Source organism: Cervus elaphus, chromosome 2, assembly GCF_910594005.1.
Source record: "Cervus elaphus chromosome 2, mCerEla1.1, whole genome shotgun sequence".
Taxonomy (NCBI): domain Eukaryota; kingdom Metazoa; phylum Chordata; class Mammalia; order Artiodactyla; family Cervidae; genus Cervus; species Cervus elaphus.
Window position 1 is genome coordinate 18,274,369 of NC_057816.1, and position 281,428 is coordinate 18,555,796.

A 281,428-nucleotide genomic window follows, 5' to 3' on the forward strand; every position below is an offset into this window, starting at 1 on the left:
ACATCACTTACTAAGTGGTCCCCAACCTTTTTGGCACCAGAGACTGGTTTTATGGAAGATAATTTTTCCACAGACTGGAGAAGGAGGATGGTTTGGGGGTGATTTAAGTGGGTTACATTTATTATGCACTTTATTTCTATTCATATTGCATCAGCTCCACCTCAGATAACCAGGCATTCGATCCCGGAGGTTGGAGATCCTGACTTAGAGCATTTGCCAAGACCCCCACTGCAAGTTCAGTCACCTGATTTTTGAGCACAACCATCTCCCAAGAACACCGGTTCAGTTCTGACTTCCTAATGTCTAGACGAGAACACTAACTCATTAATATGCTGTGAGCACTCTGTGCTGGGAACTAGAATTCACATGAAGTCAACACACCTCTCCCTACAAGCGGGGAGCCAGAAGGGAGACCAGCTCGTGATGGGAACCTGGCTAGGTGAGCCTGGAATCCAGCAAATGGCATGAATTGTAGATCAACTAGGTGATTATTGGTCTTGGCTATTGAACAAGAAGGCAGGTCATGGTCAATGGACTGGAATGTGGGAGTCTATTGAATGAGCTTGCCCTTCCCTAGAAAGTGCCTGCTTGACAGTCCACCTGGGGATGTTCTTTCATTCACATCCATCGGCTCGCTCTTTGCATGAAGGCCCCACGCGGTGAGGATTTTTCTTGAGGAGTTCAAACTCTCCCTGTACTCCTCCTCTCTCTGCCCACAGCTGCTCAAACCCTCCCCAGACACTCTGGCCCCGTGAGATTGTACTGAGCCAGGGGACCATGTCCCTTGCCAGATGACAGGCTCTGAATGAATGTCCTGAATCTCTCTGATGATGGTCACACCTTCTGTGGGATTGAAGAATCATGTAAGGTGGCTGTTGAGCAGTCACAGAAAAAGACTCTTCTGCCTCCTTTTCTAGTGACCTCAGAAGACACCCACTGGGCACTTGTTCCCAGCAAATTCACCTCCCCTCATCCACAGAGAAACTATCCATCACACGCTCCAGTGTCTTTTTGTAAAAGAAGAAACCAAGCCCCGAAGCTGTTGGAGAGAGAGGTGGGTGGGACCTTTCTCCTCCACTGAGGATTTGCAAGTGAGGACTGGAGGGGACCTGGGGAGGGCATTCATGGCTTCTGGTTAGAGAGCCAGAGAGGAACGGCAAGGTCAGGATGGGGTTGAGGAGGGGAGGCTTGGATAGATAAGGGTGGTGATGAGAATAGACCACATCACCTCTATTCCAGGGCAGCTGCTGTATCGAGGACATGATTCTTAACTGGACACAGAGACACGAGGCCAGGAACATCACTCACCTTCTTCTGTAGCTACTTGCCCTTGTTTAAATGATCACACAAGGCTATGTTCACAAAAGTGCTTTGCAAAGGATCAAATTGAAAAAGGGAGGCTACTGTGATGGTTGTTTTACAAGTAATGTGGAGATGCTTTTAAAGAGCAGAATCCATTGGGATTCTCTCTCTCTTTTTTTTTTTTTCATTTTATTAAGAAAGGACAGAAATGGTATGGACCTAACAGAAGCAGAAGGTATTAAGAAGGGGTGGCAAGAATACACAGAAAAACTATATAAAAAGATCTTCATGACCCAGATAACCATGATGGTATGATCATTCACCTAGAGCCAGACATCCTGGAATGTGAAGTCAAGTGGGCCTTAGGAAGCATCACTATGAACAAAGCTAGTGGAGGGTATGGAATTTCATTTGAGCTATTTCAAATCCTAAAAGATGATGCTGTGAAAGGGCTGCACTCAATATGCCAGCAAATTTGGAAAACTCAGCAGTGGCCACAGGACTGGAAAAGATCAGTTTTCATTCCAATCCCAAAAAAGGCAATGTCAAAGAATGTTCAAACTACTGCACAATTGCACTCATCTCACACACTAGTAAAATTAGTAAAAAAATTTAAAGCTAGTAAAATTCTCCAAGCCAGGCTTCAATAGTATGTAAACCAAGAACTTCCAGATGTTCAGGCTGGTTTTAGAAAAGGCAGAGGAACCAGAGATCAAATTGCCAACATCTGTTGGATCATCGAAAAAGCAAGAGTTCCAGAAACACATCTACTTCTTCTTTATTGACTATGCCGAAGCCTTTGATTGTGTGGATCACAGCACACTGTGAAAAATTCTTCAAGAGATGGGAGTACCAGACCACCTGACCTGCCTCCTGAGAAATCTGTATGCAGATCAAGAAGCAACAGTTAGATCCTGACATGCAACAACAGATTGGTTCCAAATCAGGAAAGGAGTGCATCAAGGCTGTATGTTGTCACCCTGCTTATTTAACATATATGCAGAGTACATCATGAGAAATGCTGGGCTGGATGAAGCACAAGCTGAAATCAAGATTGCCGGGAGAAATATCAATAACCTCAGATATGCAGATGATACCACCCTTATGGCAGAAAGTGAAGAAGAACTAAAGAGCCTCTTGGTGAAAGTGAAAGAGAAGAGTGAAAACGTTGGCTTAAAACTCAACAATCAGAAAACTAAGATCATGGCATCCTGTCCCATCCCTTCATGGCAAATAGATGGGGAAACAATGGAAACAGTGACAGACTTTATTTTTGGGGGCTCCAAAATCCTGCAGATGGTGACTGTAGCCATGAAATTGAAAGACATTTACTCCTTGGAAGAAAAGCTATGACCAACCTAGACTGCATACTGAAAAGCAGAGACATTACTTTGCTGCCAAAGTCCATCTAGTCAAAGCTATGGTTTTCCCAGTAGTCATGTATGGATGTGAGAGTTGGATCATAAAGAAAGCTGAGCACTGAAGAATTGATGCTTTTGAACTGTGGTGTTGGAGAAGACTCTTGAGAGTCCCTTGGACTGCAAGGAGATCCAACCAGTCCAACCTAAAGGAAATCAATCCTCAACCTAAAGGAAATCCTCCTTCATTGGAAGGACTGATGCTGAAGCTGAAATTCCAATACTTTGGTCACCTGATGTGAAGAACTGACTCGTTGGAAAAGACCCTGGTGCTGGGAAAGATTGAAGGTGGGAAGAGAAGGGGACGACAGAGGATGAGATGGTTGGACAGCATCACCGACTCAATGGACATGAGTTTGAGTAAGCTCTGGGAGTTGGTGATGGACAGGGAAGCCTGGAGTGCTGCGGTCCGTGGGGTCACAAAGAGTTGGACACAGCTGAGCGACTGAACTGAACTGAGCTAACCATGCATCAGCGTTCATGGTACACAATTGTTCCCAAGCCTAGATCAGGCCCTATCTGTGCTCTCTGTTCACTGAAGAGTACCCCAGGCACCCAGCATCTCCATTCCCACAGCCCCCGAACCCCCCAACCCCGGACCACCAGGGACAACTGTCTCTATTCACACCTCACAGTGTGGGGAGCACGACATGACCTCTGCTGTTCATTCATTGGTGCAGGACTTAGAACTAAACCAGGATTCTTAGTTTCCGGTTCTATTTGATTTTAGTATTACGCATAATGATGAAATAGTAAGTAGTGTTTATACAGCGCTTAGCAATAACAAGGCACTTCTACTTGTAAGGTGAGTGCAATTTGTCTCTTTTTCAGATGAGGAAGCTGAAACTCCGCAAGGTTATGTAACCACCCCAAGGTGACAGCCAAGCTCAAACCCAGATTTTCTGACTCCAAGTTCAGTGTTTTTCCTACTACCTGAGCTCTCTGAGGCTGCACCCTGAACTTGAGGCTCTTATTCTAAGGCACGTTTCGTCCTCCTGAATACAATCCTCATGACCTGGCACCCAAAGTCGCTGTGGGGCTGAGAGACAGCAGGGACCCAGGCTGGAAGGCCAGTGCCACCTGCTTTTTGGAATCCATATTTTTGAACGCTTCCTTGCCCTGTCTAGTGGTTAGGACTCTGCGCTTTCACTGCCGAGGGCCTGGTTTCAATCCCTGGTGCGTGCGTACTAAGTAGCTCAGTCATGTCTGACTCTTTGCGACCCTCTGGACCCCAGGCTCCTCTGTCCATGGGATTCTCCAGGCAAGAACACTGGAGTGGGTTGCCATTTTCTGTCCCAAGGTCAATCCCTGCTGGGGGAACTAAAATCCCACAGGCCGCGTGGCACAGTCAAAGAAAAGAAAAACAATGTTGGTGAGTGGAATCCAAGTTCTTAATGTGCTGGGAGAGTTTGGGCTTCATGGTTTGTCCTGTAGGCACGACAGGTTCTGACAACTGTCCCAGGGCATGGGTCATGGGTGGATCTTTGAGCAATGAGGTGCAGGGCTGGTCACCCCATGGTAGGAAATGATTGTCACATCTGCCAATGTGGCCATAAAGGCATCAACTTCAAGGTCGCTGGACTGGCCAGGGCACCTGTGCTGCATCAGTGCAGAAGTTGGCAGTTTCCAGAGCCAGGGCTTGTGTGCCTGAGGCAAGAAGCTGACCCTCATAAATGTGAGAGCCTGGGAGAAAGTGCCTGCCAAGTCCTGGCTTGAGGGGCATCTGCTCCCTGGGCAGCCCTCCCCGCCTCCCCAGGCATTCAACAAACACAGGGGTGACTGGCTGGGATCGTGTGAACTCATTTGTCTTGACTTCTGATTTTATGGCCACACGTGTGAGCAACTGAGAATCTGGAACAAAATGTCCAGGACACTGGACTGAAATCCTAGAAAACCTCAGGCTAGTGTTGCTGCCACGTCGAATGAGAGGGTGCAGTGGGCCCTTCCCTCTGGGCTTCCAACAGATCTTGGAAGGACCCCTGGTGTTATGCCCACCCATATGCCCCAACTCACCTTTGCTCCCCAGCCTCCAAACTACTTCTCCTTCAACCACTCCCCACCTTCCAAGACCACCTGGTATAATCCTACCTACCCCCCGCTACCAATAGCATCCTGCTAAGCACTGCCAGCTCTCGGAGGCTCCCCCAACTAAAAGTAAAACTCTTCTTCCATTTATTCATGATGCTTCCCACGCATTTATGCCTTATTGTGCCCGTGATGTCTTTTCCTCTATAAAGCCTTAAACTCTTGAAGGCAGGCACCATGTTTTATTCATGTTGTAACTCCCCAAGTGCCTGGTCCTGTGGCTTCTACAGAAAGGCCCTCAACAAGCCTTTAGTGAATTAAACAATTGTCAAAATTCTCCCTTTCTTCCATCCTATTTTTTTTTTAATGTCCCTTGACCTGGAATTTCTCACAGGGCAGTGGATGTGCTACCCTCTTCAAAGGCAGTCAGTGTTTCAGAGGAAAGCTCTTCATCTCTCGAACACAGGCTTCTCAAAACCTTTCCTTGGGAAGCCCGTGTAATGGTGCTCTTGCCTTTTTATCACCTCAGTGAGATTACCTACTTCTCCTCTAGGGCAGACATGTTCACATTGTACCATCTCTTTCACCAGACACTCGTTCTCTAAAATTAAAATAAAACAACAAACTGAGGCACAAAGATGAAAGAACACCTTCCAGCAGAAGTCCCTCTGTCCTCCCCACTCAGGAGCTGGAGGTCAATCTGAGGGGTGATGTGTTTGCTTGCTGTGGAATGGCCTTTCCTGCGCTTCATGAATCAGAGGACGCCAGCCACATCTGTAGGAGGCAGTGGCCTGGGACACAGGCAATCCCCTCCCCCTTATGTGCAAGGGAGACAGTTTGCAGGTTTATTGTTGCTGTTGTTTAGTCGATCAGTCATGTTTGACTCTTTGAGACCCCACGGACTGTAGCCTGCAGAGCTCCTCTGTCCGTGGGATTCTCCAGGTAAGAATACTGGAGTGGGTTGCCATTTCCTCCTCCAGGGGATCTTCCCAACCCAGGGATCAAACCTGGGTCTCCTACATTGCAGGCAGATTCTTTTACCCACTGAGCCACCTGGGAAGCCCCTCCAAAGACCCACTGTTTATGTTTAAGTTGCTCCCCTTGGAATATTAGTCATGAATGGAATAATATCTTTGAAATGCTCCGAATTTCTTTAAAGAAAAGGAAAAGAAAACCGGTCCATGAGCTCTGGTCCCCCAGCTCAGGTGTGGAGGTTGGGGCTCCAGGCTGTGTTTGAGGAGTTAATTCCTGTGAGCACCAGCAAAGTGGTACCTGGGTAAAGCCAGGGAGAAAGGCCCTCTGCTCACTGTCCCAGGCTACTGGCCCAGGAGGACTGTGTCTGTGACCACGGAGGTGGGAGAAGCAGAAGATGGTGGAGTAGGAGCAGGACTTCCCCGTGAAGGCAGGAGGAGAGACTGAGAAAATGATCCATGTTGGTTCTATGGAAGATGCGATATTCCATCTGATTCACCTTCCCTAGCGCATTATGACCAGGATGCCTGGAACTGGGAGAGGCAGCAGCCCTGCCCTCCTCGTTGCCTAGCAACAGTCTCTTTCTAATTCCCAGCTGGTCCCCAGGGGCTGGTCTGAATGGGGGGCAAGGAGAGAGGGGGAAACGGAGGTAAGATAGCTACCTGTTCTCCATAATAATGAGATGCTCTGGTTCCATCCTGCAAGGGACCTGACTTGCAAATGGATGAGGCACTTAAGGAACCATTTGTTTTCTTCATTTTGAGTTTGTTCTGTGCTGACTGGAGAATGAGCGTTTAGCTTTGCAAGAGGTGTGTGTTTGTGTTTCCAGTTATCTGGAGGCTGATTAGGAGAATGAAAGGCATCTCTGTGACTCATGCTGATCCAGGGATTCAGTGTGGCTCCTTGGCCTCCTGCTCTAAAACTGAAGATGCCCTGGTGCTGAATTGTGGAGGACAGAGGAGTCGGACAGGGCTGAGTGACTGAACAATAGCAATAACTGTCTTGTGAGGTGTTGAGTGGAGACCAGAGGGTGAAGGGTGCCTGTACTGACCTCCCGATACTCCATGAGTGCAGAGTGCAGAGTGACTAGGGGGACCGCTGTCTGATGCTCCGGTGGTGACCAGCAGTGGAGTGAGTGAAGGCCCACAAAGGCCACCAGGGCAGGGGGAACACTGACCCCAGTGTCACACCCACAAGAGTGTATAAGACACGATGTGTGAGCCAGAGTGAGATGAACCTCGAGGGTAGGATGGGAAGAAAGAAAGAAAACAGACCCTGGGGTGTGTTGATTTCAGGAGCATTTACTCAATGCCAAGTGCGTGCCAAGTCCGTCACCTCCATGACCTCACTCTCCGCTGTAGACTCCCAAGAGAGAAGCTAGGGCCTTGTCCCCAGGTGAAAAGTTGGTGCTCTAGGGCTTCCTTCCCAGTCGGTTCTACTGTAAATCTTTGGCTACAGAGTTCTACACTGAACTGGAACTAGGGTGGGAGATGATGGCCAAGGGACAGTCAGATCAGCCTGAGCTGTGACCACAGAGGAGTCACGAAGCAGAAGCTTTGAAGGGCTCCTCCCCAACCCGGCAGCATCTAGCCTTCTGTCTGGGACACTCAGCTGCAGCACACTGGTTCCAGCACAGTTCCACAAACAGACCCCGTGTAATTAGCCCCGGCAGCTCAACACCTCTGCTGTAGCCTGCCCTCTTACCCGCCACGCCTCCTCTTGCTGGATCCGGTTCTAAGGAAGCTGTGTTCTTTGAGAGCCGTTGCATACAGATGAGTTGGCAGCCAGTCTGAGCTGACCCACAGACTCATAAAAAGCAACAGGGCCCGGGCCCCTTCACCCATGCCATCCAAACTCTTGGGACCAAAGGTGCAAGGACTCACTCACATCAGGGACCTGGCTGCTTTCTCGGCGACCAAGGAACTGAGCTTTTGTCTCTGCATTCATGCTGTCAATCCATGAGGTAAGCAGAGAAATGCCATGTTGCCCCTTTGAGAAAAGAAGTTAATTCTGGTGGAAATTTAGTCTTCATTTCCCCATTTCAAATCTAGACAGGACTGTTCTCTGCTCCCAGATTATAAAGGTGTGACTTTAACTCCCTCACTTGATGCTGTGGGTCTTCTGTTTGCAAGTGAATGATGAGCTGTGAGCTTCGTCCTGGCTGCCCTTGGGGGTTCCCAGCCCTGAGTGTCATGCCTGGCTCCACTGACTCCTCCTCGTGGTGGTGTGTCCCTGGCAGCTTTAGCCCCTGCAAGGGCGGACCTCTCTCTGCCTTTGCTGTCATTTTGACAGAGGGTAAGGTGCTAGTCCTGGAGGAGGGCATGGCAACCCACTCCAGTATTCTTGCCTGGAGAATCCCATGGACAGCAGAGCCTGGTAGGTTACAGTCCATAGGGTTGCAAAGAGTCGGACATGACTGAAGTTCCTTAGCATGTATGCACACCAAGGTGCTAGTGAGGTCCACTGTGGAAGAGGCTGAACCTTGTCTGGGTGGAACGTGTTAGTATTAATAAGACACTTGGCTTACCTGCACCCAAATGCCTTTCCTTCATTTGATGAAATGTTGCTTGATTACAAGAAAGTGCCTCCGGGATCCTCCAGGTTTGTTCAGTGTCAGCCAGGATGGGCCCTCTGATGATGCACAATACCTGTTCCCTGTGCTCTGCTTTCTGTGAACCTAAGGATAAATGGAGCTGCAGTCCCCTTCTCCAAACAGCCATGTTGTACTGATGCTGTGCATAGCGGCTCCAAAAAATATTTGTCTTTAGCAATTGGCAAGCTTTAGGAAGAATGTGTTTGCTTTTTACTGTAGTTGGGCACACAGAATGAAGCCAAGCACAGTGACAGGAAGCAGGCTGTTTCTGACAAGGACTTAAGTTAGCCCACTGACTGATGCCCTTCGGTCGTGGGCTTAGCTTGTCTTGCCTTACTCTGCCCTAGTTTTTGAAAATGTATGCTCACTAAGTTAGCTTCAGTTTTTCCAAACATGGTGGTGGGGGAGGGGTGCTTTGTGAAGTCATGAACCATCAGAAAAAAAAAATTTTTTTTTTTGAATATACATAAAGCACAAAGATGCTTCCTGCCCCCTTCCCCGTCCCCCAGTAAGAAGGACCTCAAGTCAGCTCGGGTGTGGGCTGATTCTGCAGATGAGCACAGGGAGCGGATGACTTGTAAACGGTTCTCTGAGCTTTGATGCTGTTGGTGGTGTTTTTTCTGTTTTGTTTTTTTTTTTAAATACATAAGATGCTGTAATTGCCAGGAAATGCTCTGTAGAGCTGAGGCTCAGGATTTCTCATGCATGTCTTTTTTCCTTTTCCCAGCAATTCATTTTTTTCTGTGCCAGGTTATGAATCTACCCTGGACTTTTTCACAGCTCAGTGATTTTCCAAGGAATCAGCTTTGATCACATGCTTTGCCTCTTACTTGTCCCGTGGTTTCCACGGCTTGAATGCTGCTTAATTCTTCCTCTTAGAGTTCTCCCTGGGATTGCTTATAGGGCCTGAGTTTGACCCAAATCCTACTCCCCTTGGTTCTACAATTCAAGATGCTCATCCTATTTTCTTCTCTTCATTATTGCCCTCTTCCTTACTATTAGTCTTAGACATACAGGTATTTTTTTCCTCATTTGCCTTTCAACAAGCTTAGAATGAGCATGACTGTGTTCTGGGAGCTCTGTGAAGTCCTGGGAAATTATTGAATAGCCCTGGTTCTCATGGCAGTTATTGTTTAGGGCGTGTGTACATGGAGATAGACTGTTACACTTGAGCTGGGCAAGTGCCCAATGTAGTCATGATATAATCACTGCCTGTGTGGAAGGGTGGTCCTCAACTCCCTGGGTGGGCAGGACGGGACTGGTGGGGGCAAGAGGACGGGCATTCCTGAAAATGAGGTAGTATTTACAAAAACACAGAGGCATGAGGAAATGTGACATATGCAGGGGATGTGGGGCTAGAGTGTCTGGGGTGGGTGGAAGGGGAGGGAAGAAGAAAGACGAGGCTGCAGGGTGAGCGCCCGTGATGAGGGACCTTGTGTGGGATACCCGGGAGAGTGGCACTGTCTTGAAGGCAGTGGGAAGCCACGTGAGGTCATATTTACAAAGCTGCTTTGTCTGCAAAGTGCCAGGTGGGTTGGGCTGGGATAAGACAATTGCCAGGAAGCCAGTTGGGAAATTACTATAATGCAGAACACTCAAGAATTAGGGCACGCTGGCTGTGAGGATGAAGGATTGCCCTGGATGTGGGAATCTGAGAGTTAGCTGGTCTCATTCTGGAAATTTCCCTGAAGTCCGAAGGATGAGCAAACTGAGTAGAAAAAAGCATTTTCTGTATACTAGGGGGCTGGCCTTTCAGGGACCCCCTCCCCACCTCCACCTCAGAAGTGAAATCCCTGGTCATTTGTTTTCCTCCATCACCAAAATGAGCACCTGCCTGTCTGCCGAGAAAGCAAAGAGAGCCTGTGTCGCCTTCTCCTCGCCCCGAGTGCCCAGCCCTAGGTGGGGCATTGCTCTGGGTCTCTGCTGAGCCCTGCTGTCAACCCTTAGGCGGCAGGGCGGAAAATGTGTCCCTCCTGAGTGTGGAGCAAACAACTGAGACAATAGTAGAAATAATAGCAGAATCACCGAGCATTAGAGGCCTCTGTAAAGGTTCTAGAAAGGTTACTCTATGCATCATTAATTGCTGCAAAGCATTTCCCACTCACACTGAGCAGATGCTGAGATGAGTCTTCCACGTGGGTTCTTCCTACACATGAATGCATGCTAAGTTGCATCAATCATGTCCGCCTCTTTGCGACCCCATGGACTCTAGCCCACCAGGCTCCCCTGTTCAGGGGAGTCTCCAGACAACAATACTGGAGTGGGTTGCCATGCCCTCCTCCAGGGGGTCTTCCCAACCCAGGGATCAAATCTACGTCTCTTATGTCTCTTGCATTGGGAGTCTGGTTTTTTTTTTGTTGTTGTTGTTGTTGTTTTACCACTAGTGCTACCTGGGAAGCCCTATTCCTATGAGTTGGTCTATTTTCAGGCCCATTTTGCTGGGAAGTATGGGCTTCCCTGGTAGCTCAGCTGGTAAAGAATCTGCCTGCAGGCAAATGGATAAGAAACCTACGGTACATATACACAATGGAATATTACTCAGCCATTAGAAAGAATACATTTGAATCAGTTCTAATGAGATGGATAAAACTGGAGCCCATTATACAGAGTGAAGTAAGCCAGAAAGATAAATACCAATACAGTATACTAATGCATATATATGGAATTTAGAAAGATGGTAACAATAACCCTATATGCAAGGCAGAAAAAGAGACACAGATGTATAGAACAGACTTTTGGACTCTACAGGACAAGGCGAGGGTGGGATGATCTGAGAGAACAGCATCAAAACATGTATATTATCAAGTGTGAAACAGATCATCAGTCCAGGTTGGATGCATGAGACAAGTGCTCGGGGCTGGTGCACTGGGATGACCCAGAGGGATGGGATGGGGAGGGAGGCGGGAGCAGAGTTCAGGATGGGGAACACATGTAAACCCATGGCTGATTCATGTCAGTGTATGGCAAAAACCACTACAATGTAAAGTAATTAGCCTCCAACTAATAAAAATAAATGAAAAAAAAAAAAAAAAGAATCTGCCTGCAATGCGGGAGACCTGGGTTCAATCCCTGGGTTGGGAAGATCCCCTGTAGGAGGGCATGGCAACCCTCTCCAGTATTCTTGCCTGGAGAATCCCCATGTGACAGGCGGGCCACAGTCCATGAGGTCTCAAAGAGCTGGACACAACTAAGTGACTAGGCACACAGCACAGCAAAATGATGGAGAGAAAGGGAGGGTGGGTGAAGTCAGAATTCCTGAGTTTCTTTCCAACGGCTGCAGGGAACAGGGTGACGTTGGTAAGATGATTACCCCTTGCTGGGGTCAGTGGAGGCACTGACATCTCAGGCCTGGTCACTCACTCTGGGCCCTCCTGGCCGTGAGGGGAGAGGACAGCATCTGAGTCCATGGGACCCCATCCTATCACAGCATCTGAGATGCTCAGGGCTGGTTCCACAGGCAGTGAGTCCGTCTGACCCCAGGATCCACCCAACGTCCTTCCACTTGACAGGCGGGTGACAGGCCTTGGAATAGTGAGATCTCACAGCTCAAAATACCCGGAGAAAGCAGCCCACTGGAGTTTAAGTGTGGATGCACTTAAGTCAGAGTAGCCACCTTCAGGCGCGCCTAGGACTTCTCTCCCTGGAGATGAAGTAACTCGTGGGGCCCCAACAAGGACTCAAAGTGTTCCAGTTTAGTTTCTGTGAGGCCTGAGAAGAAGACTATGCCAGAATATACTTCATGTTGCAAGTTCAAGCCCAGTTGAGTGAATTTATTGGCATAGAATTTAAAGTTTGCCCAATAGTTAACTGAGGATAGTTCACTATGTTAATCAGTTGTAACAGCTCTATTTGCCATCGCCACTTTCCTCCACATCAGCTCAGCCTTTTCAGAGGTGAAAGTGAGGGTCAGCCTAATAAAGGAGTTAAGGAATAGCTCCAAGGGACCATCCATCTCCCTTCATCTCAAGGCCAATAAGATCATTAAAATTATGTATGTTGAGAAGACAAAGTACCAGGTAGTGATGACTTAGCCTAAAGCCAAAACTAAAGAGAAAGAACCAGGGACTTCCTGGGTGATCCAGTGGTTAAGAGTCCGCCTTCCAGTGCAGGTGACGTGGGTTTGATCCCTGGTTGGGGAACATGCCAAAGGACAACTAAGCCTGCAAGACACAGCAAGAGAGTCAGTACCAGAAAAAAAAAATTAAAAAAAGAGAGAAAAGGATCAGATCTTCCCAGTCTGCTGGGTCTCCTGGATTATGTATGATTCATGAGTAATTCTGGCTCTGCTCCAGACAGCAAAAGTGATTTGGCTTGATCATGTATTAATAGTTCATAATCTTCATGAACAAGCAGGGAGCATGTGTGGAAATTGGGGAAAAAAATTGGAATAAAAGCAAATACCTTCAAAAAAAAGAAAAAAAAAGATGAAGGAAAAATTCATGGGGAGACATGTCAGAGGTAGACCTAGAAAAGTTAACAAGAAACAAAACCCAAGGTCACTGGGCTCAGAGAAGTCTATTCCCTGCTCCATATGGGGGGGTCCTAAGCCATCCTTGCTGGCTTTGTGATGAAGGATGTTCAGAGAATTCTCCCCATCATTGCCCATGCCTTGTCAGAATCTGTAAGCAGACAACGGACCAATTCAAGACCGACGAGCATCTAAAGATGACCCATACCAAGGAATAGTTGCTTCTCAAAAACTCTAGGAGGATTTTGGCTGTTATATAAAACCCAACCCAGTGCCATCTCATTAAAAAAAAAAAAAAAACGCATGGGAACTAATTTTTTTTTTTTTTGGCAGATTTTTATTTTGTAGTGGTGTGTAGTTGATTCACAATATTGTTCATTTTAGGTGCAGCAAAGTGATTTAGCAAGGTGGTTTCATTACACATATACACATATCTATTCTTTTTCTTATTCTTTTCCCATATAGGTTATTACAGAGTATTGAGTAGAGCTCCTTGTGCTATCCAATAGAGTGCTTGTTGATTGTGTTATATACAGTAATGTATATAACTAATTTTAAAGAGTCATTCTAAGGGTTCAAGCACTCCAGCTCACTCATGGTAGGAAAGAAGAAGCTAAGGCCTAAGAGAGTCCCAGACTTTCTAGAACCCACAGGAAAAACAGAAATCTGAATTCACCCTACAGGGCTTTAGACCGATGACTTCCTCCCTCAAGGTGGCCTGTCATTTTTCCCCTAAGTTGGTCCCCCTGTGTGGTCTGCCCTGGTGGCCGTGTGTCTGCCCAGGCTCTAAGCTGTAGTTACCCGGATGCCTAAACATTCACAGAGGTGGGTCACCCTTAGGCTTTAAAGGAACATTCTTTTGGAGTACTCTGAAATACAAACCAGAAATTTCCATATATTCAGAATTTTCCGATGTCCATCTGTGGCCCCTTCCTCTTTTCCAACTGCACAAACATCAATGTTTCTTGGCTCAGGTTTTGGAATTACATCTATGGGGGGGGGGGGGCGGTATATCAATGAGCTACTGTATCCCTAGCGGGCAGATTTAAATATGCAGCACAACACCAGTGAAAGCAACAGGCTACAACGTCTTTGCAGCCGGAACCACCATGGCTCTCTCAGGTGACTACCCTCGGGGGAGACTCATGCTTTGCTGCCCTTGATTAAATTCTTGGGAGCTTTCTGGCTCTGTCCAGATCTGCCATTTGTCCTTGAGGGGCTTGACAGAGCTCGGAAAGTATGAATAACTGTTGCTAGCTTCTCACAGGAAAAGAATTCTGTGCCATGTGGCCTTTTGGAGTCCAAGTCACTGATGAGATGCTGGGAGAGATAAGAGTAATCCCAGTCTTTTGCTGGAAGGCATTCGACCAAGTCAGGGACCAGGGGATTCAGAGGCTGGCTGGGAGGGGTGGGACAGCTGATGAATCATGCATGGAGTGGAGACGGTCAGAGATAAGTCACGGGAGTGGTCGGAGGATTACCTAGGAAGACCTCTGGGGAATTCCACCATGTGAGGGACTTTTACAAAGTGTGAGGACCCTGTCCCTTCCTTGCAGAAATGTCAGGCTCCTGGGAGTTCAGACAGGAAAGAACAAGGGAGGCATAAGTGGGGCACATTTTGTCTGGAGGGGCTGGGCTTTCCCCTCCCACCCAGTCTATTTCCCAGGCTGCCCCAGTGGGGTAGGGGTGAGAGGGTCAAGGAGAGCATCCTCCTGATGCTGCAGGAGGAGAAGGAGGTGATAGAGAATAAGATGGTTGGATGGCATCAGCAACTCAAGGGACCTGAGTCTGAGCAAAGTCCGGGAGATGGTGAAGGACAGGGAAGCCTGGCGTGCTGCAGTCCACAGGATTGCAGAGAGTCAGACACGACTGAGTGATTGACCAACAACAAAAGAGGATACCTCTGAGACATTCTAACTCAGGGTGCTTACCTGCACCATTGTGAGCAACCCTTTGAGACTAGGTTCTCGCTCTCCTTTGTCCTAAACCACTGGGAGTGAGAGCTGTGTGGATGCTCACCACTGTCAAGACAAGGACGAGATAAAGTCTCCTGGGGAAAGGGACTGGCTGGGAAGTAGAGAGAAGAGTGTCCTAGGTTTGGATTTTATTTACCTTTTTATCGCACATGCCTTCCTCTGGCCTCTGAAGCTGTTTGCAGTTTTGGATTTTTACAGGTAAATATGCCTCTTTAAGGAACTTGTGAGTGGGAGTGTGGGGAGGGAAGGGAAAAGGACCCAGGCCAGGCTTGTGCCCAGAGCAGTGTGAGCAGAGAGATTCATCACTCAGGGCATGAAGTGGGCAAATTCCTTCCCAGGAGTTGACTCTAGTGACAGTGAAGGGAAGCTGAGAAACAGGCTGTCATTTGAGAAGGTCTGTGAGAGATGTGGGCTAAAACTGCTTTCTAATGGAGAGGGCTGGTTTTCTCACACCTGCTGAAGGTTAGGTGAGAGTAGATTCAAATCTCAGCCTGAGGATGTGGGTTAGGCATCAGGAAGAAGCTGGGTGTCCAGGTGCTAGGCGGCAGGGATGGGTTTCAGAAGGAAGTGTTCCTTATACAGACAGGAACTCACCCCTGGCTCTCAGGGGAAGGGTTCAGGGGCTGACCCCTCTCCAGGTCCTGGGAGGGAGCAGTCATGAGCCCCGCACTCTTGGTCTCACGTTCTTCCACCAACTAGGTGAGTCCTCCACAATCCCACTCTCTCTGGTATTCTGAAGGGGCAGGTATCTGCTTCTAAGCTTAAGCCTGGACCAGGGAGGGACAGCCACTTCTGACCACCTCCCCTGGCTAAGTTTTTCTTCAGGCAGCCTGGGTCTACCCCATAAATGAGCCACCTCAAAACTTCCTTCCTGTCCTAGAGATCCCAGAGATGCTTTATGCCCTCTCTGGGCCCTCATTGCCTTATTGTTCTTGTTCAGTCGCTCAGTCGTGTCCTACTCTGCGACCCCATACACTGCAGTTAGTTATCTCCTGAAGTTAGTTTCCTCAGACTCATGTCCACTGAGTCAGTGATGTCATCCAGCCATCTCATCCTCTGTCGTCCCCTTCTCCTCCTGCCCTCAATCTTTCCCGGCATCAGGGTCTTTTCCAGTGAGCCTGCTCTTCGCATCAGGTAGCTGTTACTCTTGCTCTGTTCCAAAGGCTCTGGCACGCTTCTCCCCAGGGTGCCAGCCCTGGCGACCCCGCCTCTGCCTGGACCATCGTCCCCCTCCTCAGCTCTCTGGGGATGCTGTTCTGGGAAGCAGGCCTCTGTAATCCCCTTGGCCGCCTGCTTCACTCTGGACAGAGCTTGGGTGGGGGCTGACGGTGCAGTGGGTGCGGTCTTTGCCGGCTTAGCCCTGTGAATGAGGGGACTGCAGGGATGCCAACAGCCAGACCACAGACAGGCTAATTTCCAAGTGTAGACACTGTAAAGGCCATGCATATTTTGCTGGTGACTAGCGACCAGATGCTGAACCATTTCCAGGCCCGGCTGTGATGGGGGATGAAGAGAAGGCAAGACAGCCACAAAAAGATGCTGGTCTTGCCTCTGTGCTGTGGACACTCCCCAGTCCCCCGCCCTGGAGTTCATGAGAGTAACCTTGGGCAGTGGGGCTGCGGCAGGCGAGGTGGAGTGGGTTGGGGTGGGGTGGGGAGGGGCCCAGGCACATCTCCACGGGTTCTGTGTAACACCTGTCCAATGGGCAATACCTTCACTGTTGTTCATATAGAACCTTCTAGAATCCCTGATGTACTACTAGCAAAGAGACTTTCTGAGTTCTTTATGTTGCCTCTGCCTGCAAGTCATATCTATAGTGAAAAATTCTTCTGTTTCTGCATTGAAAAATTCTGCACTATTTTTATTAAAATTTTGTATTGAAATACATAGTTGATTTACAATGTCTTATTAATTTCTACTGTACAGCAAAGTGATACAGTTACACATATATAATAGGTGTGTGTGCTCAGGTACTCAGCTGTGTCTGACTGCTTGGGACCCCATGGACTATATCCCACCAGGCTCCTCTGTCCATGGGATTTCCCAGGCAATATTACTGGAGTGGGTTGCCATTTCCTTCTCCAGGGGATCTTCCTGACAGAGGAGCCTGGCAGGCTACAGTCCATGAGGTCCCAAAGAGTCAGACATGACTTAGCGACTAAACAATAACAACATATATAAGAATATTTAAAAAGAAATATATATATATACATTTCTTTTTAAATATTCTTTTCCATTTGACAAATGGGAAGACTGCAGCTGGGTTTGTGCCCATGCTGGAGCGGAGGTAGGTGAGGTCTCCTAGTTCTGCCCGAAATGCTAAAAGTCTCCGAGCAAAACCCTGGGCTGGAAGCAGCAGGTGAGGTCAGCACCCCCAGCCTAGAGGAGGACCTGCACTCTCTCCTCTTGGCATTGCTACCCCCACCATCTTGGGCTTTCAGTGGCCTTCTACTTATTGCTAACATCAAAGTCACCCCTTGTTGCCGCAGCTTTTTCAGCTCTTATCTCCATCTATAATGACCCTGTTTATTTAGTTCCTTTTTGTTATCTGTCCTGCACTCTCCACCTCCCTGAACACCAATCTTGTTCATGCTCTATCCCCACTCCCAGCCTGGAGCTGGGCATGTGATAGACTCTCTGTAAATATTTATTGACCAAAGGAAAACAAGGAATGAATAAGCCAAGAAAGAGCAAGCGAGGAAGGAGTGAGAGAGAGGGAAACAGAGGGAGGGTCTGTCTCTCCCCAAAGCTCTCCTGCCTCTCCTTCCCGACCTTAGATCAGAATTCACTGTCTTCATGGAACTTCCGGTAGGAAGATCCAGGAAGGCTTGGGTTCCCATCTCAGCTCTGCCACCTGAGCTGTTTAACCTCTCCACACCTCAGTGCCCCCACCCCATAAAATAGGAACCATTACACCTATTTCATGAGGTCACTGTGAAGATCGAATGGACTAGTTTCTGCCAAGCCCCCACCTCAGGCTCTTGCATGTGCAGACATGCAACAAACATGTGTTCTTTTCCCTCTGGGTTGATTTCAACCTTCCCCCCATTCTGTAAAGCAAAGTCAAACCCTTCAGTCTGCCTCCAACCACGTTAGAGAGGAGCTCTGCCTGGCTGGAATGGAGACCTTTTAGGGAATATACCGTCAGCTTTCCGTCTGTGTGACGGAAAGTCACATTGAAAGAGATTAATTTTAATCAGTTTCTTCCAATTATTAAGTCAATGGTGGACACATATCACAGCAGAGAAAGCTACAGTGAGGTGAATGCTTAGTTTCTAGGTCTGTGACCTCTGGTTTCCTCTGTGGCTCATTGTTAAAGAATCCGCCTGCAATGCAGAAGAAGAGTCAGAAGACATGGGTTTGATCCCTGGGTTGGGAGGATCACCTGGAGGAGGGCATGGCAACCCCCTCCAGTATTCTTGCCAGGAGAACCCCATGGACAGACGAACCTGACCATCTACCATCCATGGGGTGGCAAAAAGTCAGATACAATGGAAATGACTGAGCGCCAGCAAGGCTCTGTGAAATTGGGTTGATAACTTGGCTTCTCTGATCTTTTTCTTCTCTACCTGGGGAAAGTTGTAAGAGTGAGGAGAGAGAGAGACAGCAGGCTATTTCTGTAGCCAAATCAAGAGTGGTGGTGGTTTGGACTACAGTGGGATTGGAGAAGAAGGAGCCCAGAGAGCGGAGAGGTTCTGAATGTATTTTGTAGGAAGAGCAGAGAAGACTTGCCGATGGATTGACTGTGGGGATGAGAGACAGAGAAGAATCAAGGTTGAATGAAGTTTTCCTTCATGGTTGTGCCATTGACAGAGCTGAGGAAGGCACAAATTCAACAACATAAATATATAATAAGCTGTAGCTGGTGCTAAGAAAGAAAAGAGGATTCTAGAGACACTCTCTGGGAGTAAATTTCAGCCCAAGTTGCCCGGTGGAGATGCACTCACATGCCCACCTGGGGGTCACAGGACTGACCCCCCGCCAAGTGCTCGGAGGAAGGACATGCCAGGCGTCAGTCACAGCTCTGCACCCCAGCTGCCTCTGCTTCTGGAAGGCTGGTCACGCTAACCTCAGAGGAAATTCAATTGGCCTGGCATAATTAGATCTCCGTGGTCTAATCTAATCTGATCGTTTTATGGGCAATGTTTTTCTTTTTGATCTTCACTCCTTTCCCCCCAGCTTTGTTGTTTTTCCCAAGCAACCAAATAAACAAAGTCTTCTCCCTTTGGGTTTCTTGTGTACAAAAATGCTCCTTACAGACCCCTTAAAGCAACCCAGAGCCCACTGCCTCCTCCTCCCAGAGATTCTGAGGGGAGAGCCTTCTTGAAAAGCCAGAGAGGACAGGGCTAGCAGAGGCAGAAGAACACTTCCCACAGCCGGCATCTCCCCCAGGCGGCACCACACGCCCGCCCCTGCATTTCCTTTGCAGCTCATGGGGACCTTCTGAGTCCGTCCTTGGGTCTGGCAGGAGAGCTGACCGCCTGCTCAAATCCAGACCCGGGAGTTCCAATTATTCCCCAAATGCCAAGTCAACCTCTGGCCGTCTCTTCGAGGAGGCTCCTCATCTCTGCCAGGCACGGAAGGAAGCTGACCTCATTGAGGTTTCCACATGCTGGATCTGCTATGGGGTGTTCTTACCCTGGGTCCCATCTCAGCCTGAGAAATGGGTGTTCTTAACTTCACGTTCACGGAGAACACTCTGGTTCAGAGAAGCAAAGCCATTTATCCTGTTCACAAGTGGAAGGAGTAGGCTTTAAATCAAGTCCACATCACCTTACAGCCTGACCTTCACTACCACAGGGACACCTGTTCATCCCCACCTTTGCTTTGCCAACCCCACCCACTGGCCTTCTGCAATGATGGTCTCAGTCTCAGCACCCAGAGCTTGGGCCCCACGGCCTCACAGACCCACAGCCCCCCAGGTGCCGAGAGCCAGCATTCCAGTCAGTGCTAAGCCCCTGGCCCATCTCTTTGCAATTCCTAGTGGCCGTCTTTCTGTCTGGTCCCGGGGGCAGAGCAGGGGAACCCCAGTGAGGGGGACCAGATGAGAACTAAAATGATGTCGTGAAAACACATCGATGAAAAAGGGTACAGCTATTAGCCATGTGCATGGACAGGAAAGGTGAACCAGAAAGCAGAGGCTTCAGCTCTGCAATTTAGGGCTGGACAGAGCAGCAAGATAGACAGAAAAAAGAAGAAAAGGAAGGAAGAAAGAAACAAACATAGCTCGCAGCAAGCTCTAGGGTCTTTACGGCTCCTAAAGTTTTCTCGGTGATTTTCTGTTCTGTTTTTCTCCAGGTTTAATCGCTTCCCTTGGGAAATTCGCTCTGTAAAAACACAGGCAGTTGGCTCGGACGGGCATCCAGGCATCCGTCAGCAGCAGAGCTGGAATTCAAGTCTGACTCCAGACCTCGTGTTTCAAGCCCAGAGAGTCACGGACACCTGACAGTGCTTTCCAGGTAGACTGGCCCCTTTTTTGGTTAGGAATTAGCATTCATCACAGCACAGGGGTTGTACTTTAGTTTCTTTGCCCTCAAAGCATCCTTTATTTATCATGGTCCAGGCTTGGTCCTGATGGTGCGTCATCAAACAGGTCATTGTGATCTGTAGAGACAGAAATGGCCCGTGTTCTGTCTCTTCCTTGCGAGGCCCCCTGAATTTGGACTCCACGCGGTTCTCCCTACAGCTGTCACCAAGGAAGCAGCCAAGAACCCCCACCTATGCTTCAGGCCCCCTTCCCCACCCTCCTCCATGTGTGTGCAGGGCCAAGGGAAGGAATACTATGGGAATGTGGGGCCAGGAGGGGTTTATATGGTTCCGTGGGATTCTGGCTAATCTGTGAGGTTGCCAAGTCTCCAGAGAGGTCAGTCTAAGTAAGAATTTTACAGCTCAGGTTACTGACTCCAGGAACAGAGCAAGGACCATGGGCCAGGATAAAAATTCCAGAAAACAATGAAGATTAAAAATGTACCGAGAGAAGGGGAGGGCAGGAGGGAATGGAGTTGAGCTCCTGTGAGTGTGAGAGAGAGGGTCAGGGAGTGTGGGCGGGCGTGGCCCGCACGGTGGGCCTTGGTTCAGCCTGACAAGTTCAAGGTTCCGCGCATCCCATCAGATAGAATGAGTCCATGCACCTGCCATGCTTCTGGGACAGCAGACCCAGCTTCCAAGCCAAGTCCTTGGCTGGACTTCCAGCCCTGGGAGCTGTTCAGAAGAGTGGACAGAGCTGACACCGGGCTTCAGACTGAACTGCCAGCTCAGGGTCATGGTGCGGGGAGCCCAGGCGAAGGTGGACGGCCAAGCGGGATCTCACTGTACCTCGGCTGCTCCAATGGTCACCACCGGCCGGGGAGGCAGGGGCCGAGGATTTGTCCCACAGATGCTGGGAGAGGCGTAGTCCCTCCTTTTGCCGCCAGAGCCTGTGTTGAGAGGGAGGATCTGCAGAAGCATCTTTCTGTGCCTCCAGGCTCTTGTGACGGAGGAAATATTTTGGGTGTGGTGCCTCCAGAATCACCATGGCCACTTGCTGTAGGAGGAAGGGGCCAAGTTCAGCTGAGGACCCCATAAGGGCCCAGGGGGTGCTTCTGTCTGGTGCTGGAGGAGGGAGGAATGGGATTAAGAAATGGAGAGATGGGACACGGATGGCAGACAGTTTGCTGAGTCCCCGCCGTGCAAGAGGTCCTTGATGTGGATTTTTCCTGTACAAATTCTATTGAAATAATACAATAGGATATGATAGGATACATTACGATACAATAGAATACAATACAAATGGGTGCGTGCTCAGTGGCTTCAGTTGTGTCTCTTTACAACCCTATGGACTGTAGACCACCAGGCTCCTCTGTCCATGGGATTCTTCAGGCAAGAAAACTGGAGTAGGTAGCCATGCCCTCCTCCAGGAGATCTTACTGACCAAGGGATTGAACCCACGTCTCTTACATCTCCTGCATTGGCAGGCAGGTTCTTTACCACCTTGGAAGCTGAGCAATACAATACAATACAGTATAATTCCCATACCATGCAATCCATCCATCTAAAGCTACAACGGTGGGTTTTTGGTATAGTCACAAAGTTGGGCAACCATCACCACCAACAATATTAGAACCGTTTCATCACCTCAAAAAGGAACAGGGTACCCATTAGCAGTCACTCTACATTTCCCTTCCCCCACCCCTACTGAGAGCTACCAATCTAACTATCTCTGTGTCTAGATTTGTCTATTCTAGACATTTGTACAAAGGGAATAATACTATATCTGACTTCTTTCACTTAGCACAATGCTTTCAAGGTTTTTCCACATTGTAATATGTATCAGTACTTCATTCTCTTTTTATGGTTGAATAATATGTCATTGGGGGCTTCCCTGATGGCTCAGATGGTAAAAATTCTGTCTGTAATGTGGGAGACCTGGGTTTGACCCCTGGGTTGGGAAGATCCCCTGGAGAAGTGAACAGCTACCCATTCCAGTATTCTGGCCAGGAAAATTCAATGGACAGAGGAACCTGGCAGGCTACAGTCCATAGGGTCACAAAGATATGACTGAATGACTTTCACTTTCACTTTTCAATATTTCATTGTATGGACAAACTTCATTTATTTATTCATTCACCAGTAGATGGACATTTGTGTTTAACTTTCTGGCTGAGACGAACAATGCCTTACCAACATTCGCGGAGCGGTTTTTGTGTGGACGTGTGTATTTTCCAGTGAATCCCCTGGGCAACAAATAGGTGTTATAATCACCGATTTATTAGGAAAAGTTGCAGCTCAGAGCAGTTAAGTACCATTTCTGAGATGGAAAAGCTTCTTGTGATTGGATTTGATTATGCTAGAAGGGCAAATAAGAGGAAGTAAGGTGGAATTTCACTTCACCTTTTGCAGGACATTATACACACCACTGAGTAAAAAAACAAGAAAGGACTGAGGGGACATGCGTCAGCAGCGCCGTGTGAGCTCCTGACCCTCTGCGGGGCAGGTCTCAGGTCTGCCTGCCCTAGCCTGGCTCTGAGTCTGGGAGATGCTCTCTTCCGTCTCTCACTCACAGTCTTGTTTCGGTGGCAGACTCTAGTTAAGAGCAGCTCAAGACAGCTGCCAGAGTCGCCCGCCAGTCTGTGAGGAAGCAGGTGGGAGGTCTCTGTAGCCTCATCTCCACTCTGAGAAGGTCTCCTGGGATGGGCCCTGCCAGTGACAAGAAGGGCCCCAAAGAGAGGAATTCAGCAGGGGCCCCGCAAGGGTGGTTCCAGGGCAGAGAGCAGCCGGCTGCTGGCTCTGCTTCCTTCTGCCTCCAGGGCTTTCCCAGAAAGTTCTTGGACGTGGGAGGCTGGCTGGCGTGCAGGCGTGCCGCCCCATTAATGCAACTCTTGTGCTCGGCGGAACCCAAGCCTGTGCTGGTAATCATTGACCCTCCGAGCTCCCCCGGGCGGAGCCACGGTGTCCTATGGTAGAGCCTTGCCCTCCTCAGCACCCTTCTGGGTAGGGCAGTGCTACTGCAGCATGGATGCTGGGGCAGAGAAGCCCAGAATTCAAGGCATCACAGATAATGACGCACTGGATCTTTCATTCAACGTCTGGCTGTAACTTGAGAGAGAAATCAGAGCTAGAGATTGCTTTCTTGAAGGTATTAGTGACTGGATCACTTTCCAAGTTCAAGGGCCATCTGAGCTCTTTCTATCCATCTGTAATAGACATGGGTGGCCCCTTTTTCAGATGAGGAAATTGACACCCTGAGAGGTTGGGTGGTACCCAGTGTTAGGGCCACAGAATGATTGACCAACTCCAGATTCGAACCCCACCTCTTACATCCTGCCCAAATGGCCCCTCCCCAGGGCTGTGACAGGAAACGTAAGCTAGAATATGGGACCGGAAGACATCCAGACGCCCCCTCCAAACTCAGGAACCTGGGGTTCTGCGCCTTCTCTTTGCATGTTTCTTGGTGCAGGGCTGGACCCACAGGAAACCCTTCACCTGTGGCTCCGCTTCATGACTACTAGTCCCCCAGGGCCAAGCTCAAGGCATCAGTTGAATTACTCCACTATTTTATAAGGCTTTGAGGTTTGAATTTCTACATGTTTTCGCAAAAACAAAGTGTACTTTCTTGATGCAGACACTCAGTAAAGCATGTTCAAGACCCTTAGTCCACATAGAATTCATTCCTTTCTGGGCTGGAAAGACTGAAGTGATGTGCTATCAACCCAAACCATAGAGAACTAGAAGGATCAGACTAACAACAGGGTCTCTGAATGCATAATAAATAGAACTCTTGGTAAACATCAAAATTCTTTTATTAAATGCCAGTGTCATTTGAGGTGCTTGAGAGAGGTGACTTAACAATCATTTTCTCACAGATGTGTCCAGTTTTCAGACAAAACAAACTACACACCCCCACAACACACAGACTTGTACAAATCACATAAGTGAGAGGATGATGTTTTCATTTGCAAAAATGATTCTTTTCTATGTAAACTGTTATGTAATATAACATATAGTATATTATATATTAATATATATATATATAGCCCACCAGAGGAGCCTGGTGGGCTACAGTCCATGGGATCGCAGAGTCAGACACAACTGAGCAACTAATACACACACACGTATAATAAAACATATTATAAAAATAAAAATACATATATAGTCACAAACATAATACATAATATTTATAATATATAATATAATATATATAATATATAATATAATAAATAATATATATAATATAATCACACAAATATAATATATAATAATTCAGTAGAGGATTCCTTTAAATGTCTAATAGCCTCTGTAATGGCTTTCATGGGAAAAGAATCTAAAAAAAGCATGGATGTATGTATACTTACAGCTGACTCATTTTGTTGTAACCTGAAACCAGCACAACATTGTAAATCAACTATAGTCCAATAAAAATTTTTTTAAAATTCAAAGAGAAAAACAAACACATGTCTATAGTATCCTAGGGCATATATCGTATGTTACATGACTTACTATATGAAGCAGTTTCTGTTCACATGCTGTCTTTGTTTTTGACCGCTCAAAACATGAGGCGGAGACATGCAGGATCTTACTTCCCTGACCAGGGATTGAATCTGTGCCGCCCCCTGCAGTGGAAGTGCAGAGTCTTAACCACTGGACCACTGGGGAAGTCCCTCACATACTATCTTTTGAGAACACCATCTATTGATATTGGTTTCAGCATAAGATTATATTGGTTTCCCAGGTGGCTCAGTGGTAAAGAATCCACCTGCAATGCGGGAGACTCTGGTTTGTTCCCAGGGTCAGGAAGATCCCCTGAAGAAGGAAATGACAACTCACTCTAGTATTCTTGCCTGGAGAATCCCATGGACAGAGGAGCCTGGTGGGCTACAGACCATAAGGTCGCAAAGAGTTGGACGTGACTGAGCAGGCACACCCTCATAAGATTATATACCTAGACTTGTATAATGATATTTTCATTGTAATGGATTTCTTTTGAATAGTAATTAGAATAAAAGGCCATGAGACTAGAAATGCCTTTGAATCCTTGTGTTAACTTAATGTTCAGCTATAGGTTCACCAAAAACTAGAATCCAACATTTGGGACAGTGACTCTCAGGAGGTGTGGCCCGAGTGCATGATGGAGGTTTGAGAACTGACCTTTTCACCCCTTTTTAGGTGGAGGGTCCCCTGTGGTTCTGGGACAGACTGAAGGGAATTTCACCTGGGATTCTCTAGGGACCCCTCCTCCCTCTAGACAATGACCATGCTTCTTGTGTGTTCAATTCAGTTCAGTCACACAGCCGTATCCGACTCTTTGCGACCCCATGGACTGCAGCACGCCAGGCCTCCCTGTCCATCATGAACTCCTGGAGTTCACCCAAACCCAAGTTCATTGAGTTGGTGATGCCATCCTCCATCTCATCCTCTGTCGTCCCCTTCTCCTCCTGCCCTCAATCTTTCCTGGCATCAGGATCTTTTCAAATGAGTCAGTTCTTCGCATCAGGTGGCCAAAGTATTGGAGTTTCAGCTTCAGCATCAGTCCTTCCAGTGAACACCCAGGACTGATCTCCTCTAGGATGGACTGGTTGGATCTCCTTGTGTTAGTAGGTATCTTCCCTACTGTGCTTTCACCCCCAGTCTGCAACCGGCCAAGGCAACTTGGTGGATTCCAAGCTCAACAACTGTAATCCCAAAGCCAGCGATTCCTGGGTTACTGCAAATTCCAGTCACACACGAAGCTTTAAAATCACCTCCTGCACTTCTTCAGACAGAGGCAAGTGGCTTCACGTCCACACCGGCTTCTTAGTAAACAACCCTGTGGACGATTCAGGCTGCGCTGTGGGCTTCCTGCCCCCAGAGGTCTTGCTTCAGGGCACTGTCTTCACCGTGCTCTAGAGGGCGCTGTTGGCACGGGATGCCGATGGGCGTTCCTCCACCCAGGTCTTAATGGCCATTGCACACTCTGCAGGGGCTGTTCTCAACCCTGGGCTTCCCTTCATTCATGTTGAGCTGTGCCTCCTCACTTCCCCCTCAGCTTATCCTCTTCACTCTGACTCAATCCACGCACACCCAGCAAAGCAATGCCTTCTCTGGGTAAAGTGCAGAACTCCCTGAAGTTGAGAAGATAGATTAAGATAGACTACTTAGAACATCTTTAGCATAAAAGGCAAGAAGACCCAACTCTGTGACTGTGAGTTCCATGAATTCCTCTCATCCTCTGGGGCTCTCTCACTCTGCAGTCAAAACTCCCCACAGCCCCCAAGGGTGTGTGCTTTCCCTTCAAAACTCAGCCAGGCAGAGATGAAGCGAGCCCCTTTAGGTCTTTTTTTGCAGAGTTGAGACATGCTAGCATTTCCAAAACACTTGAAAAAAAATTTTTTGAAGGACAGCAAGAAAACAAAATCAAAATTGCATGTAAAATTGGTGTCAGCTCCCAAAATGCAGGTTTCTAAACTCCACAGCAAAGGCAAGTTCCCACCGAAGATGGGAGAGACACCTGGCTTGGGGTGAGCCTCACAGACTCCCAGGATGGCTGGGAAATGTCACGTCTCCTGATGCTTCCTGCTGGGTCCCCATCCAGGTGCCAGGAAGTGATGCAGGTCTTTGTGGGAAGAGCAGAATAATCTTAGGATGACCAGCAGCCCTTATAAACTAGTTATCAAGATAGAATTCAAAGCCTGAACTTGAACAATTTAATTCCTTTCAATAACATTTTTTTTTTGGCTGAGCCATGAGGCATAGGAGATCTTAGTTCCCTGACCAGAGATTGAACCTGTGCCCCTTGCTGTGGAAGTGCAGAATCTTAACCACTGGCCTGCTAGGGATGTCCCTTAATGACTTTTCATATTGAAATTTGGTCCTTCATTTTCACATCCTGATACAAAAGCATGCACTGTGTACATATGTGAGTGTGACTTCTGGAAGCGGTAGAATGGAATCACTAGTTGTTGTAAAAGTGGCTTTGTCACCTTCTCTTCTTGTGCTCTTCTGCCTTTTGGGGCATCAATGTCTTCCAGCCTAAGATCACCAGGCACACTGCAGTAGTTGAATAGGTCGTCTTGTTGCAGCTAGAGAGAACACGCAGCTTGAGGAATGGTGAGGAGCTCCGCTTGAAAGAGTTTTAGAAAGCACATATATAGAATTTGGGCTTAATCTAGGTGATTTGGGAGAGTAAATGGAGCAACACTCTACTCAAGATTCGATGCTAAGAAGTAGGGGTAATTCCGTGATTATGTTAATAAGCCTCATTATCAAAAAGGAGAGAAAAGTTGATGTAAAGCTAACGCTGTTATTGGCAAAGAAGCAGTGATCACTCGTAGTGCCAGGATGGGGGCAACGTTCTGTCATTTTTGTGGTTTGGACCGTATTCATGTTTCTGTGTGTTCAGACATGATTCTGATGTTGATGTCTTGTGAAGCTGTGTTCAACAGGAGAACACAAGACTTAGCTGTGAGCCCCAGAACAGCCCTCAGCAACAGCAGATCAAGATGTAGTGCCAGGCTGGCTCCCATCTGTCAGGGGCTGCTTTCTCCTCTTTGACTGCGTCTGTAGATTGTCAGTAATATGATCGAATCCTAGTCAATGTCTGTGGTAAGAGAAGCAGAGCATCACCCCCGGTTGCATGCCTCTATTCAACCCTGCCAAGGAAAATTCTCTCCCTCTCCTGTTCCCAAGGCTTCCCAGGTGGCACAGGGGTAAAAAAAAAAAAAAAAAAAAAAAATCAACCTGTCAATGCCGAAGACTAGAGTGTGATCCCTTGTTCAGGAAGATCCCCTGGAGGAGGAAATGGCAACCCACTCCAGTATTCCAGACTGGGAAATCCCATGGACAGAGGAGCCTGGTGGGCTACAGTCCGTGGGGCCACCGAGTGATACAACTTAAACAACTGAACAACAACAATGACAACAATTGTGTTCTCACCTCTTCAAGATAAGTCTTCTGCCCTGATGATGGACAAATTCTTTATACAAGTGTTAGGTTTTCTATAGGTCTTCTGTTCCACAGGGCAGGACAGGTTCTGAAGTCAGGACACTTCACATGTTATCAGAACATTTGTCACCCTCTCTCCCAGGAGCCTTGTCCCCCACCTGGCTGTCATCTCCCCCAACACAGCCCATTTGACTCTACAGAGCGGACCCTAAGTAGCCTGGGTTGGTGACACCTGATTAAGCTGAGCATGTTTAAATTTCTGAACCAGTAATAACGGCTGCTACTATTTATTACATAATTGCTATGTTCTAGGAACTTTACATATGGGATTGCATTTAAAACATACGACAGCCTTTGAGAATATTTTATAGCCATTTCACAGGCAAGGAAGTTGAGACTCAGTTAGCCTAAGTGACTTGCTCAGGTTGTCTGGCCATCAAGTGACAGAACTGGGGTTCAAGTACGTGTTTGCACTTTCCCAAGATGGATTTCCTCCTCTCTTCTGCTGCCTTTGGTTCTTCCCTCTGCCATGAACATCCTGCACCAGGGCTCCTACCTGCTCTTGATCCCCATGCACTGCAGATCTCTGCAGTTATTCAGGGGATGCTGCTGGACCGGTAGGCCCCAGAGATGCCCGCGGAAGGTGGTGGGCCTTAAGAGAGTACCAACACTCCCAGACCCTGTGACTCCCTGGCTTTTGTTCCCAACCTCTCTTCTCTGGAAGGAACCAGGTGCCCCAGAAAGTCTGTGCCACATTCCCACTCTGAACACAGGATGAGATGGTTGGATGGCATCACTACGCAATGGACATGAGTTTGAGCAAACAGACCTGTGGCTTCACAGGGAAAGGGGTGAGTATTCCTCACATGGGAAAGGTGAGTGCAAATCAGGCCTGGAAGAGTCCTGAGGCTCATGACCTTTCACATGCCCATGAAGCCGGAAAAATCGTTTCCAATGGCCTTGGCAAGTTCTTTGTAAGAAGAACTCAGGCTGAGCCCAAGTCAGCAGCCTGCTAGAGCTAAAGATAGCTGAGGTGACTTCTCTGGGAATACTGAACAGAAAGGCAACGATGCCCTCTGTCAACAATAGTTCTAGATGTCAGCATCCTGGGAGGTGGCTAACTGGATGCTCCTTAGGCACTGAAAGTTAGCAAATTTAGCTGGGTGGTCATCCTCCAACAGCTTGAGGCCGTTTTCATAGAAAACAGGAAGTTCTCTGCGGTACCAGTCAGATGCATTTTGTGCTGAAGAGTATAAGCTTGACCTTCAGCCTCTTGTATCTGCTCTCTGGTGTCCTCAACCCCTTCAGGGAAACAAAGATGCTGCCTTGCAATGATTGGATAATGACAAGTTACTCTGTATCCCTGAGCAACTTCACAGTAGGGACTGTTGCCTCTCTTGCTTCCTAGTGTAGCACCTGGCAAGTAGTGAGTTCAATCAGTGGAGAGTTTTCTTGATTACATTTAGAAGGCCCATAATCCCATTCCATGCCCTGCTACCCACAGGTCATCAGGAAATGTTAGTTCATGTGGTTGACCGGCAGGCTGAATCCAGTGAGAATGAAAGTTGCTCGGTCGTGTCCTACTCCTTGCAACCCCATGGACTCTAGCCCACTAGGCTCCTCTGTCCATGGAATTTTCCTGGCAAGAATACTGGAGTGGGTAGCTGTTCCCTTCTTCAGGAGATCTTCCCAACTCAGGAATCGAATCCAGGTCTCCCACATTGCAGGCCAATTCTTTACTGTCTGAGCCATGAGCCACCAGGGAAGCCCGGCTGAATTCAAGCTGTCAATTTTCATGGAAACTTGAATTTTCTTCTCCAGCAACACTGCAAAGCATCTACAGAAAGTCATTGGACTTCTGTTCTCAGGCTCCATAGCTTTTATTTTCTACCTCTAATAGATAATCTTGACTCTCAGGAATGTCCTGAGGGAACTCAGGCTGTGTGTGAGCTGTGAGTGGTTGGACCAAAAGGCTACAGTAGCCGTCTTTTCATCTACAGAGAGTAGCGATAGCCTTTGTAATTCTGAAGAAGAGATAATAGAAGCGATGTCTATTTTGCCATCTTCTCTCGGGTACAGTGGCTGCTGAGCCTGCTGGGGTGAGACAGAAGCAGCATTATATCAACCATGGGGAAACCCCCAGCTCCCAATGGCTCCTCCTTAGGGGGTTGCCTGCAAAAGAACAGTCTGGGTCCTGGCTCTTTAATTGTCATCCGGGAGCCCAGATGGCAGGCATCTCACTTCGAATGCAGAGGGGTTTGGTGACCAGGGGTGTTGTATGAAAATGAAGCTTGCATTTCTGTGGAGAAAAGGAGATGCAGGAGGAAAATGTGTTTATCTTCAAGAATTTGCAGGGTTGTTCCCCGGAAGAGAATGACACTTATTTAGAAATATCATGAGTGGTCCTTGAGGCAGAACTAGATCAGAGTTCTTGGTATCAGTTTCTCCTCTAGGTCTAGACAAGAATATCTCGCAGGGCACACAGGCGCTGAGTGCACTGGCCCTTGCTGTCGGCCAGCCAGGTGTCTCCCCCAGGTCTCTGTCACCTATATACCCAGCAATTCTTTCAGTTCCTCCATGCCACTGCCCTGGTCACAAACACAACTGCAGTTACAGTGCACAGAAATGTCTCTTCCAAGTTATGGTTGGAAGGGGAACCATGTAAGTGATGGCACATTCATCACTTTTGCATGCATTGTCTAATTGACTGAGTACCATTCAACGAATCATAGAGTTCCCACTATGTGTGACTGTGATGCCATCTCCAGGCTTTGGTTCTCCATGGCACTTCTCTGCCCTTAAAATAAGATGCTCCCAGAACATCTGCTACCCTGGTAGGTATCATATACTGTTTTTGATGGTTTATCAGCTCATTTGTATCTCCCACCTCGATTAGAAGCTTCTTCCGGATGACAGGGACTGTAGCTATTTGGTAAAGGATTGTCTGGCACACGTTAGAATCCACACATCCCTGCTGCTTAGTTGTTGTTCAGTTGCTTAGTCGTATCTGACTCTTTGCGACCCCATGGACTGCATTATGCCAGGCTTCCATGGCCTTCACCATCTCCCGGAGTTTGCTCAAACTCATGTCCATTGAGTCGGTGATGCCATCCAACCAACTCATCCTCTGTCACCCCCTTCTCCTCCTGCCTTCAATCTTTCCCAGCATCAGGGTCTTTTCCAATGAGACAGCTCTTCCCATCAGGTGGCCAAAGTATTGGAGCTTCAGTTTCAGTCTCAGTCCTCCTAATTAATATTCAGGGTTGATTCTTTTAGGATTGACTGGTTTGGTCTCCTTGCAGTCCAAAGGACTCTCAAGAGTCTTCTCCAACACCACATTTCAAAAGCATCAGTTCTTCAGCACTCAGCCTTCTTTATAGTCCAACTCACATCTGTACATGACTACTAGAAAAACCATAGCTTTGACTAGAGGGACTTTGGTCAGATAAATGAATTAATGGACACAAAAGTAAGTTTTCTGTTGGTTGAGGTATTTTTGCAGGGCATGGATGCCCATCTAGTAGAGACCTTCAAGCAGAGATGAGCCCCCTGGTGTTATACAAACCACATGACCTTGAAATTGCTCATTTACTGAGCTCACTTCCCCCTTTGACTGTGAGCTCCTTGAGAACAAGAACAGATTTCTATTTGTCTTTGAAATCCTACACAATGAGCATACACTCAATGTTTGGAAAGTTCATACAAAGTCTGTTTTTTAAGAATGTACTGTTGACCAAAAAGAATGCTGGAGCCCTGAAGAAAAAAAAATGGCAATAATAAATCCACTTGCTTTGCCAGGCCATTAAGAAGACCTTGGTAAACACTAGCTAATGGACAGCCCTATGCTTGCTATTAAGATTTACTGATTTATTAGAAAGTAACCTAGAAACTGTGCATGTTACATAATCTGGGGCCAATCTCTAATAACTCAATAGTTATAAAAACACATATTGGTTCTGTCGAGGGTGGGATTAAATGTCATTGTCTAAGCAAAGGAAGATGTGGGCTGTGTATAATGAGTCTACCATGAGAAAGATGGGGTTGGTCAGAGAAAGAATTTATCCTGTATTCTCGCATTCTCTAGGTATAATTCCTCTTACTGTTTGAATACATAAATCAACAGCATTGACTAACTCAGTGCTGCCGGGAGCCAGCACACGAGATCCCACCCATGACAAGGTCATGAGGAGAAGACCTGACAAGCAAGGCAAATCAGGACTTCAGGGATTTTGAAAAGCTGCCCCAGCGCTCACCTTAAAGATGATACCTTGCTATATTAGACTGCTCCCTAATTTCTGTGACACAGGTAGAAGGCCTTCCCTGATCTCTTTCCAAACAAAATCAACTTAGAACTTTAATCAATATGTCCCCCAGACAGTGGTATCCTATAAGATTATCCAGGATGAAAGGAGTGTTTCAATTTAGACCCCTATGCTGGCATTCTAGCCTGCTTGGCAAATGCATACTAATGCACATGACTGCTCACAACAACTTAATCATAAACAGCATAAAGAACCTGATCACACAAAAGGCCCTAATAGGCACAGAACCCTTTGGTGGGTGAGGAAGCCCTATTAGAGAACACAAAAAAATATTATTCTAAAAGTGGTTATTGGGTCAACGCTTTCTTACTGTGTTTTTGCTCTTAATGTGCTAAGGTTGTGCACTGAAAACTATTGTTAGTACAGTTAAATATTTAGAAAACTAAGAGTTTAGCCCTAGTGTGGAAACAATAAGTTAATTGTTAATTTTAACCAGGAATGCTAAACAGGGGCTGCCTCACCGGAGCTGCAGAGTCTTAGTGTGGTAAATCTTTTAGATAAATAACTTCTGCAAAAAGGACTGACCTTTGTGTTAACAGGATTGTATTTCTACTATGCTGCAACCTGCTATACCATGAAACTGCAACTTTTCTGTTTTCTGTTAAGCTCAAGGCAAAATGGAACAATGAAGAACAGATTACAGAAAACAGCTTTGCATTCACCTAGGTCATAAAATGTCATTAGGCCCCAAGGCCAGAAGATAAGTACAAATATCTGCTATGAAAAAAGACTCATAAACAAAGAAGTATGCAGAAAACATCTTGGTTTCATAAAGGGCAAACTGACGTAATGTTAAACTAACTCTGTATGCTTATCTTTCACCTCCTCTTAGAAATGTGCTAACTTAAGATATAAAAGCTACAGTGAAAAATAAAGAAGCACCAGACCCTGCTGCACACCCCAGTCTGGTCTGTCTCTCTTTCTCTCTCTTGCTGAAGCCGTTCATCCTGAGGGTACCCCTGGATCCTGCTGAGGCTGGACCCCAGCACAGTGCATATACAAACCACTTTTAGTAAGTGCCAGATTTTACAAGATCAATCCAACAATAAAGGCTGCTTTTAAATCTCAGTTTCTGGGCGTAGACACGCTCCGGCCATGGTGGTGGTTGCATCCGTGCAGAGCCTGGCTGCCGGGGCTCCTAAAGTACTGCTTCTGTCAGGCCAGCCTGCTGCTGCTGCTGGAGCCCCAGCTGGCCAGGCTCTGCCGGTCATGGTGCCGGGCCAGCAAGGGGCCAGCCCGGAGGGGGCTAGCCGGGGGCCTCCCCAGGCGCGCAAGCGAAAGTGCCTCATACACCTGAGCCCTGAAGAGAAGGCGCTGCGGAGGAAACTGAAAAACAGAGTAGCAGCTCAGACTGCCAGAGACCAAAAGAAAGCTCAAATGAGTGAGCTGGAGCAACAAGTGGTAGATTTGGAAGAAGAGAACCAAAAGCTTTTGTTAGAAAATCAGCTTTTACGAGAGAAAACTCATGGCCTTGTAGTTGAGAATCAGGAGTTAAGACAGCGGTTGGGGATGGATGCCCTAGTGACTGAAGAGGAAGCAGAGACTAAGGGGAATGGAGCGGGGCCAGTGGCCGGGTCTGCTGAGTCCACAGCACTCAGACTACGCACCTCTGCAGCAGGTGCAGGCCCAGTTGTCACCCATCCAGAACATCTCCCCATGGACTCTGATGGTATTGACTCTTCAGACTGAGTCTGATATCCTGTTGGGCGTTCTGTTTGACTTGGGTCCAGTCATGTTCCTCAGATGTCCTTCCCCAGAGTCTGCCAGCCTGGAGCAGCTCTCAGAAGTGGACCCAGAAGGACCCAGTTCCTTACCCGCCTACCCTTCTCCATCCCTGGGGATGTCATCAGCCAAGCTGGAAGCCATTAATGAACTGATTCGTTTTGACCATGTATATACAAAGCCCCTAGTCTTAGAGATGCCCTCTGAGACAGAGAGCCAAGCCAATGTGGTAGTGAAAATTGAGGAAGTACCTTTCAGCCCCTCAGAGAAAGACCACCCTGAAATCACTGTCTCAGTGAAGGAAGGACTTGTAGAAGATGACTTCATTCCAGAGCTGGGTATCTCAGATCTGCTTTCAACCAGCAACTGTCTGAAGCCATCTTCCTGCCTGCTGGATGCTTACAGTGACTGTAGCTATGAGGGTTCCCCTTCTCCCTTGAGTGACATGTCCTCCCTGCTTGAGGGAGGTCCTCCCTCCCTCCCTCTTGGGAGGACCCTTTTGCCAGTGAACTCTTTCCCCAGCTGATTAGTGTCTGAGGCGTGATCCAGTACTGATGCTCTTTTCCTGACTGTGGCACTACCGGGAGGACAGCACAGAGGCCTGTGCTTCATCCAAAAAGCCAAAGTAGAGGGGGTGTGGTCCTAAAGAATTCCTCTAAAGTATTTGTTCAAGCCTCCTAGGTTACCCCAAGTATTGTCTTTTGACCTTTAGTGGTCAAAGGTACGTAGACACATTACTATGATCGAGAATTACAGCTTCTGAGGGTGTACCTTTATCTTAAGGGCGGTGGTTTGCCCTGAAATACTTACACAGGTCATGCGATAAGTGTTACAGACATGGAGTTAAGGAATGGTCCTTTATCAATTTCTCTTTTCCTTTCTCGGCATCCCAGGCTTGCCTCTGATTTTAGGTCCTTTAGTTTGCTTCTGCAAGCAGAACACCTACCTGAGGCGGCGGCTTTTCCCTCATGTACAGTTCAAGTAAAGATCAAGAATCTTTTGTAAAATCACAGAAAACCACTATGTAAATGCTTGATGAAATCTTTCCCTGCTAGTGTAACTTTTGGAAGGTGCTGTCTCCATTTATTTAAAACTACCTGTGCAATTAAAAAGTACAATGCAGTGTCAAAAAAAAAAAAATAAATCTCAGCTTCTTACGTAAGAGTGAACGTTGTGTAGAGAGATTAATGGGGTATCTTGTTGCTTCCTGGTGTGATCTGATCTTTGTCTTACAAACCTGTGCTTATCTTTGTCTATATAATCCACCTGTATGTTTGTGAACACTTGGAAGTCTCAGTATCCCAGTGTGTTTCTGAGATAGGCTGGGAGATTGACAATAACTTGATTGTTTCTGGTGAAAGGTATCAGGCGCAAGCTAGAAGAAAAAGCGAAAGGGCTACAGAGGGTGGCAAAGGAGAAGAGGGAAATGCTGGAACAGAATCCATACCTGCTGCTCAAGGACCTTAGCTGGCAGCTTGTCATGTCTTAGCATGACGGTATTCAAGCCATGTGACGTCTGGAAAAAAAATACATACCCAGCTTAGGGCTTGGCCTGAGAACAACCAATTGCCTTGGTTTAAACCACACAACTCCACTATCAAATTAACGTTTTAAGGCTAAAACAAATTATCATCAGTTCACTGGCCAAAGCATACAATAAATTAAGCTGGGTTTAGAAGAAATCAGCCTGCTTACGGAGACCAGTTCCCAACACTTTTCCTCGCTTTTCTCGGCTGTGGACACTTCGGGACGGAATATGTTTAAGATGGTGTTGGTAAGTGCATGTGGGTTTCCATGTGGGGAAAACTTTTTAAGCTGGTTGCTTTTGGTCTGGCTCTTTGCATGGTCAGGCAGATAATATTTTCTTAGGAGGGCAAGCATGGGAATTCCAGCTTTTCTGAGAGATTAATCAGGGGGGATTCATTCACTCTACAGAAATACTCTCATCAAAATTAAAATGAATTTAGGTAGACCTGGAGGACAAGAATGGTCAGGCAGAAAAACCCAGAGGTTAGTGTGTTAGGAGTTACCACTGGAATTATAATGTGTGACAAAGAGGCTGTGGATTCGACTGATGAATGTTGACTTTAAAAGAAGTTATTGTTTCAGGTGAGATCTACCCTATGAAGAGCTTTTGGAAGCAGTCTGAGCTTCCACAAACCTGGGAAAGGGAGAACATCCCCAGTGGATAGAAGCAAAATTAGATGAGATGTGTGCAGAGAGAGGGAAGGATTGAGGAAGAAAGAGACCATTTCCCTGGCTGAGTTGCTCTTGGGATCGTGCACTTGGGACTCTTTGGGGGCTTGAGGTCAATGAATATTGGGTGGGATGAGAGCAGGGCCCTCAGAGAGAGTGAACTTCTGTCTGCTCTCCTGGTAATATTTTCTTTTATTTCTATGTATTTGTTTTTTTCTCTTTAGCACTTCTACTTGGGGTCCTCTTGTGTTTTCACATGGTTGAAGGCCATGGGCAAGACGCGGTAGAATATCACTTTTGTTTAACTTTTATCACTAAGTTGGTTTCGCTTCCTAGTTTGTATGAATAAACACATTTTTGAAGGGGGATTTTGAAATCTATTTTAGAAACGTATTTGCATTTGATTAAAAATACCACGAAGACACTGCTAACCACAACAGGCACACCTTGGGAGTGGGGTGGGCACACCTAGGGGAGGGGGCCGTCTAGAGTTATGACCCCGGGATTTTGAGCCGTGTTGGCTGTTTGGGGGAAATCCCTTCAGTGATGTGCTGTAAAATGGAAGCTACAATTATGTTTTTGATGAGACCTTTGCCCACATAGTATTTTGAAGCTCTTAATTCATTCACGGAATGATTCCATTGATGCTGATTGAATAAATAGTAAGCCCCCATGGTCTGTGCTAACAGCTAGGATAGAGGAGTGAATAAAACATGCTTCTACCTTATGGAGGATTCATTAAATCACAATGCTCCATCTGTCAGCTTGGGAGCAGGAAAGAAAGTGGGAGACACTGACAGTGACCATCTTAGTATTCCCGTTGGGAATCTTGGCATCCCAGGCTTGCGATCCATGGAGAAAACATCTCAGATCTTATGATAGGACTTGACTAAACAGTGCTGAGGAACTCTGTTTCAAATAGTGTCGAGCACAAAATAAGGAAGTTGATCAAAGCTTGTTTTAAAATGTTCCAGAGAAATCTCACTTTAGAATATAAACAAAGTAATAACTGAGACACAAGTGAAGTAGAGATTTCCCTGACCTGGAAACACAGAAACTCATGTTCTGGTTGTCATCCTGCCACTGGTCAGGTTCCTGAACTTGTTGTTGTTTTTAATTTTGATTGAATTATAGTTGACTTACAATGTTGTGTTCATTTTTGCTAGGGTACCTGACTTTGGATATGTCACTCAAATTTTCTCAATTCCTTCATTAGATAAATGAGAGAATTGAATTGGATTATAATTTCTCTAGCTACAAGGTGATTTAGGTAATATGTTGTGAAACTTTTCCCCATAGTTATTTATTTCTATATATGAACCAAAAATGTAAATAGTGCATTAAGTTTCTGCTGTCACAGATATTTTTGCTTAGCTTAAGTCTAAATTTATTAAAGAAAAAAGGAGAGTCAATTTAAAGAATACTATCAAATAAATCAGAGTACAGGTCATAATTTGTTATCATAAACTTTTTTAAAATTTTATTTTATTGAAGCTGTTAACTCACAATGTTGTGTTAATTTATATTTCACAGAAAAGTAATTCAGCTATACATACATACATATGTATATAGATAGACAGATAGATAGACCCTTTTTTTTTTTCTATGCCATTATGGTTTATCCCAAGGTATTGAAGAGTTCCCTGTGCTATACAGTAGGACCTTGCTGCTTATCCATCCTATATATACTAGCTTGCATCTGCTAACCCCAAAATCCCTCTCCATCTTCTCCCCACCTGACCATCCCCTTGGCAACCACAAGTCTGTTCTCTATGTCTGTGTTATCAGAAACATTTTTAAGGTTGGGCGTGACTAACGTCAGAAAACACGTGGATATATATTCTCTTAGGTTCCTTTGCATGTCTATCTCCCTGTAATTATTTTTCCTCTTTATCTTTAAGCCATTTGGTCTTATAGTAGAGTTTTTACTGGAAATAGCATTGCAGGATCCAGAATGAAGATGTCAGCTTGCCCAAGTGATCAGTCACGCAGATTGTACTGAATGGCCTTTTCATAGACAGCTCTTCATGTGAGTCACTGAGCTCGTTAGTGCAATGCACATAATCTTCTTCTGTTTTGTCTTTCTTTGGTGTGTTTTCAGATCAGTGTGTTGACAGAAAGAATGTTCACGCATCTTCGGAAATGGTTTGTCACTCGCTTTTTTGGGCGTTCTCGGCGGAGAGCGAGGCTGGTCTCCAAAGATGGAAGGTGCAACATTGAATTTGGCAACGTGGAGGCACAGTCGAGGCTGATATTCTTTGTGGACATATGGACGACTGTGCTGGACCTCAAGTGGAGATACAAAATGACCATCTTCATTACAGCCTTCTTGGGCAGCTGGTTCTTCTTTGGCCTCCTGTGGTACGTGGTCGCCTACATCCACAAAGACCTCCCTGAGTTCCATCCCCCTGCCAACCACACCCCTTGTGTGGAACACATTAATGGCTTGACCTCAGCTTTTCTGTTTTCTCTGGAAACGCAAGTGACCATTGGCTATGGATTCAGGTGTGTGACAGAACAGTGTGGTACTGCCATTTTTCTGCTCATCTTCCAGTCTATACTCGGAGTCATCATCAATTCTTTCATGTGTGGTGCTATTTTAGCCAAGATCTCCAGACCCAAAAAACGTGCCAAGACCATTACTTTCAGCAAGAATGCAGTGATCAGCAAGCGGGGTGGGAAGCTCTGTCTCCTGATCCGAGTGGCTAATCTTCGGAAGAGCCTCCTCATTGGCAGTCACATATACGGAAAGCTTCTGAGGACCACCATTACTCCTGAAGGAGAGACCATCATTTTGGACCAGATCAATATCAACTTTGTGGTTGACGCAGGGAATGAAAACTTATTCTTCATCTCCCCACTGACGATTTACCATGTCATTGATCACACCAGCCCCTTCTTCCACATGGCAGCAGAAACCCTTCCCCAGCAGGACTTTGAACTAGTGGTGTTTTTAGATGGGACGGTGGAGTCAACCAGTGCTACCTGCCAAGTCCGGACATCCTACATCCCAGAAGAGGTGCTCTGGGGTTACCGTTTTGCTCCCATAGTGTCCAAGACCAAGGAAGGGAAATACCGAGTGGACTTCCATAACTTTAGCAAGACTGTGGAAGTGGAGACACCTCACTGTGCCATGTGCCTTTATAATGAGAAAGATGCTCGAGCCAAGATGAAAAGAGGCTATGACAACCCCAACTTCGTCTTGTCGGAAGTCAATGAAACAGACGACACCAAAATGTAACACTGAGTTTTCAACACGATTAGAGTGAAATCTTGATGATACCTAGTTGACTAGAAACATTATGAAACAATCAACAATTTGAGGTATGACAGTAGGACAAAAGCCTTTAAAGTCTCCCTGCACAGTGTCCCTGAACCCCAAAACCGTGATCCTACAAGACACACAGCTCTACAAGTTAATTGCATGAGAACATGAGATGGATTTATAGGAAATTGAAATATGGGAGCCAAGTGCTCAGGTGCTCAGTCATGGCCAACTCTTTGTGATCCCATGGACTATGGCCCTCCAGGCTCCTCTGTCCATGGGATTTCCCAAGAAAGAGTACTGGCATGGGCTGCCATTCCCTTTTTCAGGATGGGAGCCATAGGAGCTCACATAAACTCTCCAATAGGATTATTTGAAATCATGCAGTGTTGATTGGCACAGAAAAAATCATTGGAAGCCTCATGGACAGGCCAAATGAGATCTTTTTAAGAGTCTCCCTAAAGCAGTTATGAGCTTTATTGAGAATCAGGGGAAAACTGTATTCTTACTTTGATTCTACTGATAAGAAAGAAATCACTTTTATTTTAACATTGGCTCTTATCAAAGGAAAAGTTGCCTCCTGAGTTGGGGGAGATGAACCAATCAATGAGAGTGAGAAAAGACGGATGCCCAGTGAACATTTGTGAAGCTCTGATCTTCTCCAGCCCTGGTTGTTGGAGCTTTTGTATTTGTCTGGGTCATGCTGCTTTCCCAGAGCAGGGAAGACCCAGTCCATGGACCCCACATCTCCAAGTACCCAGTGAGGAGAGGAGCGTGGGATGTAGCCTGCTCCACGGCATCCCGACATCCTACAGTGAAGCAAGGGTTTTGGCCCATGTACTTTTAGACAGAAGCTAAAGCACCACTCTAGGATCTCAATGAACACTCTCCTGTAAGAAAGGATGCTTGGTTTGAAAATAGGTTTGATATTTCTTCCCATTTGTGTTTGATGGGAGAAGGCACTGGCTTCAAATCTGTTAAAACAGCACTTGCTGATCTTCCAAGAAGGCAATGAGGAGTCTAACAGTGGAAAAGCAGTTTAGAAGGGAAAACACTGCTAACGCTTCCAAGAAAAATACGTCTTATGTTTTTCGCCCGAGGGTTTGTAACTGAAATGCTGTTTCTAAAGGAGAAATATGGAAGGGCGAGGAATGGGATGTGACTCCCCCATAAGAAAAGTGTTAGGTCTTCCTGCCTCTGACAGCCAACACCACATCTTCCTCAAAGAGACCACTGTGATATCTGTATATTATGTGTATGTTAGTCGCTCAGTCTGTGTCCAACACTTTGCGACTCCATGGACTGTAGCCCACCAGGCTCCTCTGTCTGTGGAATTCTCCAGGCAAGAATACTGGAGAATTCCATGGACAGAGGAGTATTTTATTTTGCTCTGAAGGAGAAGATTTAACTGTGAATGTCTTGTTCAGTTCCTTACACACCACGTTATTTTGAATGTATTCTGGAGAGGACGGTACCCAAAACTGCATAGGAATCAAAATGTTTCCAGTGTGTTGATTAACATATTAAATCTCTGAAGTTGTGATGTCCTTTCTCCAAGTGCCAGTCATTGTACCTTAGTGTGAAAGACCAACCAGTGACTGTCTTCTTGGGGAGGGTGGACTATCTCCCGGGAGGCATGAGGGGTGGCCTGTTGTCTTGACTCCAGCGTCCCCAAGAGGACATGACCTCAAGTGCAGATGCGCCCCTTCCCTAATGACCCCTCAAAAATCTCCATGTAAGTCTTGGCACACAGTTGCAGGTACTGATGGCATTGTTTCCCAGGCCTGGGGTGGAGTTTGTACGGATGCACACACAGTCTCTGGTCCTTCTGACGAAGACAAGTGAGGAGTCTGCTGGGTTCAGAGTTGCGCACTTTGTCCACGGCCGTAATGCTGGACCCAACGGGTCCACACGAAAGATCACTCCATTACTGTAAGGGCATTGGCATTGCCATTTGATCTGCTGACAGAGCAAAAGGAAATCAGGTGTAACAAGCTTGAGGAAGCTAGAATGCTCTGGTGACCCATTGCTATGAAGGTTTATGACTCCAGTGTCTCTATAGATTGGAGGGTCTGTTCTGCTCCTTAGCAGATGCTAGGGGATGCTGGCAGTGAATAGGCGATCAATGGGTCATCATAGGCGATCCATTCCTCTTGATTGTTGAAAGAGCAGAACAACCAGAACCTTTGCGAATGACCTTTCTTTCCAGGTTATTCGATGGAAGACTGCCTGCTTCCAAGTACAGCTTCATTAGGATTAAGGCATTCTACCACTTGAAGTCTACTCTTTAATGCAAATTCCCATTGAAACTTTTGTTGTGGTCATTGTTGTTTGGTTACTAAGTTGTGTCCAACTCTTATAACCCCATGGACTGTAGCCCACCAGGCTCCTCTGTCCATGGGATTCTCTAGGCACAAATACTGGAGTGGGAAGCCATTTCCTACTCCAGGAGATCTTCCTGACCTAGGGATTGAACCCACAGCTCCTTCCACATTTCTTGCATTGCAACTGGATTCTTTACTGCTGAGCCACCAATGTAATCACATGGAACCTTTAGCAACTGTTAACATACTTACATCCAGCAAAGCCCAGATGAAATAAGGCCCTGAAGGCAACATGCGATGATCCTAAGAGGTGGCTGGAACCCCAAAGCAGCCTAAGAATCGTGGACATACAGAGAGAGAGAGTTATGACAGGCACAGGAACCCAGTGAGTAAATAAAATGAATGGGAGACAGAATGTTCCAGAGGGCCAACTTGCCCATAGTTTAATGCCAATGTTAAAGGCATTAAACATTTATTCCAAGGTGGTAGCAGAGTTCCCAGCAAGGCCTGAACATACAGGGACTGCTATTGCTACAGGTGTGCTCTGTGATTCTATTGACTAATTTATCCATTTTAAAATGTATGCAACATTTCTTAGTCCTTTCGAGAAAAACTGAACCACCGTATTCAAAGTGTTTTATTCAGGGGGTGGGTGGGTACTGATTCCCCTTGAACGGCCTGCTTAGCTACGCTGCCCTGTGGTTTTGACTTGCAGAGTCTGATCCTGGTTTAAACTTCCAGGTCTTAGGGTGGGTCAAGCTCCAATATGTAGAGTTAAGATGTGGGGGACTGTCTAAAATTTTATTCCTCAAGAGAGAAAAGGTGGAAGGAAAAGTTCCTCTCCAAGTTGCCAAATTTAAAGAGCGAGGTGCTTGGCCTGTCTGTTTCCATGGGCAGCAGAGAACTTCCCTGGTGGATCACGGGGACAGTTGAGGAGGTGTCTTCCTTGGAGATTTTGCATGAAACGAGAGATGGGTCCTCAACAGGGTGACTGTGACTAGCAGGGGGTCGCGTCCCCTGTGCTCAAATGATCAGAATGCAAATAAGGCCCTGGCCCCACCCCCAGGCCGTTGTCCTCCCCATTCCAGGAAGTGCATGTCAATCAAAGCTTGACAGGGGAGATAGAGCTTTTTATTTTGGAAGCCAGAAGTTTGAGAACAATGACTGGAATTTCCTCTTTCTGTCCAGCAAGGGCTGTTTGTCACTGGGGAGATAAAAGTCCAGGGGTAGGGAATAAAGGTTATCGGAATTTGTGCTGCACAGAGCCGTGTGGGGGGCGCCACACGAGGAGGGGTTACGGAGGAAATCTATTTCAATGCCTGTCATTAAGTTTCCATTAAAAGAACATTCAGTTAGGAATTCAAAAATAATTTAATCTCCCCAGCCAGATGCACCCAGCTGGACTCCTTGGATCTGAGCCCTGCAGAGAGGGAGACTTGCAAGGGGGCTGAGGTTGGGGGGGGGGGAGGTGCGAGGCGGGGTGAGGGCGGGTGTGGGTCCTTCCACAACTCCATTTCAAGCAACTTCCACAGCCCTGGGTGTTGTCGAGGCCAGAACATCTTTCAGGCGAGAGGGGAACCCAAATTTTGTCTTGTGCTATAGTAGAAGCTTCGTACAGGGGCTGCTTCCTGAGTTCTTACTACGTCTGGGGTTCCGTTTAAAGCACTTTGTACGCACTATCTGGTCTTCCCTGGTGGCTCAGATGGCAGAGTCTGCCTGCAATGCAGGAACCCCGGGTTCGATCCCTGAGTCAGGAAGATCCCCTGGAGAAGGAAATGGCTACCCACTCCAGTATTCTTGCCTGGGAAATCCCATGGACAGAGGAGCCTGGCAGGCCACAGTCCATGAGGTCACAAAGAGTGAGACATGACTGAGCAGCTAACACTTACATACTTACACACTATCTAACTTAATTTTCCCGATGACCCAGTGAGGTGCTATTATTCCCCCTATTTTCCACAAGAGGCAGCTCAGGTAAGGAACTTGTCCAGAGTCACTAGCTAGTCAATGGCAGAGCTGGGACCCAAACCCATATCTGTCTTGAAAGCCCATGGGTTTAAAATCACTCAAGTCTACATCCTCTAATGTGGGTCACCCACTGGGAGGACTCGCCAGGGCTGCCAGACATCTACCTGGATCCCATGGATAGTCAGCACGTGTTTCTGGTTCTGTCTCATGCTTTGGGAGAAATCCCACATTGTTTGGCACTGGACTGAGGCCCTGGCCAGTGCTTGACAAGCACCTCTAGACTTGCGTGTTCTAGGAATAGTGGTATCTTTTAGGTCTACACATACCCTAAGTATCTGCATTAACTAGATAGATGTTGGTTTATTTCAGTCTCTCAGTAATCTGTCATTTGAGGTAGAAACAGATATTTTCATTTTGATCGATGGGGAGATGGAGCTTTGGATACCCCTGGAGGGCAGTGCTTACATTCCATATTCACCTCTTTGTACCTATAGCACCAACACACTGCCTCATGTAGTCAGTAAGTGGGTTTTGAATCAGTAAATGAATGAATGAATGATTTGTTAAAGACAACATGGGTAACGGTGGCTTTCATCCTACATCTGTCCAAAGAATTTTTGACCAAGCTACATTATTCATTTGCAGAGGGTCCTTGACAAAGGACTTAACTTCATAGACTCTCAGTTTCCTTATTAGTAAAAGCGAGCTCTGAAATAGGGTTAGGCGGAGGATTAGATGAAATAATAGGTGGAAAAATTTCTTTGTAAGAAGTAAATGACTACTGATGTGGCATAGCGGAGTAGGAGCATGGGTTTGAAGCTGGGAGCACTGGTGACCCGGGTAGACCCCTGGCCGCCTGATGCTTCATGGGCAAAGGACGCAGAGAGGTGAGTGGGGCTGTGACAAAGACCAGAGGCCTCCTGGATATGGTATAGGCTATGAGTTGGGGGAATTTAAGCAGAAGCCTAGTGCCCTGAACTTCATTTCAACCCAGCAGATATTTGTTGAGGACCTCTTGTGAGTCAGGCACTGGGGATGCAAGAGTGAGGATGCAAGGATGGTTTCTGTTACTGGGATAAAGAATCCTGAGGGGCTTAAATCAGCCTGGTGACCAGAGCTAAATGGGAGAAGTGCTGAGTGTGGAGAAAGTTAATTTTTTTTGCCTTATGAAACATGCTTATAATAGTTTCCAAAAAATGGTGTTGACATTACTGCTAACAATAAGACTATTGATTATGGAAAGTATAATTATTGGGAATTTAAAAAATTCTTTACAATATATCCTACTGGGGATGTACATTCAGCAAAGTTCTTGTAAATGCACTTGTGGGGGTTCTTTTCTCTGCGTGACCATGCAACAATCTGACACAGAGTTAGGTCCTTTTATTTAAGCTTATTTCTATTTATTATTATTGCTATTTAACATTTTTTGGCTGCATGGTGTGTAGGATCTTAACTCCCCAACCAGGGAAGGAACCTGCCTCCCTTGCATTGGAAGTGCAGAGTCTCACCCACTGGACTTCCAGGGAAGTCCCTGCCTAAGCTTATTTCTGAAGATGAGAGCTTGTGCATTGTTTTCCTCGACGGATTTAACTGATTTTATGGTTTCAAAATCATGGAACAGGATTTAGAACACTCATTTCTATTCCTGTGGCCTCTCCTTTCCCTGCCTTATATGAAGCTAACCATTCTTTTTTTTTTTTTAATTACGCTGCTATTTCTTTTTGAAAAATATAAGCAGTACACATATATCTATACCTGCCCCCATTCTTAAACAAAAAGGTAGCATTCTAAAAACACTGTTTACTTAATAATTCATCCTGCAGATTACTGTGTAAGGGCCATTGCTGATAGATAACACCAGCTCCTGTGGGATCTCCCACCACCCCACCCCTCCACAAGCCTTCACTGCTCTTCCACACTTGCTGGGATCTTGCTCCAGAGGCCCCCTACTCTGCTGTTATGTGCCAGAGAGATTCTGGCTGGGCCTGTTTCGCATTCTTCTTCCATTGCAGAGTGCCTCCAGCTGCCTGGAAATGAGCTGGTCTCTTGGAACCAGGGTTTTCAGTGGAAGCCAACCTGCTTGGATGAGCAGCCCTTTAAGAATCAAAACTCCCACGATCTTTGGTTGGTGAGAAAGTCAGAACTGGTGTCCTCAAGAGAAAGAGCCTTGCTCCCATAGTACCTAGTCTGGGGTCTCTGCTAGGACAAGGGGGGATTGTTTCCAGGGCTTCTGGGTCATCACCTTTTGATGGGGATCCAGGGACCCCGTAGGGGACAGAAGTTGTGGAACCCATCACTGTATGTGAAATTTTGTGCATAGGTACTGAGTTCAATGAGTGAAAGAAATAAGATGCTAAAATGGAAGTAAAAAGAACGTGCCGAGGGAGACAGAGAAAGGGGAAGGCTTCCCAGAGGAGGTGGCAGCTGACCTGAGCCTCCTGGCTGGGTAAGACTTAAAATAGGGAAAGGATGGGACAGAGAGCTGGGCACCGGTGGGCACGTGTCCCAGACTAACAGAGCAAGACGCATGGTTGTCTGGGGCCCTGGGAAGTGATGTATTGTTTCCATGGCCACAGCACAAGCACAGAGGGCGGCATCACTCTATGGTCAGAGCAGGCTCGTTGTGTGACCCAAGTGTGCATCCTGGCTCTTCCAGTCCACCACTGGAGTCCTTGAAGGGCAGTGACCTGATTACATGGGTGTTTTAGGAATCTGTCTCTGGTGTTGATGCACTGGGTAGAGTGGAGAAATCAGAGGCAGAAATTAGCTTCCAGGGGCTGGGAAGGGAAGTGTTAGCATTCTGGTTTTCCAGGAGGGGAAAACCTGCTCAGAGACCACACGCCCAGGTCACCAGCGATGAGGGGGGAAGCAGGGGCGAGGGCCCTGGGCTTCTGCTTTCGAGTCACTTCAGGGCTCCTTCCTGGAGTCACCCATATACCTCATGCCTGGGGGGTCACTGTTCTTGAAGGAAAATTCACCAGGAAGGTGGAAGCCAAGGTCAGGGGACTACTCACCAGGACCAGAGGGAGTGAGTCTGGGGACTGGAGAGGCACATCCTTTAACTGCTTCCTTGGGGACAAGGACGCCACATACATCTACTTGGCACTGAGCAGCCGAGCCTGAGAAGGTGAGCGGCTTGTCCACTTCACAGGGCGATGTGAAAAGTAAGTGGTTCACTGATGAGTGTGTTCTGCACGACGAGCCCAGCTGGTTCTGGTTGCACTCTGAGTGGCAGTGAGGACCGCCATGATCCCAACAGCTCTCTCACTTTCCCACGTTGCTAGTAGTGACCACACCCCACCCGAGCCCGGGGCCATCTCTGAAGGACATGCCCTGCTGATAGCATGGAGGAAAAGACGGAGGTGATGAAGAGCAGAGGTGAAGGCGGGAAGGCCAGTGTGAAGTTCAGAGGCTTGGAAGACAGACATGCTTGATCAAACACAGCTTTCCCCATTGGCCATTGCAGGCAGATTCTGTACCACTGAGCCACCAGGGAAGCCCCAAACTAGTTCTTAACCTTTCTGAACCACTTAAAATTTTTTAAAATTAATTTTCAATGGAGTAGAGTTGATTTACATGAACCAATTTTAAAAAATCTTAAATAACAATAATCCCCCATCTTAGAGGGTCCCTTACTGTAAGGGCAACCATATGAAATAATACACAGTGAAACAGTATGTAAAGTATCCAGCAAAAGGCCTGATACAGGCTCCCAGGAGATGGTATCTTGAGTGATGCTGCAGCTGAGGGGTGATTCTGATGACGAAGGTAAGGTGTGCCTGGCCCTGTGGTTGGTCCCGCACTGAGCCTTGCTCCCACAGCCTGAGCATAACCACTGCCCTTGCTTTCTTGATCTTAACTGGAGACAAAATAGCTCCCCTTCCTCCCATCACTGTTTCTGCTTCTACTGCACACACACTGAATCCCAGAAGCTTAGTGGTGATAAGACCTTATGAAAATCCTGCCCGACCCAGTCACATGTGGAGAGACAGGGTCACAGGAGGAGATGGTGTGTCGTGTCTTGATGGACCTCGGAAAGCGTAGGTTTCTGACTTCACCTGTGTTTCAGACACTCTACCAGGTGGCCAGGGGAGTAGAGACAGGTGTTATTACAGACCTACCTGGAGAGGAAGTTTATAGGGAGGGGGGCATACACAGGTCAGTGGGCCAGTTGTAAGCAAGTACCTTCCAGTTACTGCAGCATGCTTCTGGCCAGCAGGTGGCGCCATCCACTTCCAGATCACAAAAGTGAAAGTGAAGTCGGCCTCCAACAATTAGTGGCTGGAGGGAGGGCTTTGGCCGACCCAGAAAGCTCTTTAATAACCATTTTGTTGTTTAAACATTGAACAGAGAGACATAAAATATCTGGGTCATCTAATCATTATTGGGCTGTTAAAACGACTGTGAAAGCCTTTGAAAAAATAAATGTGATAAAAGTAGAAGTTTATAACTCTAGGGAGGTTATGGTGGCAGAAGAGAAAGTCATCATTTATGAAGAGTCTCCTAGAGTCCAGTTGCTTTTCATTTTCTCTACAATAAAGCTGAAGTAATATTATTATCTCCATCTTAAAGATAAGAAGACTAAGGCTTAAAGAGATCAAGATATTTGCCCAAGGTCCATAGGTGGCTAGTGAGGGCAGAGCTTGGAATACCTACATACATAGTAACACCTTTGTCTATTTACTCATTTAATCCTCTTAGCAACACTAGGAGGTAGGAACAATCCAGCCACGCAAGTACAGGTCAAGTTGTATCAAAATTCATGGCTTTCCTGTCTCCAGGGTCCAATCCTGACCCTTCTGGTTGCTTTCCTATGAATTTGGCAAGTCACACAACTACACAAGGCTGTGGAGATCAATGGGTATCTTCAGTGTTCATTATAAAGCATGATTCTATTTTACGGGATTATTTTTCCTACAGGTATCTAATAGCTCAACTGACATAAAAACGCATACGCAGACATTTGTCACAGAATTATTTGTAGTGATGAAAGACCTCAACGTTCCACAACAGGGAGATGCTGTGTGGACCAGAATAAGGTGAGATGCTAGATGGCTGGAAACAAAACGCACCTGGAGCATCATGCAGCTCAGATTCCAGAGGCAGCAGGCCGGCGCAGATGTCCAAGGAAAGACCAGACACTGCCTGAGGGACAGACAACAAGGTGGCGCCTGTGTGGTAAGGAAGAGTTAGTCAGGTGATGGGGAGTGGATGAGGAAGGATCATGGCGGGGGAGGGGATGCTCCAGGGATGCATCCAGAGTCCCAGATGTGACACCACGCTGGTTACCAATCACATTTAACAAGTGTAACCATTTGACACAATCTCTCAAAAATGTCCCATGAAAGAAGTATTAATCAAAAAGGATAAAATTAAATTTTATAAAAATTGATTCATTAAATTTAAAAAATTAGACTTGAAATACTTTTTAAAAACCTACAGTTTTGTTGCATATATATATATATATATATATATGTATACACACACACACACACACACGGGACTTATATATAAATACATGTTGTATGTTGCATATATATACACTGGAGCTTCCCAAGTGGTGCTAGTAGTAAAGATTCCATCTACCAATGCATGAGACATAAGAATTCAGTCCCTGGGAAGATCCCCTGAAGGAGGTAATGGCTACCCACTCCGGTAGTCTTACCTGGAGAATCCCATGGACAGAGAAGCCTGGCGGGCTACAGTCCCTGGGGTCACAAAGAGACAGACACGACTGGAGTGACTTAGCACCTAGCACATATATACATGTGTACACATACATGAAGGAAGACTCAGAAATAACCTCAGATCCATCACTCATTCATTCATCAAATGTGCTCAGAAGGCCCGAAGTTCTGAGACTTTGAGGGTCGGGGGTGGGGATGGGATGCACAGAGAGGAAGATGGTCAATGTCCTCACCTTTAGGGACCTACTTTCCAATGGAGGTAAGTGGAAAATGAACAGTACATGCATTCCTTCAGGAAGATTATGCATAATGATACAGGTCACAGAGCACATTCAAGAGGGTCAGGATAAAGAATGACTGGATGGGAAGAAGGGGCTTTAACAGAGTGGGGACAAAGGCCTCTCCCAGAAGCCAACACAGAAATGGCCAAAGGGAAGGAACCAGTTATGCAAAGATATGGGAGAAGAATATTCAAGGCCCATGGTCCTCAACCCGGGGCACTTGGCAGCATGTGGAGAGCTTCAAAAAATACTAATGCTTGCCACTCCCAAGCCCCAGATTCTGACTTAATGCCTTAAGGGTACAGCTTGGGCATTAGGATTTTTCACTTTCATGGTGATTTTTCTAAGCTTTCCTAGTTACACTTAATATACAGTGAGGCTGAGGACCACTATCTAGGTGGTAGCAAGTATATCTGACCATCTTTAGATGGTAACCTAATGGTCATTTTTACTGTCATTTTTTAATATTCTGTATTCTACAGATTTTCTATCATAGCTATGCATTTCTTTCATAATAATTAGAAACAAAAGGTAACTCAGACAATAAACAAATGAATATAACAAAAAAGGCAGACTCACAGATATAGAGAAGAAAACAGTGGTTACCAGTGGAGAGAGGGAGGGGGAAGGGCAGGATAGGGGTGGGAGATTGAGACCCACAAGCTATCATGGATAAAATAAGTACAGGGATATATGGTGGAGCACAGGAAATATAGCTAACATTTTATAAACATTCCAGTACTCTTGCCGCCAAAATCCCATGGACACAGGAGCCTGGAGGGCTATAGTCCAGGGTGTCACAGAGTCGGACACTACTGAGCAACTGAACACACACACACACACACACACACACACACACACACACACACACAGATAACATAAGAACTGTGAAGCACTCTATTGTACCCTATTGTACACCTGTAACGTATATAATATTGTACATCAACTATACTTCAGTTAAAAAAGGATAGCTTAGAGGTAGTACATTGCAGTGTCTAGGAATCTAGATGAAGATCTAGGCCTGGACTCAATCTAGAAAATTTGCATTCTAGCTGCTGCTGAATGAATAGATAACAGTACAATCTTGGGCAAATTCTATTACCTCTCTGGGCCTCAGGTTTTGCTCATCTCTGGAATGAACTCGACAATTTCATGATTCTCGGAACTAGAGTTCTGAATGAGGAAGAACTAGCAGACACTTAAACAATTACAATCCTGACTTCATATAAGTGAACGTCTCCAAAAACAGCCAACTCCAAACTTTCAGAGTTTGGGAGAATCTCATCAACTGCTTCTTTTGTTCTTTCATGGAGTTTGCATTTGAACTTCATTTCTGTTTTCTGTTTTTAAAAAAAAATTACTTATTTGGCCACATCAAGTCTCAGCTGCAGCACGCAGGGTCTTTTGGGCGGTGCACAGACTCTTTATTGGATCACGGCTTAGTTGCTCCTTGACATGTGGGGTCTCAACTCCCCGACCAGGGATTGAACCTGTGTCCCCTGCATAGCAAATTGGATTCTTACCACTGGACCACCACTGGACCACTGGGGAAGACCCTCTGCTGTTTTCTTATGTCAGCTCTGAAGGAAGCTCTTCATCCTGACTCTCCAAGCATGATTTCACTCTTCTGCCTACCCCTCACAACACCACCAACAATGCTTCTGAGGCCCTGGTTAGAATCATCCGAGGCCAGCTGGCAAAGTGCCTTCTATTCGGCTCACGCCTTTAGCAAGACTACCCACACTTCTCAGAATCACTGTCTTGCTTCTTTTGCTTTCCCCCCAAAGAACAGGATCCCCAGGAGTTGGGCACTCAGACTTCCCTGGCCACCCCACATTCTTAGGAACTTCATCATCACAAGGTGAAGAGGAAGGAAAGGCAGGAGGCGACACTGTTTGCTTCTTGTTCTGCTTCCTGGTTTCGTTCTGGCTGTGGTCAAAGGCACCAGGGTGTGAGGCTCACCCCAGGGCTATGTGGTCAAGATTTCTGCTGACTAAGGGGACAGCCAGGCTCTGCTGTGGGCAGAGCCCTGAATTCACATTCCTTTCCTGACTCCAGCCCCAAGGGGCCATCACTTTATTGCTGTGGGTCTCAGGGGAGGTCCAAGTGCCAAGAGCCGATGGGGAGCATCTCTTCCTGGCTCTGAGTTCAGAGTTTTCATGCTGGTCACCTGAAATTGGCCACGTAGAAGTCTTTATACTCTGGAGACCAGCAAATGGTATGGATCAGGGCCCCTGCTGTCACCCCGCCTTCCAATGCAGGGATCCCTGGTCGGAAAACTAAGATGCTGTGTGCCGCGGGGCAACTAAGCCTGCAACTAGAGAAGTCCGCACACAGCAGTGAAGACCCGGCACAGTCAAAAAAAGAAAACACAAGTGCAGAATCATTGGACCTCACTGCCCACCTCTGGAATCAGAACTTTCCAAACACCTGTACACTGGAGTCCTGGAATCCACAGGTTACACGTCCTTCAAGGTTATTTTTTAGCTCTAAAACAATCTGCTTCTGGTTGTCCCCTGTTCACAGACTGGAAACTGTGACTGCAAATATCAGACGTTGTCTATGCCATCTTTTTCTTGCAATTCTGGAGACTGCCTTGCCTCAGTGGCTGCGTCGTGGTGAGGTCTCCACCTTGACCAGTAATTCCTGCTCACTGGTCTTAAGTGGGTCTGATCCTGGGATGGGAGGACTTGTAACTAACCTGAGGCTTGGAGGGGGAGCAGGAGAGGTCACCAGGATTTCCTTCGGAAGAGGCTTCCCAAGAAAAAGCTGAAGAAGCAAAAGGCACAGTGAGGCCCCCGGTGTGTCCTCCAGGCCCTGGGAAGGTGGTCCTAGCTCTATAGGGGCTGGTCTGTGGATTGATGCAGATGCCACATTGGCTTCAACGGCAGCTCTTGCTGTGATCTGGGGAGCAGAAGGAATCAAAGACACACAGAGATGCCCTGAAGCAGACACCATTATACTGAAATTCTACCTGAGCACTCATGGTAGCTCAGATGATAAAGAATCTGCCTGCAAAGCAGGAGACCCAGGTTCGATCCCTGGGTCAGGAAGATCCCCTAGTGAAGGAAATGGCAACCCACTCTCTCGGCATTCTTGCTCAGACAATCCCATGGACATGAGAGCCTCGTGGGCTACAGCCCAAGGGGTTGCAAAGAGTTGGACACGACTGAGTGACTAACTTGGCACACTCGAGGGAAGAGACCATGAGCTGAACAGCAGCCCCCAGGAATGTATCCTTCATTGACACAAGGGGCTGCTTGGGTTAGGCGGGGGTCTGTGGCTGAGTACGAGGGTAGCAATGGGTCTGTACCCACCTCCATGGCTGTGGAGTTCTTTCTGGACCCCTTCTGGTCCCGGTCAGGACAGCAACCTGCCCTCCTGTGATCTGACCTTAACCGGAAACCATAGTGCATCTTAATTCTGTGTCCTTAGGTTATCCCCTTGTCTCTCTTTCTCTCCCCCTAGCTGTTCTATCCGCCCTCCAGATTCCTCTGAGTTAGGCCTTTCCTGCTTCCTATGGCCCATACCTTTTCCAGCCTCCAGCCCTCCACCCTTGGCTTTGGACAAAGACTTCGGGAAGGCCAGGGGCACTTTCCCCAAAGCCTCTTCAAGATGCTGGCTATGGCCCCAGGCTCTGGTCTCCCTACACTAAGAAGTGGGACCCTCTCTGCTTGCTTTAACCTTCACCCACCCAACCACTCTTGACCTTGAGAAGCAGGGGAGGTTTGGGATCTGAAGATGTAGTAAAGATTACTCACAGCCAGGAGGAGCACTCCCGGTTGGGGTGGGGGGATGTCAGTGCTGACCCTGGGCAGGAGGCAGGGATCTCCTTTGCCCAGAGAATGGGGAGAGGGGACCCAGTAAAGGTCAGAGGAGGTTTCAGCTTCCTTCAGATCTGTCCCCCAGGTTTCACCTCCAGTCACCATCGCCTTTCCAAGAAAGCCACATTATCACTGCCAGGTCACGCACGTGAGGCGGGACCGGTGAGGGACTCGGAGTCCAGCCCGATTCCAGCGGCCCCACCCGGCAGGGGAGCAGCCTGGCACCCGCGCCCTTGGCCGCGCCTCCCGGAGCGGCTCCAGCTGTCTGTGCGCTGCGCTCCAAGGCAGCGGGGTGGATGGCCAGCATGCAGCCCCGACCGGCAACTTGAAAATACAAATAAAACAGAGGGAAAAGAAATAAATAATAAGGAGCGCGCCAGAAAGCCAAAGAAAATACAGTTCCCAGGCTCGGGCAAGCTTGGGGCCTGCAGCCTGGCCCGGCCTCGAGCCTTTGGCACGGGAACCGGGGCCCTTTGTGCAGCCTTCGGCCACCCCCTGCGCGCCCCTTCCTAATTGCAGAAACACAATCCGGGTTTGCGCGCCCGACGCGCCCGGCGGCCGCGGGGCCGGAGGGGCCGGGAGCGCCCCGCCCGCAACAGGGCCCAGCTTGTTCTTTGTGCGGCAAATATTTATTTTGGTTCGAGTGGACCCCTTTCCACAAGGACCACCTGGTTGTGATCAATAACACCTATTTTCAGATAATCTGCCGCTCTCTAGGCAGAGCCCACGGAACTCACCCAAACAGAGACCTTTTCAAAGGGAATTGTAAATGGGCTGGATTCACAGCGGGCTGGAGCGGGGGCGGCTGGGGGCCCCGGTGAGGGGAGGGGGAGCCCGCGGACCTGGGTGGTCAGGCCAGAGCCGGGGGAGGCTGCCGGGTGGCGGGCTCTTCTCAGGCCTGGCTCTCCACCCTGGGTAGGGGGATGGGGCTGCCCGGGTGTGGGCGGGGACGGCTTCCTGGGACCTTTCTCAAACCAAATTGCAAACTTTTCTTTGGTGGTCAAATGTTACTAGGGAGGTAGGTAAACGTCTAGAAACTCTGAGAGCAACTTCCTCTTCCAACCCCAAAGAGCATCTCACTTGTCAAATTAGGATTCAGGGTTGAGGTGGCTGTGGGACTTCCCACACTTAGGTGTTAAGTGAGCCTTGTCTCTCCAGACAGCCACTCATACAAGGATGCCCAGCACCCAGGCGTTCTCAGTGGTGAAGCAGGGAACAAAACCCAGAGACCCTGCCCTCGTGGAGCTGACATTCCAGCGTGGCAGGCACGTGGGCTCAGTCATTAAGTCGTGCCTGACTTTGCTACCCCATAGCCCAGCCCACCAGGCTCCTCAGTCCATGGGATTTCCCAGAGAAGAAAATTGGAGTGGGTTGCCATTTCCGACCCAGGGATGGAACCTGCATCTCCTGCATTGGCAGGTGGATTATTTACCACTGAGCCACCTGGGAAGCCCTTCCAGCATGGAGAGACAGACAAATCAACAGGTAAAATATTTAGTGATGAACAGGAAGAAGGAAGCTGGTGAATAGGTGTTTTGAACACTATAAAGTGCTCTGTGTGTTCCCCCTAAGGTGGAGAAGGCTCTCCCTGTGGGCTAGCTGGTCCCCACTGCAGGTGTCAGATGAGTTATGCAGATGAGTCCCAAGAAGACTCAGAAGGTGCTGCACACTCCTGATGTCTCAGGTATGGGCCCAGCAGGCCAGAGTCCAAGTCCAGCTGCTAACAAATGAATTTCAGAACCTCTGAATCCTCAAGAGGGAATTGGGCTCAAGCCCGTCTCGTGGAGTATCGTGAGGTGATATGAAAATTGAAATGAAAATCAATACCACAGCTCACTCCGTGTTAGTTCCTCCCAGCCCCAAATGCCATGGTTCAGTTCGGGCCCAGTGGAGGTGCAGTCCTTTTTGTAATTGACAGTATCAGAGCTTCTGGAACAGAATTTAAGATTTGGGGGTACAAATTGGAGATCAAATAAGTCCTGGACACTGGTCCTTGGCATTCCTTCCATAGGAGATGCTATTTGAGGTGGTCCTGCACTCAGGTCGTCATCACTCTGGCATTAGGGATGGCCCAGGCTGGTCAATCCAGTTGCCTGCCATGCCCACTGCCCCACTTGCTTTGGGGAAGTCTGGGCTGCTGAAACAGGTGCCCTTTCCCCTCCCCATTGCCACCCTTGGGCCCTGAGCTGAGGATAGTCACTCCATAGACTTCAAGTGAACCGTGAGGGGTCAGAGTCAGGTGACAGTAATTTGCTTGGTAAGCCTTCTCTCTCAAACATTTTTTTAAAGATGAAATTCTCTCTCTCCTTTTAGAAAAACAGCATTTGTTTATTTTTTAACTTTTGGCCACAGCCTGTGGCATGTGGGAGCTTAGCTCCCTGACCAGGGATCAAACCTTCACTCACTGCATTGGAAGGTGGAGTCTTAACCCCTGGACCACCAGGGAAGTCCTTCTCTTAAACACTTCAACTTGGTTAAATGGAGAGGTTGAGGCCTGTGGTAGTGGGGTGACAGGTGGGAAGATGTGGGAATGGCGTCTTAGTCATGGGAATGTAGGATGCTCTCTCTCACACCTATGGGACCCCAGTGACTTTCTTGTTGGGACTCTAGGAGGATGTCTGTTCACTTTTAGGAGGTTCTCATCACTCCCATCACCGTGGGTGTTCTACAGTCAATTTTGAGTTTTCCAGGAAGCCTGAGTGAGCGCCTACCTCTTGCAATGCACAGAGCTTACCTTCCCTGAAATCTGTCTCAACAACACCCGGATGCTCTTCAGCCCTTTGTGGCCAGGCTGGGGAGAGCCAAGGCAGACCAAGGGTACGATGATTGTAAATGACTGTGTTAAAACTGCAGCAGGTAAAACCATTTCAGGAGTGTTCCTTCTTTGTAAGGGCCTCCGTCAGGGGATCCATGTAAAATCCTGAAAAATCACTTCTTGTATCCTAATGCTTTCTCCATCCTGGGAGATGGCTGCAAAGAGTAGGCAGGACTGACGTACTTCATCTTTGTGCTGGTTGGGTCAGACTGGGGCTGCACTGATGTCGCTGGTTGACATCAAGAATGTGGCCTTCTTGATGTACAGATGGCCAAGAGGCATATGAAAAGATGCTCACCATCACTAATTATTTGTTGTTGTTGTTTAGTTATTAAGTCATGTCTGACTCTTTTGAGACCCCATGGATTGTAACCCACCACGTGCCTTTGTCCTTGGGATTCCCCAGGCAAGAATACTGGAGTGGGTTGCCAGTTCCTTCTCCGGGGGATCTTCCTGACCCAGGGATCAAACCCATGTCTTCTGCATTGGCAGGCGGATTCTTTACCCCTGAGCCACCAGGGAAGCAATACAAATCCAAACTATAATGATGTATCACTTTACACTGGTCAGAATGGCCATCATCAAAAAAATCTACAAACAATAAATGCTGGAGAGGGTGTGGAGAAAAGGGAAACCTCTTAACACTGTTGGTTGGAATGAAAATCGATACAGCCACTGTGGAGAATTGTACGGAGGTTCCTTAAAGAACTAAAAATAGAGCTATCATATGACCCAGCCATCCTACTTCTGAGTATATACCTGAAAACTATAATTTCAAAAGATTAATGCACCCCAGTGTTCACTGAAGCACTATTTACATTAGCCAAGATGCGGAAGTAAACTAAATGTCCATCAACAGAGGAATGGATAAAGAAGATGTAGTATGTATGTACAATGGAATATTACTCAGTCATAAAAGGAAGGAAATTTTGCCATTTGCAGAGACATTGATGGACCTAGAGACTGTCATATGGAAGGAAGGAGTCAGAAAGAGAAAAACAAATATTTATATTAATGCGTATATGTGGAATCTAGAAAAATGGTACAGATGAACCTAGTTGCAAAGCAGAAAGAGAACTAGACGTAGAGAACAAACATATGGACACCAAGGGGGAAAGGGGCTGAATTGGGATGAACTGGGAGATTGGGATTGACATATATACACTACTATGTATAAAATAGACAACTCCTGAGAACCTACTGTATAGCACAGGGAATTCTACTCAATGCTCTGTGGTGACAAAGAGGCGATAAATGGATGTGTATGGCTATTCACTTTGCTGTAGGGCAGAAGCTCACACAACGTTGCAAAGCAACTAAACTCCAATTGAAAGAAAAAAAAAAAAGAATGTGGCCTTCTCCCTCTGATGAAACGTCCTCCCCTATCTCTGAATTTGCTGAGATTAAACTTGGGCTCAGACAAGCCAGTGGGGGTTGATGGCCCAGGAAATATTATGATAAGCAAGGGGTAAGGGACAGGAAGGAGGGGGGTGTGTCGGAATTTGGGATAATTGAATTTGCTGTGCAGCCAGCACAGTTATGACCTGGGTCATCTGCTGCGGCATCGTTGGTTGTAAATCCGCTAAGACCAGGAAATTCCACCATTAGGCCAATCTTTCCATTTTTTCTCAAGAGACCAAGAGGCTTGAAGATTTAACTAGGGATGGTTTTCATGTTCTAAAGATACAGACACTGCGTGAACTAAATGTTTTTACACTAAGATTATTAAACTTATGTCCGGGAAACCAAGTGTTCGTCCCTCTGTCTTTTTGTCACAGTTTCTCCCAAGAAATCCAGCAGACACTCATAATTAAAGGACATCCATCCATCCACCATGATTACCCAAAATGCTGGAGTGGGGAAGGGCTTCCTCTATGGAACTCCTCCGTGTGCCATAGTTTTGACTCCAGGTTTCCTTCCACTGCCTTTTGGACACTTGTTAATGCAAACCTGTGGGGTCATTTGTAATTAACTCACAAACTGAGTAACTGATCTCCTGAAAATGATTATTTCTTGCAAAGCAAGATATAACCTACATGCACATTGAATGCAAATATGGTGTTTATGGCACCTTGAGAGTTTTCTGGAAACTCTGCAAATACTCAGGGTTTCCCTCTTGGACTTAGCCAGAACCCCCAGACGTGATGAGCTTGTATCTTTAGGAATACCATCTCCTGAGTCTGAAGTTAAAAGACAGTTGTTCCTTAGAAGAAAAGCTACAACAAACCTAGACAGTATATTAAAAGCAGAGACATCACTTTGCCAACAAATGTCCATATAGTCAAAGTGATGGTTTTTCCAGTAGTCATATACGGATGTAAGAGCTGGGCCATAAAGAAGGCTGATCACTGAAGAATTGATACTTTCAAGTTGTGGTGCTGGAGAATACTCTCGAGAGTCTGTTGGAAAGTGAACAGATCAAACCAGTCAGTCATAGAGGAAATCAACCCTGAATATTCCCTGGAAGGACTGATGCTGAAGCTGAAGCTCCAATACTTTGGCCACCATTGGGAAGAACTGACACATTGGAAAAGACCTTGATGCTGGGAACGATTGAAGGCAGGAGGAGAAGGGGGCGACAGAGGATGAGATGGTTGGATGGCATCACCGACTCAATGGATATGAGTTTGAACAAACTGTGGGAGACAGTGAAGGACAGGGAAGCCTGGCATGCTGAGTCCATGAGGTCTCAAAGAGTCGGACATGACTTAGTGACTGAACAACAGCAATATATATACACATATGTATGCACATATACATATATATATTGCTTTTCATATTCTTTTCCATTCTGGCTTATCACAGAATATTGAATACTTCCCTGTGCTATATAGTAGGACCTTGTCGTTTATCCATCCTACATATACTAGTTTGCATCTGAGAATCCCAACCTCTCAATCCTTCCCTCTGCCACCTGCCTTCCCCTTGGCAACCACAAATCTGTTCTCTATGTCTGTGGGTCTGTTTCTGTTTCATAGATATGTTCATTTGTGTCCTATTGTAAATTCCACATATAAGTGATATCATATGGTGTTTGTCTTTCTCTTTCTGACTGTATATTCTTGGTTCTGTTTCTCTGGAGAAACCTGACTCACACAGCAAATGTACGTCTACAGAATTCTATGTGCGTAGACATGGTGTTTATGCGTGTATACACACAGGCTTCCAAGTTCTGTCAACTAGAGAGGACCTGGAAGCAAAAACACTGCAGTAGCATTGAGCAGAGTCAGCACCCAGATATTGACTTCTGAATATCATTTTCCACTAAAAAGAGCCAGTGATCCTTGGAGAAGGTACTGACTCCAGAGCTGAAACTGGGAGCCCCAAATATGCAGTTGTTCGAGAAAGATTCAGGAGAACACATCAAGGCACACAGAGGCCAATGTGAATGGCGTCTTACTCAGACGATGTAATCATCAAAATAAATAAGAACTATCATACCCACTGAGTAAAATAGGAAGCCACCAGACTTTAGAGATACCTGAGTGAATACACTGACATCTGATGATGAATGGCATATTTATGTAATTTCAAAGTACCTCCCCACAAGATAGTTAATTACAAAGGGGGAAAGTGTAACTTTAAAATGGAGAAGATTGGCAGACACCATCCCTTAGTCACATCATCGAAATGAGCATCATCAACCCTGGGCTAAGTTTCTGTGAGGTCAGAGACGCCTAGGCTACATCTAATTATGAAGAAACATCCGACAGCCCCAGATTGAGGACCATTCTGCAAAACAGCTGGCCTGTAATAGTCAAAGTTGTCAGAGTCCTGGAAGTTAAGGAAAGTTGGGAGTATCCCAGGCTAGAGGTATGTGATAACTAAATACAATATGTGATTTTTAAATTTTTTTAAAAATTTGTTATTGGAGTGTTTTGTTAGTTTTTGCTGTACAACAGCATGAATCAGCCATATGTATACATACATCCCCTCCCTCCCACTTCCCCATCCCACCCCTCTAGGTCATCACAGAACACCCACCTGAGCTCCCTGCGCTTTATAGCAGCTTCCCACTAGCTCCCCGTGTTACACATGGTGGCGTGCATATGTCAATGCTGCTCTCCCAGTGCAGTGTTTAATTCTGAATGAGATCCTATTGCAAAGGACTAGACACTGTCAGATGGTTCCCTGGAAATGTTCTTTGTGCTGTCTAAGCCTATTTGTAAGTTAGTGACTGCTACAAACTTTTACTCTTTTATGGTTAAAAAAGATATGCTTGTAACTGGTGAAAAAATAGAGAGAAGTGTGATTTACCCCTCTGTCGTAGGATGACAGAGGAGAGACCAGAGTTTTGAGTGACACAGGGGGACTGCTCATCAACCAAGACAGTATCTGGCATTTCTGCAGTTCTTTTCAACATAGAGAGTGTTACTCATACTTAACTCCGGTGATAACCTTGTGTGGTTGTGGCTATAATCATTGTACAGATGGAAGTCAGGCTCAAAGACAAGAGTTATAATTAGTGTGGTGGAAATGCTGGGTATACGTCCAAGTTCCCCTGACTCCATCCCTGTTTTTTACCTATTCACTCAGCATAGAGGTAATGACTAATTGCCGTGCGGTCAGGAAGGAGGCAAACAAAACAGCCTCTTCTCTCCAGAAGCTGAGAGGCTCTTTGGATCTGCAAAAAAATCTGGATCCAAACTTACTAGGAATGAAATCCCAGCTTCCAGCCTCTGTTTCTTAGCTGATTTGAAAACCCAACCCAGCATTTCTGACAAAGTGCATTTTTAACATTCCTTCACAGCAGTTGCAGTTTATTTGCAGCATCTTGCCGCTCGGAAGCCTGGTGGGCTGACTGTAGGTGTACACAGAACCAGTGAAAGGGTGAAGCCCTAGTGGGACGCAATGAGGACTGGGGATGGAGAAAACCCAGTTTACTCCCACTTTTCACTCATTTGGAAAATGCCTTTCTGACTGTAAAACAAAATCCGTACTGCATAGAACTCCCTCCTAAACAGAGTGCTTACTGATTTCCAAGGACTGAATAAAAGTTCTTGGAAAAACTTAACAAATACTAACAGATAACAGTGTATATATATCTGTATACATAAACAGTTTTATGTATGTGTGTATATACATGTGTGTATGTATATAATATATATTACATGTATACAGTAAGTCCCCTAGATTCGAAGCTTCAACTTGTGAACTTTCAAAGATATGAAGGTTCATTTTCATGTCCAGTCACATAAGGTGATTCACATGCCCGCATCCTCTATAGTGTACTTCACTGTTCAGTACTGGATGGAGTACGGTAGTACAGAATCTTTATTTCAAGTCCAGGATGTCCAGAAGCAAATGGAAACACAGTGGTGTATAGCTGATTGTGTTAGGTATCTAGGCTAACTCTCTTGCACTTATGAAAAAAATTGGACTTAATGCGCTCTCAGCATGGAACTCATTTGGATGTCAGGTACTTATAAGATAATATTTAATAAAAAATATAATATATATATGATTATGGGCTTCTCAGGTGGCACTGGTGGTAAAGAACTGCCTGCCAGAGGAAGAGATATAAGGGACATAGGTTTGATCCCTGGGTCAGGACAATCCCTTGGAGGAGGGCATGGCAACCCACTCCAGTATTCTTGCCTGGAGAACCCCATGGACAAAGGAGCCTGGACAAAGTCTACAGTCCATGGGGTCGCAAAGAATTGGACACACCTGAGCGACTGAGCATGTATATATATATAATATATATATATATATATACACACACTTTTTGTACAGTATTTTGTAAAGGGTTTTCCATGTGTATCATCTAACACCTCACAGGAATTCTGGGCGGAGGTATTACTCAGCTCCCTGATTCGTAGGTGGGGATAAGTTGCCTGGTAGGTAGAAGGGCCAAGATTTGAAGCCAGAGCCTCTGGAGTTACATCCCTGCTCACTTATCTGCCTAAATCGCCTCTCTCCTCCCACTAAGAAAACATACAAGGTAACAGTTAAAATCCAGAGTGCTAGTTGAGCAATGATAGGTGAGTGGTCTCTCTGGAAACTTTTTCAGCTTCCCCCTAGAGCTTGTAAGCAAAGTGTAAATTGACTATGTGCTTAGGAATTTACCAGCTCAGACAGACTGAAACAATTAGACAGGAGGCCAAGTAAGAGTGAGAGAGGGAGGCAGACCCCAGGCATGTGAGCTGAGCCGACATTCCTTTTAAAAGCTTCCCTTGGCCCCTTTCTCGATTGGCTGAAACCCTAGAGGGTTGACTGGCTAAACCACTTCCTCTCAGAAGTGTCTGTCCTCCCCAAGGGAGCTTGGGATGTGTAGTCTTGAAATCAGCTGAACTTTCAGAATACTTCAGCCGGACTCCCTGGTTGAAGAGGTGCAGACTGGATTTCAATAGCTTTTCTGTATGATGAAGTGACCAGTGTGCTTTTTGCAAAAACACAGAGTTCTTCCAGGCTAAGACTTGAAGCCTCTGTTTATGGATCAGAACCCCACCCCCTGTCCCCCAGTTTCAGTTCTTTATTATCTCCCCTCTCCTTCCAAAGAGACTAAGCGCCACTGAGAGCCTCATCAGCGCTGCTGCTGGAGGTAGATCCCCTATCAGACGTGGAGCAGTTCTCAGCAGCAGAGGAGCCCTGCCCAAGGGCTGCTCCCCAAAGCGGTACCTTTTGAGTAGTTTCTAAGGTGACCTGTTTACATGGTGGCTGTTAATAATAGATTTTAGAGGAAGTAAGAGAACGAAACCAAGCCCACAGACCACTTACAGAAAGCACTGCTTATTGTTTTGTTTTGTTTTCTAATTTCCTCCCTCCCTGTTGCCTTGGCCTGGCAGCTCCTTGGCTTAGGGCAGTCAGATGTTTTTGTTTTTTTTTTTCCCGCCCTGGCATTCTGGAACCTCATGCTCATTTGGTCTAAGCTAGTAACAATCCATGTGAAGGTCCACACTTGATGCAATACTCACAGACTAAATAAACACTGTACACACCGATGGCTCAGGAGCATGTAGATTTCGTTGGTTTAATAAAATAGCAATCAACTTAGGCATCATTACATTTCTAGTGGTCACTGACCATTAAGAATGTTGCAAAACAACAAATATTGAAAATATGAGTTCCCTTGTATGGGAATCAACAATATTTTTTGACACCCCCCACCCCCCCCCTCACCCCCTGTCCTCCTCACACACAGAATGACTTCTTATTCGAAAGGGCTGTTGAGCAGTGTCTCAAACTATGGGGAAGACGGTTTCCATTGGAACTTCCCACAGGCTTGCCATGCTCCTCTCTGCTTGGCCTGTGTTTTTGCCTCCTTTTAATTGCTTTCTTTTCTTTTTTCTGCTTTCCAATGTTGTGTTCGTTTCTGCTGTACAATGAAGAAAGTCAGCTATGTGTATGCATATATCCCCTCCTTCTTGAGCCTCACTATCCCTCCCACCTCGTTGGGTCACCACAGAGCACGGAGCTGAGTTCTCTGTGATGGGCAGCAGCTTCCCACTAGCCATCTGTTTTACAGATGGTAGTGTGTATGTGTCGAGGTTACTCTCCCAATTCACCCTCCCCAACACTGCCATGTCCCCACATGCCTTCTCTAAGTCTGCCTCTATCCCTGTCCTGGAAATGGGTTCATCTGTACCACCTTTCTAGATTCCACATATCTGCATTGATAGACTCAAAGCACTTCATGACATCTGTACAGAACGGTTGAGAAGGGAAAAGTTGGATTAGTAGCCAAGATGGTGAAGTTCCTGTTTGTCCTCCGTGTCGAATCAGCCAGCTCCCTTGCAGTAAGTTAGTAAATCACAAATCTGAGCATTGCAGGGAATAAGTGCCAGCCCTCACTGCATACAAATGCTTCTAAGGAGGAAACGGTGTCCTGGTCCTGTTATAAGTGGACCAGGTTTCTAAATGTAGAATAAATGTTTGGGAAACAAATTCTAGGGGCGATATTAGATCAAATTCTAAGACGTTGTAAAGGCGATAGACCTTAGCCAGTGCTTCAATAGCCAGAGCATATTAAGAAAACCTCTTGAAAGGATGACCTCCAATGCCTCACCATCCCATCTTTCTCACAGAAGTCAGAAGTGTGTGCCTTGGTTTTCCCTAATGACTACTTAGCAGATTTCAGAATTGGTGAGAAAACTGCTTGCCTGAGATAAGAGATTTGCAAGAAAATCCAGCTGGACTATTCTGAAACATCCCTGGCCTATATCATTTCTCTTTCTATGCTTAGGTCGCTTATATAAAATTTTTATTTTCTGCTTTCTTAGAAGTCCACTAGGAAACCCCTATAGAAGTATACATACAAACTTATTCCTCTAAAGACTAACATCCTTGTTGAGTGTTGAGAGTGAGAGAAGTGCAATACAATGAGAAGAGGAAGAAACAATTAGAATTCCATCTTCAATTTATTTTTCCATCACTCTTAAAAATTTTCTATTTTGTGTTTGCTTTATAAGCTAAATAATAACATAAGTTTTATATATGCTTTATAAATTAGTGTGCACATAATGAGAATGGTAACTCAGCTGGTAAAGAATCCACCTGTAATGCAGGAAGCCCCGGTTCAATGCCTGGGTCAGGACAATCCCTCTGGAGAAGGGATAGGCTACCCACCCCAGTATTCTTGGGCTTTCTTTGTGGCTCAGCTGGTAAAGAATCTGCCTGCAATGCTGGAGACCTGGGTTTGAACCCTGGGTTGGGAAGATCCCCTGGAGAAGGGAATGGCTGCCCATTCCAGTATTCTGGCCTGGAGAATTCCATGGACTGCATAGTTGATGGGGCTGCAAAGAGTCGGACACGACTGATTGACTTTTACTTTATACATGCTTTATAAGTTAACGTGCATATAATGAGGATATTTACTTATATTTTTTAATGGTAGGGTGCACATTAAAATATTTAGACACATCGCTTCTTGGCCTTTTGGCTAAGATCAAGTATCAAAAATTTAGACACTAAAATTTGAAACGTGTCTCCTTTCGTTTTGTTGTTGGAGTTGCTCAGTTGTGTCCGACTCTGTGACCCCATGGACTGCAGCACGCTAGGCTTCCCTGTCCTCCTCTATCTTATGAAGTTTGCTCAAATTCATGTCCACTGAGTCGATGATGCCATCCCACCATCTCATCCTGTCACCCCCTTCTCTTCCTGCCCTCAACCTTCCCTTTTGTTTAAGTAGGTAAGTTGTCTAGAAGGTACTCAATGTCACCCTAGGAAGTCTACTGGGTGACCAAGGCTCTGAGTCTAATTTTTTCTCACAACATCAAGGACTTTCCAGGGCTCATTCATTTTCATTGTGAAATAGAGGAAATGAAAATGAGCCAACTCACAGTGAAACGATTTGAGGCGAATTTCTTCCCTGGGAAGAAAAAAGATCTTAAAAATCTGCATGAGCCATAAACTCCTGGCACAGGACCAGAGGAAGCTGGACCACCTTATTCTCTGCTGGAGGATTGACTGGGGGAACGGCCACTTGTGTTGGAGATGCTCAGAGGAGGCAAGAGTGAAGTCCAAGGTATGAGGTCTACCCTGGATGGATCTGCTTGCTTTGTTCTGGTTCCTGGATACATATCCATGGCCTTGGCTGTCCTCCTTTAAAACCCTTTTAGGCTGGAGGAAGATTTAAATAATATTTTAAAAAATCTCTGCAAACATCATCAACAATGTAAAGGTTAATTTTAAGTATCAGTTTGACTGTGGCCAAGATTAAACAGTATTTCCGGTATGTAAGTGTGGGTGTTTCTGAATGAGATTAGCACTGAATGTGTGGATTCATTGAAGAGGACTCCTCTCCCCGGTGCAGGCCAGAGGGCCCCCTCTAATCACGGAGGGTCTGAATACAGCAAAAAGCAGAGGAAGGAGGAATCACCCTCTGGGCTCCCTCCCTGTCTCCCCAAGCAGGACTTTTCTCCTGCCCTTGAACTGAGATCTACACCATCAGCCGGTTTCCCTGATTCCCTTGAATTACACACTACTGGGTTCCCTTGAGGGCTTCCCAGGTAGTGTAGTGTGTAAAGAACCCACTCCAGTATTCTTGCCTGGAGAATCCTTTGATGAGAGGAGCCTGGTGGGCTAGAGTCAGAGATGACTGAAGCAACTGAGCACGCTATGCATGGCTTCCCTAGGTGACCGACTTCAGACTGGGGGAATTCTTCAGCCCTCACAATTGCATGAATTAAGTCCTCGTAATAAAGTTCCATATATATATCCGCATTGGTTCTGTTTCTCTGGAGAGAGCTAATACAAACACTAAAACCCACATAATTCTATACCTTCTGCTGTATGTACACGTGAAAAAGTTTTCATGGTGCCAGAAGAGGTCAATAGGAAACTTTCCCTGGGAAAACCCTTGGACCTGGGGTGGGGGACAGGGGACAGAAGGTTGGTTGTAAATAAGAAAACGTTCTCCTCAGTTCTGAGAGACGGCACAATTTATTTAGTCAAATTATTTTACAACATAGTCTTCACGGAGAGCTGTCAACTTAACACTTAATATAGTTTAAAAAAGTCAATGATTACCTGCAAAATTATATATATTTTAATATCTAAAAAATATATTGTATATATAAGGCAGAAAATCCCTCGTATCCACAAGGGAAAGTTTGGTTTCTGTTTTCCAAGTTGTGATGATTGTAGTTCAGTTATTTACAAACATCTCCAAAGCAGTTAACGGTTTAAAGGGGTTGCCTTGACTCGCTTCTGCTCACTTGTTAAATAATTACAGTGATTCTCTTTCGGGTAAGTCAGTGACTTCAAAGTCCTGTTCTCTTTTCTGCAACACGTCACATTATGCTTTTTTTTTTCAAAACCAGCTATAAAAACGTACAAGCAGCCCAAATGTACAGATTGACAAAAAGATGTACAAATTACATTTAAAAAAAATAACGACTGATCTGATAGGAACACTGTATCTGTGACCGAGGTCAACTCGTTTCTTTACTCTTTTTCACTTTTTAATTATTTACTTTTAATACTGTGAGATATAGGAAAATAACTCTGCATAATTTATACAGTAAGTTGCTTTGTGGTTGGTGGACCCTGGACTGATCGTCTGACAAGCGCACAGCACTTGCGAATCTGTTTGTGTTTAAAAATCCCTAGGACTTTTCAAAGTACTGGGACCCACTGTCATTTTTTTTTTCAGTTATTTAATTCTCTGACTTTTCAGGAAAGTCTGTATTTGCATTAACATCTCTTAGTTCATATCTTGACTACTTCTAGACAGAATGGTCAGCCTAGCGCATATTTACTGCCCACTGAGAGGGATTCTGCAATGCCCGTGGCTTCTTAAATACATACTTGTTTCTTTCTGTTAAATTCCAGTTGGGTGAAAACTTCACTGGCCTTACAACCAATGTTCCAGTTGCCCTCCACTGAGTTAGGTCTTCCTAAGATAAGATGATAAGCTTCCTGCCTCTAGTTCACTAAATCTCAAACCAGAGCATAACTGGTTAAGTCCATGATTCTTTATCCTACTGAACCCTTCAAGGTTCAAGATGAGACCCGTGTGTCGGTAAGAAACTGCTTTTGGTCCTAAAAATATGAATCTATATACAGTTTCTTTCCCAGAACCATGACACAACCATTCCAGTAATCTAAATATTCAACTCATAAGTTGACAGGAGATTGGGACTCCAAACTGGCATACTGGCCCATGGAATTATCCATCTCTTTGTTCAAGGTAGAGAAAAGCAGGAGTTAAACCAATGTTAAAAAAAAAAAAAAAGAAGAGGAAGAGTTGTTTTTAAAGAACAGGCACAAAAGTTCTATTCAACAAGAAAGAGCATCCAGTTTTGTTTTCTCTCCAAAGCCACGTAAGTCCAATGGGAGGTGTAAGGGAGGGGGCTTCAGCGAGAAGGCCACCGATGAGGAAGCATCTAGTAGTAGCTGCCTAAGTGTGAGGGCACGTGGGTGTTGGGGTGGCGGGGGACGTTGGGGTTGGGGTAGATGCCCCCCGTGGGGGAGGTCCAGTATTGTGACGCCGCTCCGAAGAAGCTGGAGGACGTGACCGGCATGGAGGACGGGTGGGGAGGGACGAAGTTCACCTTCTGTTGGTGGGTGTGGTAGGAAGGCACGTAGGAGATGTCGGAAGGGTACTTGTACATGGACGACTCAGTGGGATGCGGCTGCAGAGCCTGAGCGATGCCGTGGAAGTCAAATTTGTAGGCATACCTCTTGCCGTGCACTTTGGTCATAATGTTTTTATCGTAGTAGTATCGGAGGGCCCGGCTCAGCTTGTCGTAATTCATGTTGGGTTTGCTCTTGCGCTCCCCCCAGCGCCGGGCCACCTCATCGGGGTCCGTCATTTTGAACTCCCCGTTGGTCCCCTCCCAGGTGATGCAGCTGGCATTGGCGCTGTCCGAGAGCAACTCCAGGAGGAACTGCCACAGCTGGATCTGCCCGCTTCCTGCAGGAGAGAGAAAACAGAAGCTCCGCCTGAGAAATCAGAACCCGATCCCTAAGTGCAAGGGTCCAACTCACCCCGGACAGGAACCCCAGGATCTCCTTCTACAGTCAGAGTCCACTTCTCACCGAGACTGGCATAATCAGCAAGGTTAGCTCTTTAGATAAGCTGCCCCCAGCCTGGTGAAATTCACCCGGAGCCAGCTGTGTGGCTTGGGGCAAGGCATGCCCCATCCCTTTGGGGGAAGATGCTTGCCTCTCTTCTTCTGTAAAGGCCTGGATCACCGTCTACTCCTTATTCAGTGCTGGCCTCCCTCAGAGTCCCAGGGGAACGTGTGACAGCACTTTAGGCTAAAGCAACCTGAACTGCTCCTTAGCCTTTGTGCTTGGCTCTCGGCTCTACTCCACAGAGTAGAACATGGACAGAGAGGAAAAAAAAGAGGAGAGAGAGCTGGTGGCTTTCTCACCCTCTGAGCAGAAACGGCCTGGAGACAGGAGCAGTGGGACTTCCCTGGTGGGACAGTGCTGGCCTCGCAATTCCAAAGGGCCTATTAACTCACACAGGAGGTGCTCTTGGTTCAGAACTCACTTGAGAGTTACCTGAATCACAAACACTTAAAATACATACACTGTTGAGTTTATTTTATCTGCGACCTCTTTTATGAAGCCAGGTAATGCTGCAATACTACCTAAAGTGAAGACTGAGGCAGCTTTAGAATATGTATTCACCGAGAGTTGGCTAGAACTTGTTTCTTGCCCTTCCACACCCACCCCCATCTTTCCCTGCTGAAACTTATCTCAACCTCAGTGCACGTATATGGGGCTAAAATGTTTGTGGTCCAGAGGCATCTTCAGCTTATGGATATCATCACCACCTACTGACAAGTCCTGTTCTCTCCTTGTGCACTAGAGAAACAGGGGTCAAACAGTTCAAGGAAAGGCATACATGCCCCTCCCCAGTCAGGTGTCTGAACTGAGGACCCCTAAGTGATCTCATAAAGCTATAGAACATTCTGGAACACAACCTCTCAGGCCAAAGTAAACTCACCAGGATTGGCTAGGCGACTGCTGGTTGGGCCCAGGATCTGATATGGATCTAAGGAGACAAGAAAGGAAATTTGCTTCACTGTTATGAAAAATATAAAAACAACAGCATTAACAATAAGAATACCCCTAAGGGTTTCTACTTTTATTTCGATATCATAGGAAACCCTGATTTCAGAAAACTGCACTGCTTTTATTTGCAGACCTCAAAGATCATGATCAGAGTTATGGTCTATATCCCTGTTATTACAGAAACAACTCGAAATAGTGATAGTATCATTTTTTCATATTTAGTGTCTGAAATTTATAGATAATGCTGCCATTACCTACAAGAGAATAATAAAAAAAAAAAAAACATTTGGAAAGGAGCTAGCTGATATCCAATCACATGAATAAGGTGAAGTATGGCTTATTAAAGGAGCTTAAGGTCTGACGTGTCTTTGTAAAGGTCTTACAACAGTCTTTGTAAACATTTATTTATTTATTTACTCCTGACCATGCCATGCAGGTTGTGGGATCTTAGTTCCCTGATGAGGGACTGAAGCCACACCCCTGCAGTGGAAGTGCTGAGTCTTAACCACTGGACCACCAGGGACTGCCTTTGTTCTGTTCAGTCACTCAGTCGTGTCTGACTCTGTGATTGCATAGACTGTAGCCCGCCAGGCTATTCTGTCCATGGGATTCTCCAGGCAAGAAAGCTGGAGTGGGTTGATATTTCCTTCTCCAGGGGATCTTCCTGACCCAGGGATCAAATCCATGTCTCCTGTGTCTCCAGGATTGGCAGGAGGACTCTTTATCACTGAACCACCTGGGAATCCCTGACTGGTCTTTAATAGCTCTAACTATTAGAAACAACTTAACATGTCTTTCTTTTTCTGATGCAGCATAAAAGACACATGCCTGGAAATCAAGTAGCCTGGGTTCTAGCCCAACTAAGCTATCAGCTAAAAAACTCAGTGGACAGTCTCTAGGTATTGCTTTTCTCCTTTGCAAAATGATAGGTGTGGCTCTTGGATTCTCCAGTTCCCTCCCAGTACAGCCTTCTATGATCTTAAGCTTGGAAATGTTGACACCAACCAACCAGAAGTTGCATTTTAGCCAAAAAATGATTATATATTTATATATATATATATGCATTTGAATTTCTTTTTTAAGATAACATCTCTTTATTTTATTTATTTATTTTGGCCTCACCATGTGGCATGTGTGATCTCAGTTCCCTGACCAGGAGTCAAACCCCTGCCCCCTGCAGTGGAAGCGTGGAGTCTTAACTACTGGATAGCCAGGACAGTCCTTAAAATGATTATTATTAAATCTCAGTTTACATAAACCTTATGTGATAGTTTAGCCATAAAAGAAACCTTTGCAATACTGACATAGTGAGGACTGTCATCTTCTTTTCAGCTGAGATCATGGTAGAGAGCTGGATCACAGCTTGGCGATGATGTCATACGTTTGATACAATTTTACAACTATAACTCAGTCTACCCCTTTTTATCCTCATGGTGTGACAGTTAAGATATTTTGGGGAAGGTAATTTGGCCACCTGATGTGAAGAGCTGACTCACTGGAAGAGACCTTGATGCTGGGAAAGACTGAGGGCAGGAGGAGAAGGGGGCGACAGAGGATGAGATGATTAGATACCATCACCAACTCAATGGACATGAGTTTGAACAAACTCCCAGAGACAGTGAAGGACAGGGAAGCCTGGCGAGCTGCAGTCCATGGGGTCGCAAAAGTCAGACATGACTGAGCGACTGAACGGCAACGTCTAATTTTGTTGTTGTTGGGGATTCTTTAAATCCTCCATGTCAGATCCTCTCTTTCTGACTTGTGTTTCACGGTCAGCAAGTTCTCAGCCTTCCTGAGGAAATGCAGGTCAACTTTCTACTGCTTATCTTCAGCGGAGATGGAAAACCAAGTCTGTTCACCCAAAGCAACAGCGTGTTCAGAGCTTACTCTAAGCTGTGTCCCATGGAGAGACTGAGCTGGGCTTGGGAGGGCACGCATGGCTGTCTTCAGGTTCATGAAGAACCTTCACAGAGAACAAGAGGAAGACCTTTAAACAGGGCAAACTGGGAAGCTTGAACGTAAGATACAGCACTGGGGGGGACTTTGGCTCAAATGGTGCAACTGAGCCTAGTCAGGTATTGAGCTCCCATAGCTCTAAGTATTCAAGTGGAGATGATGCAATCGCAAGACTGAGATGTTACAGGAAGATGTTGTAGACCTAGATGTCTCTAGGTTCCCTTGCCATACGAAGAGTCTCCAATTCCATGGTTTTCAAAGTTGCTCTGCCTTAATTGTCAAGGAGATTCATTACAGGGATGGAAGAAGGTGAAGCAACTTGGGATTCTGGGATGATAGCTCTCGTATTCCCCGAATCCAGCCGTGTGGCTTCTGGCAAATCACGTCACCTCTTTAGACCTCGGTTTCTTTATTTTACAACATGAAGCATGTTAATCTTGAGGTTCCTTTCACCTCTGATATGTCATGAGTCTCTCCATGTTCCAGGGCAAGGTACGCCATGCACAGATCTAGTACAGTGTCAAATAAAGGAGTCTATGAAGAAAAACAGTGATGACAAACACAAGATATTGTCTAAATCCTCCTCTGCTGACCACGTGGCACCAACGGCCATACAGGAAACAAAAGAGGGTTTGAATATCATGGACAGGTACCTGGTTGGGGCCGCTGTTCAGTATTCTTACTCATTGTTTGTGCTCCAGCAAGAGGGGGACCTGCGGCAAGGAAGAGAAATATGGTAAGTGGAGCCATTCTCCATGAAGGGGAGGGAACGTCTCGTCAAGCACATCCCCACCAAGGAGGACAAATGTGCTTTCTCATTCATTCACTCACTCAGTCATTCTGCTCATTTACTCATTTTATGTTATAAATATTTATCTAGAATCTATGTACTGGCACTGTTCTCGATGCTAGAGACCCAGCACTGAGCAAGGGGTTCCTGCCAGAGCTTATGTTTTAATGGGGGAGACAATGATAAACAGCAATAAATACGTAGAAGGAGCATGTCTGATGGTCTTGAGGCTGTGGATTTCATTTTTAAATAGAAAACCGAGAAAGGTCTTTAACGAGAAGGTGGCATTTGAGCGCCAGTCTCCTGCTCCTGTGTTTCCGTGTCTTGTGAGCTCCCCTCTTTGTGGCATCTCTTAGTACACCCTTGCTGCTCCTGCCATCATGTCACATCTCCATGTTAGAGCTGTGTTGCTTTTGGTACCATCTTTGGTTTCATCTGACTGGCAGCCTCACCACTCCTCTCTCTTCTCACTGACCCATCAAATGCTATTTAGCCAGTTAAATCTCCATAAACCACTTCACCCCACCATCCAAAAACTTCAGTGACTCACTGTTGACTAAAGCACTGAGATCTATGGTCCGAGCATCTTTGAACCCCTTCCTTACCCTTCCAGACTTTTCTTTTCCTTCGTGCACCCTAAATTCCAGGAACCCAAGTCCTCCCTGACTCTCAGACGTGTTGACCTTGATGTCTTTCCCTGACCCCGCCTCTCCTGGGAGGGTATCTTTCCCTTCTCTCTGGGTCCAAATCCTGCCTCTCTTTCTAGAACCAACTCTTATGGCTCCAGGTCCCCAAGGTGTTCCTGACACTACTCAGAAAGAAAGGGTTGTGTGTGTGTGTGTGTGTGTGTGTGTGTGTGTGCGCGCGCGTGTGCACGTGTGCATGCACTCAACTCCTCTCCCCTCCTGGAGAGACTGGTCCATACCTGGTTCACCATGTGAAACCCACACTGCCCAAGGCTGGAGGCAGAGTAAGCAGATAATACATATTATTAAAAGGGCATGTGGCTATTGCCTGGGCATTAATTTTCAGTCCTAACCTCTATCTTGAAAGAATTCCCTTCACTATCCATTTTTGTGCTCGATATTTTACCTCCTAGAGACAGCAAGATTGACACATTCTGGGTCAGGACTTTATGAATCATTCTTTCCTCTGCACTCTCCACAGAAGATTCTGGGTCAGATTTCAACACAAATTGATGTCATACCACTAGCATCTCCTCATCCGGTTACCACCCCACCTCAGAGTTCCATGAAATGGGGTAGAGATATTGGTATGATTATATCTTGACAATTAGGGAAGCAGGCAAAGTCATGGAGGGTCATTGTTGAAACTTAAATGGCAGAATCCAAATCCAGGGATTTTTCATTCATAAAGAACCTTGTCCTAAGAAACTTGACAACTTCAAACATTCTAAAGCCAAATGCAGTAAAACAAAACTCAAAGATCTGAGTGAAAGTTCCATTATCTTTCTGGGACTAGGTATCAGTCACAGGTTCTACATTGGCAATTAATTTTGATGTCCACTCAGAAAGCAGAAAAAGAAAATGCTCGCTCTTCTCTTTGTTTCTCTTATGACCCTATTCTCCACCCCACCCTCAGAAAAAGGTTTTCCTCCAAAGAACAGAGTGACGTTTACTTACTTTTGTTGAGGCCAGAATTCATGTTACTGCCCCAACCTCCTCTCCTGACTGAGTCATAGGAAGGGTCTAGTGGAAAAAACAAATAGAGATCCATCAGCCTCAATCGACATGGATTTGAGCAAACTCCAGGAGATGGTGGGCAGGAGAACCTGGCATGCTACAGTCCATGGGGTGGCAGAGTCGGACACAACTGAGTGACTGAACAACGACGACAGCATCTCCTGCTCTTCAGAAAGGTTGCCTCAAGATTATCTTTTAGTGATCCAGAAAAGTTAAATTTAATTTAGCAATAACTTCAAGCATCACTAAATTCCAGAAGTGCATTTCCCTGGGGCAAATGGGGACGGACAGAAGGAACATTGACACATTGATTGGGAGTCAAAGGGGTGGAAAGAACCCTGAAGGTTCTATCCTTCCACCATCTGTTGTGAGACTTTGGATGAATCTAGACATCCTTGGGCCTCAGCTTTTCACCATATGTAATTAAGAGTCTTCCCTGGTGGTCCAGTGGATAAGACTTCGTGCTCCCAATGCAGAGGGCCTAGGTTCAATCCCTGGTCAGGGAACTAGATCCCACATGCTAAAACTAAGAGTTCACATGCTGCAACTGAAAAAAAAAAAAAAAAGATCACGCATGCTGAATCTAAAAGAAACCCTGCATGCCACAGTGAAGACTGAAGATCTCGTGTACTGCAACAAAGACGCGGCACTACCAAACACTTTTTCTTTTTAAATATGGAAATAAGATTTTACATGATTTAATCTATCTTAAAGGGTGTGCGAATGTTATCAATTGAATATCTGTGTCCTCTGCAAACTCATATGCAGATGTCTAATCCCCAATGTGATCATAATAGGAGGTGGGGTCTTGGGAGGCAATTAAATCTTCAGGGTGGGGCCCGTATGAATAGGGTTAGTGCTCTTATAAGAAGAGGTCACAGAGGTAGCTTGCCTGCATGCCTCCTGCCATAGGAGGGCACAACAAGAAGGCAGTCATCTGCAATCCAGATGGGAGGTCCTCCAACACCTGACCATGCTGGCATATGACCTGACTTTCAATCTCCAGAACTGTCAGAAGTTAGTGTTGTTTATAAGCCTCCCAACTTATCATACTTTGTTACAGCAGCCCCAAGGGATGAAGGCAGGTAATGATGAAATGAAATAACACATGTGAAGCCTCTTATAAGGCATTCTACAAATATAATCTTAATAAATAATCTTACAAGTTTAGAAAGAAAAAAAGTGTCCAAAGCCTGTGTTGCAAAACCCTTTAAACAGCTCTGCAGAGATGGTCATGTCTAGATTAAAGGCTCATGGACAAACTGTCTCATAGCCGTGCCTCGAGGCCCCAGCGGTGGCTCCGGCCTCTCGTTCCAGCACATGTTTGGGCACATGCTGGACTCTCCTTGGCATCTTGGCTTTTCTGTTGATAGTAGAGAGAGCTGGGTGATGACCACAGCAAAAGGAAAAGGGCCAGAGGTGTGACTGGACCAAGAAACAAGGGGCTGGAGAGAGGCTTCCCACCTGGACTGCAGAGAGGCTTCCAGATCACCTTGGTGGACACTCTACTGAACCTGAACATTCATGATCCCAACCCTTTTCTTGAAAGAATCCACATACTCCCTAACCCTGTGCAGAAACTGCTTAACCGACTGGCTGGAAATGTCTTTCTCCTTTCTCACGCTGTGAGTCCCGTGGAGACACGGAGCAGGAATAGCAGAAGAGCTTAAGGATATAGAATTATGACTTTCAAAGTCTTTCCATGGACAACAAAGAAACCATAAAAACCATCCGGACAAATGGAGTGCAAACCTCATCAAACGACTGTCAGACAGGGTGAAACGCAAACCATGCCCCTCCACCCCTTCTGAGCCTCACAAACAAATTAGAATAAGAACTGTGAAGATGGGCTGGCTGGTCCCATGGCCTGTTCTGATTGTTTCTGGCTAAGAACCACCAAACTACAGAAACAGATTTTTGGTGGAAAAATCCACGTGCAGATGTACATTCCTCCTAGTTTTGGAAAAGCCAGGGCAGTTTTGAAATTACAATCTTTAGCAATTGGCATGAAAAGCAAAACAGAAAGTGAGGGGATGGAGATGGGACGAAGGGGAGGGAAGGGGGCAAAAGAGACAGACCTGGCTCATTTGAGTTGTCTGTTTACATTTTTGACTCTTTCTTTCACAATTCCTTCTGCAAATAGATTCCCATGCTTGCTTAAAAACAAAGCAAAACAGAAACAAACAAAGAACCTAACTTGTTTACAAGCTGGGGCATGTGGTTGAAGGTTTTCATGGGTATTTTCTGGACTGTCTACAGGGGGCAACAGTGTGTATGAGGCTGGGGGACCCATGAGGAAAGGCCAGGTTCTTCCAAAATTCTTCTTTGGTGGGGGGGTTGGGGTGCTGATTAGGCCTCCAGGCATTTGTCTGGGACTGATTTCTGCAATGGATTGTGTATTTGGCTACAGAGTGCAAGTGAAAGAATATGAAACAAGTCCGCTATTCTTGCCTTTATTATTTTTATTAAATTAATTAGTTAGCTAAAATTTTTATTGCAGTATGTTGTGTTAATTTCTGCTGTACAGAAGATGAATCAGTCATGTGTATACATATATCCCCTCTTTTTTATATTTCCGTTCCAATTAGATCACCACAGAGCACTCAGTAGAGTTCCCTGAGTTATAGAATAGGTTCTCATTAGTTATCTGTTTTATACATGTGTGGGCTGTGTGCTCAGTCGTGTCTGACTCTTTGTGACCACATGGACTATAGCCCACCATGGGATTTTCCAGGCAAGAATACCAGAGTGGGTTGCTATTTCTTCCTCAAGGGGATCTTCCCTACCCAGGGGTTGAACCCATATCTCCTGCACCCCATGCATTGGCAGGCAGGTTCTTTTACCACTGAGTTACCTGGGAAGCACCATTTTATATACAGTAATGTATATATGTCAATTCCAACCTCTTAGTTCATCCCACCCCTCCTCCATCCCCCTTGGTATCCATACTTGTTTTGTTCTCTATATCTGTGTCTCTATTTCTGCTTTGTAAATAAATAAGATCATCTATACCAATCTTATCAGATTCCACATATATGTGTTAATATACAATATTTGTTTTTCTCTGACTTCACTCTGTATGAAAAAAAAAATGATTCAAAAAGACACATACACCCCAGTGTTCACTGCAGCACTGTTCACAGTAGCCAGGACATGGAAACAAAGTAAATGTCCATCAACAGAGGAATGGATAAAGACGATCTAGGACATATACACAACGGAATATTATTCAGCCATAAAAAGGAACACAACTAGGTCACTTGTAGAGATGTGGATAGACCCCTGTCCTTGCCTTTAAATAGGAGAAGACAACAAATAGAAGACTGTGAGGATGTACAGGTCATGTGCCAAAGGAGTGCTGGAGATCCTGGGGGTGAAGGAGGGAGAAGCGAGTCTAAGTGGGGCCGGGTGGCTTGAGTGAGGCCTGTTTGGAGAGAAGAGAGCACACATCAGAGCTGGGCATGTGGCAGACGTGAGCAGTGAGATGGGGATGTGTCGGGTGGGAGACAACCACCTGTGGTTCTGCAGTGGGGGGGATGAGGAAGACAGGGTTGAGGTTAGGCTCAAGACCATCTCCACAGCCGATCAACAAGCTTAGTGGCCCTGGGTCACTGGCAGTAGAAACCAGGAGAGGCCCGGGGCAGGTGGCAATACTGTGAACACAAGGTGTGGTGGAGCATGCAGCCTGTGGTGGATGGATGGAGTGGGTACCGGGGGGGACGAGAGATGAACCCAGCAGGAACGGAATAGAAAGTGGAATAGAAAGTGACAAATTCATGCAAAGAGAAATAGCAAATCACTAAGTTCCAGGAATTGGTGTGTGTTATCTGAAGTTCTGACTTGACTTCTGACTTACTCTGCACTGATAAGATCTCTGACTCAGAGTTTTCTAAGCACTTTTTCTTCTAGATCCTTAGTTTACTGGAGGAATCCATCCTCTCTGAAAGCTATGTTATATTCGTTCAGAAGAAACTTTTTTTTTTTTAAGGCCCATCTTAAGGCTATGGCTATAGTTACCATCGACTTCTTACCAGCTATTCCTATTCTTTTTTTTTAATTAAATTTTTTTAATTGAAGGATGATGGCTTTACAGAATTTTGTTGTTTTCCTGTCAAACCTCCAACATGATTCAGCCATAAGTATACATATATCCCCTCCTATTCTTTTATTCTAACACTAGAGGCATGCAAAAGTTACAGGACGCCTGGACAAAATCCCTGTAACCAACAGAGGGCAGGTCGTGGCTGGATTTTTCTCTAATGGTTGATACTCTATCAGAGGAGTGTCTGGCAGCCCTGTCTTTTCCTGCAATGCCCTGGGGGTCTGGAGGAAGCCTGGTTGAGAGAACTTTTGAGGTCCCCACCAACCCTAAAGTCCTACAGTAGGTACAAAAAAAAAAAAGTGACAGAAACAGAGAGGCCACGAGCAATCAGCCTGAAGTGCATCCTCCAGCAAAGGTAACAGAGCAATAAACAGCATCGGTCATGCCTAGAGCCAAGGGTCCCAGAACAGAGTGTGAAATCAGAGCCGCAAAGGCCACAAGGCTCCCTTCCCACCTGCTCTTTCATTTCCACCCACTTGCATGGAAAATCCTGCCCCTGGAATCTGAGTCCATGAAGGACACCTGGGTCCATTTACTGAAGAGTTTAACAAAAGCTGTCTGTGGGCACTGGGGTACATGAGGGCACCTACTAAATGGAAGATTGAAATGAAAACCAGTGTTTTGGGAGTAAGTCCTACCTCAAGGATAGAGCTGAAGATGGGGAAGGCCAAGATCATGAGCTAAGATCTGGCATTCTGCCTTAGAAGTTAGAAGCACTGGGGCAGCCCTGCAGATTAAATGAGATACCCAGGCAAACAGCTGGCACGGTGCCTAGCACAGACTGAAACTCAGTGAACATTAGCAAGTAATATTATTGCAATTATTGCTATATTTGCATCATTAAATACCTTATGAATGTTCAAACCCAGAAACAGGTTGGCCAGCCCTACCAAATATACATTAACCTCCCTCCCTTTGCTTCCATCCATCTTACTTTGCTCTACTTATTTTTCCATGTATCACCTAATTTAATCAAGTAGGCTATGGTTTTTCCAGTGGTCATGTATGGATGTGAGAGTTGGACTACAAAGAAAGCTGAGCACCAAAGAATTGATGCTTTTGAACTGTGGTGTTGGAGAAGACTCTTGAGAGTCCCTTGGACTGTGAGGAGATCCAACCAGTCCATCCTAAAGAGATCAGTCCTGAGTGTTCATTGGAAGGACTGATGTTGAAGCTGAAACTCCAATACTTTGGCCACCTGATGCGAAGAGCTGACTCATTTGAAAAGACCCTGATGCTGGGAAAGACTGAGGGCAGGAGGAGAAGGGGACGACAGAGGATGAGATGGTTGGATGGCATCACCGACTCAATGGTCATGGGTTTGGGTGGACTCCGGGAGTTGGTGATAGACAGGGAGGCCTGGCGTGCTGTGGTTCATGGGGTCGCAAAGAATCAGACGCGACTGAGTGACAGAACTGAACTGAACTGAATCCATGATGGTTATTGTCTGCATCTCCCACCTGAATGTCAGGTCCATTAGGGTCAGGATCCCTCTTTGGTTCTCTGATAGAACCACGCACCCAGCCCAGAGCAAGCACACAATAAATATTTGTTGAATGAATGAATGAAGGCCCAGGCAACATTTCCTCCTTCTTGCTAAATAGACACACTTCCTCTTGTTGTTCACTACTTTCCTAGCTGATGGGCATTCAAAGCCTCTGCCCAGATTTCTCCCCACTAAATGAAGTCACCAGGTGATTTCAGTCTGTGTGTGTGCTAAGTCACTTCAGTCATGTCTGACTCTTTGTGACCCCATGGACAGGCTCCTCTGTCCATGGGGCTCTTCAGGCAAGAATACTGGAGTGGGTTGCCATGCCCTCCTCCAGGGATGCCATGCCCTTCCTGACCCAGGGATTGAACCTGAGTCCCTTATGTCTCTTGTACTGACAGGCAGGTTCTTTACCACTAGCGCCACCTGGGAAATCCATTCCAGTCTGGGTGATGGGTGATATATGAGTGTACTCTGAGCAGAATGGCCTACAGTCCTCCTATAACAAAGCACAGGCAGAAACCTGTCCCCACAGGAAGCCCAGGACTAGATGCCATTCATTCAGGTGACCTGCCGTGTATCTTATATATATTTTAACAATGTCAATGTTCAAACGAAGACTTGTTTTTTGTTCCTAAAAGTCATACAAGTGAGAACTCAGCATGATGGTCAGTTCTGGTACCAGACACTCAAACAGAAATATCTCTACAACCAAAATGGAAAAGCCTGGACCCAGGAGCTACCCAACAACTCAGAGTCCTGCACACTCTGCCTCCCTGGTGCCCAGCTGCCCATCAGCAGGTAGGCAGTTCTCCTGTGGGGCGTGCCTGGCTCAGGAGGCAGCCTTGAGTATCCCCTGGGCCCCGCTGTCTGCTTTCTGAGAACTGACCTCTGAAAACACGCACTTGAGCGGCCGACCGAGGGGGCGTGTGTGCATGCTAAGTCGCTTCAGTCACGTCCGACTCTTTGTGAGCCCATGGACTGTAGCCCGCCAGGCTCCTCTGTCCATGGGATCCTCCAGGCAGGAATACTGGAGTGGATTGCCATGCCCTCCCCCAGGGGATCTTCCTGACCCAGGGATCGAACCCACATCTCGTGTCTCCTGCATTGGCAGGTGGGGTCTTTACCACTGGCGCCACCTGGGAAGCCTCTGACTAAGGGTACAACAGGTGAAAATGTGACTGTTAGGGGCCCTCAGAGCAGCTGGTCTCAGAACTTTCGGGTGGCGGCAGATGCTTGATCAGCAAAAAATCACTTTTTTACTTCAGTGATGCCTTCTACCCCCGGCTTGATAATGAATCTTATTGTAATAAGCTTTTTCAGAGGATCTTCCCAGAAGGGCTCTGCCTGGAGCTTATGGTTTCAGGCAGTCCTGACATCCACTCTGGCCAAAGCTGAGAAAGCCTGAGCCTCATTCTGGGCACTGCTAGGCATTGTGGCTAATTCAGCTTCACGTATATAATGGTCTGAACAGTATCTTCATTATAGCAGGTCTGGTGTGGCTCACTTGACCTTCAGTGGCCTCTAAGATTCCAGGGGAGCCTCCTGGGGTGGAGAAATATGAGCATAGATTTTTTTTTTTTTTTTTTTTCTGAAGACTCCTTGTGGGAAGGGGAAGACTTTCTCTGGACGTGACCTTCTCACAGACATCCCAGTGTTAACTCAGCTTCTGTGTGAAGCTGTTAAACAGGTCCTAGAAACCCAGCCAAACATCTCAGGAAAGCTTTCTTTCTGCTCTGATGCCGACGGTTCGCTGTCTGAAGGCCCAGTGTCCCAGGCAACACGCAGCTCCACACTTTGTCATGACCTCACCCGGGGGCCAGAGATGCAGGAGACGTGGGCACAAAAGCCTCTCTCTTCCTCCCTTCCGGCATGAGCCTGTGCTCTCGATTACTTGATGGAAAAAGATGAATATTCCCTGAAACTTCTCTTCGAGTTTCTGGTTGGCAGCACCTCACCCTGTTTATCCTTGGAAAGCCCGGCTTCTGAATGCAGACCTTTCAGCAGGACAGGCAAAGCGGCTCCAGCTCAGGGTAGAGGCTTCTCTCAGTCTGATCCAGACCTCCTTTCTTGGAAGAGCGAGGTTGCCCAAGGAGAAAAGCTCTAAGAAAGGGAACCCCTGAGTCCAAAGCCCCAAGCTTCCCAAGAAAAGAGCCAAACCATCAGGAGGAAGACCCATTGCCCAAACTCCCCCATCTATAGATAACGTGGGTTTTTTTTTTTTTTTTTTGGTGGGGGGCAGGGGGTCACGAGACCTGTGGGATCTTAGTTTCCTGACCAGGGATCAAACTGGCACCCCCTGTTTGGAAGGTGGATTCTTAATCACTGGACCACCAGGAAAGTCCCACATACAGGGAAGACTGTACATGAGGACAACATCCTTGCTGTTGGCAGAGGACTCAACGAGATGGTCCTCCATACCTCCATCCCTCTGAGGCCCTGGGGAACAAGAGGCCCAGCCTAAAAAGAGGAGCAGGTCTGGCTTGGCCACCAGCCCAGCTCTGCTTCTCTCTGGGCTCTTTGCCCTGCCCTGCCCGACATGCCAAACCTTCCAGCCTCAGGACCAGCCCTGTGCCCGCCACGATCGCCATACAGCCCCTGCCAGTCACCGTAGCAGACATCTGACCTGCTGGCCTGGCCTCCCACTTTCAAAGTCGTGCTAAGGCAACGGGCACCTGAGCTGTAGAAGGTCATACAGTGCGTGGGCCCCCTTGGGCACACACCCTTTCTCTCCAGAAGGTCGATGGTTATGCTTCAGATCCCAGCCCTGGCGAACAATCATCGTCAAAAGGTTACTCTGCCTTTTTGAACCCCATGTTCTGCTTTTCTAAAAATATTAGTAACAGATGCTGCACAGGATTGTTAGAAAGATTAAATAAGGATTTGATCAATGGCAACTTAAAAAATATACACAATATACACGTAGTCTATACAATCTTGCTTGCACCTCTAAGATGTTGGTCTTGGTGAAGTGAGGTTAGAAAACTCACCAGGGAATACCCTGAAACAGAAGAGAAGCCGTAAAGGAGGAAGCAGAGTCCCATTCCTGTGCTCTGATATCAGTGATTCCCAAACAGGAATAAAGTCTGGCTCTCTTTTAGAAGAAGAATGGATGACAGCAAGTCTCCTCCATATGAATGAGTTCCTTTCCGAGAGCACATTCGTAAGTCTAATCTGTTCCTAAGTCCAACAGTTAGCCTAGGTACCCAACTAACACCATCGTTATCCCTCGGTGCATCTTAGCAGTACTGGCTACATCACTGCTGCTCTTACGCTTCTTTCTGGACATCCTGGGCTTGAAATAAAGATGTTGTGCTACCATATTCTATACAGGACTGTACAGTAAAGAACATGAAAGCACGGTTACCTGTAGAGGATGCTGGCACGTGAACTAACTTATGTGACTGGAAATGCAAACGCAAGTTCACATCTTTGACAGCTCACAACTTGAAGGTTCGTATGTAGGGGACTTGCTGTATCCTGGGTCCCAGTTTAGAATCTCTGGCCTAGAAGCTGGTGAGGCCCGTGGCTCTGGCTGCCTGCTGGTCTATCACTAGCTGAGGTTTTACCCAGCATCCTTTCCCGCCATCCCCGACTGTCAACTCCCCCAGCTCCCTGCCCAGCCAGCCTTGGAGCTCTGAGCTGGGTCCTCACCTCTTTGCAACCTCATCTACAAGGGCAGCTCAGCCTTTGCCTCAGGGGCATCCTATGTTCTAAAGGGCATCAGCGGATCTTGGCTTCCACAGAGACCTCAAGAAGAGGGAAATATCTAGGCAAGGCTTTCCTCAAACTTGGAATGCATGGAGAAGAAAAAAGAACAAACATCCTGGATCAGATTTCTTTTGCTCAAGGATCTGTCCTGGAATCCAAACAGCCTCTGAGCCTCGGAGCCAGTCCCGCGGCGTGGAGGAGAATGAAGCTACTGTTTCAGATATTTCATGTGCAAAGAGAAGAAAGGACACATGAGAGAAATGCTTAAAGAATGGACGGCTTTCAAAGATGATGGCTGGAGAGGCCAGTGGTACCTTCTCTACACAGCCTTACCCCGGTCCCGCAAGGCTGGACCTGCTGAGGCCGGCCCCTCCCTGGCTCCACCCCTCCCACAGGGCTGTGTCTGAATGACACACAAGCCTCAATGACCTCTTTATTTTGATAAGGCCTCCAAGTGGGATTTGGAGGCCAGCCTTGTGTGGAAAAGCAATTCATACTGACTCGATTAGTTGGGTGTTTGCCAGAACTCCCCTCTACATTAGGCCGTGTAGACGCAACTAATTTGCAGACTTCTTGGGTCAAATCTGCCTCAGGTTTAATACAATCCCAGGTCAGAACAAGAAAACCTAACTGGCTGCTCACTTAGGTAACAGGCTTGAGAAGAATGAGCGGCCGTCTGTGTTCAGCCCCTGGATCCCCTGAGAGCCCGGTTCCGATGCTCTCCTGTCTGCTTTCTTGGCGGGGGGGGTCACCCTCACTCTCCCTGACTATTCAGGACACAGTCCTGCATGTGACGCATGACTCAACTTTTGCATCTTTTCCTCCCAAAGCTCTGCAAAGGCTCGCTGGTGAGGGTCTCGTGGTTATCACCCTCGTTTTGTTCAGCCTCTGGCTGTGATTCTTGGTGCACTTATGCCTCTCGCTTGGTGAGCATCTTTGGGAAGGGAGGGACTGTATCTTATCACCCGGTTTTCCTTTCCCACCCCCAGGTTCCTCTTCTTTCCCAGCATGAGCTATTGGGCCTAGCTGATACCTCACACTCCACATTCATTCAATCAGCAACGTTTTAGTGAATGTGTATTATGGTGTTGGACCCTCTTCAGTGTGTGGAGAATGCATCCATGGCCAGACACACAATCTTGCTCTGGGAGCTGACATTCAAAACACACAGTGCTGCTCTATGCTTAGTCCTTCATTTGGGTCTGACTCTGTGCGACCCCATGGACTATAGCCCGCCAGGCTCCTCTGTTCATGGGATTTTCCAGCCAAGAATACTGGAGTGGATTCCCATTTCTTTCTCCAGGGGATCTTCCCAACCCAGGGACTGAACCCAAGTCTCCTGTGTCTTCTCTACTGCAGGCAAATTCTTCACCCGCTGAGCCATCAGTGAAGTGAAAGTCACTCAATCGTGTCCAACTCTTTGTGACCCCAGGGACCATACAGTCCATGGAATTCTCCAGGCCAGAATACTGGGGTGGGTAGCCTTTCCCTTCTCCAGGTGATCTTCCCAACCCAGGGATTGGACCCAGGTCTCCTGCAATGCAGGCGGATTCTTTCCCAGCTGAGCCATAAGGGAAGCCCCCAAAACACATAGTAAACTACATCATAAATTAGAAGGTGGTGAGTGCTATGAGAAAAAGAAAACAGGCAAAGGAGAGGGCCTCACTGATAACACAGTTTTGAACAAAAACTTGGCCTGTCTAATGTTAGGAACATAAAGCTCTCCATAGTGCCATGATTTTCTTATGGAAAGTGACTGGGTCACCCTAATTGATCTCAAAGCCCTTCCAGAAAGTTAATCCCTCAGTGTCAGTTCTTTAGCTGGTGAGAATTATTTTATGATAGAAGATGAAAAAAAATTAGCTAAAAAAACTCAATAGTATCTTTTGTATGTTTGAATGAGAGATAGTAAAAGGCAAAATAAGTCTACTCTATTATAATAAGTCTGGCCACCTAATGTGAAAGGTCGTTGGAAAAAACCCTGATGCTGGGAAAGAATGAAGGCAAAAGGAGAAGGGATTGGCAGAGAATGAGACGGTTATATAGCATCACTGACTCAACGGACATGAATCTGAGCAAACTCAGGGAGATTAAGTAAAGGCCAGAAGAGCCTGGTGTGCTGCAGTCCATGGGGTTGCAAAGATTCAGACGTGACTTAGCAACTGAACAACAACAACAACAATTAAAGAGTTCACCAATTTTTGCATATTTAGAATCAAGGTATTGTCAAATCTGTTGTCCCAGACTCATACTGACATAGGAAAGCCATTTAAATAAAGAAACTTAAAATCCCACACTTCCCTATGCCTTCCTTTTGAGCCGCCTCTAAAGTGGACTGCAGGAAAGGGCATTTCTCTGGGGTCACTGTGAATGAGAACTAGATAAGTGAGCTCTCCCCAATAGAACATTCCATCTTTGTGGCCAGCCCATGAGCCCCAGAATGCCCCCACCTCTGTGTTCTGCGTCCACACATCAGAAGCACAGGGATTAGGGTTTCCCTGGAGGTCCAGTAGCTGAGACTCTGAGCTTCCAATGCAGGAGTCATGAGTTCAATCCCTGGTCAGGGAACTGCATCCCACATGCCAAAACTAAGTGTTCGAATGCTGTAACTAAAAAAATTCCGCTTGCTGCAAATAAAAGTGGCAATTAAAGATCCAGCATGCCACAACTAAGACCTGATGCAGCCAAACAAATAAATAAATATTAAAGAAAAAAAAAGCACAGGAGTTAAAAAGACAAAGAAGCATGAGCTCTGGGCAGGTGGAGTGTGGTCTCACTTACATAATAGAATCTGAGGCTTCTTTTCAGGCTGGAAGGGACTTCAGACATTATCTAAACCAGACATGCAAATTAGCACAGGCCTGGAGGCCCAAAGCCTGAGAGAAAGCATATGCGACCATATAAGAATTTTAATAGAAATCGAAAGTATGACTCACAGCAGAAAAAACTGCCTTTCTCTAAATTCCTCCAGGATATTGGGCAGGACAGGATCATTCTTTTTACAGGCGGCCAAAGACTTTGGAAGCTCAAAGAGTTTTCAAAGTTAGAGTGAGAACAATTTTCATCTCTTTGGAAGAGGGATACCTAAATCTTATCGAGTCTAAGGTCATGTGTGATGTAATTAAGGACTCTTAGGGATTTTCACAGGAAGGAATTCTGTGATTCCTCTTTTATATTCCCATCAGGGAAACAGTTCATTGCCATGGAAGGAACTCTACATGATGCTTCAGAACTTCTCGGGTTGCTTTCCATCTCTGCCAGTTACCAGCTGTGTGAACTCAGGCAGGTGACAATCTCTCTGAATCTCTCAGTCCACCTATCTGTAACAGGGGAGAAATGATTCTCCTAAAATTTAAGAATTTGGAGAAGCAAATGGCTTATTTAATCCTCCCAGAGTTCTTTTGAGAATAAATGTGATCATGCATGTGAAAACACTTTCTACACTCCAAAGTATCATTTAAGATTATAGCTGCTATTCTTTTCCAGAGTTTTATTCCATGGAAATAAGTTAATCAACCAAGGCTAATTTCTTCTGGTTCTTTGTTTAGGGAAGCAGAAGGATGGAGTATATATTTAATTAAATTGACAAATCAGATTTTCCCTCCCCAGTGAATCCATCAACTGTCAATGGTATTTACTGAATATCTACAGGGGTGGGAAAAGGGATACAGAACAAAACTCAGAATTAGAGATGACAAGGTAATCTGTAGTTACCTTAGCATGGTAGTTAGGTCCACATATGGCTTGTGAGTAAGGTAGGGTCCTGGGAAGTGAATGCATGTCGTCTTTGCGAGTAAAGAAAAACATATCTTGAAGAGGATGGAACCTGAATTAGGCCTTGAAGGATGTGTTGGATTTTGATAAAGTAGTAACTCCATTTAGTTTACCAGTCGCTTTTTAGAATATGCCTAACACAAGAATTTGAATTTCATCAGAGGCATGTTAAACTTTTTATTGATCCTCACGTGTGATTGCTTCCAGATCCCTGAGGCTGGAGGGGAGAAGCTCATGTGGGTCCTGGTTAGTGTTTCTAACTATGGCATTTCTTCCTCAAAGACATTAACTTCTCCCAAAAGGATGCTTCACAAGAGATAATTATTTATTATCTTAGACGTGGACTTCTCTGAAGAGGGTTCATTGTTACCTCTTTAAAAAGAATTTGGGAAAGTTTTTACAATAAAATAACAAATGATGCTATCTTTGCCTTGGCTTTTCACTAGAAGATTTCCTAAGTCTCTTCACCTCTGTCTGGCATAAGAGAAGCTTCATTTTTTTTTTTCCTATTTTTTAAAATTTAAACACTAAAAAATAATTGTTACAATGTTGTGTTGGTTGAGAAGCTTCTTTCTTCAGAGAAATTTGGTTTATGAGCACAAGAATAAACAAGCACCTTTTAAATACTTTTCAGCAACTACTGTTCCTCCAAACAACCGCTGCAATTTCTAAATCAGTGTATTTTGCAAAACAAAGGCATTTGGAATGTTCTATGTGGAGACGCCCACCAGTGGGTTATCTGAAGCACTTGTGGACCTAGCCTTTTCTTTCCAAAGTACTCCAGGACCTGACTCCTCAACAGAGCGGTCACTTCTAGTTTCTATTACAAACCAAGACCCCGTGGTCATGGAAATGGAGTGACATCAACCGAGGCCAATTTCATTTTGAGTCTTAGCTCTGCTATCTGGAATGGGATGACACGTCTGAGTCAAAGTGAAACCTGGTAGAGATGCGAAGTTTAAAATAGTAACAAGTTAAGTCTGGAGATGAATTGGAAATGCAAAACCCAAACGGCCCACTCAGTAAGTGTGAAACGCCTGAGAAGTGGGCGGGGCTGGGTGCTGCTGCGCCTCGCCCACTGGGCACCCCGCCCGCAGGGGTGGGCGGAGTAGTTTTCTGGCTGAGTCCAGTTGGAAGGGTGCTCTGGAGGTCAAGGTGGCCCCAAATACCTTTCCCACAGCCTCACGCCTCTTTCCCCGTCCTGAAGTGTACTGAGAACATTTTTCTTTATTAAAACGCATCAGGGCTCATGCCTTCACTGTCATCTTCACTTATGTTGCAGAGCAAGGTGGTGCCTATCAGATTCTCGGTTTCTCCAGGGAGCATGTAGGAGCAGCTTTGACAGACATGACTACAACAGATAAGCCTAAGCGGGGTGGGGGCAGGAAGGCCAAAGTGCGCATTTCTAAGCAGCCCAGAAGGGTATCAGACGCCGGAACGCCTGCGGGCACAGGGATGAGGAGAAAACACCGCTGCAGAATGATGCTGATACAGAGCAACCTTGCATCTCCATTAGGTATTCCAGTAAAGCCTGGCTCTGCAGCGGGGTGATGGAGGGGGAGAGGGTTTGAGAAGCAGTGGGAACACTCAGCTCCAACCTTGCCCACCAAGGACGCCTATGGACTGAGAAGGGGGTGTGGTCTAGGATGCTGCGGCAGGCGGCTTCTGTCTTTAAAATGGTCCAGGTGATGCGGACATCTTTCCTTCTCCTGGAGAGCCATGGGTCAAGGAAGCTGACCAAGGCAAGGCCTTGGTTAACTCCTGTAACTGAGGAAATTTCACAACTAGACTTATCAAACCAACATCCACCATCCTTCTTTTTTTAAAGTTTACTGCACTCCTTCTTGGTCAACAGAGTGTTACTCAAGATAGCGTTTCATTTTCTAAATCTCTTCTTTTCCTCTTTGATTTTAAAAAAAATTATTTTTCTTATTTAGTTTTTTTGGCTGTACTGGGTTTTTGTTGCTGTGGGAGGACTTTCTCTCTAGTTGTAGTGCATGGGCTTCTTGTTGTGGCAATTTCTAGTGCAGGCTATAGAGCTTGGGCTCAGTAGTTGGGGCACATGGGCTTAGTTGATCTGAGGTTTGTGGAATCTTCCTGGACCAGGGATCGAACCCGTGTCCCAGGCATTGGCAGGGGGATTCTTAACCACTGGGCCACCAGGGAAGTCCTTCTCTCCGAACTTTAAAAATGTCATATTAAACACACATAAAATGTGTAATACTGTGTAAATTATCAAGCACAGTAATGAAAAGAACATCTGTGAGGCCATCTAATATGCTTCTGGAAATGCAAGATCTGAGCACCCAAGTGAGGGTCCTAATTTGCTGGGGCGGGGGGCATAGTGGATATCAGTGAATCTCATCATATCATCTTAGCAACTAGATGACTTCAGCTTCCTGAAAAATATGGGCCATTCTACGGGGTGGAGGATAGAACAGGGAGACGCAGCCATAGAGCCTGTCACTGCTGGGTGGGGAGGGAACTGTGGAATGGGCTCCATTCTGCTTTAATTCCTACTACACTTTATGATTTGGGCTTAACCGATCTGTGCCCCAGTTTTCTCACGTGCAAAATGGGAAGAATAATTGTGTGTGTGCTTAGTCGCTCGGTCGTGTCCAACTCTGTGACCTTTTGGACCGTAGTCCACCAGGCTCCTCTGTCCATGGGATTTCCCAGTCAAGAAAACTGGAGTGGGTTGCAATTTCCTTCTCCAGGGGATCTTTCCAACCCAGGGGTTAAACCTATGTCTCCTACATTGCAGACGGATTCTTTACTCACTGGGTCATCGGAGAAGTCCTAATAATAATTGTACCAACTACATAAGGTGATTATGAAATGTAAAGATGAAGTGAATAGAAGAGTTCTTAGCACAAGCCCTCAGTGAATGGTAGCTGTTATAGTTATGGGACAAGGGAAGGGGTGATAATAAAGGTCAGGAAAGGAGGTCTGAATGAGCAGGAGTTAACCTTTCCTGCAACATGACTTTCCCTTGTTCTGGTTCTGCCCTTGGCCTCTTTCTCATCATCACCCATAGCAAGAGGACCCAAATCTAAAGGGCCCCCAAGGGGAGTCTAAGCCAATAAAAAATGGGCAAAAGGGTAACATGGAGCCATCACCTTGTGACTGAAATTGGTTCTCAGCAGGCTCTTCCCTCTACTTCTGCCTGGAAGGAATCATGTTGGAGTCAAATGAAGGGGAAATTATGGCAAATAGAGAAGGAAAGGCAGTCTTGAGTCGAGCTCTTCAGTGACCGAGGCCAAAACCTCACTCTTGTCTTTAGAAACATCACAAAGGGTGAGTTTTACAGTAAACTCTTGGGGAGTAGTTTAAGGTATTTTGTCTATAATTTTCATCCATCCATTCATCCATCTACCCATCCATCCATTCATCATTGATCCATCCACTCATCCATTCATCTATCCATCCATTCATCATTGATCCATTGATCCATCCATCCATCTATCCAATGGCCTTTTCTAAGGTATAGTCCCTGCCTACAAGATGCTTCAAGACTTACAAGACCAAAGGCTGTTGGCTAGACTATCAGGATGCTGTCCTGGGAGGACAGTGGGCACAAGCAAGGTGCCATGGGGCAGGGGTGGCTGAGGAGACATCCTCTGACCTGGACCGTCAAGAGTAGCTTATAGAGTGTGGATTGGGTGGGGGTGAGACAACCAAGGAAAGTATACTAGGCAAAGCGAGAACAGGAAATACTCAAAGTTCGGTTTGAAAACAGTCTAGGCAGGAATCCATTCACATTTGAAGGATGCAATTTGGGGGCGGGGGGAGGAGTCAGAACTTAAGTGTGCAAAACTTCTGCTAGCCAAGCTGTCATGCCCTAGACCCTGAATTGACTTCAGCCACACTAGATGGTGCCTCTGGCCATCCTGCATGGCCAGACCTGGATGGCCTGCAAACATACACACCCTGGAGAAGGTGGGTTTTGCCTCACAATCCATCAGGTGACTGTGGCAAAGTCAACTGATGTGAGCAGCTGGGGGAGAAAGGACAGCAGTGCCTGCTGGACTCCTGGCGGTTATCCAGTCGTGCCTGCCTGGCCCCCCACCCCCAGGACTCAGGGCTGACATGCACCTACCTTGGAATTGTTCTCTGAGCGTAGAGAGACCTATGATGGTGGATTTCTTTAAAAGTCATCAATTAATCAAACAGAAACGGAAGGGAATGTTCATCAGAAGGTATCTTTGTTTATATGTTCGTTCCAAAAAAGAAATCTTCAAAGGAATAAAATGTGCAAAATTGGAATTATTCCTGAGATGTAGAAGCTCCTTCAAGTAAGTGGGTTCCTGCCTTAGCTGGAACTAAAGACGCCCCAGCGAAATCCATCTCTACCTGCCTCTAACAGGGATGGTGTGACACGGCTAGTTGCTTGCTTCATTATCCTGGAACAAATTTACACTTCTCTGAGGAAACGGGCTAAGTGTTTCCAATCATTTTAGGGAAAGCGTGTCCTAGTTGCCGTGGAACCCACACATGTGATAACAGCGCACACAGCACACCCACGGAACAAAATAACAGTTCTTTTACTCAGAGAAAGGAAGGGTAATGGTTACTTAGAAAGTGTCCCAGACAAGCTGTCAAATTGAATTCGAGAGCTGGAGTCTGACTCCAGGACAGGGCTGGCTGGCTCAGGTCTCTGGGGACTGGGGTTTCCTGCCTGCTCCAGCTTACAGACAAAGATTCTTTGTTTCCAACCCTCTCTCTCTCTCCTCCCTCTCTCAATCTCTCGCTGGTGAAAACACACACACACACACACACACACACACACACACAACATGCAGCTCTCCAAAGAGGGTCAGATCGAAAGTAGACAAAACATTAACTCTGGAATTTCAAAGGAAAACAATTTTAAAAAAATAAAACAGAGAGCAAGCTACCGTCTGTTCTAGAATCATAAATCTTGCCTTTGGATGCAGAAATAGCACACACTCACACACACTCACACACACATGCACTTAGCAATCATCCTTGCTAAAAATGGATTAGGGCTATTTCATCATAAAGGAAAAACATATAATGACAAAGTTCTTAACAGGCCCTCCCGGGAGGCCTCGATACCCTCACGTTTTAAGTGCACGTTAGCGGACACAGACAGAGCCTGTGGAGCCACATAACCTGCTCCATGAGAGATGTTATTTACTCCCTAAAAATAACAGGCCATTACCTCACAGCATTACTGGCCTTTTCCTTCAGGCACACGTGTTCCAGACCAACCCTGTGCAGGGCAACGCGCACAGACCCAAGGCCCCGCCAAACACACGCTCACCCCGCCTAGACTCTCACTCAGGATGCTGCCTCGACTCCACCCCTACGCTGAACCCCTAACCTGCTACCCTTGTTCACAGCCACACACACAAGGCACGGGAATCAATATTCTTCATGCATCCACATCTTCTCCGTCAAAGCAAAACTTCTTGCGGCATCTTTTAAATCATGGAAAATGTCAAAGATGTAGGAAAGCAGAGAGAAAGATGTATTGCACCAAGGAGGGCCCTTCGGCTTTAACAGGCATGAACTCATAGCCAGTCTGACTTCAGCTCTCCCCCACATCCACGCATGCCCCCCTCTTCGCCCCGACTACGTTGAAGCAAATCCCTGGTTCCTTTGCTAAGCTTCCTTCTCACAGAGTGAGACTGTACCTGTCTATTGGTTTCATGGAAACCACCGAGAGTCCCTCTTCAAGCCTCCCCCATCATGCACCCATCACAAACCTGGACCTCGGTGCTCTCACGGGGCACATTCAGGCACACCGGGGGAGACCACTGGGTCCTGTCCCCCAAACCCAGCCTGTGCACATGCAGCCCCCACACAGGACAGACCCAGATGCGCTGACTGGTATCTTTGATGCCCACCTTCTCTTCTTCAATACCCATTTCCATGCCACCATGCTGGGTCCTTCCAGATCTTCTCCCATCTTTCATTACAATCTCTATCATTAAATCATGAAGGACACCCCATAGGGGCTGAAAATGCAGGGGGAAGTGGTGAGACGTGGTGTTGTATCAGCCATAAACAACACATAGCATTGACGTACTGGCCCATCTGTCTCTGACTACAATGCCTTGAGGGTAGCTGGCTGGGTACCACATTTCTGAGGCTCAGTCTGGCATCCCATACATAGTAGGTTCTTAAAATATGAAGAATTGTGTGAATGGGCGGAGGAGTGCACCAGTTCTGACTAAGGTCCCAGGTGAAGCTCTTCACCCTGTGTGCGGTCTTGGGAGGACCCACACCTTCTCTGGCCTCATACTACCTCTGTCCTGTGAAAGATTCAGAGTGAATGGTTCACTTTAACACTGAATGATTCCATCTCTACATTATTCTTAGGGATCTTCTTGTAGGTTGCAAGCATTTTCCCATTTGATCAGATGCAGTTTCATATTACTCCTTAATCATTCCACATGCAAATCTCCCTGCTGAGAGTTTAAACACCTTGGCCATCTCATCTACCATTGTTACCATACCATCTAATATGGTGTCCTTCACAACCCCAGGCATTATGTCAATAGGTGGTAATCCCGAAAGAGTATTCTGATGATTTTGTGATAATACTACCAATTACTACTGTAATTCATGGAGCTAAGACATTGAATGCTTACTGCTGTGTCAGATACCTGGTAAAAAAATTATGCATATGATATTACCCCTGAAGGGGCCTTAAGACTGTCCTCATTCTACCCATGAGGAAACTGAAGTAGAAAAAAGAAAATGACTTGACCAAGTTCACCTAGCTTGAGCCCAGAGCCTGAGTTTTAAACCAATATGCTACAAGGCTGAAATATGAGATGAACACCTGCTTTGGGGAAATTGAAAGCATCAATTAAAGAATGTTTAAAATGTCAGATGCTTGATGCAAACTATTAGATAAAGAATGGATAACCAACAAGGTCCTTCCATATTGCACGGGGAACTATATTCAATATCCTGTGATGAGTTGTAATGGGAAAGATGAAAAGATTGTATACATGTGTATAACTGAGTCACTATGCTATATAGCAGAAATTAACACAACATTTTAAATCAATGATACTTCAATAAAATAAACATCTTTTTAAAGACGTCAGATGCTTGAATACTTAGAGGAGAAGCAGACCAGAGGAAGGAAAGAAAAATAGGGACATTACATTTGAGTCCTGCTCTGTCCCAAGACATGGGTGACTTCAAGTGAACCCTGTAGCCTCTCTGTGCCTAGTTTCCATGATCTGCAGATCCAGGGTGATAATAATAACAGCCCTTCCAGCTCACAGGGATGGAGTCTGAGAGGTGCAAATGAGATAACAGACCAGCAACTGATCAGCAAACAATGAGGGTCTGCAGAATGACGGTGCTGGCTTCAACACAGGCCCCACCATCTGGAAATCTCCTCGAGCCAGCAGGGCTCTCCTTAGCATGATCTTCAGCACTGGTTAGGCGTTTCACTCTGAAGGATATGGAAGGCTGGTTTCTCCCCCTCTCTCTCCTACACTCAGCGTGCAAGCAGACAGACTTTTTATCCATCAGCTCAGGTGACGGCAGGCCAGGGCTGTTCCGCAGGCCTCCAGCGACCCACATGGAGGAGGAGCAGTTTGCATTTCACAGCAGGTCCTGAAAGGCTTCCCGGGCTGAGGATAGAGGCTCAGGCTCCATGGGCTGGGCTTATGGTTTATGAGTTCCAGGAGTTCATAAACAACGAGCTCAGTATCCTCCGACTTTTGGAGAGTCAGAGGCATTTAAATGGATCCGGCACAAGGAGCTGAGGACATGAGGGTTTAGGATGCAAGGCAGCATTTCAGGGGATGCGCTGGGAGGGCCCAGGGCAGGGCTGCTCTGACCTGCATCCAGGACAGACACACTCGCCCCTGGTCTGGGCATGGAGGTCAGAGGACGAGGCTGAGCAAGCCCTTGGTCACTATGTGCTCGAAACAGCCATGTAACTTCCAGAACCCCCATGCCCTCCTGATAAAATCAGGTTGCCAACTCCAATCCCAATCACTAATTTAAAAAAAAAAAAATTTTTGGCTGCGCTCTGTGGCAGGTGAGATCCTAGTTCCCCGACCAGAGATCGAACCCTCGCCTTCTGCTTTGGAAGCATGAAGTCTAAACCAGCGGAACACCAGAGAAGTTTCCCACTTACTATTTAGATACACATGGTGAGAACTTATAAGAAAGAGATTTCTGAGGGCTGAAGTGATGGACTCAGGTAAAGCTCAGGTCAAGATCAATAAAAATCAACCTCATCAATGACAAGGATGAAAAAGAACAAATATTCCTGTGGTCAAGTCAACCTGTTCTCCCATAAGTACACCAGGAGGTACTGCCCTTCCTTTTCAAGGTTGGTTTGGGCCCAGGAAAGATCAAGATCAACCATCCAGTGTGTCTCCAAGAAAACCTGGGTGGCTAGGAGATAGGTCTCCATTTCTTCTTTCTGGTTCATGTCTACCCTATAGGACAGCACTGCTCAATTGTGGCTACAGGTTTAAGAGTAACCTGAAGAGCCTGAAAAAATTCCCAATCCCACCTGTCACTCCTAGAGATTCTGAATCAGTAAGTTGTGTTTGGGACCTGGGCATCAGTATTTTAAAACATTTTTTATTTTGATTTTTCCAGTATTTTTTTACAGTTATATAATATATATTCAGATTATATGCATAAATATGGATATATATACACACATATATATAATTCATAGACATAGAAAACAAACTTATGGTTACCAGAGGGGAAGGGATAAATTGGGATTATTATACAGTAAATTCCTGATGTTATTTTATACATACTGGTATGCATCTGTTAATCTCATACTCCTAATTTATCCCTTTCCCCTTTGGTAACCACAAGTTTGTTCTCTATGCCTGTGAATCTGTTTCTTTTTTGTAAAAAGATTCATTTATATTATGTTTAGATTCTACATGTAAGCGATATCATATAGTTGTCTTTCTGTGACCAATTCACTTCACTTGGTTGGATAATCTCTAGGTCCATCCATGTTGCTGCAAATGACATTATTTCATTCTTTTTTAATAGCTAATATTCCATGGTATATATATCACATCTTTTTTATCCATTAATCTGTTGATGGGCACTTGGGTAGATTCCCTGTGTTGGCTATTGTAGGTAGTGATGCTATGAACATTGGGGTGTGCGTATCTTTTCGAATTAGTGTTCTTGTCTTTTCTGGATTTATGCCCAGGAGTGGGATTGCTGGATCATATGGTAGCTCTGGATTTAGTTTTTAAGGAACCTACATACTGTTTTTCATAGTGGCTGCACCAATTTATGTTCCCACCAACAGTGTAGGAGGGTTTCCTTGTCTCCATATCCCCTCCAGCAGACGTAGATTTTTTGATGATGACCACTCTGACTGTTGTGTGGTGGTACCTCACTGTGGTTTTGATATGCCTTGCTCTAACAATTAGCAATGTTGAACATTTTTTCATGTTTTTTTGCAGTTTTCATTGTAGTAAAACATATGTTACATAAAATTTACCATTTTGCTCATCTTTCAGTGTATATTCCAGTGGCATTAAGTACATTCACACTGTCCAACCATCATCATTATCAGAACTCTTTCATCTTTCCAAACTGAAATGCCATGTGCCCATTAAACAATAATTCCCCATTCTTCCCTCCTTCTAGCCCCTGGCAACCACCCTGCTACCTCCCTAGTCTCTATGAATTTGTTGGCTTAAAGTTCTGCTTGTGAGTGGAGTCCTACAATATTTGTCCTAGGGCATCAGTTATTTTACGAAGTTCTCCAGCTCATTCTCTGCTCAGTTAGGACGAGGGAGTAAGCCAAGCGGGGGCTTTGTATGAAGTCACTTTTGGGAAAAGGGGACAACACATGGATGTGGTTGGAGATGATAGTGAGAAAACCGCAGGGACAGAGGAACATAATGGAAAAAATTCAAGTCTCCATCCACACTACAGTTAGACAAGGTGCTGCTTTTATTAAAAGCCAACTAGAAGGGAAATGCTGTGTTTTTCAGGAGGACGATCTGATGCAAGGGATTCTGAATCCTACAACCTGGGTTTGAATCCTTGTTCTGTTGTTAAATAGCTGTGTGTCTTTCAAGTAACCACTAACAGTCCTGAACCTCAGTTTCTCTGTCTGAAAAACAGGGCTGATTCTGTCTACCTCGTGGGATGTTGCCAGACTTAAAAGCAGAGGCAGAGCCTGTGAGAGCGCCTGGGGCACTGCAGAGTCCTGGACAGGGGACAGTGGAGGCTGCTCTTGCCAACAGGTAACAACTGTCACAGTTGTTCAGGAGTTACGTCATGTCCGACTCTTTGTGACCCCCATGGACTGCAGCATGCCAGGCTTCCCTGTCCTTCACTATGTTCTGGAGTTTGCTCAAGTTCATGTCCATTGAGTCAGTGACGCTAGCTAACCATCTCATTGTCTCAACAATTGCTTCCATTCTAATTTATTTTCTAAGTGCATTAGCCTTGGTAACAGGTAGAGAGAGCATAATTGTTCTAGCGGGGTCCAATCTGTGACCACAGAATACTTAACTTTAAAAAGCTTAGGGACTTCCCTGAGGGTCCAGTGGTTATGACTTTGCCTTCCAATGCAGGTGATGTAGGTTTGATCCCTGGTAGGGGAGCTAAGATCCCACATGCCTTGGGGCCAAAAAACCAGAACATGAACAACAGAAACAAAATTGTAACAAATTCGATAAAGACTTTACAAATGGTCCACATCAAAAACAACAACAACAACAACAACTTAAAAGAAGCTTAAAGACTGTTACAAATTGATGTTTAAAAGCTAGTCTTACTTCCTGAGCACCAATAACCCTTAGAGAGTACAACGGTTTTCAAGGGACAAGCTGGAAGGGTGATTATGCCATTTTAATGTAAAAAGGCATTCTCACTGGATAAGCACAGTGAAGAAGCATTCACAGAAGCGTTCACCTCCTTAACTTCTTTCTTTTGTGCTTGATGCCAGCACCTGTCCTTTGTGAAACACACTCACACATGTACACAGAGCTCCGGATCTCTTGAACGACTCTGGGTTTCTTTGGGGTTGTGTGTGTGCCTTATTCAAAGAAGGCGGAGCTAAGGTTGCACCATTGCCTTCTCTTTATTTTTCCATTTAAAATTTTAAGAACTCAAGATTGCTCTTAGAGAAAAGCAGAAGAGAGAGGGGTGGGGTGGAGGGTGAAAGGGAGGGAGCGAGGAGCGTGGCTAGCTTTGTCTTGCTAATGTACTTTTGTTTTGTGGACCATGGGCCATTTAGACAGATTCGGACCCCCTCTTGAGGGGGGAGCCGCTGGAGCAGCAAGACATCTCAAGTGGAAAGCTTTACGGGTGGACAAAAGATGCACCTGCAAAGCGCAGACGTCTCCGGAGACCAGGGCCAATGCTGGGAGATAAATGCCCGGCGCCACCTGACTGAGGGTCTGGCAGCGCTCGCTTGCCTGGAGACCGCAGTTCATTCATTTCAGAAGAGGAGCTGCTCCTGCAGAAGCCCCAGAGGGCCCGGCCCGGCACTGTACAGACACAAAAGGACCCAGGAAAGGAAGGGGCATAGTGCAGGTAGAGGACAGGCTGAGCGCTAAGACCCCTGCAGGAGTCATGAGTCAATAACCAGCGCAGTAATAATCAGTCAATAATCAGTTCAACCCAGACACACTTGCTTCTTCACAGAAATCTGTATTTAAAGTCCAATATCGGATTCCTCTCACTGCGTCTGCCCCACAGTCTCACTGGTTAGTCCTGCTGACATCAGCAGGTCTCAGCCTATAGCCCTGCACGAGCTTCAGGGGTCTCCTGACTGCCTTCTTTCACTCTTTCCTTCCTCCCTCTCTTCCTCCTTCCTTGCAAGAAGTGGATCCCTACTTGCAGGTGAAATGAAAGCTCAGTAAGCAAACCAGATCAGAGCAGAGGAGGGACGCTGGATGGAAGCAGAACCTCACCTGGGGCTGCAGGGTCATCTCCTTAAAACCCAAGAACGCCAAAGTCAGGGAGGATTCTTCCTGGCTTGCCTGTGTGCCGCCGTGTGTACAACTGTTTTGAGCCCCTGTGAACCATAGCCTGCCAGGCTCCTCTGTCCATGGGATTCTCCAGGCAAGAATACTAGAGTGGGTTGCCATTCCCTTCTCCAAGGGATTTTCGCAACCCAGGGATCGAATCCCAGTCTCCTGCATTGCAGGCAGATTCTTTACCACCGAGCTACCAGGGAAGCCCTCTTACTGGCTTCATTTGGCCCTTTTACTTGACAGGAAGTTGAGGTTCGGGGCATGAAGTGATTTCCCCAAAGTAAACCAGAGGTGTTCCGACCTCAGTCTAATGTGTTTGTCATGGTAGCACATTTTCTCTTTTATGGACGTCTGCAGCGCGACGGTTAAGTGGGTCACCTAATAAAATGTGGCTTGGACTGCACAGTGAGTCAATATGACTTCAGGTTTTTTATGGCAAAAGCCAGGAACTCTGATTTTGGAAGAAAACAGTAGCATAAATAGGACTGGCCCAGGGTGGGGTAGGAGGTGAAGAAAGTTGCAGAAAACCAGGAAAGTTCACAGATTCATTAGGTTGAATACTTCCTCCACAGAACTGTCTGGTCATCATCTGATTATAAATTGTTAACAGGAAACAGGAAGTCTCACGTGATAGAAGGTGTGAACTTGGTCAAAACACCCAAGCTCACTGGGTCTGTTTCCTCCATGACAATTTTGAACTAAATGGTCTGTAAGATTCTTCCTGTAGAAGAGCCTTATGCTTCTCTGCAATATTATGCTGTGCTAATTCCATGCAACCAATATCAACAACTTCTGCCTTCATTAATTCTATGTGGCAGATGGGCATTAAAGGAAAAGTATTGAAGGAGACAGAGCCAAGGAAGAGAGTGCTCATCATACTCCTACTCATCCTTCAAGGCCCCACTCAAAATGCCCTTCCCCCATGAAATTTTTCTTTTGCCTCGGGCAGATATTTTTTCATTCACATTTTTTTCTCCCTTAAACCAGGTACTATGAATTATTCACTTGTTTAAATGCCCAGAATTTAACAGCATCTGGAGCAGGAAATCTCCACAATACTGTTCCACAAATAGAGACGATGAGAAATGTACTATAATGTTTGTTAAAACCCTCACCAGCGAAAACCATTTGCTGAGATGATTTTCTTTCTCTCTCAACCAAACCAAACCAACTGAACTAGACCATATCCCCAAGTAAGCACTTTAAAAATGAATTGGTAGCGCTAAAATGTCCTACTGAAAAACCCCTGAAAATGTGACATGGCAAGAATCCTCGAAATCTTCACTTCATTTCCTTCAACAGAGAAAGCCCCTGCCTTTTAGCTTTGAAAGTGAGTAGCATCCATTTCCTTCCAAGAGCAACAGGCTTTTTTTCTTTCATGGAGTAACAGGTTCAGGTCGTATTTTTATGATATTATCACAAGGTATTTTACACCCCTGTCATGTTTTTGCAATGAGCAGCTCGAAGGGGATCAGCTTAGGTTTCTAAAAAAGCTGAGTGGACAAGAGACTTGGGGCCCACACTTGAGGTTTCCCACCCCAGTCTTCCCATCACAGACAGTGCTGGACTGGTACAGAGGTCATTTCTACAATTCTATGTGCCTGAGAGAACCACTCACCTTCTTTGACATTCAGCCGTGAGGACGGGTCCGTGTGGGAGGTTGTGTTATAGGCCAACAGTGAACCTGAAAGGTGAAACAAAAACATCAGGGTGTGTCCCAGACAAACTTCCAAGATGAAGACCAGGAAATGGGATGGATGAGAATGAATTGGGGAGCAGAGGAGACAGGGAGAAGGATGGTGGGACAGACAACTCCTTGAGAGAAAGAAAAAGTTAATGCCAGCCATTTGGGGGGCCAATCATGCAAGACTGTCACAGGTTCCTGGAGTCAGGGTCCGAGGAAGCTAGGACAGACTGCTCGTGGGTGGGTCACACACAGGCCCTCGCAGTGGCCATGATTAAGGATCTGGAGTTCTTGGGTCCACACTATAACCCAGCAGCGACACACAGCTGCAGACAGTGCCCTGGTCCTGCGACTGACTCCCTGTGTGACCATGAATGAGGGACTTTACTGGTCTGCACCTTGATTTCTTCATCTTGAACTGCAAGCAGCACTGGCAAACATTTTATCAAGACCAGATAGTAAATATTTCAGTCTCTGTGGGCTGAATACCACCTCTGTGGAACATCTCTCTGTTTGCTTTGTCCACGAGCAAATGCTGGCCAGATTCAGCTGCTACTTGCACTCCCATGCCTTGGAGGAGAGGCCTGGCCAGGTCCTTCCTGCTCTGATGTCCTTTGGGTGGACAGGTGGGAGAGGAGCTTGGATGGTCACGTTGGTGGAGAGAGTGCTGGAAGCTGGGAATGGGGTGGGGGTGGCAACGCCCCTCAGAGCAACTTTAGTCTCCCTTTACTCACATCTAAGAGAATACAACTAGACATAAGCCATAATACACTGACTTTCCTGTCATTGAAGGTTGCTGACATACAACCTTTTAAAATTCAATGTTCATGCAGAACTACTCTTAGCAAACACTAATCTGGGCATTTTCTAGTTTTTTCTTACCTCGCATGTAAAAAACTTCTCCCGTCTTTCTTAAAATCTAGGCTTCCCAGGTGGCACTAGTGGTAAAGAATCTGTCTGCCAATGCGGGAGAGGCAAGTTTGATCCCTGGGTCAGGAAGATCCCCTGGGGGAGGAAATGGCAACCCCCTCCAGTATTCTTGCCTGGGAAATCCCATGGAGGAGGAGCCTGGAGGACTAAAGTCCATGGGGTCACAAAGAGTTGGACATGACTGAGCAACTGAGCCCATTCCTAAAACTGGGCTTGTTCCTCTGTTTCCAGCAAGCCCAAGAGCTTTATTTTGGGAAATGCAGGCATTTTTGCCCTCCGCCTTGAGGCTCTGAAGTTTGGTCCAGAGGGCTAGAATCTGTTTTTACAAATGACGCGAGAGGCTGGACAAGAGTGTTGGAGGCTAAAAAGTCTTTCTGAACAATCCTTTCCCTGATCCCTGGGACCAAGTGGACCAACTTAGGTGCCAGGGCTCGGAGCAGGGAATGGGCTGCCAGACATTCCTATTTTTAGCCTCAAGTCACGGAAGGGACATGGAGTGGAGCGCCTGCCTCGCCCAGACGTGGGCGTTTGGTTGTGTGCCTCAGAGAAGCCGTGGGCCCTTTCAGGCCGGGCGACCAAGAAAATTTTGGAAGAACCATCCAACTGGCTAGAATCACTGACTCTGGGCTTGGGCGACTATGCCTTTCAGCTCTGAAACGGTTCCAGGCAAAAAAGGAAAAAAAAAGGTAGAGAGGGATGCTGGTGGGATTGAGACAGTTCTGTGCCAAAGCGTGGCTAGGTGGAAATACTTTTAGAAAGAAGGCAGTCACGTGCCTGGAATATCCGAGAACCGGATGCATTTGGTTATTCCATTCTCAAAGAAGTCGAGCACAAAGTGATTTTTACACTTCATCTAATATAGATCTTTATACGAATGAGAGTTTAGAGTCAGACCTGCCTCTCACCACTTGCCAGCCTGGTGACCTCCATCAATCTACCTCATCTCTCTAAGCCGCAGGCTCCTCCTCCATAAAACAGGATAATAATAACACCTACCTGATATGGCTGTTGTGAAGACTGAATAAAGTAATACACACAACTGCTCGCAACAGACCTTGGCTCACAATGAGTGTTCAAAGCATGCTAGGCACTAGCACGATTATTTTTACATCCCTTCTCCCGCAGACACCACAATGACACACAATAAACTCTTTATAAAAGAGCTCGCTGGGCATTTGTCCTGTCCTCTGGAATTAGAGTTATGAATGAGTTCTGCTGCAATAAGAAGTAACCCTCCATGACAGGAAGGAGGCTACAGAAAGAAAGCAAACGTTCCGAGGGAAGCGAAAACAGTCTCCCGAGTAAGACCAAGAATGTCTGCCTCTCTGTCCCCGACATTCTCTGCCTCGGGCGGAAACCTCATGGCTGGAGCAAATAAAGAAAAATGATGGTCTCAGAGGACTGAACTGCCTGAGTCATTAGCGCAGATGCAGCAGAGAGCACGAAGCTTAGATAAACCGCATTTATTAAATTCTCCCCTTGGTGAAAGTTCTTCTTTGGGCACACGTGAATTCCACAGGAAACTCCCAGAAAGCCTACAGAAAGAGTCGTTTGACCTCGGCAAAGCCTCCATGAAATACATATTTCATGGTAACCCCAGAGAAGGATTCTACCCTGAAGACTGTTCTTGGTTCACGTTTCCCCCCTAGAAGGAGAGGCTGCCTGCCTGCCCGTGGAGGGCTGACTCGGGGAGTCTGACCTCCTTCCCAAGGGACCAACTTTTCCTTCTCTCCTGTTTTCATTTAACCAGTTTATTTAGCCAGTTCCTCAGGCTACAGAGAGTGGCAAGGCACACTCTTTCCTTAAAGGAATTCATTTGGAGGCAGGAAGGTCCTCCCTGGAGCCCAGCCTCTCACTCCGAGGCTTGGGACTTCTCCCTCTTGCTTTGGGGCCCCTTCTGTGTGTGGTGAACGCCACCTGGTCAGAGGAAACAGGCTGGGCGGCGAGGAGGGAAGCCTATGCTCTGACGTCGTGTGCCGGATGCTTTCTCTCTGTTCCCTCACTTAATCCTCATACAGATGAGGCAATCAACATTCAGAGAAGTCAAGCAATCTGCCAGGGTCACACAGCCAGCAAGCCCAGGAAACAGGATATCCATTCTGGTCTATCGACAAAACCTGCCCTCAGTCCAGCAGACCTGCCGCCTCCAAGCTACACCTAAGAGACAGGCAGCACTCACTGAAGGTGCTGGAATCAGGACAGTGGTTGCTTTGGGGAAAGAAGGGGGTGGGGGTTGATGGAGAGGGGACACACGGGGGCTTCCAGCCTCCTCCTTGACATGGGGGTGCTCATATGAGTGAGTGGCTTCACACTGTGATAATTCCTTGACTTGTGCATTTATGATTTTTGCACTTCTCTCTGTTCAATACTTTAATTAAAACGTTTGTTGCCCTCTCTGTTGATGTCTTTATGCATGCATGCAGGTATCCATGTTTATCTACGTACTGGGGGCCCTGGAAAGCGCGGAGCGGCTGCTGCTAATGGAACAGGCTTCCCCACGTGAAAGCACAAGGACAAAATCATTTCCCATTGTCGAGTCCATCCGTCACTGGTACAGTATTTGGGATCTGAAAGAGGATGGAAATGAACAGAGGGAAGCTTGCAGGTGTGGGGAGCCCAACAATCGGGCTTTCTTCAGCCCCGTGCCCCCCCGCCCCCCACAACGGACCTGGTCTTCATCTGGGGCACCTGCAGGCGAGACAATGACTGTCTGAGCGCCAAAGGCTTTGTCTCCCGCCTTGCAGAGACCCCGCCAGCCCCGCTGCCAGCCTATTGAAGCTGGACTCCCTTCTCTCTGCGTTGCCATCAATGGCTCTGGCTGGAGGGTGCAGGTGGGGAGGGAGGAGGAAGGAGGCTCTGTGCTCGAAACAGCCTGGCTGACGGCTGAATCTGGGGAAACCTGGCCTTTTGTTCTCCTTCACCGGTCAGACCGGGCCTGGAAGGGGTAATACTTCAACCGCTTAATTGCCGGGACCCATCACCTTTGCCCGAACATCTGAGGCGGCTGGTGCGAGCGCCACAAAACGCAAAATGTGTTTTCCATTAAGTTTAAATTAAAAATGGGAATCAAGATAGATACCTTTGCTGTGGTCCCCTGTCACCCAATATATTTCATGTCTCTAGTGCTGCCACTATTTCACAACGTGATTTCTTAGCCTGTTTCCCAGGTCAGACGCAGATAGACAGAACACAACTTGCCGTAGAATGAAAAAAGGCTCTTCTGCCTCCAGCCACCCCGCTGGGGACCTTTCAGGCCCAAACTCCCCCCAGCGGCCCTGGGTCTGAATTGCCGTTAGGGACAGCTCCCACTTCCTCTGAGGTCCGTCCCAATCTTGCCGTGTGACACCCAATCTCATTTCCCGCAGCCCGAGACTGTAAATACGGCCTCGGCCAAACGGGGTGTGCCTGCGAGAGATACTGATGGGGCCGCCTGGTGGGTCCAGAGTGCGGGGCACCCCGCGGAAGGCAGAATGGCAGGGCTGGCACCCAGATAGGTTTGGCCTAATCAGCCTCATTCCGGGAGGCCACAGGGAAGTTTTTCAGAAAGCATTTATCTCTGGGTACAAATGAAAACAGAAAATGCTGTGGGGAAAGTGGCCTGGCCCTCCAAGGGTGTGTCTGTGTGTGTGGTCAGGGCCTGAGGCTAACCCCACAGCAGGAGAGGGAAGATGAGGTGGCCCAGGTGAGCGGGCGCTCTCTGTACGGCCTGGCCTCTGACTTAAGAGTTGTGGGGTCATGAGCCTGGCTGCAGCCCGGGACTCACGAAGCCTGGGTCTTAGATACACCAAGCTGCTCTCTACAGGCTCGGTGCCTTTGAACCAATTTCTGAAGCACTCCAGGCCTCAGTGGCTTTGGCTTTAAAATGGGAATTTATAATTAGCTGTCCACGGTGTCCAGAAGGGGGCATCTTGTCCCCGTAAAGTGGAAGACACCTGGGCAGATGCAGCATGAGCCCTGGTGTCCCCAGGGGACAGTAGAAAGATCCCAAGCACTGTGGGCATCTCCCCAGACCTGTCCTCCCATTTCAAGAGCAGGTGACATTACAGAGGGGCGGTATCAGGTACAGCCACTTCCTCCAGGCTGGCTGAAAAGCCAGGGTAAGGAGAACAGGAGCCTCTGGGCAGGCCAGGTACATCCGAGCATGCTAGGCAGTGCTTAGGACACGGACATTTCTTCTCCACCATGGAAAATACATTTTAATTTGAAACTTGGTTTATAAAATGTGAAAGTATAGCTCCTCTACCTGACCCCCAAATAAATACTCAAGCACCTTTCGTGAAAGAGTAAATATTATGTGTTGCTGTTGCTTAGTCACTAAGTCCTGTCCGACCCCACGGACTGTAGCCCACCAGGCTCCTCTGTCCATGGAATTCCCCAGGCAAAATACTTGAGTGGGTTGCCATTTCCTTCTTCAGGGGGTCCTCCCAACCCAGAGATCAAACCTGCAACTCTTGCACTGGCAGGCAGATTTTTTGCCACTGAGTCACTGGGGAGCTTCTTAATTCAACCTTGTCTTTTTTTCCATTAAAGTCCAGAAAGCTCACAGACTTCTGAGAGGTTCCACTGTTTTATAGTCTTCTGACCGAGGCTAAGTTACAAGGCCTTTGACTCTCTTCCATCCACGTTCCTTAGTCCTGCAGTGCTTCCTCCCTCTGTGCTGAGAAGCTCAGCTGTTTTCCTTTCACCTCCTTGCCAAAGTGGAACTGTCTGAACCTTATCCCCTCCTCCATGAAAGGACAGATGATAAAACATGAGGAATTAGCACCCATCTCCTGGCCTCTTCCCTGAGGGCTGGCCTCCTTGCCTCCACACAAAACTTCTGCTGGAAACAAGTCTGGGAAAACAAAGCAGTGTTTGAAGACAAGTTCCTGGGCCCTGGAGAGTTCCCCACAATACTCAAAGGGGACAGTCACCACAAACATGACCTCCTGTGGGGGTCTCAGTGGACCACCCACCACCAGGGGTCCCAGGGACTAGACACCAATGAAAAAGAGGCAAGAATCAAAAGTTATTTCCATGATAGGGGATCATTTTAAGCCTAAAGTCCTCAAAAGGCCTCCAGACTACAAGGCTATGCTGGGGCAAGTTTTTTTTGAACCTTAATACAATTAATTTTCACTTTTGCAGGCTGACATGGTTTTCTATCTCTGCACAGACCCCTTTATATTTTGCTGTTTCACCCAACATTATAGCCTATCTGTGGTTTGTTCATCTCCACTCAGCTCTAGGAATTTGCGCTGCTCCTAAGTTCCTTTCTGGAAATTTCGTATTTTTATTGCTTTGGGGCTATCTTTTATAACGTCTAGAAATATTTTGAGAAGGAAAGAAGAAATCCATCCTTTTTCATGCTCTGCTACCTACAACCCCCAAACCAACCTGTCTGGCCTCCACTTCTGCTCAGGCTGCTCAGCCCTCTGCTCTTTGTTATCTGCTCTCCTCCGACAGGAACCCTCCTGGATGGTTTATCCACGACCACCACATTTAACTCCTGGGCCTTCTGAGCAGAGGCTGGTTTTGCTTCAGCGTCTGTGAATTGGGTTCTTCTGTGAGAGGAAGTCCTAGCGAGGACCTGGGTATGTTTATGGACCCACCAGACAGCAGGGGCTGGGATCACATGGCATGAATGGCATCTCCCCACATTAGTCAGGGCTGCCCAGGTGGTACTCATGGTTAATCTGCTTGCCAGCGTAGGAGACAGGACAGACCTGGGTTCGATCCCTGGGTTGGGAAGATGCCCTGGAGGAGGGCATGGCAACCCACTCCAGAAATTTTGCCTGGGAAATCCCATGGATGGAGGAGCCTGGTGGGCTACAGTACAGGATCGCAAAGGGTTGGACATGACTGAAGTGACTTAAAACACAAAGCACTCACATGAGTCAGAATGTGCTTGAACACTCCCCATCAAGGGAATCTGATAACTGGGCCCTTTAAGGGCCCCACAGTCACTGTCCTCACGATCGTCCATCTCTTCTCCCACAAACAAAGAAAAGGGACCAGCGATTCCTAGACCGTCCGCTGTATGAGGCCAGGATGTGCAGAACGGCAGAATCGGTCAGTGTTTCTGCTTCTCTGGCGGTCTCTCCTGGTCACGCATCATGCTCAGCTTCGCTGTGCCCACTTCCACCCCCGCCCTACCCAGCGAGCATCGCTGCAGGACTCTGTGCAAAGATCCTTCCTTAAAAAAATCCTATAAACACTTACAGAAATACGGATTGTTAGAAAATGCTCATTCTCCAAAGCTCAGAAAGACTGGGTGGAAAATTGCCCCCTTTTTTGAAACGATCATTTCTTGGGCTGACCTCATGTTGCAGCAAGACTCAGACATGAGGTAATTCCTCTGGTGTTAACATACACTGCATCACCCACACAATCCCACTGCCTACCAGACGCCTCGGAGGGGTGACCGGGGAGCCCGGAGGCACCAGTGGAAACTTCCGAAGGCATTTTAAAAGTTCTTCGTTTTTACAGCCAGTGTGTGTTGCCCCCCACCCCACCCCGCAGGGTACCCTGGTGCAGAAGGAGATAGAAGGTTCCAGGAATGGCGAGCTGAAGATACACTGAACACGGAAAACAAACGAAGAACTAACCCACCCAGAGCCCAGGAGACCAGGAAAAGCGGCCTTTAAACGCTGTCCAAGGATTTCAGTTTTAAAGGGGCTTTCAAATCACCAACCTCCTTCACCGTGAGGCTGAACCCCTGGCAGCCTTGACCGCAGACAGCAAACCTTGCATCCTGAGGCTGCTGGTGGATCTTCGGGCAGGGCTGACTACTAAGAAAACCCCTTGTAGGATGAACCACATCTGTTCTCCTGTAGCTTCCACTTCCCCACCTTAGGACCATCTGTTCTGGTCACAGAACAGTCCTTATGTACTTGGGGTTATCGACGTTCCACCTGCTTGGGGCTTTCCTGGTGGCTTAGACGGTAAAGAATCCGCCTGCAATGCGGAAGACCCAAGTTCAATCCCTGGGTGGGGAAGATCCCCTGGAGAAAGGAATGGCTACCCACTCCAGTATTCTTGCCTGGAGAATTCCATGGACAGAGGAGCCTGGCGGGCTATACAGTCCAATGGGGTCACAAAGAGTTGGACGTGACTGAATGACTTACACTTCTCTGGTAAAGCGTTAAGGCTGAGGTTATTAGTGGGTTTATCAAAATTCTGTTCCTATCTCTGTGTATATTTCATATCAAATGAAATTCATATCAAATTGACGGGGCTTAGTTTTAGAAAATCCTCATACTGGATAAATCCTTTGGACAACTGTGCCTTTTCTTTTACAGATTCTCCCTTTCCAAAGTTCTTTTCCTTCTCACTCTGCCAGAAGAGTCTCCAACAGATCCTAACCCATCCGTAGCATTTGCTACTCTTCCTGTTTAGCTGAGAAGGGTGTGTAGGTAACAACGGGTAGTGCCAGAGAAAACCCAAGAATAAGAAGAACTTCATGTGTAAATATTCAAAAACGTAAATCTATGAATCTACAATTTTGTAGGAACTTGAAATCATTGCTCAAGATAGAACCAGCCAGGGCATCTATCTATCTATAATGTGGGGCAAAGTGCTTCCAGAATTCTCTTGGGATTCTCTTGGGAAGGGTGCGACCAGCCTCCAGCAGACCTGCCACTCAACGCACACACACATGGCGGCAGTTCCCTAGTTTTTCCTCACGTTTTGTTTTCCTTCCTTTGACATGGCAGGACTGGGTCAGCCCCCTCGCAGAGTCCCTCGGACCCAGTGTGACCTTGGCAACTTGACACCCAGAGGTGCCGCTCCTATAGCACCCGCCCAGCATAAACCGAGGCAGGGACCCTATCTCCTTGCCCTGGGCTGTTACTATGGGAACCAGTCTGCATCCTGAGCGGCCAGGCAGAGTTCTCTCCAGCCCTGGGGACTTGGCACTACAGCCTCTGGGGGTGTTTAGCTGCCCAGAAACGGAAGGGACCGGGCACTTACTTTCCCTGAGGTAGCTGAGATGTGACAATAGCACTTCCGTGTTGTAGAGGGAGGTGGCTCGGAGGAAGTCCTCCTTGTTCAGTTTACACAGTTCCTTGCCGTCCATATTCTGAAAGAAAGACGTGTCGATCTCCATCAAGCCATACTCCTTTATCGCCCACTCCAGCCACTGCCGCACGTGCTCCTGTGTCCACAGCGTGGGGTCTGCAGGAGAGACAGGCTGTTAGCAAGGCTGCCGGAGGCAGGGCTCCTCCCCTTCTCAGTCTGGCCGCCTCTTCTCTCTCTCCCCACCTCCACCTTTCTCCTCCCTCCTCAGAGCCCCTCCCGCAGAGGGAAAGGGATCCCCCCCCCCCGACCTCCGCCCCAGATGGTCCTCCCAGAACATCCATCTGGCTCCATCGCATCTGGTGCTGCCTGAACCACTTAGCACTCTGAAAAGTTCTTAGACGCAAAACTATGCACCCAGACAGGATGTTCTCTTTCAAGTCATTGGAGGGCAACTGAAACCTCTGCCTGAGAAATCATGGCATCAGAATGAAAATAAGCTCAGTTGCCTAGAGCAGGGACCAATGGCTCTGGAAAGGGCCACCATCCATATCTTAAGAACATCTGTGATTTCATGGAGCAACAGCAATCTCTCCTATGGCTGCAGAAAAGACGTGCATGGACACTTAGACCGCAATTCCGTCTCTGCAGGTGGAAAACCCAGTGGTGTTAAGTCTTCAGCTCAACTCCAATTGGGTTTTCTCCTTTTGGGGACAGTTGTATTGAAAGTTCTTTAAAATCATCCCGCCAGAATTTTTAGGATCCTCAAAGACGGGAAATGGTGTTGGAGGGAGAAAATGTTTTCACTCTTGAGGATAAATAATCTAAGGGCTGAGGTCCTAGGAACTCAAGGAATTAGATCTCCACTTGGGACACTCAGACTCCTTCCTAAACAGGTGTGTGTGTGTGTGGCGGGGGGGAACGTGTGTACTCTGAGTGCTGTGATGAGTTCTAGCAGATTCCACAGTAGGTGGAGCCCTTATATCATTACATATCACAATTTGATAACCAGCTCTTTCCTTGGCACCTAATTATTACAGAGTCTGACAGTTAAACATGCTCATCAGAGAAGAAAGCTACATGGGTCTTGCCCTCTTGGAAGACCCATGCCCATGAAAACTCAGGCAGGAAAGCACAGAATTAGGCAACAGATTTTTGTGGTGGCAGTTTGAGGACTGGTCGGCAGAAGGGGTGACTATGAATTTGCAATCATGGAAGGTTTCCTGGAGGAGGGGAGGAGACTTACTAGCCCCTAGCTTCTACTGAACCTGTTTTATTAGCCTGCTCATTTTGTAGGAATATCTGTGCTACCTCTCCACCACCTCACTTTCTCATTCTAAGGGTCTGTTAAGGCTCTTGGTAAAAATGGGAGGAGGTTTGAATGATTAGGAAGGGCCGTGGGGCGAGAAGCAGGTTCATACTAACCACCCAGTGCCCAGAAACTTGTAACAGTCCAGATTTTGAACACTTCCTAGGTGCCCACTGCTTCAGGTATGCTATTTTTCAATGGCTGTTATCTTCATTCTGCAGGTGGAAAGTGGAGTCCTGAAACATTAAGTCCTCAATTTGACCTTTAATCCCAGTATGAGCTGGGGTTCGACTGAAAGCCTCCCAAGACTGCACTTAGCTGAGGGTCCCTGCACCCCAAGTCTCCTCCCCTCTCCCCTTTCACCACCCTGTCTTATTTCATTCAGGAGGTGCTTTGCCATCACTCCCAAAAGCAGAGCTACTCAGGGCTTCATGGTACAAGTCTGGAGCTCTTTCCTTCTCTGTCTCTCACATAAATTTCTTGCATTGTTTCACTTTTACTCTCCAAGAACAATTAGGCATGGACCATTGGTAAATGGAAATGATTTTGCACCATTTCAGAATTCTAAAGAAAAATGTCCTGGGGGACCTTGGATTATGTCACATATTATTTCATCAGCTCTCCTCTGCTTCTCCTAATCCCTCACTTTGAATATACAAGGCCTCCAATTCAATTTTACACTGTAGGTTTTATTTATTTTTATTATTTCCGCCCTTGCTTTGGGCTCTATCACAATATTATTTCTCTCCCTTTACAGCACAATGAATTATAAATCTTCCACTCTGGAGCGTGCTAAGCTCTTCCAAATGTATTTCCTGGATGATTTAGTCCTGGTTTCTTCCCATCTGAACTTGGAACTGGTGATGAACTAGGGCCCTTGTTTATGCTTGTCTTCAAATCCCACCATAAATCCAATGGGTTGTTCCACCGATGTTTTATGGCCTTGATTTGTGAGACTTTCTCTTATGTCTAGGAGGCTGACCAGGAGTAAGCCAAAACGTGTGAGGATAATGCTGCAAGATCCCGCCAGGAGTAAAGTAATGAAGTGAAGCCCTGGCTAGCGGATCCATGACACAAAGTGCTTGGAACATTTTTTGATGGGTATTTATGCTATTTTCACTATTACTGCTCTGGTGACCTTGGCCCCCTAAGACTGCCACCTTGATTATCTTTTCAAAAGTACTTCAACACCACTTCAGAGTTGAAGGGTCAACCAGTCTGGTCATCCCCCCCCCCTTCTTTCCCCTATCTTCTCCCCAAAGTGACTTCAGAAATGAGATGCTGTCAACATTTGGTTCAGAGACAACCTCTGGCCCCCGAACTCTTCTGTCCTTAAGATTTCCTCCCCATGTTGGCCACTGTTGAGAGAAGCGGGGGTGCGGGAGGGGGGGGTAGAGTTTGGTTCCAAGTGAGCAAATGCTTGTAGAGGCTTGGTTCCAATGTGGGGAGTCCAGAAGTTTCTCTCCAGGCCAGTTTTAGCTCAGTTTCATTTCTGCCTTCTTTCTATGAGAAGGGAGAAGGCACAGTTCTCTTGGCTCTCACAGATGCACCTGAGCTAAACATGCCTAGCTGGTGTCCCGAGGGACGGGAGATCAGCTACAGATGCTTCTTTCTCGATGTTAGAGACAGAAGTAACATCACAAGGATGACGCTGTTTGCAGAGTGCCCGGCACCAGGAGGCACTCAGTATATGGAGCTATTCTTCCTCTTCCTCTGGGAGGCCACATGTTTATGGAAGAAGGAAATAAACATGCTTTATGAGCAGTTTTCAAGTCCTGCAGGGCACAGAGAAGTTCCTGAGAGCCCACCCCTCCCCTGCCTCACCTGTCCCCACCCCTCCTGCCCCTGCCACCTGGAGTCTGGCCTGGAGCACAATCATGTGTCTGGAGTCCTAGGAGATGGTGACACACGGCTTCCCACGGAAAGGAAATACAGAGGGCCGAGGACGGAGCGGCCTGTTACAGAACCACACCTTCTAGACCGACCCGCAAATTCCTCGGGATTACCTTAAAGGGACATCTAATCCTTGGCTCTCATTCACAACTGCATTTACACTTTCCCAAATGGAAGGGGTTTGCCTTTCGGGTAAACTTATTTTGGTAAGTCATTGACTGCCTCAAATTTGAACACTCTGGCTCCTTCTACCTGGCACGGACTCTACACGGGGTAGTTTCTCCTCCTTTTTCAAGCAGGCAGCTGAGCTCGCCAGCTGAGGCCAGTGTCCAGCCAGCACACAGAAGGCCTGAACAATGATTTTATTTTCTGTGACCAACAGCACCGACACCTAGGAAAAATAGCCTATTTTTACAGAATGACAAAGCGTGCTACACACATGTTCACTCTTTGTGTTAAATATAGTTGTTTCTATTTTGGACCTGGAAGAGATGGCTGTAATTCTGGAAAGGTGGGACCCTGCGGGTGCCAGGAAGTGCATGCCTGATGGACAGGACAGACCTCCGAGCCACTCTTGTCCTTAAAGGCAAGGGTGGGCATGTCTGGGTGTTCCCAGGATTCCTTTTGGGTTCAGAAGATCTTGCCTCTCCTCTCTCGGCAGGCCTCATCCGTGGAACCAGGCACGGAGGGTAGAAAGTATGATGTGACCTGTTGAGGGCAGGGCTGCCCAAATCTGTGCATCAGGGTCATCTGGGAAACTGTCTTGGAGGGTGGGCAGGGAAGAGGTGCAGCTTTCCCAGGTAAGCGTTTCCATAGAGAACAGGGTACCAGGTGAAGATGTAGATGTCCCCGCCCCCAGGACGACTAGCTCAGAAGACTGGGGATGAGGGTGGCATCCAGTGAAAGGGTTCCCAAAGTACCTGCGGGGACGATGACCCTCCTCTCGTTGGTGGTCATGTTGGGGGGAGGGGGGCCGTTCTTCTCGTCCATGTAGCTGTTGTAGCTCATGGTGTTGGACTCGCCTCCGCCCACGAGCTTGCCGCATTTGCTGACGCTGCAGTCCACCGGAGACTCCCTGGAGCGAGAAGAGACAACGCCCAGAGGAAGTCATCAGTGTCGCTGTTGCCTTTGCCACCGGCGCATCCGTGCAGCCTCTGCCCAGCCCTACCGGGTGGAACGAGGGTGACAGGGGTGCTGCTGACGCTGCCTTATTTCTATCCACACGGCCACTAGTTTTCTCCAAATCCCAGCCCAATCCTATAATTACGGTACTTAAACACTTTCTGGCAGCCTCACTGCCCTCAGACTGGAGTCTGGACCTCTGAGTTCGGCTCTGCCTGCAGCTGACACTTTTAGCCTTGTTGCCAGGCGACCTACCCTCCCTAGGCGCAAGCACTGGAACTGGCTCCCAGACAGTCTCTCCCCACTCCCATTGCACCCTGTTTCGGCCGTGGCTCGCGGACTTGTCACACTGTGGGATGGTTAGCCTGGCAGGTGCCCTTCCCTTGGCTGGATTGGTGCCATGGCTTTCTTTTTTTTTCACCTCAAGCATCCTGTCCTAGTGGGCTTTCCTGGTGGCTCAGCAGTAAAGAATCTGCCTGCCAGTGCAGGAGACTCAGGTTCGATCTCTAGGTTGGGAAGATCCCCTGGAGAAGGAAATGGCAACCCTCTCCAGTATTCTTGCCTGGAGAATTCCATGGACAGAGGAGCCTGGCAGGCTACAGTCTATGGGGTTGCACAGTCAGACACATTTTAGCGACTAAACAACAACAGCAATCCTCTACAGTGCCGTCCAGAGGGGTTGAACAATCACCGAGTCCTGGATCACTCATTACTACTGCATGTATATCATTTCAATGTGCTTCTCATACAGTGTTCTACTTGCATCTCCCCATCACCCTCCAGGTCAGACATGACAAAGGTTAGCCGCTCTTTCCTCTGGTTAAGAAAACCAGAGAAGTACATGGCTAGCCCCTGCTATTTTGCAACATGGGAGCACAGGGCTTCAATTCAGCAAGGAGCATCTATGTGTCTGGAGATGGAGCTGACATCTCCCTTGTGGCCACCTGGGGCCTCAGCAGGCTGGCAAAACACACCACCTACCGAGAGCCCGGGCCACAGACTCTCCTGGTGTGCCTAGGGCTGTGCTATCCTGCCCTGCCACTTCTGCTCAGCCACTCCCCTCGCGCCAGGGCCGAGGGAGATGACTAGAGACCAAGGAGAGGCTGCCGCTTTCCCACCCCACCCTCCTGGTTGTCCAGAGCAGGAAGCATCAGTTCTGGCAACCTGGGAGACAGCCAGTCTTCACAAGAGCTCCAAACCAGGCCCTCAGACCCAGGAGTTCAGATAAGGTTCAGATTACAGCCGGCCAACTCTGGGCTGCAGAACCTCGAACGGCTTTCCAGAGGTCTGGCCGCTGCCCTCCCTCTCTCTGCTGTGGGCAGGAACAGACCATGCCGAAGCCTAAAGAAGCAGGCGAGGAGCAGGGTTGTGCCAGATGGGCCCGCCCATCCTGAAAAGGCAGCAACGCGGAGGGCAGGCAAGCAATGGTCGCTGAGCCCGAGAGGAGAGGGGAGGGAGCCTGTGGGGACACGGCAGGGGAGGGGGGAGGCCAGAGCACATTCAATAAAGAAAATTAAATGAATTTGTTTCTTAATCTGAAAGGAAAAAAATATTGAAGATCACTTATCATAGCTGGGAGATAAATGCTCCACTGAGATATTAGAAGTCAGACGGTAATTTTTTCCTGATGTCTTACAGAGGGGAACATGGGCTGAAAATGAAAATAAGATGTATAACTTACACATGTTAGAATTTAAGGTTTTACTATTCGCCTACTGTTTTTCCAGGCAGAGAACCAAGAACCAGCCGTCGGAGCCCCAGATTGTTGAAGGTTTAATGTCCCCATGGCAGTCTGAGGGGCGGCAGTAGCACTTCGGGGCTTTGCACCAGGGTTTGGCCCTTTGGCTTCTGCTGGAGCAGGACTTGGCCTGAGATGAAGCAGTCCCGGAAAGACCCCGGTCCCGCGTCTGAGCGTCTGAGCTGAGCTCCGGTGGAGTTGGCCGGGTCCCCCCGACCCTAGTCCAAGCAAACCGCAAGTGGGCGCATGCGCACACAGGCGCCGACGCCACCGGTGCAGGCACGCACACGGGCACATACACCACCCATGCAGGCGCGCACACGCGCATGCACGCATGCACACCCCCGCACCCGCACACACACACACACCACTACCACGGCCTGGCAGCCTTCCCCTGCATACTTGTCCATTGTGAAACAACCCAAGTGCAGCCGAAGTTTGGCGGATTAAGTTGGCCTTTAACCAAGAGAGCAACGTTTTCACCGGCTGGGAGAGGCCATGCCGAGGGTGGGGCGGCCAGAGCACACGCTTCCCGGCGGAGCAGACGAGAACACTTTTCTGCAAGGGGGCGGCGTCTGGGGGCGGTGGGCGGTGGGCAGGCGTGGCGGAAGGGGACTTGCCCTCCGTGGGCTGCATCTCGCTTTGGGAACATCGGAGAAATAGATGAGCTGTGAACATTCTTTTCCACCATCAGCTGGGCCTCTGGGGATTTCTGAGCCCAGAACACAACTCTGGCCACTCAGAGGTGAGAAGTCGGACCTCAGAAAGCATCGCAATGAAATGGCCCCTTATGCCATTGGTGCCCCGGGGCAGGGCTAGTCACTGGTACCAGGAGGAGAGAAAAATAAAAATTTGAATAAAGGAATCGTTTAGTAAAAGCTGCCTGGTACCTCTCCTGGTAAGGAGTCTGAGCACCTTGGTGAGAAAGGCACCTGCTGGGTGGGGCCTGAGGGGGGCCTGGGGAGGACGTCTGAACAGGGTCAAGCCTGGGGCCTTCCAGCTGGGGTGACCACTGGGGTCGTCCAATGGTGGGGACCTCTTCGTTTCCGGTCCCACAGAAGCTCCCATGCTTCTGTGCCCTCCTCTCTCTCCTCCCACTCCCGTGTTCTCAGCTGCACCCGCTCCCCGGCAGGGCAAGGTGATCTGCTTGCTTGCCGCCCACCTGCCTGGGTGCTTGTCCTCTGGAACAAGACTCTGTCTTTGATCCCAGACTCTGCAAAGGGGTACCCTAAGGGAGACGTCCTGTCCCCCACCCTGGACCTCCGCCTTGTGCAGGCCGGCCCTCCTCTGACTCCTGGGAGAGAAGGAAGGAGAGCCCAGCCTTCCCCATCCACCTGCCGTGTTCCCTTCCACGCTGGGGTTGCAGAACTCTGTGCCTTGGCAGACAGCACAGGCCTCCCAAGGGCCCAGCCAGCTACTGGAAGGAGCCGGGAGTACAGGTGAAGCACAGCATAAAGGCTGCTCTTAAATGAGGCAGCTGGCGCCTGTGGAGAGGACTGAAGAAAACAAGGGGGGCACGCATGGAGCGGGGAGGCTTTGCCATTCAGCCTGGCCACTCTGCCGCTGACTTGTATTGAGACCTGCGCTTACAGCTAGCATGGGGCTGGGGTCTGCAGGCAGCTGACAGCACTGGTACAGGTGACAGGAGAGCCAGGGGCTGCCCGGAGGAGGTGGTGGCTCTGAAAGTGTAACTCAGAGCATGTCCTGCTCAGCCGTGGCTCAGAAAGCCACACACTGGAGGCCACAGCAAAGGCCATGTGGGCCCTGCAGCCTTGTCCTTTATTTTCACCAAAGGACATAAGATCTTTACTCCTCTGGTTTTATTTCTGTGTTCAGGAACCATTGCTTTAAAAAGTCGGCTGCTGGTTTCCAAAAGTGCCTCGCAGACTGTCAAATGATTTAAAACACAATGAGAAATCTTGAGCATTTGGATAACAGGAGATTTCAAAGACCTTGTCTGAAGATTGTTGTTGTTCAGTCACTAAGTTGTATCCGATTCTTTGTGACCCCATAGACCATAGTTTGCCAGGTTCTTCTGTCCATGGGATTCTCCAGGCAAGAATACAAGAGTGGGCTCCTGTTTCCTCTCCCAGGGGATCTTCCTCACCCAGGGATTGAACCTGCGTCTCCTGTGGCTCCTGCATTGGTAGGTGGACTCTTTATCACTGAGCCACCAGGGAAGCCCAATTACCTGAAGATAATCCCATTCAAATATGTGAACATCTTCCCTACCTTTTGGTTCAACTGAGAGCAACTTTACTCAGAGTATGGGATCCAGACCCACAGGTCTGCAGCCCAGGCTTACAGTGATGGATACCCAATGTCCACACAGCCAACAGGAGGTCCCCAGGGCTATTGGAGCATTAGCAATATCTGGCGTGCCTTCTACATCATGTGTATACTGCAGAAATCACACCAATCTGTGTTGTCTTCAGGATTTCTGTAGGAGCCATGGAGAGATGTGTGTATGTGACATTTTTGCTTTTGAAAAGGAGATGCAAAAGCAAACTTCAAGAAAAGAAATCACCCATAGTAAAGCTCTCACTCTAACCTATACTTAGTAGATGCTCACAGCTTCTCCAGAACCCTGAATACCCCTCCCTCTCAGCTTTCTGCCTGACATGCTTCTCATTGCAAGGTTCAGAGTGTTAGGAGGCACTTTAGCACAGGAATGTGCCGTCAGAAGCAGAAGTGAAAGGGTGTGTAAGGCTGGCCCTCCTGTGTGTGGGAGTTAAGTCTGTAGGTGTCTAATAAGGGCATTGGATCCTGCTGGCCAGCCTAGGCAGCGTCAGGGCAGACTAACAGTGAACTCTGGTCCAGCAACTCTGGCAAGCAAGTCTTTGCCATTCCCCTCCGTAAGTTGATATATTTTTTTTTCCTTCATGGGATGTTTTCCCCCAAACCCGTGGTTGAGACAGGATGCAGCTGAGAGTTAGTTGCAGACCACAGCTTGGATCATCTTGCTAAAGTCTACATCCAGCACAGAGCCTATGGGTCACACCGTTTGAAGAACAATTCATGGTAACAGATTCAACCACAAGCGGAAGGTAGGGAGAAAGGGAGCGAACCTGCCCCAACGTGGGCAAGCTCGAATTTCTGTGAGCTCCTCAGATCTCGGTCTCTCCACCGGCCCCTGTGCCCTGGCCTGGATGACTTACTGGCAGCATCAGAAGCAAGAAGGACCTTGTAGCTTTAGGCACACAGAATACCTCCTCTAGAGACATGAATACCTGTAGGGTCTCTGATAAGCATCAAGTAACTCAGAATTTCAAGTTATCGGAGAATGTGGGGAGAATTCACTGTGAATCATGAAAAGAAGAGAGAAATACATCTTTGGGTACTTTGTTGATCCGCTAGGGCAGCCGTAACAAAGTACCACAAATGTGTTAGTGGCTCAGTCATGTCCAACTCTTTGTGACCCCATGGACTATAGCCCACCAGGCTCCTCAGTCCATGGAATTATCCAGGCAAGAATACTGGAGTGGGTTGCCATGCCCTCTTCCAGGGGATCTTCCTGATCCAAGGATGGAACCAGGGTCTCCTGCATTTCAGGCAGCTTCTTTACAGTTTGAGCCATCAGGGAAGCCCTGAGTTGGTCCAAAACACTCTAGCCCAGCCCTATCCAGTCGAAGGGGCCACATATATAATGTAACATTTTCTAGTAGCCACATTTTTAAAATAAAAAAGTAAAATTAATTTTAATGATATATTGAAATATATTAATTCAATACAGCCTGAAGATCATTTCAACATCATCAATATAAAAAAAATAATGACGTATTTCAATTTTTTTCTACACTAAGTCTCCTAAAGCCAGTGCATTAACATACACATCAAGCACATGCCCATTTTGGATAGGTCATATTTCAAGTGCTCCAAAGCAATCAATGTGAGCAGTGGCTACTGCCTCGGAGAGCATAGCGTGTGAGCCAAGAAATCCCAAGTTTTACACTCTGGTTTTTTTCACCTGAAGTTAGGAATTATCTTCTGCATTAAAAGCACATCATCAGTGGTACTGAGAGGACAGAAGCACAGCGTGGCAGGTGAGAGATTTAAATAGGGCGGCATCTGCTTCATCATGCCGCTTCTTTGTTGCGTGATCCAAGAATGGGATCCGACCGGGTTCCATCCTAAGCAAAGACATTTTTCCTGAAAACCCTGGCTCCCTGCTGCCCACCACTTCAGCGTCCATGTGAGCACTTAGGAGATGTTTATGAGGTGCTGGTGATGTCTAGACCTAGCCTGCCTGCTTCTCAAGAGTCCACTGCATCGTCTTGGTTTCCCAGGAGGGGCGAAGAGACATCAGTTTCTGAACCTACGCTGTCACCAGCTCCTGGCCCTAGTCAAGACCGGCAGATCAAAAGCAGGGGCTGCTTTGTGAAACCAGAGCCAGGTAGATACCACGTCTGGTCTCCGGGGTCTTCATGCAGCTCCCCTCCAGCTGGCGTCTGGTGTGATGGGAGGAGCCTCGGTGGAGCTGCTGAGGGGGTTCTGAAAACTGATTTCTCTGGGGGGACCTCCTCTGCCCAGGATTCGTGTATTGCAGTGCTTGAGGCTTCCCTGCAGCATAAGCCATTAAAGGATTTTGAGCAAGAAAGGTAAATGTTTTGAAAAGAAGACTCAGGCTGCTGTCTGATGAGGAGACGTCAGAAAGACAAGAGGAGGAAGGGGAAGAAGGAGGAGGCTCCCAGGTGGCCTAGAAGGAGAGGTGCTGCTGGCTTTGATGGGTGGGCAGTGGAGGTGAGCGAGGGTTGGATTCAGGCTCCAGCTTGTTCAAGGGTGAGTCTGGATTGTAAGCAAGCACTGGGAGCGCTGTGGTCAGGCCCGTGTGGCAGGCCTTGCTGAATGCTGTCCACGTGTGGGGTGGGTGCAGGTAGGTGGGGAGGGGATGGAAAGAGTGGCCACGGGGTCAGGATCAGAGAGCTGGGGTGCAGGGCCAGCTCTGCACCTTTGAAAAGAATTCACTGCACCTTTGAATCCTTAGGCAAGTCATTTACCCCCTCAAAGTCCAATGTGTCTCTCTAGTTGTTCAGTCGCTAAGTTGTGTCTGACTCTGCAACCACATGGTCTGCAGCATGCCAGGCCTCTCTAGGTCAAGATGTAAATACAACATGGACCTCATGAGAGGCAGATGGAGAGCAAATGGCGTTGTGGAAAGATTGACAAACTCTTGACTTCCCTCCACAGAGAGTCAGTCAGTATCCTCATCATCTCTGTGGAGGGACTCACCAGAAGGGCTCCTGGCTCAGGACCCCTAAGCCTCCCTGAAATCCTCTATGCCAGCAAGGTGGCTGGGATCCCAGTGGTTGGTGTTGGTTAGTGGGGTTGGAGTGTGATGGAGCCAGGTGTATTCACAGGCAGGTCTGAGACCAGGACCTTCTGGGGGGCTGCCCACCACACGAGCACCCCTTCTGCTTTCTCTAGTCTTGTCTGCTCCATGACCTCATCTGCCAGCACAGGTAGAACTCTTTAGTGATGATGCCCAAGTCTAAATTCCAACTGCATCCCCAGTAGTATCTGATCTTCTGTTTCCAGTGCCTCATAGACATTTTTATCTGATGTCCTACTTACTGATGGCTCCTGATGCATCTCACAGGGGTGCTGACATCCCTTCTCAAAGCTTTTCCTCCTCCCACCCCTGGGGATGCCACCGGCACCATCTTTGGAAAACACCCAACCTTTGCTAGTCTTCGATTCTTTCCTCACACAAACCCCTTCCCCCCCTGCCCCCAGTGCAATATTTATCAACCTGAGTCCTGTTAATTATCCCCTTGATATGTCCCTCATGTGTCTTCCCCTTTTCATTTCCACAGTCAGTGCCATGACTCTAGTTCAGAATTTTGTAATTTTCTACCTGGACTATTTCACTAACTTCTTATCTTTCTGACTCTCCCCAGCCCCCTTCCCCACTCTCTGTATACAATGATGCCCAGCTTTCAAGTGTTCAGTCACAGGTCTGATGATGTTCAAATGTCATGTCAAATCGGCTGCATGTGGAATAAATGCCCTGTTTTCTTAGCCAGCCAATCAGGGCTCTCTTGGTCTCTGTTTTTATCTCCCTGAGCGTGCCTGACGTTCTGTGAAGTCATTTTCTTGACTGTCAAACTTCACTCGTGACAGTCACCCTCAGGATAGCCCAGCACTTTCTGGGTCCTGGGATGGGTCACTTCCTGGGCCCTGCCCTGGGACACTTCTACAGTATCAGGGTCGACCCTCGTAACAAGCCTATGGGGAAGTGATGCTCGAGCCGTGCAGAAAGGAGGCAGCTGGTCCTCAGAGGGAGCAGTGACTGGTCCACAGGCAGACCCAGGACTCCAGCCTGGGCCGCCCGGCCCCCGGGTGTGCTGTCCCTCTCTGCGGTCCTCTCCTGTCCATCTCTACGAGCAAAGTCTTACCGGCCCTGGGCAGCACCGACTCCCAACCCACTTTCCAAGTGTGCCCTCCCTCACACAGGGAGCCCTCGGATTTGTTCATCTTTGTCATCATCCTAGACTTTAAATCAAAGGATGGTTTGCTGATCTTTGCTCTGATGAGACCCACCCAGAGAGGTCAAATATCTTCAACAAGAAACAGAAGAGTATCTTATTACTGAATTATCCCCAAGAGGGGCTGTGCCTGGGTCTGACATAAAGCAGGTGTTACAAAAGTGCCTGTTAGTTTCGTGGGCATGAGAGCTGCTTTGGGGCCCAGAGAACCAGAGGGCTTCCTGGCTCTGTGCTGCCCCACCCCAAGTAGCCCTTTCACCCCAGCTCACTAAAGCCTGGCTCGGTCGCCCGGCCCAGCACCAGAGCTCCGTCTGCTGCAGACACACGTCTCGCCAGATCTCTGACTCAGCCCCAGGCCTCCAGCCTCCCCCGGCCCCATCCCGGCAGCACGGGCCCAGGGGGCTTACCTGGACCCATTCATGTGGTCGTACTCGCGCTTGACGTTGACCCTCACGGGCTGGTTCATCCACTCCTGCTGCGGGGGGAGGGGGTTGATCTTGTGGGGTTGGCCGTAGTCGGGGCTCCCGGAGGCGGTCATGTCGGCCTTGGGGAGGTGGGCCGCTGCTCCGTATGCAGAGTCGAAGAGGGACTGGTCGTCGCTCACCACCGACAGAGCCTCCTGGAGGACAGAGAAGGACACAGAGCCCCAGGTCACTCTTTAGTCGGCGTCACTCTTCACTACCCTCCCTGGGGACTGGCGGGCTGGCCCAGGGCTACCGGAGGTGCTGTCTGGCTCACAGTTATGCAAGCTTGATGTGTTCTTTGCAGGTGACCCTGGGTGAGGAGGGAGTCTGGGCCATGGAATGGGGATGGGGACCCCTAGGAGTGTATGCCTCTGTTGGTTCTATAGGCTGGGACCCCCAGAAAGGAGGGTGGAGAGGCTGAGGCCAAGAAGAATGGTTACACAGTACACACATGTGATGTTAGGGTGGTGCCTGAAACAGATAGATGGAAATGCCCCTTACTGGCCAGGAAGCTGCCAAGCTACAGGGCATATGAGAGGGAGCATTGCTCTTATAGGTGAGGCCAGTGAGACCCACCCAGAGAGGTTAAGTATGTGGCTCAAGGTCACACGGGGGAAGGGTGGGGCCCCTCTCATTTCGGTTTCCTTCTCTGTAAACAGGCATAAGAATAGCTTTTTCAGAGGTGATGGGTGATTAGATGAGAAGACCTTGGTACAGGTGTCTAGCCTGTTTGCTCAGAGACGCTCCAGGATGTGCTGAGCTTCTTACTTATCAGAAATCCGGGTAGGGGACTGCCTGCCTCCCTGGCACAGAGTGGCCATCATCCTTTCCTGCCTGATTCCTTGAGATAACAGTTTCCAGTCTTAAGTGGGATGATTCTGCCCACCCAAGAAAGAGGGTGGAGTCTCTGCTCTGTGGATGTGAGGGAGTGGGGGTCAAGGCTGAACTTCTCACGTGTGCTGTCCCATCACCTGCTGGGACAGGGGGAGATGACAAATGGAGAAAGGCAGCGTCGTACTTTCCAGACATCTACCAAGCAGAGAAGGGTAATGAGACTATCCCATTCATCCTGGTCACAGCAGATCACAGGGACCAGGTCATGGCCTGGGGTGTGGTGGTCACTAGGTCATACAGTTCCACCAAATTAAGCTGACTGCATTTCAGAAAAGGAGGTCACAATCTATAATCTAGGATTAATTATAATTGACACCAGATGGTGACTGCAGCCATGATATTAAAAGACGCTTACTCCTTGGAAGGAAAGCTATGACCAACCTAGATAGCATATTGAAAAGCAGAGACATTACTTTGCCAACAAAGGTCCATCTAGCCAAGGCTATGGTTTTTCCAGTGGTCATGTATGGATGTGAGAGTTGGACTACAAAGAAAGCTGAGCACCGAAAAATTGATGCTTTTGAACTGTGGTGTTGGAGAAGACTCTTGAGAGTCCCTTGGACTGCAAGGAGTCCCAACCAGTCCATCCTAAAGGAGATCAGTCCTGGGTTTTCATTGGAAGGACTGATGCTGAAGCTGAAACTCCAGTACTTTGGCCACCTCATGCGAAGAGCTGACTCATTGGAAAAGACTCTTTTCCAATGGATTGGGGGCAGGAGGAGAAGGGGACGACAGAGGATGAGATGGCTGGATGGCATCACTAACTCGATGGGCATGAGTTTGAGTAAACTCTGGGAGTTGGTGATGGACAGGGAGGCCTGGCGTGCTGCGATTCATGGGGTTGCAAAGAGTCGGACATGACTGAGCGACTGAACTGAACTGAACTGATAATTACACAATCTGTAAAAGTGGAGATGAGATGTAAATTACAGGAGAAATGCCCAGAACAGTCGCTGATACATAGTAACACCCAATAAAGTTACCTTTGATGGTTATCAGCTTCAAGTAAAGATTCCCTTAGGCTACCTGGCAAGGTCTGAAATGTTACCTTAAAATTCACATGTTGAAACCCTAACCCCATTTCCAAAGAACCTGTGTTTGGAGATAAGATGTTTAAAGAGATGACTGAGTTGAAACAAGGCCCTTTGGGTGGGTCCTAATTCAATATGGCTTGGAATGTAAACTGGTACAGTCATTACAGAGAACAGTATGGAGGTTCCTTAAAAAACTGAAAATAGAGCTACCATGAGAGTAAACGTGATGCAATCCTACTCCTGGGCATGTATCTGGAGAAAAACATGATCCAAAAGGATACATGCACCCAGGTGTTCACTGCAACACTGTTTACAATAGCAAGACATGGAAACAACCTACTGTCCATTGACAGAGGAATGGATAAGAAGATGTGCTCCATATATACAATGGAATATTACTCAGCCATGAAAAAGAATAAAATAATGTCATTTGCAGCAACATGGAAGGACCTAGAGTGTGTCATATGGGGTGAAATATCAGACAGAGAAGGAGAAATATCATATGACATCCCTTATATGTGGAATCTAAAAAGAAATGATACAAATGAACTTTGTATCAGAAAGAGACTTGCAGAAAGAGACTCGCAGACTTAGAAAACAGGTGGAAGGGAGTTAGGGAAAAACAGTTAGGGAGTTTGGGAACGTCACATACACACTGCTAAATTCAAAATGGATAGTGAACAACGACCTACTGTATAGCACATGGAACTCTGCTCAATGTTATACAGCAACCTAGATGGGAGGGGAATTTGGAGGAGAATGGATACATGTATATGTATGGCTGAGTCCCTTCACTGTTCACCTAAAACTATAACATTGTTAATCGGCCATACCCCAAAACAAAAAGTTTAAAGTTTGAAAAAAGAATTTTTTAAAATAAAAATTTTTCCTATGAAAATAAAGAAAAAAAAAGAAGAAGAGAGTATCTGGACACACAGAGGGACCCCAGGGGTGGTAGGCACAGCAGGACCACCAAATGGAGAAACAGCAAGAAGGCAGCCATCTGCAAGCCAAGGAGAGAGACTTCATAACCTGCCAGCACCCCAACTTGGGACTTTCAGCTTCCAGAACTGTGAGAAAAAAAAATACATTTCTGTTGCATGAACCCTGTCGGTGGCATTTTGCTGTGGTAGCCCTATGACACCTTTGCCCCCAGACCTATAAAATTACAATCCACTCTACCAGCTAACTTTCTCCGAGGGCCTTCTCAAGCTCAGCAGGAGGATAGCCATACTTCAAAGGGAAAGGCTCTTCTGTGGCTGTTTCTGGCTGGGATCAGGGAAGAATTACTCGAACACAGTCCAGGAAGTCTGCTCCCGCACAGGAGGCTTTGCAGAGCATAGACATGGCCAGAGACGGCAGTTTCAAAGCTGAGCTGCTGGCAGAGGGTGGAAAGGACAAGGGGGTCCCTTGACTCAGACCTGAAATCGACTGGGTTCCTTCAATTTCCACTAGGTGTCCTATGCCATGCTGTCTCCTGTTGCAACCTCTTTGCTGTGAGCCCTGGTTTTGCCATCTGGTTGGTCTGCTGACTTGACAACCTGTTTCTGTCCTTCCTGACCTGCCCTCTGCAGGGATAGATGCTTGTTGTCTTCTGCCCCTCACCAGAGCATCACTATCCCTGGTCCTGCCTCCCAGGCCTCCTGGCTTCTGTTATTTCTTCATCTTCTCCCCTAATCCAGAGGAAAGGAGATGGAAGGAATGCTTTAATTGGAAACTCCTAGATTTGTGCATGATCAAGAATGCATGTAAGCCACTCTCCACGGCAAAGATACCTGGTCCCATGTTCAGAGGAGAGCTGTGTTTCTTGGAGCCATCTGTCTGTTGGTTATTATACCCATTGTTCTTTTCAATGAGGGAATCCGCCCTGACTGCACACCCCAAACCAGGGGTACGGGTAGCCAAGCACATAGTTGTTCCAAGTTGAAAAGTGTGGCATTGTCATCTTGCAGAGGGCTGAGTGTGAGCCCATGAACTTCCTGGGGAATGGTTCCGAAGACCCATTCCCAGCTAGAAACTATAAATGCCCTTTTGGTGACAGAGGTGGTAAATATTCACTAGTTCTGCTACAGAAAGAGACTATACCTAAAGAATCAGGCATTGTCTTTGACCATGGAGAGTGGCTCACATGCATGCTTGATCATGCACAAATCTAGGAGTTTCCAGTTAAAGCATTTCTTCCATCTCCTTTCCTCTGGGTTAGGGGAGAAAATGAAGGAATAACAGAGGCTTGGGAGGCAGGACCGGCGATAGTGATGCTCTGGTAAGGGGCGAAAGACCCCTAGCATCATTATCCCTGCAGAGGGCAGGTCAGGAAGCAGAGAAGCAGGGTTGTCAAGTCAGCAGACCAAGCAGATGGCAAAACCAAGGTTCACAGCAAAGAGGCTGCAATGGAGGACAGATTACACCAAGCCAGGGTTTCCAGAGGCTGACCATGAAGAGACCTCTCAAGTAGATGAGAAAGAATACTCTGTAGAACCAAGTGCAGTGTGGTAAACGGTACAAAACTGGTTTGAACTCATTTCGGAATAGAAGTTTCCTTTAGTTCACAGTGAAAGAAAACTCCAGTCAAGGGGCCACGTCATGGGAGGAGAGGACCCTGGTTTACTCCAGGTCCTCTGTCCAGTCCTGCCGGCAAGTCCCTCTGCTTTTCTCTTTCGGCCTCTTTCCTCTGTCAGCATACGCCCCCTCACCCAATTCACGCTGCTCATTCCCCTGCCAGATCCAGCTCTCTTGCCAGGTGTAAACAACCACAGCCTCAGACCCTCCCAGGGCATCGCTGACATCAGTCATCACCAGTCTGTTCTTGTCTGCCTGTCGTCCCAGCACTAGGTGTCGTCCCAGTTGCCCACCATCCATGGTCCCCGTTCACGACTTCTCCACTGCAGCTCCTGCCCTGGGCTCACTGTTCCCACAGCTCCACTAAACGGGCCCTCAGTGCCCCCTCTGTGTCTTTGACTTTGGGAGTTCTTGCGCTGGGAGCATCCTTTCTTTGCCCTCTTTTCTGGGCGCACATCCAATTCCACCCATTTTGTCGGTGAATGAAATCTCCCTTACTCCATGAAATCTTCCTTGATAATAACGCCCTCTGACTTACACGAACTTTTAAAGGCTTAGTGAGAATACTGCTTGGGTAGATGTACAAGTGTGCATGTGCACACACACAGGTACACACGCACACACCCCTGTTTGCAACCATTCATGGCAAGATGGCTTTTTTTTTTTCCAAGATGGCTTTTTTAAACAAATTTCATTTGCGTAGAAAAGAATTGATGACTGAGAGAAGCTGGGAAGAGAGAGAAAATGCAGGAGAACGGTTCCTTGCCTGGCCTGGACTGAATCAGAAAACCGAACACAAGCAGGGGAGGGACCTAAGGACCATTAACGCGAATCATACATTTGGGGAGACCAGGGCCCAGACAAGCTGATTTGGGATCCAGGTAGAGCATGAGCACCAGGGAGAATATTTGCGTCTGAAAGGAAACAGCAGCGCTTTGCCACACAAGGCTAAGGGCAGGGGCTTCCTGGTGGTCCAGCAGTTAAGACTTTGCCTTCCAGTGCAGAGGGCGTGGGTTCAATCTGTGGTCAAGGAGCTAAGATCGCTCATGCCTAGGGCCAAAAAACCAAAACATAAACAACAGAAGCAATATTGTAATAAATTCAGTAAAGACTTTTAAATGGTCCACCTGGAAAAAAAAATCTTAAAAGAAAATAAGGCTGAGCGCTTTGAGGGAGTCCAGAGACCACACCCGCAGTACAGTCTCTGTGGCCAATGGCAGGTCTCTAAACTGCTTTGGTGGTGGTGGGTGCATTTCGGGGAGACAGACATAGAACAGGAAGACACCTCAGGGCCACGATATAGACTGAGGGCTGCCATCGTGTTGTGCGACAGCTTCGTGTCCCCACTGGGGGTCCCGGAAGTCCCTGGGGGTGATCTGATGGGGTGCGGGCACCAAGGGGCGGTTTTTCTCAGCTGAGAAGCTGTTGAGCTGGCAGACGGATCAATGACATGCTTCTAACTTATTACCTATGTGTGGCTGTTGCTATTTTCTCCATGTCTTAGAAGCTGTTTTGTTTGTTTTTCTTGTTGCCTGTAATATAGTCTCTCAGTCATGTCTGACTCTTTGTGACCCCATGGGCTATAGGCCGCCAGGCTCCTCTGTCCATGCAATCCTCCAGGCAAGAATATTGGAGTGGGTAGCCATTCCCTTCTCCAGGGGATCTTCCCAACCTAGGGACTGAACCCACATCTCTTATGTCTCCTACATTGGCACATGAGTTCTTTACCACTGAGCCTCCAAGGAAGCTCAGAAGCCTTTTACTTAAATACTTAAAACTTATAAAAGTTTCAATGTGAAACTCTTTACTAGTACTTAAAACTCTTTACAGGGATGAGTCTACAGTTGATGTTCAAGTCTTTAATACTGAGGGATGGTTTCTAAATGTTTAACTCTGGGAGGATGGGCTGAATATAGAAAGAGCATCAGCATGACAGTTCACACACTGCTCTCTGAGTGGCTGGGTTCCTTCACTTCTCCATTTGACCTTGGAAATGACACTGATCCCTTCATTCAGAGGGTGACAAGTGACTCTTCAAAGACTTGTTGAGTCTAGGTTGCCGTAGAGCACCCTGCAGGGAAACTGCCTTTAGTGGGAAGAACAGAAGGCAGGGCCCTAATCCCGTGTGTGCTCTCAGTCTGAGGTCTCTCATGGACCCCATCACTGTCCCTGCGAAGTCAGCCCTGAACTGCTTAGTAACTGAATTCTACGAAGCACATGCCTTCTCTCTGCTGCATGCTGGGAACAAAAAGCCTGTTCATCAGGATGCTCTGGTCTCTCACCACTGCATCCTAGAGCCAGAGGGAAGCACAGGGCTCCTGGACTCCAAATAGGGAAGTAGCTGAGCACGTCAGTATCCTACGTGACCCATTTAGCAGAGCACTCAGGCAAGGGCAACGTCTTGGAGCTGCAGCTTGAGTTCCAAGCTAACAGGATGGTAATACCGGTTGTAAAAATGCTGACTAAACCATGTCAGCCTTCCTTCCCAGGATCCCCTGCTGGCTCTGGGAGCGTGTGGACATACACAGCCAGGGGGCACTTGTCTTGGTGCAGATTCTCCTTTTTACCCAATTTGGGTAAGGTTGCCTTAAATACACATCACTTCTAATACATCTCAATACAGAAGAGAGATCAAAGTAGCAGACGATTATTGTCTTATTTATTAAGTGCATGTTTCCTTGAGTGATCTAATTTAATTCTCCCTGCAATTCTATGAGGGATGTGCTGTTATCACCTGTTTTTTTCTGATGAGGAAATAGATACTCAGAGAAGTGAATTAACTAGCTCAGGTGACACAGCAACTGAATGTGACCTGGGATTCTAATTCAGATCTGCTGTCTGAGCATTGAACTACCACCATCCACCTCCCAGTTAGACTGTCACCTCTTTGAGGCTAACTCTTATGTTTGTTGAAACGTACCTAGAGCCCGATCTTCGGAGTCAGAGAGATTGAGTTCCAATCCTAGTTCCATCAGTTATTCACCAATACACCACCCAGTGCAATTCATTTACACTTTACAAACATCATTTTCTCATCTGTAGAATGGGGATAATAACAGTCCCTAAGCTGGCAGATTTAGAATAAGTATAAAATTAGATAATATAAATGAACTCCCTAAATCAAGTGCCTAAAGTTCTCCCAGGTGGCTCAGTGGTAAAGAATCCACCTGCCAATACAGGAGACACGAGTTCAAATCCTGAGTGAAGAAGAACCCCTGGAAAAAGAAATGGCAACCCACTCCCGTATTCTTGCCTGGAAAATCCCATGGACAGAGAAGCTTGGAAGGCTACAGTCCAAGGGGCTGCAAAAGAGTCAGACGCAACCAAGCACACACACATTACTAAAGTTCTTAGGACACAGCAAACAAAAAAAAAATTTTTTTAGGGACTTCCCTAGTGGTCCAGTGGCTAAGACTCCACACTCCCAATGCAGGTGGTCCAAGTTCAATCACTGGTCAGGGAACTAGATCTTGCATGCCACGACTAAAAGATCCCACATGCCATAACTAAGACTCCATACAACCAAATAAATATAAAGAAAAATTTTTTAAAAATTCAAAAAGAAGTACAATGCTGAGAGATGCCATGGGAATCTCTGGGTTAGAGATGGGGGCTGGAGAGGGGAGACAGATAAAACCAGAGAGGTACCTTCTTCTCAAATGTGTTGGCTACTTAAAAGCAACCAAGTTTGCCTAGGGTTCAAAACAAGCAGGTTTGGAGATAATAGATTTGAAATGTGGATTCCATGGACTTCTAGAGAAGAGAGCTTACTTCTTACTGTGTTTCTCCTCCTCCATGCAAACCATCAGATTGTTTCCTTGCAGCCTCAGTCTGCTCTCTCTTTCTAGTTTCTGAATTCAGGCCTCTAGGAGGCACAGATGAGGCTCAGAAATAATCCTGCAAAAGACAGGAGGCAGTAGCAGCACCCACTCATCCCGCTGTCCCTATATCAGTCCTGCAGTAAGTATCAGAAGAATGCCGCAGCATGACTGTGAATTCATAAATAAATAAACTTCCCTTATTTTGGAATTTGACATGTATACATTTTGTTTCTTCTCTTTTCCTTTTTTTTTTTTTAAATACCAGCAGATGTGTCTCCCACCATTTGTTTTCCTTAGATTAAGTCCAGGCTTATTTTCCACGCTCACATCAGTTGAGCGATCTGGGGGATGTGGTCAGAGCCTGGCCACATGACGGCCTGACTGACATTAGTGATGAACCGAGGACCACGTCTCCAGACAGCTTAGCAGAGATGGAGGCAAAGAGGGAAAAGCCTCTGGAACAGCCAGCAAAGGCTGAAGAGGGTGATGTGAGATGTCCCCTATTCTCTGCAGGAGGGCAGGGAAGAAGTGCCTGCCATAGTCCATGTGCAAGAAGGACACACAGGAGCCACAGCGATGGGCCAGATGGAGTCAGAGAAGGAAGAAACCCTGATTCTTACAATGAGGCTGAGTGTTTATTTCTAGCACAGGGAATGACCCAAAAGACGGGGCCCCAGAACAACCAACCCTACACTGGTTCGCTGCCCACCTCTCCCCGGTGCTGCCCCAAGTCTTATAAGGACAACTTTCGGTGGCCAATGAGCTGTGCTAGAGGCAATTTGAAAAGATGTCAAAATCAACCAGACTGACTTCCCTGCCGGTGGCTGCCTCTGCTCCAGGAGTCCAAGACTCCCAGACCAGGCCTCTGGAAAGCTAATCCCTGGGTCACCACAGGAAGCCACGAGTTGTGGCTTTTTATTACATTCTTTGCATAATGACATAAAGTCCCTTCTCCTGGCAGCCAGAGAGCATATACAATGCAGACAGGATTCCAGGGAGCAAAGTCCTCCGGCTTCACTGTTTTTGGAAACCAGCAGGCTCTGCAGCAGTGTGTGGGGGGGCAGGGCAGGGCGGGGGCGGGGGGCGGGGCGCGGATGATGCTCAGCACAGTCACAGCTAAAGTGTCAGGAGAGGTGGCTCCTATGAGATCGCGCAAACCTTCGGCTTCTCCCTTCTTTTCAACAGCCAGCCCTGTGCCTGATTCTCCCATCTTTTTCCAATGCAGGGAAGACAGGTGCTAAAGGGAAGAGGAGGCACGTGACTGGCAATGATGGATCAGGAAGAAGGTGAAGACATCGATCAATCACCCAAACTGATCTGGAAGCTCTTTAGTGCAGAGCAGAGCAGGTGCCCTCACCTGGGTCAGGAAGGTTGTTTTTGCCCCCAAAACGGCCACAGCAGTATTTCCAATCTTGGCCACTCCCCACCAAAAGGCCACGTCTATTCCCCTCCCTGTGAACCCAAAGGCGACTTTACAATACCTCGACAAGTGGAAGATGGCAGGGGACTTCCCTGGTTGGTCCAGTGCTTAAGAATCCACCTTCCAATGCAGGGAATGTGAATTCAATCCCTGGTTGGAGAATTAAGATCCCACATGTCACAGGGCAATTAAGCCCACATGCCACAACTAGAGAGAAGCTCGCACACCACAGTGAAAAATGCTGCATGCTGCATCTAAGACCCGAGGCAGCTGAGTAAATTAACTATGATATGTATGCACGCGTGCTCAGCTGTGTCTGATTCTTTGCGATCCCATGGGCTGTAGCCAGTCAGGCCCCTCTGTCCATGGAATTTCCCGGGCAAGAATACTGGAGTTGGTTGCCATTTCTTTTTTTCAGGGGAATCTTCCCGACCCAGGGATCAAACCCGTGTCTCTTTTGTCTCCTGCCTTGGCAGGCATGTTCTTGACCACTAGTGCCACCTGGGAAGCCCGAGGATGTTAGGATCCTCCCATTATTGAAAAGAAGCCGAAGTGTCCAGAGGCTCAGCACTTGCCTTAGATCCATCAACTAGGGATTCTCCAGCCTGTAGCCCAACTGCAAAGCTTAACCTCTTCCCCCAAACTGTTCCCAGTTTGGCAACTCAGTCTCGCCCCATCCTGGGTTGTGTCGCATAGCCAAAATGGCCCTGGAAACTCAGAGTGCCAGGCTGATTTCTAAAGTAGCTTACTGAAATTTCTATCCCATTCCCACCCCCACCCCAGTCCTCCACCAGCCACCTTGTCACTTAAATCTTCAGTAACTGGGGAAGAGGAAGGCTTCTGCCATGACCCACCCAGCGAAAGGCAGTCAGCCAAGTTCCTAGAAGATGGGAATCCTTTGCAGATGAAAGTACTTTATTTAATGGAGTTTAATAAATTAAGGGAATGAACCTAAGTGCGTTCAGAGGAGAGGGGCTTGGCGTTCCATACAGGCAGGCCACGTAACAGAATCCAGAGCCGGAGGCCCCTGTTAATCATGGTCTCCCATTAGAGGCTTCTCCACGTCTCCCGTGGGTCTCTACCTTTGCCTGTTGACATTGAGTTTTCACAGTCACTTTTTTGACCATAACCACATTTAAAGGGCATCTCTAAAGATCAAAGTGAAAATCTCCTCCCACGGAGAACGAGTCTACTGCTGAAAAGAACAAAAGTGCTGAATGTGGAAACTAACAGGAAGGCGGATTGAAGGTTAGTCTGAGCTCCAAGAAGGGAACATTTTTACAGTGTGTTGACCTTTCTGTGTCTTTACAGTGGGTCTGGCCACACTTCAAGCTGCTTTTTCTCAATGACAATGGGGAGCGCGAAAAGGCCAGCCATGATCTGTTGTGTATAACTTGACAATCCAGGGACCACACCCCTCTCCAATAATAAAGAGTGACTTGATCACAGAGGTGGACCCCACCGTGCCCAAGGGACCAGGCAGCATGAGGGTGGGATATGAGGGCTCACCCCGGTTGGAAAGCTTAGGTGGACCCCGTGAAATCGCGCCTGCGTAATCGAGCCCGTGTTCTCCTGCCAGTTTTGATGGGCTGGAAGGGTTAAATAAAGCCCAGCCAGGTACAAAGGGATGATGATGAAGAGGGCACTGGCAACCATCAAAACACACCCGCAGAAGCCACGGGAGGAGCTGGTAAGGAAGGCATTCGTCCTGGATAATGGACCAGACATAGGGTCCCAGTAGATTTCACTGCTCATCACTTGCACTGGGACTGTATCCTGCCTGGTTGTATAGCTGTGGCTGCATTCGTCATTAACAATACTGGATGCTTCCACATCGGTGGCTGAAGGCCGGTGCTCTGACCTCTTCCTGCTCTCTTCTGCCCTGGGGATGAACTAAAGGGTCGAGGATGGGCACAGCAGGTCCTCCAAGACTCAGCTCCAAGACAGGAGGTTGGTGCCTGGTGCCCCTATGGCACCACACAGGTGGTTACATATCAGAATGGTTTCCCTGCCCTGGGGCGCACTTTTCTGACTGCAGAGGTGGTGGCACAAGAGGACAGTTGAGGATCTGGATGGGCTGGGAGCAGCCTTGTCCCCCAGAGGAACCCTGAGCAGGTCTGCTGCAGGAGAGGTCAAAGGTGAACGGGTAAAGGAAGCAAACCACTTCACCACTCTCTTCACTCCATAGTGTGACGCTGTAAAGTCTGTTTCAATAAAAGGCAGAGTGTGCCAGCTGCGACAACGCGGGGCTTTATTGGCTGTGCAACTTCGGGCAAATTACCTAACCTCTTGGTTCCTGGAAAATTTTAACTGTCTTCCACTGAACGTTTAATGCTCTTTGACGATGATGAATGGCTGCAGTGCCCTGACCACAGAAAGCTGAAAGCTTGGAAGAAGCAGCCTGGTGGGGGTGGCTGCAGTATTTCCTCGAAGCGTCTGAATTCCCCCATCGTGGGGGTGATGGAATGGCCTGGGAGAAGGGACATGGTCCCCTTGGGGCTTGGTCTTCATGGCTCTGGCCTGGTAACTGGACCAAGAGGATCTCAGTCTGGTCTGTGATGACAAGGGAGGAGGACTTCTGTGACAAAGGGAAGAGGGGGTGGAGGCAGCTGAGATCTGAAAGGATGGGCTCCCCCAGGGGGAAGCAGACTTCCGTCTACCAGCGGAGATGACACTTTCTGCCATTGTTTGCAAACTCGGGGGGAGAGGAGGAAATGTAGGCAGTGTGTCAGGAGCTTTTCCAATTCTAGGGGTCCTGGGAACTTTCTCATCCTTTCTCTCAAAGACCAGAGAAGCAGCCCAGAGAGAGATACCATGTCTACCATAATCACTGCTTGCATCTAGCAGCTTGCATAGTTCCTGGCACACCTAGTAGGTGTGCAAAAGATTTTTCTGATGGATAAGGACCCCAGAGCATGATGGGAACCCCAGAGCACAATGAGAAACACCGAGAGCCTCCCTCCCCACTGCCAGCACCTCTGCCACCAACCAGACTTCCCACTTGCTCTTGGCCACGAGACATTAAGCCTTGCACCCAGGCTTGTCCGTTTTTTTAGCCAGCCACACCCAGTGACCGTTTCTCGTTCATGTTTAAACATGAAGCCACTGACCGCTCCCCCAACCCGCCACCCCCGACAAGCACTTCAGGCCCTTTTCCTAGAAGCTGTGATCTTATCCGCTGATGTCCTCATGTGATGGTTTCCGTGGCAACAGGTGCCCTCATAATCACAGGAAGCCCAGGAGGAAACAGGGGCCCTTTGCTCTATTTTTCCAGCTACACCCAGGGACCGTCCTGGCAGGAGGACGAAAACAAAACCAGCCTCAAGGAGCAGGGTGTCAATGTCTTCGAGCCCCGCTGACCCCGTCCAGGGAGAGAGAAGAGTCCACTTCACCTTGATGGAGACACGGGTCCTAGCACAAGACCCGTTTTGACTTCACTTCCCTCAGGGCACTGGGCAAAGAAGAGTCCTGATCTGTTTCTCGGTTCTTCATGGCTATTTCCTCATGGTGACTTGTGCCCAGGAAGCCACACTGGGTGACCTTAGGCCTATCCCATCCTGAGTGTGCAGGATTTCTGACTTTCACATCTGCATGAGCCTCTCTACCCAAGGTGTTTAGTCCTTCTGTGGTCCCAGGGCATATGGCTACCAGGTTGCTGCAGGCACAGGAGAATGGGAGTGACTGGAGGAGGTGCCCACGGAGCCCGTCTTCTGGGCTGGCTCAGATACCCCTGCCCTGTCTCTGCCCACCTCTTGGGTTGGCTGTACTCCGCTCCTCCATTCCATTTGTCCCCTCTATTCCTTCCTGCCTTTCTCATTTCTCTTGCTGCATTTTAATGTCCTTAGTAAATGGTTTTTCTTCAAATAAGACCTCTTACTTTTTCTTCCTAGCACTCTTGTCTTGTAGATGTCTCTATAATACACATTTCTGGATTGTTCTTTGGGTGTCTGCAAACCCTTATGGGCTTTCCAGGGGGCTCAATGGTAAAGAATCCCCCTGCTCATGCAGGAGACATGGGTTTGAACCCTGGGTCGGGAAGATCCCCTGGAGAAGGAAATGGCAACCACTCCAGTAGTCTTGCCATGGGAAATCCCGTGGACAGAAGAGCCTGGTGGGCTACAGTCCACAGGGTCGCCAAAGACTAGGACAGAACTGGGCAACTAAACAACAACAAACCGCCGCTGTGAATGCCAGCTTTCCTGTCCCTTTGCTCAATCCAGACACCCCACAGAGCGGCCTTCCTCATCCCCGCTGTTTCACTGAATCTCAGTGCTTCACCAAACCTTTCTGGAGGACCTACTACACGTCAGCATTTGGTCCAGGGGATGCAAACATAAATGAGCTCAAGGTGCTTAGTCTGGGGAGAAGGCTGATATGGGTACAGGGGCTCATGTGGAGGGGGGAGGGGGAGGGGGCAGCGAGTAAAGGCCCAGGGGAGGCCCTCCTGGGACAGGCAGAGCCCAAGGTGGGTGGAGGGGACCTTCCAGAAAGCCTGTAGTTCCATCACCTCCTCTAGGAAGTTTCACCCTCCTGCAGTCCCCTGCAGTAAGCTCTCACTCTGCTGAAATTTGTAGTACTTATTTTTTTTAAGATTTTTTTTAATGTGGATCATTTTTTTTTAAGTATCTGTTAAATTTGTTACAATATTGCTTCTGCTTTATGCTTTGGTGTTTTGCCCAGAGGCATGTAGGCTTTCAACTCCCTGACTAGGATCAAACCTGAATCTCCTCCACTGGAAGGTGAAGTCTTAACTATTGGACCACCAGGGAAGTCTCTGTAGTACTTTCCAATTCATCACTGATTCAATACTTTATTCTAGACTGCCCTGTCACATCGATTTTATTTTTATTTATTATTTATTTATTTATTTTTATTTAACTGTTTCTGGTAGTTTTTCCTACCCTGATATTCTGTCTCTCCAGACAGCAAATCCCACGTGGATGGATTTTCTTCATGTTTTCTGTAGACATTATTCACGCTTTCAGACACCTTGGCTTCCTCACCCCTCAAATGGGCACAAGGACAGAAATGACTGCAAAGGGTCCACATGAGGACGAGTTGAGGTGAGGGGCTCCTCACTGTGTCCCTGCTCTGAGCAGAACCATGCTGTCCCCTTTGAGATGCGGCTTCTGACACTTGTCAGTCTTGAGATGCTGTTATTCAGTCACTAAGTCGTGTCTGACTCTTTGTGACCCCATGGACTGCAGCACGCCAGGCTCTGGCCTCCACTCTTTCCCAGAAAGAAAATGAAAGTCGCTCAGCCGTGTCCGACTCTTTGCGACCCCATGGATTGTAGCCTGCCAGGCTCCTCTGTCCATGAAATTCTCCAGGCCAGAACACTGGAGTGGGTACCTATTCCCTTCTCCAGGGGATCTTCCCAACCCAGGAATCAAACCCAGGTTTCCCGCATTGCAGGCAGATTATGTACCAACTGAGCCACCACTGAAGCTCACTATTTCCCAGAGTTTGCTCAGACTCATGTCCATTGAGTCAGTGATGCCATCCAACCATTTCATTTTCTGTTGCCCCCTCCTCCTGCCCTTAGTTTTTCCCAGCATCAGCATCTTTTCCAATGAGTCAGCTCTTCACCTCAGGTGGTCAAAGTATTGGAGCTTCAGCTTCAGTCCTTCCAATGAATATTCAAGGTTGATCTCCTTTAGGATTGTCAGTCCTGTGACTCTAGGCAAATTCTTCCATCTCCCTCTGCCACAGTTTCCTTTTTGGTGAGACAGAGATGATGACAAGACATTCTAATTCATGCCTGGCACAATATAAGCCCTCCCCAAGCTTAACCTTCTTATTCTAATTCACAGGTTTTAAGACAGGAAGAGCACTTCATTTCTCTAGGCCTGTTTCTTTTGTTTGTTCTTTAGTCGCTAAGTCATATCCCACTCTTTTGTGACCCCATGGACTGCAGCCCGCCAGGCTCCTCTGTCCATGGGATTTCCCAGGCAAGAATACTGGAGTGGGCAGTCATTCCCTTCCCCAGGGGATCTTCCCAAGCCAGTGATCAAACCCAGGTCTCCTGCAAGGGCAGGCAGATTCTCTACCATGGAGCCACCAGAGAAGCCCTGTATCTTTATCAAAACACAGAAGACTGAACTAGGTAAGAGCAAGATGCCTATCATCGATTAGTAGATGGATCTGACAGCCCTGTTTGTCTGGGACTGTCCCGGTTGATGCCTTTTGTTCCAGAAAATGTTTAATAATGCCTCCTTTCACTCTCAAAATTATCGCGGTTTGGTTGATGCACTGTGGGGCTGCCCCACCTGCAGGTAACTCAGAGATGGCAGTGTGTGCCTCAGCTCCAAGGACCCACTGCTCATCATCCCCGCCCTCTCCTCTGAGAGGAGGTGAGGGGATCCGAGGACAGCCTGCTCCCCACACAAGAAGCCAAGCATCACCCTCTCGGAGCTCAGACTGTCTCCGATACACAGCTGGCCTCTCGGCTGGCAGCCATCCTCAAAGCCGTCGCCCACTGGGTTGGCCTTCATCCTCGTGTGACTTGCGTGCCAAGCCTAGGCATTCTGGCACCAGGCCTCCTGTCTCTCGGCGTCCATCTATAGGAAAAGCAGATATTTTGTGAACAAGTCCTGCCAAGGGCTTCCAATGAAAACATCTCTGTGGGGTTACATGGAGGTATTTCCTTTGTCACTCTCAGTAAAGCTGGTTGAGCAGAAACCCCAGCTGAAGCCCCCTGACAGTTCCTAGGGCCTTGGGACTGATTTGGTTACTCTCTCTATAAAAGGTACTTAGTGTTCAATTCTTGGAAGCTTCAGGAGGGACCAGCCTTACGCCTTAGGAGCCAGGCCTTTCTGTCTGTCTCAAGGACAGGAGTCCTGATGGCTGTGAAGCTTAATCCTTGACGTTCCAAAACCTTATGGGAAACGGGAAACCCTGCTCCAAGGTGGTAAAGCCACGAGGACGTGTCCAGACCTCATCAAAAAGCCGCTCAGCTCCTCTCCCCGCTTGGGTCCCTTCACTCCAGGATCCACTGTCGACAGTTGTCAGTTCTGATGCTGTGACTTCTGCACCAATGGGGTGTCCCACGTTCTGTGGGGCTCGGTGATTCTTATGAAAAGGCTAAAGCCAATGATGTCAACTTTGCCCTTCTTGGAACCTGTGGTCACGTTGCTCCTTCTAATCCTGAACCAAGAAAGGTCTTCTAGCCTGACTGTGTTTTTCCTTTTTTATATGTATAAAACCACTTTTATATCAACTTGTTCCCTCAAATTGTTTTTCCCCCTTTTTTTGGCCTGGTTTTAAACAATGTTGTTACAAATATTTACAGCATTTTCTTCTGGTAGGTGAATATTCTCATAAACTGAAAAAGGGAATTTTATGAACAGACCACATAAAACACGAGACAATGTCCTGAAGGACTTTCTAAAAAGTGTTAAAGATTGTGAAAAGGAGCAATACGTATACTCTTCAACCTCAGTCTTGTGATAAACTCAGAATTAAGGAACAGGGACTTCCCTGGTGGTCTAGTGGTTAAGAACCCATCTTCCAACGCAAAGAACACGAGTTCGATCCCTGGTCCGGGAAGTAAGATTCCACAGGCCATGCGGCAGCTAAACCCATACATCACAACTACTGAGCCCATGTCCCCTAGGGCTGATACTCTTCAACAAGAGAATCCCACACACTACAACAAAGACCCAGAACAGCCAAAATAAAATAAGTTGTTAATAAAATTCTAAAATAAGAAGAATTAACAACAGAGAGCATTTATATAAAACCTATGATCCTTCCATGTAGAAAGAAGCTGAACTCTTGAATTTGGTCCTTCAGATCAGCACTGTCTAGGAAAACTTCCCACTACAGGAAACCATTCTCCAATCTACACTGTGCAATGCAGAAGCCACAAGCCCTGGGTGGCTACAAACTTTGGAAATGTGGCCCATGTGACTGAGGAACTGAATTTTTAGATTTTAGTTCATCTTAGTTAATTTAAATTTACATAGCCACATTGGCTAGTGGTTACTATATTGACCAGCACAGGTTCTAGACACGTGTGCTTGGTGGTTGGACTACATGCTACTCAAACCATGTGACGGTCACTTTGGATATTTCTTGAACATGTCCTGTCTCATTATGGGATCATGAAACATATTTGTCACAAAAAGCATTCCTTCATTGAGGCATTCATTCATCTGACAAATATCGACTGGAAACATGCCTTGTACTAGGCACTGTGATAGAAGTCGAGAATGTGTCCATGGAAAATGGCAACAGAGAGTTTTAACAGCACTTGGTGATTACGGTGGAATTAGGAGATTGGTAGAAACTTTCTCCCACTGATCTGGTGTGTCTCTGCAGTGAAGTAAATACCTGCAGGCGATTCTGTGAGCAGAGGGTCCCCTGACAAGCAAGCAGCCTCTCCAAGTCTGCTGTGGAAATCACTGTCCAGGGCGGGGGAGCTGGTGGTAGGAGACAGCGGAGGGAGGAAATCCTGAATTAAATAGGTAGGAATTACCGTCTGTTGTGAGGATCGAATTAAAAAGGAACAAAGTCTGCAAAAGAAGTCTGGAAAGTGTAAAACGCTGCCTTTCATACAACAATCCGAGCCAATGGCTTTCCCAGACACCCCGGTGTAGCATCCCTGAGAAAGTACCAGAACAGCAGAGGAGTGCCTCCTGAGAAGGTGGCAGCCCGTGAAGCACAGAGATGGCCACTGCGGAGGCAGGGGGATTTCAGGGGAGGGGAGGGCAGTGAACTGAGCAGGAATGTGGTGAGGGGAGGGCGTTAACACTTCATTGCCTGTCAACAAATGTACAGCAGGGACTTTCCTGGTCACAAATAGCCAGCAAGGACCTCACGAAAATAATTCATCTCGTGTCTAAAGAGCACGCTGCAGGGAGAAGGGGGTACAGACACGGCACCTCCACCCCTGGGGGCTTCTTCCTAAGGATTTGGAAGGACACTGCCTCCCTTCAGTAGAAGGTGGTGGCTCTCACGGCAGGGTCTTCAAACAACATGGAGGTTTTGAGCGCTCTGGAAGCGTGATGGGAAGATCAGCAAGGAGATGCCGGGTATCCTGGCAGGGTGCTCAGCTCCGGAGCCCAAGTCCCAGTGGGCGGGTGACTGTGCTTTAAGCCAGAGCTTCAGACTGTGCACTCTTGGCCCCAAGACATTTCACAGATGCTTCTCAAATGCTCAGCCCTTAGGAGAGCAGCAGCTCTGATGGGTGCAGCCTGGGACTCTGGGTGCCCACTCTGCCTGGGAGTGCCTCTTCCCACAAAATCAACATTTGCATGAAAACAGGATCTCTGTAGCCACACCTTCTCTTCCTCCCTGACGCCACTCCTCCTATCTGGCCTCCTTGTCCCCATCCCTCCCAGGCTGTGGCCCTACGTCAGCCAAGCCACCATCCACCACCCCAACTTTAAGAGGTGGCCTGACCATTAGGACACCTACAGTGTGGATTCACCCCAGGTCCCCAACTGTTAACACCTGATGTTCTGAGCTCACTGAGCAAGATTTAATCTAAAATATTCACTCTTGTAATCCAGAGATCTCTGAACTACAATTTGAGAGGGGTCTCCTCTTCCCTCTGAGCAGTTTAACCCTCTTAAGTATTTTTAATTTAGGCAAATGTTTTTTTAAAAATGCATTTCTCTAAGCACATAGAGGACTTCCCTGGTGGCTCAGTGGTAAAGAATCTGCCTGCCATGCAGGAGATGTGGGTTCAATCCCTGGGTCAGGAAGATCCCCTAGAAAAGGAAATGGCAACCCACTCCAGTGGGTATTTTCACCTGGGAAATCCCATGGACAGAGGAGCCTGGTAGACTACAATCCATGGGGTCACAAAAGAGTCGGACAGACGTGACTTAGCAACTAGACAACAACAAAGCACACAGAAAACTAAGATGAGAAGGGGAAGAGCGGGGAGGGAAAGCACGATGGGGCCGCAGTCAGGCCAGCGGACAGGAAACCAGGTTGACCACATTCACGGGTCTTGGTCTTTGACAACCCAACAAAGTTCAAGGATTTCTGGACTTAACTTCAGGACGCCCAGTGAGGCAGAGCTCCCATAAGCATCAAGCGTAAGCTCCAAGTGAAAAAGATAGAGAAGATATTGTCTTTAGACACCAGTATTGGAAAAGACTCTGATGCTGGGAAAGACTGAGGACAGAAGAAAAAGGGGACGACAGAAGATGAGATGGGTGGATGGCATCACTGACTCAATGGACATGAATTTGAGCAAACTCCAGGAGAGAGTGAAGGATAGGGATACCTGGCATCCTGCAGTCCATGGGGTCACAAAGAGTCAGACACAACTTAGCGACTGAATAACACCAACAATTTGATATGATCACAGATTTACTCTTACGGGACCTCTGTGGGTTGGTTGCTTGAGAGCTTTCTGAGCACACCTTTCAGATATGCCCTCCCTGTGTGTGTATGCACATTCTCGAGTATTTATTTCACTGTCCAGCTGCTCTTCCCACTCCAGGCCACAGGGTTTCTTGGGAGATTACTCTCTGCACTCCTGGCGCACAGACACACATAGAAGTTGATAGCAAGGACACCTCTACTTCCCTGCAACATCAGAGCAAGTGACTCAAAACCCACGTGTCCCTCACATGTGGGGACAAGAGGCGTAGCAGCCAGAGGGTTGGGCCAGACCTGATGCAGCTCAGACATGGCCCCTTGCTCCTGCAGCAGGAGGGAAATCCTGTCAAAATGGCTTAACGATCTTCTAATATTTCCATGCAATTAAGGCCACATCTGCCTCCCAGGCCCCCGCACTTCTCTGCCGGCTCACAGACATGAACCAAACAGTCTGTCTTGTCGATCTGGAAGGTAACAAAGAGCTCCATTCATAACTGGAGGCACTTTCACCATTTTTTTTTTTTCAAAGTAAAATAGAGTTTTCACTTTGAGAATAACCTGTGTGGCAAGCAAGCGAAGGATTTTTCCCCCCTAATAAATCAAATTCAACAGCCTAATAAAATGCTGCCTTCCCCTTCCCCCTCTCCCCCTCCTTCCCTCCCAGGGTCCCCCTCGGCTGACCACGGCTCTGCCTTGAGAGTAGTGGGCGCAGCCAAGGAGGTAGGGGATGGTGAGCTGGGAGCAGATGAAGGGATTTAAAACACCTTTTGAAGGTGTGATGGGTTGTTTGGCAGATTAAGGGCTGGGGCGGGTGGGGGTGAGGTGGAGTTGTGGGGGGTGGGGGGCAAGTGTCTGTAGGTGGAGGTAGCCTGCCTTCCCCTCCCCAGCTTTACCTACTTTTTCAGCCTTTCAGAGCTTGTTTCAAAATATTCCTTTTTTTAATGCAGCTCCCTCTACCCCATTACCCATCCTCAAACATTGGGTAAACCTCCTGCTTCCTTCTTCTGCACTAGGAGGAACAAGAAAGCCGTGTTCCAAGGATGGAGCTAGGGCTGTGGAGCCACACCTGCAGCCCAAACCCTGCAGGAGCTCGCCTTCCCTCAGAACAAGGCTGAGAGATCTCCCCACTGCTTTGAAGCCTCCAGAGAGTGAGTTTGCAAGAGATAAGTGCTGATAAACATCGGGTTGGGTGCTTATCCGCAGCGAACACAATCTTTTGAGGTTCTCTCTGCGCTCACAGGCCGTAGAGACGCTAATCAGAAAACAGAAGGGAAAATGCAAAACCCAGCAGTATTTGCTGCTGCTTTTTCTTCTTCTTTTTTGTTTTGTTTGGTTTGGTTTCAGTCTACTCACTGGAAAGCCCGACATAGATACTGTAACACAGGGGACTCCAGAGCAGAAACGCAGCCCTGGGGCTTGGCTTTGTTCAACGTGTTTTGTTCTGACATCAATGGAAGAAATATTTTCAGTCCTGGATATAAGAGGATGAGTCAAACGTTGATAGTAATGACAATCTATCTGCAGCATTTTCTTTTCCAAAGGGCTTTTACAGGCGCTGTGTTATCTGGCCCTCCTGACAGCCCTCTAAGGCAGGGCAGAGAGTTTGTGTGTAAAGTGAGCCTGTGCTGGGCTGTGTGGTTTGTCCAATGCCATACAACTTGGGGTGTAGTGGCAGGGGGAAAACCCAGGTTTTCTTTGGCTATCAAGCAGGGTTCTGTCCATTCCATCCCATGCAGTGGCTCAGCGGCTAGAAGATGCTCAGAAACTAGAATGGCCTTGAGCCTGGGCGCAGCATCTGGAAGGATTTGGAAAGCTTGGGTAGCAGTGGATGAACCAGGGTGAAGGAGAACTCTGAGCTTTGCAGCACTTGAGTAATGCAAAAAAGGTAGGGCCTTGGCCATCCTAGATTTCCATGTATTGGTAGGGGCTGATTTTTTAGTATCAGATGTTAGTGAGAAGCCCACATAGAAGATGTGGTGAGAGTAGAAGGAACTCTGGAAAAGGGGACCCAGAACTCTGGCCTCTGCTCTATCAGTGATCAGTTATGGTGGTCTTAGGCAAAGACCGCTCCTCTGATTTTCCACAACCCCTTTCATAAAATGAAGGAGTGGGTCAAGATGGTACCTAATGCAGGAGGGGGGAGGCTAGTGAGAGTAGCATGGAGCATGTTTGCTTCCTCATGAGCACATTCTCTTAAAAACTGTACAACCACGTGATACAGTTGAACTTATAAAACAGAAAGAGACTCACAGACTCAGAGAACGGACTTGTGGTTTCTGGTGGGGGGATGGGGGAAAGGGATCGTTAGGGAGCTTGGGGCGGACATGGACACACTGCTACGTTGGAAATGGATAACCAACAAGGACCTACTCTATTTCACAGGGAACTCTGCTCAATGTTATGTGGCAGCTTGGATGAGAGAGGGGTTTGGTGGAGAATGGATACATGCATATGTATGGCTGAGTCCCTTTGCTGCTCACCTGAAATGATCACAACACTGTTAATTGGCTATACCGCAATACAAAATAAAAAGTTTTTTTACAAAATTATACCACCACAGTGACAACACTAGGGTAAAATATTGACATGACTTACTAGGACTAAGATGGGAAGCACGATGGTAGAACTCCGCCACCCCTCCCAGCTCCCAAGTTCTAGGGTGCTGATATAGAAGTCTTTCGCTTAAGGAACTACGGATGGCTATTTACGTCCATAAAGATAATAAGTTATTTCCACGCAAACTTCAATTAAGCAGTTCTGCACCTGACTGCCCAGGCTTCAGTATTAGACATACAATATGGACCATCTGCATTTGGATAGAAAGTAAACTCTCCACAAAAGCCTCACAAGTCACATCACAGCAAAAGTAACCGGAACTCAGCCAAAAAGAAAGTTTCCTGTGGGAAAAAGTGATGCATCATTCCAACGATGTATCTTAGGCCCTCAATAAACCCTCCATGGCCACTTCTAGGATGGGAAGTGAGACTGGGTGTGGTCTCACCTCAGAGTCAGGGGGCTATGCCTTTAACCTCTATTTGAATTTTTTTCAATACTGTATTTGTATTATCTATTTGACTAAAAATCAAACTGAAAAGAGGGGTAAAAAAAGAAAGATCTTGTTCATGGTTGACTTCATGGTTTGGAGACAGAGTGCTGGATGAGATTCCCATTTAGGACTGAGTAAAGTTTAAGTTCACTGACCCTGGAGAAGCCCAGTGCAGAAGACCAGTGAGCCAGTGTAGTGGGAGTCTGGAGAAATGCAAAATACGGCCAGGTTATGTCTATCCTACCAGTCTCACTCATGAATACCTGACTTTGTGCTTCATAGTCTGGATTTTCAGCTCCAAGTTAAGACACGTGCGTGTGTGCTTAAGTCGCTTCAGTCTTATCTGACTCTTTGCAACCCCACTGACTGTAGCCCACCAGGCTCCTCTGTCCAAGGGATTCTTCAGGCAAGAATACTGGAGTGGGTTGTTATGCCCTCCTTCAGGGGATCTTCCTGACACAGGAATTGAACCTGCGTCTCCTATGGCTCCTGCATTTCAGGCAGATTCTTTACCACTGAGACACCAGGGAAGCCCCAGTTAAGACAGACCTGAGGAAAATGCTGGGAGGTGATCAGAGGGTCCCCTCCCTCTAGAGATGCGGGGACAGCGCTATGCTGGCCCCAGGCTCTTTCCTTCCCTCTGTCTCTATATCCTGCTCCCACTGAGAGCCCATACCATCATCACTAAGAAACTGGCTAGATTCAACAAATTCCATTAAGGGTTTTCAGAAATCCTCATCTATTTAATGAGTTAAGTGTGCATCTAGAGCGCAGATGCCCATGTTCTTTTACATACACTGATGGATCCTTTAGAATATGTTTGTTTGGGGCTTGGAGAGGGATTCATCTGGTTAGTATCGTCCTTTGGAACTCAGACTGGGCTGGACTGGTCTGGGGTGCTGAGTCAGGTTCTACCCCCAATGACAAAAGGCCCTTGTCTTTTTCACCTTCCCCCCCACACACACCTGCACACACTCAGATACCCACAAATTACCATGCATTTGGAAAACTACTAAAAATTGAGCTATAAATATTTAATGTATGCAAATAGTATTACAGAAGAAAGAATGCACATAGGCAATCATCTATCTCTTCTAGAACAAAACAAAAAAAAAATTCTTTCTAGCTGTCTTTTGATCATAAAGTATTTGCTGAACATTTGCCCCGGAAAGTCAGTAAACAGTTTACTGGTGGACGATTAGCCATAGGCTTCTGGTTTTAGATGAGTGAGCTTCAGAGGAGATTTTTATCTGTACATGGCATGTTTTGGGAGTGTCTGAAATGGATGTGTCTCAAGAAATCTCTCCAGGTTCCTGCCTCTCCAAAGTCGATCAAGTGACAAACCAATTCAGGATATCAAGTCAATGATCAGAACTTTAAATGTGATGCACCCGCTACAAGTACATGCCCTAAGAATTTCTAAGTATCAAGAACTGCTAATAAAAAAAAAAAAAAAAAAGAACTGCTAATATTACCATCAAAAGCTGTAGCTTATCAATTCACAGGACCTCTTTGGTTGGAAGTTTCCTGAAGGTAAGATATCTGAGGGTAAGAATTATGACCCGGTCTTCTTTTTTCTATCAACTTCTAACTGATTGCCTTGCATCTATGAAATGAATGTACACAGCTCATCAAAATGAATGGAAAGCAGAGAACAAAGTACTTATGCTGGGTGGGGTGGGGGTGGGGCCCAGGGGGGCGGTTGCTTGTTCAGCTCAAGTGGTTTGCATTTCCTGTTTAGTGGGGTTGGGTGAAGGACTGAAGGAGGAAAGTCGCAGTCTCAATGTGTAAGCAGATAGATGGCCTCCTTGGAGATGTGTGAGGAACTGACATTTGGCCTTTGATACCAAATGGAGGTTTTAGTATCAGGAATCTTCAGAATCAACCAGTCCCTAATTCTAGCTGCTTCTTTCAACTGGCCTTTGTCTTATTCTTTCCAAGGTCCTCCCTTTAAAGTGGGATTAAACAATTTCTCAGACCACACATGAGATCCTTAAAGGAAAATTTTTAAAAAATTATTCTCAATATTATTTTCTGTTTGTGGGAATCATATGAATTTCCAACAGGACGTAGCATATAAGGGAGGAGAAGACTCAGAAAGGCCTATGACATTCATTAGCATTTCACAATTAATTCTCCAACCATAGCCAAATACAGTCTCCTGGTTCATCTAGCTACCTGTGTGCTCTGTGCTAAGTCACTTCAGTTATGTCCGACTCTTGGTGATCCCATTGACTGTACCCCACCAGGCTCCTCTGTCCATGGGGATTCTCTGGGCAAGAATACTGGAGTGGGTTGTCATGCCCTCTTCCAGGGGATCTTGTCCACCCAGGCGTCAAGCCTGTGTCTCCTGCATTGCCAGGCGGGTTCTTTACCACTGAGATACCGGGGAAACCCATCTAGCTACCTAGAAAATGACAATCACTTAGATGTCATAAGGTCACCTTATTTGCCTCTCTTATCTAGATACCTAATAATACTCATAATCACTATGATCATTTTTTGATCATCAAATGGATCTCTATGGAATTCACACCAACTGCACAGTCACAAAATTCTCCTGAATTGAAGGTAGCTCCATAAAAATTAAAACCAAGTGATATCTTAGGAAGCACATGCTTTTTTTGGGTTTCTTCAAATCTTAGATGTGATAAGTTCATCTTAAATCTTTTGGTACAAATGATAACCATGATTACCTTTCAGTAATGATACAGGAATTCTGAGCAAAGAGTGAGGGGGCTGGAACAGAGTCCTGGGCTGGTTTAATCCCTATATTCAGTTAAGTCTCTACTCTTCTCTCGCTTTTTAGGAGAAATGGCTGATGATGCATGTTCTAGACTGATTCCCCTCCATGCTGTTATTGTAGCAATAATAATAACTGAACTTTTAGACAATTTTATAGTGTAAGGCATTTATCTTACTAGAAGCCTTCCCACACCTATTTGTTGTTGTTTAGTCCCTAAGTTGTGTCTGACTCTTTATGAACCCATGGACTGTAGCCCACCTGGCTCCTCTGTCCATGGGATTTCCCAGGAAATAATACTAGAGCGGGTTGCCATTTCCTTCTCCAGGGGAATCCTCCTGACCCAGGGATCCAACCTGTGTCTCCTACATTAGCAGGTGGATTCTTTACCACTGAGCCACCTGGGAAGCTTCCCACACCTATAACCTTATTTAATCACCAGAATAAATTCAACAGGTAGGTAGTATTATCACCCCCCTTCCCATTTTGTTGATGAAGAAAGGGAGGTACAGGAAGGCTCAGACTGCATTTCTGGTCACACAGCCCATCAGTGAAAGAATGTGAGCCCATGTTCTGGACCCCAGACACCCCGCCCTCCCCATGGGCAGCCCTTTCTCTGACTCATGCTTTGCCCTAAAACACTGTAGCAGTGAGTGCATTTTTCTGTTGATCCCATCTTTCTCTCCCTTGTGATCTCACACCTCGGTTAGATGGTAGGCAGTCTTGAGGCAAGATCTTGGTCTTCGCACTACCGTTTTAACTGGCAGTGGGCTCCTTGGGGGTCCAGAGCCATTGGTGATTGATGGCAGGCACCGGACCGAGGGCTGCTGGCTTTGACATTTTAAAAGTGCACACTTCCTGCACTGATACAGTGTGCCCGAGCGACAGGCCACACTGCCATTTTCGCAAAACCAGGAAGTGAAACTGGCCACCAAGAGCAAATGACCACCAGCCAAAGGATTAGTGCAAACCAAGCAAAACACACCAAGATGCAGAATGTGTGGGTCAGAAAGACAAAGCACCGTCAGTATGCAGTCATCTTGAAGGAAAGGTACTTCTCTCACTGTGGTTTCAGTCACTACCATCCTCAACTTTTAACCTGGTTCTGTGTCTGTGTTCTCACACAAAACTCATCTTTAGACCTGCCTCGCACAAAAGTTTTATATGTGTGCGTGTGTGCTCAGTCGTGTCTGACTTTTTGTGACCCCATGGACTGCAGCCTGCCAGCCTTCTCTGTCCATAGGATTCTCCAGGCAAGAATACTGGAGTGGGATGCCCTTCTCTCCTCCAGGGGATCTTCCCAACCCAGGGATCGAACCTGAGTCCCCTGTATTGGCAGGCAGATTCTTTACCACTGCACCAACCTGAGAAACCACACACAATACAGCTTTCTCTAAATTTTTTTGGCTGCTTGCTCTGAGAAGGACAAGGCAGGGCTATTGAATGTGCAGGAAAACATGATTTTTCTCACATGTTTCTTTCTGCATCTCCTCTTCCCATCTCCAGGCTCTCTTTTAAATGACTCAGATCACTGGCACATTGGTCTTTGGAATGCTTTCGGAGTGTAACACCGAACGTGTTTTCTGTCTGCAGCCGTGGAGTACTTGGAGCTCTGGTGGGTGGGGCTTGGGAGTTACTGGGGCCCAGGTGAGTAATCTGAACCTTGCCTCTTAGCAGCAAGCCTTGTCTGATCACGTGCTTGGTCCCCCCCTCTCCTCTGGATGTTGAACGTAACCCAGATAGAAGGGGCCTGGGGATTCCACACCCTCTGCAAAGAGCCCATTTCTCCAGCCTGTTTCCTTCTGGTGGCCAGGATAGAAGGGAGAGAATAAAAGACACAAACTTCTGTGCATATGAATGCATCCAGAAGGGTCTTTCTGAGTACCTGTGTTCCTTGGAAAGCAAGGGAGGTAGCTAAAGAGATGGAGCTAACCAGACAAAGGCAGGTGGGTATATGCTGCCGAAAAAAACTTTTGATGGACCCAGTATTTGCACAGCTTCAGGAATTTTTGACGCACAGCATCTCATACCACACATGATGCTCCTGCCAACCTGAGTCCAAATGACCAAGGTGGCCTTTGTGACCCCACATGGGACACCGAGCAGATTCTAAACCAAGGGTGAATTTGCTGTCTGTGACTCATTTTACTTATTATTATTATTACTTTCAAAAAAGTCTATGCTGGGACTTCCCTGGTGGTCCAGTGACTAAGACCCCACACTCCCAATGCAGGGGGCCTGAGTTTGATCCCTGGTTGGGGAACTAGATCCCACAGGCCTCATCTAAGATTCAGCACAGCCAAATACATAAATAAATGATTTTGTAAAAAGTCTATCCTGGCCCAGTAACTTAGTTGTGTCCACTCAGCAGGAATCAGGTTTTTTTTTTTTTTTTTTTTTTTAGGAATCAGGTTTAAAGGAACACAGGAGAGCCAGGTAGGCCAGTCACAGAAATAAGCAAAGATGGAGATGCTCCGTGGAATTCTAGTCCTATTAGTTTTTCTTGAAGTATGGTTCCTGGATTTCCTGCCTCAAAATCTCTTGAGGTGTTGGTTAAAAAGGAAGCTAGCCAAGACCATTCTAGATGGCAAGAACCAGATTCTCGGTTTCACCATCTGTTATTCTCCCCAAGAGGGTCTTAGGCAGAATCATATTTCAGAACCTGGTTAGGTGCTCATGGAAAAACTGTGCCATCATGAGATATTTTTGGAAAACACAGCAGACCGTATCAGCCCTCTCCTCCCCTTAGAGATTCATGATCTATGTCAGCATGTGCAAAGTTATCTGATAAGTCCTGAGACATGGGCCTCTGGATGTGTGCGTAAGCCAGTGTTTCCCACACTAATTTGATCAGACTCCTGTTTGCATAAAACACCTGTGAATATCCCCCAGACTGACTCTGGAAGCAATCAGTGCCCTAAGAGAACCTTCATCATGAGTCACCAGTGGACCCTATGTCCCTGTGTTTCATTTTTCCCCTTTTGTCCTGCCATAAACCACCTCCACCACTGGGAGGAGGAGCCATGATTCCCTCAATAAAGACAAATGCTCTTAAGCTCAAGACAGCAATCCACCCACCCACCCCACCCCCTATTTTTTTCTTTTTTTGGTAACTAGTTGCTTCTTAGAATCATAACTGGCTTTGGTTTTGTGTTGAAAGACTAGTGATGCACGGTCCTTCTTTCCATCTTTGTCATTTACGTGTAAATATCCTATCTTCAGAAGGTCTTGCTTTAAACCCTCAGACTAAGTTACATCCAGCCTTGAGTTATTCTCTCCACCCTGTCATCATCACACAAACCATATTCAGATATACATGTGCAAAACTAAACTTTATCTGTTCAAAACTGGGATTAGTGTCTCCTCCACTAGAGAAAACTCTTTAAAGCAGAATCATTGGTCTAATCTGTTCACTTCTGTACCCAAGACTCAGCCCGCAGACAGTAAGCACTCAATATTTGCTTACTGCCTCGGTAAATTACAGCATTCTAATTTAACAATTCATGTAGAACATGTCAGGCCAAGCGATTAAGACCCATGGTGATTCTGTCTGCACAACAGAATTTCCTGAAAATTTTTAAAATGCCAAACTTAAAAAAATGACACTTCTGAAAAATGCCAGGGTCCATCCTGGACCTCCCACAAGAAGGGGGGCAGCACCTGGGAATGGGGTGGCGATCCCTGGCTTAGCAGATGGAAAACAGTGAGTCCTGGTGAATTTTACTCCAGTCTCTTCTCCTGACTTGCTCTAGGTGTGGGGCCAATCTCTGCATTTTTGGTGCCTACATTTCACTGCTTAGTAAAGTGGGAGTCTAGTCTGCAACTCCAAAATTACACTGTGAGATGTCTACTCAAGCATTTTGAAATCCTAAGATGAGAGGCCACTCTGAGAGTCCAATCATGGTTGCTATTCCTGGCATTGTGGGTTTCTAGCACATGGGCTGTGAGCCTTGGGTTTCACCAAAATGATTTTTAATACAACTCACTAAGGATTTTTTTGTTGTTGTTGTTTTTTACTGAAGCTGCTCCTTTAACAGAACAAGGGCCGCTCATCTGTTACCACCCTTTCTTCCCAGACCTCTGGTTCCGTGGTGCAGAAGTTACACAAGCAGACCGTTAAGACATGCATGCTGGCTGCTGGCTCTTTGGTGCGTTGTGCGCTGACGTCTCTCTGCAGCGAGGCAGCCGGTACCCAGGGAGAATGGGAGTGCACCTCACAGACACAAACAGACACCCCAGGTCAGACCTCGGGGGTTCCTTGCCTGTGGGCCGCTCTGAGCAGTGCCAGGCTGGTCCCCCTCAGGCGATCAGCAGCACCGGAAGCAGAGGGCACAGCTAATGTACATGTCACCATGCGGCTTATGGCCGCAGCCTCACCCCACCTTCGCCGTACAAGTTGCAGAGCAACAGGAAACGACCACGGTATATATATATATAGCCACACTGTGTTTATCCAGAGGTGCTGTTTTGCACAGATTATTATGTGCTTTTTCACCGGGAGACGACTTGGCATTTGCGTTTTCCGCGGGGCCTCCCAGGTGCTTGTAAAACTAATCAGTCCACCTGAGAAGGAAGAGGGACCTTTTGCCTCTTTGGTTTCTTCATTTTTCAAGGTGAACAGACCCGTGCATTTTCCTTCCCAAGGGATTTCCGGATCCATTCAGCTGAGGCTTGGAAAGGATGGGAACCAGCGGTGGAAAAATGCAGGATTTCCAGGAGCCTCTAAATACAGCCCATCTGGGAAAATCATTGATTCCGTAGATTGAAACTCACTAATTAGGCTTTACTTCCCCTCACTCCCCACTGCATCCTCCTGGCAAATAACTAAGCAGACTCCCCACCCGCCCCGCTTCGTGGTATATTCATTACACAGGCTTGGTCTGGTCCCCCCGAACCCTATCAGAGGCAGAGTCGACAGGGCAGCAGTGGTCTCAAGACTCAGGGGGTCACCCCTGTCCTCGCAAGGGAGTGGCCAAAGGGAAGGAGAAAGGCCTCTCACCCTGGGTCTCTCCTCTGAGAAGAGCCCTTCTTCACCACTTTGGAAGTGGCTTCCTGGGAAGGCCAGCTTATTTATCAGCCTTCTAGTACATTCTTGAATCGGGCCATGGCTTTAGTAGTGGTGGTCTGCCCTCTACCACTCCTCTCTCCACTGAATGAACACCGGATGAGTATTAGGACAATGTATGTGTGTGTGTGTGCACGCTCGCTCGTGTTTAGCCGCTAAGTGGTATCTGACTCTTCTGTCATCCCATGGGCTGTAGCCTGCCAGGCTCCTCTGTCCATGGGATTCTCCAGGCAAGAATACTGGAGTGGGTTGCCGTTTCCTCCTCCAGGGGTCTTCCAAACCCAGGGACTGAACCCATGTCTCCAGCACTGGCAGGCGAATTCTTGATTGCCGAGCCACCAGGAAAGCCCCATTAGGACAGTGGAGCGACTGAAATACTGTTTCCACAGAGCGGGAATGGAAGTACTTTGCTCTAATGTGGGCACTGGCAGAGCTTGGGCAAGTCAGGAGACATTTCTGAGACCTGGGTTTTCATCTGTAAGGTGGGGATCATGAGGTGGTGAGGATTAGATGAGCGAGGATGGGTGAAGTTTTCAGCACGGTACCCACACAACCAAAGACATACACAGCACGCAGAATGGAGGTGGTGAGAATAAGACTCAGAAGAGGGACTTCTGAGCAGGAAGAATCCTGTAGAGTACAGACCCTGATTCCAAGATCATCAATGTTGCTATGACCCCTTATTTCTAAAACTGACTCAGTTGGCTTGGCCAACACGAATTAACTCTGTGTAGGAAGATGAGAATAGCTTAGAGGTCAGTAGAGCAGAGAGCTCCTGAGCAGCGTGCCGCTCCATAAAGGGACCCCTGAACATCTTGATTCTGCCTTCTCTGAGAAGATGTTGAAGTTAACGATGCATTTTGGAAAAAAAAAAAAAAAGCGGGGGGCATCCTTTGAATGCAAGCATTCTGGAGAATGGTTTACAAGCTGTCCTCATATCCCAGCCCTCCCAGCTAATGTTGGGGCGTGCTCTCCAGCCAGTTCAGAAGAAACCAGCTTGAGAAGCAGAAGTGACTGTCTCCCGTTTCCATCCTTTAAAAACAGGCAGTAGGCAGTAGTGTCTCTTTTGTATCCTTTCTCTTTGGCACAAGGAGGCCAAGGGTGTAAAAGAGACCCTGCTTGGACCGCAGCAGTGTTCCTGCTTAGCGGGTCCGCATCTCCCACGGGAAGCCCCGCATCCCTCCAGCCTCACCCATTTCTCTTCCCACCTCTGTAATTGTCCCGCGGCCCGAACCATTGTTCAGTCTCATTACTGAAAGTCGAGCACACGGTGGCAGGGCCCAAGGCCTGCGGCTGTGTGTGCCTGAGATTAAGACTTTTATCTGATCTTCGACAACTTGCAGAGGAAATCCTGTTCCAAAACCCGGAGCCCCGAGCGAAAGGTTGCCAGCAGTTCCTCCCTCCCACCTGCGAGATGAATCAGGACACCTGAAATGTGAACATGGGCTTATTGTTTATAAATATAATAAGCTCACTTCCTGTCACTCTATTAATCCCTCCCCCTCCCTCTTTTCTTCTAAACTCAGAGCCTAATAAGGCCTCTGGACAGAGCCTGGTCAGGCACCCTTTGTGTCCTTATCCACACCGGGTCACAGAGCGAGAGGCCCAGCTGAAGGCAGGTGCTCGCTGCAGGAAGCACCAACGCGGCCCATCTCTAGTGCATTAGGATTTCCCCAGGAGTCCAGCCAGTTCCTTATAGACCTAGACGGACACCGGCAACTCTGCATCACCGTGGAGCCCAGCGTGGGTCACCTCGAGGAACGAGAGCGCCGCAGGCAGAAGGCGTGGCTCTGGTGGTTGGAACAGAGGTTTGGGGAGTCGTGGGTTTTCCCCTCAGCCCACTCCCCAGCTAGGGAGCTCACTGACTGTGGTTGGTTTTACATGGCATGCTGTATCCCTCAGCATGGTGTAGGTGGTACAGACCCAGCTGATGATGTTCAGGTGAAGTTGGTGATACCCACTGGGGTAAACAGGGAGTAGAAATAAGATATTAATATTTCTTGTAACTGAAGGAGGGAATCCAAAGATGGAATTTGCCAGGGAAGCTGCCCCGATTTTTTTTTTCCTTTTCCCACCACTCCTGTCAGTTCCTTCATTCCAAATAGGAGCAGATCTGTTCATCAGCTAGTCCAGCGGTCTGCCTAGCGCTGTGCTGGGTGGCTGTGGGGAACACACAAAGAAGACGAGGCTTGCCCGACGGAGTTCACACCCGCAGGGACCACAGGAATGAGGAAGAAATGGTTGAGGAAAATGTGTGAACATCAGCACAGGCCAGAAAGGGAGCGTGGGGTGCAAACCTGCCCCATCTGAGGGGCTCGCCCCCGTCCGACCCTCATGGCAGTCAGTGAGTGGGCACCCACACCATCCCTGAGATCTCCTGCAGCTCCGTAAGCCTGTGGGGATGCTGCTGGATAATTCAGAGGGAGAAGGCAGATGCTGCGGCCACTTCCTAAAGGACATGAAGCCTCATCTGCTCCTGGGGTGGCCACTCCACCTCAGAAGGACCGCAGCTCCCAGAAGGAGGGTGGTAGGTCTGGGGGCTGCACCTGCTGGTCTTTCTTAAAGCAGAGCTGAAGGCCGCCTGGAGAGAGCCCTTGGCTTGTTTTGTCCTGTTTGGCTTGTGAGCAAAGTGAACTTGCTAGTCAGGATGGAAGTGGCCCAAGGGGAAGTGGGTCCTGGGAGGGAGTCTTTACTTCTACCCAGGGGAGGATGGAGGAGACGGCAGGGATGCTCTCTTCCTTTAACGCTCACCCTCAACAAACAAACAAGAAGCAAAACCAGGCTGGCCTGGAGGACGGGGCGTCCTTCCCCGCGTCTGGACGGAGCCGCGGGAGGAGGCAGACGCTGGTCCAGGGTTACAAGGAGAGACCTCACCTCGCATGCCTTTTCCCAGCCCCAGGTTCAGGTTCAGTATCACTGGCAGCTTGCAGTTGGCCACTGTGGCAGTGTTTATACCAGGGAAACAGGTTTCGTACATCAGAGAGCTGGTTGTTAAACAGCTAGGAAGGCTTCCAAAGTGGCTCAGGGGTAAAGAATCTGCCTGCCAATGCTGGAGACGCAGGAGATGTGGGTTTGATCCCTGAGTCGGGAAGACCCTTAGAGAAGGAAATGATCACCCACTCCAGTATTCTTGCCTGGGAAATCCCATAGACAGGGAAGCCTGGTGGGCTACAGTCCATGGAGTTGCAGAGTCAGATGCATCTGAGCACACATGCAGGAGGCTGGGTGTGCCTGCTTCTCAATCAGACAGACTTGAACCCATGCCTCGAGGCCTCTGGCTGCAGCAGGCCAATGTTTGAAGCTGATGGGTCAGCCCTGTCCATGACCACTGCCGTGGACCCGGAACTCAAAGCTTGGCTGACTTCATCCCAGTAAAAGGATGACACAGCCCTGACCTGCTGAGACGTGACATCAAGAATCTGAAAGCCTTACACTCTAGGGACTTTAAGCAGTTTTCGGTGGCTGCCTTTCTAAACTGTAAGCTATAAAATATATACTACTGACCACTATCGATTTAGGAGCTGCTCTTTGCCAAGTACAGAACCAAGCACTTTGTGTAAGTTATTTCATCTCATTTCATTGTTGCCTTATGAAAGGCTATTATGCCTTATAGCCTTATGAAATAATTTCCTCATTTTATAGTTCAGGAAGGTGAAGCTTGGGACGTTCCCCAGCTTATCAGCGGCAGAGCTATGGTGTGAACCCAGATCTGTCTGATGCTAAAATGTGCTTCTTCCCAAGTCTACATCTTTGACGCTACACAGCAGGTCAGTTGTTATAAACCTTATTCTTCCTCCTTAATATACCCAAATAGGACTTCCCTGGTGATCCAGTGGCTCAGACTTCGCCTTCCAAATACAGGGGGGGTGCAGGTTCACTCCCTGGTTGGGGAGCTAAGATTTCACATGTGCATACGTGCTTAGTCACTCAGCTGCGTCCGACTCTTTGCGACCCTATAGCCTGCCCAGGGATCGAACCCACATGTCCTAAGTCTCCTGCACTGGTAGGTGGATTCTTCACCACTAGGCCACCTGGGAAACCAAGATCCCATATGACTTGTGGCCAAAAAACCAAAACGTAAAACACAAGCAATACTGTAACAAATGCAACAGACTTTCAAGAATGGTCCACCTCAAAAAAACAAATCTTAAAAAAAAAAAAAATATATATATATATACACACACACACACCTAAATGATATCAACTCTAAGTGGGACCCCAAGTGGTCCAACCCTAAGTGGCCCGGCTCCCAGGACCAGCAGGAGAGCACGTTCACCCTTCCCAAAGGCCAGCCCTCCCCCCACAGGACACACTTCCTCTTCCCCCTCCTCTGGCCCAGCCGTTGTCCCTCCCCTCCTTCAACCTCTACTCAGAGCTTACTTCCTCCTTGAAGCTTTCTGTCATTAACCCCACCCAGTGCTGATCACTTCGCCAACTTTGCTTCTCCTCGAATACTGACACACTTACCCTAGATTCCTCTGTCTTGTTTTCACAACTGGAGTCCCCTGGGCTCTTGTGCATTGAGCTGTGTCGTCTCCCCTCTGTTGTCCTTCCCCACACCCTGGCAGTGGGTGTGCTCCACGTGGGCCTCTTGGGGTGGCCTCTGTGGTCTCTGTCTGCAGGTCTATGAGTGGCCTGCCTGGCCATCCACAGATCTCCCAGCCATCTGGCCAAATGACCTGAGCATCCTCTGGGCTCTGGTCAAAGGGGATAGTCATGTGGAGTTTGGGCAGGAGGTCAGGAGAAGTAGCCCAGGCCTGTCAAGGTCACTCAAGGAGCTCTCCTGTCCAGCCTGAAACTTCTGAGGACTTCTTTTTTCAAACCTGGGCCAGACCAGGACTCAATTTCCTCTGAGAACGTCTGAGGATCTCCTGTCAGGTCCTTCCTACTTCTTACCTTGAGTGGCAGGCTGAAACTAGCAACAGAGTCAGAGTTTGAGGCTGGGCTAGGGGAGGTACCTTTCTGCTTAATCAAAGTGTCCCAAAAGGTGTGAACACACTGGTGAGTGTGAGTGGGTGTTAGCTGGGAGCGAGGGGACTCAGGACTCAGGATGCAGGTAAAGGTGCTTCCCCAGCTCCCGAGTGGACCCAGGAGAGAGGCTGGACCTTGGGTTTTCAGGAGGAAGATATCAGTGATGTGGTGGTGACAGCTGGTGTGATTTGTATCTGGGAAGCCAGGCTGTTTCAAACAGCTCCTCCGAGGCAGACAGTCATTCCTGACGGGCTCCCAGCCGGTGTGGAGCCCGCCCTCCTTCAGAGGCCTCTCCTGCCTTGTCCCCCACTCCCCCGGGCCCGGGACATGCTTCAAGTCCTGCCTCAGTGCAGACCCAGTCGTGATCCCCACACCCTGGCGGCTAACACGTGAGCAGGTTCTCCTCCCGCACGGCCTGCCGCTTTTAGACTGGCACACACGGTTTTCACAAGACGGGTTTTTGTGGTTTGGGTTTTTTTTTTTTTTTTCCTTCATAAGTTTGCAGCTGCTAGTTTTGAAACCACCAGCCCTGAGGCAACTCAAGTCAGAAAGAGAGCAAGAAGAGAAAAAGAAAAGAAAAGGAGGGTGAACACATAAAGGGAAGACAAGCCATCTTTCTATAAGTCGGGCACTGCACTAGCTAGGTCTGGGCTCAGCCTTGGCCTTTCTCTGCCAGCCCCGCAGGCTTCTCTTGGGACAGTCCCCTGGGGGCATGCGGGCAGGAAAGATTTGAGGAAGTGAGTCTGAATCCCCTGCCCCTGACTGCCTGTGGTCACAGGTGAGTGTGAGGGGCCGAGACGTGGGTTATGATCTGAAGGGGACTGGCCAGCCCCCTGGTACTGCTTGAAGACATGAGAAGGTGTGGATGTAGCATGGTGTACAAGCTGGGATTGGAAGGGGAAGGAGGAGGAAGTCCCAGGAAGACCCTGATTGAGTTTCCCAGGAGGGGATGCTATTCAGGCCTACCTAGGGGGTTACTTTGCATACGCAAACTGAAGGATTTAGCTGAACACAGACTCCAGACCAGAAGAGCCAGAAATAAAGGAACCCAGAAACAACTACTCACATTCAAGACTTCCCATCCCCCCTCCCATATCCACCGGCATTTGTGGCAACTAATTATAGCTTTTATCTAAACTAAACACCTCGAGTCACAGCCTGGAGTCATAGCCCTGGGCCACTTGTACTGAGTGGCTTTGGGGAGTCCCCCATTTGCTGGCAGTCCGATCTGAACCCCACAGTTCCCTCTGGGGCTAATAAACGCAATTTTCCTGGAGGAAAGAGGGAGAGTCCTGGAGATAATTACCAAGGAAAGAAACGAGAAATGGTGGAATCTCCAAATCGGGCCTGAGTGGGGTTCTGGGGATCTCTGCCTCCGAGAACCTCTGTGCTTCTTCCTCAACAATCTTGAATTAGTTGTTTGTGGTCTTTTCCTCACTGTCTCTATTGCTCCTCCCCAGATTTACTGGGGGTCCCTTGAGGGCTAGGAATACCCAGTACAGTGTATGTTCTGCTTGTAGTAGGTGCCCTATAAATGCAGTTAATGGAATTGAATGAATATTGCTGATCTGACTCCCTTACAAAAGCAAGTATTGATTTTCTTGTTGGCCACGACATAAAATTCAAATTCTCTGGAATCTGATATGAAAGTGATAGCTTCTGGGGTCAAGCCCAAGCTACTTTCCAGCTTCCTTGCCCGCTGCCCTGTAAATGTGGCACACTCACTGATATCCTTCTTCCCTTCATGCTCCCTCATCCTGGAATATACGTGTGTATGTGTGTGCGTGCTCAGTCATGTCTGACTCTCTGCGACCTCATAGACTGTAGCCCGCCAGGTTCGTCTATCCATGGGATTTCCAAGAAAGAATACTAGAACAGGTTGCCATTTCTTTCTCCACGGGATCTTCCCAACCCAGGAATCGAACCTGTGTCCTGGAATATCCTGCCAGGTAAATCTGAAGTCACTTAAAAGAGCCAACTCCATCATGAGTTGCCCTCCGCAAAACCCTCCCTGACTCTCCCAGCTATTTCCAGCAGAGTTGGGTGTTTCTTCAGTTGGTATCTTATGACATTTAGTACACAGTATTGTGAAAGAAAGCACTTGCCTTCCTTCAGAGTCTGCCTGTGTCCATCAGGAGACTGTGAATTTATCAAAGACAAGAACCACACCTTACACATCACTGCATTCACAATGCCACACAGTGCTCAATAAATGTCTGATGATGAAACTAATGAAAGAAAGAATGGGCCCCATCCACCCCTTCCTTGGAAATCTCCAGCAGAGTCTTCCTGTACCCATTCTTCTTTCTTTCCTTCTCTTTCCCACACCATGCCAGCTCCCGGTACTCAGCACATAGATGGCACCAGGAACACAATTCTTTTATTTCCACTTCTGAAATATCTCTACCCTTGTGTACAAGCTCCATAGAATCACCCACCGCCACTGCTACTCATCACTGCTCACAGGCCGCCAACACTTATAAAGACGTTGATTCTGGCCTTTTATTTCCAATGATGTGGACACTCATGAAGATGAACCTTTCTGGATCACAACACACCTCCTTCAGGAAGCCTTCTTGCACTAGTCTGAACCCACAGGGACTTTCCTTTGCTTCTGTTTTCTTTTTGGCTTATCCACATACACTGCCTGATCCCCCTCTTGTTCCTCTGTTCCCTTTCATAGTTCCACTGTTACTCTGAACTTGTATGCAGTTGTTAGCAGATATGTTTTCATCCTGGTTTTTCAGAGACTTCCCCCACCATGGTTCACAATACCTAATACACAATCAAAATACAAAATAATGCTCCTGCATTGACTTTGTGCATTAACATTCACATTCCCCGGACTATGGGCTTTCCCAAGGGAACTTTACCTAGTCCAACTAGCCGCTGGTCAGGAAGCAGTAACCAGCAATATCTCAATGACTGTAAGTTCTGTGATGGAATAAATCTTCAATAACTGACTACCTTTTGCAAAGAGCCGACTCACTGGAAAAGATCTTGATGCCGGGAAAGATTGGGGGCAGGAGGAGACGAGGGCGACAGAGGATGAGATGGTTGGATGTCACCACTGACTCAATGGACATGAGTTTGAGCAGACTCCGAGAGATGGTGAGGAACAGAGAAGCCTGGAGGACGGTCATCCATGGGGTCACAAAGAGTCAGACATGACTTAGCGACTGAAGAAGGAAAAACAACTCACACAGTTGCACTTTCATATGTAAAGCCACACTACTTACTCCCTTGGTTCAAATATTGATAAAACTGTGGAATCTTTCCCAACAGAGAAAGCGCTTCTCCCAGAAGCTTCATCAGGTACAGCTCTGCAAGCTGTGCTGGAGTCTGGGGGCCACAGAGAAGAGATAGAATGCCCCAAGTGAGGGCCACCTGTAGCCAGGTGGGTCATGGGGCTTTCTGGAGTCTACACTCAACCAAACTGGTGTCGCTAGCCTGTTATGCTCCTTGTCTGAACATCCCCCTCCTGCGCTCCCTTCTCTGGGTTGGGCTTCTCTGAGAAGCATCCTCAACATCATCTCCTGTCCTGCCCTCCCCCACGCCCTGTCAAAACTCGCCAGATTTGCCATATTCACAGGACCTTGCTACGGTTGGCTCAGACAGTCATGTCAATGAGTAAGTTGCATTCTGACACGAGCTTCCCAGGGCTCAAAGGAATCAGCTCATGGTGATCATTTCAGGCAGATGGGATTGGGGCTGGATCTTTCAGAGCATCCCTGCTAAGCTACCTGGGATACCCGCTTCTAAGGCCAGCTGTGGACATGGGAAAGGTTCCCCCACCCCATGCTCCCTCCAAGACGATCAGGGAATCTCTGACCTGAAGGCCACTTGGCAGGAGTTCAGTTTGGAAGGGGTGGAAAGGAGCCCCACCCCCCACCCCCAATAAATACCTAGTCTGAGTCATCTGATTTGGAACTCAGGGTTTGGAAAGTCACCCGAATGCCTCATTCCCAAATCTGACCTTCTAGAGAGTCTGGAGCTGGCAAGTTTCAGATTCATTTGCGTCAACATGTTGTTTGGTTAATGCAGCTGAGCATCTAAGCCCATTTTCTTAGAAACAGGAAATCCCAGTGTGCCAAGAGTAAACAGATCCCAGCCCCCAAAGTTCGAGTTCATTTAGGAACTCTCTGACCACAAGGGTCTGTGGGGCTGTGTGCTCGAGCCAGGCTCCTTTCCCGCCCATAACTGATCTTACCCAAAGCAATGGTCTCTCTACAGCTCAGCGGCTGGAAGAGCTGTGTGCTCAGGAGAGGCTGGGGCTGGACTCAGGGCAGGATTCCACTGTCAAACCGAAGACAGGAGTATCAAGGGTCTTACTTGGGAGGTATCTCCCCCGAGACTCCCATCATAGACTCTTTGACTCTAGTCGCTTCCTTTTGTGTTTTTCATGTCTTCCACGAGAGCAGGTGTGTTGGCTGTTTTATCCTCCATCCCATTATTAGCCCTGCAATGTGCTGCGTGCCTGCTAAGTCACCTCAGTCGTGTCCGACTCTTTGTGACCTCGTGGACTGTAGCCCGCCAGGCTCCTCTGTCCATGGGATTCTCCAGGCAAGAATACTGGAGTGGGTAGCCACGCCCTACTCCAGGTAATCTTCCAGACCCAGGGATGGAACCTGCATCTCTTATGTCTCCTGCATTGGCAGGCAGGTTCTTTACCAGTAGCGCCACCTGGGAAGTCCAGTCCTGCAACAGGAGGCACTAAATACCTACTAATGGAATGAATGAATGATTGACAAAGCAGATCATGTGAGTTCAGGCTTTGATGAAGGGCTTGGCTGACTCAACTCTGCAAGGCATCATGCTGGGATAAACGACACAGCTGCTGGTCCTCCCAGAAAATTCTCCCTCACAGACTTGCCAGCACCCAGTTGGGAAGGACAGATTCTCTCGAAGCTGCCAGGAGGTTCCAGCTTCTCAAGGCTGGCCAAGAGAGCTCTGGTTCATAGGGGCTGGAGGAGAAGAAGGTCATCGGCTGGGTGGAGGGGGACAGGCAGGGGGTGGCCAGAGGGGCTCCCGCTGTAGAGAGGTCTAGCTCCCCCAGCAGACAAAGAGCCCTCAGAAATCTACCTCCCCCACCTCCAGCACACACGGGGTGGGCAGGGAGGCTCGGCCTCTCTCTGACAAGCAAACCGGCTGACCCTGCTGCTGGGAGGGCAGAGGTGTGGCAGACGGCCGCCGCCCCAGACGCCAAGTCGCTGAGCAGCCACTGCAGGGCCTGACGACGGAAGAGGCAGCTCTTCTGTTATTAGTGGCTGCTTTTCACGTCTGTGTAAGTCAAACAGCCAATGCCAAAACGAAGCCTTGTGGTAGCAGCAAACTCAGAGATGTGGGTGTCCTGGTGCTGTCAGATTGGGCCCTGGACTGGCCTGCAAGTCCTCAATCCAGTCTCCCTCTGGGTGACCCAAAGGGGTGAACCCAGGCCCCTGTGCCTCCTGATTTCCAACTGAAGGGGGATCCTGTGGCTGCTTCAACATCCCTTTTTCAGCACTTCATGTGAGATCATTTCTAAAGCCCGTAAAGGATATTTTATTAAAACAGAAAAGAAAGAATTTTAGCCCTGTTGTGCTTCCCTAGTGGCTCAGACGGTAAAGAAGCAGCCTGCAATGCCAGAGACCTAGGTACGATCCCTGAGTCAGGAAGATCCCCTGGAGGAGGAAATGGTTACCCACTCCAGTATTCTTGCCTGCTGAATCCCATGGACAGAGAGGAGCCTGACAGGGTACAGTCCATGGGGTCACAAAGAGTCAGACACGACTGAGCCACTAGCACTTCTCTAGCCCTGTTATAAAACACCATCCCAGCTCCAGAAGCTGAAGAGCAGCAAGATGACACATACTGTCCAAAAACGCAGCACTTGACACTCATGGAGGGTTTATCTGTCAGTTCACAAGACACAGTGACCTACCACAACGCCTGATGATACAGGGAAACAGCCATAATTAAATACAAAGAGAATAAAAGGAGGTTGCAAAACAATACGATTCTGGTTATACAAAAACCAGACATGGATGTCTATATGTCTGCACTAAAAAGATTGGAAGGAAACGCACCCGAATATTAATAGGTTGTTTTTTGGGTTTCTAGACTGCAGGCACTTTGGCATTTTCCCGGATTTTTCCATGTTTTCTAAATTTTATACAAAGATAATGTAGTACTTTGGAAATTGCTATTTAAAAAAATATTTTAAAATAACCAATACATTTAATGAGTAAAAGAAAAATGCAAGCCAAAAAACAGAGAAGAAAAGAAGTCACAGTCTATGCATTGTAGGCTTGCCCAGGGAATGGATTAGCAGCATAGGATGGGTTAATGCACCTCTCATTCCAGTCCCTGACTCTCTGTGTCTCTCCCCTCATTTCACACCCCCACCCAGCTCTGCTCCTTCCAGTCGATGCCTGGGCAAGGCTCTGATCACACCTTGCTTTCCTTCTGCACCCATTTGCCTGGCATTCCTGCTAGCTTATTGCAGGAGAGCGAGACACCCTAGAAGCAAAAGCAGATGTGATGAACATAACTCAGCTCCCAAAGTGCAAGGTAAGTCTCACTTCTCGTTCTACACCACCCGAGATTTCTCCGGCCTCACAGAGTCTCATCCTTTCTGCATGCAGAGGCCTCGGTACCTGTGTGTGAGGTGCCACTGGACAGTGAATCAGGGAGATTTCACTGACCTCTACATGGAGCTTCTGTCAGAAACTGGCTGCCCTAGATCCCCAGGGGAACATATTCAAGGTAAAAGTAAGTATTAATAATAAACATACATGCACACATACCTCTGTTTGGTATGTGTGGGTGCATAGATAAGTATGCACCATACAGACATATATGCAAATGTCATACGCAAGAACATGAACAAAGAGGGGAGAGTTTGAGAGCACACACACACACAGAATTTTGTCCTCACAACATTATGAAATGGTATATTTTCTTCACCCAACTGATGAAGAAACTAAGCATCTAAGAGGTTAAGTCACGGCCGGAAGTGGCAGGACTACAATTTGAACACTGATCTCCCCAACCTGGACCCTTCAGCAGAGGGCCCTTCCCCCTCCTCTGTGGAAGTCCTGGCAGGCTGTTGTGGTCCTAGTGAGCCCAAAAGCTCCATAATTACCGGGTTGGACTTGGCCTCCAGAATAACCATGACAAAATTTGTGGAAATGTTCACAACAGCTCTTCACTTCCAGGTTCTGAGATCAGAAACGGAAGTTTCAAAATACCGAAAGTTCGTTTATGTTGAACATACTGCTTGGGCGAAAAGCAGGAAGTCCAAGAAAGCCTGATCTCATGAGATTTTTCAGCCCAATTTGGATCCACATCTGCACTTCTGGATTTTCCACTGAGTCCAACCTCAGCTGCTCTGCAGCTTCTCCCATTTCACTGACTCTCCACCTACGGGGATACAGATAAATAACACAGTCTGTGGCCACTAACTAAGATTTATCCAGCAACTGGCCAGTGGCGAGGTGGTCAGCTGGGCCAGGCAGTAGACAACAATTGAAATTTGAAAAATCTGCATATCTCTTTCTGTAAAGGTTTCTTAAAAACCAAACCAAAACAAACAAAAGCTCTAAACAATAAGTCATCCAAATAATGGCCTCTGTGCTTGTTTCCAGGTGCAGGAAACAAGTGGAAAGGAATCTTGCCACCTACTCCTTCCCGCAGACCTGGCCCCCCGTGGGTCAGACCCTGGCCAGGCTGGGAGAGGATGGGAAGGAAATGGACCAACAGCGGGCCTGGGTCCCTAGCTTTGAGGGAGCCTCAGAAGATGGGGGGGGGCGGGGAGAATCATTTCTGTATCCCTTTTAGTTGATGGCAGGAACTGGGATTAGAACCCAGTGGATGGCTTCTGGCTGCCTCTCTTTCCAGCTATAGTTGCTGCCCTAGCCACCTCTCTGCATTCAGATGAGTTCACAGCATCACAGAGTTTCTAAGTGACTGGGTATAATGTGAACGTTAGCTGTTACAGTGTTTACAGAAGGGTGGTTACTACAGCTGATGCTATTTTTAATTGGAGTCCTCTTCCATCCCTGAGTTCCCTGGGAAAGTCAATATCTATGAGGCTTCCCTGCCAGAGGATTTAGAGGGTCCCAGGGACACCCCTACTCCCACCACCCCCACACCACCTTAGATGCCCCCACATCAACATCTGGAAGATTTCTGCAAAGCAAGAATCTGCAGCGAGCGCCGTGTGGTCTGGCTCCTCTACTCACAGACTGGAGCCCGCTCCCTTGCAGAGCAGCTTTGAATCAGCCACACCCAACTGAAACAGTCCAGGAGAAGGGCAGGCCACACCTTGCAGACCCCTCCTTCACCCTCTTCTCACCCTGCGGAGCTCAGGCACACGTGGGTTCCTGCCTCGCCTTGTGAATCTGCGCACACTGCAGAGGAGGTGTAGCCTAGCGAACACAGCCGCTGTGTGGCCTTGAGTGAATCACTGAACCTCTCTGGGCCTCAGCCTCCCCCTCATAAAATGCTAACGACAACATCTGACTCGTGGGTGGCTGTGGGCCCAACAGGGACGTTTCTATAAAGCCCCAGGGCACACGTGGGCGCAGGCACTTCCCGCCTGCCCTGTGGTCCAACCCTGCCCTTTGGGGGGGTAAACCCTGGGGGCCTAACTGTCTTACAAGCAGGCCCTCTGAGCTCCAGAACAGCCAGAATCTAGAAGCACAAGTCCTCAAATCTGCAGTGCAATTTTCGGGGGAGGGCAGCGGAATTTCTTACACTTAACCGTCATTAAATAAATGCCACCTTAGAGCAGAACCTTAAATGAGACGGCTCTTCCATTCGATAGAGCCTTCCGGGCATCACTTCATCCTGACACAGGTCCTGCTCTGTTTCCTTGGCCACCCTGCAGGTGCACACGCTTTGCTGGATACCCTGGCTGGGGTGCACTTGGAGCAAGCCCCCCCCCCGCCACCCCATTGCTGGAAGCTGCAGCGGGAGGACACGGGGCCTTTCATGTGGCAGGGGCGGGCGTTTGTGCCCCGGAAGCCAAGCTGGTGGGCAGAGGCCACGGCCGCCGCCGCTTCCTCCCCACCTTGGAAAATTACACAGAGTCCCGCTCTGCCCACTGGCTGCCAGGAGATGCCCTGCTGGGTTCTGAAACGATCCCACCTCCTTAGAGTGAAAAACAATAATGTGCCCGCAGTGGCCAGCTTGCCCTTTCCTCCCCCTCCTCCTCCCTGCCCTGGAAAAAGTACAGGATCTGTAAACAAGTCATTAGATTCGAGATCCTGCCCAATTTAGACCTTTGTCTCAGTTTTCTCCAGAGTAAACTCGTGGTCACACCCACCCAAACCAAGCAAAGCCCAAAAGGAATGCAGAGTCCTGCGGCCAGGCTAACCACAGCTGACCCCACCATGCCCAGGGCTCGGCGCGCTCCCGAGGCCGGGAGGGGACAGAGGGAAGGCCCAGCACTGGCCTCCGTCAGGGCCAGAGCCAGGCTCTCGGACGGGCCAACGGCTAAGAGCTCCGTCTCTGGGTTCAATTCCCCAAAGCAGTTTTCATTTTGCAAATGCCTCCCCGAACTATCAGAAAACCAAAAGTCCACCTCCTTTGAAGTCTGGCAAGAAACCCCCCCACCCCCAGCCCAGATCAGCTTCTCTTTATTCCTGTACTTCCCGTACGGGCAGGCTTCTAGAAAACAGAGGTTGGAGAAAATGAAAGTCAATGCCAAATACTAACCAGACAGAAGAATAACTGCTTTTCCCCACAGCCCCCCACCCCCAGCTCTGGCATTACGGGCTGGGGGACTGGGCCCCTCTCCTGCCGCCGTAGATCTGTTTATTCTGCACTCCATAAAGGGAAACCAGGCCCTTCGCTGACATTTTGGCTTGGAGGGGGTGGGGAGAGAAGGAGGTCCAGAATTTAAACTCAAAACCAGATCAGCTTCGCTAAATCTCCTAGCGCTTTTTCTGTGATTCCTCAATGGGCCACATTGTACGATTTGGGCTTTTAACTCTCCCAGCCTGCGTGCCCCCATCACTAACAGTCTGGCTCTGAGCTGCGACGAATGCCATAAACTTCAATGACCCCTTTTTGACTTCCAACCCCGCCGGTGCTCCCCAGATGAAATTAGGGAGCAGCAGGCACGTGAGGGTCTGGGCTGCTCCCCTTTCCCACCACACTCCTGGCTTTTCTCTGCCTCTTCTATCCCTGCGGCGGAGAAATCTGTGTCTATGCCCCAAACCTGGCTCTCCCGAGTGGACCGGGGCTTCCTTTAAACAATGAAACAGGGAATTTCCTTTGTCCTGGAAATGTTCCGCTTGTCATCCATGTTATCCTTATCAGCAGACCACAGTGCATGGAGCAGAGGCCCCTCCACGCTCGGGACCCAGGGGGTATCATTGCAAAATGTTTTCTTCGCTTTTTCCTCTGCCTCGAATTCAAAGCCTGACCTTTATGGGTGGAATTCAATCAGGTCATCGCTCAGATTCCCCAGCGGGGAAATAAAAGTAGCACAGGCAAATCCTATTGTTTCCATTTCAAGAAGGTTAGAAATGTGTTCTCCTCCGTAGCATCCAATGAAAACGGGATGGGGAGGGGGATAGAGGAGGTAAGAAAAAGACCCTCAGAAACAGTTTAAGATCGTGGGAATAAAACATCGACTAGAATCCCCCACTCTCTACTTACAGTCTGTTCTTCAGCACTGCTTCTGCTAGTTTTCAGGCAGTTCATTTGTATTTGAACAAGTTCAGAAAATATTTTTCCCCTTTAAACAACAGAAGAGCAATACAGGCATAGCTTGCTTACTGGGCTTCGGAGAGGCTGCATTTCTGACACACTGAAGGCTTGTGGCCACCCTATGTCAGGCACGTCCCTCCGTGCCATTTTTCCAATAGCGCTTTGTGTCTCTGTGACACAGTGGCGATTTTCGCAATATTCGAAACGGTTTCATCATGATCATATTTGTTATTGCGATCTGTGATCAGGGATTTTTGATGTTGCTTCTACAACTTGCTGAAGGCTCAGATCCTGGTTAGCAATTTTTGGCAATAAAATATTTTTTGATGAAGGGTTTCAGACACAATACAGTGGCACACTTGACAGACTAAAGTATAAACGCAATCTTCCTAAGAAAAATTGAAAAAATTTGTGTTGTGCTTTATGGTGATTCTGACTTTACTGCAGTGCCTGGAACTGAACCACTGTCACCTCGGAGGTCTGCTCGAGTCGTTAGGAAGAGGGGTGGAGGCATGTGGGAACGCCAGAAGGCCAAAGGAATTGCAAAAATCAACTGCTAATGTTAACACTCTTGTATTCTGGGGCAGAAATAATTAATTGTATATGTTTAGTCACTTAGCAACCCTGAGCCCTGATTCTGAAAAGTTCAAAATATTTCACATATGTAGGGAGTAAAGTCTCTGAAATCAGACAGACCCTATGAGTTGCATAAACTTTGACAAGAAACTTAAGTTTTCTGCACTTGGTTCCTCTTAGGTAAAGTCTAATGACAGATGTAACCCACGGGCTGTGGTGGAAATGAAGTGCTAACGTGCATTGAAGGGCTCAGGACAGTGCCTGGCTCATCTATAACTACTCAGTTAATATTATTATTATTGTCATCATCATCTTTTTTTAGTTGCAGCATGAGAACTCTCAGTTGCTAATGCAGGATCTAGTTGCCTGACCCGGGATCAAACCTGGGTCCCCTGCACTGGGATTGCTGAGTCTTAGCCACTGGACCACCAGGGAAGATCCCACCATCATTACTGACATTATTGAAACCTCCTGGAAAGTTGTTTTAAAGTAAATAAATAGGTAGAGGACACAGCCACTCCAGAAAAGACCTTAAAAGCCAATCCCAGTTCTTAACCTCTGTAAAGTTTTAGACCAGACGGCTTTCTCTCAAATTCTAGCAAACACTCGATATAGATAACATGCATCTTCAGCCGGGGTTTTTATTTTCTTCTCTTTGTTTTTGATCTTGCAAAATGCACTTGCAGCCATTTTTATTACAACATCACTTCGAGGTAAAGTTATCATTGGCAGAATCTCTTTGCTCTGAAGTTGAGGAAACCAAAGCATGAGAGATCCAGGACCTGCTGAAGGGCTGGGGGCAGCTCACACCGAGGCCGGTGAGCACGACTTCCAGAACCCTGTGTGCCCAAGAGCAGCTTTATCCGCCAGTGAGAGGTCCGCCAGGCTGGGAACAAGTCCAACCCATACGCTGTGGACATCATCAAAGATGGAGAGAAGCCTTCCAGAATCTTCTTGCCCTTGACATTTCTGGATGCACTGCATATTCAAAATGTATCAATCCTCCACTTAAATACCCTTTTCTTTAAAAGTCTGTCAACCAGTACAAACGAACTCTATGTGCTCAAATACTACTCTGATCATGTCTTTGAAACCTTGAACGTCATTGTCCTCTTGGGATATTCTTTATTCACTTTACTTGCCTTTACTGAAGAAAATGGCTTACAGACCCACAGACAATGCCTAGAGGCACTAAATGTAGCAGAGCGGCAGGAAGGCAGCATTTCATTCATTCATTCTGCGAGCTCTGCTCAAAGGCCTGTTCTCCTTCATGCCTACTCGTGCTTATCGTTCAGGGTTCAGCCTAAATGTCACTTCCTTGGGGAAACCTTTGACCTCTGAGACTGGTTAGGTCCCCATAGTACACGCTCCTGAAGCATTTTCTACTTCCTTTTTCACAGAACTCTTTGCCCTTATAACACACTCAGTGTCTCTTTTCCCACCTTGACTACAATTTCTGTACCAAAAACTGCCTTGCCTGTCTTTTTTCTAACCACTGTATCCCAGGACCTGGCACACAGAAAGTGCTCAATACATACATGAATATCACTGCCATATTTAAAATGGATAACCAACAAGGACTTACTGTACAGCTCAAGGAACTCTGCTCAAGGTTATGTGGCAGCCTGGATGGGAGGGGAGTTGGGGCGAGAATGGACACATGTATACAAATGTATACATATGACTGAGTTCCTCTGTTGTCCACCTGATACTATCATTACATTGTTAATTGGCTTTACTCCAATATAAAATAAAAAGTTATAAAAAAAAATATGCAACTATGTGCCAGGAGCTGAGGTCTCAAAGACAAACTGGTGGGGTGTCTGCCCTCAAGAAGCTGACAGCAAACAGTGAAAAACCCATACTTCAATGCTTGCCATGATGTACCAGGGGTCACTGAATTATCACCACAGAATTATATTCTGCACACACATCTTTACTTTATTCCAGATGTAATCTGAAAAGAACAAGGATGGAAGCTTTCAAACTGCAGAGATTTTTCTGAAAATGCATGAGCCATAGAAAATACCAGACTCTTGATGGATTCTATACATAATCAGCATGAGATGATTCAAGACTTAAATTGGGCATTCACAGGTGCCTGGCAGTTGATCTATACTTTCTCCTTTCTAGAGGGCAAGTGTGAGAAAGAAGCAGGACCACAGTGGTTCATCACCCCTGAAACCATCAGGTAGTTAGCCTGCAGGGAGCTCTCTTCTATTTTCTCTGTGGCATCTCTCCATCTTGATTTTAAACAATTCAGCTCAGAAATGCACATGACTGATTCAGGGGTAGACACAGGATGAACCTTCTCAGTGATTCCAGTTGAAGACTTCCAAAGCAAAAGCCACCACAGCTCTGCTCAGGAAAAGGCCTTAGGGGGACTTCCCTGGCAGTCCAGCGGTTAAGAATTCTCCTTCCAATGCAGGAGGTGTGGGTTCAATCCCTGGTCCAGGGAACTAAAGATCCCACACGTTGTGGGGCAACTAAGCCTGTGAGCCACAAGGAGAGAGCCCACACAGCCGAAAAAAGAAATCAGGCTTAGGAAGGAGGTCAGATCTCCCCAGAGAAGAACTAGGTTTTTATTCCTCACGGTCATTCCAAGTCCACAGCAGATAAAGCATGTCATCTGATCGATTTTCCATTCAGGGCCACGAAGGAGGGAGAGAAATTGCTCCATATCTTGGACATCTCAAGCACGTGGGTCCCGGTAACTGAGGACATCACAAAGCAATGCAAGTCCAGGGAACATGCACTGGAGGGACACTGGGGTTCAAAGTCACCATTCTACCTACCTGTTTGCTAAATAAGTCTCTTTGCTCACATTTAAACTTAAGGAGAAATCTACTTACAATGAATCTTGGAACTCAGAAAGCCAAGTCTCTGTTAAAAGAATGGAATCTGCTGTCAGAGAAAATCATATATTCATGGCAGGACAAGGCATTAGAACTGAAAATGACCTTAAAAACAATTGATCGTCATGCCAGTATTGTACAAATGAGGAAAATGAAATCACCATGCTCTGGAGGATTCCCTGTGGCTGAGGTCATTTTCAATGAAAAGGTCTACCGGAAAAGCCCACACCTTTCTTTGACAAGCCTTATATACATTTAATCATTTGTGAATATCCCGGTGAAAGATTCCGAGTGCACCCATTTTATAGATGGGAAAAGACATTATTCTCTTAAAGGCCAGTGTAGAATTGGCAATGAAGCCGACAGACTAGATGGTAGCCTTAGTTCCAGCCCCAGGCCAGCACTGGTAATACCTGGGTAAAGATGGACATCCACTTTTCCTTTGATTTTGCTTTAATGTCAGTCATAAGAATCAATGGAAATGTTAGTCTCTATGTGGACCAACATATTGCTGACTCAAACAAAAATAATTCACATAAATACACTCTCCAACTGAATTCAGATTTTAAGACCGTTTTTGACCTGAAATATACAGACTTGCATGGTTTAATACGGGAGCCACTAGCCACATGTGAATTAAATATAGATTAACTAGGAGGAAATGGAATGAAATTAAAAACTTAGTTCTTCTTTGCACCAGCCACATTTCAAGGCCTCAGAAGCTACCTCAATAGCTAGGTTAGTGGCTACTATAGTGGATGGTGCGGAATAGGGCATGTACCTCCTTTGTAGAAAGTTCTACTGGACATCCCAGATGAAGACAGTTTGCTTAATCTTCCACTTTGCCTTTAAGATCAGGTTAAGAAAGCTAAGAAGTATGAATGAAGTTTCCCAAATCTCTTATCCTAAAAATTATATAAGAACCACATCTCTCATGAGGTTTCCAATGCATCAGTCTTTTCCAAAAGCAGATATTTAAGTCTTCTACAGCCCAGGAAAATCTCTCTCTCCCTTTCACTCAAATCAATTTAAAACCAGAATGTTAGAGTTACTTGAAAAAGATGAGAACGTGTTAATTAGCTATTTCCAAATCTAAAACATATTTAGGTAAGACATTGGACATAGCTAAGATGGTAGGATATTAAGTGTGTCTAGAAAATCTTTATACAATCTAACCTCCCAAAGATAGATTACCGCTGTCGAACAAAACAAATTTTCTGCAAAGCTGAGTTAATTTCCATGTGTGAGATGTTCTTCATAGTTTGAAATATGTATTTGAGATGCTCTCGAATCTCTTTACCTTTACTCTGTGGTATTGGTGTAGAAAAAACACAGAATAGTCCTCAATACAGCCTACAGATCTTGGTGGTCATTTGCTTTCATGGAGAAAGAAGCGGTGGGCTTGATCTTAGCTGGATTGTGGTTCCTAAAGAACTAAATAGATCAACGTCTGAGCAGCTCAGTGTCCACCCTATGGACGCTGAAAGCCCAATTCTGTCGGCTAAGAAGAAAGCCCTAATACCTAATTCAACACGTTCAGAAAAAGATGTCAGGAGAAGCTTTACATCAGAATCCTAAATGTCTGGATGAGCCTTTTAAATGAAAAGAGCCAACTTCATTTTCCTTTTTTTGTGTGTCTCATTATCACTTAGTTGCCCCAGTGTGGGTAGAACGGGGGTAAACATTCTTCCCCTTCATTCCACCTCTGGTCACACAGTCATACTGGTTGTGTAGTGTAACAGGGAGAGAGACAAGCTTTCCTAAAATGCTACTGATGCAGGATGAGAACAAAGATACAGCTTGCCTGTCAAGTCTCCATACCTGGAGGAAGAGCCACCATCATCTCTGCCTTCTGCTCCAGCAGAGGACCATCTTCAAAGTAGATGACTTCTCCCACACTGTCCCCCCTTCACTCACACTCAAGTCAGTTTAAGCTTTCAGTTACGTTCACACTTAAACCATCACATTCCAAACCAATCCAGATGCCTTGGTCAGGAGCGTTCAGTCCTACAGTTCCTCCTAGGTTGGAAGACTCTTCTTTTTGGAAGTGGAAGGTAAAGTGGAGCCTGTGGAAGGGCTGAAGTGTTAGCTCCCTCTGAGTCAACCCACTTCAGGCCTGGTCCTGCGTTCCCACAAGAACAGGGAGGAGACAGAGGAGGTGGTACAGGTGGACAAGTGGTGGGGGCAGTGGTTGCTCACTAGATGAGCATCGAAAAACCATTCACAAGGGGAAGTGGTACAAGATACATGGCTTATATTCTAGGAGGGTTTTTGACTCTTTAAAGGCAGAGACAGAAGTTAAACAACAAAACCTGAGTACCATAGTTAGGACAAGGGAATTTTGTTTCACTGGTGTTTTCAGTTGGACACAACTCTTTATCAGCAGCACAAGCCTGGAATTCCTGAAGCTGCAGTCACATCCTGCCATCGGGTTTTACGTAAAACCCCCATTGATGGGGATGGGAGTTTCACAAGGAGAACAATGGCCGGATATAAGGGGGAGAGGAGGAATATGGGATGTTTGGTCTGTTCTGGTGCATTCATAGGGGAGAGTGTCTCTACTGGCAAAAAGATATGAATAAATAACTGATGAATTTCACCAAATGAAAGTAAGTCTTGGGAACCATGAAAATCAGAAAAAAGTAACCCATGGACCCCATTTAAGCAACACTTATTATCGGTTAGGGCTTCCCTAGTTAGTGGCTCAGATAGTAAAGAATCTGCCGATAATGCAAGAAACATGGCTTCCATCCCTGAGTCGGGAAGATACCCTGGAGAAGGGAATGGCAACCCACTCCACTATTCTTGCCTGGAGAGTTCCATGGACAGAGGAGCCTGTTATGTTCAAACATCCACCTGGATGAGAATAATAACTAAGATAATAATAACCAGTATTTACATTGCTATTTACTCACTAAGTCATGTCTGACTCTTTGCAATCTCATGGACTGTAGCCCACCACGCTTCTCTGTCCATGGGATTTCCCAGACAAGAATACTGGAATGGGTTGCCATTTCCTTCTCCAGGGGATCTTCCCAACCCAGGGAATGAACCCATGTCTCTTGCTTGGCAGGCAGATTCTTTACCACTGAGCCCCCTGGGAAGCCCATAGCTCTTTACAAAGTATTTTTCCCTCCACACTTATTTTGATTCTTATTATTGATCAGTATGGCAGGTAGCAAACTTCATATTACTTATGACTGGTCTTATTTTACAGACAGGAAGGGGGGAGATGAGAGAATATCTGGCCCAAGATCACACAGCTAATCAGCTGCTTTCAAACCTAGATTTTCACACTTTGAATTGCACAGGAGCCATTCTGCCAGCATCGTGGTAATCTGCAAAACACTATAGCATCTCACTGCCCGCCAGAATAAAGGTTTTTGTCACCTTTCTCAGCCAAGAAGCCCCACGCCGCATCCCCACGTGACACTGTGCGAACACGAAGTTACTCTGTGTAACTCCGGCTTAATAGGGCTAACCAGCCTGTGACAATAAAGAGAGAATAAGTTGTCCAAATAAGACTCTGAATTGGAAATGATGCTTGCTTTATAATTGACAACAAGAAGCACCATGTAAGGAGTCGCTGAGTTGCTTGGCAAATGGCAGTAATCAATTAATGCTTTTCTTCCAGAAATTCAAAGCAATCTAGCAGGCCAGATTTTCACCAAAGCCAAGAGAGAGAGAACTGACTATTCCTCTTCTTTATCCTTTTGGGTGGATGGAGAAGAGAAGTTAAGAAAAGGAGAGAAACTTGTCCAGTGTCACCCGACCAGCCAAAGGCAAAGCCAGGAGCAGAAATCAGATTACCCGATACCCCGTGCTCTCGTCAGCACTTCAGAGGGACCAGTACACAGGTAGAGCCTGGGACTGCTTCCACAGCTCCTAGGGGGCCTGCTGCGTCGGTCTCTTTTGCTTTTAGTGCAGAAGTGTGTGCAGGTAGGTTCATCATCAAGGCCTTTTAATGAGTATGAAGAAGGAGGTGAGGGATGCGCTTGTTGTCACTGCAGACAATGGACTGCCTCCAATCAGAGGGACCAGCATTGGCACTGGAACACCAGTCCAGCTGGTCCATCTCTCATGAGACTGACTGTCCCACCGATAGCCTGTTGATGCTGACTGGCTGCATTAAGAGGGACTCCTGTGTTTCCCGTAACACGCCCCTGACCATTCCGGAGGAACTGAGCTCAGAGCACCCTGCCCTCCCAGTGGTGGGGACACCAAGGTGTTCACCTTCCATCATATTCCTTATTTTCCCATAAGAGTCACCTTCACCAAGCCATCTGGCTCATAAATATCCTCATTTTGTGCACATACAGCAAACATTCTCTCCTGTTTCCAATTATTTTGAACAATTAAGCATGCAAATGCCTGAGCAACATTTATTAAATTTCTGTGGACTTTGAGGAGGAAAAAGGAAAAAAAAAAAAGATCAACCAACAAGAATCTGAATCATCAAAGCACTCTTACAAAACCAGCATTTTGAGCCTTTAATTGGAAGTGAATCAAAAACAGGCGTGTGAAATTTTCCATGAAATACACACAGGGCCTAAATAGTATTTTAAAAAGGTGCTCTGGGTGGAACAGAATCTAGGTCCTGCCCAGTCCAAACGGATGAGAAGAAATGATTAATTTCAAGGTGATCCAAACCCAGCCCCACTGACTGATCGTGGCTCACCTGTAACACCGTGCAGGGCAAACTCTGGGGAGGCAGAGGAGGAGGACTGCGATTTCCCTTTACAACAGCACAGATCAGAAAGTAGAACGGGAACCACAGATCTGCAGAACCAAGGACTTTAGAGGCCCCGGTGCCCAGAGTGGCAAGTCCACATGCCTCAATGCCTCTTCCATGAGGCACCCTGGGAAAATTCTCTGTACACCAAGTTTCCTGAAGCATATTTCCAGACAAGCAGTCTGCCCCTCTCTCTCCTCTTTCTTGAAAAGTGCAGAAAGTACAGGTGTCCCTCAAGTCCTTGATCTCAAAGGAAGTCTTGTGTTGCAGCAAAGACCCTATTTGATCAAGACTGCCTATATCTGTTGCCCCCAATATACTCTTATGGTAGAGAAAACCAAGGTCAGTACAGTCTGTCCTTTGTTTCCAAGGGTTCCTCATCCCTATATGCAACTGATCGCGCATGTGTTATAATAGTATTTCTGATCTGTGGTGGGTTGACTCCGCCGAATGGAGAAGCCGCAGATATGGACAGCAAAGTGTAAGGGACTTAAGCATCTGCTGATTTTGGAATTCTGGAGCCAATGCACAGGGTGGTACCAGAGGTGGACTGTATGTATATGGTTTTCTACAGATAGCATTTTGGGGACTGAGAGAGATAATGCATGGGTCTTTGTTCCCTAAGATTCCTGACTGGTCACAGACTTAGGTACAGGGCTGGTGGCAGAGCTGGGAAAAGAAAGATCTCTTGTTTTTCTGTACCAGTGCAGAAATTTTAGCCCTTTTCTCCTGGCATCCTCAAAGCAGGTTATGTGAGGCTTAGCATCCTCACTGAGCCCCTATCTAACCTCACACACTCACTTCATACCATATAGTTTCTGAGTGATTTTCCTCTCTGAGATCACCCCTTCAAAGCATTTACATCTAGAAATGATTACACTGAGTATTGGGTTGGGCAAAATCAATATGAATTGTCCGTGATAATTCCCATTGTCTGAAAAATACATCTTTTGTCAGGGGAGCTACATTGCAGTTTCAACTGTTTTCCATTTCAAATCAGTGATCTTTGCAAACAGAAAGGCTGCATTTGAGTGGCTGCATGACTGCTTAGATGCCTCAATGGTTCATATGGAAAGCGCCCTGTTTGATCCCACAGGAGAGTTATACAATGGCCAGGAAGTAAGACGGAAAGGCAAAGAAAGCAGGTTCGCCTGTGGATCCAATGAAGCTTAATATCTTTGCTTGTGGAAACACTCTTACCGTGAAATGTGTGGCTTTGGGGAATGGATACCTGCGTTCTGCTGTCCAGTTCTCATCTTTAAACACATCACACCTTGAAACCTAGATACTTCTTTGGTACGATGGCCTCTTGTGTTCTAACAGTCTCAAGGGTGGGTATTCAGTTAGCAATGTGCGATGTCTGCCTTGGGCAATATGACAAATACTAGCAGCGTTTTTTAACTTGACTGTTTTGTGCAGCCTGTGGGATCTTAGTTCCCTGACCAAGGATCAAACTGGGGCCTGTACCTTGGAAGCACAGAGTCTTAGCCACTAGATCACCAGGATGTCCCCAGGCAGCTCTCTTAGTAGTGTTCTCTGCTTACCGGGAATTAAGCTAAAGCCCTTTCAGAAATAAGGTGTAGAGTAAGAGGTGAAACCAAGTGGTAATGGGTAACATGGAGTCCTCTAAGCAAAAGAGGGAAGAAACACCTTTATCCCAATTTCTGGAACTTCCTCTTCAGTTAACGCCAGTGATCCTTGGGATACAATTTGAAGTTCCTTTTCTTATATGCATGCTTCTAGAGTTAGAATGTCAAACAAAGATAGGCTGACATCTCTAATTAAGAGAGTTTCTTTGCTGACAGATTATGTTGAATTAGGGTGACAAAAACATAAACCCTATACACAGAGGTCTTCATGTGACTCCTGGAGGCATATGTGTGTATGGGGTGGAGGAGGTGCTCGGGCAGCCTTAAGGAGGAGAATGGGTTAATCTTCCCTCTTGGAGTGAAATTAAATTACAACTACGATGAGTTCGAGTGCCTCCTTGACCCCTGAGAGTTGTACCCGAGGTCCACCATGACGACACACACAGGGCGGTGAGTTGGGGTAGCGCCAGAGGGGGTAAAAAACCCAAAGCCAGGCACACCGCCTCCACATTGAGAATGAAAATTTTAAAATAATAGGTTCTTCAGTGCTAAATGATGTTTGGTTCCAAGGATCCTTGGAGCTACGGTTTTCTTTGTTCTGCCAAAGGAAAAAGGAAATACATCAGGAAGCTGGGCCAGTCCACAGGAAGTCTCACTTGAGCTGATAAAAGGAATTGATGCGAGGTGGCTGGGGATGCAGTTATAAGTCAATCAGCCTTGAAATAACAAGAAATGCTATTCGGGAGAAACTGGAGCCTGAAGTTAGCCTTTCTTGACGACTCCCTTTTAACCTTGCAAAATGTCCCCTTCTTTGTGTTTTGTAGAAACACATCCCCTCATCAGATTTTTTTTAAGTGTGTGTAATTTATGTGTGTAAGTGAAAAAGAATGAAAAATACAGCCAGAGTTGGAGCCAGAGAGGAGAAGAGAAAGCATAAAAATGTACAGAAGGAAGCATCATTGAGTCAAAGAATATGCTATTTTCTACTGAGCTACAAGAGCTTTTTTTTTTTTTTTTTTAAAAAAATCAAATCATCTTGATAGCTCAGGGAGGGTGGGGCGATCTGAGAGAGCAGCGCTGACGTATATGCACCACCATGTGTAAGACGGAGAGCTAGTGGGAACCTGCTATATAGCAAGGGAGCTCAGCTTGGTGCTCTCTGAGGACCTGAGGACCTGGAGGGGTGGGTTGGGAGCGGGTGGGAGTGAGGCTCAGGAGGGAGGAGATATGTGTATACATACAGCTGATTCACGCTGTCCTACAGCAGAAACTAACACGACATTGTAAAGCAACTAAACTCCAAGAGAAACAAACTTAAAAAGTGAAACAGAACCTATTGGTTTCACCTTCCCTTGCCCACCTGCTACCCAGGCCACCTGCCAGCAGAGTCAGGCAGGGACTCTTACCTGGGGAACAGAGGGCTGAGCCTTCCTAAGGACAGGATGTGGAGGATGGAGGGAGGCCACAGACCCGTCTAGAGCAGAGGGGGTCACTTAGACAAACACTACTGCCTGCCTGCTCAGTTGCTCAGTCGTGTCTGATCCTCTGCGACCCCATGGACAGTAGCCCACCAGGCTCCTCTGTCCATGGGATTTCTCAGGCAAAAACACTATCGTGGGTTGCCATTTCCTACTCCAGGGGATCTTCCTGACCCAGGGATCGAACCCACGTATCCTGCACTGGCAGGTGGATTCTTTACCAGCGAGCCACTTGGGAAGCCCACCACCACCTGCACAGTCCTCTGTAGATGGACTGACTCTGGAGCCTCAGTTTTATGGATGTGCATGTGTCAAACTGGCAATGGATCACAGAAGCTAAACTCTATGAACTTTGGAGGCAAACAGGATAAGGTTCAAATCATTGCCTTTCCGCTTTCTGTCCTCTTGGCCTCGGGTAAGTTTCTTCACCTCTCCAAAATGAAGAGTACATACAGCATAGGGTCGTTACAAGGATCAAAAGGGACTATGTCCTAGAGACCAGACTTGTGGTTGCCAAGTGGAGGGATGGACTGGGAGTTTGGGATTAGCAGATGCAAATTATTACATAGAGAATGGATAAACAACAAGGTCCTATTGTATAGCACAGGGAACTATATTCAATATCCTGTGATAGACCAAGATGAAGAATATGAAAAAGGATGTACATATATGTAAAACTGAATCACTTTGCTGGACAGCAGAAATTAACTCTCCTTGCATAAAAGAAAAAATTTTTTAAAGTGAGCATGCCCCCCCAAAAATAAATACATAAATAAAGTGAGCATGCCCATAAAGGCAAAAACAGCTATTGGTACACAGTCAGAGCTCAGTAAATTGCTCCTTCTCTTCCTTCTTCTGATTTTGATTGTCTGCCCTTCATACTCTTCCCCTCAGGTGGAAGGTGAGTGTGTCTGTTACTCTCAGGTGAGGAGTAGGAAAAGAAAGGCCTTAGTAAGGGCCACTGGGGCTCAAGCAAAATGGTGGGCGATATGGTTTCAAACTGAATTGGGGCTTTTCAGGGTTGACTATGTTTGCCCAAAGCCTAGCACCACTTCCTGTTTTAAGAAGAAGAAAAAAAAGCCTCCCAGAAAACTCATTAAGAGGCTCAAAATCCTTCCTGGACATCAAATATGTCCTCAAAATATTTTTTTTTTCTTGAGTTAAGTGTAAATGAATCAAAACCAGACGAATTCAATTTCCCTTCAATGAAACAGAATTTTTTTTTAAATCCAAGGAAAAGGCACTTGGGACCAACTGTGTTTTGGGTTTTAAATGAGACCAAATTTTGGGAAAGAGCGTAAGACCCCAAAACAGAGTCAGGCCCTATTCTTGGTTTACATTAATGCGAAGGGATTAACACAGCTCCAGTGTTGCTTGGTAATAAAAACACCAGCTCCCAGAAATTCAGGAAGGCCCTCGTGAGACCCAGCCCCTCCCCGCCCAGCCTCCAACTGGCTCCCAGATCATTCTACGAATTATCCTTGGATTATGAAGAAGAACCACATGGGCTAGACAGAACTTCTGTGAGAGCTTCAGTCATCCAAGCCCTCAAATGAGAAATGCTTTTAAAGTCTGCCTGGGATTAGACTCTTATAAACATGGGAGGTGAAAGGAACTTTTGAAATCATACCTTCATTTTATACATGAGAAAACCTTTAACACGAGGAAATTTACACGAATACTGATGCAAGGAAATGACTTGTCTAAGATCCCAGAACTCCTTTGGGGTAGAGCTGGGGCTCGAATTCAGGTCCCCAGATCCTTGGCTGGACAATTTTTTTCTGTATTTTACTGCAAAATGGAATCCCAGAGTCTCTGAAAGCAACACACTGGGGATAGAACAAAGATGTTCAGCTTATTCTTTCTTAAAAATCTATTTCTAGTCCCTCTTTTACATCAGTTTTTAAAAGGATAAGAGTAATATACACCAGTGATTTAAAAAGTCAAATACAGAAAAGTAAAAGTCCTGCCCATAAGTAGCTACTGTTAAAATGAAAACACACACACACATACACACACACATCTATCTAATTATTTATGCATAGACAATTTCTGGAAATGTATATCCATAAAGAAATAAATAAACATTTTCATCTTTTTTTTACAGAAATGGAACCACACATTTTGTAATTTGTGTTTTTCCATGTATTAATATACTTTGGAGAATTTTCTAAGTCAGTGTGAATACACAACTGATTTTATTTGACTTAACGACTACATGATATTTTTTACCTGAGTCTTCTAAAATCAATTTGTCTAGTACCCTACTGATGGATATTTAGAGTTTTCCCAATTTTTGCCCTTACCAACAATGCTACAAAAGACATCTTGTACATTTAGCTTTGGCATTTGACTATGTCTGATAAATTTTTAGAATTGGAATTATCATCAAATTTGTATACAAACACTTAACATCTCAATAAATGTTTCCAAATTGCCTCCCAGAATGAGTGTACCAAGTTAGAGTCCCACCAGCAGGAATATGAGAGCCATTTCTCTTTATTCTTTCTACCATGAGGCAATAGTAAGCTGTTTTCATCTTTGCTATCCTCATAGGTGATAAATGTTGGCATTTCATTAATTTCATTTGAATATATAGATGCCTGAGATTCTTTTCATATGCTTCCTGACCATTTATATTTCTTTTTCCAGCATTTATTTACAGCATTTTTGGTCTATTCTTCTGCTATGTGGTCTACCTTTTTCTTATTGATTTGTAAACAGTCTCTATGATTATTCTGTAATTGACTTTTATTGGAGTACAGTGTTGTCCTAGCTTCTGTGGTTGTTGTTTAGTCCGTAAGTCGTGTCCGACTCCTGGCGACCTCACAGACTGCAGCCCGCCAGGCTCCTCTGTCCATGGGATTTCCCAGGCAACAATACTGGAGTGGGTTGCCATTTCCTTCTCTAGGGGATCCTCCCGACCCAGGGATCGAAACTGCGTCTCCTGCATTGGCAGGCAGATTCTTTACCACTGAGCCACCAGGGAAGCCCTCTATCAGTTCATATATATACACACACATATATCCCCTCTTTTTTGGATTTCCTTTCTATTCAGGTCACCACAGTGCTTGAGTGGAGTTCTCTGTACTATACAGTCGGTTCTCATTAGTTAATGCATTTTATACACAGTGTCAATAATGTATATATGTCAATCCCAACCTCCCAATTCATCCCACCCCACTTCCACTTTGGTATGTTTGATCTTTATGTCTGTGTCTCTCTTTCTGCTTTGTAAATAAGATCATCTATACCATTTTTCTAGATTCCACATAATCTTTGTGTTTTAAGACATGTGCCCTCTGCTTGATGGATGGGAAATAGTCTTTCTCGGTGTCTCATTTGTCTTTTCACTTTACTTATGGAATTTTTCTTGACGTTAATATACAAAAGGAGGAACTAGAGCTGAGAAAGGGACAATAATAATAAGAAAGTTTCCTTGGCTGAAACCCTGGATTTTCAAAAATGTCCATTCCAGGACTAGCATCACCCAGAGTAAAAGGGCAATTAAAAAATTATAGGCTGGGTGTTACCCTTGGGAAAATGTGCCTACATCTCCTTATAATACAAAGCCATGGATAAAGAGGCCCCTAGTGAGTACTGCTCCTTTTGGAAACTTTAAAATCAGTGAGCAGAGAAACCTCTACCCTCTAGATGCCTAGAAGAAGCAGTAAAGACATCCGGCTCTTGTTCGTTTATGTAAAGCTTTGTGCCTGGCAATAGTTTTCAGTGTTTAGTTGAAAAAGTAAATGCATGAGTAAGAATTAAGTGATAAATCCCTAAAGACAAAAGAACTCTTCAGGCTAAGAATTTCAACCTAGGGAACTTCTCTGGTGGTCCAGTGGCTAAGATTCCACGGTCCCAGTGCAGGGGGCCTTGGTTTGATCCCCAGTCAGGGAACTAGATCCCACACACTGCAACTAAGAGTTTGTAAGTTCAAGCATGCGACAACTAAGACCCAGCACAGTCAAATAAACAAAAATTAAAAAAAAGAATTTCCGTCTAAATATATGCATCGATATAGATTGTAACAGCGTTGACAACTCACAAACTGGGTAATTTTATAATATCAACCTATTTGTTTTCACATTTCTTCTACATGAACAATACTGCAAAACTGTTCACTCTCAGACTCCTCACGGAACATCAATGAATTCCCATGTATGAGACCTAAAAAGTCTCCTCTTGGATTGTTAGATTCCAGTAGACACCTGAAACCCATGGCTGTCTAGAAATGCAGAGTGGAAGCTCCCGTGGCACCTGTAACACTGATTACCTGCACGTGAACACTGGGGTGTGACACATGGTCTTTCATTCCCGGGGACACATGGCGCCATCTGAGAAAACGGGCCCCGCTATGGGGAATGCATTTCACATTTCAACTCTGCATTCTCTTGGAAGTGAAAACTTACATACGCTGGAATTTTGATCATGACCTAAACGGCAGGCCCATTGTTCCCCAAAGAGGGAAAATATCTCAAATATTCAGTATTTTGGTTCATTTTTGTGGGTAGAAGCCATTTTGAAGCTGTTGTGGAGTAGATCTGAGGGATCTGAAAAGGCATATGAGCACCTGATTTCTAGTCGTCCTTGGAAAGATAGTGATAAGTCACCTAGGCTTTGGTTTGCGTGGGTGAAATGTCAGTATTTCTAAGTGAGATGATGGGCTCGGCCAGTCTATGAAAGTATGTCAGATCTCTCTGAATTTCCATAGAAATTGGATTTGCGTTTCAGGAAACAGCTTTTCCTTTTGTCTCTTCTCATTTACTATCTGCTGACTCATTCTAAAAAGGAACTAAGTTGGTAGCCCAGAATGGATGGCCTCGTTGAAAGGACAACTTGTGGTGAAGTCTCTAGAACACTGCAAAAGAAGACACAGTCAGAGGAGGGAAGGAGAATCATATTTTTATCGGATCCGGTGAAACAGAGTTCTCCTCTTTGCCTTGACTCCATATTTAATAAACAAACAGCTGACAACATAGTCTGGTGGCTTGAATCTGACTGGTTGTCTAATCCTTTCTGATACTTAATTCTCGCGGCCTCTGACAAGTGATAGAGCCACTTCCATCTCCATTTCTTTTTTTTTCCCATTTCTTTTTCTCTTCTTTTTTTTTTGTTTTCCATCTCCTAAGGAGCAGGATGAGACTAGGATGAGATTCCATTCTTGACAAATTTTTACAGTTATATGAATCACCCCTCTATTAAAAATTTTGTGATTCCTCCTTTCCACGTGTTTTGCAAGCCCCAAATTCTTTCTTACAGTATTTAGGATCATCCCATAATCTATTCCATCCAGTATTTCCACTTTTACCTTCTCCTTCATATGCCCCACCCCCACAGTATTCTACTCTCCTAGAAAGCCCTTGAGTCGTATCTTCCTGTGCAAGTCCTATCCCTCTTTCAAAGTCAAGGTCTACCTGGGCCAAGAAGCATTGCGGCTGGTGTGAAGAAAAACAAACAAACAAGCATTCTGGAAACAGAAACACATTGGGCTTGAAAACCAAGTATGCTACCTATTCGCTGTCATCTTAGGCAGGTTACTTAACCTCTCTGAACTTTCATTTCTCCCTGATAAAACAGAGATGTGATGATACTACCTCCTAAAGGGTTGCTGTGAACATTAAATGCAAGGATGTGAAAGGCAAGTATGTGAAAATGCTTTGTAAACAGAAAGGGGTAAACACATGACTACTTCTGTGTTTTCTGTGTCTCTCCAGTTGAAATTGCTCTTTCCTTCTACTATTGCACACACACTACTGCATTCTGCTGGGTGTGCATGCACACACACACACAGCTTCTCCTCCTGCTCTGTCTCTAGGGCAGGAGCCCTTTTGCCACCAGCTTGGTATCTTGATAGCATTTAGAACCTAGTTCAGCCCCTGCCTAACAGCCATGCAGCAGACCTCCTGACCTGCATTAATACAGGTGGCATCAGCTTATGATGCCCATGAGACCAAGGTGACAAGTTCCCATAAGACCAGCTAGCTCTACGCAGAAAAGGGTTAGTCCATAGACTGTCTAATTCTGTCAAATGTCCAAGACATCTGTCAAGATGTCCCTAAGGGTGACAATGTGGGGATAGACAAACCCCATCCATTGCCTCTGGGGGAACATCTCAAAGTCTGGGCCACTGACGTTGGGTCTATCAGGTGAGTAGAAAAAATAGAGTGACATCATTTAGCAAAACTGTCCCACTGTTTTGCTTTCCTGTGAATGGGAAATATAGATAAACATCAAATGCATCCCATGAATGGGATGAACACTATAGATAAATATCACTGAAGCAACAGAAAATGAAACAGGGTATAATTTTCTGCAGAGAGAAAGACACCTGCACAGCTCTGAGATTTCAAAAAACCTATTACGGCTAGTTGAAGATTTTGTGAGACTGTGTATGAGAGTGTGTGTGTGTGTGTGTGTGTGTGTGTGTGTGTGTGTGTAGATAGAGGCCAATGTCCTTTAGTCTTCTCCATTTGTCACAAAGCAACAAACAAAAGATAAGATTTAGAAAAACTGTTTCAAGATAGGCCAAAGAAAGACTTGTTATTCAAAACAAAACAAAAACATTATTCTCTACCTACATAATGCAATTGCTTGTCTCAAATAAATAAAAATAGTAGATGTTTTTCATCACAACCCTAGATAGTTAGGTCCTAATCTGAAAATCTTTTTATCAAGCTTCAGGCAGGATAATGCTTTTCCCAAGAAGACAAGGGACCTTGCTGAGGGCCTGAGTGTTGACTTACAACATGGGGATATTTTCTGACATTTGAGGGAAGATAAAGGCCTCAGACCATTAGAAATCCTGCCTGGTGGTTCATCATCATAAAAAATTTTCCAACTTTTTTCTTTTGCTGGGGCAACTCAATGCTAACATTTGTCTAACGTTGCATTTCTTAAAAAAAAAAAAAATTTGGTTTAAATGAACCATTTTTTAAAGCCAGTGCCAAGTTAACTGTTTGACCCCAAATAAAAAGAGACATTGAAATTCTAAATCTTATATAATGCAGCTGTTATTAAAGACCTACTCACTACACAGACTAGAAGGCGGACCCATAAGATATGTTCTAATGCATCTGAATACATTCTATTTCAATAGTCAAATATTCAATTATTAAAAGAACTGAAATAGTAATTCAGCCCACCTGTTCTGTAAAGGGGCCTATTGGCTATTTAAGCAAAATACTCTATTTCTTTTTGTCTCCTGGTAATGGAGACCTTGTTTGTCTACAGAAAGAGGAGGATTTGTTTTAGAGAACAGTTATGTTAAAATCCTATACAAACATTTGAGATTTTTTCCGAAGTATGGAAATACATTTCTATTAAATAAGAGAACTAGTCCCTAGTCCAAACTTTCAGATTCTCCATGATTTTTTTAACGGCTTATCTGCCTCTGTCTCTCTTTCTCACACATACACACCACTTCCAGGATCCTACAATTCATAATAATGTAATGAAAGCAAATGAAATGTTCCTGGTAAGTGGAAAGAACACTGGCCTGAGGGTGAGGACCTGGCATTCTCAGCCTGACTCTGTCGCTAGTCAGCTGTGTGACCTTGGATAATTCAGCAAACACCTCTGGGCCTCAGTTTCCCTCCCATAAAACAAGGATATGGAGCTAAATAACCAGTAAAGCTCTAAAGTTGCAGTCCTGAAAGCCTGAAGTGGAACAGCAGCAGACGTGGGAGGAAGCTTTTTTGGTAGAAATTATTCAGGAACAAAACAGGATTCACCGCTTGGTGACTCCCCGAGGGAGGCAATTCTCTGTGGTCACCAGACAGAGAAAGAGACACAGCCTGTCATGCTCTGAGTTTGCGTGAGTCCAGGTGCTATGAAGGTTAATTAAAGGCACAACTGGGGGAACAGTTCACTCCCAGAGTGAAGGCAGCATCCATCTTTAAGGACAGAAGTAAAGCCTTTGTTCCCGGGTACCCCTCACTCTGCTGCTTTCTTCCAGCAGGCCCATCCTGAAGTTTTCCAACTGGACACGCAGTGTCCATGGTGACTTGCCGCCTGGACCAGCATGGCTCATGGACTCTGATGGTTTTCAAAGCCCAGCGACACCTCAGCCTTCCTTTCTCATTTTGTTCTCCCCACATGTACTATTGTGTGGTGCGGTGCTTTCCCGAGGTAAATGATGAAACTGACTATATCTCTGCTCACCTGGGACTCTGTTGGAAGCACCCTCCTGACCATCCTGGCTATCTAACCACATCCCTGTGTATCCTCTAACCCGCTTTATTATTCTTCAGAAGACGTATCATGTTGGGCACACAATTATTTATGTATGTGTCTGTCTCCTCTGCCAGAGCATAAATTCCAGCAAGGTTTTGATTCCTATCTTGGTGGCTCAGACAGTAAAGAATCTGCCCACGATGCAAGAGATGCAGGTTCGATCCCTGGGTCAGGAAGATCCCCTGGAGGAGGGCACAGCAATCCACTCTAGTATTCTTGTCTGGAGAATCCCACGGACAGAGGAGCCTGGCGGACTTCAGTCCATAGGGTCGCAAAGAATCAGACACAACTGAGCGACTAACACTTTCACTTTTCACTTTAGCATCAACACATAAAGCAGGGCCTTGGAACATAAGAGACACTTAATTAATATTTGTAGAATTAATGAAAGATGTATATAATAAATCCAGACCTATGATCTAATTTTCTGGCCAATTGATCCCTACAAGCCCTATCCCCAAGGAGAAAGTCAACTAACATACAATCAAGGAAGGTACCAAACTTTATTGAATCCTTGCAAGAAGGTACTTTGGCTCCACTTTACAGATGAGAAAACTGAGTCTCCCAGAATGGAGACTGAGCCTGGGTTTTCTGACTCCAAGTCCCCAGTTCATTTCCCTATTCCATTCACCACATCTACATTTTCTCTGATTGTTTCCCCATCTTTAATGGTAGCATATGACTGACTGAATCAAGCTTCCATAGATGAAATAAGCAGATTCAATTGAAGACTGCCTAGATCTAAGATGCAGTATTTGAAACCAGGTCATTCTTAAAGCAGCAACCAGTATCACGTGCTTTTCAACAACTGATAGCATCACCGTGGGGGAGCAGGGCGGGGTAAGGTGTTGTTTAATATTTAGACGGACTTGCCTGTGGCAAGTGAAGAGTGGAAGGGCTCCAGCAAATGTTGGTGCTCCCAACGTGATGTGCGGAGCCTTCCCAGGAGACATTCTTGGAAAGGAGAAGAGAGCATGATGCAGAAGGACTTACTATAACAAGGGTGATGAGGTTGAGATTTTGTAATCACAAGATAAAAAGCTTCTGCAAAGGAATCCAGACTTCCCTGGCAAGCTGGACCAAATAGCTTCCCCAGTGATGAGACCCAAAGGTATTCTGAAATATCAACATGCTTTATAGATGAGGAAGAAATACACAGGTGCATAAAAATCACATCCCCAAATCAGTCAGAGATGATGTGTCAAGGCCACTCAAACTGGGAACACACATTCTGGATTTGTGTCTACAAATTCAACATGGTATGTGCTGTCTTCTGAGCTCTCAGTCTAGAACTGGATTTCCTGGACTTGGAGTGCCATGTTCTTGCAAGAGCATGTGAGCAAGATATCTTAGGAACTGAAAGGATTGGAAAGATACTATTGCAGAGGTAATTCAGTCCCACTGTTTCACTTTTTCAGAGTCTGAAGCTCACACGGGCTTCGTGGACTGTGCATCCTCACACGGAGACCTGAAGTCCCGGGGCCTCTCCTTGTCCACGTCCTCTCCACACACAGTTTTTGAACCCCTGTGGGAGTGGGATCTGGGAACCCCAAGATCCAAAGGTCACACATGAACAGGAAACTGTGGCTTTCACACTATTTAAACACCAAAGTATACAGTAAAGACTAAGTCCTTCAGAACGCCGGGCAGTGAAGATGATGACCTGAAAAGTCACTGCTCTGCTGGTCCATCTCATATTCAGGCAAGCTGGATGGGAGATGGAAGATGCCCCAAAGGAGGGTCTTGACAGACTGACGGGCTCCCATCACCCCTGCAACAAAGAAGCCTGTCACCCCCACCAGAGTCCTGGCCTAAGCTTGCTCTCACTGCTAGCCATGCCAATCCCTGCGTGTGCATCTAAAGAGGTTAGCACATTCTGGGTACACAGACCGCAGCTTCCTCCCTACCCTCAGGGCCTGTGCTGAGAGGTCTAAGCACTGGGGAGACATTGCTTCACTTCTCCTTAGGGTGTCCACATCAAGACCCTGGAACCATCTTGCCACCCTTCCGGGTCATAGGGGGGCCCTTCTGGGCCAGTGGCAAGTGTCCTGGTAAGAGGAGTTTTCTAGACTGGAGCATCTTATTATTAAATCAGACATACCGAGACACTTGCACACACCCACCGAAAGAAGGGAGACAGACATTAAATGACCAGTGACAGGACCCCCATCTACTGGTTCCCCCCTACAGTAACCTCATCTCCTTAACTGACTCCTCACCCACACACTTTAAACTGGAGGAACCCGGACTCACAGAGGCTCCTTTTAACCCAATACAATCAGTAATCTCATCTCCAGATTTTCAAGTTCCTGCTGTTGGTGCCTTTTACTTAAGTCAGCATATTTCAAACTCTCAGAAGAAAAAAAAAAAAGAAAACTTAGAAAATAAAACCACTACCCCACCCAAATGATAAAAATCTCTTGAATTCTCCAAGCCCAACATCTGAGCCTTCTCTTACTCAGCCCTGAGCAAAGACTTGATTCCTCTGAGTTCGGGAATGGTGGGCTCTGCCAGTCCCCTCCTCACCAGCCTAATAGATTTTCCAGACCGGCTCGGGCTTGCAGTTGTGGGATAGCCTCGCAGCCAACTCCTGGTCCCATTCATTCCTCTCGGTCCTTTAAGGCCAGTCACATTAGGGGCTGTCCCTCCTCTCTGCTCCTGACCCCACTTCCCCCTTCCAGAGGGAGCAGGCGGTGAACCCTCCTGAAGTCTGCGGTGAAACCCAGACCCTCACCCGTCCCTCTGGGCTGCACTTGGCAAGCTGGACCCGGGCGGGAGACGAGGGTTGGGGTGGGAGTAGGAAGGATCCGGCCACCTGGCAGCCCCCAGCGCGGCCGGCTCAGGGCTGCTCCCTTTAGGAGGAGCGGCTCCGCAGGCGAGGGACCCTCCTCGAGAGGCCGGAGGGAGTCCTGCCCAGGAGCTGGCGCAGCCCGGGCGTGGAGTGCGGGACCCGGGCGTGCGGAGAGCCGCGCGGGCCGTCCGGCAAAGTGATGCCGGGCGGAGGAAAGGCAAGGCGAGTCCGGCCCGTTAGTCCCGGGGAGCCGGCAGTTCCCGAGCGCCAAGAACCCGGCAACAGAAGGACCAAGAGGAAGGGAAACCGGCCCGCGCTGACATGTAAACAGGTCTTCCACCCGGAGGAGCCCGCGCACACAGATCCCCGGACACACTCACTCGTACCCCGATCCGCCTGCAACCAATCCACTTGCCCGCCCCTGGGCCCACCCGGCAGGAGACCCGGCTGCTGGCTGCTGCGCGCCCGCCCCCGCCGCCTTTGGCCTCGGGGGAGAGGAAGCCGCCGGCCGCCGGGCGGGTGCCTAGAGCCGGGACCGGGGTGCCCGGCTCGCCGGGTGGGTTAGGGGGCCCGGGAGGTCTCCGACCCCCGGCTGCGATGGGCGCCCGGCTCCCCGGTTTCACGCCGCCGGCCCCTCCCGCACGCAGTCCCGCCGGCAGCGCCGTGGGAGGGGGCCGGGCTCCGCTCCGGGGCAAGGGGTGCGGGGGGATCGCCCTCGGCGCGGAGCCCGGCGGGTCGCCCCCGCCTGCGAGACTCGCCACCGGAGCGCGGGAGGAGACGGCGCGAAGCCGGGGTGCGGGAGGAAGGGAGAGTGGCCACGTCTTCCGGGACCCCGGCGCCCCGCGCCCAGCCTGCCCGCCGCCTCGCCGCCCCAGCCGGCTCCGCGCCCACCGACCGGTCGCTTACCTTAATAGTCCCGTCCATTTGGCCAAGTCTGCAGCCGAGCCCCCCAATATTCCACACATTGACCCGGTTACAGCCTGACCTCGCAGCCCCTTCGGATTAGCCCGGCGCGGCCTCTCTGGCGCCCTGGGCCCTCCCTGCGTGCCCCCCGCGAGCGCCCTGCCCTCGCTCCCCGGTGCACGTTTGTTGTTGTAGCGGAGCGAAAAAGAGACAGTTAACCGGATGAAACTTTTTTTCAGCTAATTTTGGGAAGTGACTTCACTTTGCGAATGGGGAGGAAGTCCTATCTCTCTCTCTCTCTCTCTCTCTCTCGGTCTCGCGCTCTCCTCTCTTCTCTTCTCTCCCCTCTGCTCTCCCTCGTCTTCCCTCCCCCCACACCCCCTCTCCTTCCCCCCACCCCCGCCGCTCCTGCTTTTCGCATCACACACACTATATAAATATACGCGGAGATGCCCAGATACATTCATGCACTGCGCACACAGGATACTTGTTCCCGGGAGATAAGAGTGAGCTGGGAACAATGCCGGGGTCCACGCCCGGCGCTCGCGCCCTGATTCCCAAAGTCTGCACGAACCCCTCCCCCCGCCCCCCTCCCCAACCTTCCCCCAAAGTCCAAGACCGAACGCCTTTGGCCTCCTTCCTTTTCCCGGGGCCGTTGGCCGAAGGTGGCCCTCCTGACTCATTCACTTTCCGTTTCTTCCCACAGATACGTTCATTAATGTCTTTTCCAGCCGGAGTCAAACTTTTTTGGGGGGTGGGGGGCGGAAGAGTTTACTGGGGCTAAGGATAACCTGGAGCCTACCGCCCGGGAAGATCCGGACGCAGACCGAAGCCGACCGACCATTCGAAAGTGCATCCAATGGGAAGTTTTCCACTCAGGGCCCTCGGCTGCGGAGTCGCGCAGACTCGCGGAGCAGCCACTCACCCAGCGACGCGGACGCCGGGCGGTTGCGGACGGACCCCGGCCGTCGGGGGCGTGGACTCGGCTCCGACCGCTGCGAGCCTAGGGACGCCCTCGGGGCGGCGCGCCTCGATCCTGGGCTACTGAAGAGCTCCCGGCGCCCGCCGAGGGATGGTCCCTGCGGCACCCCAGGCCACCTCTCCGCGCCTTCTCGGTCAACCCCCTGGCGCATACCCCCGACCCGATGGCCCAAGCCCTGGCGCCCGGGTCTCAGCCTCCCAGGCAATGCCACCTTGGGCCCCAAGAAACCTATGCTACGACGAGATGATCCGTCCAGGCTGGCCGGCGGGTCTGCAAAGCCCAGCAGGCAGCATCCATGAACCGCCCAGTCTTCTCGCGGGGAGACCCCCGGAACGATACTCCAGACTGTCACCCCATCCAGTCCTGAGGCCAGCCTCCCCTCGGCCCGCCCTGCAGGGCCCTGCGACCCGAGGCCTCCCGAGTCCCCCAGCACTGCCCCCCTCCCGCTCTAGCTGGGGCCCCGAGGGGACCCTCGGGTGCTCTTGGCCTGACTCGCTTCTTTCTCCCCGGCTTCCGAAACAGGTTACCTTGTCCACGCTCTCCAGACCACGCTTTGGACTTTCTCACTTTTATTCAAGAGTCCATCCGGAGAAGGAGGGGGGGAAAAAATCCAGAGGAGATCCGAGTCAATTGGAAAGAAAAAATTTCAAAAGGGTGTCCACAGCGGCGAAAAAGGTGACTTATTAATTCTTTATTTCTTCAGGAGCACTTGAGCCCGAGAGCTCGTTGGCTTCCCTCCCTCCCTCCCCCCACCCCCCTCTCGAAATTAGTCTCATCAATTCAGCTCCAATTTTGGGTTCGAATACAGACACGGGTCTGAACGTGACCAGACCTGGAGTGGCGGGTGCAGCTTGCCAGCAATTGAGTCTTGGTGTGTGTAAGGGGGAGTGGGGTGGGGGGATGCGGTGGGGGTTGGATGGAGGCCGGGCCGGCCCCCCCACCTCCTGTCTGCTTCTCAATCCAGGGGTCTGCTCGGGGGCTCCCCTGGGACCGCCACATCTGGTTACCGCTAGCGGGGTCAGTCCCCCCCTTGCCTGGGGCCACCAGTTCTGGAGTTCAATTAAAAGAAATCAGGCTTAACCCTTTCCTCCCCTCAGCCCCGCCGCCCGCCCTCTCACTCTTCTCTTCAGCATTTCCACATGCTTTCCAGAGAGGAAAGAGGTTAAAGGGAAAGGAAGAATGAATTACATCCTTTCAAACCCCAAATTGTTTCCTTTTCAGCCCAGACTCTGCCGACCTTCAAACGACAACAAGGCTTTCAGGAGGGCGCAGGGAGACAGCTTCCCACCCAGATCCGACCAGAAACCCGGCACCCTCGGCCACATTCCCCCTCTTGCAGGCCGAGAGAACTCCACTCTACCACCGGAGGCCCCCTTCCTGGCGCTGGGCAAACACTCAGGCCCTTAATGGCCACCGCAGGCCAGCCAGCGGCTCCCCTTTCTACACCCAGTCCTCCCGGTACTTGAGAAGCTACCCCTGTGGCAAAACATTGGCCAGGCAGCTCTTCCCAGCTCCTATCCCAACAGCTTATAACAGACTGCATTCACTGCTCTGGTCAGTAAGTCACCCCAACATCCCTCGTACCCCCTCAACTCCTTTTAGCAGAAGCTGCCTCTCCTCGTGGGAGAACTCAATGGGGGACGAGAGTAAAATGAAAACTTGCTCTCCTGTCTGAGCTGTGGAACTCAACAGCACTTTCTTTTTCTGCCTGCAAAACCAAAGCTTCTGGCAATTTCGTAATTTTGAAGGTGGCGGGGAGGGGGAAGAGGCTGGCATTGGCATAGCTGTCATCCTTTAGTGAGTCACTGACTGGCACTGATGTCCTGGCTTTTGGTATTTACCAGCCCCTCCATGAGGAGCTCCTGTCGGTTCACAAGCTAGTCTTCCCAGAAAGAAGAGCCCCTGCCCCAACTCGGAACAGCCGTCAGAGAGACTCTGAGCCTCCTTGCAACCCGTGTTGGCATGGTGGTGGGCAAAGCTGCCCACTTATGTAACTCTGGGTTTGAAGTCCCACTCCATGCTGCTGCTGCTGCTTTTTTAAATCCCGAAGGGGGAAAGAAGCCCTAACCAAACACAACAGTAAACAAGTCTGCCCTGTTTAATGTGGTTACCACCAGACATCTGGAAAGATGGTTTGATCCTGGCAGCTCACATTGTTTTCACGAGCAGCCAAAGAGAATATTTCGAATGTTTGCATTGAGACAAATTGATAGAGAGCCTGTGGTGAGGCGGCTGCAGATGAAAACTGTCTTGAAGCTGGGCAGGGGGGATCCTCTCCCCTTCTCTTGCCTCTCCCCACCCCTTCTCTATCTTGACCCCCTCTTTTGCCCTTTCCCTTTTCCCCCTCCTCTCCTTTCTCCAGGCCCGGGTAGGGGCTGGTTGGTTATCCCAACCCACACACTTGCTCACACCCTTTTCCTGGCTCACCAGAGACTGCCCTGCCTCTCCTTTTTCCAGACTGGGCAGGGTTGGTGAGCAGCACCTGGTGTCCGCTACCATCCTGCCCACCCCACCAGCCCCGCTGGCTTTCAAGTCCGAGGAAGCTCACAGCCGAGGAAGCCTTGGACCGGCGCTTAAAACAAAAACTATCCACTGGGGGAGCGGGGGTGGGGGGGGGCGGTGGGGGGAGTGGACGGACCAACAAAACAGCCCATGACACAGTTCTAAGTCTAAGGTCACTTGCAGAAAGCATGCCCGGGGGGGCGCATATTCAGGAAACCTTAGGACTTGGGGCATTCTTCACTGCAACTGTGGTGGGGTGACTTGCCTCTAACCATCCGCACGCACTTGACAATATTTTCAAAGATGCGGAAGTCCTGCTTCCCCCGGGAGGGGAGCGGCGGGGGTGAAACGTGTCTTGGCTCGCTCAATGTCAGCCCTTTTGACCCGGTCAAGACTTTTCCAGACGAAGCTTCCCCGGGTTTCTTCGGCCCCGGCCCGGGTTGGGGGTGGGAGGACGCGACAACCGGAGCCGGGTCCCTGGGGTGCCTCCTAGACCTCGGGACGGCCGGTCACTTGAAACCCCCGAAAGATGCCAGGCTTGGCAGAGCGTGTGGGGCGGGTCCTTCCCCCTCCGGCCTCCCTCCTCGCGGCCCCTCCCGTCCGGCCGCCGCGGCGGGTATTCGAACGGGCAAGGCGGGTGGGGGAGGGGGGCGCGGGGGAGGGATGGGCGAGCGAGCGCCAAAACTCCAGACTGCACAACTGCAGCTTCAAGTGTCTGGCCCCTCGCTCGAGGCCATAATTAATTTGAGATTTATTTTTATTGGAGAACTCGAGTCTCGTCTGACCTTAGCCAAACAAGGCAGCTCGAGCCGCCCCCTGGACGCGCTTGAATGCCGGGGAATATTTCTGCAGGAAGGCTCTGCAGGCGCGCCTGCTTTGAATTTGTTTCTCAGACTTCATCTACTCACAGATTGAAGGAAGATTTAGAGCCTCTGCCGGCCCGGCCCGCTCCCCACGCTCGTTCTTGCCTTAGCGCCAAGAGGGTTCAAAACGCTACGTGGGAGGCCGCGGCGGCGGGAGGGCCCGGAGGGGGAGGGTCTCTGCGCCCCGAGCCCGTGGCGCTCCAGGGCTGGGTCCCCAGACCACGCGGCGTCGAGGAGGAAATCCCAAGGGAGTCGGAGACTGACCAGAGAGCGCAGGCTGACAAGAGGTGGAGACCAGCCAGGTGCCGGGACCCTCACCCGGTGGCGGCGCCTGGATGGGGGGCTTGGGGGAGGGGAGAATTCGGCCTCTCCCAACCTCCAGCCGCCCGGCCTCCTGGCCGCTCCAAACAACGTTCTAAGTACAGACCTGTGTCCTTGAAACGCCGTTTCAGGACCTGCCGGCCAGATGCTGCCCCTGGGCCGTGCCGCGGCGAACATTCTGGGGCTACCAGCCTCCTCTCCTCTGGTTGGGGGAGGGGGCGGGGGTGTCTCCCCCAGAATGCGGGGTGGGCTGAACCAGCAGGCGGGTTGGTGGGGGAGCGAGAACTAGGAGTCAGAGACGGAACGTGGAGGACCCTGCCAGTCTCGAGTGGGGCGGCTTGGGGCCTTCAGGGATGGGCTCCCGGCGCTCGGCCTCTCAAGTGCCTTGTCCCATGCGGGCACCTCGCGAGGACCGGGTCCGGGTTACTCCACTGGGTCTCCTGCCCCTCCCCGCTATCAGCAAGTGGAACGTCCTGGTGGACGTTCGCACTGGGAAACCCGGCTCCCTGGGTTTGTGTTCTGACTGTGCACCTACCCGCTCTGTGGCCTTGAACAGGTTGCTTAACCTCTCTGTGCCTCGGCGTCTTCGTCTGTGCGTCGGCGTTTTAAGAGGATCTACCTCAAAGGGCTGTTGTAAAGGTGAGTGTTTAGACCTCGCCTAGCAGTCAGCACAACTTTGCCCTCGTTGTTTTTATCTTGGCTCTCTCCCTGGCAACCGGTGTCACAGTCATGTCTCAATGCCTCAGTTTGTCACTTGCAAAATGGACCACCTCCTAGGGTTGTTGTTACTATTCAACAAGTTAGTACAGACACAATGCTGTCCCCCTTTCCCTTGCTCTTTCCAGCCTCAAGCCCGCCTTACGCGGTCTCCCTTGAGCACTTGGAATCTAGATCGCTGCCCGGGTGCAGCGGGCACCCTTGGTTCCCCAGGGCCCGGCTCCTGACCTGACTCCTGGGGCCCGGGTGCCTGGACCCCCGGGGTTTGTCAACAATCTCGGAGCCGAGTGCCTGAGGCGGAATGGCAGGGGCTTGGCAGCCGGGGACTGTTTGTGCCCCCTCTGGCGAATGGCAGGCGTAGGGAGCCTGCGGAACAGACCCAAGATTGTCCGCGCCACGCGGACCTCTCGCACTCATCAATGCACCCCTTTGTGCAACAATACAAACTTTGTGGCTGCTGAAAAATCCATTTTTTCCCCTTGAAAAGAGCTCCTGCGGCGAGCGGCTCCCCTGGCGGCCAGAACTCATAGACTGCCGCCCTCAACCCCTCCCCAGCGGTCCCCTCCCAGCGGCCGGGACCGTTTGCTGTCTCTCTGACTCTTGGCCTGGGGTCAGGCTCCCGGGCTCCCTGAGGTTTTGGGCCCTCGGGTGTTTTCACACTCGAGGGGGTCCCAGAGGATGGGAGAGGGACGACAGCTGCCCGCCCCGGGGCAGCTTTGCAGCCTTCGGGGCAGAGCCGGGAATGAGAGCTGGGTTCGCCGTGCCCCGCGTCCCGGGAGCGGCGGGCTGGGAGGGGTGACCGCGTCCTTAACCTCTCGGGAAAGCTGGACACAGCGAACCCAGCACACGGTAGTCTAAGTCTGCTCTGCCACCTCCTGGGAGACACCGGTCCACCCTGCCGTTCACTGACTAGCCATCCACTGATTCAGTCGTTTTTCATTCATTCATCACCGAGAGATTAAACACCCCTTCCCCGCCAAGCTTCCAAAACCTGGCTTCCCCAAAGTGCCTTAGAGACACCTTCAGACCGCAGGCGGGGAAGACGCTACTTGGTGTGAGCGGATTTCCCTTAAGAGAAACAGGAGCAGCGATGGACGCATAACCGACGCCCCCGGATAAAACCCGAGAGTGCCCACGCCATGGAGGTCCCGGGTCCTTTCGGGCGGTCACTCCACGCAGCATTAGCGGACGCTGAACGCAGAACGAGGGGGCGGGTGGGCGGGGGGGGGGGACTCTCTGGGCGGAGTTTCGAGAAGGAGGGGGCGGGGCCGAGACCCAAGAAGCTGGGAGTACTTTTGACAAACGGCAGTGGTCCTTCCTTTTCCGAGCTGGGGAGGCTCTGGGCCGCTACCTGGAAGGCGGGAGGTCGCGCCTGGGCGGCGAGAGGACCTCCCCGCGGTCCCCACCCCGGGCGGGTCCTCACCCTCGGCCCCGCCCTGCTGGCGGATTTTCACTAAACGTGTAACCCAGATGTCCTGGCCTCGGTTTGTTTACATTCTTGGGAACTGTTGTGGAAAAGGAAAAAAAAAAAAAAACCTAACTCCCTTCGACATACTGTCAAATATAGGAATCTGCGCTTTCGAGAGGCCGGTGGGGCCAAGGAAGCTGGGCTTGAGGACTGGGGTCTATCGAGCTTATAGGAAGAGCGCGCCGCGGTCACTCGCCTGCATCCACACGCACACACCCTCACACTCGCGTCCACGCACACCCTCGACGCGGGGGAACCTGCCGTGAGCGGCGCGGCGTGGGGCGCACGATCTACAGGGGCCGGACGCTGGCCCGCGGGTCCCGGTGAGGGTCTGGGCTTCCCTGCAGGGCCCTCGCACACCATTCTCCCAACCGGAGCGGCCAAGAGTCTTCGTCCTCAACCAGGCATCCCCCATCCGATTTAGTTAGGGCCCCTGGTCTAGACACACCTGCAGAGAGAGCGGTCCGTGGCCCCCACCTCTTTAACGGAAGAAAGGAGAAAGGGGCTCTAGGTCTGGGCAGAAGGTGGAGGGCGGGCTGGGGTGGGGGTCATTACCTGTTTAAAGACGCTGTCATGTCTTACCTTGACGTAAGACGACGTGTCAGGGACTGTCTGAAACATCCTGGGTTGGTGAGGAAGGGTCAGGAAGGCCCAAGGACCAACCTGTGTGGAAGAAACCTCAGTCACTGGCGAGTGGCGCAGGGTGAGTCCCTGAGGGGTATGAGGGAGAAGGAAAAAAGAGGGAGGACAGGAAAGCTGCAGGGTGGGGATGTGACTCCAATCCACCTGGACCAGAGAGGGAGAGTGGGACGCCGGTACCCTTGCCTTTCCTCTGCTTCTATCCCTCAGGCGGCAGGCTAAGGGGTGTCTCTTTTCCTACAGTCCTGTAACCTTCATCTATGGGCAATAGGAGACACCCTTCTCCCCCAGGGCTCTCCTAGTCTCCTACCTGGAGGTGCGGGGGGCGGGGGTGGGGGGGGAGTGGCGGGGAGGGGGGTGCCTTGGCCAGAGAAGAGGTGGCAGCTAGTATAGAGGTAGACCCCCTCACCAGTGCCACTGAAGGCCCCAGGAAACATATGTATAGAGTTGCCAGCTCTGGGGCCCTGGGAGCACAGACCTTCTGCTTGACCTACCACCCCTAGGGCTCCACCATCGACCCTCTGTCTCCCTCTTCCCTGCTGGGGGGCCACTTACAAAGCTACCCTGGCTAAGGTTCCAGAGATCTACAGAGGCCCCTTTCCCAGAGTGACTCCCCCCACCACTTTCAGAAAGAAAATTGGGTTTCCTGCAGGGACAAAGACAATGAATGAGGTGGCCTCATTTCTAGTGGCAGGGGAGGTGCTGTCGGAGGCTTGAATATTGGGACTGAAGGGAGCAAAAACTGCCCTCGGATGCCAGGTGCCTCTGCGAGAGTGAGTCTCTGCTTGGCCAAGTCTGGCCGCTGTCTCTCTCCTCTTTCTTCCCTTCCTCTCTTAAACCATCTCTAACGTGGCAGGGTGCAGCTTCTACGGCAGCCAATGTGTTTCTGATAAAACACTTTTCTCCCCACTAACAAATTCCAGCTTTTTGGCTCCTGAAGCCACAACAGACATACGCGTTCAGGGATCAGGTACGTCTCTCCAGGCTCCCACATTCACGGTTCTCCCCCACTGCCCTCGCACCAGATTCGCCCCATTCTCTTTGAAAGTTGGAGGGAAATCTGCAAGAAGAGAGAGCAGGAGAGGGGGAAAGGACAGAAAAGAAAACCTGGGAGAGAGTGAGAGAAAGAAAGAGCCCAGAAAGCTTCTTGGCTGCAACTCGAGCAGGCAGCTGGGACCCTGCATGGCCCCCAGATATCCCGCACCAACAGACACCCACCTTCGATACTCCTTCCTGATCCCCTTCCTGCTCCGCCAGCGGGAGCCGGACTCCGGCAACTCCAGGGTGTTCAAGTTCTTGGTGCGAATCCTCTGCCCCTGGACTCCAGACCCTTGGCAGAGCGAAATTAAATCTGCTGGCTGTGACTTGTGCCTTTATTTCCAGCATACCCAGACAGGCGCCCTCAACCCCAGCACATCCTCGGGGCTTCAGGAACCACTCAAGTCTATGCGTCTCCTCCCCTCCGGTCTCTCTCCAGCTCTCTTGGTCCCACTCCCGCTTCCTCTCTCTTTCCGTCTTTTAATTTGATTTCCGTTTTCTTATCAATATCTCAACTGCTGTCTGATGAATTGTCCTAATGGACAGCCACCCATCTGCCTCCAGCTGCTTTTCCAGAGACACCCCCCCACCCCGTGTTACTTGAAAATGTCCAGGATCACCATAAACCACCGTGTTTCAAAAATGTAGAGACACACAGCTGAGTCCAGCCAGGAGGGGAGGTGGAAACCAGGACCTTCTTTAAGCTGGCTACTTACTTTCGAGTGATTGCAATGCAAAGAATTAGTCTTTACATTTAAATAAGACGAGTGACCTCTATTTTTCAAGACAGCAAGAGAGACACAGATGTATTGAACAGTCTTTTGGACTCTGTGGGAGAGGGTGAGGGCGGGATGATATGGGAGAATGGCATTGAAACATGTAAATTATCATATGTGAAATGAATCACCAGTCCAGGTTTGATGCATGATACAGGATGCTCCGGGCTGGTGCACTAGGATGACCCAGAGGGATGGGATGGGGAGGGAGTTGGGAGGGGGGTTCAGGATGGGGAACACATGTACACTCATGGCGGATTCAAGTCAATGTTGTAAAGTAAAATAAATAAATAAATAAATAAATAAATTTTTAAAAATTTTTTTTAATTTTTTATTTTATTTTATTTTTTTTATTTTTATTTTTTTATAAATTTTTAAAAAATAAATAAATAAGATGAGTGACCTCTATTTTGGTTTTTCAAGCCCTTAGTTACTTCTTTCTCTTGTTTGGTCCTCCTGATTCACATTTTCGAGGCAGCATCTCTAAGAGCAAAGTGGATTGTGTTAGGAAACCAATGCTATTATGGGATTTTGATTTTAAAATACACATTTAAAAACACTCTTGCTCTAGCACAACATTGTAAATCAACTATACTTTAATAAATAAATAAAAGACACTCTGGTTAAGGAGTGGTTTCTGGGTCCTCAGATTTGTGTTTCCTTGAAATTTGGAAGGTTGCTCATTCTTTGCCTTCCACTGGTAGACCTGGGGGTCAGATTTGTGTGTTCATGCTCACAGAGCCTTTCAGTTGCCCCACCCCAGGGCCACTCTCCGCAGACCTGGTCTGGCTAATGGTCCCCTCCAGCCTGGGCCATTTTCCACATCCTGGGCTCCTCTCTCCAGAGCCTCCCGTAAAAGGGAACACAGCTCACTGGGCCCCAGACCAGAACCTTGGGGTGGGAGTTCGAGTGACAGAGAAAGGAGCAGAGGTCACAGGTAAGAGCAGAGACTGTGTCAGTTTGTAACAGCAAAACCTCCAGCTCTGTGCACCTCTGAGAATTAGTTTCTTCAGCCTTCCCCTCCTCTTCCTTCCTGGAGTATCCAGATTGGGGGCTACTTCGGTTCTGGACACTGAAATTTTGTTTAGTGCCAGCTCCTTCATCTCTGCCTCCCCGCTTCCCCCAACTGACTCTGGAAATTTCTGACCAAAAGGCAATGGCTTGGATTCCGTTTCTGGAGAAAGCACGCTTATCACCCAGATCTCCCCATGTGGGGGGTATGGACACCGGCGGCAGGGTTATTCATTATTTCCTTCTCAACAATATCCCGATTTTTCTCTCCATCCCTCCCCCAAAGCTCAACATATTGAAACATTTTGCTGCTTAATAAGAGCGGCCAGGGAGAGCTGGGAGGTGAAAGGCCAACCCTGGACCGTGACTGGGGCTGCTGGGGCTGCCGGCTCTGCGCTGACGGCCAGGCTGCCCCCGCCCAGCACATTCCTGGCCACGGCTTAGGAAAACAAGACAGCGCTGGGGAGGGGAAGGGGCTGAAGTACCAGGGCCATGGCCCTGTGCTTCGGTTCTTGGGATTCTTGGAGAGCTCGTCTTCCCTCCCAAAGGGAATAAACACTACTGCACACAGCCATGAATAAAACAGAAGGTGCTCCTCCGTTAGGTAATAATCCTACACTGATGTCATGCATTTTAAAGTAAGTTCTTTTTAAGAAAGTTAGAGATTTAAAAACGAAGAATGAAGACTTCTGCTGTCATAGAGGAGATGAAAATCTAAACAGATTGTCTAACTAATGCCTCACCACCCAGGTTAGGTTTTTCCATTGTTGGTCCTTCCTTTATTTTCTTTTTTCCTCCCTCCCACTCTTTCTCCTTCTACCTTCCTTTTCTTGAAGGTGATTTCTAAGAGATCCCTTGAGTACCTGCCCCTAGACTTTCAGCCCTTTCTTCTTTGTGTTTTCACAGTTTGTGTTGCATCTTTATTTGTAAAGATCCTCTGGAGTAGGAAATGGCAACCTGCTCCAGTAGTCTTGCCTGGAAAATCCCATTGATGGTGGAGCCTGGCGAGCTACAGTCTATATCGGGCTGCAGAAAACCAAGACCCTGCTGAGCACCTGAGCACATACATGTGACATACTATCTAAGATTTGCTCCTTTCATTGTACTATCAGTTCCCTGAAGGCAGGAATTGAGTCTGTTTGGATACTCAGTTTCCACACTGCAGATCAGCAGAGAAGTAGAAGAATTATTTAGCTCATGCAAGCTCAGTCGCTCAGTCGTGTCCAACTCTGTGGACTGTGGTCCACCTGGGTCTTCTGTCCATGGGATTTTCCAGGCAAGAATACTGGAGTGAGTTGTCATTTCCTACTCCAGGGGATCTTCCCAAGCCAGGGATCAAACCCATGTCTCCTGTGTCTCTTGCATTGGCAGGTGGATTCTTTACCACTGGGTCACCTGGGAAGCCCAATTTTTTTAGCTACAGTCCTCCTTTCTGAACAAAAACTGAAGAACAAATGCCAAACAAACAAATGAAACCATCACATTGTTATTAAGGAAAAACTAACAGGAAAATTATACCTGAGTGAGCAATCCTGATTCATTTTCTGTTTTGCAGGATTACATGAAATCAATGCTCATGTATTGGTTTCATTTTTACATAAAGGGTTTAACAAAGGAGCATGTGATCATCCCTTTCCCCAAGCGCTCTGTGTATGGTCAGCTGGTGGAAGTATCCCATCTCTGGGTTTGGTACCAAACTCATCAGGGTTGTGTGTGTGCATGGACGGTAGGGATAAGGAGGTGCATACTCATGGCTTGAGCACGTTGTCCTTTTTTCTACTTTTCTGGTAATTTTAAAAGCCAATAATGGGCATTCATCCTAAGGGTCATGCAAATTATAAAATCTTGTTGGTCCTGGGGAAACAGATGAATTGAGAATGAAGTGAAGAATAATCTGGAGTCCCTTTCAGAAAGGGTTTCAGGGCTGGATGTAGACCTGGAAGCCTGCCTTGTTTGTACAGGTATGGGGGTGGGCTGGGGAGGGTTTGGGATGCCTAAAGGGGAAGTGCCAATGGCCCTAAACATGCAGTCTGGGAGCAAAGGTGGGATGGAAGTAGACCCAGGTTCTCTCACCCTCCTGGAGGATATGACCAACTCCCTTTGTCACTTGGAGCCTTCGACTGGCCAGAAGAAAACTGCTGAAATGGCAACAGCTGCCTTAAGAAGGCATGAATGAGAGGAGGATGAGCGGGGAAGAGGCAGGAAGACTCAAGAAAGCCAGCTTATCCCTCCAACTGTTTTCAAAGGAGAAGGGTGGGAACTTTCTTGCTCCAGGTACCAGCCTGCACCAAGCTGCTTCCTTGGGCTATAGATTTGCAATCCAGAGCCTTGGTGGCAGGTGACTCTGGTGTGGAATTGAGAGATCAGACCTACCACACTGGGCCATCCATGGGTTGTAAGCAAGACAATTCAGACTAGCTTTCTTATTTGGCAAATAAGAGGGATACAATTAGATCATCACCCGATGTCTTCCAGTCAGAGCATGCTATAATTCTGTGAGATTATTTAACCCGGGAAAGGCTGTGAATCAAAGGCAAATTCACATGCTAGGGTTAAAAAGTCAGTTCTAGCCCTGTTCTGCGCTCCTGATGACTGGTGTTAGGAGCTGAGTGGTGTTCCCCTAAAATTAATATGTTAACACCCTAATTACTTTTCAGAATGTGACTGTATTTGAAGATGGGGCCTTTAAAGAGGTGACTAAGGTAAAATAGATGGGCCATAATCCAAAAGGGCTGGTGTCCTTATAGTGGGGCTTCCCGGGTGGCACCAGTGGTAAAGAACCTGCCTGCCAATGCAGGAGATGCAAGAGACAGGTTTGATTCCTGGGTTGGGAAGATCCCCTGGAGGAAGCATGACAACCCACTCCAGTTTTCGTGCCTGGAGAATCCCACTGACAGAGGAGCCTGGAAGGTTACAGTCCATGAGTCGCAAAGAGTCAGACGTGACTGAAGTGACTTAGCATGGACACACGTCCTTACAGTAGAGGAGATTAGGACACAGAAATGTGGGAGCGCGGAAGGAAGACCAACTGAAGACATAGCAAGAAGGTGTCCAACTGCAGACCAAGGGTAGAGGGCTCCGGAGAAACCCAACTTGCTAAAACCTGGATCTGGGCCATCTAGTCTCCAGAACTACGAGAAAAGAAATTGTTTAAGCCACTAAGACTTTGGCATTTTCTTATGGCAATCCTCCCAGACTAGTACCACTGAGGAATGGTATTTTGCTATGATTTGGTTTCTCCAAGCAGGTAAAAGGAATTGACTATATTGACTCAATGTTTCTAGAAACTGCTGTGATGATCAATATCTGTTTATTGTATATCCACTCTGTTTGGGGCCATGTATGGCCTTGTGTATAAAGCAGTGCTCTTGTCTTTGGGGTTCATTCTGCCCCTGATAAGGTCCAAAACCACACTGAGTTTCAGTGTCCTGTATGGATTTTTTTTTTTTTTATTGCTTTTGCTCCTAATAATGAGGAAGAAAGGAAGGAAGTTGTTTCCTGCTCTTCCAAGACGCAACTTCAGATTTTAAAGTGTAGCCAGTGAGGGATTCTGCCCCAGATAAGATCCAAAACCACATTGAGTTTCAGTGTCCTGTATGGATTTTTCTTTTATTGCCTTTGCTCATAATGATGAGGAAGAAAGGAAGGAAGTAGCTTCCTGCTCTTCCAAGACGCAACTTCAAATTTTAAAGTTTAGCCAGCGAGGTGTCATGCACCTTGTCTCTCAGTGTCTGTGTTCTCTGGTGGACAGACTGCAAACCTAGATTGAGCTCCTAGAAATTACAAGGAGAGAGAAGGGGCGGGAAATCTGCCCAGGGAGATAAGTCCAGGAAATAGAGGCAGTGAGTTGAACAGAATGCATGAGTAGAGTGGTCAGACTGACCAGGGCTCTTTAGGTTTGTGTGGTTCCCATCACATAACAACACATACACACACTCACACACAAAGGCACATTCGTACATATTCTCAGTGTAAAAGAGGATTTACCTTAGCATGAGCAGCATGGGGTGCAAAGCAGAGAGCATCCAGAGCCAGGGTGGAAGATGACTGGGGCTCAACCACCCAAACAGGTGTAAGAGAAAGCACCTCCCCCAGCTGACAGACTCACCCCGCACCCCCACCTATACATCAAACATGTGTAAAGCTTCCCAGGATGGGGACGAAGAGGTGAGGTTATTGGAGAATGAATGGGACCATGCTTTAAAGTGAAGTGGTGCTCTGAAGACCAAAGATTTTTTATACAGTTTAGATTCATTCTTCTAAAGCCCTAAGCAAGTTTTCCCTCCCTCTAAACTTATCTCTTTGCGGATATCAGTTAACTAATTTTATTTTAGTAGATAATCCCTGAGGTCTTTTCCAGCTTAAATTTTCATAACTCTAAAGAACCCTGATGGCTCAAACGGTAGAGTCTGCCTGCAGTGTGGGAGACCCGGGTCTGATGCCTGGGTCGGGAAGATCCCCTGGAGAAGGAAATAGCAACCCACACCAGTATTCTTGCCTGGAGAATCCCATAGACAGAGGAGCCTGGGGGGTTGGGGCTACACTCCTTGGGATCACAAAGAGTAGGACACGACTGAGAGACTAACTTGCACTTTCAAGGAGCATATCACTAATCCCATCTATGGTTATATTTTTCCAGGTTATTGGGAGATGGTCTCCTTCCTTGCTTCTGTTTAAAAACTGTAGAATGTTTCCTTTTTAAAAAAAAATAATTCCAGTGTGATTCCAGATAGGGTAATGTTTATTCATCACAGTGAATTAAATCTTTCATTCATTTGTCAGGGGTGGGAGGATGAGTCATAAAAAGGACCTGAGTAGTATCACTTTGCTATTTCTGAGAAGGCAAAGGCTTGCATAGACTATGTCATCTTTGCTCTATTAGTCTGGTCTCTGCCGCTGCTCAGTCGTGTCTGACTCTTTGTGACCCCATGGACTGTAGCCCACCAGACTCCTCTATCCATGGATTCTCCAGGCAAGAATATTGAAGTGAGTTGCAGTCTGGCCTTACTCAACCCTAAAAAAGCGGAAAAAGAATAGAATTAAAAGAAAGCATCAGGTTCAGGACCTCTTGCAGAAAGAGTTGCCTTCACAGTTTACGGGGGAATGAATTGGTAACTAAAGGGTTTGAAACATAATTACAGAGTGGGGCAGCTGGTCCATCTCCTTGCAGCTTTGAGGTAGAAGATAATTGTATTGGTTGGAAAAAAACAACAAACCTTTGGGGTACTCTCTGAGAAAAATGCCACAGAAATGAGAGTGGAGTTACCCTGACTGCCTAGGATAGGATAGAGAAATAGGATTCTGTATTATTTGCCCTCTTCCTTCCTTAATGACCTTAATTTAATAAAAAGAAAATATATCTGTATATGCATAACCAATTCACTTTGCTATATAGCAGAAACTAGCACACCATTGTAAATCAGCTGTACTCTAGTAAAAATTAATTTTAAAAAAGAAAAGAAAAAAACACAGAAAAAGCCAAGCTGGGCCAAGGCCAATACTGTTTGGCTTGAAGGTCTTTGACAGTTTTTTTAATGAATATGATAGTAGTGGGGTGATGAATAGAAAATTGAGGAGAGATATTAACAGTACTGGGCTTTCCAGGTGGCACAAGCGGTAAAGAACTCACCCACCAATGCAGGAGACATAAGAGATATGGGTTCGAGCCCCAGTTCAGGAAGATCCCCTGGAGGAAGGCATGGCAACCCACTCCAGTATTCTTGCCTGGAGAATCCCATGGACAGAGAAGTCTGGTGGGCTACAGTCCATGGGGTTCCAAAGAGTCAGACATGACTGAAGCAATTTAGCACACACGTATAAACAATATTCCTCATATTTTCGTGCCTGAGGAGAGTCTTTAAAAAACTGAGAGACTTTTGGCCAACCACTTCCAACTTCCAGAGGAAAAAGATGCTATGTAAATACTTGCCTGATCAAATACTGGTCTGAAGTGTCATTATTATTATTTTGGTGACCTTGACAGACAGTGGACATTGGGGTCCTGAAGAGCGCATGGCGGCTCAGCATCACTTCAATGCACGCAAAACAATGTACCCCACTAAGCACAATAAACACTGGAGACCCACTGCCTGCCTTGTGAGTTCCTCTAGGGAACCTGGCTTTCTTAGATAAGAGATCAAAAGTGGAGGGTATGTTTTCATTTTCTTGGTGTGTGTTTTTAAATCAGACTTTGTGAAATAAGATGTCTCCTAGAATTCTGGCTGAGGGCAAGAGGAACATAGATGTATTTCAAATCCTATTTTATCTTTGTAAAAGATCAGACTGGTGGGTGGCACGTAGATGAACTGAGTATTTGATCCAGGAATTATCATTGTTTCGAAGGGATCTGTAAGCTGGCCTTGGAAAAAGAAGGAAATTATATGTCATTCTCTATGCAGCTTGCATGATGCTACCTTGGTTCTCTTTTACAAGAATTGTCCAGAACACGACAGGGTGGTGTGGAGTGGACCTTGAAGACATAGGGCTCCCCTTCAAGTGGGTAGTGTTCCCTCCTGCCCCCTCTCGCCCTCTGCCCCAAGTTCTGACCAGAGAGTGAGATGGCCTGGGTGCGGCAATCAGAACTTGCTTGATTTTAGTGCATCTAGTCCCAATGTCCTTTGTTAACTCAGCTGGCCACCTTTGCTGGCTGGCTTATCCTTTGAGGTCCTTACCTTTTTCAGTCCAGGAACATTTTTATCTAAGGGACACAAGCAGCAAAATATCAGAACCAGGCAGCAGTGTGCCCACCAAACATTTCTCCAGTTAGCTGGACAAGTGGCAAATGGGCAACGTATCTTCAGCTACTAGCTAGGGGGGCGGGCACCCCAATCCTTTTACACACCCCCAGCTGATTGCAGTGTGCAGCTACATGGAAAGCCAGTTTCTTCATTGCCTTAGGAATTCCTCAGGTCAGAAGACCACCCAGGGCGACCATTCAGCAAGTTGTTTGGCTTGGTTTCCTTGCAAGGACTGACAGGGGAGGGTGATGATCACATTTTTTTTTTCAGTTGGGCAGTCCTCTCGATCTGGAACCAAAATAAATTTTGGCCTGCATCTCGAGCAGAGAGACTAGTCATAGCTGTGGGGCCCAGGACCCAGTGATGATAAGGGCTAGCAATCTTGAGTGCTTATCTCCTCCTGTATCTGGCCTTCTTGCTTCTATAAAGTAAATCGGGAAATCTCACCGCAACAGGCTTTCCTGTGAGGAGGCTGGCATTTCCTGCCTGCCCCAAAGGGGACAAGGATGGAGGGAACACATTGCTGATGCTGAGGCCACCAACTAGGTGATTTTCAACTGCACCCACTGAGATCAACAACGGTGTACGTTTGAGCTACAGAGGTGGTTGTTTTCCAGACACATTTTCCATATAGCTTTCCTATACATGGAATAAGAAAAGAAGAATCCATGGTTACTTGCTTGAATACACACACACACACGCACACACACACACACACACAAGCTCACTCACACATATGTACTGCGTGAATATTCATCTGACATAAACTGATGAAACTGACATGCTCTGACAAACTTCACACCGTTAAATTGGTGATATTAAAATTAGTAATATTTTAACGCACTGGGGAAGCTGTTCTATAAACTTCACGGTTTAGCATTTTTTCAAATTTTGTAAACAAATATTGCTTCTGCAAAGAGAATTGTCTCTCCTCACCTCTATTTTTGTTCCAGTCTTAATAAGAGTGCTATTGAAAGGACGTTTATGCTAATAAAGATTTCACATATTACTTCTATCAAAGAGACACCAGTGTGTATAGGCAACTTGACTTTTTCTACTATCAGAACGTTTACATGATATGTTTTATGCAGCCCTTAGAGTCATATGCCATCAGAAAGGACTCTAGAGAATTCAAATTCAATTGCCAGATGAAGAAACAGAATCTGAAACAGAAATTACATTTTTTATGGCAATATTTAAATATGCTCTTTCAGTACGTGACATGATTATTGCTATCACCATCTTTTACTTGCACTTGATGAAAAGTGAATCACAAGTGAGAAACCCGAGTCTCTTGGAATCATCTTTTACACATTACCGAAGTAACGTGTTTTAGACATTATCTAAGTAATTACATAAGCAGTTTGTCAAACTTTGCAGGGGGAGCTGCAGGGCCTGGCTAGAACCCAGATCTTTTAACCTCTAATCTCATATTTCCTTGTTGAGTTTCTATCAACGTGACCCTTGAAATAAAGTACTTTTCCATCTCCTTTAGGTGGTGTTGAAGGTTGATTTTTCACTAACAATGCCAATTCACTGACTTCATCACTTCCTTTTCTCTTTCCAAGTTTAAGGTACCCAATGTGACCTTCCACTTCCCTTCCCTTCATCCCTAAAGGAAGAGTGCAAAGATAGTAGAGTTGAGCTTGCATACCCTTCCCCAAATGTCCCCGTATTATGTAAATAACCATGGCATGACTGAAAAATTTAGCATCAGTATAACACCATTCACAAACTACAGACATTCAAATTTTGTCAGTTTTCCTGCCGTGTTCAGGATCTGCTCCAGGGTTCAGTCCAGGACCCACATGACACTGACCTGTAGGGTCTCCGGAGCCTAGTCCCTCTGTCATAGTAACTCAGTCCTTCCTTCTAGTCCATGACCTTGACATTTTGGAAGAGCACTGGTGAGGTTTTAAGTATGATGTCCCAGTGTGGGTTTGTCTGAAGTTTTCCTCATGATTAGAGTGAGGCTATGTGTTTTGGGGAAGAACACATAGAGATGAGGTGTCTTCCACAGGTCATCATTCTGGGGGATACATGCACTGCTGGTGATGTTGATCTTGAGCACCTTGACCAGGACCCCCGTAAAGTTACTTTTTTTTTCCTCTGTAATTAATAAGTTTTTTTTTGGGGGGGGATACCTTGAGATCTTACTTTTTGCTCATTAATCTTAACATTTCACCTTAAGCAATAATTACTTTAGTGCCTCTATGAAGCCCCAAGTCCTCATGATTTAAATGGAGACATGTCATCCTACAGATTATTCACACGTGGAACACTTGATCAAAGGCAGTATTGGCCACAGAAAGGAACCTTTGAGTGAACGATGTTGATAAAAGTTCTCTATCACCGTCTCACCATCACGAGATTCTGTTCTTCCCACAGAACCATCCTCAGAGCTGGTGAACCCTGGTGACAAAAATGAAGCAATTTGCATTCAGATTTTTTTGCTTGATTGGGAACCAGGCTGGAACAACATCACTAGATTCTCAGTCCAAAGCGAGGTGCATTCCTTGATCCTATGGAGTCAGTTTTTCAGGAAGCTGAGGACAGCATCAGTGAGTGGGGACCCAGACACAGGTTCACAGGAGTCCACGAAGTGCAGTAGCCCCTGAGCTCGGGAGATTTGTTCAGGTGCCAACCTGGTGGGGCTCAGGGATCTGGAATAGTTGAAGCACCCGGGGCTCTCCATGGTGGGTAAGTCTTCATCTTTCTTCTCTGATTCCATTTCCTGCCTCTAACGGCCACAGCTTGATCGTTGAGACTTAGCCACCCGTGACTGTTGAGGGAAATAGAGGGAAAATTGAGCCGCTGCACTCATCTCCTCCTGGCACAAGGAGCAGGGCCCAGTCAGAGACCATCACTCACTGTCACCCTCCGTTTTAAAACCATTCTGCTAGGATCTGGGAAAGAGACTCTGAGAATCTTGCAGAAGAGATCCTTTTGCATTTTTCTTTTCTGTCTTTTTTGAGCTTTAAGGATGAGGAAGTCTGTCTCTGATGGAGAAAGACAGAAGTCATGCCCAACCAAGGGGCAGTGTTTAATTCTAGGGAGGGAGCCAGAATAGCAAGCAAATATTGAGAAATGGATTTGAAGAATGATGCAAGTTGGAGTCCCAGCCATAAGAGCTATAGTTATCAAGGAACTATCCTGTCTAGATCATCATCTCTGCTATTCAACCACTGGAAACTAATGCTGGACACTTCCCTTCATCTGGGCCTCTGTTTTCCCAGTCTTTCAAGTGGGGTATCAGCCACTATTGAAATGAGGTGAGACTAGCCAGGGATAGCAGAGGTCCTAAAAAAATCCCACCCTAGGTCCATGTACAGAACACCATGCCTTATGACTTGATTCTAAAAATTCACTGATAGCTAAAAATACCCTGTTGACACAGGCCTGTCTGCACCCTCTGATTTTTTACTTTTCATGCAAAAATTTATGTTTTTCCACTTTCCTTGGCCAAGGTTCTGTTATTTGAAGGTAAGGTGTGGGAAGTCCTTCAGAGGTTCAATAGGAGACAGAGAATCGGATATCGTTTTTCTCTCTGGAAGGAACTTTCATCGAGAGTAAAAAAAATGTTTAGGCTCTGCTTGCTACTGTAACCTCTAGTCTTCTGCCAAATGGCAATACAACAAAGAAATCCTCCTTTTCAAGTTCTGGTTAATAAAACAACACAACGCAAGACAAATAAACAGAAACAGAAGGCTTGAGCTCTCAGAACTTAGTGAGTCCGTGTGTGCAGCGAAAAGGAGCCACTGTGCCTGGCCGGGCAGCCAACGTCTCCAGGAGACCATGGCACCCCAGACGTGGGCTCAAGGTCTGAGACCCACCGTGCATGCACGCGGGTCCCCAAGTCAACAATATGGTGGACTGGAAAAATCTCACCAACAGCATCCCCCTTTCTCTCTCTTGCCTCCTTGCTCTTCAGCTTTGGTTCTTCGGCTCATGGAGACTTAAGCTGATGGCTTAGTTTCTGGATGTTGTGGTTCCAGACTTGTTGATTGAGTGGATAGTACTCAAAAGAGTGGATGTCCTGCAGGGGTGATGGTGACTTATCATTTTGGGTGCTTTGGGTAGAACTGAATGGGCAATTGAGTTATTGAAACTCTAAGCTCAGCCTTCTCAGGCTGCTGGTCTTTCCTCTTCATGATGTTATTTCTTAGGGCTCAGCTGGGAGTGAGTGAGGGCTTGTGTTAGGTGAGAGGTAGGGGGCAAGGTGCAGGGGAGCTGGTGGCCTGCAAGGACCTAGAGGATTCATGGAGCGCTTGCAGTGTGAGCTAGGGGCAGGAAGGTGGCCGCACAGGAAGCCCTGTAGTAACAAAACCCACCCATCACTTCCATGCTTCTCTTTTCTCTTCGACCTGTGAAATGCTCTCTCCCTTCTGCCGGCACTGGACTCCCTCTCTCTGCCTCCCACCAGCGGCTTTCAGCACAGGATTGAATGTAAGCCCCAAACCCATGAGGAAAGCATTTCCTAGTAGCCGTCTTTCTTCGGCTCACAGGGAAGTGGTTTCTCAGCTCCTCATCCCTGTTCTCAGGGGACATCTTCAGGCCATTAGGAGGCCGTATCTATGGATCAGCTGCTGCTAAAACCTGGAAGCAGAGTAAACCCAACACTTGAAGAACTGCTAAGGATTTATGATGTTTCAGAGGAGAAACTGTTCATAAAAAGCCAGCCAGCCAACTTCTCTGCAATGTGTTAAATAACAAACTGAGGATGGAGAGCTGTTTTTTGTTATTTGGAGCAAATTAAATGACAGGAGAGACCATGAAGCAGTTGGTGGGATGTCCTTGGAATTCAGGTACATGGAATGTTCACATTTGGGGGGATTTCACGCATTTGGTTGCTCTTCCTTCAGACTCGTTACTTCTCCTGTTTTTGATAAATGTCTCTAGGAGATCTTCTGGGGTATATGATTCTTGCAGATCTTGCAGAACTCTCCCCTAAATTCATTTTCTTGCTGAGTGTTTTATTGTGCTACATGCTAAGTTGCGTCAATCGTGTCCGACTCTTTGCAGCCCCATGGATTTTAGCCCGCCAGGCTCCTCTGTCCATAGGATTCTCGAGGCAAGAATACTGGAGTGGGTTACCATGCCCTCCTCCAGGGGACCTTCTTGACCCGGGGACCAAACCTGTGTCTCTTGCATCTCCTGCATTGTCAGGCAGGTTCTTTACTAGATTAGATTCATCTAAAACTCTGTTTTTGTGGAGGGCGATCACCCCAAAGAAGCAGATCTGGACGATACTCTCAGAAGGAAGCACTAAGTTTTGGACACCATAGAGGGCCTGATGGCTGCCTACATGCCTTCCTGTCCCTCCTCCTTCTTTGGCACTGGCCATATCCTGCATTGTTGAGCCACCCTCCACTCCAGGGATGGGCCACGACTTGACTCCAGGGTAGTTCCCTCCTTGAACATGATTGGCTCAGGAGTGGTCATGAGACCTTATCCTGTTTGAGGCCAAGATCACAGAGACTCCTAGAAACATTCTTTCTCACTTTTAAGACAAGCAGTAAATACCTCCTTTTCCCTCTCTGCTTCATTTTCTGTCAATGGCCTTTTTAAGGTCATGAAGGAAGCTGGTCTGAGAACAAGGCTGATGCCCTCAAGGAAGGCAGCTTGAGAGCCTCTCAGGGAAACGTAGCCAGAGTCTTGACTGCATGTTCTTAGAAGCCGCCCAACCTCTGAACATCCCACTATAGGAGCAAATAAAATTCTTTATCGTTCAAGCCATTTAGCTGAAATTATCTTAGCTGATCTAGGGGCATAGACTCTTAGCACAGAAGTCTTCTCCTATGGCTCAGACAGTAAAGAATCTGCCTGAGATGCCGGAGACCTGGGTTCAATCCCTGGGTCAGGAGGATCCCCTGGAGAAGGGAATGGCTACCCACTCCAGTATTCTTGCCTGGAGAATTTCATGTACAGAGGAGTCTGGCAGGCTACAGTCCATGGGACAGCAAAGAGTTGAACATGGCTGAGTGACTAATACTTAGAGTGCACCCAGGGGAAGAGGACACAGGAATCTGAGGCTCTAGCCTGGAGTCTGGGGCTACTGCGTACTAATTATGGGCCTGGGAGCAAGATGGGTCAAACTTCCATGTTTGATTCCCATGTTAAAAGAGTGTGATCATCTTTGCAACAATGTCACATGGCCACGTGTGGGTCAGATAAGTCAGAGCTTTAAACATATAGTGTCAAATGTTATTACCACCCTTTGTCAGTTCAACTCTATCATTCCATCATAATGAAAATCACAGTGGCTAATTTCACCGAGAGGTGATAAAGTGTCAGGCCCTGTGCTAATTGCCTTAATAACTGAGCTCATTTAATCCTATTGCAATCCTATAAAGTGTGTTCCCATTTAACAGATGAAGGAAAAGTATTAGAAAAATTAATACTTTTTTAAATATTATTCATCTGATATGTGGGGGTACCTTCCTAGTATCTGAGGATAATGATACTTGCTAAGAATGTGTCAAAAACTATGACCAACCTAGATAGCGTATTAAAAAGCAAAGACATTACTTTGGCAACAAAGGTCTGTCTAGTCAAAGCTATGGTTTTTCCAGTAGTCATGTATGGATGTGAGAGTTGGACCGTAAAGAAAGCTGAGTGCTAAAGAATTGATGCTTTTGAACTGTGGTATTGGAGAAGACTCTTGAGAGTGCCTTGGACTGCAAGGAGATCCAAGCAATCAATCCTAAAGGAAATCAGTCCTGAATATTCATTGGAAGGACTGATGCTAAAGCTGAAACCCCAATACTTTGGCCACCTAATGTGAAGAACTGACTCATTTGAAAAGACCTTGATGCTGGGAAGGATTAAAGGCAGGAGGAGAAGGGGACGACAGAGGATGAGATGGTTGGATGACATTGCCGACTCAATGGATGTGAGTTTGAGCAAGCTCTGGGAGTTGGTGATAGACAGGGAAGCCTGGCATGCTGCAGTCCATGGGGTCACAAAGAGTCGGACACAACTGAGCGACTGAACTGAAGCATGTGTTGAAGAAATTGTCAATTGCACAAAAATTGCTACCAATTCTCCATTCTGTATTAATCTTGCTCCCATTTTCTGTGTTTTGCCATTGATGCTGTCACATCTAGTTTCCTGCAGTGGTCCTGAAGTTCTGTGCTCAGTCACTAAGTTGTGTCCGATTCTTCATGATCCCATGGACTATGGCCCACCAGGCTCCTCTGCGTATGGGATTTCCTAGGCAAAAATACTGGAGTGGGTTGCCATTTCCCACTTCCCAACTCCTTAAGTTAATACATATTTCCCTTTCATGATAACTACTCTACTTATTTACCTCACTTGTGAAATGAATAGTTTCATGCTGGAGGTATTTTCATCACCCCTCTGTGTGTGTGTGTGTGTGTGTGTGTGTGTATGTGTGTGTGTGTGTTGGGGTATTAATGGAAACAATGGGTCCTTCCAATATTTTGGGACTGTTAAAATAAGTGCACCTATCAAGGTGTCTGAAATAGTGGTTTACTGATCACAAATTGTATCTGTAAGTGGTCAAATATCTTGCTTGAAATCTTGGAGGTGGGTATAGATTCCGTGTAATAAGGGCAGGGGCTTCCTTACTGTCAAGACCAGCGGTTTGCAAGTGAGGACAGTTTTGCACCTGTCACTCTCTCAGGACACTGTCGGCCACGTATGGAGGCATTTTGAGCATCAAAACCAGAAGGTGATGACGTGCTATTGACATCTAGTGGGTAGATACCAGGGATGCTTTCAAACATCCTCCAGTGGCACATGACAGCCCCCACAACAGAGAATCATCTAGCCGCATTTGGCAATCGTGCTGAGGTAGACCGACCCTGGTCTAGACTTCCCCAAGGTCCAATGCTAACCTCTTCTTTCCATTCCATTCCTGTTGAGTTAGGAGTCTGGCAACTCATCCTGTTCTGAGGGTCTTTATCAAAGGAATGCTCACAATTTGATGTCCACATTCAGGCTCAGCAAAATCCTAGAGCCTGGTCAAGGGGCCTTCTACTGGAGTATCCACAAGCTTTTTGCACAAAACTGATGATGAAAGGATCTTGCCCCAGAGTTGAGGTCAGCACCTTTTAAACAAAGAGGGATGATTTTCGGGCTTTCAGTTCCTACAGCCCCCCTTCACCCTGCCCTGGGCACTGAGCTTCCTATGATGCTTGACTGTCTCTTCATAGGCTCCTTTCCCTCCTCCTTGTGCCCTCAGGCTCACTTCTACTGACACGTTCCAAGGTCCTGACCTCAGCATCTTTGCTCCTCTATTGCCAACCCAGGTTCCCATCATCAAATCTCTTTACAGCAAAGTATATGATCACTTTCCTTTCCTTCTGATTTATACACATCATGATAATACACATGATTTCCCATTTCACTCAGGACCTTCCCTTTTCATTCATAGGAGTTTAAGTTAGAACTTTAAAAAGAACAGGCTATAAGAATGTCTTCTTTTAATCTTATGCTGAAGTTGAAATTTTTCTTACGGCCTGTAAATTCCTCTAAATAACAATGAGGGAGTCAGGACACACAACAAAGAAAGAAAGAAAAAAAATGAAAACGATGAAAATGTCGAGATCTTATTTCACTGCATTCGAGATTTCATACGTTTTTCTGCTCCCCGCACTTTGGAGTTATGAAGGAGCTAGTGGTGTAGAAGATAGTTTTATGGGTTTAGCCAGATGTTATGGACATCTGGTGACTAGATGTTTGTTTTTGAAGCATTTCTGAATGTTATGCTCAGAGGATGGGAACTGGGAGTTGAACGGTGGCTGCTCTGACCAGTTTAATCAACAGTATTTGCTTTGAGAGCAGAGATTAAGGAGAACAGAGATTAGGGGCAGAAGTAAGGAGAAGTGGTTCAGGCTAGGCAGAAGCAAATTTTTGCTCCCTGTGCTTCCATTTATTAATTTGAAGGTGAGACTACCTGGTATAATAGCTGTAGCTATAATTCACAGAGTATTTAGTGTAAGACAGGCACTATGTTAGTCCCTTTGCTTATGTTTTCTTATTTGCATTTAGCTCTCATAATGTTCATCTGCGATACTCCATAAGGATGTCTTGTAACACTTCTAGAATTCACATTATTCTTTTTCTCCATTATCTGGATCCGTGCCATTCTTTAGACTTAAACATGTGGTTCTCACATTTAGGAATTTTACTACTAGCAATCCTAATATTTTTTGTTTGTTTGTTTCCCACGTGGTGTTGATGGGTTGTCTTAAGTTGTCCGTGTTCATTGGTCCAATTTGCTTAGGTGTGAAAGTCTTTATGGGAAATGAAATTCTCCACCCCAAAGTCAAACCTTGGACTTCTGTTTCATAAATTCTAGGGTTCAACTAGTGAATCAATTGATATCTTTGAGGAAAGGGCTAGATTTTTCTGGAGGAGTAGCTCTTGAACTTGAGCTTTTTGGAGGAATATCTCTTGGATTTGAGTTTTTTGGAGGACTATCTCTGGGACTTGAGTCTTCTTTCTATCAGAGACAGGCTGAGGAAATAGAAGATTGCATTTGGTGCTCAAATTCATATTTCAGAAAAGGAAAGGCTGCTATAAGGATATACTTGGTGAGTGGATTTGAAGGCTAATAGAGAAGACTGTGAACAGAATTCTACCTCTACCCAAACACCATGACTGACAACTGTGACTGTCATCCCAATGAGTTAAGTTGTCTCCTGATGGGAGATTTTCTAGAGTTGGACCAAGGTTGTCAGTGGCCTTAACAAGAAGGTTCTAAGGTAAGTATTAAAAAAAAAAAAAAAGGGTAAAGACAGACAATATATGCTGAATGGAACAAAAGATCCAAAGAGTCTTTCAAGGAAAAGAGCAGGGTGTTGAGATCAAGAATTCAGGAGGTGGGCAGAAACAATCTCGATGTGGGAGCCAGAGACTAGTGGTCTAGTTAGAGTCCAGAAGAAGCTGGGAGGTGCAGACCCAGCTAGCCCTTGGTGACGGGTCCAGAGCTGGCCTTCCAGACCCCACACCCCAGTCCCAACTGTAGCAATGGAACAACCCTGGAAGGGCTCAGAACAGCATCTGCCATGGTCAGTGGTAAAGGTCTAGGGAACTGGTGATACAAATGAGCAAGCCTGTACCCTGACCTAGAGGCTTCAAGAACACCTGTCCATTATTTGAAGACTAGAGACGTCTCACAGCTTAGAGGACTCAGAAAGGATTTGCCTGTTGCCTTGGAGTGAGCAGGCTCGGTGTGCTCAGATGAGGCCATGGCATCTGTTTCACTGAGTTGGTGGAAGGATTTCATTTATCAGGAAAGTCCTCAGCTTCAGAGAGTGAGGAGGGACACAGAGTGGGGTATAAGTAGGAATAAGTCATACACTGGAAGGCAGAATGTGTTATAGAAGTGTCTCCAAAAGGTGGTATCCTCATACCTCCTCTAATTTTAGGAGAGGAGACAGATTTTAAACAGGCAAAATGAGTGTAGGGAGTTTTCAAAAAGCTTATAAAGCAACTCTGAAGACCATAGAGCCCCCAAATAGTTCACATCTTACTTCACTTTTTCTACAACTTTTGCTTTCAGGATGGAGCAGTCAATGATATCAAGATGGGGCTGGGAACCAGGACTCTTCTCTGTCACATTCTGTTAGTTAAGTGCAAAAATAATTGCAATTTTACATTATTGAACTTTGTCATTTGATATTTGAATACATTATTAAATAAAGGTGGTTATGTTATACATCATTTTAATGAACGTTTCTCACTTTATGTTTTTTTTCCTAATGACATTACTTTCATTAGTTTTAATACCTTAAAATAAAACATATTTTTATTTTAGACTATAGAAATGATATTAGACAAAAAGCAAATTCAAACGATTTTTTAATCCAAACTCAAAATGGGGTGTAAAGCCACAGAGACAACTAGCAACACCAGCAACATATTTGGCCCCGGAACTGCTAATGAACGTACAGTGCAGTGGTGATTTAAGTTTTGCAAAGGAAACAAGAGCCTTGAAGTTGAGGAGCGAAGTGGCCGGCCATTGGAAGTTGACAACAAACAACTGAGAGCCGTCATCCGAGCTGATCCTCTTACAACTAGTGAGAAGTTGCTGAACAACTCAATGTCAGTCATTCCATGGTCATTCAGCATTTGAAGCAAATTGGAAAGGTGAAAAAGCTCACTGAGTGGGTGCCTCATGAGCTGACCAGAAATTTTAAAAAATTGTTTAGGAGTGTCATCTTCTCTTATTCTACAAAACAGTGAACCATTTCTCTATCAGATTGTGATGCGCAATGAAAAATGGACTGCATATGACAACCAGCAATGATCAGCTCAGTGGCTGGACCAAGAAGAAGTTTCAAAGCACTTCCCAAAGCCAAACTTGCACCAAAAAAGGGGTCATGGTCACTGTTTGGTGGTCTGCTGCCCATCTGATCCACTATAGCTTTCTGAATCTTGGCAAAACCATTACATCTGAGAAGTATGTTCAGAAAATCAGTGACATGCACCAAAAACTGCAACACCTGTAACCGGCATTGGTCAACAGAAAGGGCCCGATTCTTCCCCATGACAATGCTCGACTGCATGTCGCACAACCAATGCTTTAGAAGTTGAACAAATTGCGCTACGAGGTTTTGCCTCATCTGCCGTATTCACCAACCCCTTGCCAAGTGACTAACTCATCTTCAAGCATTTCAGCAACTTTTTGCAGGGAAAACACTTCCACAACCAGAAGGAGGCAGAAAATGCTTTCCAAGAGTTCATTGAATACCAAAGCACAGATTTTTACTGTACAGGAATAAAGCAACTTATTTCTTGTTGGCAAAAATGTGTTGATTGTCATAGTTATAATGATTTAAAATTCATGGTCTGAAACTGCAATTACTTTTGTACCAACCTAAATACAAAGAAGAAAGCTTTTTAAAAATTTGGAAATCTTCAAAATAGAAAGAATAGTTTGTGAATGGATCGTCTCAATAAAAAAAAGAAAGATTACCTCTATGATATCAAATTTCATGTACAGTTTAAGTATCTTTACCATACAGGACCAACCAAATACTTTTAACTCTATAAAGTTTCCATTATTTCATTTTGCCAGAGAAATCTTCCAGCAAATAATTTGCTCAGCTTGGAAAAATTTTAACTAGCCCTTTCCATATTGATCAAGTTCAGGGACAATATATTTCATGTATCGGCACTCTATAAAATTTAGTCTTAGAAATGTGGATTATATTTTTAATATTTATTAAAATTTTTCCTTTGTTGGCTGACTTATTTTAAGTCCACAGGCATGCACTTTTATTGCATTTATTGTAGGCTTAATTCATGTGTTCAGGCGACTCTAGCATCTTTCTGTTCATGAAGATCATTTAAGATGAAAGGCATTAAAATAAGGTAGACTCTGGATAGCAAAGCATCTGTTTAATACAACCCTTCTTTATATTACTTATTTCTGGTGCTGGGCATCAAAGAAAAAAAATGAAAAGTCGGCAATGTTCTCTTAAAAATACGTCAAGGGCCCCAACTCTTTAACAACACAGGAAATGTCAAATATTATATGGATATAAATAACTCAGTAAAACAGGGTTACAAGAACATCTGGCTTTGCACAGTTCCACGCACTCGGCTGGCGCAGAGATATTTCAGTAATACTATCCAGTCGCTGGGTTGTGTGAGACTGTGGGGCACAGAAGGGAATTTGAGTGTCGAGTGAAAAATGTGCTTGTAAAAGGGTCTGAATTGTTATCTGTCTAATCCATCCTAATCTGTTCAGTCATTTGTTCCGGGGGCTCCAAAGAGGGAATACTGACCCCCTCTGGAAGGTACCCTCTTAGATGGACACTCCCAGAGGCCGGTGTGCGGGGTGGAGGGTGGAAGGTTAATGATCCTTAAGACACACACTGCCCCGTTGATAACTGGAGAGATCATTTTTAAAAGGGACATCTCAATTTTCAGGGGAAATTGCAGCTTTACTTCAGCTCTAACATTGGGAAATCATTGGCAGGGAAGGATGGGGACACATGTCTCCTTTATTCGGGTCAGTTTTGCCTCTGACCCCATAGGGCTCTGCTCCGTGTGTTCCCCACTCTCTCTACTGCTTCTTGGTACCCAGTGAAGGCTTCCCTGGGGTCGGATGGGCTGAGGGAAAGGCGGTTTGTCCAGTCTAAATCCTTGGGGATTCACTTCTTTATGCGCACTTAAAAAAAGAAAGCGAAATCCTCACCTCAAATATACACAAAGCCTTCACACAAGGCACTTAAGGTATGCGGCTGTCCTCTCAGTTACGACGTTCAGCATTATAAAGAATAAGAAAGGGAAGTACCATCCACCTCACTGGAGGGCAAAGACAAATATGAATGACCGGTACGTCTTAGATTTTTTCGGGCTCGTTCCCAAATAGCTTTCACTTGTTTATTCTGCAAATATTGAGTAACTACCATGCACCAAGCTCTGTGGTGGGTAAAAAACTCAAAATCCTTCTTTTGCCTTCAAGGAGCTTGCAGTCTGAAGGGGGAGGCAACACTTGAACACTAACAGTTTCAATCAGATCCAACCCAATCCAGTCCAATCCAGTTCATTCCGGTCCAATACAGTGTATTCTAAAATAAAGTAAACTGTTGAAAGAAATTAATTACCAGGTGAAGAACTTGCTTAAATAATTCCTACCAAACTTTTGAAAATCTAGTTATACTGATATCTTTCTGCATCTCCAAGAGTCTTTTAGGAAATTAGTTGATCATCTGTTAAAGTCAAGTCTGTGCTGGAGAAGCACAGGTGATTTAACTGAGCAGCGGTACTGACCAATACTGGGACAGAAAGCATAGGGGAAGCTGATTTCCAGCTGAAGAAATTGTCTTGAGGTGAAAGAAATTCCTTTCTGGGGAGTATGATTGGTAAGTGTGCCAGACAATCTGGCTTGTTCAGTGGGTCCTGGAGACCACAAACGTGTGTGTGCTCAGTCGCGTCCAATTCTTTGCAGCCCCACGGACTGTAGCCCGCCAGGCTCCTCTGTCCATGAGATTCTCCAGTGCCATGAGCTTCCCAGGTGGTGACAATGGCTTAAAAAAAAAAAAAAATCCGCTTGCCAATGCAGGAGGCAGAAGTGCTAACCTTATGGCATATTTTTTGTTCTTTCTCAAATGTGTGTGTGTGTGTGTTAGTCGCTTAGTCGTGTCTGACTCTTTGTGACCCCATAGACTGTAGCCCACCACGCTCCTCTGTCCATGGGATTCTCCAGGCAAGAATACTGGGGTGGGTTGCCATTTCCTTCTCCACCTTTCTCAAATAACTTTATTCTATTCACCAATTAATTGGTTAATTCAACCAATGTGTTTCTATGGAGCATCTTCTAGGAGTGAAGGTCTGTGAGAGATGCTAATTCGTTGCTTTCAATGAGCTCAGTTGGGTGGAAGATCCGTGTAAATGGATACGAGCAACCTCATCCCCCCCTTGGGGAAAGAAACTTCTGGTTAGAAGGTAAAACCGCAAGGAGGATGGGTTGGAAATCATTGGATGGGTCAGAATAATTCTCACACTAAATATTCAGAGGTTAAATTGAATTTTTCATTCCAAATTATCCTGATTGGCTGTATACCTTGTTTGCATTAACTGGACAATTTCCCAGAAACCTTTACTGTGTTCTCTATAGACTTGACTTGAAAGGGAATGGTCAGTCACCTGAATTACAGGCTTTGCATAGACTGGGAGTTTGGTTCTTTAGAATGTCGAGAGGGTGCCCCCCTTAGGTTTATTTGTTGGCGGGGTCCCAGCCCCCACACACCAGCCAGCCCTAGAAGAGCCCTGCTGAGCATCACTTGCCAACTTGCCCTCCTGCTGTTTTCATGCAAGAAGAAACTGCCTCCATACACCACTGAGATCGTGACAGGGGCCAGTACATTTCAGGAAATTCAAGTTGACAGAAACTCCTGCCTTCTGCTCTTGCCCAAGTGGCGTGGTGTAGCAAGACGCCAGCTTAGAGCCATGGGCTGCCACCGAAGGTTCTTGACCCTCTCTGCAGAGATGGAAATGCCTGGGGGGCTGAAAGCTTTGGCAGAGTTGAGATAAACACTCAGGTTACGGCATTTTTCATCTGTTTAACCAGATCTCATTATGTTGTCAAACAAGACCGTGGGGCTTGCAAGAAACAGCGACAGTATTCTTGTTGAGAGTTGGGACGAGATGTAAGAATTTATTTTTTCCATGGAGGTTAATTTCCCTAATGCTGGGATGCAGGCAAAGTTTTCATTGGGATGGAGGTGGGGGTGGTGGTGGAGAGGGTAAAGTAGAGTCTTTGAAGAAAGTCTGATGGCACTTCATAGAGCCCCCCACCTTGCTTGGTGGAGAAATGAAGATTTTAGTGATCAACTTGCTTGAATCCTCTGCAGAGGACTTTCTCAAGGCTCCCTACAGAACCTTCCCCTAATCACATACTCCCCTACTGTGGCTTCCCTCACACACCCCTTCTGTTGATTCCAGGAAAATGCCACTTTATTTGTATTTAAAGTAACTTCTCTGTCTTTTCCAGGTGGAGTTAACTTACTCCAACTAATAAAAATAAACGGAAAAAAAAAACAACAACAAAACAATTGCTTAGTCCTGATGGTGCTCAAAAGCTAGGTAAATTACCGTGCTATGTAGACATTTGTCCGATTTGTATAGGAGTCATATGATCCACGTGAAAATCCTTATCCATAGTCCTATAAACGGACTCACTGAAACAGAACATCTGCATTTTAGAAAATCCAGAGCAAACGTCTGGTAATTGAATCCTTTCATTCACCACTGACTTCTAGCATGATGCTCTCTATATTTGTGCCATGTATTTCACATACTAAGCTCATTTTTGTTTTAATCATAAAACTCTATGATATAGTTTAACCTTTCAAAGTTAATTCTCCCTTTATTTAGAAAATGTATGAGTCACTGGTTTGTGAAGGTGATCTTATGATGTTCCTCTCCCACATTTGCATGACTATTTTAAAACTTCTCCGATGGAGAATGGATACATGTGTATGTAAGGCTGAGTCCCTTTGCTGTCCACCTGAAACTCTCAACATTGCTGATCAGTTATATTCCAATATAAAATAAAAAGCTAAAAATAAAAACTAAAAAAAAAAACATAAAAAAATCTTTGTATACTTAAAATGGACAAGTTTTGGTTGTGTGGTGGTATTTAGTCACTAAGTCATGTCCGACTCTTTTGCAGCCCCATGGACTGTAACCCACCAGGCTCCTCTGTCTATGGGAATTCCCAGGCAAGAATACTGGAGTGGGTTGCTGTTGCCTTCTCCAGGGGATCTTCCTGACGCAGGGATTGAATCAGCATCTCCTGTATTAGCAGGTGGGTTCTTTACCACTGAGCCTCCAGGGAAGCCTTGGGCAAATTTTAGAATATGGACATTATGACTCAATTAAGCTGTTTTCCAAAACCTGAAAAATCACAATTTCACTTCTGTATTTCTTACTAATAAATGAAAGCAATATGTGTTCAAGGAATTTAACCTTTTGGTTTTCAGATTCATTCAACAGTTAATGAGGAAAGTGGGTCCAGAAACATTCAATAAGTGTACTTGTCCAAAGAATAAAACATTTCCCACTTTGTAGTTTCGGGAAAAAACGAAACTTCTCGGCTCTCCTCCACCTCTAGTGCTCTCGCTTCACCTCCTGCCCTATGGAGGTGGTTCTGCTTCACTGGGAAACAGGAAACCATCAAATGGGAATCCCTTTAACTTCCTGCCACCAGATCTGCATCTTATATCTGCCTCCGTATTTCCCTTCTTCCTTCCTATGGCAGTGGAGAAAGGTCTCTTAGGTAATTGTTTTACAAAGCCGGAAACATACAGCATGACCAGAAGAGCTGTCTAAAATCTTGTACCCAGCAAAGAGCAACAACAGAATTTGAACTCAGGTCTCCAGACGCTTTGGTCTTACTGCCCTTTGTTTTTTTTCTTTTTTCATTTTTAATAGACTTTATTCTTTTAGAGCAGTTTTAGGTTTCCAACAAAGTTGAGAGGTAGCTATAATTTTCCATACAACACATGCCCTGCTCCCACAAATGCATAGCCTTTCTTAAGAGCAACATCACTCACCAGAATGGTACAATTTTTTTTTAAAACCAAGGATGAATCTACACTGACACATCCTAATTACTCAAAGTCTGTAGTTTACCTAGGGCTTCCCTGGGGGCTCAGTGGTAAAGAAGCTGCCTGCCCACGCAGGAGACACAGGTTCAATTCCTGGGTTGGGAAGATCCTCTGGAGAAGAGAATGGCAACCCCCATTCTCCAATATTCTCCAATATTGGCAACCCCCATTCTCCAACCTCCAACCTCCAATATTCTTGCCTGGAAAATACCATGGACAGAGGAGACTGGCGGGCTACCATCCATGGGTTTCCAAAGAATCGGACACAACTTAGCAACTGAACAACAGCAACAGATAGTTTACCTAAGGGTTCATTCTGGATATTGTATGTTCAGTGTTTTTAGACAAATGTATAATGACATGTATTCATCATTATAGCACCATAGAGAGTATTTTCTCTGCCCTGACACTACTCTGGGCTCTGTCTGTCCACATCACCACTGCCTCGCCCTGCTATCTGCCTGCTGTCTGGCCACCGCTGATCCCCTCAGTTTTGCCTTTTCCAGATGTCATACCATTGGAATCATACGGTATGTAGCCTTCTCGGATTGGCTTCTTTCACTTAGAAATAGGTATTTGAGCTTCGTCATGGCTTGATAGCTCAATTTTTTTTAGTACTAAATGATATTCCATTCATATTCTGGATGGACCACCATGTATTTTTATTTGTTTATTTTTATATGTATATCTATGGCTGATTCATGTTTGATATATGGCAGAAACCATCACAATATTGTAAAGTAAGTATGCTCCAATTAACAATAAAATAAAAATCATTTGTTTTTAAAAAGAACATACAAAAGAAGATATCAAGTGAAAGCACATCAATGAGCATATAGTTCTTTTATTTCAATACTCTCCATAAATACTTAGCCAATCTTAATTTCTTTTTCCCTGTAGGTTACATGGTATCTTACCTGTATATTTGTAGGGTGTTTTCCTGTTATCCTTATGTTTACAATAAATTTCTGTATCAAAGGGTCATAAGATATACTTGCATTTTTGAAGCAGTAGAATAATTGTCCTCCTGTAATATGGAGATTAAATTGATACTATTTACTTTCTTCATATATTACAAAAGTGGAGATTTCAGCCCAAAGCTGGAATGAATAGAAACATTTGAATAGTGGAGAAGACCTGAATTAACGGCAGGTTTCTGTAGCACTTTATGTCCACAGAGCCTTTTTGCTTGTATTGCCAAGGATACTATTTTGAGTATTCGAGATGGTTGGGAATGAAAAACTCAGTTTACAAGCTTTTTGTAGCAGCTCGGACTCTGTTTAACATGAGGGGTCCCTGTCAAGTCCTCCAGCACATTGCGGCTTGCTCATCTTCCTGCCTCCAGTTCTGGAATAGTTGATACAGAGCAAATTTTTGCTGAATTGGAAGATCCTAAAAGTTACAAGCGGCAGAGCTGTGGAACTCCGTGAGCATCAGTTCTGAAGCCAGACAGTCTTGGGTCCCAAGCCTGCCTGTATAATTACCTGGGTGATTTTGGGCAAGAACTCCATCACTTCGTGCCTTATTTTTCCTGCAAGGAGAATACTAGTATACCTCAGAAGGTTACAGTAAAGATTAAATGAGTTAATACAGTCAAGTGCACCAACCAGCTGGGCTTGGGAAGTATTTGGAGTTATCATTACACAGGGCCAATATTTGACTCAGATATTAATTGAATATCTGTCCTGTGACAGGTTGACCGAGGGCAGATGTATCTCTGTCATGTGCCAGGTGATGTTCTCAGCTGTGGACAAAAGTATAAACAGGATCCAGTTTTTACCTTATTTATACAGTAAGGGGTTCAACCAAGTAAGCAGGTGACTGTGTGTGCATGTGGGCTCAGTAGCTCAGTTGTGTCCGACTCTTTGCAACCCCATGGATTGTAGTCCGCCAGGCTCCTCTGTCGATGGAATTTCCCAGGGAGTGGGTTGCTGTTTCCTACTCCAGAAGATCTTCCTGACCCAGGGATTGAACCTGTGTATCCTGTGTCTCCTACACTGGCAGGCAAATTCTTTACCACTGAGCCACCTGGGAAGCCCAATCAGGTGATTACAACAGTGATTTTACATATATATCTATATCATATATATGATACATGATACATATATATGATATATATATATGATATATATATATGTTATTTTATAAATAAAATAACAATAGTAGTTATTTTATAACTTGGTCCTGGGAGCTTTGGGAGCACATAGCAGGGGGTCCCTTCCCCAGTCTTGGCAAGGATTTCCTGAAAAAGTGGAGTGGAAACTAACCAAGACCCTTCCCACCTATGGAAGGAAGTGAGGACTCAAGATCCATTCAGCTCATCGCTGCCTTGGATTTCCTGGAATCTTAGTGATTTAAGGACAAAGCTATTAGCAGATGTACTTATTCATTTAAATAATCGTCTCAGTGTCCTTCCCTGGGCAACAGCAGTGACTGCTACAAGGCCTCAGCCTCTGGGGGCTATACGTGGCATTTCAGGGATTATTTGGTCTCCTGTTTCTCTTAGCCTGTGCCCAACTGGGCACCATGTCTGGGTCCACAACATGTTGGTTTATCTTCTGAAACACTTCTTCCTCTTCTGGACACTTCCCCGTAAGTTTCCTGTTTCCATCAGAATTGACGTATTCTTAGAGACTGTGGGCTCATGGACGAAGCACATGCACCAGGAGAGTCAAACTGCCCTGAGCACTCTACAGAGCAGCTCTTTTTTATTCCTTTTCTTTCCCTTGGTTCCTTCCTTCTTTCCACTTATCTCTCCACTCCATTCCCCACTTGCCCCAAATCCTCTGACTTCCTCTGTTGATTCCAAAGGAGGATTTCAGACACCTTGTGATCCAGGGCCTCTATTAGGGGCAGGGAGTCTCTTGAGTCCACTTCAGCTTTGGACAAAGCAACTATCTTGGTGCAAGCAGATGAACAGAATAAAATCTGCAGGTCATTCAAAACCTCCAAAATCTCCCCTCTGCCTTACAAAGCTAGCAGAGCATTAATTGCCCTAGCAGAGCATTAATTACCCTTACTTACTGAGGTTAAGGCAATAAAGCCTGTTGAGATTTCAGGTACTAACTAAAAGAAGATAAATATTGGTCACTGATCCCACAGTATGAATTAGTCCTCAGTTACCCTGCCCCAGTCCTGAAGGCATAAAACCCAAAACACGGGATTTTGTTTGTTTGTTTTTGTTTTAATTTTCATCTTATATTGGAGCATGGTTGATTAACAAGGCTGTGTTAGTTTCAAGTGGACAGCAACGTGATTCACTTACACATATGCATGTATCCATTCTTTTTCAAATTCTTTCCCCGTTAACATGATTACGGAATATCGAGCAAAGTTCTCTGTGCTCTACAGTAGGTCCTTGTTGGCTGTCTATTTCAAATATAGTACTGTGTGTATGTCTATCCCAAGTTCCCAACGCATCCCTCACCCCCACCCTTCCCCCATAAATTCATTCTCTAAGCTTGTGAGTCTGTGTCTATCCAAACATGTGGTTTTTATAGGAACCAAAAAATCTGGAGAATGGGGGCTCTTACCTGAAGGACAGAGGTTTTGCCACAGCAGAGGCCCTGTTGGCATGGGCTTTGAGAATCTGGAGATAAGGGTGCCCAGTTCTCCCCTTCCTTCTTCTTTCCTTCCCTCTCTCTCTCTCCCCTCATCCACCTAGTCAATGAACACCTATCTGTGAATGCCCCTTGCAGGCAGGTGATGCTCTGATTGCCTTCAGGGAATGTGAGGATAGACAGCTGAGTGCAGCAGGATGACAGAGGAAACAAATGATGAGCCTGCCCAGTAAAAAGTGTTACGAGAGCTAGAGGCACTCCGTACCTATTCTCATGGGATCAGAGACATTTTCTTGGGGCATTTGAGCAGGAACTTGAAGATGAAATAAAAATTTTCCACCTGGACTTGGTGGGGGAAGGGCTGGAAGTCTGTTGGACAGCAAGGAGATCAAATCAGTCCATCTTAATGGAAATCAATCCTGAATATTCACTGGAAGGACTGATGCCAAAGCTGAAGCACCAATATTTTTGCCACATGATGCGAAGAACTGACTCACTGGAAAAGACCTTGATGCTGGGAAAGAGTCAAGGCAGGAGGAGAAGGGGCTGACAGAAGATGAGATGGTTGGATGGATGGCCGACTCAATGGACATGAGTTTGAGTAAACTCCAGGAGTTGGTGATGGACAGGGAAGCCTGGTGTGCTGCAGTCCATGGGGTCACGGAAAAGTTGGACATGACTGGGCAACTGAACTAAACTGAACTGATGCAAACAGACAGCTCATTGAAAAAGTCCCTGATGCTGGGAAAGACTGAGCGCAAAGGAGAAGAAGGCATCAGAGGATGAGATGGCTGGACAGCATCACCGATGCAATGAACATGAACTTGGGTAAACTCCAGGAGATGGAGAGGAACAGGGAGGCCCATGCTGCAGTCCATGGGCTCACAGAAGAGTCAGACATGACTGGGTGACTAAATAACAACGACTCTGGATGAAGCAGTTCGGGAACCTAAGGTGGTCTGGGAGGAGCGCAGCCCCCTGAGTCTGGGGATGGGGATATGGGCGGGGTTGGGGGAAAGTGGGAGACAGGGTGACTGTGGGAGGTGGGGGGCGATGAGGCTTGAGAAGGGCTTTGTGGACTTCTCTACACTCAGGCGCTGAGGGAGCTGGTTAAAGCAGAAAGCACTGGGTGACCTCTTAGCAAGCATCTCCATTGTGTGGAAATGCACTCAATGGTCCTCATAGATGGTCCTTTTCTAATAAATCCGTGTTTCACAAAGGAAGACCGAGTGCTCTGAGTGAGGAGAGCACTGAGGACGGAGGAGGCCAGTCTGCTGGGAGCTGTGGGTTTTCCTTGGAGCCAGTTTTTGAGGGAATAGGAAGCATAGAGGACCTCTCCCTCCAGCCCAAGGCTGAGTCAACACAGTCATCAAACACAGTGAAAATATGACCAATGGGGAACTCATCGTTAATGTGTTAATTAAAACCAAAATCCATTTGATTTTTCTTAGATTTTCCTGTTTGGCTTTGCACAAGTGAAGTATAATTTGCTGGAGTCTCCCTTCTCTCCAGGAGTCTGGTACCAACCTTGGCTGCCTTGAGATTCATCTGTTTGTAGGAGAGAAGCAAGGGGAGACGAGAGATTCAAGGCACAGGAGCGTCTCTGGTGACTCAGTGGTAAAGAATCTGCCTGCAAGTGCAGGAGATGCAGGTTCGATCCCTGGTCTGGAAGGATCCCACATGCTGTTTTGTGAAGCAACTAAGCTCATGCCCCACAGATACTGAGCCTGTGTTCTAGAGCCTGTGTTCTAGAGCTACTGAAGCCCACAGGCCCTGAGCCTCAACTAGAGAAAAGGCCCTTGCAGCAATGAAGACCCAGCACAGTCTAAATAAATAAATAAAATTATTTTTTAAAAGGTTCAAGGCACAGAGGACAGACAGTGGACAGAAGTGCTTGTGTGAGCGGCTGGCCTTATCTGCTCCACTTCTCTTGAGACACCGGAGACTCTTTAGGAGAGGACCCCATGAATTTTGTGGGTCTCCTACAAGCAAAGCCCTGTGGAGGCTGGAGGTAGGGGGAATAATCCAGTGGGAGGGACGGGAGACCCAAACATGTGTCTGGTTAGCACCTCCCATTTGTTGCTTTTGGTCCCCAGGAGTGAGACTCCTAGCTGCCTGTGGGTCTCCAGGGTCAGGAGGAACCTGGGGCCAGGGTGGGGGGGCTCCCTCCTTCTCCTCCAGGACAGTAGGAGATAGAACAACAGCAAATGGGAGGATATTGCCTGAGGGACAGAGGCAGCCTTGCAGACCTTGTGTTTGCCTGAGGCAGGACCTAATTCCGGCTCAAATCCTAGGTCAGTTTTATCTCCAAAATCATTGTGGACCAAAGCTCAGGTATTTGAGGTCAGCTGTGTGCAGCCAGGCTGCTTATCCCTATGACACAGTCATGGCTGGCAGGGCCTCTCCCTGCTGCTCGGCCAGTTTGCTTTCTCTCTCGGACACGTGGGGCCCTGCTGCGGCTCGTGCCTCCTCCTGTCCCCCCCGACCCTTGCCAGTGCGGCCTCAGGAACCCTCAGTCCAACTTTTCATCATCCTCTACCACTTTTAAACGGCATTTTAAAAATACAAGTAGAACTTTTCAACCCAAAGTTGTGGTCTCCTAACTCAGCTGAACTCAGAGCTTTCCATCCACTCGGTCACCGGTTTGGGGTCATCTGTCTTCATGACCTTCCCCGCCTGCTTCTCTCCGCTCTGTTCAGGCTCCCTTTAAATATTCCAATCCCTGATTCACATGGCTGTCCTTCCCATTTCACAGAAAGGAAAAGAGAGAGAGAACAGAACAGGAATATACTTCCCCCCACGCCTCTGGCTGCTTACACACATCTCTGCAACTTTCCATATGGCATTGCCTCCTTCCGCTCAGCTCCAAGCAGAAGGGATTAGACTGCTGCAGTGCAGGGCTTGTCCATCCAATGCCTCTTGGACCCCTGTCGACCTGACTCTTTCTGTGTTTTCCAGGAATCACAGCTTTCTCTTCCTGTGTCTTAGCATCTCTGTCTGTGTTGCTTATCCCCCTTGGCTTATAAAGGTGCCAAACTCCTCCCCACCTTTCACTGCCTCTTTCAAGGACACCCCCTCCCCACCGCCATCCAAGTTCTCTTGCTCTTTATGCCCACTGTCCCTGGAGCAGTTTTCCCTGGCTTCTCCATTCCCTCTCCTGACCTATACTTCAGACCCACTCCAAACCCTGTCTTGTCCAAAGGATGTCAGCTCATCCAGGAGCACCAAAGGGAAACTTATTTTACAGACGAGAGCTGAGGCTCAAGACAGTCACCAACTAATAAATGGCAAAGCTAGAATTCAGAGGTAGGTTTTATTTATTCTAACATCTGTGCTTTCTCCTGATGCGATGCTGATGGGAGGAGCCGACTGTCGGTACCTAGATGCTTCTCTGGATGTGTTCTAAAAAGCAGATGGTGTTGCGGGTAGGTGGGAAGGAATTTTAGAAATCAGAGGCAAGGAAACTAGTCAAAACAGCTTTCTAGTTATGGCGACTCCTACTTATCCCCCTCCAATGCTCAACCTCCTCTCTCAAGCACACAGTCACACACCTACAAAGACCCACATGTGGCATGGTTAGCAGAACACGTCATAAATAGCCAGTGATTATTTGCCAAGTGAATGAAAGCCCAGGCAGGAAAAGAGGCAAATGTCCACGATATTTGATCCTTGATTGTGAGTCGGGAGGAAGCCCTGTCCTGGCTCATTACTCCTTTGGCCTGGAAGGAGGCCATTCTCCAGATTGCTCCAGCAATGCCTGAGACCCCTGGTGCACTGGGCAAGGAGGCTGTGTCTCTGAGAGGCAGCACACCTGTGTGCAGGTGGCAGGTGGGTCTGGCCTCCTCTGCAGTCATATAGCCACTTCCTACCGGGAAAGGGGGGTATAGATGTGTTTACTTCGTGGGGTTGCTGGGGGATTTCAGCAAGCTTTTGCAGCATGGCATCTAGGCCACGGGGACTGTGAGAGCTTAGATGTTGCTGGAGTTTAGAGATGAGGATGCTGAAGGTGGTGAAGAAGATGTCATACCTCTGCTGTCAACTTAGTGTACCCGGTGAGCAGTGCTTGAGCACCTAGTGCATGCTGAGAACCGTGCCGGGCGGGGCGAGTGTGGGGATGAGCTAGACCCTGGCTGGGAGGAGACTCAGGGCTCACTGTGACAACCCCTGGACTCTGGGCCTTGAATGGGCGGCCTTCTTAACAAGCGAACACTTCTGGTCTGGCAAGAGCCTTTGAGGAGGGACTCCTCCGGGATCTCAGGGCCCCCATTTCCTGCTCCTTCTGAGAAAGAGGGCTGTCTTTTGAGCCTGAGTGCCCTGGGGCAGCCAGGGTTATGAGAAAGCCATGGGGTGGGGACCTGGGCAGGATCATGTTACCTGCCTGGGAGCCCCTGCGTGGTAACAGGAGCTTGTGAGAGCCAGCGAGGCTCCAGGCTTTGGGGAACCCCCTGGGCTTGGCGAGGTGCAGCACTCTATGAGTTTTAGGTGAATGGTGCTCTTTGTAAATGAATGGTGCTGGGGCAGTCTCTCCATTTGGTCCTTTTTGCCAAATGGACTTTGTCCTTCTTCTCCCTTCCCAGGATGGTGAGACAGAAGGGAGTGCCCAGAGCCCAGGGCATCAAGAACAAGCAGCCCCTCTGAGTATCTGCTGAGTGAGCCACCTGAGGCCAGGGTCTGCTTGAGCTGGAATCGAAGCTTCTTATTCCTGCTCAGCTATTCCATTTGGGTCTCATAGGGACCACTCTTCATGGGCATTCAAAAAGAAAAAACTACAGAGATGCTAAAGGTCTGGGCCTTTGGGGACACAAGTCATTTCTTTTCTGGCTCAACTGTCACCTCTTCTTTCACAAAGGTCACCCGGTGTTGCTGGGTGGATGTGATTTTTCTTTCTTAAAAACAGTGCATGTTTTAGAGGTTAATTTAATAGTGCTTTTCTTTCTTAACGTGTTTTTTTTTGTTTGTTTGTCCCTTTCCCTCTATTTAGTTGCAAGTCCCCTCCTAGTTGGATTCTGGTTGTCCCAGAATCGCATGGTGGGAGCGGCTTTTATTTGGTGATTATGTTCTTTAGATCAGGAGTTGACTGGGGCTCCTTGGCTAGCTCCTTCGTCATCAGTGCAGCATGTTGTGCCCAGGAAAGAGGTGATAAATGACTTTTAAACAGAAACTCAGGCTAAGAGAAGATGTTGCTGGCTCCTTGGGAGGTCACTGCCCTGTCACTTTGTCCCCACATCATTCCAGCCCCAGGCCAGGCAGGCCTCCAAGCAGAGGCTCAGGTTTCTGTTATAAATCTCCAGCATCTTCTAAAAAACCAAAGAGGCTAGGACAAATTGTTAACCCTTGGCGTGAGTTCCCACCACATCCTTCTCATCCTGCCTTTTCCACCATGTGTTCCCTCCTCCCCCATGCCAAGTCCCTCCTCCCAGTTCTCCAAGGCTCTCCTTTGACCAACCACTCTTCTCCCTGGTGTATTTGGCTGATGGTCCTTCCCAGTAGCTCAAGTGGTTCCTCTTCTGATAAGGTTCTGTGTGTGCCTCCAACAGGGTGGTCACTGCCCTGCTGTGCCCCCTGCCCGGGACCCTCCACCGTCCACCACAGCATTGCCACACATGCCAGCTCTTGCCTGCCGCAGGCCCTGAGCATCCCAGGGAAAGGGTCCTCTTGTCCGCCCGCCTGTGGGGGTGGGAGCGCCCAAAGTGGGAGCCTGGCTGAGCTTGCTGGATGATGCGTGGTCCACGGTGGACACAGCAAGGGCATTGCGGTGCCTGACTCACCAGGGACCAGACGGGCTGCCCGGCCGCTAGTTTGGGCCTCGCCGGTTTTTCAGCATCTGCTGTGAGATCTCAGCCTCTCCTGTGTTGCACCACCGGCGTTTGAGCAGAAGGGGTCTCTCCAGGCGCAGAACACAGGTTCCCTGCACTAGAGCCTGGGAAGCTGCTGAGAGGAGCCTTGTATAGTGAGGAGCAAGAACCAGGCTTCCTGGACAATCCCAGCCTCACTGCTATACAGAGAGGAACTTTGTGCCTCTCCTGTCTCCAAAGAAAGGCTCCTAAATTTGGCCTCCAGCTGGAAAGCGTGCTTGCAAGACCCTTCCCCATGGAAGAGAGCCTCTCATCTCCCTCCTAGCCCTAAACTCAAGTGTCCGTTTTGTGAAAATAAGGTACACAGGAAAGGAGTTTCTCTCTTTATTTTTTCCCTACATTTTAATTATTTTTAAATTATTTTAATTTAAATATTTTATTTTAATATTTATTTTATTAAATTAATTACTTAAATTATTTTAATTTATTTTATGGTGGCAATTATCATGTACTGTAATCCCCAAATGGGGTAAGGTAAAACATAAATTAGACTACATGATTTATTTTAATTGAAGAAATACTTGACTTGCAATGTTAACTTCTGCAGCACTTTCTGCAGCAAAGTGATTCAATTATATATACATATATATAAATATGCACATTCTTTTTTAAAATATTCTTTTCCATTATGGCTTATCATAGGATACTAAATATAGTTCCCTGTGCTATGCAGTAGGACCTTGTTGTTTATCCATCTTATATATAATAGCTTACATCTATTAAGAAGTTTCTCTTTATAACAACATTTATATGTGTGCGTAACATGTATCATTGGGAATTTCTTCCTGAACTGAATTTTTCTCCTATTGTCACAAGTTAATATCAACAGTCAGCATACTAAGAATTTATAGTAAGAGTTAATTATATTTTTTTTAATCATAACATAATTTATCTGGATGTGATATGCCAATTGACCAAACACCATCTACCTGTTTATTTTCTGGTTAATTTGACACATCATTCTCATACTCTATTTTCCCACACTAAGATACCATCATCTCACATCTGTCAGAATGGCTGTTATCAAAAAAACAAAAAGACAAAAAGTGCTGGTGAGATGTGGAGAAATTGGCAGCCTTGTGTGCTGCTGGGGGGAATGCAAAATGGTACAGCTACTATGGAAAACAGTATGGAAGTACCTCAAAAATTAAAAATAGAACTAACATATGATCTAACACTACTACTTCCGGACATTTGTCCAAAAGAATTGACATCAGGATCTTGAAGAAATATCTGCAGTCCCACATTCATTGCAGCACTTGTCACAGTATGCAAGATATGCAAACAACCTAAAAATCCATTGGGCTTCCCTAGTGGCTCAACAGGTAAAGAATTCGCCTGCAACGTGGGAAACCTGGGTTTAATCCCTGGGTTGGGAAGATCCCCTGAAGGAGGGAATGGCTAGTATTCTGGCCCACACCAGTATTCTGGCCTGGAGAATTCCACGGACTTATAGGGGTCGATGGGATTGCAAAGAGTCAGACACGACTGAGTGAGTTTCACTTTCACTTTAAAGGTCCATTGACAGCTAAGTGGATAAGGAAAATGTGGTATGTCTGTGTATAGAATAGAATACTATTCAGCCTGAAAAAGATGCCATTTAACACCAGGGATGAACCTGGAGGACAGTGTGCTAAGTAAAATAAACTGGTCATGCAGGAGTTGGAAATAAAAATGGTAGCTGTTCAGTCATGTCTGACGCTTTGTGACCCCATGGATTGAAGTCTGCCAGATGCTTCTGTCCGTGGGATTTCCCAGGCAAGAATACTGGTGTGGGTTGCCATTTCCTTCTCCAGGGAGTCTTTCCAACCCAGGGATCGAACTCGTGTCTCCTGCACTGACAGGTGGATTATTTACCACAGAGTCCCCAGGGAAGCCCAAGCATCTTCTTATTTACCCTTTTTCACCAGTTCCCTGCATGACTGGTAATTGTTACTGCTGAGTATTAACTAGTTTTGGGTTCTGCCTCCCACTTAAGAGTGGCAAGGGGAGCTTGGTCCAGCTAACGAGACTGTAGCCCGCATTCTTCCCCTGATGCCACATCCTGTTGAGGCGAGGGTGGTAGAGAGCATTGACTCTGTGTTACAGGATGGACTCATGTGCCCAGGGGCTCAGGACACCAGTGAGCCCCTGCACCACCCTCTCTCCAAGCCTGTGTCCTTATCACGTCGTGAGGACTCCTAACCAGCCTTCCTGTTACAAGGGGTCCAAGAACCCTGAGCAAGGGTCTTGGCTTTCATGTCTGTAGACATGATGCATTGTGTCACTCTCTAGAGTCAACAGAAATGGCTTAGATGTCACTGAACCTGTGGCATTCTTTTTTTTTTAAAAAGAAGTCAGGATTTATTAACTATATTAATGGGCTAATGAAACTATGAGACCTTATAATAACCTCTGCCAGTTATATTGACAGGTGTTTACAAGATGAAATATTGTGGTACCTGTAATAGGAAAGATGAAAATTGTCATTTTATATATCTGGAAGAACAGTCACCTCTGATGTGCCTATTTGGGTTTCAGGATGCTGCTGGCCTCTGTTCTTCTAAGATTTTGGCTTGTAAGAACCCAGATATGAACCCTCCTAGGTGAGTAAACATCTCCTTAATGCCATCTATCTCTTCTTCTTCTTCTTTTTTTTTTGAAATTTGGAAAATTTTTATATAACCTTTATTTTTTAAATTACTTAATTTATTTTAATTGGAGGATAATTTCTTTACAATATTGTGGGGTTTTTGCCTTACATCAACATGAATTACCTAAGGGTGAACCCGAGGTATTCTTAAGGACCACTCATCACTTCTTTTCATTGATCAGGAGATACCCTGAGAGGTGACATAGTTTTGTCCCGTAGAGTCTATGAGAATTCTCCAGATGAAGAAATTGAGTTGACTAAATATAGGAACCTAATAGGAACCTGTTATATAGTGGAAAATTCTGAAAGAGATGGGAATACCAGACCACCTGACCTGCCTCTTGAGAAACCTGTATGCAGGTCAGGAAGCAACAGTTAGAACTGGACATGGAACAACAGACTGGTTCCAAATAAGAAAAGGAGTACGTCAAGGCTGTATATTGTCACCCTGCTTATTTAACTTATATGCAGAGGACATCATGAGAAACGCTGAGCTGGAAGAAGCACAAGCTGGAATCAATAATACCGGGAGAAATATCAATAACCTCAGATATGCAGATGACACCACCCTTATGGCAGAGAGTGAAGAGGAACCAAAAAGCCTCTTGATGAAAGTGAAAGAGGAGAGTGGAAAAGTTGGCTTAAAGCTTAACATTCAGAAAACTAAGATCATGGCATCTTGTCCTATCACCTCATGGGAAATAGATGGGGAGACAGTGGAAACAGTGTCAGACTTCGTTTTTTGGGGCTCCAAAATCACTGCGGATGGTGACTGCAGCCATGAAATTAAAAGACGCTTACTCCTTGGAAGGAAGGTTATGACCAACCTAGATAGCATATTAAAAAGCAGAAACATTACTTTGCCAACAAAGGTACATCTGGTCAAGGCTATGGTTTTTCCAGTGGTCATGTATGGATGTGAGAGTTGGACTGTGAAGAAAGCTGAGTGCCGAAAAATGGATGCTTTTGAACTGTGGTGTTGAAGAAGACTCTTGAGAGTCCCTTGGACTGCAAGGAGATCCAACCAGTCTATCCTAAAGGAGATCAGTCCTGGGTGTTCATTGGAAGGACTGATGCTGAAGCTGAAACTCCAGTACTTTGGCCACCTCATGCAAAGAGTTGACTCATTGGAAAAGACCCTGATGCTGGGAGGGATTGGGGGCAGGAGGAGAAGGCGACGACAGAGGATGAGATGGCTGGATGGCATCACCAACTCGATGGGCATGAGTTTGAGTAAACTCCAGGAGTTGGTGATGGACAGGGAGGCCTGGCATGCTGAGATTCATGGGGTCGCAAAGAGTCGGACACGACTGAGTGACTGAACTGAACTGACTGAATATTTTATTTATTTTTAATTTTAATGCCTGTTTATTGAGCATTTACCCTGTGCCAGGCACAGCGTGCGGCAGTTGTCATTTCTTTTCCCAGTGTTCCAGGGGCCCCGCCTGGAAGTTTGCAGGGCCGTGGGATGAGTCTAGGCTCCCAACCACACCACCCAGCTTCCAACCTGGTTCTGCCTGTTACCAGCTGTGAAGGTTTCTAACTCACTCTGGGCCTCAGTTTTCTCATTGGTATGAAGTGGATAATAATAGCGCAGAAATCATAGGGTTTGGGGGAGTATGAAATGGGCTAACACATGCCAAACACTTCCAGCCTGCTGCACAGTAAGCCATCCAAAAATGTTATTTGCATCCTTGTTATGCAGAAAGGAAAGTAGAGTCAGAGAGGTGAAGCACTGATCTTTGCTGGAATTTCATCCAAGCCTGTTTTATGCAAAGCTCAGCTCTTTCTACCCTGCATAGCCAGCTGGGTGATCGCAGAGCTGAGGAGGAAAGAAGTGACTTGGGAAGGAGCGTCTTTACTGATTCCACCTTCCTGCAGAGACCCTGTCTTTCCAGGCTGGTTCCTGCAGCTTCCTCACTCTTGCTGCACTCCTTCCTATTGGCCTTCAGAGGGCACCATTGAGCTGCATTCACCCAGTTTAGGCCAAGGGACCTCAGAAATTACACAGGAGGAAAGGAAGAGGAAACTCAGGCTGAAATCCCAACTGCTAAGACTTTTGTCTTTGTGACAAGCAGCGCTTACAAAAACAAAATTGCCCCCTTGCAGGAAGAAGGGGACTTTTCAGAAGTGAAGGTTATTACAACGTGTGTTGTTTTCTTTGCTCCAGTACTTTAAAAAGGATAAAGCTACCTTAATACACAGACACACAGACACACACACACACACACACACACACACACACACACCCCTCTGGAAATAGTGTCAGACTCGGCAGCCTTAACCTTGTCAAGGACGGAGTCTTAGCCTGGCTGACCACGGAGAGAAAAGACAAATGTTTGTCTCTGGTTAATGCTAACAAGAATCTAACCCGTCAGAGAGCATGGGAGTCCTGCAAAATAATTGAGAGCAATTTACCCTTTGCTTATTTGCCAGACCTGAAGTGCTGAACTGGGTGGCTTCCCTGGAAGCTTTCAACAAGAAAGGCCAAGTGTCCGGATGCTCCAAGAACCAACTGTGCTCACCTGTGGCATTAACATGCCCACCCTCCCGCTCCCTGGACTGACCCCTGATGCTGGCCCCTGCCAGCAGCCTCTTGGAGACTTGTCACAGTCCCCATGATTACCCTTTTATCCCATAAATGGTGCATGCTCATGTGGTCAATATTTCTCTCTCCTCCCAGGCATAGGCTAAGTGTGGAAGAGCTCCCGGCTCCAGAGAAAATAGTTCCAATTCCACTGCTCCTAGACATGATTGACAAGCATTCTCTGCCCAGCTCTGAATGGAGGCACCTTCAAATGCATTACACCAGGGGTCCCCAACCTCCAGGCCCCACACCGGTACCTCCTGTCAGATCAGCAGCGGCATTAGATTAGAAATAAAGTGCACAGTGAATGTGGTGCTCTTGAATCATCCCTAAACCATCACTGCTCCCCCCCACCCCCAGCCACCATCCACGGAAAAACTGTTTTCCACAAACAGTCCCTGGTGCCTAAAAGGTTTGGGACCTCTACATTAGGCCATTTTGTCTCTGCCAACAATCTCTGTGACCATCTCTGTACCCTATAAGTAATCTCTGTACCCTGTCAAATGGTACAGAGGGATAAGGTGGCCAGAATGCCACTCAGTTACAAGGGTTTTGGGAGGTTCTAGGTCCTCTGATGTAAGTCCAGGAGTCTTTAATGGCCAGATCTTGGCTGAGGATGGATCACTCAGCTTCACTGACTCTCTCTCCTCTCTTCTTGCAGGGCTTTCCAGGGTCATGCTGTTAAGATCTCTTCCCTCGTGGTCTCCCCCTGCCCCCACCCCCAACTCATGCCTCCTCTCACCCTCCAAAGTTCACCTTTATCCAAAGGTCCTCCCTTTGGGCAGAGCCATCGGGGCCCATCTGGCAGAGTCTAGGGTGCATACAGAGGCCTCTGCAGGTCACCCCTGGACCCTGACTCTGGCCTCGGCCTTCCTGACTTCATGTTCACGTCCATCTCATGCAGCCCTGGCATGACTTCCGCTCTGTAAAATGCAAATACCTCCATAAGGGATGAATGGCTTCATCCCTAACATCTTTGTGTGATTCTGGTTTATAGCTCCTTTGCTGACAAAAATTAGGATTGGGAAGTGGAAGGAGGAGGAGCAGGGACCAAGGCACAGAAGGGAGTAGAGCCTGATTCTGAGGATGGGTCCCCAGCCTACCTCGGTGATTTGAGCTGTGCTTCAATCCAGGCCATCTACATTGTTTCAAACCTCCCCCCTCCCCACCTACCCAAGTCAGCAGAGAAGGGTAGAGACAGACCTGAATATTAGTGGTTCGCCCCCTAAGCCCTTTGAAGGCATCGGTGAAGTCTGACAGTACATTCTGTTTTCCGCCGTGCAGTGTGGGTGACCGTGAAACACTCCTCAGGGACACAGAAAATCAGATTTGACTCTCGAAACCACTTAATTCTGTTCCTGGAAGGGTCAGTTGTAAAAATGGAGCTTTCCTTCGAGAGGACTTTAGAGTAAAAAAAGAAATCAGAGACACAGTTAATCTTTTACAGGCTTCTGCGGGTTTTTTTTTTTTTTTCTTCCTCTTTCATTTGTTTATGAAATGTTTCTGCTCCTCACCTTTGGGAAGAAATTTCACAACCCCTCTGAATTTGCCATTACTTGAAGCACTGGGCTAAACCTTGTGCTCAATTCAGCTCAAGAAAACCCTTGGAGGAGCTCTCCAAGTCCATCTTTTGGACTTCAATCCTGGAGGATCTTCAAAGGTCTGTACCTCACTGCTCCATCAGTAACCCCAACCCAGAAAGAGCACCCTCTGGAGACCATTGAGGTATGATCCTCTGGGAACCATCTGAGCAACGTCCAGGTCACTGGGCAACCCCAAACACGCATAGCCAGGCTCCACGTGGCTGGGGTCTTTTCCCCCCAGGCAGGAGGCAGCTGGACTCTAACTTCCTACTAGCAGCTCATAGTCGGTGACCAGGAGCACAGACATGTCCTGTCCTCACCCAGCCCCTTTCCTCCGTTAGTGTTCGGCCAGGGTGGTCCTGAAAGGCTCCCTGCTGCCACAGCCTGTGTGCAGTGTGGCCCCTGAGGTCATGGGGTGCAGGCCCGGGGGAGGAGGAAGGAAGGCAGCAGCCCCTGATGTTACTGGGCAGCCTCCCCATGGTCTTGCTCTCTGTCCCTCTTTCTTTCCCACTCTTCCCACCTGGTGACTTTTGTCATGAGTGTCCTTTCTCATAGGTGATAGAGTCCCTGATCCCCACTCTCCCAACATTTCTGGAAGGTTGGAGGAAGACAGGCAGACTCCCCATGGGCGTCATCCTTTGCAGGACACCAGTGAAGACTGCTCCTCAAATGAGCGAGAAGAGAGCCATTGTCTTTTGATCTCTGCAATGAGCCTGGCCAGGCTCAGAGCTTCCATGGCGCCCCGGGCACCTGCAGCCCCCAGAACGTCTTGCTGTGGGGCACGGCAGCGCCAGTTTGGGTAGGGAGGGGGGCTTGGCAAACCCAAAGGCCTCCTCCCTGCATTTCTTCTGTCACATCTGCTGAATTCGAGCCTTGGAACCGACCCCACCCACTTCCCAACAATCCGCGGCATCTAATTGCTCCTTCCTTTTCATTTTATTTAGTAACTGGGTTCAGCCCAGGAAACCCTGGCTTCCAATCTTTGAGTGTTTTGACTCAGGGACCGTAAACTGTCTGATTTCTTGGACAAACACAATCTTGAGGAATTTTTCTCTTTACACAATGGCCTGGCTGTGTGAATGTCATGGTTCCCCATTCAGGCCTTGGTAGGTTTTTATTTTTTTCCCTTCCTACAGACGTCAATCTACTTAAAATAAGTATTCCCTTTGGTTTTGGGGGCCCTTTCCTTTGGATTACTCACGTTTATCTCTGGGATTAGAAAGCAGCTGGGAAGCAGAGATAGGAGGGCAGGAGAAACTGGCCACACCAAGAAACCCAAGTCATATTGGAGATTTTTAGCCAGTCTGGAGCTCACCTTTGGCTTTGGGATTATACTTACTGACTGTATGGGGCCATCAGCCTGTGTGGTTTCCTTTTAGGAAAGGCTGCTAACTCCCTCTGCCCCTACTTCCCCTCCCCTGGGACTCCTCTCTCACCCACACATCCCCCCCACCGAACCGAGTAGGAAGCAAATCTGGTCCTGTTTGCCCCATTGCCCCATTGATGTTGTTTAATCGCTAAGTCTTTCCAACTCTGCAACCCACAGGCTATAGCCCGCCAGGCTCCCTTTGTCCAAGGCATTTTCAGACAAGAACACTGGAGTGAATTGCCACTGTCTCCCCCATTCTCCCACCGGAAATCTCTGAAGACTTGAATTAAAGTCCCATTGCTCAGGCAAGGTGGGCCCATCACAGTGTGGCCATGACGACGCTCTTCTGTTTCTTGTGGCTTTCCCTCCGTAGACCACGATACGTCCACCCGAGACCAGGGATCCCGCCTTGGCGTTTGGCATGTGTGATCCCTCCTGCCTGAAATACATTTTCCTTTTCCTGTTGGATTCCTCCTCATCCATAAAGACCCACTTCAGTTTTCACTGTATGACAGCCTTGTAGCCTTGCTCGTGGCTACCAATTTTCACCTTGCACAAGGCTGCTGGCTGACTACTGTTCTTATTATTTCAACCCAAATACCCTGATCAGTGCTCTTTTCTTCTTCTCTTTCTCCCTCGTTGTCTTCCTCTTCATGTCTTCCCTTTCTTGGTAGCTTATAAAATTATCTTTGAAATCTCCACTGGGACCCCTATGGTACCTGGCATTCTACCAAAAAAGAAAAAAAAAAAAAAAAGAAAGATTGCCATGCTGACTTTTGCATTATCAAATATCTTCCATGCCTTGACACTGACCCGTCACCTTCTGTTCGCTATCTCACTGAAATATCACACCCACCCAGGGAGCTAGATCTTATTTTCTTATTTTCACACGAGATTGACTGAGGTTTAGTGAGTTTAATTCCTTTTCAAGGTCACACTGTTAGCAGAGGTGGAGTTCAGACTCAGGTCTCTCTGAGCCCAAAGTCTGAGTATTTTTCTGCTGCCCTTTGGCACCAGCACAGGGACTCCAGGGCTGAGAGGACCTGGGCCCCAGGTTGGGTCTCACCTGAGCCCTTGACCTTCCAATCCTGAGAATGACATGGAAGTGTTAGCGTGCAGTGCTCAGGATGGTTGCTAAGTGCCAAACAGTTTCATCAGAAAATGATCGCCATAGTTCAGCATCAGAAGAGAGTAAGATCCAGAGGGCTTTTACCCCCTTCCCACTCTCAGTTCCTATCGCAGCCCAAATGTATCATGCTTTCTGCTCAAAGAAGCTCATTCCTGGGGAAAGGGGTGCAGTGAGCCTGGATTGCCGGTAAAAAATCAGGCTTTTGTGTCTTTAGATGTTGATCAGGCAGGAGTGTGTTCATGGATTGTGGTTGTTGATATCCAGTTAGAACTGGACATGGAACAACAGACTGGCTCCAAATTGGGAAAGGAGTACGTCAAGGCTGTGTATTGTCACCCGTGCTTATTTAACTTATATGCAGAGAAAATCATGCGAAATGCTGGACTGCATGAAGCACAAGCTGGAATCAATATTCCCAGGAGAAATATCAATAACCTCAGATGTAGATGACACCACCCTTATGGCAGAAAGCAAAGAAGAGCTAAAAAGCATCTTGATGAAAGTGAAAGAGGAGAGTGAAAAAGTTGGCTTAAAACTCAACATTCAGAAAACTTAAGATCATGGCATCTGGTCCCATCATTTCATGGCAAACAGATGGGGAAACAATGGAAACAGTGAGAGACTTTATTTTGGGGGGCTCCAAAATCACTGCAGATGGTGACTGCAGCCATGAAATTAAAAGACGCTTGCTCCTTGGAAGAAAAGCTATGACCAACCTAGACAGCATATTAAAAAACAGAGACATTGCTTTGCCAACAAAGGTCTGTCTAGCCAAAGCTATGGTTTTTCCAGTACTCGTGTATGGATATGAGAGTTGGACCATAAAGAAAGCTGAGCACCGAAGAATTGATGCTTTTGAACCGTGGTGTTGGAGAAGGCTCTTGAGAGTCCCTTGAACTGCAAGGAGATCCAGCCAGTCCATCCTAAAGGAAATCAATCCTGAATATTCATTGGAAGGACTGATGCTGAAGCTGAGACTCCAATACTTTGGCCACCTGATGTGAAGAAGACTCATTGGAAAAGACCCTGATGCTGGGAAAGATTGAAGGTGGGAGGATAAGGGGACGACAGAAAATGAGATGATTGGATGGCATCCCCAACTCAATGGACATGAGTTTGAGTAAGCTCTGGGAGTTGGTGATTGATAGGGAAGCCTGGCATGCTGCAGGCCATGGGGTCGCAAAGAGTCAGACACGACTGAGCGACTGAACTGAAGTGAACTGATGTTCAGGTACTCTGTGGAGACCAGGTAATGCTGAGTGAAGGGTGGAAACACTTATGTAAATGGAGTGTTGCGGGAAGGGGATTGGAAGTTGGTGGGGGAGAGGAACACACAGCCTCAGTTGCTCTGAGCTGGGGTCAGACTGGCCTCTGGTATAGAGCTGTTGAGTGAGGGATTTGAAGGTGGGTGCATTCTCAGAAGGACTCGGCATGATTCCCACCTGCCTGGCTCCTGTTCTTTACTCCTCTCCCTTCTTTCAGGGCTAGAACCCACTAGAGTCAGCCTGTGTCTGCTCATTAGAGCGTCTACTGTGTACAAGGCACTAGGAGGTACACAATTGTAAGCTGCAGGCCCCATTCTTAAGCTTAGGCTGGGGAGGGATATGGTAGCGCTAGTGGTAAAGAAGCCGCCTACCATTGCAGGAGACATAAGAGACGCAGGTTGGATCCCTGGGCCGGGAAGATCACCTAGAGAAGGGAATGACTGCCCACTCCAGTATTCTTGCCTGGAGAATCCCATGGACAGAGGAGCCTGGTGGGCTACAGTCCATAGGATCCAAAGAGTCAGACACAGCTGAAGTGACTTATCACGCACGCACACGGACTTACTCCTTTAACCGCTATTGAGTGAATGCCTTACCATCTTCAGGGATGAGGTGGGGGGAAGACCCACACGGCATCACTTCGGGTGGCGACAGTGGCTGTTGTGTGCGAGGAGTGTGGAGAGCAGGGAGCGTGTGTGGAGCTCACACCGTTCTCCAAGGAGCCATTGGGAAGCCTCACAGAGTGGAGCATCCCTGACCCACAGCCAGGTCCGAGCTGACCACCAGTGCAGCCCCTGGGCATGGTGCTTCCCTCTGCTATGGCAGAAGGACCTGTGATCTGCCGGTTGGTTCTGCACATGGACCATTCAGACAGCAAATTGAAACTGGCTCTTGCCCAGGAAATCCAGTAGATCTGTTGTCCTGCGGATCTGATGGTGCCCTTTAGTCCCAAGGCCCCTGCTCAGGTATCCCTATCCTCCCTCAGATCTTTTCCTGTGATTAGTGAGACAGCAGCTCCCAGCGTGAGTGCGTGTCTCTGACCTGTCACACTCTTTCAGCACTGCTTCCTTTGTTCCCCAGCTGTCAGCCGGGAGCTCAAGGGAGGCCCAAGGCCTGACCCTGTCTTGGCCTCCTCCCGTCTTGAAGAAAGCCCATGGCCACCTGGCTTTAGAAACCTCTTGTCTGGGGCTAACGGCATCTCACCAACAGTATCAGCTCCAGTGATGCTGACGTTGGCGGTTAACAGTGGTGTCAAAGTTGCCTGATGCCCAGATCACAGCCCTGAGTGTCTATCTACCTCGGTTCTTCAAAAACAGGAAGTCACCCCAGGCTGGTGTAAGTCAGCCCCAAACCCAGAAGCTTAGATCTCATTAGCGCTCAGAAAGTTGGTGTAAAACTTGGCAAGTTTGGTGTGTTTTTACCTCTTCCAGATGCCTGGGTGTTTCTTCCTGTCCTCACTCTCAGCTTCCGAGTCAGACTTTAGCTTCTTGGTGGAGACCTGGAGGAAGAGACAGTGGCAGGGAGGCTGAGCGCCCCCAGGGGTTTAAAGACCTCTTGCTCTGCCCACAGATGGAGGAAAAGGTCTCAGATCCTAGAACCTAGGGGTGCTTGTGTGTTATTTGGTCCAAACAGCAGGCTTAGGACCAAAGTGATACATCCATGTATTTCACCATCAGGAGTAAAAATACCCTAAAAATACCAGTCGTCCTTTTTAGGAGGAGTGCTTTTCACTTTGTCCTAAGCTGCTATTTTGGGGGTAGATCAAGATACAGATACGATGACTCAGGCTGCTGCTGATCAGGGCAGGAAGAAAAGAACAAGACCATGGCGTCACGCCTGCAGTCTGTGTTCACGTCAGGACAAGAGCATCCTGCATCAGACACGCAGGCTGAGCCTGGATCATCTCCCCCAGATCAGGTGACAGGGTGCAGCCCACACTTTTAACCAGCATAAGCCTTCTCCCCCCTGGTCTGCTGCAGGCACACATGCCCTCTGCCTTCCTTCTCTTCTAACCTCCGCCCACTCTGGTCTCTCCACCTCTTCTGAATCAGAAGCCCTTTCTGTGGAAATGAGTGGCCTAGAGGTCTGAGAGAAGGAACATATTGCAAATAAATGTGTTACATTGCTGGTTGTCGCTGAGATATGGCTGCCACCTCCCTTGCATTTGATGATCAGCTGCAGAAGGCTTCCCAGGTGGCTCAGCAGTAAAGAATCTGCCTGCCAAAGTAGGAGATGTGGGTTCGATCCCTGGGTTGGGAAAATCTCTTGGAGAGAATGGCAACCCACTCTGGTATTCTTGCCTGGAGAATCCCATGGGCAGCAGACTCTGCAGGCTACAGTCTACAAGGTGGCGAAGAGCTGGACACGACTGAGTGACTAAGGAGCAGCAAAAATGTCATAACCTGGAAAGGGCTTCACAGGTGAAGCTGGCTTCTGGGGAGAGAAGGGGGGATTTGAAACCAAGATCCAAGAAATAAATCCAAGAAAGGGATGTTGTGGAAAGGATTCATGCTGGATAATCTCTGAGGACGGCTTCCTGCTGGGGGAGAAGACTTGCTTCCCCCAGCTCTCTCTGCCCCCTCATGTGCCCCAGGGCCATCCCCAGGCTCCCTGTGTGCCATCTTGGAAACAAGCATGCAGTGAGGACTCCAGACTCCTCCAGGCTCTGCTGTGCTTTGGGGCCCAGAGGAGAGTGACTGGGTGGGAGAGAAGTTGAAAAACTTTACGGTTTTGTCTGGGGATATTTTCGAAGTCATGTTTTAAGAGACAGATCACATCCGATGCAACACGAACCCATGGCCAAGCCGTGAGATGCATATGTTCTCAGGCTCTGGAACCCTATGGGAAATTTTCTATAGGCCCCCACAGCCTGGGAAACTGGCCTAGAGGTTTTATAGAGTGACTAATATCCTACAGGGATCCTCCGGGTCCTAGGACTCGCACTGAGGTCAGTAAATCAGCCCCTCTTAGATCAAAACCCCTGGGACCGCCCGTGTCCATCTGGAAGAAACTAGTCACAGAACGGATTCTGGACTTAAAATTCTCTTTCCCACCTCTCACCCAGCCATGTGTTTACACATCATTTTATATCTTCTGTTGGGCAATCCCAAAGCATCTAAAAGGCAAACAGATTCTCAAGCTGCAGGCAAAGGTATAAAATACTGGATGAAGGAAAGGGAGTGGTGCTGAAGAAAAAAGGAGAGAGAGAAACAGAGAGAAACAACACAAAGAAGTGAAATGGCCAGGCAGAGGCTGAGTTTCCTCTCAGCATTATAATGCTGTAATATTATAACGAATGGTCCAGTCAATCCTAAAGGAAATCAACTCTGAATGGTCATTGGAAGGACCGATGCTGAAGCTGAAACTTCAGTATTTTGGCCACCCGATGTGAACAGCCGACTCATTGGAAAAGACCCTGATACTGGGAAAGATTGAAGGCGGGAGGAGAGGGGGAAGCAGAGGATGAGGTGTTAGATAGCATCACCATGAGTTTGAGCAAATCCTGGGAGATGGTGAAGGACAGAGGACCCTGGCATGCTGCAGTCCTTGGGGTCGCATAGAGGAGGACACGACTCAGCAACAGAACAACAATCCTGTCACATTTGACACTACGTGGTACCATTGTAGATGTTTAAGTTGTAGGATTGGATGAAACATAGTCACAGCAACACAATTTCTTTCTCCCCCATTTGGGGATATTGACCAGCAGGGGATGGGATGTGTTTACTTGTTTAGCTGGTTGTCACTAACCTGGGGGCTCATCCCCACTGCCAGACAAACACGGCATCTGCTCCGTTATTGTCCAGAGGGGAAGGGTCTCCCACTCCCTCATCACCACGAGCTGCTGACACCCTGACTTCACACTGTCAGCCTGAGTCCCCGGCAAGTGGATACCTTTGTGACTCAGTGTGATTCTTCTGCATCAGCATGGGTAAAGCTTGAGGCTGGGAGAAGTCCGGGGAGGCAGAGGGGAGACAGAGACCTGAAAATGCCTGAGATTTGGTTGACACAATAGGGCTTCCCAGGTGGCACTAGTGGTAAAGAAGCCACCTGCCAATGCAGGAGACGTAAGAGATAGGGTTCCATCCGTGTGTTGGGAAGATCTCCTGGCGGAGGGCATGGTAACCCAGTCCCGTATTCTTGCCTGGAGCATCCAATGGACAGAGGAGCCTGGTGGGCAACAGTCCATGGAGTCATAAAGAGTCAGACAGTACTGAAGCGACTTAGCACAGACACACGGTGATTCTAAGTCCTAATTTGTTGCTTTACGGTTCTGTTAATTCTTTGAGTTTGAGTTTCTCCCTGTGAATAATGTCAGAGCATCTCTGAGGATCTCATATGTTGCATGCGCATGCTTAGTTGCTCAATTGTGTCCAACTTCTTGTGACCCCATGGACTGTAGCCCACCAGGTTCCTCTGTCCTGGAGATTCTCCAGGCAAGAATACTGGAGTGGGTAGCCATTTCCTTCTCCACCGGATCTTCCTGACTCAGGGCTCGAACCTGGGTCTCCTGCATTGTCGGCAGATTCTTTTACCAGTAAGCCACCTGGGAAGCCACATGTTTGCGTAAGGAAATCAATCAATAACAGCTCTTCTTAGAATCTAGTATAATTGTCTCCTTCACCCGGATGAAACTAGAATCCACACTGGCAATTTACACAGGAGGGACATTCTGTAAATATTTGTTCAGCAACATTGACAAACTATTCAGGACCCTAAAACCCACATCTCCATACTCCAATCCAAGGCTCTTTAGAGTCAGTTTCACGTTGTCCTTCTCCAAACAGGCTTTTTCTCTGCTTTCAATCCCACAGACAACAGCAGCTCCTGAAAGGTCCTTTTCTCTGGAACTGACTCTCTTGGAGGATGCGATCTGGACCTAGTGAGTTTAGCTCAAGTTGATTCCCGGGGACCAGCAGAATTAGCTGCTTCTTGGATGGACTAAGAGGCTGAGCTGGGGGCTCCAACCAGAAGAGGAACTGGCAGATTACACTCTCGCCCCTACTGGTCTGGCTGGAGGTTGATAAGCGATCTTCAGAGAAGTGGGGGGAGCTGTCTGTCCCTGCTTCCTTGCAAAACCATGACTCAGGGATACGGTTCATATCCTCAGGATGGCAGGGGAGCTAAAAATAAACCGTGACCAAAAAGACCCCGGCAAGGGGCCGGGGTGGGGACGGGAGAGGGCGGGGTGGCAGTGGAGATGGGGGAAGGAGAGAAAGAGGAGAAGGGGGGAGAAGGAGGGGAGAGGAGACCACACAGGGAGCGGGAGGGGTGGAGTCAGAGCCTGGACTCAGAGCAGGGACGGGGGAGGGAGAGAGAGTCCTGGAGAGAAGACTTGTCTACTGCACGGACATGAGATTTAGCTTTGAAATGGTGACACAGGCTGGACGCTTGGCTGAGGGTCATCTCTGCTCTCTTTGTCCCTAAATGGCAATGTCCCACGCTCAGCATTGGACTCCATCTCCCTCAGTGACCTCCTAAACATCTTCAGTCACCAGTCCTGTGCTGGGAACCCCAAATCTTCATCTCTGACTCTAATTTCAACCAAGTCTGAGCAGTCTGTTCAACTACCCCCAGCAGTGGGTACCAACACTCCTCTGAGGGCTCCTTGGGATCTGAGGTGTGGGGAGGGCGGGGCGTGGAGGGGCTAATGACTGGGGGCCCACCTAGTTCAGTCCAGCACATCTCCCTTTGATCTATAGGGTTGGCCAAAAAATTCCTCTGGGTTTGTTCAGAATATGTTACGGGAAAAACAGAGTGAACTTTTTGGCCAAACTCATATTTTATGTATTAAGTTTCCTCCTAAGATTTTTTTCGCCCACTTAAAAAAATAAAAATTTGCCAACCTTTGACTTTGGGTTGAAACTGTCTTTGCTGAAATTTAAAATATCCCTAGTTAAAGTGCCCCACCCCTATCTGCTCCCCACCGCCCCTCCTCCTTTCTTTCAGTGTTTCAGCCGTCCTCCCAATGTGCAGACCCAGATCGAAGAGCATGGGAGGAGCACGGTTCCTGCCGACACCAGATCCCGCCTGCATGCATGCGGCCTGCTCAGCCGCTCAGCCGTGTCCAACTCTTTGTGACGCCGTGGACTATGACCCGCCAGGCTCTTCTGTCTGTGGGGGATTTCCCAGGCAAGAATACTGGAGTGGGTTGCCATTTCCTTCTCCGGGGGATCTTCCCGACCCAGAGAGCAAACCCATGCCTCCTGCATCTCCTGCATTGGTAGGCAGGTTCTTTACCAATGAGCCACCTGGGAAGCCCATGGATCCTGCCTATTGCCGTGAAAATGCTTCTGGGCACTTTCTTGCCCACCTGCTGTGGTCCAGGACCCTTGCCCCTTGCCCCCTAACCCTCCCCCCACACACACACCTGTTAGGACCTAGATGGCTGTGGCATCTAACTAGCCTCTCTGGCCTCTCCTGCTCTGATTATGTCACTGTCTGACAAAACCTCTTTCACCTACACTTATGCTGGTGCCCACCTTTTGAAACCCCCAGTGCTCCCGTGGCCCCTCATGGAAATCTTCTGACCTGAAGTCCAAAGGCCCTGGGTGGGTGCCCCAGTGGTTTGACCCATCACTCTATCTGTTCCTCCCCTTTTGGGAGATAGACCTCCTTCATTTCTTCCCCCCAACCCAGGAATGTCCTCCATTCTTTAGAACTTGCCCAGTTTTGCCCATCTTTTGCTTTTAAAGTCTAACGTTCTCTATGTCCTTCTCCAAGATGCTGCTATTTATTTCAGCCTAAGGATTTTTGCAAATCCTTGCAGTCTCTCCGGTCTGCCTTGCATAGCTTAGTATTTGTTTACACACAGCTTATCCCCAAGCCTAGCCCAGGCCCTAATGCCACACAAGCAGCTCCCAGCCCCTAACTGGGAGGCCCTCCAGCCTCTGGCTCTGTGGAGCTGGCCCTCTCTCCTGCCCCCACGCCTCACCAAGGCACAGTGGGCCACTTAGGCCCACTAGTCTTGTTTCTGAGCCATAGTCTCCCTGGTTGGGGTGGGGGGTGGTGGCAGTCAGGCCTCGGCTTGACATAACTGCAACATCTATTGCTGCTTTGGATTAGTTCCAGCATCCTCCACCTTGATGCCACTAGCAGGAGTGTCATCATGGCCCCAGCCTTTCATTTTTTTTTTTTTAACTTTTTCGGCTGCACTGGGTCTTTATTGCTGTGCTGGGCTTTCTCTAGTTGTGGTTCCCAGGCTTCTCGTTGTGGTGGCTTCTCTTGTTGTGGCTCCCGGGCTATAAAGTGTGGGCTCAGTAGTTGTAGCGCACAGGCTTAGTTGCTCTGCAGCATGTGGGATCTTCTTGGACCAGGGACCGAACCCCAGACCCCCTGCATTGGCAGGCAGATTCTTTAGCACTGCACCATCAGGGAAGTCGTTCAGCCTTTCTATTTTCCTTCCTCAGTGGAGCCCCCTGGGCACGTTCTTATTCACTGCACTGGAGCCACTCCAGCCTCTTCATCTCTCGGAGGACCAGGCTGCCTCCTCTCCACCTCCCTTCCTGCTGTGTTGGGTTGGGTCACTCCTACTCACCCTCCATATCCCTGGGGAACGCTAGAAGTCACTTCGTGGGGAGCACTTACCCTACTGGGTCAGATCCCACTGATACTTGCTCTCAGAGCATCCTGTGCTTTTCTTTCACAGCACTTTGCACATGTGCAACCATGAGCTTAGTTCCTTGTTTACACACTTTCCCCCAGTGGCCCTATGCACCATTTGGATGAGGTCCTAGCTGGTATTATTTTCTGCTTTGTCCCTAGCGCTGAGAACATACAGTGTCAGGCCCAGGGCAGAAGCTCTTGATTGAAATCTACACAAGATGTGCTGTGGACGTGACTTGGAAGTCAGAGGCCAATTGGTCCAGGACCCAAGGGTATGGCCTTCCAAACACACTGTGAGCTTGTTTGCCTTTTGCCTTGTGTTGAGCCAAGAGTCAGCTTGGAGGGGATGTTCTTGCCCTCCTGTGTTTTTCTCTCAGTCTTTGCAACAGAAAGTCTGGCTTTGGCTCAAATTTTCCACTCCTCTAAATACCCATGGCAATGTTCCCCTCCCCATCTCCCGATCTCCCCCAGTCCTGGCACAGACTGGAAGCTGGCAGATGAACGGACACAGAAGACAAAGCTTCTGCCAGCCCTCTCCTCAAATCTCTGGGCCAGTTCCCTTCCTGTCTTCTGGATCTGCAGGAGACTCCTCACACCAAGTACTGGGAGAGGCAGAGCTGGAAATCAGGAAGGGGTGAGAAGCAGTCGTCTGAACAGGAGCACAGTCCTGGGAAAGACAGCTCGGAACCCAGGGGTCAAGGTTGGTGTCTGAGATGTAGCTGCAGAGCATCAGACCATCATCCTGTTGGGCAAAACAGCTCCATTGTGTGTTCATTTACCCATTCATCCATCCCTCAATGCATCCTTCCAACTCGTGTTTACTGAGTGCCCACCATCCCTTATGTTCTCACAGAGCTCACAGTCTATTGGGGATGTCAGAGCCCCGAACAAGTCACCAGATCATGAGTTACAGATCGATCTTAGGGCCTGAAAGAAACAACAGGGTTCAGGGTGGGGAAATGTGTGGCCTCTGCTTTGAACTTTGAAGGTCAGTATGAGATACGTCTAAGGTGACCAGGTTCATCTTGCTTCCCTTCTTCCACCCCACCCAAGGATTATTCTGTCTTTCAACAACTTTTCTTTCTTTTCTCATCTCTGATCCACTCTCATGTATTTACATCCCAATTTTCTGCCACGTTCTCTCTCTGCTAGTCCTTGGTCTTTTTATGTCTTTGGTTCCTATTTATCAAGAAGTTTGAATACCTTGAAGCCTTCCTTTTCTTTATCATTTGGCTTATTCCAGTGAAAGCCCTGGAGTCCCACGTTCAGGGTCATCCCTCCAAGCCACTAGGTCTCACACACTTGGAAAGTTGGACGTGAGCTTAAAGGTAAATGTACCCAGTCCTTTGATCTTCATCTTTATCCCCCTCGCCCAGCCTTTCCCTCTCTCTGTCTCTCCTCTTTCTCCACCATTCTCATTCCTTTCTCACCTCGTGGTGTTTCTGTCCTGTCTGTCTTGCGGGATGACAAGTGGTCACAAGATATGAAGGAGAGCCTTTCTGCTTGAGCAATTTGGTTTTTTTCCAGGCACGTGGAGAGATCTTGTTTCAATTATCGCCTTTTTGATATGGGTCAAGTTGATTTGCCACAGTTCTGTGCCTCTCACTTCATCATTGCCGGTTTTTGTCCTGTTGTCTTTGTTCTGTGAAACTCATGGGAGAAGGAACTGGGTAATTTATTTTTCTTTTGCTGGAGAAGAGAGGACGCAGAGATGGGAGGATCTAGGAACATCTGGACTGTGCTTTTTGGTAAGTAGTACCTAGCTTTGTTAAATCCTCTCTCTCTTTCTTTCTTGATGCAAAATACTTGAAGAGTAGAAAAATGACATGTAATATCTGAGTGGTCCTTTTCCCCTGAATATCAAGGGATCTAGGCTCAGCGGCTGGCTAAGGTAGCCAGCCTGGTGGTACCATGGAAATAGCAGGAACCACAGTGTGGCCATTAATTAGCTGGGCAACCTTGGGAAAGTTACCTCATCTTTCTGAGCCCCATTTTCTCCTTGGTCAAGTGAAAACAGACTAGTAATGACTTCCTAGCTTGTGTGTGAGGATGGACTCTATGAAGGTATCTAGAGCACCCATCCAGGTGCCAGACGCACTCCCCTCATTCCAGTTATCAAGCATATATGTAGACCATCACATTTGATACTGCAAATTGTATAGAGCCTGGGCCATGCGTTTGGGGGTGCAGCGAAGAAGCAGCCAGGATTGGGGGGATCATGTTGCAGACACGGTCCCTTCCTCTGCCTAGGGGGCTGGCTCTGAGCTGGGGGGTCAGGGCCCCTCTCCCCAGGAGCTGTCATAGTTCAGGAACTGGCCCCTGTGCCAGCATCTGGATCTTCTTAGATTTAGGTCTGGACTCCTTCTGCTTGTCTTGCAGAATCACTTCGCAGCAGCGAGCAGGCAGGGCTTTGACTTTCTTCTCTGTGGTCCAGCCCGCCGACTTCCTACCCATGAACAGCCTGGAGTGGGGCAGGAAAATTACTCCCGGGGCTGTGTGTTCACTTTGCCCAGTCCATGGGCAAAGGCTGGTTGCAGTTTTGGAAACTGACCTTCCATTAGTGGTGCCGTGGAGATAACACCCGTCTTTGTTCTGTGCTGGGGGTCTTCTGTGCTGCAGATCTCAGGTGAGGGTGGGGAGGGTACCCCCAGGAACAGGCAACTATTTGGGGGAAGAGGTTTGGAGGCTTTCAGGTGACTCTGGAAAAAGAATGCCCTCATTTTTGTTTTCCGCTTGAAATGGCAACCCACTCCAGTATTCTTGCCTGGAAAATCGCACATACGGAGGAAACTGGCGAGCTACCGTCCATGTGGTCACAGAGAGTTGGACATGACTGAGCATGCATGCACATACTCTAAGTGCCATGGGACACCATCCTTCCCTCCCTTCCTCCTTGCTGTGCTTTCTTCCCTGGACCGCGGGGACACCCTCCCTCTGGGCCTCTTGTCTCACTGGCCTGCATTCAGCCCCTTCTGAGCTTCCTCTTGACTTTGGAGGATACCCAGCTCTCCTTTTAACCCTCTTCTTCTTGGTTGAACCCAACCAGGCTCACACTTTTGGGAGCATCTACAGCCGGCAACCTCACACGGATAGTCCCTCTGACTCCAGACACACGTGGACCTCCCAACATGAACATCTCAGGATTCCTGTGGCCTCAGCTGGGTGCTGGGTCTTCCAACTCAGCTTCTCCTGGCTTCCAGGTCTGAGGCTGAGATCCTCGGAGTCTTGCTTAACACTTCTGTTTCTCCCAACCCACATTCAGCTGTTGGTCAGCAAGTCCTGCTGCCTCTGCTCTTAAGCTCTACCTGGGGCCCCCTCTGCTCTGAGTCCCCTGCTTGGCCACCCCTGGACTGAGCACCTCCTGCCTGGAGTCTCCTCCCACCTCCCTACTCGGGCCCGATGTTGGCATTGCAGAAGCTGGATTGGACAGACCTGGGTGCCCATCCTCCCTCACCTTCCTCCAGTCTTCGCCCAAATGTCCCTTCCACGACACAGCTGCCCTGACCTTTCTATGGAAACTGGCATCACTCCCTTCCCCCGGCTTCCAGCCCACTCATCTCTATCACCTGCTCTATTTTGTCCCCAGGGTGCTTAGGTAATTATTATGTGTTTAAGAAAATTTTACTTTATTTTTCTTTTCAATCAAATTGTCTTTTTTTTTAATTGAAGTATAGTTGATTTAAAATGTTGTGTTAACATTTGCTATACAGCAAAGAGATTTGGTTATATGTCCATATATATTCTTTTTAAAATATTCTTCTCCATTAGAGGTTATCCTAGGATAATGACTGTAGTTCTCTATGCTGTACAATAGGACCTTGCTATTCATCCATTCTATATAAAAAGCTTATCTCTGCTAACCCCAGCCTCCCACTCCACCCGTCCCCCAGTGCCGCCTTGGCAGTCCCCAGTCTGTCCTCTGTGTCTGTGAGTCTGTCCTCTATGTCTGTGAGTCTGTTCCTGACTCAGGTTCATGCGTGTCATATTTTAGATTTCACCTCTAAGTGATAGTCTGTGGTATTTGTCTTTCTCTGTCTGACTTACTTCACTAGTGTGATCCTCTCTAGTTGCATCCATGCTGCTGCCAAGGGCCTTCACCACGTCTCTCCTTCCCCAGGTGGGGCGGCACCTTTGTCTCCTAGCCCCTAGAACTTAGTGAGGCATCCCAGGAGCTCTGCAGTGGATGGAGCTTTGCTGTTTTTGGAGGCTGGCCTCCTCTCACCTGCAGATCTGACCTGAACCCCACTTCCCGAGGCAGCGCCCCTAGGCGGGCCGTGCCTCCCCACCCCACCCTCCCGCGCTGCCTGCCCGGCCTCTCCTTCAGGCCCTTTGTCACAACTTGCAGGTTCACATTCGCCTGTCTGCTCCCTTGTTTGTTGTCTGTCTCCCCAGCTGTGACCCCGTTCCAGCGTGTCGGCTTTGTTCTCTGCGGTGTTCACAGCCCTGGCAGAGGCCTGCAGAGAGTGGACTCTTGATCCATTTTGGGTGAATACTGTGAATACACATTCTGTGTATTATCTTACTTGATATGAGGCTCAGAGAGGCTGTGTATTTGGCCCACAGACAGAGAACCAGGTGGCGGATCCAAGCCTGAACGTGGGTCTGCCTGACGTGTGTGTGTGTGTCTGTGTATGTCTGTGTCTGTGTGTCTGTGAGTGTCTGCATGCGTGTATGTCTATGAGTGTGTCTGTGTATCTCTGTGTGTGTGTTTGTACATGTGTGTATGTCTGTATGTCTCAGCCTGTGTCTATGTCTCTCTGTGTGTGTCTGTGTGTGTGTCTGTGTATGTCTGTGTGTGTGTGTGGTGTATATATGTCTGTGTGTGTCTGTATGCGTGTATGTCTATGAGTGTGTGCATGTGTATCTCGGTCCATGTGTGTGTGTCTGTGTGTCTCAGTGTGTGTCTATGTCTGTGTGTGTGTGTGTGTGTGCGTGCGTGTGTGTCTATGAGTGTGTGCCTATGTATCTCGGTCCGTGTGTGTGTGTGTCTGTGTGTCTCAGTGTGTGTCTATGTCTCTCTGTGTATGTCTGTGCGTGTGTGTCTGTGTATATTTGTCTGTGTCTGTGTGTATCTGCGTGCTTGTGTGTCTCTGAGTGTGTGCCTGTGTATCTCGGTCCGTGTGTGTGTGTGTCTGTGTGTCTCAGTGTGTGTCTATGTCTCTCTGTGTATGTCTGTGCGTGTGTGTCCGTGTATATTTGTCTGTGTCTGTGTGTATCTGCGTGCGTGTGTGTCTCTGAGTGTGTGCCTGTGTATCTCGGTCCGTGTGTGTGTGTGTCTGTGTGTCTCAGTGTGTGTCTATGTCTCTCTGTGTATGTCTGTGCGTGTGTGTCCGTGTATATTTGTCTGTGTCTGTGTGTATCCGCGTGCGTGTGTGTCTCTGAGTGTGTGCCTGTGTATCTCGGTCCGTGTGTGTGTGTGTCTGTGTGTCTCAGTGTGTGTCTATGTCTCTCTGTGTATGTCTGTGCGTGTGTGTCCGTGTATATTTGTCTGTGTCTGTGTGTATCCGCGTGCGTGTGTGTCTCTGAGTGTGTGCCTGTGTATCTCGGTCCGTGTGTGTGTGTGTCTGTGTGTCTCAGTGTGTGTCTATGTCTGTGTGTGTGTGTGTGTGTGTGTGTGCGCGCGTGCATGTACATGAGTGTCTGTGTGTGTGTCCCCAGTGCCGCACTGCGCGGGCAGCTGCATCCCGTGCGGTGCTCCGCCCACAGCTGGCTTCTCCACTGACCCCGGCACAGCAAATGCTGGCGGGAGAGACACCTTCCCTCCTCCTTAGGGTTCTTTCTCAAGAAGCCTACTCTGGAGGCCCCGGTGCCCAGCCCCGTGAGCGCCATGACGACCTGCGGCCCTCTCAGCTCCACCAAGCCCAGGGCCTCCCAGGGGACGGAGGACCAGAAGTGCCGCGTCCGTGGACGCAGAGCACGGGGCCAGCCCGGAGGCTGGGGGCCTGCGGGGCACGGGCGGTCACCGGAGCCCCCTCCCACCGCAGCGTCCTTCGTGTCCAGACCCCGCAGCCGAGCCGCAGCAGCTGCCCCCGCCCCGTGAGGCGAGCCCTCGGGGGCACAGCTGAGGGCGCCCAACGGTCCCCGAGCCTCCCGCCCGCAGCAGGTGTCAGGCCCGCAGCTGCGTCCCACACGGACCCGCCGCTCTTTTCTGCAGGAAGGGCAGGGGGAGGAGGATGCCCTGCAGGCGCTTCAGGAGCGCGGAGGACCGGGCTGCCCTCGCCGGCCAAGGGCAGGGTGTCCTGACCCGTGACCCCGAGAGACTGGGGGCATGCCCCGACCCGGTGCCCACGACCTGGCCCCCATAAAGACTTAGGGGATAAAGTCTTAATCGATGTCATTTTTATGAAACTTTTCTCAGAATGCTGATAGCAACTGACATCTACTGAGAGGGGGAGAGAGAAGGCAGGAAGGCGGCTGGGAGAGAGGAAGAAGGAGAGAGGAAACAAACAGAAAGAAGGAAAGAAAGAAAACAGGAAGAAAAGGATCTCGGCATCTCTTTGGCTCTGCTCTGTGCTCAGGGCAAGCCCACAAACCATGATGAGGGCACACAGCTCCAGCTCCTGGTTTTGCTTCCAAGACCCCAGACCCAGCACCCACCAGCTGTGCCCACAGACAAGACCGGCCAGCTTTCCTGGTCTTCCGAGCCAGTCAGAAGATGGTGAACGTAGCACGTGGAATCCAGGATCCACACAAACCTGCTAGGGCCTTCTGGGAGAAAGGGGAGATGGCACACAGACCCACAGGGAGCTGGGTCCTGAGGGCGGGGGCGGCCACAGCCCAACACCCCCAACCCCACCCCCATCAGCCTGGCACACCCGGCTCCACCCAGGCCCACCATCCACACCTGTGCCTGCAGCTGGGTCCCCAGGCCATCTCTGCCCCGAGCTGTCTGACAGTGACATGGTATCGCCTGTTTAAGACAGTATTACGTCTTGAAGCCAGAAGCATGCGCTAAGGGAGGTCAGCGGACACCTCACAGGTGAATCCTCTGTGCTCTGGAACCTCATGGTCACATGTCCTCTCACCTGTTGTCCCGACTGCTCCTTGACACCAGGAGGCTGACTTGAACTTTTTTGCCTGATCCTCGACTCAGCCACGGAGCCTGCAGGCCCATCCTAGAGAGAAGAGTTTTCTCCCCTCCATCGCCCCCTCTCCCCAACCCACTTCCACCTTCTCTTCCCCAGGCAACCGGATCCAGCTCTCTGTGTCCCCAGCCCCAACTGGATCTTGTATAGGAGCTCTGACGTCTCAGCACCCAGGACAAGCCAGCGATGTCAGCTCTGCCCTGATCAGCCCCTCAGCGGCCCTCCAGGGCTGAGCTGCCCTTGAACCTGACTTCCCAACTGCTGGACCGGGCCAGTCTGGTCCTAGGCAGCTTCCCAGACCACATCACCGCAGGCCTTCTCCTCTTCCTCCTCCTCCATCTGCTGCAGTTGCCAGTCCCAGAAACTTTCATGTCAATGCTTGTTCATGTTAGGGTGGCCCACACCTCAGAGAGGAGAAATGTCTTGCCTGGGACCCTGGGCTAGTTGGAGCATCGTCTGGACAGTACCTACTGTGTCTTCAGACCTTCTGTCTGTGAGCTTCCCCCAGTTTTCCCCTGGACCAGCAAACCCCCACATGTGAGCAACATGAACCGGTGGGCACCCTGCAACTACTGAGAACCCAGAGCCAAGTCCGACCCCACAGTCAGACGCCGGCTCCCGCCACCCTTGGCTCCCCAAGCGGCTGTTCCTGCCAACCCAGCACCAAACGTTTGCCATCTCTGCTCCTGCAGGTGGCAATTTGCATGGCGGGGTGTACCCTCTCCCCTGAGGTTTTGCCTATCTGAGTTTCTTTTCTGCTCTTGGGAGGTGAACAGCTTCTTTAAAAAGAAAGAAAAACAAGACCCCGGTAACTCTGCTAGGTCGCCGGCCTTAAGGTGTTTCAAAGCCTCCGTGGCTATTTCTGGCTCCATTGTCCTCGGGTCTGAGAGGAAGGCCTCATGGCAGTTCTCTGCTTTCAAGGCAGAAACAGGACATTGTTTCTCCCAGCTTTGATTTAATGGCCAAAAACAGTTATAGGAAACTGTTCAGCAGATGTTTTATGAAACTCAGAAAAAATTGGGTCTTTGAGAGGGTTTATTTTTAGACTAATGCTTCCTACCATTGGGGGTTTGGTGCTCACAAAAGGAACAGAAAACGGGAGAGAGAGAGAGGTGGAGAGAGCTTTGAACGTTTAGACTATCACATTTTATTTTTTCTGCCATTTTCACTATGAATTAAATGTACGTGGGAATCCATGGAGGACAGGATACAGAGGAGGTTCCAGGGAGGAGTTGTGCATTTGCAGTTTCCTTTCTAAAATGAAAGTTTACTGAGTGCAAGGAAAATCTCTATTTTTCATCTTTCCCCACCTGCTTGATGCTACATAGAGATGTTTTTTTTCCTTGCTGCTTTGTTTTCTTGTCTCTCTTTGCCTGAAGTAATCTTTCCTTCTCTCATCCCATCCATGCTTCCTTTTCTCTTCTGTTTCTTTTACCTATTTCAGTCTAAGGCATCATTTATACTCAGGTCAGGAGCTTCTTCCTCCAGGAAGTCTTCCCTGAACTCTCCAGGGTGGGTTGCTGGACCTCCTCTGAGATACACAGACCATATTTCAAACACTGCATGTACTGCCTTGCTTTACAATTTATTTATGTATCTGGCTCCTTTCTCAGGCTGTCAGCTCGATGAAGTTGGGGACTCTGTTTTAATTATCCTTGTGTCCTCAGCATTTAGCACTGTTTAGTTCAACAACAGTCACAGAATAAATGTTTCCTGAGAGAAGGGACTGATGAAGAATAAAGGGATTGAGCAAGTTAGGGAGTTTCATCCAGTTGGAAAGGTTTTATTTAAACTACAGAAGCAGAAATGAAGTTTGCTTGGTTTTTTTTTTTTTTGGTCTTTGCTATTCAAATCAAACCAAAATCTGTTACTACTATAACGTAATCAAGTAATTATTATACTTTGAGGTGGTTATTACGATTTCCAGGAAACAGGCTTTGGGACAATAAACAAAAGAGCTGACGTGAGAGCACTCAGCTTCAGATATTTAATTAAAGCCTTTTGTTTTCTCCACTCTATGGAGAGAGTCATATTTAAGACAGCCTTGGATGCCTGGGTCCAGGTAGGATCTCTTGAAAGGGTACAGAAAAGGGAGGCTGGGAAACTAAAGCAGACTTTTCCTCCTGCTTTTCTGGGGCCACTTCCAGCTGGAACAGGAGGACAAGTATAGCCCCAGATGAGGAACAAATGACCTTTCACGTTCTCACTTGTCCCCAGGCCTCTGGCCAGTATTTCAAAGTCAGGTGAACAAAACAAAGGCTAACGGCTTCTAACTTTCTGGAACTCAGCCCGGGGAAAATGAGGTTCTCCCTTGATTTAACCCCATCAATCATTGTGGTCTCCCTCATTTCTGAAGACCTTATCGAGCACTTCCCAGCTTTTCGCTGGTGGAGGTGGAGGTAGGATCTGCTATCTGGAAAAAGCATCATCATTGCCTGTGAGTGGGCCAAAGGCCACATCAGTGAGCTCTGGGCAAGAGTGTTCGAGTTTCCTGGAAGCTGGGCTTGGGCAGAGCTCCCTGTCATGTTCCAGGGCCCTGGGTGAATGTTTCCATATCCTTTTATTTCCTTAGACCTTTTTTTTTTTTGAATGCTAACTATGCTGTAGTTAGTTACTATGCTAAGTGCACTAGAAAATGATGTCATTTATCTTTAAGACTTTTAAAAAATCACATTTTTTTTCCTTATTACTAAGGAACATTACTTTCTTACATCTTCAGTAATCTTAAGAACTGAATTCTATTCTTACCCCCCTTTTCCAGATGAGAAAACCTGAGTGGATAGAGAGCTTGAAGAAACTTGCCCAGAGTCACCCAGGGGATGAATGAAATGCTGGAACTCGAGGTCAGGTTGGGCTGACACCATCGAGTTCAGTGTCCCAGTGGGTTCTGACTGAGGCCCCGGTGGTTTCTGACTGAGGCCCCGGCAAGCTCTCTGGTGGAACCTTCTTCCCTTTTCAGTCTTCGCACACTCCCTCAGACAGTCTCTCTATTTCTAACTCTCCCCAGAGTTCTCTGCCTTCTTCTAGGACAACTTATGGCATTTCTTTACTCTGACTTTTAAATTCTGCAGGCAAAGACAGAGACCCTCCCTGATAAAATAGCCTCAAAGCGAAAAACATGCGGAAAAATATGAAATGCCGGCGGCTTTGAAAGGCTCTTTTCTAGAAAGAGAACAAGACTGTATTAGACAGACCTAGCAAAATCTTTTCCAGTGGCGGTAGCTTTCCCCAAGGTGTTGCCAACCTAATTTATTCACCTCCTACTTAAATCTTCCTACTTAAATCAGCTCCAATCCAGCAGTTGGTATAGAGCTCAGGGAATACTTGTGGAACACTTCTGTACCAGCTGGGCCAGGCTAGGAGACATTGTGGTGGCAAGTGCCAAACCTCAGCGCCTCAAGCTACCCTTGCTACTCAGGCTATCTGAGCACGGCAGGTTGGCAGGGGCCTTGTGCCATGGCATTTGAACCACTCAGGGCCACGGGTTACTCGGCGGCTGTCACCCGACACATGCCCAAGAGAAAAGGAGAATGGTTGAGACTCTTCATGGGTTCTCCAAGTTTCTGCCAGGAGAGCTCCAATTTCATCACTGAAAACAAGTCCTAAGGCCACTCCCAACGTCAAGGGTGCAGGGAAGTGAGGTTCTACCACATGCAACACTGAGGAGGAAAAGCCAGCTTTATTTGGTGAATAAACTGGAGGTGCTGCTGACAAGTGTAACACAGATAGCTAACGGGAAGCGGCTGTTTGACGCAGGGAGCTCAGTCCGGAGGGAGGATGGGAGGTCCAAGAGGGAGGGTGTGTATGCATATCTATGGCTGGTTCCCTTCGTTTACCTCAGAAACTAACACAGCATTGTCAAGCAACTATACTCCAAAAAAAAAAAAAATGGACATGCTTAATTTCAGGAACTGACTGAACTGAATTTCAGGTTAGGTATTGAACAAATTCCCAGTCCTGCCTTCAGAAGCTTTATATGGAGTTGAGGAACTAGGACTTACCATACATCAAATAGTTAAAAGACATTATGAGTTGGTATATTAATAAAATAATATATCCTGCCAAACTACAGGGTTGGGGGGAATAGTAGGGTTTTAGATACAGTGTTTCAGACCCCTAGGAAGAAAATAAGAATAAAAATTCTCCTGATCTATTAAATTTATTATCACATTTTATATTATAAAATATTTGCTATTTTATTTTTATCCACTATGTCTATTATTTATTGAATTTATCTACTATAATTTATTAAATTATATTATAATTCATCTATTTAATTATATTCTAATATATTAAAAATGCCCTAGATAATAAGATGTTCAAATAGAAAAAGTAATTATACAAAATTTGAAAATGAAAGCATCCTCCAAGAAGATTAGATTTAGCATCCCTAATTCTTCCCTCCTCTAACTCCATACAAGCCTCCAGTAACCATTTAGATCATCTTCTCACTCATCCCCCTGATAAATGTCAAGCTCTAAGAACAGATCTGACTTTATCTTTCATTTTTAGTTCTTATAAAACATCTGGAGCCCAGTTGCTGTTCGGGTGAGTAAATCCTGCTGAGCCCATGGTGTCACAGGTTTCTTATAAAGAAGAGTTGAGGACCACCCACAGAGAGTCATGGGCATCGTCAGCTGGGCTGCAAGGAGTCTTTCTTAGGAGAAGTGTCTCTGCATTTCTGTCCTTTGTCCAGCAGACCAGCTCTCTCACATCAGCCCCACAGTGCACCTTCTGTTCTTGGGCATCTTCTTACCTCCACCTCTCACCTAGCTACTCCAGGAAGAAAACATCTTCCTTTTCTATTGCTTCTGCAATAGCGATTATTCAGTACAAACCTTCTTCCTCTGCTCATCAGAGTCAGCATGGCCAGAGGTCTTTAAAATGCTGAGATTTTAAAGCTGAGAGGGCTCTGGAGGGACCCACCAGCCCACCACTGTTGTTTTCTTTGCAGAAACTGAGGTTGAGCGAGCTTAAAAGACCCTCTCAAGGCTTCCTAGCAATCACTGGGAAATCTAGGCTCGAATCCAGATCTTTTGAACCACATTTCACTGCTTTTCATACTCTATGTTTATAGACGCATATTTCTGTTTGGGCTTTTGATTAACTTTACATTGATACCTGAGACGTTGTATTTTCCCCTTTATATCAAGATAATGTTTAAAGCAATGCAGAAATGACTAAAGGAAATGAAAAAAATGTTGTTTACATGCAAGGAAAAGAATAATCCTGTGCCCAACATAAACACGAGAATCTCACAGAAACCTCTTCACCAGCTTCATCAGTGCTACAGGGAGTGAATCTTGAAGTCCACCAGAGGAAGTGGACCATCGCATCAGGATGGCGTCAGTGGGCAGGCACTGATTCTCCTTAAAGGTTCTCGTAGTTTTGTAGAGAACCACTGAGATCTGGAACAAGATTTGACTCAAATCCCAACTGTAGGGACTTCCCTGGTGGTTAACATTTGATCTTCCAATGCAAGAGGGTGCCTGTTCGCTCCTTGGTCGGGGAGTTAAAATCCCATGTGCCTCACAGTCAAGAAACCAAAACACAAAACAGAAGTAAGATTGTAACAAATTCAATTAAACCTTTAAAATGGTCCACATCAAAAAAACAAAAAACAAATCCCAACTGTATCTTATTTTTGAGCTTCAGTTTTTTAATCTGTAAAATAGGTTAATAATCCCACCTTGGAGTAGGAAATGGCAACCCGCTCCAGTATTCTTGCCTTGACAATCCCACGGACAGTCAGCCTTGCAAGCTACAGTCCATGGGGTCGCAAAGAGTTGGACACGATCCTGCCTAGCTTAATTTAAATGATTGTGCTTTCCACCCAACAAGACAGTAAGAATGAAGTGAACGCAAAAATTGAATTAAACTCTGATTCACAAAAGTTAGTGTCCAGAGGATTATTTCTTCTCTTGAGTTTGAGGCAGGGGTGGAAAGAAAGTGATTTAGCAAGGTCACTGGTCATGGCCATGCTTCTAGCTCACCCATCATTTAGGGTTTTGATAGAAAAGAGGCTAAAAAAGAGAGTCGAGTAATGAAAGTCACGGTGAGGGTCAGATGAGGACCAAGACGGAGGGAAAGGAGGACAGGTACCTCTCAGAAGTGAGGGCCGAGTTAAAATTACCTGATGGATAACAACAGTGATACTACCTCTCACTTCTCTTCTCTGAAAGCACCGCTTCTCCAAAAATAAACCAGAAGCAGAAAGGCAGTACCATATTGTGGTCAATAATATGGGCTGAAGAGTCAGACTAACTTGAATTTGAATTCACATTTGCTTTGATGTGACTTTAAGCAAATTATTGAACCTCTTGGAGCCTCATAGTTTTACTTTCGGCAAAATGAGAATAATAATACCCCTTCCCTGAAGGACTGTTAAATGAAATAATACAGGCCAAATGTTTAGCTCAGGGGCCTTCCCTGTTACAGCAATGGCTAAGACTCTGTGCTCCAAATGCAGGGAGCCTGGGTTCCATCCCCGGTCAGGGAACTAGATCCCGCAGGCTGCAACTAAGAGTTTGTCTGCCGAAACTAAGACCCGGTACAGCCCAAAAGTAAATAAGTATTTTTTAAAATGCTTAGCTTAGGACAGAATAAGTAGGAAGTATGCAGAGTGTTAGCAGTTACTAATATCAACCAGGTAGTTATTAGGAGGAGAAATTCTTTTTTAATTTGGGCTCTTACTCACCTAGACACTCCCCAGATGAATGAACCCAGAATCTTTGTGTCCTTTTCCCCTTCCTCTTCTCTCGGATAAATGTGTGCTCCTTTTCATCTAGTCTTAATTAAAATTCTGTTGAGTATTTTAAGTTTTGGTAACAATCAAAGGCAAATGAGACAAGGGACTTGCCCATAAGCGTTTCTGCGAATTAGGACCAATTTAGGAACTTCACTAGCTGATACAATTTTCTTTATTTCTGATCAGGCACCCATCTGACGGGATGTGAAAGTAGGAATACGCAATACTCCCAAGATCCTACGAGGATGGTCAGAGATGCAACTTCAGGTCCCTGACAGCCAATGAGGTTAAGAGCCTTGCCCGAGAGTGCAGGTTTGGCTTCCATAGAGCCTCCTCTGCATGGTTATAACTGGTATCATAATTAGCTGAGGTGAGGTCTTGTTTCCTGTTTTTTTGAAGCCACGTTTGCTGTAACCTCGGATAAATACCCTCCTAAGCAGTCATTAGACCAGGAAGCATTTTTTAGGGCCTATATCCTGTTCTGGCAGAGAGATGGGATCAGATGAGCTAATGGGTCTTTCCATGACTAAATGCTGTGACAACTGCCATGTTAGCAGTGGCGGGAGCAACAAAACAGAGAGCTGTCCAGTGTGAGAAAGGTTGAGTTTTAATTTCCATCAGCATAGGAAAATAAGGAATCAAGGCCACCACGTTTATTGTTAGTGTGGAAATTAAAGTTAGAATGGAAGCTCTTGGACCCCATCTGTTATAGGATGTGTCGTTGACTCACAACCAGAAGAGATAACTAACAACAAATAATAGTAATAATAGCAACAATAATAGTAATATAAAAATAACCCCCTTGGGATTATATTTCAGGTCTGCAGGGAAAACATGTAGTCCATACCTCCCCCGTTTTGGTGGCGGGGCTTCAGAGAAGTAGAAGATCTGAATGGTGCTGAGGCCATTCATTCATTGAGTATTTGTATTTGTAAAAAAAAAAAAAAAGGATGCAGTCATAGTGATGGGAGCTGATATGAGGTCTAGTCCCCCAATTCTGTGTGGGGAAGATGGGGCTCAAGTCTCTCCCTTCTAGCAAACATCCTCCCCAAACTTTAGCTTCCAGCCAAGTGGTTGGAATTTCTATTGTCAAGCACTTGTCTGCTGGTCGGATAATGACATCTACTGGTAACGTGGCCTTGGGAAAAGACCAGAAAACAAGTCGGCCAAGACACAGAGTGCAGTCCTGTCTGGGCAAAGTGGCTATGATCTGAATCAAATCTGAGCTTTGATGTCATTATTTATTAAATGGAGAAAATACGGTCTTGCCTTCGAAATTTACCTGGAGGACAAATGAATTAAAAGTGTAAGCACTTTGATAGTTTCAGGTGAATAGTGAAGGGACTCAGCTATACATATACATGTATCCATTCTCCCCCAAGCCCCGCTCCCATCCAGGCTGCCACATAACATTGAGCAGAATTCCACATGCTATACAATAGATTTTTGTTGGCGTCCCTTCATTGTCCACCTGAAACTATCACAACATTTTTAATTGGCTATACTCTGGTACAAAATATTTTTGGTGTTAAAGATTAAAAAAAAATAAATCAAGCCATAAAAACGGTGTAAGCATTTTGAACCTGGAAAAGAATCAGTGATTCTCCTCCCTCTCTTCCAACCCCGAGGTCTTGTTTCTTTTGTTTGTCTGAATTGTGGAATGTTCCAGGTGGCTGCTTCAGCTCCATTTGGCTGCAGGGTGACTGGGGATGGCTGGTTTGACCTCAGAGACAGTATCCAGCCCACGGGATGTGGGTGACACATGATGAGCCAGAACAATTGCTCCTGTTGGCTGCCTTCCTCTGTTCCCAGGTCCCTCCAGGGACCATTTTCTCACCTCCTTCCCAATTTGGGAGGAATGCATAGACACTGCATAGAGGTTGCTCCTTTCATAAGCCTGACCAAAGGGGATCCAGCCGTGGGGTCACCTTCTCTTACTCTTTCTGGTCTGATGGGAGGAGAATGGGTGTCAGGCACATTTCAAAGCCATTTTCTGTAAAATCAATGCTGGAAGTCAATGAGAAGCCTGCACTCAGCATTCCAGGCAGGGTTTGCCAAGGAACAAAGATCTGATTCATACTAACTCTTTTGACTGCCTTATTTGTAATTTCCCCCTTAATATTATAAATGCAGTCGACTGGGAATGTAGGCTTCTGAGATGAGGACTGGCAGAAATCATTTTTGTTTTCTATTTTCTGTATATTTCTTGTCCACCCGCAGCCCAACCCAGCCCAGCATACCCCGGTGGAATGGCCATCACTCCAGCGAGGGGAACCGAAGAGTCTTTTGTTTAGAAGAGTGGGGGAGAGGTCCTAAAGGGCACCTGTACTATCTTTTAGAGCCCAGGGCACTAGAAAGAGTCCTTAAGAAAGGAGAGTCTTTAACAAAGTCTTTAAGAAAGACTACCGAGAGTCTCGGTATAAAAATAATATATTCATGTGATACTGAAAAGTCCAACTTAAAATATTATGAAATACAATGTGAAAGTCCATAGACTCATCCCACAGCCAGTCACACCCCATAGAGGTAACAACTGTTCATATTTTCACCTTTTTGCTAGCTAATTCCATATTATATGGAATACTCTTCTACTGTTATTTCTTGGCTTAATCACTTTAAAAATACCAGTTGACCATCAATATAAAACAAAATATGTCACTCAGTTACACTACACCCAACCCCATCAGTTTCCCAATACTTAAATGTTTAAGATTTTTATTTTCTTTCAGTTATCATTATAACTGAATAATACACCTCAATTTTTAATACCTTGATTCATCATCTTCAGACAACGTCTATGACCTTATGCCATATGAAGGAAGGAAATTAGCACTCCTATGTTTCTTTCCACCTTTTTACAATTTTAAACAATTCATTTATTCACTCACTGATCATTTACTTGTCTAGTAAATGTTTGTTGAACCTTTGGTATGTGCCAGGCATTCTTCTAGGGGGTAGAACAATGAACAAAACTTGCAAAATATCTTCTCTTTTGATGAGAGAGGAGACAAAGAAGAAACAAATAAAAAGTAGATACACAGTACCTTAGATAGACATTACTATGGAAAAAAATGAAAGCAGATGAAGGTAGATAGAAAGTACTGAGAGTTGGAATGGATGATTTTATTTTATAGAAGAGTCAAGCAAGAACTCCACTGAAGTGCCAACATCTTCATGTGATATGTGTGAAGCAAGGGAGGGAACTTCACGGAACTGCAGCCAAAAGAGCAAGTGCAAATGCCCTGCAGTAGACATTCCTTGCTCTCTAATCCCTTTCTATCTTGGCCAAGAAAGGCATTTGGGGGATTCGTAAACATATCTTAAAGTTTGTACTCATGTTTTGTTGCATTGAAGGTTGTCAGAGGATTTGCAACTAACTTTCTAGGCTCTAAAGTAAATGAAAAACCTATGCATGTTTTCAACCAAATGAAGGTATACTGAGAAGCTCCTAAGGGCCAGGCACTAAGTGAGATGCTGGAGATACAAAGATAAATGAGGCCTAAGTGTAAACAAACAACCAATATGTAAGGGGCTTCCCTGGTGGCTCAGATGATAAAGAACCTGCCTGCAATGTGAGAGACCAGGGTTCAGTCCCTGTGAAGATCCTCTGGAGAAGGGAATGGCTACCCACTCCAGTATTCTTTTTTTTTTTGTTTTTGTTTTTTTTTTAATTGTTCACCTTTATTTATTATTATTATTTTTTTATTTCAACTACAGAGGGCAGGGAAACCCATGGACAGAGAAGCCTGGCAGCTGTGACAATATCACAGTCCATGAGGTCACAAAGAGTCGGCCATGACTGAGTGATAACACAAGGCAGCACATACTTATTGGATTTACAGACAAGGTAAATGGCAATGTAGTGATGATCCTGTAGTGATGTTACTGGTGAAAGGGTAGATCTGTCAGGGGAGATCCAGAGAGGAGAGGAGATGAAGACCGAAGAAGATTTTGCTAAGGGGAAGGCAGAGGAGAGCATTCTTAATGGCAGCAACCATATGCCATACCCAACAACAAATACAGCGTTCCCATCAAGAATTTTTATTCAATTCAATTTAATTTCTATAGATCTAAGAGTAACACAAGCTAATTACCTTTATTTTTCCCGGAAAAAGAAAGCCTAAGAAAAGGAGTTATAAGGTAGCAGGACCAGAGGAGGACTCTAAGCAAATGGTCACTACACATGACTTTCTTCTGATTTTTAAAATACAGTGTGTGTGGCCTTGGATTGTAGGAGACATGTGCAACAGAAAAACCGGAGTTGGATTAAACATCAGGAGTTTGTGGTCTAACATTGGTAGGGTAGCTGTTGTTGCTGGTCTTGTTCAGTTGTCAGTCATGTCTGACTCTATGCCACCCCATGGACTACAGCACGCCAAGCTTCCCTGTCCTACACCATCTCCCGGAGCTTGTTCAAACCCATGTCCATAGAGTCAGTGATGCCATCCAACCATCTCATCCTCTGCCGCCCCCTTCTCCTCCTGCCTTCAATCTTTCCCAGCATCAGAGTCTTTTCCAACAAGTTGGATCTTCACATCTACTTGACTTTGAAACAATTAATTGTGTAGCATATCCAAATGTTTGAATGTTGTTCCTCTGCTGTGTGAAAGTTCATCTTCCTATAAATTCTATCAACAGGGCCTGATTTGATGCATTTGAAATGAACTACTTCCTCTTTTACATGACAGTCCTTTATATATTTAAAAATAGCACTAGAGCTCATCAAAAATAGAGGAATTACAGATTCTTAGAGCTGGATGGAACCCTGGATGTCATCTAATCCTGTGGAAGAAACATCTCTACAGCTTCCCTGCTGGCTGGCCCTCCAAATCCAAGGCTTTTCCAGGCTCTCATTTCTCATTTGAATGGCTCCACATCTTTAAAAGCTCTCCAAGCACTCAAAAGCACTCCATCATTTTGATCTGAAATATGCTTCCCTGTAATATTTATCTACTGATCCAAGTTCTGTGACACTTGTCTATTATGAAGCAATTTCAATTCCCACAATGAAATATTATGACAGTCTGCTGCAGGGAGACAAGGCAGGATTCATCGGAGCTATCATAAACAAAATCTCCAGTCCCTTTCATATGCAAAGCATTTCACTTTCAAAGCATTTTCTCTATTACCTCATTTTATTTTTCAACATCTCAATGAGAAAAGACCTGCTAGGAGCGTAGGCAACAGCAAGGAGAGATGTCTGGTTCCATGAAGATTATTGATACATTTAGTATCAAGGAGGAAGATGGGAGAGGAATCAAAAAGGAAACATCTCAGAGGGTGCTCAGTGATCTGATGCCACCATGCTTTGTAATCCTGCTTGCTGATATGCAGGAATACCAGTGCCTCCTGAGATATCCAATGCACCAGGGCTATTCCTTGCTCTGCTCCTATTTCATGCCAGAATCTCAAGTCTCTGGGGTCAATGGCATTCAAGATAAAAGCAAAACATCAGAAGCTCTGTCATATCTTCTCTAGATGTGCTGCAAAGGCTCTCTGATGAGATGCTTGGCTCTTCTTGAGATACCCAAATTGACAGGCTCCAGAAAATAGGCAGAGATAAAACTCAAGCCTGTGTTCCATCTCTTGATCTTTGTTGGTCTTGGGCCAGCTCCGTGAGCAGCTTGGTTATACCCGAAGGGTAGGGAAGTAAAGAGGGATGTCCTTTCTTTCAGGCCACGGGCGTGAGAAACACCTTAAGAACTCAGTAGTGCAGGATCGTATGTGCAACTCAGGAAACCTGGCACAACTGTGAACTACTGTTATCAGACCTCAGGGATTCCTTTGAATTACAAATTACTGGTGAATCAGGTCCCCCATCCATCTTCATCGTCTGCAGTGGAAAACACTGTCTCTTCCTTGCTTCCTTTGGAAGTGAAATACAGAATCTTTACTGGCCTCTTTAAAAGAGGAAGATATTTATGTTTCTGTTTCTGGTCCAAAGAAAATGAATGTGTCTTTAACATTTTCTCATAGTCTCTCTCCGGCTGGAGTCTTCGAGAAAGCAGAGTCTTCAAGTTCTGGGAGTCAGTTTCTACCCCAGGGGCTCAGAGCTCAGATGATCCCCCAGTATACACATGGAAGTACCTGCCTTAAGCTTGGGGCTCAAAACAGACCTTGTACTTCACAGCAGGAGACTGGTGCTGAGTTTGCAGAAGCAGGGAAGAGGCCAGTCACCCATCTTCTGGTGAACAGATCAAAGGCATCACATTTCATTGTTTCAGGGGAAAGGAAATGGAAAAATAAAGGGAAAGCAAATCACAGAATGAAGGGAAAGGGGAAACCCCTCTCATATGGAGTGTCCATAATAGGCAATGAGGAGCAGTTAAACAGTCCATTTTATGACTTATGTATTGGAAGTCCTCTTCTGGGACTTTCTAGAAATTAACTATATAATCTTATCTCATGGATAAGAAAACCAATGCCTAGAGAACTTTCCTCCAAACACACAGCTACTTAGTGGAACTAGGAATTGAATCCACGTCTTATGATTCTTTTCATTGCTTAAAGAGTCAGTATAAAATGAAGGCTCAATCTTATACTAAATTTCTAGATGTTTTTAGGAATACATGTGAGCATACCACATAAAATACTGTAAGGACAGCCATTTAATGGCATGAAAAGTAGGTTTAGGATTTATAATTAAGAAAAAATAAGCTAAAATACCATGTGTAATATTTATTACTTTTTATTTTGTGTAAAATAAAAAATAAAAATGCCTATCTACATAGAAAGACTGGAAAAAAGTTATCCATGGAAATGTTATTACTGACTATCTCTGGATGGGGGGATTATTATAGATAAATTTAATCTGTTTTTATTTTTTCCATATTTCTCAATTTTTAAACAATAAACATGGATTAGTTTTGGATTAAAAAGGATAATAAGTACTTGGAAAAAGAGATGGAAGAAAGAATTGTTCTTGGAGTCAAGGTTAAAGTCCTTGAATGTGAATCTTGGAGCATGATTTAAGAGTAAGAGTATAATTTCAATATAAATTCTTTTAGCTTCTTTGGATTTTGCAAGACTAGAGAGCTGACCTCTACAGTCTGGACAAGCACCAGCCCTTCTGTACCTCTGACCCATCACAGGACTTTGCCCTACTTTAAATTAGAAGTAGCAATGCCTTTTTCACTTTTATTTATTTTTTGGTTTCTTTTGGACCTCTTTGGAAGTATCTGTTATCTGAACATCCAGAATTTCTAAAAACTCACTTTTGAAATGCCACAAAAATAAGATAAAGAGTGGTGGGCTGTATCCTGCTATACTCTGGCCAAGGATGAACTGTGAAGCACGTTGCAAGAAACAGCGCTAATTGGGAGTTCAATTTCATTAGATAATGAGTCTGATTCTCTCTGGTCACAATCTTCTCTCTCCCTGGGAGCAAGGTCAGCATCTTTGCTATTTCACCCTCTGGATGGTGCAAAGGCTGAGTTTAAGCTTTTGTGATTTCCTTCATTGCCTCTTTGAAAAAACAAATGGTGCTTAAGAAACTCGTTTGCGTGCTTATTGGGGAGTTAGAATACTGGATTGTCAACCAACATGTTTCTTTCCATTCTTCATGCTGGCCCCATTCCAAATTCATATTGAGATCCCATTTCTACACACCTCTATGCTGTGAGGAGTTTTCTGTGGCCAATAGTCATGGATAAGAATGAGTAAGATATTTCAGGAATTTTTCAGACCTGTAACTCTTAGAAAACAAACTAGGAGTGAAAAAAAAAATCAAAACTCTAGATTCTCAGTCCAGCAATCACAAGTCAATTGCTTCCATTTTGCTTATCCTTAAGGAAAAATAAGATGAAAGATGCATTGTGGCAACTACTCAAGTGGTAAGGGAAAAACACACCAGCTGTAGACTGAATTACCCAGATAACAGACAAAAAGAAATCTGGTGCAAAGTGGTGACTCATTCTCTCTGTTTACACAGCCTGAATCTTCTGGTTAATTGTCAGTTTTTCACTTTGTGCTAGGTAAACGATAAATTATTCTTCTGACATGCTTATTTTTGTGTTGATTGAAAAAAAAAAGTTCATGTTGGAACAGTGGTGTGATGTGTACTCTAAAGAGAGAGTTGGGTGCCAGAATTTGATATCATGTTATGTGACAACAGCAGGAGCAATGGGAGAAAGATTTAAGGTCAAAGGACCAAATTAAGAAACTATGAGTTAATTAGATAATATAAAGCCAACATTTAAATGTCCATCTATCCATCTGTTCATGCATCCATCCATCCGGTCATTCATTCATCCACTTGTTACTCCTTCTGTTCATCCACTCATTCATCACCCCCATCAGACACTCATACAGTCTTCAGTTTTCTGGAACAATGATAACAGTTACAGGGACAATGGTGAATGAGGTTGATCCATTTCTTGCCCCTATGATTATACAATAAAAAAAAGGAGATGGACATTACACAAATAATTGCAGTATAATTTATGCTACAATATAGAAAGTCATGTACTATTAAAACATAATGAGATGACATAGTCCAGTGAGAGAAGAGACAGGGGTGTTCAGAGAAAGTCTCTTTGCAGAGGTAGAATTCAGGTGGAAACCAGATGTAGATGAATGTCTGGGACATCTGGGTCTTCCTAGCTTGTCTCTTTGGTCCCTAAGTTCAGGGACCATCTTGGCTATGTTGAGGAAGAGAAGGAAGTATCCAGGGTAAAGATGTCAGCAGCAACCCTGGCATTTGATTGAAATTATATTCCAAAAAAGCTCAAAAACAAACAAGTCTACTGCTAATCATTCATGAGCACCTGGCCAAAATAAAGAGTACGTTACCCACTGATGATGTTGCTTTCCATAAATCTTTCAATGACTTTATGGCTGTGGCTAACTGTGGTTATTGGATTTTTGGTCCTAAGTATGTTTTGAAATAGTAAAATTCATGATGATCTTTTGTGGTATCTGGATTGCTTTTTCCTCTTCCTGACTTACTGGGGACTGAGCTATCAACTGAATCCCCAGGCACTTGATGTGAAAATGAGAGAATTAATCCATCAACAGTTCAATTAATCTGAATTTTGCTCCTTCAGTCCTGGTCCCTCTAGCTGAAAAAACACAGACTTCAACTCACCCAAGATACTTCATACACAACTGACAGTGGTTCCTACGGACATTTAGCTTTGAAGCTGTGTGGTAAATTTACCTATTAACATTCTCTTAACCAAGAGGTTGATCTCTCTGATTCTGTCTGCTTACCTAAAAAGGCAATGAAGCTGCAAGATCCCTAAAGACTCTTCCCAGCTCACGATCTTATAGTTTCTAGAATAGTAGATCATGATGGTCTGGTTCAAGGAAGTGTATCTTGTCTGAGCAATTGATACAGGGTTAGGTTGCTTGATGTCTTGATAACTGTAAATAATGCTGCTATGAATGGGTTCATGTATCTTTTCAAATTAGCGTGTTAGTGTTATTATGGGATTATATGAAATCATGTGTGTGAAACTTTTGAAAATTGTAAAATACTGTAGAATTCAAAGAATCCTTCATTCAATTAAAAAAGAAAGAAAGAAAGAAATTGATTTGCCTTCTAAATCAAGACTAGAAAATGTGATTGGAAGCTTCAAAGGATAGCCTTGCTATCCTTTGGGAGGTAAGTCTGACTCCAAGACTGGCCTCCATCTGTAATCAGTGCAGTTTCAAAGGGACATTAACGCACTCAGTGTTACTTGGTGTGACTCCCCAAGCTGCAGCTGCTGCTGCTACAAACTCAGGAGGACTCCTCCTCTCTCAGCAGGCATCTTATTGCACTCCTGGTGGCCGCATCAGTCTCTTTCTTCCCAATCGGCAGGCGGCACTGCAGCCAGGAGGGACGATCAGGCCCTGGGCTCTCCTCTCAGGGTTCATGGAGTGTAGGGAGGATGGTGCTGGGCTGGGAAATGGTAGCCGTGGGTCTAGCTCTGGCCATGCTGTTGATACTGATGGGTAATATTTGTTGAGTACCATAAAGAAGGCTGAGCGCCAAAGAATTGTTGCTTGTGAATTGTGGTGCTGGAGAAGACTCTTGAGAGACTCTAGGACAGCAAGGAGATCAAACCAGTCAATTCTAAGGGAAAGCAACCCTGAAAAGTCACTGAAAGGACTGAAGCTGAAGCTCCAATATTTTGGCCCTTGATGCAAAGAGCTGACTCACTGGAAAAGACCCTGATGCTGGGAAATATTGAAGGCAGGAGGAGAAGGGGATGACAGAGGATGAGATGGTTAAATAACATCACTGACTCAGTGGAGATGAGTTTGAGTAAACTCAAGGTGATAGTGAAGGACGGGGAATCCTGGTGTGCTGCAGTTGATGGGATCACAAAGAGTCGGACTGAACAATAACACCACAATGCAACATTTTAAAGCAATTATCCTCCAACTAAAAATAAATAAACATGTAAAAAATATTGAGTACAGGGCTTCCCTGGTGGCGCAGTGGTGAAGAATCCGTCTGCCAATGCTGGAGACACAGGTTCAATCCCTTGTTCCAAAAGATCCCACATGCTACTACGGAGCAACTGAGCTGTGTGTCCGCTTAAGCCTGTGCTCTAGAGCCCAAAAGCCACAACTACTGAGCCTACCCACAGCAACTAGTGAAGCTTGCATGCCCCGGAGCCTGAGTTCCACTACAAGAGACACCACCACAATGAGAATCCCGGGCACTGCCACCAGAGAGTAGCCCCTGCTCTCTGCAACCAGAGAAAAGCCCATGCAGCAGCAAGACCCAGCACAGCAATAAAGAAACAAATAAAATTATTTAATAAAATATTTATTGAGTACAAACAATACTGAGCACTCATTACCCTGAGATGCACACATCATTGTCCTCACTTTCCATATGAAGAAAACAAAGATCAGAAATTTTTCATGAAATGCCCAGGGTAACACAGAAGGAAGCAGGGCTTGGATTCAACCTCAGAGTCTTCAAGAGATGGGACTACCAGACCATCTTACCTGCCTACTGAGAAATCTGTATGCAGGTCAAGAAGCAACAGTTAGAACCGGACAGGCAACAACAGACTGATTCCAAATTGGGAAAGGAGTACGTCAAGGCTGTATATTGTCACCCTGCTTATTTAACTTATATGCAGAGCACATCATGAGAAACGCTGAGCTGGAGGAAGCACAAGCTGGAATCAAGATTGTCAGGAAAAATATCAATCGCCTTAGATAGCAGATGGCACCACCCTTATGGCATAAAGCGAAGAAGAACTAAAGAGCCTCTTGATGAAAGTGAAAGAGGAGAGTGAAAAAGTTGGCTTAAAACTCAACATTCAGAAAACTAAGATCATGGCATCTGGTCCCATCACTTCATGGCAAATAGATGGGGAAACAATGGAAACAGTGAGAGACTTTATTTGGGGGGGCTCCAAAATCACTGCGGATGGTGACTGCAGCCATGAAATTAAAAGATGCTTGCTTCTTGGAAGAAAAGCTATGACCGACATAGACAGCATATTAAAAAGCAGAGACATTACTTTGCCCACAGAGGTCTGTCTAGTCAAAGCTGTGGTTTTTTCAGTAGTCATGTATGGATGGGAGAGTTGTACTATAAAGAAAACTGAACGCCAAAGAATTGATGCTTTTGGACTGTGGTGTTGGAGAAGACACTTGAGAGTCCCTTGGACTGCAAGGAGATCCAAAGATCCAACCAGTCCATCCTAAAGGAAATCAGTCCTGAATATTCATTGGAAGGACTAATGCTGAAGCTGAAACTCTAAAACTTTGGCCACCGGTTGGGAGGAACTGACTCATTGGAAAAGACCCTGATGGTGGGAAAGATTGAAGACAGGAGGAGAAGGGGGTGACAGAGGACGAGATAGTTGGATGGCATCACCAACCTAATGCACATGAGTTTGAGTAAACTCAGGGAGCTGGTGACGGACAGGGAAGTCTGGTATGCTGTATGTAGTCCATGCGGTCGCAGAGTCAGACACGACTGAGAGACTGAACTGAACTGAACTGAACCTGAGTCTGTGCTATTCAGTCTGTGCTCTCCTGTCATCTTAAGCCAATAAAGTCACATATTTAAAAATAAAACGCCCTCCTTTCTTTCACCTGAATGGAAGAGGACATTGTATAAGAATCAGAAAACACAGACATATAACGTGAATAAAATAAAAAAAAAAAAGTTTCCCATGCAACCAGAAAAGACTACTTAATACTTGGGTGATCTGTGCATTTAGATCTCAAAAAAAAAATAAATAAATAAAGATGTCGTCTTGCACATACTATATTTTGACTTGTCAAGCCGTAACTCTATACACTGATCCAGTCCACATGAACGTGCATTATGTTGAGGGAGTATGCTGAAGAGGCCCTTTACATGATGTGATAATGGTTGTCCTCCCAGAATCACATTCTAGTTCAGGAGATAAGCAGGAGGACCTAAGAGGGAGAGAGGAGCGCATCCATAGCACCTTGTGACAACATATGAGCAAGATGATGCCTTTGTGGAAAAGAGACGGAAGAGAAGCCTGGGGCGTCGAGGAGACACAGAGGAAGAAGCACTCGAGTTGGAACTGATGAAATACGATGAAGGGTCAGGACTTGCTGAAATGAATGCGGTTGCTCAGATGGGGCCAACACAGAAAGCTGACCCTAGTAAATACACTGCCAAGTGCTTGACAGCAAGCAGAGGGGAAATACCTATAATAAAATCCTACGGAAAAGATGTCGGAATCAGTTCTAAAGGGCTGCACGTCACACTGTGCACAGTAGTTAACTTTCGATATGAGTTTGGGTGGAAGGGGCAGGGCTTTTAGGTGAATTTCAGGTTCTAATTCATCCTCTCCTGTAATGTGTGAATAAGTTAGGGCCACATACCAATTTTGTGATTAAAAGCAGATTTTAAAATGACCTGGTAGGAGTTCGATTGGCAGAGGGAAAAAGTAAAGGTATTTTGAGGGAGAAGGGAATGGGGGCCGAGTGACAGAATTACAGAGCAAGGAACAGAGTCAAAGAAGGAGGTGG

The 281,428-nt window shown here is 47.1% G+C and overlaps 3 protein-coding genes, 1 long non-coding RNA gene and 1 pseudogene across 8 annotated transcripts; 3 read left to right on the forward strand and 2 right to left on the reverse strand.

The window, feature by feature from the left end:
• Window positions 1-7,384: 7,384 nt before the first annotated feature.
• Window positions 7,385-41,195, forward strand: KCNJ1 (potassium inwardly rectifying channel subfamily J member 1). The gene is made up of 3 exons (XM_043873367.1): window positions 7,385-7,680; window positions 20,053-20,213; window positions 38,491-41,195. Exon 3 carries the CDS (start codon window positions 38,512-38,514, stop codon window positions 39,628-39,630), a length of 1,119 nt encoding a protein of 372 aa, XP_043729302.1. The 5' UTR covers window positions 7,385-7,680; window positions 20,053-20,213; window positions 38,491-38,511; the 3' UTR covers window positions 39,631-41,195.
• On the forward strand, window positions 33,567-34,745 carry LOC122674801 (annotated as a pseudogene).
• A 25,725-nt stretch (window positions 41,196-66,920) lies between the features above and the next one.
• Window positions 66,921-200,359, reverse strand: FLI1 (Fli-1 proto-oncogene, ETS transcription factor). 5 transcript variants are annotated; one of them, XM_043873407.1, is made up of 9 exons: window positions 194,410-194,432; window positions 123,096-123,307; window positions 114,264-114,418; window positions 110,097-110,300; window positions 101,151-101,216; window positions 74,416-74,481; window positions 72,636-72,695; window positions 69,959-70,006; window positions 66,921-68,914 (listed from the first exon to the last, which is right to left on the reverse strand). In XM_043873407.1, exons 2-9 carry the CDS (start codon window positions 123,224-123,226, stop codon window positions 68,385-68,387), a joined length of 1,260 nt encoding a protein of 419 aa, XP_043729342.1. In that variant the 5' UTR covers window positions 123,227-123,307; window positions 194,410-194,432; the 3' UTR covers window positions 66,921-68,384. The 5 variants fall into 5 exon arrangements, with proteins under 5 accessions (XP_043729342.1, XP_043729325.1, XP_043729334.1 ...); XM_043873390.1 differs by lacking the exon at window positions 194,410-194,432 and adding an exon at window positions 193,703-193,726; XM_043873399.1 differs by lacking the exon at window positions 194,410-194,432 and adding an exon at window positions 192,904-193,198.
• Window positions 193,281-202,231, forward strand: LOC122674837. The gene is made up of 3 exons (XM_043873417.1): window positions 193,281-193,406; window positions 193,607-194,557; window positions 195,104-202,231. Exon 3 carries the CDS (start codon window positions 197,215-197,217, stop codon window positions 198,118-198,120), a length of 906 nt encoding a protein of 301 aa, XP_043729352.1. The 5' UTR covers window positions 193,281-193,406; window positions 193,607-194,557; window positions 195,104-197,214; the 3' UTR covers window positions 198,121-202,231.
• A 42,516-nt stretch (window positions 202,232-244,747) lies between these two features.
• Window positions 244,748-268,676, reverse strand: LOC122704879. Its single transcript, XR_006343971.1, has 3 exons — window positions 268,415-268,676; window positions 248,449-248,525; window positions 244,748-245,360 (listed from the first exon to the last, which is right to left on the reverse strand). It is a non-coding gene; the product is annotated as an uncharacterized LOC122704879 (long non-coding RNA).
• Between the last annotated feature and the right edge of the window lie 12,752 nt (window positions 268,677-281,428).

What these genes read in the sequence shown, in the direction of transcription:
- FLI1 (XM_043873382.1), bottom strand. Translation starts at nt 158,719, where the DNA reads ATGGCCAGGCAGGCCACTCATAGACCTGCAGACAGAGACCACAGAGGC. An exon ending in ACAAGACAGAGGAATCTAGG is followed by an intron (nt 123,308 to 158,539) that starts GTAAGTGTGTCA and finishes TCTGTCCTCCAG; the next exon opens with GAGGCTCTGTCGGTGGTGAG. An exon ending in GACCACATGAATGGGTCCAG is followed by an intron (nt 114,419 to 123,095) that starts GTAAGCCCCCTG and finishes TTCTCGCTCCAG; the next exon opens with GGAGTCTCCGGTGGACTGCA.
- KCNJ1 (XM_043873367.1), top strand. Translation starts at nt 38,512, where the DNA reads ATGTTCACGCATCTTCGGAAATGGTTTGTCACTCGCTTTTTTGGGCGT.
- LOC122674837 (XM_043873417.1), top strand. Translation starts at nt 197,215, where the DNA reads ATGCCGGGGAATATTTCTGCAGGAAGGCTCTGCAGGCGCGCCTGCTTT.